Source organism: Rhizophagus irregularis, chromosome 27 (assembly GCF_026210795.1).
Source record: "Rhizophagus irregularis chromosome 27, complete sequence".
NCBI lineage: Eukaryota > Fungi > Glomeromycota > Glomeromycetes > Glomerales > Glomeraceae > Rhizophagus > Rhizophagus irregularis.
In genome coordinates, this window is record NC_089455.1 from 473,967 (window position 1) to 762,324 (window position 288,358).

Here is a 288,358-nt window from a genome sequence, read left to right on the forward strand (position 1 = left end):
TCGGACAATCATTTTTCAAGCAAAGAGTACGTCGGAAAAGTAGATGTCGGCAAGTCTTAAAAAAACTTCGTATATTGGAGCGTAAGCAACAAATAGATATACTTCTGATCACAACTGAAAATAATATTTTGGATAGACAGTTTAATCGGTTCAATTTTCTGACCAGTTCAATAATAACATAGGAAAGATATTACAGTTTCTGTAATACAATATAACTTCGCTGGATGGGTCGTAATTCCGGGGCTAAAGTCATATATCGTATAAGTCGTGATAGATCAAGCAATAAATTCAACTTCGTAATGAATTTCACAAATTATAAATCTTAATATCAGTAAAATATGATAATGCACAAAATAAGTACACAAATCATGTGAAAAGCTGAATTAAAAAAAGTATTAAAATTTCAGGTTATTTCCTGAAGGGAATAGGAGGCATTGCTGTACGGTAAGGATTACATATATCGTAATTTATTTGGCTTGTTCACTTGTGTAACGTAAGGTAATTCCTATAACTTGTTTGTGGCTTATTGTAAAACAATAGATCTTGAAGGTTTAAACCAAGAATTCAAAGAATAAAGAATCGTGTTTACAATAAATAAATTAAATTGAATATGAATTATAAATAACTTTATTTATTAAAAAAGAAAATGGCAAGTTTATTTAAATAAAGATCATTTTTTACGAAGAAAATATAAAGTTATTGTAAATTGTAACAAATACAGTACAAAAAAAAAGTCATCTGACAAATATTCTGATGGTTCGATTTTATGGACAAGCAAATTTTTGAAATTATTATTTATTTTAAAATAGATTTCTTTTAAAAAAGTATTAAAAGAAAGAGATAAATATATTTTCGAGCATTTATTTATAAGATAGTTAACATTCTACAAGGGTTTTTACATCATAACTCAGCCAATATTGCTCCGATTCAAATGACCTTGCTACCTCTTATTGAGATAATTTGAATGAGCTATAATCCAATCACTGGTTTGCCAAGATATAACCCCTGTAATTTGTCCATTAATATCATTTTCGAACATTTTACTAATTAGGCTAAGCAAACTTGAGATATTATCCATTTAAATATTTTCAGGATCCTGTAAAATTTGATAAGATTTAACTAATTTTCACCAGGTGATATCATGTATTACAATTATATCTTTTAGGATTAATACTTTATAAAAAAAATTTAATCAATACCTTATGAAAAAAATTTAATCAATATTCAATACTTTATGAAAAAAAATTTAATCAATATTTTGTTAAAAAATAATCAAAAACATTTATATCTCCATAAATATTTAGTAATGTAATTATTAAATAATTAAGAAATTTATTTAATATATAATTGCTTTTTTTACTATTTTTTGCTAAATATTTTAAGAATTTGAAATTTTAATTATAATATTTATATTTTAAAATTAGCAAATAGAAAATAAAATTTAAAAGTTATTACTATTATAAAAAATGCAAACTGATTCCTATATAATATTATACTAATCCTTATAAAATTAAAATACAAGTAATTTTGTTTAACTAAATAACTTTATCAAAATAGTAAAATTATACCAAAAATTTAAAAATTACTTTTATAAAAAGGGTATTGCTAAATATCACCAGTGGTGATCATCACCACACTACTTAATTCTGGCTGAAAATTATAATTTTGGCCAGAGTTAAAAAACACATCATAAATTTTTTTTCAAAAATTTCAATTTAAATAATAAATGTGTAAAACAAACCTGAGTAAATACTAATTACACTAAAATTTTGAAAATTTGACTAAAAAAAATCTTTTTTAAAACAAAAAATTGTATTTTGCTTATAAAATCAAACTTTCCTATTTTTCTCAAAAACTATCTAAACAACAGCCTTTATAATCTAAGGCAAACTTGTTCTACCCATAAATTTACATATACAATCAACCCTTGTTATAACGATTAATGAACCCTAGGTTCCGGACCTCAACTTCGCTATAGAACTATAGTGAAGATTTTAAGAGATTTGATTGGTTAATTCGTTATAGCAAGGGGAAATTTATTATAGTTGTCTGAAAAATTCACTATATCAAGGGTTCACTATATCAAGGTTTAACTGTAGTAATAATATTTATATTATAATTAGAATAATATCTCAGTCAAAAATTTTTGAAAATTCAAAAAATATTTTACAAATATTATATTTAATTATAAAAATTAAGAATTTTGAAAAAAAGTTTCAATTTAAAAAAATTTATCATATAAAAGTGATTAAATTTTAAAAATTATTTAAAGTAATAACTTTACTAGTATTTAATACTATAATATATAATTTCACAAAAACTATAGCTTAAATTAAACAAATTGTATTAATTAAAATTACTCAGTATTTTTAAAAATAATTAAAAAAAAAAATTTGAATAACACTATTTTTTGCATTAGAAATTTTGCAAAATAAAAAACTAATAAAAATATAAGTAAAGTTTGCATAAACTTAAAAGTTGATAGTGATTTTTTAATGGAATTAATACTAACTTTGCAAATATTTTTAAGAAAGTAATAATTATTACTTTTAATGTTAAAATCATTATATATTTCTTTTTTTTAAACTATATATACTGCAATATATTAAATACTTTAATGTAAAATATAATTATTAATTCATAATCTGCAAATAAAATAAAGAGTCTTATATTAAAAATTGAGAGTAATTATATAATAGCATAGAGACTGATGTCATAGCAAACCAAAGTACTACTTGTTAAAATATAATATAAAAATTAAGTTTATTGCCATCAAATTATGTTATTTGGCTTACTTTTTGTTAAAAGTCTGGTAAATTTTTTGAGTATTATAAATGACTTACTTATAGGTTTAAAGGTAAAAAATGCTTTATTTTTAATGTTGTAAATAATGGAAGACTCATAAGACTAATTATTGAAAATTTTACTGAACTTTTGGTAAAAAGTTAATCAAATGGTATAATTTTATGTTAATGGTTTTAATTTTTACATTATATTTAAAAATTTGTATTTTAATTTGCTATATCTTCAAATTCTATATTATTATATATTACTATATATAACTTAACTCCAGTTTTTAATAATTAGATTTTCTACTTTTTATGCAAATTACTAATTAATAATATAAAATAAAAAGTTAAAGTAATAAATAAAAAATATATAAATTATACAATATAACTGTAATATTATATACCATAATGTGAAATATAATTTTTGTAAAGTAAAATTAAATTAAATTATTAAAGTAATATTTTACATTAAAATAAAATATATATATACTGTATATAAAATTGTAAAATAAAATAAAAACATATATGTTATATTATAATAATAAATAGTTGTATTATAAAAATTATAACTATAAAAAACTATTTAAATAAAATATTAAATAATAAAAAAAAAAAAATTACAAAATTACATAAAGAAAAGAAAAATAAATTTTCAATTAAATTTAATTATTTTAATTTTAATAAATAAATAAATACTTTTTAAATACATTTACTAATTAAATAGAATACTATTAAAAAATATTTTATATTTATGTAAAATTTTAATAAAGTTATTATTTTTTTTGGCAATAAAATTAAATAAAATAAAATAAGTAAATAGTATGAATATTTGTATAGCTAATTTAAAGACAATAAATTAATTTACAATGTATAAATATATATTTTATAAAATTAAATATAATAATATTACTTAATTTAAAATTATAAATTTATAATTTTAAAATTTGGTAATTTGTTATATTAAAAAAATTAATAAATATTTGAATTTTTTAATTAATAAATAAAATTTCAATTAAAAATTAATATAATTTATGTATTTTTATATTGTATTAATAGATTTGTAAATTACTTTTTTATATATTATTATTTTACAGTTTATTTTAATTTAATAAATAAAATAATACATTAAATTCCAAAAAAAATTTTTAGATGTAATTTATATTAAAATTATATTTTAATATAAAATTTATATATAAAATTTATATTAACTTATAATTTATGTAAAGTTTTTACTGGAAGTGATCATCACCATTAGCCAGAATTATCAATTTTTACTGGCACTATATTTTTTAATGCTGGTCAATCATTATAATTTCAGTCATCAGTGATAACCCCTAGTAATAGTTAGAAAAATTCTTATATAAATTCATATTTTATAAGATTATAAATTTATAATACAGTTGACCCCCTTTATAGGCACCTCCTATATAAGAACTCCCCTCCTTAAGGCACACATTTTTTAGTCCAGATTTTTTTATATATAAAATACCCCTTTTATAATCACTTTATTAGTTATAAGTACAATCACGCAAACGTCGATTAGTATTATAGTAAATATATGTAAAATTCCCCTGCATAAAGCACACAAATCACGTGATTTATAAAATAACTGTGCGTTTCATTTTATTATTTTGTTGTTTTACCATGAGGAAAAATTTAAGTTTTTTATTTTTCAAAAATTCGATGGTTTTACATATAAACTTTTACTTAATTATTTTATATACATATATATATATAATCGCGTTTACTTAAAAATTTATATATGTGTGATTATATATTTAACCCTCACCAATAGGCACACCTCATTATAATCATACCATTGGATAGTCCCGAGGGATGTGATTGTAGAGGGGGCTGACTGTATATAAATTTATATAAATTTTATATTATAAAAACACTACGTTCTAAAAGTATTTGGTTAACTAATAAAAATTATATTTTATTAATAATAATTAGTATTTAATTTACTATCTATTGTTTTTAATACTACAATTCAACATATATACTTTTAATTAAATTAATAATATAAATTTCAATTTTTTTCCATTTTTTTTTACAATACTTCTTTAAGTTCATGAAATTCTTTGGATTAATTGGATATACAGATTATTTTTAAGATCTTCATTTAAGTTTATACAACAAATGTTTAATAGAATATAGGATTAAGATTTGGAAATTAGAAAGGCAAATTCTTTGGATTAATTGGATATACAGATTATTTTTAAGATCTTCATTTAAGTTTATACAACAAATGTTTAATAGAATATAGGATTAAGATTTGAAAATTAGAAAGGCCAATTTAAAAGAATCCAATTTTTAATATTTTTTGTAATATAAACTAACATTATCATTCAAAAAGTTTTAATTGAATAATTTTAATTACCAAATCTGGTACATGTATTATAATACAATAAAAATATATCTATTTTAATTGTTAGAACCAGAAAATTTTTTTTTTTTAAAAAAAAAATAATAGTAATTAGTGCTTCAAGACCGGTTTTCGATTTCTGGTTTTAGATTGGTTTAACCAGAGACCGGTTTGAAAAAAATTCTCTGTAATAAGATTTTAAACCGGTTTGACATACCAGACTGGTTTCAATCTACCTAAAAAGGAAATATTAGTTAAACTGGTCTGAAGACTGGTCTTGGAACACTAATAGTAATTTATATAATTGATTTAAAAAAAAATCAAATAAAGCTTGGCCAGATACTTTTGAAAAGGTAGTATATATTTATTTTATATTATTTAATAATTAGTATATATTTAGATAAATTTAAATATTTGAATTATTTTTATTAATTGCTTTTAAATATTTCCTTTTTTAAAAAAAATGCATAATAATTTTAAAAAGTAATATTTTAACAATATTTTATTAATATATATATATAATAATATTAATATTTTTTATATATAATAACCACTTTTTCAACTAATTTAAAGTGCAATTTCAAGCTAACCAAATATTGAATTATAATAAATAAATAACTATGCATATTATTAATTTTTTTTTAAAAAAAAATATCAATTTTACTATAGTTATTATATATTATAATTCTTAATTTAAAACAAATAATAATATAATTGTTATAAAATATAAATATTGAAATTAAAAATTTCTTATTTAACTTATACAAAATTCATTATAAAATACATAAATATTTATAGACATATCAAAAATTGTTTTAGTTTCAGCAGTTCTGAAAATGACATAAAGTTTATATATTATTAGTTACTTTTTTAATTTTTTGATAAATATCTTGCTTATGCCAATAATTTCCTTATCATCTAAATGCATATTTATATAGTTACAATCACTAATTGGTACAGTATTTTACTTTTGTAAAAATATTTATTGATACCTTCTTAAAATTAGGATAAAGTTCTAGTTAATATAGAATATGGATATTCTTTCCTTTAATCAAACTATTTAAATAGAGATATTCATCTTTGTGGCAAAATATATCTGAATCAGTCCTGGATCTGTAAATCATTTTGCTAAAAATCATGGAAAAATAACAGTATGCCATTTATATAAGTAGAAACAACATTTACCAATGGCAAGGACTACAATTATGATATGAATGTTTAATTGAAAGAAGAGATAACCTTTTTTAACAATTGTTTGTAGCATTATCTTATTACTAAATCCATCTTTTCAACTTTTCTTTGGATTGAAAAGAAGTCTTTCTCAGGAGTAAACAATTCAATAATGCAGTCATTTTAGAGAATTTTTTAAAATGATATAAAATGAAATTTTCAGAAAAAGCAGTATTTTTGAGTATATAGATAATGAGTATAATATAACCTTTGTTGTATGTATGGTATAGTTTTTTTATCCATACTGTATAACTACTCTAATCTTTATATTTTAAATAGCCAAATCTCTAACTCTAACCATAACCATAACCATAACCATAACCCTAATTCTCCTAATCCTAACCCTAATTCTTACCCTAATCCTTACCCTAATCCTTATCCTAATACTAACCCTAATTTTAACCTTAAAGTAACAGTATACTGTATAAAATTAATAACTATACAGTATAGGCAATAAAAACCATACCATACATACAATGGGGGTCATATCATACTCATTATCGTATTACCGAGTATTTTCTGAGTAAGAAAACTTGAGAAAGTTTGAGGGTATATACAGTATACTTAGTATACTTGTAAAAACCTTCCTGAATAAACTGTGATTAATAATAAAATAGACTCTTGATCAATGGCTATGACGACAAAAGTACTACGAAAAATAGCAAAAAAAGTAAAAAAAAAAAATTAATTTTATCAATAAAAAAATCATGTCATATGGTTGACCATATTTGATTAAGTGGCATTGTTTGCTTATGACCCTATTGTCAGACGTCGGGAAGTATATGACATACGCAGGTTTTAAGATGAAATTTTATTTTAAATTCTTTAACAAAACAAAGTTATATCTTACTATTTACTAAGATTAGTTATTTCTGTCATTGCATGTCTTGATTATCTTGTGTAAATATAACTAACGAGCTAACGAGCCATTAGTATAAGATATCATTTCATTTTAAAACTATGAATAACGAATCATTAATTTTGTTTGTACCAATAAAGTTGACCTCATATAATCACGTTTAATTTTGCACATATATTTTTGGAATTTATTATTTCGTACGAACATTAATATGGGTTTCAGCAGATATAAAGTCGATGTGATTCTTCTATTGTATTTACGGTTGAGGTTACGGTTGAGGTAACTTATTTTATCATGATTGATACTATATTGATACGGTAAATTTTATTGATTATAACACGAGTGGTTTTAACTTGAATAATTTTTTAAAAAAAAATTTTAAACTTCGTACAAGCATGAATATGTAAATGCGGGAAATTAATAATAATGCATTGTTGCTTTTAAATTTATAAAAAAAAATACTTATTTTATTTCCACGATGAAATGGAATTACCAAAAACATGCTTCTTTTATATTCAGATCCCTTTCCTTTAAATTACACCTCATAGTGATGTAATTTTAATCTTACAGTGAATTGGTACCGGCATTTGTTAAGGACACCATGACCCTTTGTTGAAATATGTAGCCTAACTGTACATACTAATTCACCATGATGCAGTATTGAAATTTATTATAATTAAATTGGTACAAATCTTTTGAACGCGTTAACTTGCATGTTAATATTAGGCTTAGAATTATCAGAATTTACCAATATCGTGTTTTTTTTTCTATAAAATATACATGTCCTTCAAATTCAACAAAGATTAATTTATAAATCATTATTTAAAATATTTATTGAAAATAGAGAAGAATGTATAAACTAAATTACCGTAAAAGAATATAATGTTACATTATGTTTCCACTTTCCAGTACTTCTCGCTCTATTAAGTTTATAAGTTAATAAAGTTTATAAATCACAAACGAGATCTTTGCGGTTTATCAATATTGAACAGTTTCGATTAGGAACATGCGACTTTTAAATAATGATAATTCCATGAGAATTAAAAATATTATGTCAGTATTACCTGTATTGGTATGTAACATGTATTAAATTTATAATGACCAGCGTTTTGGATTTGGACAATGTAAATCGGATATACCAGATACAGCATTTACAAATCCAATAGTCTAATAGGATAGATATAATTATACCGTAAATGGTGGAATATAATACCCGGGTATCATACAAATGGGGTATGATACTATAGGGGGCTTGAGAGTATTGAGAGATTGAGAGTATACAATAAATTTGCTTATAAGTTATAATCCAAGAGAATTCAGTTTAAGAAAATGTAATTTATACTGTAAGAGTTATACAAAATTTTTTTATTTGAAAGCCAATTGATTATAGTTTTTAAAAATGTAATCAGAAATATTCTATTTTTAAAATGCAAAGAAATATTTATTTGTAGAGTTTAATAATCAGTAAAATAATTAATAATAATTCATGAAATTTATATTATCTCTCTAATACAATACAAATTTTCCTGCAGAATACACGTACAGTATCTGGACCATTAATAAAAATTATTTTTTTTTTTTAAAAAAATTAATTGATAAAAATCATAAAATGTTTTGGCAAAATATTTCGATAGATTTATCCATAATATCTGGTCTTGATTTTTTTAAAAAAATCCTTTTTTTTTTTCTTAAAATAAAAATTTAATAAAATTCTACATCAAAATTATAGTCCACCGTATTGGATATCCAATTAAAAAGTCCGAATCAAATACTGATTTCTTGGACGGAGACCAATAATTCTCGTTTCCCGACAGGACATTTTCCCGACAGCCTAATTCTATTCTAGTGTTGGCCATTGGACCAACTGGATTTATAAAACTGGACTATTAAACATATAAGTCTTATAGTCAAAAATAATTGGACGTAATAAAGTAACCTATATTTTTAGACATTGAAAATACATTTTTTTTTTAATGCAAAATCCAAGTAGACAATAGAATTTTGCATTGAACTGAGATTCCGAGACACCAAGACATATACAGTATATACAATTGACATTTGACAATTGAAACAACGTCCTCATTTTACTGAAAGAATATCATCACGGCTTACTAAATACAATAATACAATAACCTTAACAGGTAACCTCCTTATAATCTGTTGCCACATCAAAGGCCTTTCAGGATTTAATCACTCTAATTCCAACCAAAACTACCAAAACTATTTATAATTCTGGCTAGATTATCTTGTATTATATACTTAAAAATCCTAAAATATAATGTGATGTAAAATGTGATTTTATAAAAATATTTTTAAAATTATTCCATAATTAATTCGCATACCATATAATTCTTATATTCAAATATTCCTTTTTTAAAAAAAAGAATTAATCCGCATATTACCATATGATTCTAATAATTCAAATATTCCTTTTTTAAAAGAATAATCCGCATATTACCATATGATTCTTATATTCAAATATTCCTTTTTAAAAAAAAAGAATTAATCCGCATATTATCATATAATTCTTATATTCAAATATTCCTTTTTTTTAAAAAAAAAAAAGAATTAATCCGCATATTACCGGTATAATTGTATAATTCTAATATATTCAAATATTCCTAATTAATCCGCATGTATTATATTATATATATAGTACTGTATAAATCAACAACTTTCACATAAGTTGTCACATTTTTTTTTTTAAAAAAAAAAAAATTTTTATAAATCTAGACAAAATTAAACTCTATTTCTGATACGCTAATTAAAGTACAAGAAAAAAAAAAAAAAAAAAAAAAAAAATTTTTTAATTCGGGGAATTATTCGATTCGATGACTTATTACTTATATTACAATGATATATTATTATAATCGAAATTACCGGCCTGCATTATCAAAAAAAAAAAACTTGTACAAAAATAATACAAACAATACAAATATTAATTCTAAATAATAATTCATGTGAATTTAATGGCTTTATTGTTTATCAGAGTCTGGAACCAAATTAAAAAGAATCTAATTGGATAATACAAGTGCATCTCTGATTTGTTTCCCAAAAAAAAAAAAATTTGATATGAAAAAAAAAGAAGGGGAAATACAAAGTTCATTGAGTGACTATATTATGCATAACCCAACCAGGTAAAAGTAAAGTGGTAATAATAATTCTCACGGAAACAAAACATTATTACAAATAACAATAATATAATGAATGGCGCAAAAAAAAAAAAGAAAAAAAAAAGATAATTTCAGGAGGATCGCTGTTAATGCACGTCAAAACGGTCAATAAAAAGTCAATTAAAAGTCAATAAAAGTTTTTGAGGGGGATTAAATGGATTAAATGGATTAAAATCCGTTTATTTACATTAAATTTTTAATGGAATCATTGATGTAATTTATTATTGTATGAAGAAAATAATGGTAGTAGGCTGTGTAAACATATCATTATTACAAGTGACATGAAATTTTTTTTAGTACTTTGAATTTTTTTTTTAAAAAAAAAAATTTTTTTCTTTAAATGTAATCTTCAATGAAACCTTAATTAATTTTTTTTAAATGAAATTAGGGCACAAAACCCATCAAAGGAATAGTTAACAAATTAACCAATAAATTTTTTCTTAATACGAATATATTATCAGTAAAAAATTTTCAATTATAAAATGCAGCAATAGACCTATATTCGGACAGCCAAATTTTTAGAAACATGTGATTGGCTTATGTTAAAAAGAAATATTGAATGAAGTAATTCTTTAAAAGAAGAGGGCTTAGAATTACTTTTTTTTAACAATGGAACAGATTACAAATCTACGATTGTTATCATTCACGCATTACGTTAAAAAAAAAAGAGTATGCAATATTACAAAATCACACATATAATTATTCTAGGTATTTATAAAATTAATTTTTAGGTTAATTTTTAGATTTAATTAAAAAAAAAAAATTAAAATATTTTAATATATTTTTGTGTTTTATTTTTTATTTTTTTTTATTGAAATAAGGAAAAAAATAAATTTTTTTTTTTTCTCATGTATTTTTTTTAAAATTAATTAATTATTAACCGGTGAAACAAACAAAATCCCTTAAAAAAAACAATGAACGCATAAATTACAAGTGATATGACTTCATTTAACAGGTGAAATAACATGATTTTAATTTAGATATTTTATTTCTTAAAAAAATATTGGGTTTAGTTATTAAAAAAATAATATTGGTTAGTTTTTAGGAAAATTTTTTTGAAAATTTTTTAACTAAATATATATTATTTTTGGGTTTACAAAAAATAATCCCCAAATTTGAAAAAAAAATATTTAAATTGAATTTCCCCGAATTTAACTTAACCAAAATGAGATTACATTATTAAATTCTTAAGATTACGTTAAATATAAAATTGGATAGCGTTTTTACTTTAATTAGACGGAAAAATAAGGATTAGTTTGATTAGTTTGATAGACGTAGATGATCGGGTTTTTTTGATTATAAATATTGTAACAAAAAAAATTTATTATTGATTTAAGTTTAGTGTGTTTAACGGCGCAGGATCAACGTTCGAAAAAAATTCGAATAAAAAAAAAATATATTATTAATAATATTTTTTTTTCTCGGGATTTCTTTATTTTTTTGCTTATCAAATTTTTTGTTATCGTCCCGTTATCTTAAACAACAATACGTATTATTGTTTTTATTTAAGGATATGTTTATAGTTATAAATTGATAAGCGAAAAAAAAAAAAACTTGAAATTATCCACTTATATACAAATTAATCACATCATCATCATAACTTACTTGTTTAAAAAGGGGAATCTGTTTATATATTTATGTTTATTTAGAATAAAAAAATTTTTTACAACTCCGAAAAAAAAATTACGGTAAACTGCGAGAAAATGTATCATGAATCTAGTTTAATTTTCACACGCTTTTTCAATTTATAAATGATGCCATATCACGTAGTATAAAAGCCTCTTTATTTCGAACTCTTCTATTTCTTCGATTTATTTGATTTATTCGATTTACTGATTTATTCTGATTTATTTGATTTATTTGATTTATGATTTATTGATTTATTTTGATTTATAATATTTAAATAATCGTTAGTCTTTCGATCCGTGAAATTTTTTTTTACTTATTCCTTTTACAGATTTTTGTGTTATTCTATAATTTTTTTTTTTTTTTCTCGTCAAGTGGCTAAAAAAAAAAAAAACATCGCTGCAATATCCTTTTAATTAAAACATTTCAAATAAAAAGTTAAGAATAAAATTAAACAAGAAATTAAGCATGTTTTTTAAAATTACTCAATGATTTTTTGACAATTTCGATGCATTGGAGCACGGGCTTATCAACCTTTTTTCCTAAGTTAATGTATTACCTAGAAAAAATTATTATAAATAATCAACAATTAATTCTGCAGGGTTAAATGATTTAATATTATAATTTTATTAATTTCACTTGAGGTAACCTAAAAAAATAATAATTATTTAAACTTCAAAAACAAAAACAAAATTTTCTTTTTTAAAATAAATAATAACACAATAAAACCTAATAAAACCTAATAAAAACTAAATAAAAAATAAAATACAAACTAAATACAAACTAAATACAAACTAAATAAAAACTAATAAAAAACTAATAAAAATTTAATGAAAACTTGTTAAGAAAAAAAAAAAAAAATGGGGTTCATAACATTGTATCAAAATTGTCCCTTTTTTTTACTTAGTTATAATTTTAACCCCTGTATAATTGAAAAGGTCCATTAAAGGTATTTATGCATTATAGTAAATAAACAAATAAAATAAAGAAACAGGAAAAAATCAAGTTATCTTCGTACAGTCATTGTTGCTTCCCATAAAATAAAAAATCACGAGTTAAAATATTATATTATTTTTTCGATATTTCGAAAAAGAGAAAAAAATTCAATAAAAAAAAAAAAAAAAAAAAAAGAAATTCTTTTTTCTTTTTTCTTTTTCCTTTTTTTTCTTTATAATGATAACATAATGTAAAAAAAGAATGAAATAATCGGAGATTCCTATGATAATCAAACAATCGAAAGATTTTTAATAATCCGACCCTTTCAACATATTTCTTTTTAAGTCACAATAACCCAACAATAATTACAATAACTACAATAACTACAATAATCGTACCACAATGAGTAAAATGTAATATCTAGATCATATTCGATTTTGATCTCATGCGAATTTCATGAAAAAAAAAAACCAAATTTTTTATTTGCGTAACAATTTTAAGGATATTACAACATTTCATGTTTTTTTCTTTGTTTTTTTTTTTTTCTTTTTTAAACAAAAATTATTTTTTTGATTGGTAATTTTTTCGTAATTTAGAATATCAATATTTTTTATGCATGTCAGTATCGGAAAATGTTTGATGTTTATTGTTTTGAAAGGTTTTTTTTTTTTTTTTTTTTGAAACAAAGAAAAATTACAAATATTATTTTCACCATTATCTATCGATCAAATCAAAGCAAAGAAAAGCAAGATGTGCTTGCTTGCATTTGGGAAATTGCGTAAAAAAAAACGTGCTTATTTTACTTTCAATAAACAATAAAAATATTTTTTTCTTTAAGATGGAAAAACATTTTATTTTATTGGTCAAAATAATTTTTTCTTTTGACTATTTATAGAATAAATGATTAATGCTATAAAGGTTTCATGTGAAACCAAAAATTTGGGAAAAGAAAAAAAAAAAATTTTTTTTTTTTTTTTTTTAATGATTCGTACATACGTAAAGTATATAATATGTATAAAAAGATTTTTATTATTTTAAAAAAAAAAAAAAATTTTTTTTTTTTTTTGTTTATTTATTTTTTATTTTAAACTTTGTAATCAAATAATCTTTTGGCAGTCAATCATTTTTATTATTTGTGCACCGTGCGGTCAAAAGTTAAGATGAAATGGGTTAAAAAAAAAAAACCTAAAACCATGGGAAAAATATAAGGAATTTTTTTCTTTTTATCATTGTGATTTATTAAATATAAATAAATTCTATTTTAAAAAAAAAGAAATTTTTATATATCGTTTATTAAAAAAAAAATTTTTTTAAACGTTTTTTTTGCCGTTTTTTTTTTCATACAAACAGATTTACGTAAAACAATAATATTATTTTTATTTGTATATCAAAATATCAAAATATCAAAATACCAAAATATCAATATCAAAATATCAGAATATCAAAATATCAGAATATCAAAATATCAAATAGAAAACATATTCGATCAAAAGAATTTAATCATAGAAACTTTAATTTAAAATTTTTTTTACAAAGAAACAAAAAAAAAAATAATAAAATTCCTAAATTAATCTCTTCGTTATTTGCCACGCCACCAAAAACACAAATAATAAATAAAATATTTTAATAAAAACAAAAATGATCCCGGTTTTGAAACGATTAGGATGTCACACTGAAAATACATATATCTTATATATATACTTGAAATATTATAACAATAATAATAATTATTATTATTATTATTATTATTATATTATTATTATTTCCCAAAAAAAAAAAATTCATCTTTGACATCTTTTTAAACAAACCTGTGCACGGATCATACTGTCAAAATGAATAAATTTCGGAATCAGGTTTTTGTAAAACGGTTAATTACCATATAAAAAATCATGAGTTTATCTAAATTTCGATAAACTCAGCAATTTAGTTGGTCTGCAATGACTGATTTAAACTTTATCGGGATTTAAAAAAAGATTATCAAAAGATTTGGTTACTGGCACAGGTCAAAGTAATTAATTATTCCGGAATAAAATATTTTAAAAAAAAATTTTATTTATTCTATTCACATATATTTAGAAAATTTTAATTACCGAAACGTTATTAAAAAAGTATTCATTCTTTTACAAGGTTTACCCAATAAGATTTTTTTTTGGCTTTTTTAAATTTCATCCAGTAACCCAAAAAAGTGTTCATATTGCATACAAATCGGGTTTAAATATTGGCGTTTTTTGATTTTCGGTTATTTTAGTCTTAATTTTAATTGGTTATTTAAAATTTTGGGGTCCAAACATATGTTAACTTTCGGGTTATCACCCGATTAAACATTCGGATTATTTATTATTATTATTATTCCCTCGTGCAATGCAAAAAAAAATTTTTTTTCCCATTCTTCATTAGTTCAACGATATTTTTATTTATTATTATTATTATAATAAACTTGTAAACTTGTAAACTGTAAATTCAATTTTTTTAAAGTTTGATCCAATCCTGATTAATGATTTTAATTAATAAATATTAATTTAACTTTAAATACAAAGATAAAAAGTAAAAAGGGGATAAAAAGAGTGAACTTTAGAACCTATTTCTACGGGGGAAGTCGGCGACTCGGGAACCTTTAAGTTAACTATCTAATTATAGTAATTCATGTATTACATATTAGAATTCTTTATAGGTTTTTCTTTTTAAAATATTAAATAATTAGGTAAGGTCGTTAAGGGTAACTTAAACTTAATATTTATGTATCCATATTTCTAGTATGGAATTTAAACGCATGAATTTAAAACATAATAAATAAATACATAAATGTGTAATAAGTGTAATAAGTGTATATATATATGTGTGTGTGTGTGTGTACGTAAAAAAGTGTATATATATTGTGTGTATATATGAATATATATATATATATATTGTGTGTATGTATGAATATATATATATATATATAATGTGGGTATATAGCTATATATGTGTATATCAGTATGTTTATTTATTTATATGCTTACAAACTATAATTTTTTTTTTATAGGAGTCAATAATTTTAATTAAATGTAACCTATTTAATATTTCATTTTACGTGATATGTTACCATTTTAATATAAAATTTCTTTCTGTTAAATATAAACATTCGAATTTTTTTTTGCATGAAATATACAGATAAATATGATAAATAAACGGTATACCACGTGTGATACACATGATCACGTGATGAAGATTATCGATTGGGAGGGAAAAAAAATATATTTTTTTTTTCATCGAAACTTTTTTTTTTTAAAGTGGCTGTGAAAAATTTAACTTTATATAGTAATTAAGATCCTTTTAATAAAAGTATTGTAGAACCAAACAATCAATTAAAAACTCTTAGAATGGTTGGTTAAAAAAATGACAAATAAAACAATTTGAAAAAAGAGAATGAATGGGATAAACAATTCATTCTAAAACATTAATTATAAAGTGATAAACAAAAACTTATTTGACATTTTTTTGATCTATTAATATATTATTATTATTTTTTTTTTGCAACAATTTGTTGAAGCAATTTTTTATTTGTTTCAAATTTCAATTATTCTTTGATAATATATTTTTTTTTTTGAAATTTTTTTTAAATCATTTGTTTTGAAATAATTTCAAAAAAGTTAACAGATAACGAGCTCATATCCCTTAATCCAAGCCACAAAACCTAGAAAGAGAAAAGTTTTTTCCCGTGTCACAACAAACAAGTCAATTTTCTCGATGTTAATCACCCTATAAAATCCGAGACCGTAGACAATCTTTTTTTTATTTGTTTAATTTTAAGAAATTCAATCTCGTGCCATTAATAAATATTTATAATTAAGATTAAAACAAAAGAATATGATTATTACAATGAATAACATGTAACAAGTATCGGAAAAAAGATTATGAAAAATGTGAAAATGTAAAATTATTTCTCATGAATTTTAAAACAAATATTTTTTTTTTTATGCTCTATAAATTACATACAATATTACATACATCATTATTATACATTATTCATAATGAATGACAAAATCGTAAACATAAAAGAATCTGGTTTATTTTCTTGATAAGGTTATATTAAATATTTAAAAAAAGTACAATTAAGTCATGTCTCGTGGTTATATAAAATTAAATGTTTTTTTTAATTAGATTGGTTCTTTTAGACGGTCAAACAATTTTATGGCTTATTTTTTTTTTTCTCCGAGTTTTTTTTCTCAATCTGTTAATGCTTAAATCGAACTTTAAATTCTTGTATTCGGCGTTTATTAAATAGCGCCTTTTTTAAAATAATTTATTTTAATTTTAACTGTGGAATTTTTTTTTTATCGCCAATTAAAATAAACCGAATTTATTAATTTAATTTTGGTAAGTTGGCTTTTTGTTTAATTTACGAAAAGAAAATGTGATAATGAAACAGTATTGTATTAAATTTATTTGTTTGTTGTTTAATTGATATTTCGTGCTTTTTTTTAAAAAAAGAAAAGTTTTGTTTATTGAACATTTAAAAATTTTTTTTTTTTTTTTTTTTTTTAGGGTGATGAAATAAGAATGAAGAAATTTGTTCCCATTTTTTATTTGGGGGAATTATTTGGGGAATTTATTTTGGGGAATTTATTTGGGTTATACAAAGTTATAATACTTTTTTTTTTTCACTTTTCCTTAAAAATTAACGAAAAAAAAAATCACACTTAACCAAAATATAATATATACATTTGATAATATTAAATTTTTTTAATTTCTCCAAATTTTTAAAATTTTAATTCTCCGATACTATAATAATGCAATAAGAGTCGTCGATCACTTAAATTTATTGCGATATACTATACTTTGGTTTACTTAATCATAGTATTATCCGAATTTATATTAGATTTGATTTTAATAATTTTAACAAGTCTTTCATAATTTTCATAATCTTAATGATGTAATTATTTATATTAAAAATTATTTATTGTTATTATTATTATTATAATAATAATAATAATTTTTTTTTTTATAATTTTCATTTATTTTCATTTATTTTCATTTATTATTTTCATTTATTATTTTCATTTATTATTTTTAGCCACTTTTTTTTTTATTATTGAAAGTTCAAAAGTTCATTAAGTAAGGTGCATTATCTTAAGACTTAAGGTTCATCAGGTTCATCATCTGAGTAAGGTTCAAATTATCTAAGTAAAATTATATAAACAAGGGTCTCTCCTAGGGTCACTCTGTAGATAGGGTCACGATAGGTGTTTAATATAGACAGGTGTTTTAACATAGACAGGTGGTTAACATATACAGGTGGTTAACACAGATAGGTGTTTAGCATAGACATGTGTTTAATATAGATAGATAGATAGGTTTGATTTCGTGTTTAATATAGATAGGCGTTTAATGTGGATAGGTGTTTAATATAGATAGGTGTTTAACATAGATTGGTGTTTAACATAGATAGGCGTTTAATATAGATTGGTGTTTAATATAGATGGTGTTTAATATAGATTGGTGTTTAATATAGGTAGGTGTTTGATATAGATTGGTGTTAATATAGATTGGTGTTTTAATATAGATAGGTGTTTGATATAGATTGGTGTTTAATATAGAATTCGTGTTTAATATTGAGATAGATTTTAAAAATATACAATAACGTGTATCATGTACAATAGCGTATATGTATATGCTCTTTAAAAACAATATACAGTAGCGTATATGTATATACAATATACAATAGCGTATATGTATATACCCTTTAAAAACAATATACAATATCATATATTTATAACAACATTTATAAAAAAAAATTTTTTTTTACCTACACCTAAAACTATCGAAAATATTTTTGCCTGATTTGAAATATAGTATTTATTCATTAAATGATCAAATGACGATATAAATATATAATACTACATTTATCAGTATAAACTACATTTATGAACTACGTTTATGATTTGAAATATACTGTATACTACATTTATGATATAAACTACGTTTATGATTTTATTAGCCCAATGTTGGTATAATAAAGCAATTTTTCATTTTCACAATAATAATTGGTACTAACAATTTACAATGCTTTTTTTTTTTTGGAATCAAAAGTTGCAATCCTTATAGTTACTGTATGATCTATTATATCTTCAACTTTATTATATTCCTTTTCATATCCCTAAAATGTAAACTAATTTTATATATGATAAAGTATTATTTAATTTAATTCCCCTATTATATAATTCAATATAAATTTTTCTTATGATTTTTGAACTTTTTGATTCGATGGCTTTGTTAATTAATAAATTCCCATGTATAAATTGAATTCCAATGTATAAATTGATGGTTCTAATTTATTATATTCTAATTGATCATAAAATAATTCAAAAGTATCTCTTATTTTACACCAATATTTAAAAAATAAATACGTGAAATGTTTCAACTGATAAATAATTTGATGACAAATAAGATTCTAAAAAAATAATTGTATGTATCAATCTTGATTTGTATCACGTAATATACTAATACCAATACTTTTAACATGATTTTCCTGCCGCTCTTATCAAATGATTATAATCATTTATAGTTGGTTTAAAATCTGATTGAAACATTATATTTAATGCCCTTTTCGCTTTCTTTAAATTTCCTGAATCTGCAAAACATTTAAAACATTTAATTAATGAAGAAAATGTTGTATAATCAATTGATAATCCTGCTCAATAAGATATTCCTTGTACTGATGCCAATTGAATCAGTTTCGATATTCGGTTTTATTTTTAAAATTTTCATATCTTTTTTTAATAATTTTCACTTCTTTTATTTTACCATAATTCTTAATAATTTATTGAATATAAAAAGATCTTCCTTTTGATCTTGCATCTTTATAAATTATAAAAGAGTCCGTCGCACAATCTTCAATACATGATATTCTCGTTCTGTAAATGTAATATTTTTATTTTTATACCAAGATATCTCATATAATCTTTTGAAATTTCTATTTTTGATACAATGATTCATAGTATGGAAATATATGATTTATATTTGGTGTTTGCAAATTCTTGTGCTATCTTGTTATCATTTCTAGCCAAACAAGCGGAAATCATCATTTCAACTATTTGTATATCAGGTGTTAAAATATTTTTTTAAAATTTCCGATAAAATTCAACTGCCTTGTTATAATATAATGATCATGATTAATAAATGTTTGAATTAGTACACTATAAATTGTAACGTATAAAGATAAATCTCCTGATGTTTCATCACTTTCCTGTTGTTTTTTAAATATATTTAATATATTTGGAAGTATTAATTAATCCATGAGTTACTTGTCCTTTCACTATCATATCCATTAAAATTTTTCCAGCTATATTTACTTCAATCAATCTATCAATAATAAGCGAATTAATGTAATAATCCACTTGATAATCTTTTGATGCCATCTCTTCAATACACTTGTATCACTTATTTAAAACTAACACCCTTAATTATTATGACATGTAAATGATTAAGATAATCTTTTAAACTAGGATTAAATCCTTGGGTCTTTAGAATTTCAAACGTATACATGGCACCAATATGATCATCTTCCAGAATTCTATATAGTTCCAGTTTGAGGTATCCGATCAAAATCTCGACAGCCATTTGCACGAACAACACAAGATCGACAACAAAATCTTGACAATCCACATTATATCGACAATTTTGTGATGTGTGTTCTAATAAAATAATTTGTTGCAATATGTAATATTTAGTTTAAATGTGTTATAATTTTGTCGGGATTTTGACTTGTCAGGATTTTGACTTGTCAAGATATTAGATTATCGAGATTTTGTTGACGGTCGCTCAAATGATTTTCGAGATTTCGTACCAAAACCAGTTTGAGTATCATACTATAATCCTATCCCTAATATAGTAAGATTGTTAAGTAATTTCGGTTTATATAAAATTTTCTCAACAATCAAATAAACCATTACCATTTCAATATCCCGTTTCTCAAGGGATACATAATTTTATTATTATTTTTGTAAATTCTATTATTTTATATTTGGTGTTCCTGGACATTTTCATTGCATAGCGAGAGTGGGGGGTCTTCAAAATTTTGTAGTTGAATACGACTTATCATAAATTTAATAAAGGCACTGACCAGTCATACTTGAAATAAAAAACAAAATTTCTTGAAAACTTTTATATAATTTTATTTATATTAATTATCATACATCATACTGACTCACATTATATCTGAAATGGTAATATCATTTTTTATGTAATTTAGGTTGCCAAATTTTTCAATACATATTAGTTTTTTCAAAAATAAATACACATGATCTAAAATTATGTCATCAAACTTTGCAAATAACATACATTATATCAAGGGAATCAAAAAAAAAAATAAAAAAAATAAAAAAAAAAGACAAGGAAAAAGAGAGATTCCATTGAAAAAAAAAACTATTTCTTTTTTATACAATCTCTTTCAAACAGCATATTATTATTCAAACATTTAAACATCAATTAAATATAATAGTATTTTTAAACATTACTTAACTTCAATAGAAAATAATTTATCTCATCATTTTACAGTGCAGATTTAAATTTGACCAAAATTTTGCTGCTGTATTAAAAATTGTGAGATTATTTATTGCTAAACCACAGTTCAGCATATAAGCAAATTCTGAATTATTAGACCTATAATATAATGATAATCAAAAAGTTGATGTTGAAAATACAGTATATAGTATTTTAATTAAACTAATTAAATAATTAAAAATCAGTAAATTTTGATTTTTTTTTATTTATTAATAACTAATTATTTTTAAAAAAAAATGGTTTAACATGATTTTATATGAATTGTTTGAGAAATTTAATGTTAACCTCAAATATACAATCCATTATTTATCCTGGTTAAATTTTCAAACCCTATTATTAATTAAATATATTAATAAAGTATTTACTAATATTTACAAATTAATTATAAATGGTAAAAGATTCACCTCTTTTCAACACGTTCCACTTATAGCGATATTGATTTTGTGTCACAATAAAATTATAATTATACTTATTCTTCTCGCTATTATGTTCTAATATAATTTATAATAATTTTATTAATTAAAGATTAATTAAAGTATAATTTTAACTTTAAGCAGTTTTAATAATAAATTTATAATTTTTTTTAATATATTATTAAAAACTTTATGATATATAATATATATTATTAAATAAATTGTTAAATTTTTTTTTAATATCATACTAAAGATACTTTTTGTTTAATATTATAGAAATAGAATAATAAGAATTAACTCTCTAATTTATTTTGTATTTCTGTATATATATATATTAATTTAAATAGTTTATTTTTTAAATTTTTTAATTATTTTAATAGATTAAAAATTATACTAAGTTTTTAATATTAAAAGTAATTTTATCTTTGTTAATAACTAAGTAGTTTATATTAATATTTAATTTTTTTTTTTAATATAAAGTTAATATATAATACAATTTTTTATATATAATTATTAATATTTATTATATAAATATTTTTTAATACTAATAATATAAATATATAATAACAATTATATAATTAAATTATTATTTGAAATAAAATGGATGTATTAAAAATATTTTAATTTGTTAAATATTTATTTTTAATTTTGAATTAAATGCAATAATATTTTTTAATGCTTTTTTTTTTATCAAATGGGACTTTAGACTTGAATTTTTTTATTATATTTTTATTAATAAAATAATAAATATTTTATTATTATTTTTATATATGAATAAATTATTTTTTTAATAAAATAATAAATATTTTATTATTCTATTTTTTTTATATATGCGATAGTATTATTTTTTATTATATTTTTATTAATAAAAAATAAATATTTATTATTTTTATATATGCAATAGACTATTTTTTATTAATAAAATAATAAATATTTTATTATTTTTATATATATAATAGTTTTAATTTTTATTACTTGATTTTATTTTTTTATTAATTAAAATTTAATTATTGCCTTTTTCAAGTTCCTCCAAATAAATCAAAAAATATTACTTTATTTCGTGAACTGCATTTTCTTCTATTTCCTAATCTAAATGAAACTTATTCCTAAAAAATATTAAAAAAGTTTAATATATCTCTATAGGTAATAAAATTATACTAAATATTGTTATAACAAAATTTTCTATTTAATCTTTATTTGTTCTTGATTAAATTAATGCTGAAGTATGCTATATTTACTGAACTAATATGACTATATATATAAGATATTATTATAGTACTTTTTTGTATATTTTCTATAATATTATTATTTTAATAAATCTATATATGCATTGTATAAAATTGTGGATATAGCTTATGATAATTTGTTTGTATAGTATTATTAGTATATAAACTACATATCAATAAAGCATATATAAATCATTAAAAAAAAAATAATAAAATATATAAAATAAAATTATTCAATATTTTTATTTAATTTTTTTTTATCTATTATATATAATTTATTTTTAAGTTTTTTAATATTTTTATAATATTATTTATTAAATTTTATATATATAAAACATAATAAATTTATCTATTTAAAAAATCTATATGATATTAAATTTATAATAAAAGAATAAGTAAAAATAAAAATATTTTTTTTTAAATTAATATTTAAAAATTATATTATATATTTATTATTTTTAGTTATTTATTAATTACTAATATTTATTATAAATAATTTAGTTTTGTATTTTTATTATAATAATTTTTTTTATAAAATAAGTCCATACTAAATAAATAATTTAATACTTTTATATATAATTAATATAGGAGTTAAATTCTTAATATTTTTTGAGATTTTTTTTTTAAAAAAATTATTTTAAATGTTATTTATATAAAAAAAAATTTTCAACTTAAATAAATTTATAGTTAAATTATAAAAAAAAAATTTCTTTATATTAAATTATTATGATTGTAGAATAAGTTATTTTTTTTTTCTAAAAAAAAAAATACTAATATATAAAATTTTATACTAATTATATATGTATTAAATTATTATGATTTTAAAATTGTAAAAAAAAAGTTTTTTTATACTAGCTAATTATATATATATATTTTAAAGATAAGTTATTTAAAAAATCTTTATATTATAAATATATATGTGTTTATATGATTTATTCAGATTATTAAATATGTAAATATGATAAATTTTAATAATTTGTCATTTTTTATTATTTTAAAAAAATATTTGAAATAATGGTTTAATAGGTACTAAATTTTTAAATTTTTAAATTTTTAAATTTTTGTTTTATATAAAAATATAGGTGTTGCTTTATTGTTTTAACTTTGAAACAAGGCCATTCTTTTTTTAGAAAAAAAGAATTTATATATTTTTTTTAAAAAATTATCTTCGAATGGATATGAATTTATAATATATAAATATTAAAATAATATAATATGATAATATTAAAATAATATTAAAATAATATAATATAACAATATTAAAATAATATAATATGACAATATTAAAATAAAATATAATATGATAATATTAAAATAATATAATATGAAGTTTAGAAAATTGATTTTTAACAATTTTAACAATTTTAAAAAATTTTAGTAATTTTAATAATTTTTAATAATTTTTAATAATTTTAATAATTTGGATATTCAGACAATATTGCTATAATAATTATAATTATAATTATTTGTTTTTTTAAAAAAAAAACTTGAAGCTTATATAATAAATTAAAATTTATAAAAATGTATATACGTATATATGTGTATGTGTATATATGTATATACGTTTATATGTTTATACGCTTATATGTTTATATGTTTATATGTTTATAAATGTTTTTAAAAGTGTTTTATGTGTTTATATGTGTATATATAGGTAATTCTTTTATTTACCTTGTATAGAAAGTTTAATAGGGGTATATTCAATATTATATTCTATATCTAGAAACATACCCGGGTATTTATAAATTCTAAGCAGGGAGAAGTAAAGGGAGAAACAGCAGGAGTGATATAAAAAAACTTATTTGTGATTGGCAGACTTTTTGGGCTATTACTAAAACGCTATGTACTTAAAGAAATATATCACGATATACATATATATGTATATCACATCATCACAATTTATTATCACATTTTTATTACTGCAAAATGATACATACATACACCCCTTTTAAATCTTATTTAAATGAAATGTATGTATGTATGTAATCCCCTTTTTATATTTATATTAAAAAATCCGTATGTAAAAGTATGTAAAACCCCATCCCATGCATTGGGTAGGGTAATCCGAAAGGATGTTAATATGTTATAGAAATCTATATAATCTCTAAATCAGGTATTTTATGGGTTACGTATTTTTAAGAAAAAAAATATTGATTATTATTATTATTATTATAATCAAAATGGGAAAAAAAATATTAAATTTGTAATTTGATTAATAAGGTCAAATTAAAAAAAGATAAAAATAGATTATATGTATTAAATGCATGAAAAAAAAAAAGTATTGTCTTTGAAAAATATACAACAAATATAAAGTTAAAATGACGTAAAGAAAATCCCGACAAATATTGTACTGGTTATTATTATCTAATAATTACCCTGCGTTAGTCATTCAAAATAAGATGTTCCCAAAAAAAAAAACGCGTCTAAACTTATTTACAATTTAATATGCTGCTAAAATAAAAAGTATTTCACAAAAATAAAAATTTAAAATTTTTTGAATTAATTTTTCCTTCTTAAGATTTCATTTTAAATGACGTCTTTCTGCAAGATGACGAAAAGTCTTACAAATAAAGTCCTTTGTATGCTATCTATTTTTCGATTCAATATAAGATTCATTCAATATGATTCAATAATGACTCAGTGATTCAGTGAATCATAAAAAAAAATGTTAATAATAAGATTAAATTAAAATGATGACTTGATATGTTTTAAAATTAAAATTAAAAATAAAAATAAAAATAATAAAATAATAAATAAAAACAATAATAAATAACAATAAAGCGCGTTTGAATAATTTACAAGTTTCGAGACCATTTTTGGTAAACGGAGAAGTTACACGGTATACGTTCCAGAATTGCCGAGATGATTAATTTTAAGACTAGCCATATATTATACTACATCACAAAGTAAGATCTACTTCAAACATTTATTACAATACAAAAAAGTTTACACGCCATTAACAAAATGCATTATGTAGTATCAAAATAAATTCAAAGTAGTAACATTTTTTTATTAAATTAATTTGATTGGCTGAGATAAGATAGTAATATGAAAATTTTTTAAATGGACAAATAATTTTACCGCAAATGACTGATGCAGTGAAATGGCGGGTTTGTTTTGAGAACGCAAACTTTATGTGGTATCATATCGATATTACATAATCACTTCTTAAGATATCAATAGAATGAGGAGATTCGTTCGATCATTTTAATTACGACGATTATTTCAAGGGATCTCTTATTTTTATGCAAATTAAAGTTTAAAAATTTGTACCGGTTCTATTAAAATGAAGCAGGCGTGCATTATGAAAAAGTTTTACTGAATTATTTTGAATTATTATTAAATTATTACACGGAAACTTGCGATTATTATGAATGTGTGAGAAGAAATTATAAAAAAAGTTCATAGAGTTCACAAAAAGTTCACATAAAGTTTTCCAAATGTTTGAGAATAATAAATAAAATTTAATAAATAAATAAATAAATAAATATGTGCATGTAGTTTCTTATTTGAAACTGGAATAGTATAACCACGTAATTTTAAGGTTTTAAAAAAAAAAAAACGAAACAAAATGTTGAACCAGTAGTCTTTCGTATCTTATATCGGCTATATTACCTTTTCATATCGTCATTTCGTATCGTCTTTTTCATATCGTCAATATCGTCATAAAGTTCATACCTTATCATATCGACATTTTGCATTACCTTTCGTATCAATATTTCGTATTGCCTTTTCGTATCGACATTTCATATCGTCTTTTCGTATCGACATTTCATATCTTCTTTTCGTATCGACATTTTATATCGCCTTTTCGTAACTTCATTTTATATCGCCTTTTCGCATTGACGTTTCATATCGCTTTTTCATATCGCCCTTTCGTATCACTGTTTCGTATCGCCTTATATGGAAAAACCCCTTACGTTACTTTTACCTTTTTTTGCGCTCTTTTTTTTTTTTTAAAAAAAAAAGAAAAAAAAAATTAAATATATTTTTTTTTTTAAAGTAAAAAAAAAAAAAGTCCAAAATTTTCTACAATGAGTAATATTCTATGAGTTTCCCAAATAATATAATTTAAAGAAACCTTTTCTGGATTCTTTAACATTCCGAAACTTCATTTTATTTTCTTTATTAATGTTCTTTATAGAATTTAAAAAAATAAATTAAATGATACCACAAAAAAAGAAGATCGTTGTTACGCCTCTAAGGTTTAACCACATATAGTGCATTTTTTAACAGATTATAATTTTAATCCATCAAGAGAACCTTTTTTAAATGGAAGGGTTGTACAAAAAAAAAAAATATTCTGAAAATAGAATGAAGAGAGAAATTTTATTTTACGGAGCAAAAAAAAAATTGTATTAAAATAATAATTTTATCACGGATTAATTCATTCATGTCATTTTTTTTCTACAAATTATTTTTTTTTGATCGATAGGCAATCATCGTTTTGGGAAGTTCATTGATTACCTGATATAGTTGATATAGTTGATGCAGGTAGAAAGGGTACCAAACATGTGCAGTTAGTTTTATATTTTATTGTGATAATTATGAACGAGTAATTTAATTTTCCAATAAAATTAAAATATTCCGAGCCAAAAAAAAAAATCAAAAATTTAATTTTAATGTACGACAAACAGATTTATTTAATAATCAACCCTTTTTGTGTTAAGATAAAAACAAACTTCATGTTATTCCACGGGTTATAATTAGGGTCAATGGAAGTAAATCACGTGCTATATGTATTGTGATTAAGCTGATTAAGTAATCATTATGTCATCAATAACCGACGTGTAAAATAAACAGGTTATTAACCTTTTAAGGTTAAGACAAAAAGGATTTCATTGGTTTACATTATAACTAATGGTGATAAGAGGACCTTTACGATCACAATATTTTCATTTTTTCACTTTAATGGTTTAATCAATTCTCGCGATTTTATATTAATCTTATTCCGATCAACGGAAACATGTGCAATGTATTAATTAATTTTGATACACGAGGATTCACGGAATTATCTATTAATTTTTTTTTTTAATTGGATTTGAATTATTATTATTATTTATTATTATAATAAATAATTATTATTATTTTTAAGAGGCAAATTAAAATTTAGTGATTTTAGCGATTTTTAGTAATTTTTAGTTTTAATATACATGTACATATTTAGAAGTAAAAGTGTATTTTTCGTGATATTATTATTTTCTTAAATAAAAAAAATTCCGTTTTATTAACCCATTTGAAATAGATGGATTGCACAACAATAACAAAAAAAAATAACGAAACCCCTGAAAAAAAAAATAATATATATATTTTTTAGAAAAAAAATTATTCATTTAAAAGATTCGTTTTTTTTTTGTTATTATTATTATTATTATTATTATTATTATTATTTATTATTTTCTTAATTTAGAACCCTTTTTTTTTAAAAAAAAAAAAATTCGAAACGTATTACCCTTTAAATTAGGAAGCAAGTACCTTTAATAAGTACCCTATTTTTTTTATTTATTTTTTCTTTAAAATTTAATAAAGAATCGGTTTCTTTATCCTACCCGAAAAAAAATGTACATATAATTACATATAATTAATTTTTTGGTCAGGTGAATAATAATCGAATTTTTGTTTTTTTTTTGTATGCAATAAATAAAATATCTCTTTTAACCGAATTTGGTTATAATCCGAAATTTTCTGGCTTAATAGTTATTTATGGTTTAAAGTGTTATTTATGGTTTAATAGTTTTTATAGTTTGGTATAGTTTGCTGTTATAGTTGTTATAGTTGAAATTTTTAGATTTGAATTTCGAAAAAAAAAAAAATATTAGAATTTATCAATTTATCGGAGAATTAACTCTATATTACGATAGTACAGTAAAATATATATATATATATATATTACATTAAATAATATTATATAATATTATACAAGTTTATACTCTTATCAGTTCAATATATATATATATAATAAGTTCATATTTTAAATATTTAAATATTTTAAATATTTTAAAGTATTTAAGTTTATTTAAGTTTACTTTTACTTTTTTTTTAAACCAATAAAAATTATTTTTATTTCGAAAAATCGAAAAAAAAATTTTAATTGATGATAACCTTATTATAAAAATTAAAATAAAAAAAAATGATTTCGTTTGAAATTAAAGTAATAGCCGAAAGAGTTTCACAAGTAACTTTTTTAAGTTTTTTTTTTACCGAGGGAATCGATTAATAAATTAATTATTATTATTTATTTATTTATTTTATTTTATTTATTTATTTATTATAATTATTATAATTGTTAATTTATTTATCTCTTAAAAAAAAAAAAAAAAAAACTTCTTTTTATTCCTTCTTTTTATTCCTTCTTCTTTCAAGAAAATCTAATATCAAACATTTCTTGTGAAACAATTCTTAAATTATTTATGGCTGAAGAAATTAAGAAAATAAAATTTAACCAATTAAACCAATCAAACAAAATCGTAAGATAAAATCTTTTTGGAGAATCTTTTCTATACAATGAAAAGATAAAACTGCAGGTAGGAATTGTTTATTATGCTCACATGAAAAAAATAAACAATTACATTATCTAATAAAAAAATAATATTTGTAAAGGTATTACAGAATGAAGATACTGTTTGACTGTCTGTAAAGTAATATTTGTAAAATCTTTTGTAAAATCTCTCTGTTTGTAATCTCTCTGTAAAAAATCTCTGTAAAAAAATTTCTCCGTAATATCTTTTTTATTACTCCGTCAAATTTGGCGGAAGTTAATAAATTAAATGCAATGTGATTACAAAACTAATGCAAATGATAATTTTAATAATTTTAAAAATTCCATTTATAGGGGTTCTATTATAATATTGATCATCAAATAAAAATTCTTTTTATATAAATTTTTAAAAAATTTTTTTTTTTTTTATCGTAAACAAATTATATCAAATTCAAAATACCATTGTTCTTTTTTTAAAAGATAATCCGATTCTCAGAAGTTTTAATTTTACAAAAAAAAAAAAAAAAAAAAATTTATTATTATTATTATTATTATTATTTAAAAGATATTCATTAAAAAACAAGGGCTTTTTTTTTTCTTTTTGCTTTCAATGTGGGAAAAATATGTGGCTATGTTTTTTGTATTAATTAATATTATATTTCATGCGTTAAAAATCATTTCTATATTTAAAAAAAAAATATGAAAATCATTTCTTAAATTTTGTTCTTTTTTTTTTTTTTTTTTTTTTAAAAACAAATTTTTTTTTTTCATTTTAATTTATTTATTTATTTTTTAAACCCATTTTTAAAATAATAGATTTTTTTTTTGTTAACATTGTAAAGAAATGAAAATAAGGAGTTTTATAAAAATTGGGGGACAAAAAAAAAAATTTCGTAATGATAATATAAAATTAATTTCAGTAAATTAGATCATCACTTTTTTCGTCGTACTCGTAAAATGGTGGTGATACAAAAAAAAATTTTACTATCGTAACTAAGAAAGAAAAAGAAATCAATTAATGAAAATGAATGATAATACGGTTAGTATCGATTCTCAACATGTAAGGGGTTTTTTGTAAGAAATAATATAAGAAATAAATAAATATATATATATATATATAAACCTGAATCATGGGTTCATGATTTCATTGGTAAAAAAATTGGATAAATTGGATCAAAGTTCAGTCAGGTATTTTTTTTTAATGACCAATTATGAAGAATTTAATAATAGTAAAAAAAAAAAATATTATGTATGTTATCTGTCAATTTTTTTATGTTTTAATATCCGGAAATCGGAATCGGATATTGAAAATTATTTTGGAAATAGATTTTCAAAAAAGAAAATTTTTTTTGATTATGTATGAAAAAATTTTTTTTTTTTATTAAAAAATTTATATAATACTTATTTAGTAAACAGGGTTATTTTGATTACTTACACAGATCGTTTATTTTGATTATTTCTCAAAAAATAAACATAATAATAATTGTGTTTTTTGTGTTCATGTAAATCAGTTTGACAAGTTATTTAACTTTTTTAATCATGGTTTATGATGAAATTATGAATGATTTTACGATTTATGATTTAATGGTATCACGCGTCACAATTATCAATTATATCATTTATCAAATAAAAGTTAAGGATTTCTGTCCGATAAATCCGATAACTGTCGATAACTGCTCACAGATAAATACTTGTTTCAAACATGCATTCTAATTATTATTTTGTACGATTATAGACCATAAGGTCGTACGATCATATCTGGAAAAAAAATTACGAGGAATTTTAGTTTGAATAATTTCTTCACTTTTTTTGACGTTTGATTGACATTTCTTTTGATTAAAATTGATATAGTTGATATAGTTGATATAATTGTATAATTGATATTGATATAATTGTATAATTGATATTGATATAGTTGATACAATTGTATAATTGATATTGATATAGTTGATATAATTGTATAATTGATATTGATATAGTTGATATAATTGTATAATTGATATTGATATAATTGATATAGTTGATATAATTGTATAATTGATATTGATATAATTGATATAGTTGATATAATTGCATAATTGATATTGATATAATTGATATAGTTGATATAATTGTATAATTGATATAATTTATATAGTTGATATACAGTAGTTGTTATAATTGATTATATATCTTTAATATCTTAATATATATCTTAATATATATCTCTCTTAATATACTGTTATATCTTTTAATATATATCTATCCCAAAAATTTTATTCCCTAATTTTATTTTACCCAAAGGTAAATCAGTGTAAATCATGACTTAATAATAACTCTTATAACCCTTTCTTTGAAATTACGTAATTTAACGTAATTAATATGATATAATTATTTGGATCGGTTAAAAGAAGGGAATGATTTCATAAATTTTACCATTTTCAATCAACGAACTATTAAAATTGATAACCATTAAATATATTAAATATAGAAAAATGTTACGCGATTCATAAAAATTTTTAAGGGTTAATGTCGATTTTAATAAGGAGAAGTTAAAATGATGAATTAAAAAAAAATTGATGTTGATATACCAATCGGATATGATGAATATGACGCGAAAAATTGTAAAGATTTTCAAAAAATTTGTTATCTTTTTTTCTTAATTTGTTAATTCAATGAATTCCCTTATTTAATTTACTCCTACAACTAAATTTACTTTATATAGTTCATAAGAAATTTATTATATGAGGATTATTATTAAAAAATTAGAAAGTATCTTAAGAATATTAGGTTATTTTAAATAATCCTAAAATAATTTAGAACAAGATACACAAGATTTATATGTATATATAAATATAGTAATATAACGCGTTACACCGATACTTCTATTTCTTGTTTTTTTTTGTTTTTTCTTTGTTCTTTATTTGATTCCGATTCTTCCGGTAAACAATATTAAAAATACTAAAAAAGATTTTTTTTTTTTTTACGAATAAGGTTAAAAATTGATTTGAACGTGCGTTTTTTATTGTTTCAATTCGGTGGTCATTTGATATGAAAACTTGTTTGAAAAGTTTGAAAAAAAAAAAAACCATCGGTCGTAAATACGCTTTTTGGTAAGGATTGTTTTAATCATACTTCAAATAAAGTATAAATTCCCAAGGATCATCGCCGAGTCTTGACTTTTTTCATAACTTGTCATTTATATTAAATGAAATCTTTGATTTACTCTTTAATTAAATGTTATTATAAAGCGAAAAAAAATTAATATTAAAAATAATGTTATTGTTACGCGTATATTCCTTGGCATCCGTGATCATACATTTTTTTTTTTTCATTCTATACATACTGTATATTCTCTCATTTTAAATTCATTTTTTTTTTTTTTTTTTTTTACCACCTCCTCCCCTCCCCCCCCTTTTTTTTTTTTCATATTTTTTCCCAAAAAAGTATTTTTATTTATGTCATAATATTTGTGGCTTTTCGGCTTTTTCTCATCCATTTTCCAAAATGGATGATATATAAAAAAATCACTAATATCACTAGAATTTTTATTATGGTAATCAATGTCAAATAATATTCTTCTTTTCTAGTGAAATAATATTAAAATATTCGGAAAAAATCTCTGATTAACGTAACTTTGCAGATTAAACAAATAACATTATTAGGTTGATTAGTACTTTAATTAGTATTTCATATGTATCGATCATTTAAATTAACTTTGGTCCGTTAATTGACCATCTTATTAAGAGACTAGTATTAATGTCACTAGAAGATCTAGGAATAGATAATCCAAAGTACAAACATTTTCAAGTCTAACATACGATATTTTTTTAAAGTGATGATTACCTCAAACTAATTAAATTTAATTAATAAATTAATATATTATATACATGAGATAACGAATCGTTTTATATTAATATTGAAAATCGAAAATATAAAAAAATTTTTTTAGAATAAAAGAATTAAGAAAAAATGATAGGAACAATAATAATAGAATTAATAAAAAAAAAAATATTTTTTACTATATTATTATTACTATATTATTATTACTATATTATTACTATATTTTTTACTATATTATTACTATATTATTACTATATTATTACTATATTATTATTATATTATTACTATATTATTATTATATATATATACATTATTACTATATCATTACTAATAATATTAAATTAATTTACACTAATTCTATGGAATTTCTATCATTTGAATATCCATAAAACTATTTTATTATGGAATTTCTATCATTAAAATTTTATGAATATCTATTATTTATCGTATTCCCTTCAATCAATGATATTCGATTCGATCAAATGATAAACCACATTTACCATTTTACCACTTTTACCATTTAATTTATTCCATATTCACCTTCATTCTTTTCGTATATTCGTATATTCGATCAAAATTCGATCAATAAAATTTATAAAAAAAACCTAAATAACCATTAATATTATTAATACTTTATATAATATTAATACTTTAAACCCATTTCATATATTGTAATTAATTAATCTTTCATTTACTCTTCATTTTAATTAAAAATTGTCAGAGTTTTTCATCAAAAGTATAAATATATATTATATATATTATGTTTATATTATTTACCCGTCGTTTAATTTTGTCGTATTTACTCGTATAACTTGTATAATTTATAAAATGTTCATCATTTTTCCCTTATTTAGTCACCTTTTTTTTTTCACTAGTTATAATGATTTCTAAAAAAAGTGTGAGAAAAGTTTTTATTAGCAATTGAATTATTGTTTATTATTATTATGATTTTATGATTTTTTATATTCTCCCCCTAAAAATATTTTAACGATAGTCATCTATTAACTTTGTTTGTTTTTATATATATATAATATATATATATAAATATATATATATACATATATGTATATATATTTTTTTATTAATAGAATTATTAAATGGTAAATCGTTTTTTCTCGATGTTTTTCTTTTCTCTTTCCTTCTTTTTGGAATTCGATCAAAATATTTAAATTATTATCCTTTTTTTTCTAAATTTATAAAATCCCTTATCATTTTTTAATTATTCTCCTATTATATTCTTTAACGCGTCATTAACTTACGAATAATGATTCATAAAATCTCCCTTTTTTATATAAAAGTATATTTATAGTATATAATAATGCATCACTTTTTTACATGTGTTCATATCATTATTTTTTAATAACACATGCCATACCGCATAACAAATAACATTACTTTAATCATTTTTAATAATTTTCGGTAAGTTTTTTTGTATTATCTATAAAAGGAGAAAAAAAAAGAATAAAATTTGTTTTGTTCCCATTAAATTTCGATTGATATTCGGTAGTTTCAACTTATTATTTATTATTAAACCTATAATTTAATAATATTAAAATTATTAATATTAATATCCATTTTTTTTCTTATACCCTAATTTTTCTATTTACTTTTAATTGATTATTTTGGTCCCTCAAAATTTTTTTTTTTTTTACCCCCGAAATCAAATTATTGTCGATCAATACATTAAACTTAAAAAATTTTTTTATTTATTTATTTATATATACATACATACATACATTTATATATATATATATATATATTTACTCACTTATTATTCATACTTATTTATATAAAATTTTTATATTACATGTATATATTAAAAAATTTTATATTACTTCATTACTTTCAAAATTTTTAACGAATAATATTTTTTTTATTTATTTTTTTTTCGTAAATCATTTTTTTTTTCTTTCAATCTTTTTTAAAACATTATAAATACCCAATCTTCTCCTTTTTGACTTACCTTACATTTTTCCACAAAAAAAAATTTAAAATTTTTGGTTCAGTCCAACTCTTTGGGTATAATTTCTTTTTTTTTTTTTTTCTTCTTTCTTCTTTCTTCTTTATAATCATTATATTTTTTTTTACAAATACACATTATATATATATATACATCATATATATATATATAAAAAAAAAAATTATTCGCGAAAAAAAAAATTTTATCGTTCATTCTTTTTTTTTTTAAAAAACTATTTACGTTTTTTTTTTTACTATCTCGTCTCAAAAAAAATTAAATCCAACAAAAAAAAAATAATCCATTTTTTTTTTATTTTTCCTTTTTTTTATCGTCTTTTATTTTCGTTCACCAAAAATTTTTTTATCTTTTTTTTTTAAAAAATAAAAAAAAAAAAAGTATTTTTTTTTTTTACAATTTTTCTTTTTCTTCTTTTTAAGATTATAGTGATTATAAAAAAAAGATTTGTTTGGATTTTGGAGAAATCATATCGCTATTATTAAAAAGAGAAAAAAAGAAAAAAAAAATCTTTTTTTTTTTTTTCCCTTCTTTTTCCTTTTTTTAATCGTTGAATAATTTTTTTTTTACCCCCCCTTTTTTATATTCGAACACGAAGAAAAAAAAAAGAAAAAGTTTTTTCTCCTCGAGTATTTTTCATAATGGTATCTATATCTTCAATACCTGCGACATCATCATCAACTACAACATCATCTAGGACTACGATGCCTTCACAGTTACAGCAACACCACGATAATGGCGTCCGAAATGATATTAACGTTGTATCAAATCAATCGAATAATTCTATCATGGGAAATACTAACGTCAAAAATACCCATAATAACCGCCAATTCTTATTTAACAATCATGATCCACAAAATCAGCAACACCACACCGATTCATCAAGAATAAATCGTGAAGATGAAGATATGTTAATTATGGATAATAATGATAATAATAAACGTAATGATGATAATGTTAATTATAAAAGCAACACCACAATCGATAACAATAGCAACAAAAATAATAATATTATCAACAATAATAATAATCACCTTCTTAATCCTTCATCTATAAAAAATTTATCTTCATATTCACGAAGAAAATCTTCCGTATTAGAAATTTCTTCTTTATTGTGCGTACCTTATGATTCTCCTTCTTCTGAAGATAGTATGGATGATGAATCAAGTCATTTAGGTGATACCGAATCGTTGGGATCACCAAACAAGAATTTACTAACTCCTAATTCTTCACCTCCATTTTCTCCTCCTGAGATGACCGCGACTGTCGATCGAGAAAAACGTTTAATTACAAATGATAATAATATTAATGACAATAATTTTCATTCGCAACATGATCTTCAAACAACTCAATTTAAAAACAACAACAACAACAACACCAATAATAATTCTTCAAGTGATTATCACCTTAGACAACAACAATATCATTATAATCATGAAAGTGAAAGATATATTGAACAAGAAAGGTTAGAAGATACACCTTGGAAAAGACCACGTATTATAAATCAAGATGATAATTCAAAACCTTTAGTTTTACCTTCAATAAGAAGTTTTACTTCGGTTCCAGATCTTAGAATAGATTCAGAAAATTTAAATGGACAATTTATTAATAGTCATCATCAACCTTCTTCTTCTTTACCTTCTACTCCTTTATCTGATCACGGGAAAATTAATTCGCCGGCCGACCATCATTCTCCCCAAAAAACTTGGAATAATTTAGAACAATTTGCTGCTATTACGGAAGCTTGTCGTACTAGTTCTAATACAAATTCTTCTCATTCTTCACATGCGGATATAATGGATAATTCAAATATACGTCTTCCACCTGCTTCTTCTTTAACGAATAATAATCATTCGTTTGATAATAATAATAATTCTTCGGTTCAACAACAATCATCACAACAATCTTTATTGTTACGTAGATCCTCTTTTGAAATTCCTCAAACGACGCGTTATAGTCCTTATACTCCATCTACGTTAAATCCTTACATGTCTTCACGTTTATTATCCGATCAAAGACGTCATTCTGATTTATCCGGTTATACTACATCAATTTCAACTTCTCCTAGAAATGATCATTCTGAAAATTCTTACCTTCATCATAATAATAATCATCATCATCATCATAATAATCCATCATCATCACCTTATGGTTATGATAATAGAGATAGACATTATGTTCAAAGATCTCATTACGGTGGTATGCATAGTCCTCCATCACCAAACACTTATGCAGTACCTCATCACGGTGGTTATTCTATGTCATCACATAACTCTCATCATCACCTTCAAATGTCACATCATCATCATCATCATCATCTTGGTTCCCCTTATATGGATCCAACAAATTCTGCTACAATGGTTAAAGCAAAACGAAAACGTGCTAACGCAAGTCAATTAAAAGTTCTTAATCAAGTATTTCAACATACTTTCTTCCCTTCAACCGAATTAAGAATTCAATTAGGAAAACAATTGGGAATGTCACCTCGTACCGTTCAAATTTGGTTTCAAAACAAAAGACAAAGTTGGCGTAGCAAGTCACGTGCAACAACTAATTCTTCCATGAAAGACGAAGATGGACAAATTGATGATGGAAATCTTGACGTTGAAGGAAATGTTAATGATAATAATAATGTTGTCTCCCGTAGACCTAGTAATTCAAGTTTAAGTTGTTCCGATGATGATGAAATGGGAAGAAGAACGGTTCCTGATTCACCTACTTCACCTACGGAGAGTGGTTATGCTCGTAGCGATTATTTTATAAGAAATAATAATAGTAACGAAAATAATGTTAATAATATGTCATCAAATGGAAATGTTTCAACTTCCACACAAAATACTTATTTTGGACAGTCGCAACATTCAAGTAATAATAATAGTAATGGAGATTATTATCATAATCATCATCGATCAAATAGTGTTAGTACCGGTGGTAGTGGAGGTAACATGACTGGATCTTTACAACATCATAATAATTCTAGTGTTATAACTACAAGTTCTTCTTTACCTCCTCCTTCATCTTTAACGAATCAATTACCGTCTCCTGCGTATTCAACAACTTCATCAGTCGGTAATAATGAACGATTACCTTCAATTTCATCGTTCTCTCACTCAAATAATTATGATCCGTTCACAAGTAGCAGATTACCGGCTCCTATTATGATAAATCATCGGTCACAAGCACAATCTTCTTTCAACTGTTAGTAATATCTAAAAAAAAGTATTAATTATACAAAACACTTTTTTTTTAATTATTTTTTTTCTTAATTAACGCCTAATATTATAATATCTGAAATTTTATCCTTTTTTTTTAATTCTTTATTTGCATTATATTTTTTTATATTAATTTTTGAGAAAAATCCTCTTCTCTATAGAGGGAAACAATTACGTCATTAAAAGTAAATAGCTAAACGTTTTTTTTTGTAAATAATTTTTCTCTGGATTTTTTTGTGTTTTTAAGGTCTGGGCGGATGGAATAGGTTATTATTTTTATGATGAAATATTTTTTCGTTTATATATATATATATATATATAATACATATGTGTTTATCGCCGGGCGATTTAAAGAACATTTTTTTCTTTTTTTTCTTTCTCTTTCTTTGTATATTTTTCTTTCTCGCCTCCTTTTATATCTTAAAAACACTTAATAATATATTTCAATTTTTCGCATATATATTTTTTATACGTTAAAATTCATTATTTCTTTTTTTTCCTTATAATTTGATATATAATAATTTTTTTTCTTTTCTTATATACACCATATATTAATATTGTTTTATTTTTTAAAGTGTTTTTTTTTTAAAAAAAAAAACCAAAAAGAGAGAAAAAAGAAACAAAAAAAAAAAAATAAACAAAAAAAATATTATATATATTAAAAAATTTTTTTGTTTTTTGTTTTTTCTTTTTTTTTTTTTGTAGAGTAGTAAAATTAAAAAAAAACACTCATTATATATGCCATACTTATGTTCTTTTTTTACGTTTTTTTTTTAAGCTTATTTTTTACATATGGAAAATATTTTTTTAATTATTCAAAAAAATTTTAATCGAAACAAATAATGACAAGAATTTTTTGTCTCTCTTTTTTTTTACTACTTTTAAAAAAAAAAAAAATTATATATATATAATAATAATAAAAATCATTTTTTGTTTTTCTTTAAAAATTTATCCCGTTTATAATGATCTTTTTTTTTTTTTTCTCGAGAAAATAAAATAAGTGTCTAAAAATAAAGTACCGAAATAAAATACCGAAAATAAAATAAAGTATGAAAACAAATGTCTGATTCGATATTGATCCGCAGTTTCCCATGAAACCGATCTGTATGTTAATTTTGTATTCATTGTAGAAGATATTAAATTTAAAAACATATATATATCATATTAATTAATTCGCTTTCTTTAGCAATTATAACAATGCAATTATTTTTTAAAAAAAAGTGAAATAAAATAAAACTCGCAAAAAAAAGAAAAGATTAGATTATAATGCTTATTAATAACCTTCGAATTTCTTTATTTAACAAACGCTAAATAATTGATATTGATATTACAAATTTATATAACTTTTTTAAAAAAGTAAAAGTTCTCAAAGAAAAAAGAATTTTTTTTACTAAATAGTTAACGTGAAAAAAAAATGTTTACCTTTTAATTTAAAAGTAATAAATTGAATGTTTCTCTTTTCAAAATAAAAGTTATTTAAATAAAGTTATTCAATATTTTAATTAGTAAAACTGTTATCTGAATTATTGAGAGAGAATTTCAGATTCGTAAAGATGATTTCCGTATTTAGAAATTTTAAATTTTATTTTATAACAGATAATTCATTCTTATTCTTGCCGTTTCTACGTTTCTACTTGAAAGGAATCTGTTCTGTCCTTAAGAGATTTTATAATATTTTTTTTCGTGCTTATTTATGTATACAGTATGTTGTATTTATACATATATTGTAAGATACGAATTTGTTTGGTCAGTCCACTCAGTCCACTTGGCAACCATTTCTACTGAAGAAAACTTTCAGTAAATTCTTTTATATGGGGAATTACTAAGAGATGTGAGCACTATTTAGTATCGGATACATCAAAGTGCTTTTTGTTTGTGATGAGACCGAGATTTCTCGATTAGCAGATCTCCTCGTGATTTACGTGATGAGGATGTGTGCTAGAGATTTTCTGCTGATATGTGTGACGTCCTAAAAAATAAAAAAATTGGACGAATTTTTTCCAGGACATTAACTAAGACGGAAAAAGGATAGCTTGTTAGTAATTTTAGATGGGGATCTGATTATCCATCCTAGCGTCCTAAAAAAAATTCAAGATTCCGTTACCTTTCCAATTTTTACACAGTACATGTATATTGTATAACAATCATAGTTTATTTCTTTCAATGCACGGTCACGCCTGAGAAAAATTTAACGTAAAATCTAAAGTATCGATCTTGAGACTAGAAAAACAGTGTAGAAACTTCGTTATAAAGTTTAAACAAAAAAAGAAAGTCAATTCATATTATCTACAGTATATCAATTGACGAAGATCATTATTCTTTTTATTATATTAGAAATAGATTATATGGCGGAACATCTCATCACCTGATGAAGATGAACCTGAAATTATTCATTTATTCCATGATAAGATCTAAGATGAAATCATTAATAATAATAATAAGTAGTTACAACATACTCGCGCGAAATAACTAAATAAATAAATGTATTAACATACCTCTTCATTATTACATAATCACGTGTAGGTTTAAACGTGATGCGGTTCAGCGTTGATCTGTGATTATTTCATAACATAATATTCGAAGACAAATGAATATGAGATACTCTAAGTTAACCAAAACCAATGATCCTTCTACAAAGAATGATTTTCTGAATCTCCTATCCACATATTCGATAGCTGATTGTATTGCGACGTTAAGAGCTGGTGCTCAAATTATAATCTGTCCCCTGATATTAAAATTAAAGCCACCTTGCGACGAGATAACGTCTCCATTTTGATAAGTTTCGATGTTCCAGTTAGCTAACCGTCTTACGATTTCTAATACAACCTTTTCTTCAGCGTATGAAATTTAAGGTATCGGGTGAATTTTCCGTTAACATACCCGAAAAAGTTGGTTAATTTTCATTGATTTCTAAAGTGCGATTCTTTAGTTGGCCGTTTATGTACTCGAATTCTTTGATGAACTTTCAAAAACTATTTTTTTTTACAAATAAAACAAACTTCGTACATGTCCGCCGTGGTTGTAGGAATACAGTAATTATATATAACCCTTGTTTGATATTATTCCCAATAAAGAAAACCAGAACCAAACAGTTTATCACCAAAGGCAGGGAGTATCACTGGAATGTTGTATTTCACCTAACGCATTGTCTGGCTGCGACCTTACGTTACACAAATGATCAAGCCAATGATTTACCCCTGTTGAAGATATATGTAATCCCAGAGCTGCATACAGTACCCTGCAATAGTATCCCCTTTAAAGTAAGTAGTATGAGGGTACTTTCCCCCTCTCCTCACATAGTAGTAGTAATAGTACCCTCCGGGGTACTATTCAATCTAACCTAGATTCTTTGAATAAGACTCGAGTACTGTATATAGAAAAGGTCACATAGTCATTTCAGGTATCTTAATAATCACAACAGACTACAAATCCTTAAAATATTATGAGAAAACATTGATAAATAATTTAAAAAGAGAAGCATTGATTAAAATTTTAAGTAAGGAAATGGTAGGAACATTTTATTATAACATCAGCTTTTCGCATGATTTTGTATACTTTTTTATGCATCACTAGATTTTGCTGATATTGAAAATTTTATAATATGTGAAATTCATTTTACGAAGTTGAATTTATTCTTCGAGAGAAATTCGGCCCTAGAATTACGACCCCATTTTAGCAAAGTTATACTGTACTACAGAAATAATTTAACAGGTCAGAAAATTAAACCGATTTAACTTTTTATCTTAACTTCTTTATCTGCTTATCCGAAATATTAATTTCAGGAGTAGTAGGTTGTGTGAGTATACCACTGTCACTTAAATTCATGATCTTCTATTTAATCCATGATCGTGCGACACACGAAGGGGTTTTTTTTAATTAAAGACTTACTTTATTTGGTTAAATCATGATTTACCGGCCAAGTATACTGTATACAGTATCTGGTATACCGAAGGACATAAAATTATCCCGAAGACACATAACCTAAAAAGTAATCTTCCGACAAGACATTTCATCGAAAGTTGATTTAATGGAAAATGATTTTACCGAAATTATTACAAAGATAAACTAACGAAAAATTTGATTGATATACCAATAAAATTTTTACTTTCCCAATTTAATTTCTCTGTTTTAACTTTTTTAGTCGAATTCATATTAAAATCAAATCAATTCTTTATGAAATTTTACGGATAAAAAAATTTCATGAAATAATATAAAAGAAATTTGTTTAAAAAAGTCAACAAAAAAAGTTTAAATCATTTTGACTAAATTTGACTAAATTGATAAAAAGATTAAGTGAATGCATGAATTTAGTTATGTTTGGACTTTGGAGTATTTAAATAATGATTCAAATAATCAAGTATTATTAATTAGGTTATTAGGATTTGTATTTAATCTACGACAAAAATAATGGTCCACTAGATTCAACATTTTCCTAATAGCCTGATTAATAATAATACATTATTTATAGTTAATTGCAAACCATTATTTATATCATATCATATTTCAATTTTTTTCAATTTATAATAAAAAAATTTTATTATCAGTCATTATTTGGCCGAAGTTATAAGGAAAATGGGAATCAATCCAATGATATAATAATATTAAATTATGTTAATCATTATGAAACGTGAGTATATTAAATATGTTCCATTTGAAATATGTCCGGACGTTTTAACTTTTAAGTTTTAACCCAAATTAATCTTAAATCTTAATCTGAGTCAATATCTACACTCATAAATTGTCTCATACTAATCGAATTGACCAATAATAATAAATCCATTTTCTAATGTAAAATTAGTAATCATCAAAATCGTCAAAACGCAAAATCTCGATCGAACAATTAAATTATAGTATTGTTGTAGAATTTAATTGACTAAAAAAATAAAAAAAATGCGATTGAAAAGATCAATCATCGATTACGTTATGTATTAATCAAAGTTGATTGGATATATATCACGTGATTGTAGACCCATTCAATCGTAAATCGGTTATTTAATAAAATGAGAATTTTTTTTTTGATTATAATATTCCATATCTGATATGATTATATTGGTATCCGATCAAAATCTCGACAGCCACTTGCACGACTAACACAAGATCGACAACAAAATCTCGACAATCCAAAATCCTGACAAGTCATTATATCGACAATTTTGTGATGTGTTCTAATAAAATAATTTGTTGCAATGTGTAATATTTAGTTTAAATGTAATTTTGTCGGGATTTTGACTTGTCAGGATTTTGACTTGTCAAGATATTGGATTGTCGAGATTTTGTTGTCGGTCTTGTGTCAGTCGCTCAAATGATTTTCGAGATTTCGATTATATTAATGAATAGTTAATAAAAAAAAAACAAATAAGCGAAAAATAAAATAACCGTGAACTCAACAGTTATACAGTTTTAAAAAAATCATTATCTTGACTTCAAATTATCATCTCTAACGCGTTTAATTCATTCAGTAAATGAAAAAAAAGTGCAATTCCATTACAATAGATGGAAACTATTGCTATTTTATAGTTCTTATTGTTCCTATATATTTTAATAAATAACTATGTATAATAAAATTCAGTAAATTTATAAATATTTTCAATCAATTATTTTATTTACAATGTACAAAGGTAATAAACAATTGGAACGTGAATTGTTCCGATAATTTTTTCTTTAAAAAAACATTCAAAACGTTAAACTAAAATTTATTATAAGTTAAAAGCAAATTACCAAAAAACCTTGCTATATACCAATCCTTACTGTAAAGTAAAAGCTGAATCCAAAAGGAGAGAATGGAATCTAAAAATATATAATTTATAATAAAATAGGTTAGAAGACTCGAGTACTCTAAGTAAGCTTACAGAAAAGACAAATTCAAGCCCCCATGCCTACTATCAACTGACGTTAACGTATATCGTGAGTGATCAAACTCGTGCAGAGGTACTGTCACATTGATAATAAGACATGAGACCCACCACCAAAGGGACGGGCCCCACATACAGAAGTCTGCGACATAGCTTGAGATATTATTTTTCTCATTGAAGGTAACCAGACTACTAGAAGAGGAGGATAACCAAAGCACTCTAGGTGCACTAGTCCCTTATACATCCCAGCTTAGTCATTTCCACTTACCAGAATAATAGAAAATATCATTTTTGTTTTTAGAAAAAAGAAAGAAAAGCTACTCTATTCATAACTATTGTTTAAACAAACTTTTTAGTATAATTTTCCTTGTCTATTTACGTTAAGTTTTCTTGGAAAGAAAATAATGAATATTTTAAACGAAAATTAGGTATCAAAATTACGTTTGACTAGGAGTGACCGAAAAGAAGTGATAAAGGAATACTTAAATTATTAAAATTAATAAATAAAAAAGTACAAGCGCAAGTATAAAAGAAATTTTGTGTGGAAAAAATATTATTATTTATGGGAAAATTTGATGTGATCCAGTTGAGTCATTATTAGCAAAACTATAATAATCATAATAATCATGCATCGGAACCTCAAATCGTGATTATGATCAGGTAACTATTAACTATTTTAGCATGAGTCATTTTATTATTGTTGCATTATTGAATGATATCTATGTTTGTGTAATACATCAGATAATCAGATGAGGTTTATTTATAATCGCTCCGGACTACTTACAAGATTTATTAGCTTTTATACCGCTATACCACTCGTGATTACGAGATCTAATGTTATTAATTCAGTATATCAGATATACTAACCCTAATCTTAACACGCAAGTAACACGCTCAAAAGATTTGTACATATTAAAATTTCATTTAAAAAATATGCTTTTAAAATACAAATTTATCAATATCAAGATTTATTTATAAAATTAAAATTATATCATTTTGAGATCAATTAGGAATTAACCAAGGAAAGATTAATTGACCAAAAATTTATTTACCATTTCTCCTCATAAAAAAATTAACCTATATATCACTCGTTTAAAAGAAATATTTCAACAAACCTGAAATGAAATTCAGGATTCTTTTCTCCTAGTTAGAAGAAAAGAAGGGCCCGAGGGGTTAAACGAAGTCCTCAGAGATGAGGTTTTTAAGCAATCTTTTCGACGTTACTAAATTTACGTTTTAAAAATTTTGATCATAAAAGAAGAAGAAAATATATATATATATATATATATAATATATAAAATGTTAAAATAAAAAAACGTCAATTTACCTATTTATAGTAGCTCGCCGATGAAGAAAATAATAGTCTTCTACCTGCGGGTTAAGAATTCACATCCTAATATATACATTTTTATTAAAAAGAAAAAAAGAAAAATTTTAATAAAAAAAATAATGTAAAAGAGGAGAAATGGTAAATCGCAATTACTTGGTGCGAGAAAAAAACTAGTTTATATCTTTGAGTCAACATCTTATTGACGTTTCTGATTAATTGATAAATCTTGATTACTAAAATTAATTGTATCCATTATTTTTTTTGCAAAAGAATTTACATCATTGTACTACAATTATAATTTACGCTATGATTATGAGATTGATTTTGATCTACGAAATTTTTATCGTATAGTTTACTATGTAATCACTATCTTTACTCCACATTATAACATGATTATATATACATTTTTTTGCGTAAAATTACATTTTTAAAAATGGCAAACCTTCTTTTAACAAATTAAATAGTGTTATTGCCGCAGAGTCCAGTAATAAATGCTTAAATTGCTCATGACGAGAATTTGATGCTTCAAATCATGGAGCCGTCATTTTGATGACTTTTTGCAAGAAGGAAATGGACAACACGAACCATATTTAAAGAGTATGCACACTTGGACTTCACAAACTATACAATTATCAAGTCTATTGTAAGGAAAAATACATGCGGAATAATGATTTTCTAGATACAAAATACCTGTCCGCATCCTATCTTATTCATACTATTCCATCTTGCTTATTTTTATTAAAGATAATTTTTGTTTTATATCTGCCGTAAGGCAAGCACCAGACTACATTATTTTTCGTAACGCTTGAAAAATTCTCGACAATATGAAAGAACATATTCTCATTAATTATTTGTTTATTCATAGTTTTGCTTTACAAGACGAACAATGTCCTATACAAATTGATATGATCCAGTTTCATTTTACGTAGAATAAAGGTGCTCGTCATTTATACTTGAGACACACAATAACAGAAATAAATAAAAGAAATAAACATTAAAACGATTGAAGTTTTGAAAGTTTTTGTTCCGTAAAGCTAATAAATTCCTTGAAATTTTTAAACGAAAAGATAATTATTTGAGCAAGAGAAGTGCCAACAAAATATTGCAAAGAACTTTGCCATATATATATATATATATATATATATATTGGCATTAAATTTTTACTTGCTCAGTTATACTTCTGATTAACTTCTCACTAAATTTCCAAATCTTTATGAATTTTCCAAAATTGTATGAATTGATTATGTTTCCAGTGGAATAACACAGGGCATGATGGGACTGATGGGTCTTTGATAATATTCAATTTGATGTGTACTATACATATTCGGTCTGACACATTAATGTTAATTTTTTTTCTTTTTCTTTTGTTGTTGCTTTAAGTAATTGGATAAACCGTATCATACACCACTTCTCCAATGTCATGCTCAACTCGCTCATCTCCGTCATCTTCATCTATTGGTATCAGTTCATGTGTGTACTTTTTGACATAACAGAGATGAAAAGGAGAATTTAACAAGGCTTCTCTCCGAATATCATGCCATTCAACGGACAAATAGTATCTTTTCTAGCCAAAATTCTGATCTATCACATGAAAGCACGTGCCTAGCGTCATATAATTATAACCGTTAAGAGATTCTCTTCACAAACTGAATATTGACTCTTTAATAGTTCTAAGAGCTCGGATTCGTTGTTAGATATTTGTGAATGTAGGTCCGATCCTCCTCGAGATTGTAAGTTAGGAAGTGGGTGCAAGGTGTTTCTACATTCATTGCTTGAGTCCTCGGTAGGTTGCATTTCCAGGTCGCTAGATGCGGAAAATTTGTTCGTTCTGATATGTAAAAATAAAATTTTAATACGGTTTTCTTAAAATAAACAGCATAATATTTGAACTATACCTGTAGGGCGCTAGGTAAGTTGTTCCATAGACATTTTGCTGCTTCGCTCGTTTCAAGGTTCTCAAAATGATTCCACATCTAATATACAATTATGTACAAAAATTTCTCCAATATTATTAGAATTCTTTAACTGGATGTTTGGCTACAACATAATGTATATATAGGTTAATATGCATATATATATAACATCTATGACATCATATTTACATGCTTTTCGTCGTACGGTTAAGTGTGGGAAAATTTACGAAATGACATTTCACCTCATCATGATTTTTGACACTAATCTACGTAATCGAGGCTTCGGTTGATTTTTTTTGGGTGAAACATGTTCGTTAAGTCAACTCTGAAATGGAATTGGCACACCATATATAGTTTCTCATAAATTTACAGCTTATTGATTCCTTGCCAGGAGTTGCAATCCCGTATCTAAGAACTCTTTTTACGAAGAATAGAAAGGTTTTCTAAGATCTTGTAGATTATTCACTTTCTTCCTTCGCCGATTTTGCCTTTTCCATCTTGTATAGCCTCTTTAACCTGAACTTAAGAATTCTTTTTCATAGTAATACCGCTCTTCCTGATGAATTGCGCCACATTTAGCAATAGTTGTGCTAAAGAAAGCAATGATGAATTTTGGCAGGGTCCCCTGGCTGCAATTTCAATCATGTGATTCTGTTTTAAAGAATCTTTCATGACACTTGTATGATTATTTTGCAGGAGTTGGCTGGAATTTCGATCGCCTCATTGAAGACACCTCTCCTGACGGCACATCAACGGTTGATACTCCTAGTAAATCGTTCTGTAGCTATCCATCCACTGCCCAAAAAGCCTACGGCTAGCTCCGTATTATGGAAAATGGAGGTGTGATGATCTCTTGTGACGAATATTTTTATATGATCACGTGCAAGTGCTTTTTTTAGGCTAGAACGTTATGGCACGCCAGGACGAAAATGCGTTTATTTTTACGTTTATTAAATGCTTGTTTAAGCGCCTAAAGTGGATTTAAACGTTTATTTTCGTATTTAAACGTTTAAATTTTATTTTTTTAAATATTTTTAAGCATTTATATTAGATTTCCACATTTAAATATTGTTGCGGAAAAGGATTTTTTTAAAAATACTTTGTAAAAAAAGTTTATAAGCGTTTAATAGAAAATTGTAAAAAAAAATTATAACCGTTTAAATGTAAAAATAAACGTTTAAAACCGCACTTTAAGCACTTACACAAGCACGTTTGCCTAAGAACTGATCATCTGAATAACTAAATACAAACCAGTGAATCAGTCGAAAATAAAGTAAGTTATGCATGACAGCTTATTTTTTCTTTTTCTTTGATAAAGTGATCACCATTTCGTTACGCACTACATTTCATTATTGTGTTAATCCCTCTTACAAATCGCGATGGGTGTCATCAATGTCACTAGAAATTCTTTAATTATTCCGATGCACATATAAAACACCCCATACGTATATAGCATACATTGGTTAAAAAAATTCTCAAACACAGACTTCAGAATGTAATAACGCTTTATGTCAGCATTCAGCAGTTCATCTATTTAGTATTTACATTGTATATGTTGTTGCTTATATTATTTGTACTTTAACACATAAAATACAAATATAAAATACACATATTAAAAAAAACTAGAGGTCTATAAATGCAAATAGCTATTTGTCACAATTTTTGTCATCCGAAAATCATGCAAAGTTTGTTAATTGTTAGAACAACAAGGTAGACAGCATACTTGGGATACGACTGGAAAAAGATACGCCACTAGTGTTAAAGAGATTTAATATACGGCCTTCATTGCAAATAATTCTGCGTAACCATTTGAACTTTTGTGAAATTAAGATCATGTTTGAAAAGTACGATTTGAACACCACTATCCAATGATGGCCAATGAGGACACAATCCAACACCATCTTTGCACATAAAATTGATGATCTATGTTTCAGTTGCGGAAAGACTTTCTGCATAAATAAGTATACAGTCAAACCTCTATGTACTGATGAGGTTGTATTAGGGAAAAAGTATCGGTACATTGAATTATTGGTATTGTAAATCACGTCTATTATCAGATTAGCGGACAGTCAGACCTTGATACCGATGCTTCTAATATTAATACATTGAATATATTACGAGTAACATAATGCGGACAAACACCACCCGATTAATGGGCCAAAATAATTAAATTTCGGCAAAATAAACCGCAAAAGAGTTCAAATTAAATCTTTTACTCGGGCCAACTTTATAGTGCTGGCCCGAATTAATACTAATGTAGCTAAAATATCGGTATATCTTAATATATGTTATTATAAAGGGACCAAGAAAAAGTATCGGTATACGTTACATCACGAAATTATATACAATATTAATACAATGTGGTTTTTTTATTATACATGAAATTGGACAATGAAAATTTATCAGTACAGGAAATTATCAGTACACCAGAGATCGGTACATAGAGGTTTGACTGTATAATCATAATGTTCATCAAGTTGTCCTTTCGTTGGCGTTGCTAATAACTTGAGAAGTATCACTTGATCATCTTTTCTGACTACTATATCACAGTATTTGTCGTTGCTATTTATTTTTAGATGCCATTGTGCTGTTACTTTGGCACCTTCTTTGCAGAGCCAGTTTACAAGGACCCTATATAACTCATTTTTGTAAGTACTTTCTTGTGGAACTCGTACTTTAGTCTTGCTGTTAACCTGTCCTGATGCAATTTTGAATGATTGAAAAGATCCCATTTAAATGATGTCTTTATTAAAGTAGCTGAATGCCATCTCTAAGATTCTTAAAGTGTTCACTGTTCAGTTTATAATCATCTTGTAAGGGAGCTTTATTCAATAGATATGATGGGTATAGATCAGGAATTACATATTGCCAGATAAGTAAATCTATAAATGGAGAAGACATTCAAAATGTTTTTGAATTTTGAAAGTCTCCTTCGTATATCAAGACACCTTCAGATATCAGAAATTTAACTAATGAAAATTCATTACAATCGGTGATTTTTTCAGTATCAAGAGAACTAAAAAATTTCATATGAAGCAAATTCATGGCATCTCGAGCATCATCCGACTTTAAAGATTTGATCAATTTCATAAACGTAGCATAATTGGAAATTTCCATTCCCAAATTATTTATTTTGTAAAGTATCCATTCTGAATATTTCCTGCTGATTGCATCAACTACTCGTCCGCACAGATTCACAAGGTCAGCATATCTATTAAAAATAATAAAATTTAGAATTTACATAATTACCAGTCTGACCTACAAAATATACCCATTCGTCAATTTGTATATATCATCTATGATCTGATCATCGATTTTTAAGTCACGGTCATTCATAAAATCCTTAAAAATAAATTCTACTTGTTTTTTGATGAAATTCAGATTTGTGAATGCATCGTTAATATTAAATGGTGACAAAGACCGATCTGACTGATTCAAATCTAATATGCTAAAGGTACCCCTATGAAAAGTTTTTGTACTTAAAATATACTTAAAATAAGTATCAATTTTAATTCGCGATATACTTATAATATACTTAAAATATACTGAAAATACTCTTAAAATATATTTTTTAATGTACTTGTTTTTTGCCCAAGTACTTAAATTATACTTAAAGTATACTTAAACTAGAATTTAAGTACAATATAAATGTATTTTTTACATGTTTAAAATATTCTTAAAATGTATTTAAAATTCAATTTAAGTATATTTTAAGTATATAAAAAATACACTTATATTGTACTTAAATTTTAATTTAAGCATATTTTAAGAATATTTTAAACATGTTAAAAATACACTTATATTGTACTTAAATTCTAGTTTAAGTATACTTTAAGTATAATTTAAGTACTTGGGCAAAACAAGTACATTACAAATATATTTTAAGAGTATTTTCAGTATATTTTAAATATATTATAAGTATATCGTGAATTAAAATTGATACTTATTTTAAGTATATTTTAATAAAATTTTAAGTATATTTTAAGTATAAAAACTTTTTATAGGGTACTGATCCTAATAATGGATTTTATTACGTATAAAGGTCTGATTTTAATAGCATAAAAATGAGTTGTAGACATCGTTAAGTTTGAATGTAAGTAAAGTATCTAATTCATCAAAAAAAAGAATTATTTTCCTGCCATCAAGGAAGTTCTAAATCTCTATCTTGTTCAAAATATATCAAATATGTTATCTAGTTTTTCCATAATAGGTATATTACAATGTTTAGCTTCCCTTAGATTATTAACCCTATTGTTGTATTTTTTAACTAATTCCCATCTGATACCTCTGGAACAAATTGTCCAAAAGTGTTCAACATTGTCAAATAAATAACTAAAAGCAAAACTATTTGGCGGGGTGGAGAAATAAAAAGAATAATAATCTATATTAATGTTCACAGCTCAAGCAACGTAAAAATAAACTTGCTTACTAAATGCAAAAATATCCTCTTTCTTCTAATTGATTAATTGCTCGTAATGCTTGCGTAGATTTCTCTAAAGCACGTAGACCATATAATAACTGAATACATATTCACTTTTGCAAATTAATTTGATTAATTTTTTGTTATTTTCGGCTAGGTTTACGAAGTAAATATTTTTACGTTTCCATGGCATGATTGTGCTGTTAAAAGAAAATTTCTTTTTATTGGGTAATGTGCTAACTAATCAAACAAAATTATTTGTGAAAATGAAATAATGTACTTAAAACAAGTGTTTATTACACTTACACTCCTCTGAAAATTCTCTTTTTTCTAAAACTAAAAAATGCAAATTGGTTAGACAATTATCAGTCACGTTCGAGTTGACCAATTATTACAATGCAAAGGCTTACCTTAATATTCATTTAAAAATCTACAGGTAATGTGATAAAGAACAAAAAAAAAGTTTTAGTTATAGCGTCACAAACAGTATAACGGCAAATATTTTATCTAACATACCAAGTATTGTATTGAGAAAATTCCTTAAAAATTTCTGTTTAGATGCTTTTGTTTTGTAACTTATAAAAGCTAAAAGTAAATCGTCTTTTTTTTCTTGATTATTAATTAAATAAATTTAAAGTTTATAAGATTTATGAAGAAATTTATTTACATTATATATATGTGAGATTTATGAAGAGATTTATTTAGACTCATTATATATATGATAACATATTGTTAAACTTCACTGATTATTATGAGTATGTATTTTGTAAGTTCAAAGCTAACTAATTTATGATTATAAAATTTGAGTCATTGTGAAATATCTGATTTATAAAATATCTGATTATATTATCCAATGCATATTATAACTTGTTTTTTTATTATAAAAATAATAAACTGAAATTTTATTAATTTCAAAATTAAGTAAAATGCTATACAGTAATACAGGCTTTTACACCTAATTTATTTCTATCACTATTGCTATTCACCCTCACATTCTTTTAGGGCGTGCCAGAAATTATGTGATTTGGTAGGGAAGAGTAGGGGGTCAGGTCCTGCAATCAGGTATCACAATATACCTTTTATGGTAATAGTATATCTTTTATAGTAAATAATATATAATTTGTTTATTAAGAAGCTTTTTTTGCAATTATCTCACCATCTAAAAGTCCAATTTTAATGAATTTTTTTTTGTTTTATAAAGTATAAAGAGAGCTACATCAGTAAATTTTTTGGGATGCGGATCCCTAGGGATTCTATAAATTGCTATAGAATCCTTAGAGATCCAGTATTTTATGAATTCCTTAAAAATCCTATAACAAATTTTAAGGATTTTTTTGGATTCTGCAGCTTATAGGATTCATAAGGATTTCTAATAAAAATCTTTAAGGATTCTATACTAAAAATCAATTTTACTTTTCACGTAATATGATCTACAAATATGTGTTACAAAACTATTGATGTCATATGATTTGTTCGATTTCAAAAAAAAAATGAAGTTTCTTTTTTTAAAATAAACTTTAACAATATCTTTTCTTTACCACTTACATGTAATTTCCCTTCCTCTTCATATGTTTTCCCTTTTACACGTTCTTTTCTATATATTTTTCTTTCCTTTTTCACTTTATGTACTTTCTTTTTTTTTTCCTCTTTCCAATATTAATATAGAATATTTTTTTGGAAATTAACATTTTTTTTTGATTTAATTTTCAAAGCTTTTTTTAAAAACTTTCTAACGTTTTTCTATAGCTTCTTGAGCTTTTTGGATGTGACATTTTGGTAGGTATTTTTTTTTTATTTTTTCTTTATTTATTTTAATGAACATTACTAATTCATTTTTTTTCTTTTTTTTAGGATTTTTTTCAATATAGAAATGCAGTGAGTAAAAAATTTTTTTGTTTTGATGAATATTATTTACTAATTATTTGTCTTCTTTTTTTTAGGTATTTTGTTAAGACTCTTAACGTAAATGAAATTGAGTAAGTAAAAAAATTTTTTAATGATTTTTTTATTTTTTCTTATTTTAACATTTATTAATTAGTTTGTTTTATTTTCCTTAGATTTTTTCAATATGAATATTCGATAAGTAAAAATGATTTTATAGTTTTTTTATTTTAACGAACATTACTAAATGTTCATTTTATTTTTTTTTTCTTTAAGCAGTTTCTTAAAATCTCTCTGGGTGTTGATGCCTTGATGGAAATATCAGGTACTAAAAAAAATTATTTTTTTTCTTTTTTCTTAACGAACATTTCTAATTGTTTGTTTTTTTTCTTTTTTTTAGGTATTTTTTGAGACTATGGACATGAGAATTTGGTAATTAAAAATATATATACATATATAATTTTTTATTTTAACGAATATCATTATTAACTTTTTGTTTTCTTTTTTTTTAGCAGTTTCTTTGAGTCTTTCTAGAAATGATGTTGTGGAATACTGGTGAGTAAAAGAAAAATATTTTTATATCCTTTTTTATATTAATAAACATTACATTTTTTTTATTATAATGTTATCGAAACATTATATACTACAAATAAATCTGCAATTTCAGCATAGATCATATGACTTATCGATCTGATTTACTGATTGATAATCTTTTTTTAAAGTTTTTTTTTAATTGAATTATTTAAAAAATTTATAAATCATTTTTTTTTTAAATTGAATATTTTTTTAAAAAATTATTTTCTGAATTTATTTAAAAAGAAACTTTTTTTAACCTGAGTGATTTTTTATCAGTTTTTAAATCGAATAATTTTTAAAAAAAAAATTATATTTTTTTTCTTTGGACTCAGTTTTTAGCATGGAATGGTAAGTTGAGGAGTACAGTACATGTTTTTTTTATTATAGGAATGTTTAATACTAATGTTCCTTTTCATTTTTTCTTAGAGACGGCGAACTTCAGTCTGGAACTTTGGAATGGTAAATTGAGAGGGGGCTTGTGTCTTTTAAACAGTTACTTATTTCTTTTTTTCTCTTTTAGAGGGTTGTTTTTCAGCTTTTTAGACGTAAAATTTGGCGAGAATATTCTTTTGACGAAATATTTTAGATTTTGAGTCTTTTGGTAAGGTTAAATAATTTTTGTTTTTTATTTTGTTAATGAATTATTTCTAACAGTTCAATTTTTCTTTTGTAGACGGGCTTGTTTATTTGGATATTAGACATGTGAAAGTTGGTAATGGAAAATCACTTTTAATAATAATTTTTTTAACAAAACTTAATTAAAAGAATAAAACTAATAGCATTCTTAATTCTCTTCTGTAGATATTAACTTTAAACTTGGATATTGCTTGAGATCGGATATTTTGACATAAAATCAGGTACATATATTTAAAGAAATTTCTTTGATTTTGTTTTTATTCAAAGATATTAATAATGCTTTTTTTATTTTTTTTTTTATAGATATCCAGCTTTGGGCTTTAGATATGGAATCAATACTAAAATTTGACGCAACTAATGGGAATTGTAATAATAATTTTAAAATTAATAGAATTATACAGGTTTTAGTATTTAATTATTGAAGCTATTTTTATTTAATACTTTTGATTAATTAGCTTTAAAAAGAATATATAATAATGTATGGAACATAATAAATAGATGTATTAATAATAATAAATAAAATATAATAAATAAAATTAATAAATTAAATGATATAATAATAGACAAATATAAATAAAAAATACCTTAAGGATTCCTTATTGGCGAACTTAGGATCCTTAAGGATTCTATAAAAATTTTATGATAGGGAATCCTCGCTAGTGGTGAAGGTTCCTTAGGGATCTTTACTAATTACAGAATTTTTGGAATCCCTAAGGATCCACCCCAAAAAATTTACTGATGTACAAAATAAAAAAAAAGTTTATGCAAATTGAATTATTGGAGTAAAATAATTGTATTATAATATATATATAATATATAATAATTTATTTATTAAGAAGCTTTTTTGCAATTAACTTACTATATAGCAGTTCAATTTCAATAATTTTTTTTTTTGTAAAGCATAAAGAGGTCTACAAAACAAAAAAAAGTTTATGCAAATTGGATTATTGGATAGTGAAATAATTGTATTATAATATATATATAATAGATGGTAATTTATTTATTAACAAGTTTTTTTGCAATTATTTCACCATCTAGAAGTCCAATTTCAATGAATTTTTTTTTATTTTATAAAGCATAAATGGGGCTACAAAACAAAAAAAAGTTTATGCAAATTGGATCATTAGATAGCAAACTAATTGTATTATAATATATATATTAATATAATATATTATATATTATATTGTATGTGTTTTTTTAGCCAATCAGAATTCAATTACATGGTGGGTAGGGGGGTCTCTAATTGAGCATAATCACGTGATTTCTGGCATGCTTCTTATTATACTAGATTTCTGAAATAAATTTTTCTGCACATATCTACAGAATTTTCATCTATCTATATTACTCTCACTCATACAAACTATATAAAAGATTATTTCCTGCAAGAAAACTTCTACGAGATTAAGTAATTTCGAATTTACAAGTATAAATTTGGAAGATTAGCAACTTGATGTAAAAAAAAATAATATTTCTGATTCACGATTCATTTTTACAACATTTCATTCCACCTTGTATTTAGGAAATTTGTTGCTTAGAGTGTTATAATAAAAATATGTTGATTTTTTTATTACTAGTATGATACTACGCCAAATTTTGTTGATGCTGAAAATCAGATGATAGGAAAGCCACAGCAATTTTACTGTGCTAATGAGGCACATGGATTTGATTAGATTAAATATGCATAATGATAGTCAAATATTTTCTCGGCAAAAATCAAAATATTGATATATAATAAGAGCAATATATCTATTTTATTATGAAACATCTATAATGGAAAATTGATTAAGATCGTAATGACATATTTCAAAAAGCTAGTCAAACAATAAACTAACCTATTTTATTATTTACTTTGCATAATATACAGGTTTATTTGATTTTTTCTTGATTCTTTCTTATATTTGTACAAGGCAGATAAATACTAACTAGAATATCATCTTTTTATACAATTTGCAGAATCGATCTTGGAACACACTTGTAGAAAAATTACGTATCGCAAAAATCTGATCAATGGCATCCCCTTAATTTAACAATAAAGAATTTAATGCTATCCATATATAAAGATTATCAAGGGCTATACATAATTTTGAGAATATGCAAGAAAGTTTGAAAATAAATTATTTTATTTGTGCAATTACTTATTCTCGTGATATATATATAACATTATCACGTGTTTATTTATCAAGCTACAATTTTAAAACTTGATCAAAAAAATAATAGCACATACATTGCTTCATACAATTTCATTATTTACTTCATGCAAAAAAATTATAAAACATCTGGTAAATTTGCATCATTGCTTTATTGATCAAATTACTTGAGAACATTTACATTGCTTATAAATTCCTTCTGCTACTTTTTTTACTTTTTTATACCTTTTGCAATGATTTAGTAGTTGAGTAATTAGGTAAACCGTATGTAGTATTATATACTACTTTTCCAATATTATACTTAGTAACTTACTCTTTTCCATCTATTCTTTTTTTATCTATTATATCAGTTCATGCATATACTCTTTAGCATAACAAAGATCTTTGCAATGAAAAAAAAAATAATTTATCAAAACTTCTCTCATATTACATCCTCTAAGTATCATGCAATTGATCATATATAAATAGTATTATCAAGAATTTATAACAAAAACTCTAATTCATTGCATGAAAATATGTGCCAGATGTCAATCAGTTAGTGATATCATATAATTTTGAAAAGTCATCATCATCCAAGAGATCCTTTTCATAATTTAAATATTTATTTTGTTAATAGTTTTAAAAGTTTGGATTTATTGTTAGATGCTTATAAATATAAATCTATCTGATTCTTCTTAAGATTGTAAGTTAAAACTTAAAAAGTAGTGTAAGATAATATTATTTTTTATTTTGAAAAGTAAAAAAAATATTTCAAATTTTTTAAAAAATAAGCTACTGTATCTCAAAAATTTGAATATAATAAATAAATCAAAATATATAAATTAAAATCAATTGATTTCCTATTATTTTATAATAATTTTAAATTTAATTATTTTTTTTTAAATTTTGCAGTGCATTTGTAATTTTATTAAAATAAAAATTAAATAAAATGATTATAAAAGTAAAGAACTATTTATACTACTCTAATATAATTAAATTATAAACTACTATTATATTAAATTATATCTCATATATATATATTTGTTTAATTCAATAGATAAATTTAATTATTTTTATTTTTATATAATATTTTATTAATCTTAATTATTAAAAATTAAATTAATATAATAAAATAATTATATTAGCAAAAGTTAATATTATTTTATTTTAAAATAATATTATATTACAATAATTTTACAATTATAAAAAATAAAATTATAAAAATTAAAAATTTTTTATAAATTAATTTATTTAACATTATAGTCTAAATATTTAGTAAATTATTAATCTGCATCTTTTTTCTTTTGGTTTAAAGGCATATTTGTGCCAGGTTTATTAATGCATCCTCATAATTGCACTGCAAGGGTAGTTGACCTATTTTCTGTATTTTTTATAGTCCTATATTGTATAAAGCAAAGTGTCATAATTAATAAACTTTAAATTTTTTTTTTTTTAAAAAAAAAATTTCACAATTGTAGAATGTATAAAATATTAAAATTATATTTAGAAACTTGTAAAAATGTAAAAATTATATTTGAAAATTTATAGAAATATAGCAGAAATTTGTAAAAATATAGAAATTTTAGAAATTAATTTTAGTATTTTTACAAGTACTTTTTATGTATAATCTTATATATAATTTAATATAATTTTTACAATTTTATATATATTAAAATATTAAAAATTAATTTTAGCAAACAACTTTAATAAATTCAAATTATTAACTGATTTTCAAAAATAGCAAAATTTGAAGCTAAAAAGTTAATATATTTAAAATCAGAATTTAATAATAACTAAATATTGCATTATTATAAACCATTACTTTTCTTTAAATTGTTAATAATTATATACAAAATAATAATTTATATAAAAAAATTATAAAAAAAATATTATAATCAAGTTAGCCAACTGCCAATAATTGAAAATTATTTATATAATGCATCTAATAATTGAATTATAATACTGGAAGTTATATTAATTAAAAATCAATATATTCTATCCAATAATTACTATATTATACATATTAAGTAAATATATATTATATAAAATACAAAATAAAACACAAAAAAAGATAAAATAAAATAAAATAAAATACAAAAACAAAATAACAATAAATAATTTTAAAAGTTATTTCTATAATAGAAAATAAACTGTTAATTTACCAAAATAAAAAAAAAAATTAATAATAATAATTAGAAAAAAATGTTTTTGTTTTTCAAATTAAGCAAATCTATCAACCCATTTATGTCCTACTTCATAATCTATATTAGTATTAAATTCTCCAATCCTTTTTTCATCTTCAATAATAACTTTCTTATCATATGGTAGTGGATATGTAGAAGATTTCATTTTACCATTTAATCTATCTAAAGAATTTTCTGGTATAAGATTTTCATTATCATCTTCCTCTTCTAAATTACTTAATATTCCTCCAAATAACAATTCTTTTGGTAAATTTAAACCAATTCCATCTCCTGGCGTCCATGTAGCTCTATGAAATAATTTTACGGATTGTCTTGCTTTTGTTCTTAATTCTGCTCTTTTTTTCTCTTTTTTTGTTTCTTCATCTATCGTTTGTACTAAAGAATTGTTACTTTCGTTTTTTGATTTCTCTTTTTCTTTTCTTCTTTCTGCACGAAGACTAATAGAGTTATTTATACATTCAATATATGTTGTGTATTTAACGATTTCATACAATAACCATTTAGATTTCTTTTCCCAATTTGAAAATGCTTTTGTATAATTTGATGACTTTGGGTGAAACTATTAGCGCATTAAATTAACAAAAAGTTAATCATTAAACAAATACAAAATTTTTTTTTTAAAGAAAAACAAAAAAAATACATATATACCAGTTTCGTCATTGGTTCCCAAAAATTTTTGTGCTCTTCCAATTCCTTCTCAAGGTCGGTTTTATATTTTTTCAGGGCTGCCAATTGTGTCTCCTTTTTTTTAAAAGAAAAAAGAAAGACAAATAAGACAGATATAAAAGATAACTATTATACGAATATGTTTATAATACAAAAATGAAAAATGAACAATATACCTCATCAAAATTACTTGATACTGTGGGTGGTAACGGTGCTTTCCATTCACTAACAACAATTCGATCACTTGCATGCGTAGAATTACCACTCATTATACTACGACCATCACTCATAACACTTTTACCATCTTCCAAATCCTCTCCACCATCAAGAACAGATCCTAAACATCGTCCCCATCCATATTCCATACTGCTTACTCCGCCCGTTAAGGGTTCTTTGCTTTTACATGCCGCCCAATAGTTACATGTAACAACCCATTCATTTACGAGTTCAGCAGTTCCCGCTTGGAAAAAGTAAAGACCTCCATTTGGCATAGAAAGCGCAAATACATGAGGACGAGAACGATTATAACCGGGTGGTGGTAATGCATTTGTAATAGTATGACGAAGATTAACTTCACCCATTAAAATAGCACTTGACTATAAAATTAAATATCATTAATTTATAGAAATCGTAAAAATTAATTGAACTCAAAAACTCAAATTTTCGTACCATCCAATTTCCACCTCCAACAACGCCGGTGCTCATAGAACTATTGGAAGAATTAGTTTCAAATTTATACATTTTAATATCACCCTTCTCAACAATAACAAAACACTCCTTCCAACCCTTGTCCTTTGATCTCTTGCTGGTTGACTCCCAGTAATGTTTTCTGACCAATAATCCTTCTTTAGCGTAAGGTGCACCAGATAGATATAATTCCAAAGATTCAGTAGTCGAAACCGAATCTGCAATAGAAGCTCGGTCATCAGTATCATCATGTTCGTCAATCATTTCAGGTATCATAGAATTTGTTTCGGAAGACGATGCATGTCGTAATGAAAAGGATGATGTTGTTGTTGGGAGAGTTTGTGAACTACCCGATCGATTTAAGCTATCGAACTGAATCTTTTAAAAAGATAAAAATAACTGAAACGTTACAAAATGATTAATTAACAATATGATTCATTAACAAATAATTACTTACCCCGATGCTTGAATCACTACCTCCACTAACACTACTGGGGCTTGGAGAAATTCTTCCGTTAGCATTATTTTTACGACCCTTTACATTTCCTGCAGATAGACCTTTCTTGAGAGCATTTATTCTTGTATTTGGATGACCTGTAAGACTCATGCTACGATGTAAGCCTGGTGAAAGTGTATTTGATGGTTCAATAACAACTTTATCCGACGATAAGACCGGTTGTAAAATCTGATTTGATTTTATTGCTGAATACATTTCTTTTAAAAGACTTTCAATTTCCGAATTAAATTGACGTGACGCAAATGACAAGTTGGTTAAGCCAGAATTTGGATTACTACGCCAACTTTTTATACTTCCACTACGTCTAGGGCGCGCTGTAGCAGATGTCCCAGTTGTACTTGTCTCGACAGATGTTATCGTACTTTGATCGTCTTCATAAGATTCGTTGTTATTCTGTGCAATTATGGTAGCCTGAGCATGATATATAGTTGCCATTGTATTTCGTACGAACTGAGAACGTGACATTTTATTAGCCACTTGGGCAACATGAAGATCAGTGTTAAGCAGCAGGATAGAATATGCAACTGCATGAACTACGTCTATATAATTTGATATAATCAAATTAGAATCTTGTATTAAGAAGAAAATAACAAATTATGTTTAATATTAGCTTACCAGAGCTACCATAAATAGTTTTTGGATTGCATTCCCAGTATCGTATTGAAAAACCTTCTAATATACGATCTAATTGTTGTGTTTCAGCTTTAATATACAACTTTCCACATAATCGTCTATTAAATTAAATAGATAATTATTAAAATTTAAATGTACACTTGCATTCCTAACGTATAATATATAACTTTTTCTAAGAAAAAAAAATTTACCTAAAGGCTACATCTAGTCTTAAATTAGAAAAATCATAATAATCCATATAACATTTTAATGCTCTTGAATTTATTAATTCACTGTAACATAATAAAATAAATAAATTTTTAATAAAGAGAAAAATCAAACAAAGAATTTAACACCGAAAGTTAACAACTTACTGTCCACCTAAATACTTTGTAATATCCTCCTTCTTTATGAATGTTTCGTCTTCATGGAAACATTTTTTAGCAGCAATTCTCGCTTCCGCCCATAATATTTCATCCTCATTTTTTTTCGGAACCCGTGGTGGAAGATTTCCATCATCAAAGATATTGTTTATAGAACTTTCAGACAGAACAAAATCATCTACTTGTATTTTGGGAGTTCCATCGGTTACATCAGTTATTGGAGAAGGCGGAGCGGTATGAAGAGTCGTAGTTGAGTCACTAGCAGTTTCATAATAGGAGCTTGTAATGCTAGAAGCTTGTTGCATATGAGAGTGTACATAAGACTCAGATTTTGGGATAGATTTTGGTATATCCGGTAATTTTTTATCCGGTCTCTTGGGTATTGTACTTGGACTGAGACACGAATTCGTACCTGATGCGCTCTCCGGTCTATTTTGTTTCACTAACAACCCCTTTTGATCTACATTAGTCTTCAATGATCTTTTATCAAAATTAGTCGACTCTCTAAAAGAACTCTTAGAGCTGCTTTTGCTTACAATAACTTTTGTAGTATACTTCTTTCGACTTATAGATGTATCTTCGGAATCTTCTTCTTTAACTTTTTCCAAATTAGCAGCTGTCATAACGTCCATTACTTGTTTGGATTCAGCCTTCATCTTTTCACTCTTTATAATTGGCAAGCTCATAAATGTGTTACTACTGTCTCTTCTATCTGAATATTCTTGAAATGACTCCTCATTTGTTAAATGTATATTTTCGTTTTTATTATTTAAGGTTTGTTCATTCCATTCGTAGTTTCTTCCAATATTGTCGGGAACACTTTTATTTCCACCTAGTAAAGACATACGATATAATCCAGACTTTCTATGATTTTCATCATCAGCTTGTAAATTAGCATATACTGCAATAGTATTCTGCAGAAATTCATGGAGATCATTATTAGATTCACTATCTGTCGAGACGGTGTCGTCATTTGTGTTGAGATGGAGTTCATTTGAAATTGATATATCAATGGCATTTACTGTAGAAGAAGGCGCATTTTGAGGCCCTTCTGAAGATGGACTTTGTGAATGTGAATTAGAATCCTGAAAATCAGGAAGAGGCAGACGAGTACTCTGCTGTGATTGATTATCGGCATTTTGCTAAGTAATTATTAAATTATTGCGGAAAGTGTTTATTTAATAAAAATAATTATAATAAAATCGAATAAAAAATAACATATGTTCACCTTATTACCGAGTTTTTTGAAAAAGGTAGAAGTTTTGCGCATAGTATTTTTCATTGTATTCTAAATATTATAAGAAAAAAATTTAGGAATAAGAAAAATGCATGCTAAAATAATTCGTAATATGCATGGTTGGTTACTTTCTCAAATCTTTGTTTCCGCTTTTTCCCGATTACGTATATTTTTTTTTTAAACAAAAAGTATAATATTACATCCTTCTTTTCCCAAAAAAAAAACATTTTTTGATAAAAGCAAACCTATAATATGTTTACAAAAGATAAATGTATAGTAAAAAAATCCTATCTTACCTTGAATCCTTTATCGTCGTTTTTTTCGGTAGAAATTAAATTACCTTTTCTTTTTCCAGATTTTTTCGATTGACTGTTTAAAGCCTTTCCACCAACAATTTCGTTTCTAAAGTCGTATGAAACATTACTAGAGTGCTTTTGTTTCATTAATGCATCATATTCTGCTTCCAATTCATTATTTGGTGCAGTAAGATTAGGTACACTGATACTACCAATAACAGACTGTGATACACTGTGATCAGTCATAAAATAATTGTTATTTTCTGGTTTTATTCCTTCTGTTGTGTTCTTATTATTGTGTCCCAGTATATTTGCGGGAACCACTGGTTGTTGAGATATCGGATTACTTGAAGATGTATTATTTATACCATTAATAATATATTTCTTTTTAAACTGTGAAAAAAAAATTGGTATTAGAAATAGTTTGTGGGGAAGGAGTATTAGACATTTGTCAGGATATAATGACGTTTAAATTTTGGATTGTAAGAGTTTACCTTTCCACCCGTTGGAGAGGTTTCAATTTCATCGTCGGATTTAAATAATGAATGTTTTGGAGTTGACAACGAATATTTTGACATCGTGTTAATTGTTGATGCTTATGGGATGAGTACGTAAGAGTTAGTTAGTTAAAGAAGCCGAATATCCCACTTTTATCGACATACCTTTAATTTTCACTTCGCCGTTCAACACCGAAGCAGATAGCTATATTACAGGGAAGAACTACGCATAAGTAGTTGGATCTGGAATCCAGTTTATCAATAATCTTATAAAAGAGGTTTGAAAAGGTAGGTTACACTATAATCTGCAACTGTAGAAGATTAATTTTCTATATAAAGAAAAAATTTAAATTTTTTAAATTGTTTCCGAATTAATTACATTTGAAGATTACACAGGATCTGAAGACCGAAGTTTCTAATTCCGCAGATGAAAACATATGGTGATTGGCTGAGTCATTTTATGATTTTATTCGCTAAAAACAATACATACAGTTACACATCACATTCTTTATTACTTTTTCTCTTTTTCTGTTCCTTATAACATAGCAATCACTCATGTTATCCCTTTATCATGATAGCCATATTAAAAATTAAGTGTAGATCTTAATGCATGATTTTCAAATATATAATTCTGGCTGAAATTTTCTTAATTCTGGTCAAAATCGTAATTCCGGACTAAATTTAATTAATGCAATATTGCATAATATTTTTAAAAACCTAATAAACATTTTAATAAATTTTAAAAGTCAAAATATTCAGTAAATTCAACTTGGATCTTATTTCAAAAACCACCCATTTTATAGGATCCTGAATAATACTAATATACTGTAGTTCACAAATAAACTTTAAATACCAAAGTAAAAATACATTTTATGATATAACTCTATCAATATTAAAGATAGAAATATGATGTTACTATCATTAAAATCCTCTTATTAGAATGAATTCAATGGTATAAATTTTATTAAAATCAAATCACTGATTATGTTAAAAATAGAAGTATGTAGAATAACAAATTTTAAAATACACAGTGTCTATGATTTTTTGAAAATTTTAATATAAACTTTAAACGAAACTCAAATATGAGTTGTATTAGTATTGTTCAGAATCCTATTTTTACTAATAAAAAATTATTAAAAGTAGAATATCTTGCCATTTAATAATAATAAAAAAATGAATTATAGTTTATTAGAATTATCTTAATATGAATTTGTAATTTTGACAGCGATAACGTAATTTTAATAGGAGTTATAAGATCCTAAAAAATTCATATCTGATATATAACTCAAATTTAAATTCAAATTTTATTATAATTTATATATCTAATTTTATTAGAAACTTTATCTAAAACTATCATATACTGTAAGTTCAAATTTTATTATCCCTTAAATAATAAAAAAATTGTGTGCAAATTTGCATACAACTTTCAACATTGTTTAATTAATTATATACGTGAAATTGCAATAATTAACTTAAAATTTTTTGTAAAAATTAGCAAAATTTATGAAATTTTACAGAATTAATCATATCATGTTTCTCATCTATCATATATCCTAAAAGTCTGAAAAAATTCACGCACTTTGCTAAGAAAATTTTTTATTGATACATACAAAAATAAATACGAAAACAGCTGCGCCTATAATACATGATGTCTATGCTATGTTTGTGGACTAATATACATAATTATTTTTCGAACGACTATTTGAGAAACGAGAAGAATAATTCGCTATACTAAGCTACTCTTAAAAATCACTTTCAGAATGCTGATCAATTTACATTTCTTTATTTATCCTGACGCACATAAATAATACTTTACTAATTTTGACATGCTTTATTGCATTACAAAGTGAAAATAAAACTTTTTTTTAAATCTTAATAATGTAATTAATTATATTATTATACAAGCTATTATATTTTTCCTTTCGTTATCCAACCTGAAGTCCATACAAATTCAAAATTAGTCACAAATGCATTACACAGTTTTGATCTTTCTCAGCCAATCATTATTTACAAACCACTAAAAGTTTAATCTTTATTAAAATTGTATTATAGACAAACAAAAAAAAAATAAGAAATAAATCTGTTACAAACAGTTACCTTACTAAACATTTCTTTTGTCTGATTAAGAAGAATTGTAGATTTCGGTCATTTCTTCAGATCACTCTTATACAAATTCACACTAAAGCTTGAAAGATCTGAAGAAATACTACTAATATTACATGAAGCAACTAAATGCCCAATACCCCAAATATCAACCTTAAAATTATGTTTTCTTATTAGCATTTCATGAGCATAATCATTTTTAGAAAATTCTTTCAAAAGCTCACGGCTTTAAAAGTAAGATATAAAATCAAATTAAATTATAATCTCTCGGTATTTATCGTAACGACGAATAATATTTGGCCATTGAATATCTCTGTGCATTATCAGGTTGGGATCAATTGAATGCATGCTCTGAATATCACATGAAATCTATAAATATAATATCTACGTAATAATAACAATGCATCTATACTAAACTTTACCTTCAAACAAGTTAGTATACAAATTAATGCTTGCAGTAACTCCTTGAGATTACTTGGTTCTTGTTGTTCTCTGTGCAGTACCAAATGAACTGAATGCTTAGATGAATATTCCAATCTATCAGAAAATCTAACATTATTCGCCTATATAAACGTTAGAATATACCTTTTTAAAAAAAAACTGAAATTTTCGATCTTACCTGCAACATTCCATAAATTTCTTTTAGGTAAGTAACTTGTCCTTCGTTTGTAAATTTTTTCGTAATCGCATATCTAAGTTCAACAACAGTTCTATTTGATCGAATTATTGTCTCGAAGTCTGGAAAATCTCTTGGAAGGCATAAATTCACTATAATAGGTAATACATGGCCTAAACAACAATAATACAAATTAGAATTTCATAAGAAAAATTTAAAGCTCAAAAAAAGTACTAACAGATATTTCGAAGGAAATTCATAATGCGAATTCTATCAGATAAATGTCCTAAATCAAATTCTGCAATCCGCTCAGAATAAACACTCTGTTTTCTCTTATTACTCAAATTATTTATAGGCTTATGCAATGTAACAAATGTAACAAGAACTCCAACGGCATAGTATGCGAAGAGGTATAGAGCATTTCCATAATTTCAACCTTGGAATTTTTTGGTTAATTCTTTCGAAAGATCTTCTGCATCTTCCTGGGACTTTTCTTCACCTTGAAAAGGACAAATATTTCTCACTATTACAACCATATCTGGGCGATTGTGATCTATGAACCTTTTTGTTAATATATTCTATATTGCCTCAACCACTGCTATTTAATTAGCTTTACCTGTTGTGGTTCGTTTGCTAGTATTACGATCAAATTCCAATGTTGGCAAACTAGTATTATGCTTTCCAAATATCTTCATTGTATTTTTAATAATACTATCCCACAGATCATGATATGAGTTTTCATTCTTTCCATATGAGGGAGGGAAAATCAACTGTCCTAAAAGTTTTGAAAAAAGTGATGTACATTCCTCTTCTGCATTTTGTATAAAATATATATCTCGTTCTTCATCAGTTATGCCATCCAGATCTCCAGTTTTAAATTGAAAAAAATGAATAGGGGCAAGCGGTATTTTTACAGGAGGATTTTCGTTAAGAAAGTTTGCTAAATCAGATCTGTTAGGAAGTTGGCCAGGACTCTGAACTAATTGTTTTATTACTTCAGCAGTTATATCTAGGATAATGAAATATTGTAAGAATGTTAGAATAATAACAATGTAAGAAACAAAAAAATTAGAAAATTACTTTTTGGAATACTTGGAACTGTAAAATAAGTTATACAAAATTAGTATTGGTAAGTTGTGACACAGAAAAGATTAAAATGAAAAATCAGGCAAGAACACGTTCACTCACGTTGACTAATTTATTACGATTCACTTACCAGCAACGGGTTGACCTGCGATAACACAAATGTATTTTTGGACAGATTTGACGATAAGAAACAGGAAAGAAAAGCACAAGAATAAGTAAGTATTTGGTATTGTTAGCGAATATGACAGAGGAGACGAAAAAAATTGTTATATCGCGTTGACTAAAAATTATTGACTTACTGGTGGCAACAGGAACTCTAACAACAACTCGAATGTTATTATCTTGAACTCCATAGAATGTGTTGCCAACTTTTTGCGTTGCGATTTTTATTTCATTTTCAACAGTCATTAAACCATCAGGGGTGTTACTCTCCAACTGACTTTCTTCAACATTAACACTCCATAAACTAAGGTTTTTAGCTTTTACGTTATTAGGTACACTAATTTTCTTGAAGATAGCTTTTTTTAGATCAAAAATAGAATTATTGTTTCCAATGGTAATGGAGAAGGAACTACTTCTGTATTCAAGACACCAAAGGGTAATAGGCGTACTATCAATAGACATTTTTACTGTTATTTTGTATCACAACGATAAATGAGAAAAGAAAAGAATTTTTTTTGCAGAATTGGGTAACAAGTTAGTTTTATAGAGGGATCACAGATCTGATCAGTGATGCAATCAATTTTAATATGAACGCAGTAATCGGAATTCAGTCATATGATTTTTATTTTGTGACATTAAATGTCACAGCTACGTAATCAGTTTATGCGAAAGAGCGTGATAAGCTTGTCACAGTAAAGTTACAGGCTACTAATTATTTGAAACATTACTCTGCAACAAAATTACATAATCACTATACTACAATTGCGAACTTGAGTTTATTGCTTGAAGTATTGCAAGCAAGACAATATTCCAACTTATCTTGGGAATACAATTTCGCTAATTCAGGATCATAAGAGAACTGATTCCCATTTTCGCAGTACCATGAGCCATATAATCCATAATTCCCATGTTTTCCATCGCAAATAGGGCATGCGAGCTTCACAGCCGAGGTGCGATAAAATCATAATTATCAATCCCTCTAAAACTATTTCAGAATTTCAGGTATATGAAATGCTTTAAGAAGACTTGATAATTAATTCAGATCGATCTGGCCAAAGTGATGGGCCTTTTTCTTGATATTGCTCACCATGAGAGGAGGAAAAGATAAATCGGATACTTTGTTTTCTGGAGAATTTATGACTTCTGATTCATGTACTTTTGATAATTGCCATGGCTTATGCCCAGTTTCTTTTTTATATTTTTGTATAAGCTGAACCAAATCTTATTCGTCAAAACACTTGGCAAACCAGTTAATTTGACATGCTAATCCAGATATTCAGGAGTTAATATTTTATCGGACTTGGCCATATTGCCTTTTTTTATAATTGCAAATCAATCTAATTAGGTAATAGTTGACAAGTGTAAAAAAATAATAATAAAGCAAATGTAATACAAAGCGATGACTATGCAACTATTTCAATTTCATGCTGTTCACATTTAATAAAATAAGATTCAGCTTTATATGTACCCTCTATGCTTTCCTCATCATCATACTTTAACTTGCATAATGGGTATGATGTCTCATCAGTAATACCATAATAATTAAAATTTTCACTACTAAATTCTCTATATAAATTTGGATATTGATCTAATGTCTTGTTGTAAAAATTGGATCGGTCAAAAACAAGCGATTTGCTCATATTTCTGAATCATATTTATTTTTTATCTGTACTAGGATTCACCTATTAATTACATTAACAGTTAATATTTAAATATATCTATATTAAATTATAATAAAAAATTTTTATTGAAAAATTTCTGGATAAACAACATTATAAGTATAATTGATTAAATTTGCATTATCTCCTAATTGTTTAATAATAAGAATTTTTAAATTTTTTCTTGATGTTTTTCTTGAACATGCAACATATAATTGCCTATGAGAAAATACAGGAGTTGAAAGATACAAACCAACCCAATTTAATGATTGTCCTTGAGATTTATTAATAGTCATTGCAAATGCTGGTTGTACTGGAAATTGACGATGTTTAAGAGTAAAAGGAAAATTAATATTTGAAGGTGATAAAGTAATACGTGGAATAAAAGTGTATAATCCAGCATATTTTTTAGTAATAATTTCTGCTTCAATAACATGCTTTTGAAAAGAATGACAAATTAATCTAGTTTTATTACAAAGACTATCAGATGGATTAATATAATTGGAGATACTATTTTTAATGATAATTTATGAGGAGAAAGTTCTCCAATAGTTAAAGAATTAAGAAATTCTATTGGATACTGATGTTCTGGATTTGTTTGTTTTTCAATTATATCAGCACTATAATATTCAACTGCTTCTCCAGGAAACTGATTCATAATAATAGTATTAACATTATTAACATCAACATTTTTGGAGTAAGTATAGCACGTTCAACCAAATATTGAGGATTAAAATGAGTTGTAAAATTAGAATAAATAAAATTAATAAGATCATTAATATTTTGTGATGGTAAAATAATATTATTAAGAAGTCAAATAATATTATTTTCTAATTCTCTAATAGTAGGAATACGTCCTTCTTCAACTTTAAGTAACCATTCAGCAAATTCCTTTTATTCAGCAGCATCAGGTTGATTTTCTGTACGAAATAAACACATATTAATCTTCAATGTTATTAATTTTACATAAGTCCATAAAGTTGATCTTCGTAAGCAAGATTCTACAATATCTTCACGATTTTTTTTTATTACTACTGGAAGTATTTGACAAAAATCATCTCCAAATACTATAACTTTACCTCCAAATAGTTTTTCTTCTAATAATGGATCTATAGCTTTCATAAGATCTTTTAATGTTCTATCAACAGCTTTAAATGCATATCTAAGTGTCATTGAAGCTTTATCCCATATAATTAAGGTTGCTTGCCGAAACCTAGGGGTTTAGGCAAGATGGCGTTTCACCGAAAAGTGAAATTCTGCCGAAACTATATTAAAGTTATATTAAAAACTGGTAAAACTTTGGAGAAAGGTGAAACTGCTGAAACTTATTATAAATGCTGAAACTGCCGAAACTCTGCCAAAACTATAATAAATCTATAGTAAAATTTTGATGAAACTAATCGTAGGATTTTGAAGAGGTTTAGACAAGCAACCTTACATATAATAAATTTTGCAATTTGTAAAAGTGAAGCTAAATCTGAATTATGTTTTATAGAACAGGTAGAATCTTCATAAATATTAATAGGAATTTTAAAACAGAAATGAGCTATTTGACCACCTGGTAAAAGAAGTGTAGCAATACCTGAAGAAGCTACAGCAAGAGCAATATCTCTATTTGAACGAACTTTTCCAAGTAAAGTACTATATTATATTATTATTAGTATATATATATATATTGTATTAGTTATTAATAATTAGTAAATTAAAATAAAAAAATACTTACTTATATAAAAAGGTCTTTCCAGTTCCACCTGGACCATTCACAAAAAAAATATCAGAAGTATTATTTTCTACAGTTGTAATAATTTTTTTAAATGCAGCTTACTGATCTATATTTAAACGGAAAAAATTATCTTCAATAGATTTTGCAAGCTCTTCAATTTCATATTGTTATTCTTCTCTAATTAAACAATTAGTATTTTGTTCATTATTAGAAGAAATAATTGGAATAGGCATATTTGGAAATTCACTAAGATTTCTTCCATATTTACTTAAAATAGATTGCAAATGATAAAGAGCTCTATTACGTATATTATCTGTAAGTTCTAAAGTCATATTTCCAGTATTTTAACAAACTTGAAAAAAAATATCATCACTAAGAGTAGAAATATGTGTTTTCCAAAGTACTTCAGGTCTTGTTACTTCACAAAATAAAAGTAAAATAACAAATAATTTACGTAATTGTATTCCAGTTTGTACTTGTTTAGCTTCCTTTAAACATTGATCCCATTCTTCATCATTTTGCAATAAGCCTAAAGCAATACATACTTCTTTAAAAGAAGGATAAATAATTCCATTTACTGTACGAAGATTTTCAAAAGAAGTAGCACCACAAATAATATTAAGTAACATTCTTAAATAATATTGTTTACTTGCTGCAGGATGAACAAAATTCATCTGACCAATAGAATCACCTCTTTGTCTTGATTTCCAAATTTTAGTTTGATTATTATAAATCCATTGAATAGGAAAATCTGCATATGTAGTTTGTTTTGCATTTGGATATTTAGTATTAGCATCAAATCATGCAGTAAAAGTAGATTTTTCTATAGTAGAATGTTTAATTATATCTTTTAACTATTTATTATCTTGAAATAATACTCTATATTGACCTGGAAGATGAACACATAATTGTATAACATCAGGTTTTTCATTATGTAAACGATAATGAAATATTCTCCATGAAGCTTCTGATGCTGAAATATAGCAAGCATCAAGATATAAATTTATTTCATCATTTACAATTTCTACAGTAGCACAATCATGACCTTTGTATACATATTTAAAAAGATATTTTATAGCAGTAATTGATGAATAAATTTCCACATTAATATGACAATTATATTTAATTGTAAAATAAGGACATCGGAAAATTTTTTAAGATGCAGAACTGCAGAGATCTGTAAAATTAGCAGATCTCCGCATTTTTTTTTGTGAATTTATGCGGAAGTCTGCGATTTTGCAGATTTCTGCTTTTTATTTTTTACAAAATTATGCAATAATCTGTAATTTTGCAAGTTTCTGATTTTTTATGTATGTATTTCTGCGGTAATCTGCGATTTTGCAGATTTCCGCTTTTATTTTTTACAAAATTATGCAATAATCTGCAATTTTGCAAGTTTCCAATTTTTTATGTATGTATTTCTGCGGTAATCTGCGATTTTGCAGATTTCCGCTTTTATAACCACTATATTACTAACTGAAGAAAACTCTGTACTAATACTAACTGACGGAAATCATGAGATAAATTGCTATTTTTTACAGTTTGTTTAATTGCTTTAATTTACTAGCAACCCGTAAGATATCATACTATTAAAGACTCCCTCTTTTTGTCGATCTGAAAGGCTTTTCATAAAACTAGCGAAAAAAGCTAAAGTGGCGTTTTAGATATACTGTATGGATGACGAAACGTCATTTTTCTTTATTTAATACAATTTTATTTTGAAGATTTAGAACATATATTTATTTAACAGAAAGCAATTTTCTTTGTTAAACCTCGGAATTATATGAACCTCCTGATTGATAGATTCAACTGGAATAATGTTATATTCTTCAGTATAGTATAATTGGGAGTAACCATAGACTATAGGCTCTATTGGATGAATGTCAAACCAACGAACAAGAGCAAGTTCGTATGGCTCTTTATATGATTCTCAAAAGAATTTTAAAAATAGCAATACCTTGAAAAGAAATAATTTGTAAAGAACTACGAAGTAAAATTGTACTTACGAATTTTTAAAGTTCACTTACTTTTCTGTACCAAGCACCTTCGTCTTGTCCTTGATCCTCCGCATGAGTTACTGCAACATTGCTAAACCATTCTTTTCCTTGGAATTCACCTGTTGATCTTAGAATTTCTCCACTTTCTAGATGAACTGAATCATAAATTTTGATAAAAAAATCATTTTCTGAATCTTGCGAGGATGTGTCTAAAAAAGTATCCAACGCTGTAATTATTTGTGCCAATCCTTCAATATAATTTAGATGTGGCGGATTTTCAGATTTTTTTAAAGATTTTATTTTTTCATCAATGGAGTCTAGATTTAATTCCCAAAGAATTTTTCCAAACCCTTCGGTTTTACGACGAATGACTTTCATGCCGCTGGTAGTTGGAGTTAATTCTTTACGCTTTACCTGCAAAAATATTAATAGTTTAGTATTTATGGTTGGAGAAAAGTTAAAAAAAATCTTATAAAACTTTTACTAACAGCGTTCACCAGTTGTTGCATCACGTGTTTTCTATTTGTTGCTCGATATGGAATTTTAATATATAATTTATGGAGCGTTTCGTAAGTCTCCGTTGATAGGCCATTCAGTGCACCATATTTGACAATGGCAGGTACTGAAATAATTAAATTAAATTAAAATTTGTATAAATTAATAACCATCTTCAAATTATATTACCTGCATGATAACGCCAACTATGCAGCTTTGGAAAACTGCAATCCGTAGTAGATAATGGGGAGAATATCCTTTTAAACTCTATGCACCAATCAATGATTGCTTCCTATTTTAGTTAGTAGTTAGATCATCTATTAACTTTTAAAGAAAGTTAATTTTTTTAAATTTTTTCTTCTTACTTCAAAGATATTCAGTTCATTTTCGGTATATGATTCTTGTCTGCTCATAGTATACATTTTATTAAACTTCGTGTAAAGTTCACAAAGTTCTTTACAAGTTATTTCATTTTCTTCGCTGAAAATTTCATCCAAAGCAAAAATCGCTATCTTCATAATATGACGATAGTCTGATGCTGTCATTACTTTTAGTTAACCTACTTTACTTAACAATTTAAGGCCTGGAAAACGTGGAATTTGTCGAAGACGTTTGTCGAAAATCTTCTGTAATTCCAACCCTCCAACCTTTTTTAAGATTTCCTGCGTAAACTCCAGTTGATATTTAAAAAGTCCAAGGTCGATATGATGCATATGGTCGGGAACGCACGCTTCGTAAATATTCAGATTTCTGTAAAAAAATTTATATATGTAAAAAAATTTTTACAACGTCGTCATTACTTATAAAATTTAGTGATATTTACGGAAATTCCCAGAAGGTATTTTTGACGTAATGTACAGAATACTCCTTTCCTTGTCCAGCGCTAACCATTTCCTTCATATTTTCATGAGTTCTGAAAAGTATATCTTGTTGTGTAAGTTTCATATCGTTTAAGTTATTTTGCAGAACCATACAGCATTTTACATCGCGCTCCTTTATATGTAGCGGTCTCATCATCTGCTTCGAGCATATCCGTGAGAAAAAAAGAAATTCGTGCAGCAAATGTTTTCGCTTGTCCATTAATCCCAAAACATAACGTATCAGGTTTCTTCAGTAAAGGCCAAAGCATAATATTAAAGCATTTGTGAAATATTTTACGCTGCAAACTTTGTAAAGACTTCAGTAGTTTTAATGCCTGAATCTTGAACTTTAGGCAAAAAACCTAAAAGTATTTTAGATTCTGGTAGGTTTCGAACCCAATTTGGAACATTTCCAAGCGTTAAAAATACTGGATGGCCTGATGTCTTGCCCAGTCCATCGAAAGTGGTCCCATCTGAATATAAGATGATAGACAATAGGTGATTTAATGGCGGAAGAGTCTTCTCCATTTTCAGCCACCAGTCACCTTCATATGGCTCACCAAACACTCTTATTTCGCTTCCATTATCCTAAGAATATAAACAACCAAAAATATGAGTGATGATCTTCAGTTTCTTTTTAGTTATTCATAATTATTAAATTTACCCTTTTTTTTTTAGAATTCCCTTATAGACAAAATTATTAGCTACTTCTGGTTGTTGCAGAAGAGCTTGAATAGCGCGAAATATGAGACGATAGTAGAGTGTAATGTCAATACCGCTGTAGGTTGAAACAACTTTTTCTTTGAAGTCTAATGAAGGTGAAGTTATTTGATTGAAATGGTCTTTGCCATTTTTGGTTGATTTCGGTAATGGAGATTCTTCCAGATTGCTATATTTATTAAAGAATTTAATTATTTGATCTCCAATTTTGTTAGATATATTACCCTCTACAATTAATCTCATGAAATCTCTGTATGCATCGTTTGGCCACTTTGCTATGTGTTTCGTAGATTTTTTCCTTCAATAGCATCTAAAGCATCATCTAACGATGCTCCTTGAAGATCTTCAGGATCTAGATCAATATTGTCAAGATTTACTGGTATTTCTGTTCCCAACTCCTCAAAATTTTCTTCAAAAATTTCTTCAGCTCTCTCTTCTATATTTTCTGATTTTGATCTTTTTCGCAGATTATAACGTGGTTCAGATTCTAAATTGTCTGCATCTTGAGTTGGAATTTCGTTGATTATTATATCCTCCATCTCACCAATATTATCATCTTGGTATGTGGATTTTTCATGTGAAGTAAATGTATCTGGCATTGTAATGGGTGTGTTCCATAACTGAACATCATGTTCTGGCATAACCGCTGTTCTTGATAGTTGTCGCGAGAATCTTTGAACGTGTTCACTTGGTTCACTTGGTCGAGAAGTTGTTGTTCTTCCATGGTGTTTGGCATTAGCGTGCTGTCTCAAACCGCTGGGAGTTGAAAAATATCTCTTGCAAATTTGACATTTATATCTGATCATTTTTCTTTAGAAATCAATGCGAGTTTAGAAATTAACGCAGGAAAATTTTTTCGATTAGTTTCACGCGAGAAATATTTATGAAGATTTACTTTTGGTATATTTTTTTTTTACTGATTATCAAGCGAATATAAATTTTACTGATAATTGATTATTTTTGTTTACTGAAAAATAATTAATTTATTTACTGATTAGTAATTAATTTTTTTCATTTACTGATATTTTTAATTTGGAAGTAACTGATTTTTTTACCAATTCATTAACAATTAATTTATTTAATTTACTGATCCTTAAATATATTTTAATTCAGGAGTAACTGATTTTTTAAAAAAATTCCGGCAAAACTTTTAACCTTACACAATTTTTCAATTATTTATAATGTAAGAATTTTTTTATTTTTTTTCGGTTGGCTGAATCGTCGCAATAATTAATTTATTTAATTTACTGATCCTTAAATATATTTTAATTCAGGAGTAACTGATTTTTTAAAAAAATTCCAACAAAACTTTTAACCTTACACAATTTTTCAATTATTTATAATGTAAGAATTTTTTCATTTTTTTTCGGTTGGCTGAATCGTCGCATATTTTTACATTTATATGAATCTTAACAATTTTTTTTCAATTTTTCGAATTAATTGTTGTTTGAATTTTTCTCCGCAATATTTTTCCTATACAAATTTTACGAATTTAGAATTTAAGTGATTATGGCGTCTAAAAGGTCAAAAAATGCAAAAAACTCAAAAAAAGAAAGCAAGCACTTGACGTTCCCTGAAGGACAAAGAAGAAAACAAGCACTTGACGTTTCTGAAGGACAGAATGAAAGCCAACAAAATATATTTGCACAAATGTTATCAGGTAGTTAGTCATCAAGATGCTGATATTTTGCAATTTAACATTACAATTAACTTTTGCTAAACGCCAACAGTAGAATCTTCAGAAATTCCTAAAGATCTGCGTACAGATCGTGAAAAATCACCTACTGGTCCTTTCGTACTCGTTACTCCATTTGATGTAGATCGTGAAAGATCTTTAGTTAAATCTGTTTCTTTTACTCCAGCAAATCGTGAGAAATCCTTAACAAATCGCAAGAATTCTTTAGTCAGGACTGCACATACTGAAACTTCCGTTTTAACTACATTGACGCCATCTGTAACTTCTATGAGTTATGAAAGAACTTCGAGGACGCCAACTCCCATACTTAGTCCAATGCAAATTGACCTTGATAAAGAAATTGATTATTATAACGTCGATGACGATGATAACGAAGAACATAATAATAACCACGATAAAAGTGATACCCGTGAGCCTTTACCAAAACCACATAATGTAGAGGGTGAACGTTACCTAACTGTGAAAGAGTTTAATTATGCCATGAATGCATTAGATGGAAAGGTAAACGCCATCTACAAACTGCTGTCGATATATTGGAGATCAGCAACAAAAAAGTATTCAAGATACGCAAAATGTTGCAAAAAGTGATGTATTAAGCGATGATTTCTGGAATGTAAGTTAATTAAAAATTATCAACTTGATTTTAATCTAAAGATACTTATAATAACCAAATATCTTCACAGCGCGTTTATAAAAATGTAGCTAAAGAACTTATTCCAACGTCTTTATATCCTTTGGATATAGAGTACCGAAAGGCTTTAGAAATATATTTATCTAAACATGCAGAACATTACATTAAAAATATTGGGCAAAACGCGTGGATTTCTTTATTTTCAGATAAGTTGTTGGCAGAGGTATGTGAAATATTAATAATCGTTAAAAAAAGGTATTTTTTTATATTTATTTAACTTTTTTTTTAGATAAAAACTAAATGCAGAAGCAGGAGAAATGATTTTGCCGCAAGTATCAGGAGTGCCATGTTTTCCGTCTTTGGAGAACAGCGATTGGAACGCATAGATAACAATTCTCCTTCTATGAAGATCGCTGAATAAAAACAGAATCAAAAAACGCGTAATGCGTTTTATGAACTTTTCAAAAATCACGATATTCTAACGAAAATTGGCCATTCGGTTTTCAAACAGTATAGGGATAAAGAACTTCCTTTTACGCATTGTGCGTATATTTTATCAATATGTGACATCTTGTTAAATCCCAATAGCTATAGTATTAAGTGTAATGACAAGTCTGTTACGAAAAGAGTCGAATTTGTTCTAGTAAATAATTTTCACAAATTTTTGCAGTTCTTTTAATCTTTTAATATTTTACAGATATTAATCTATAATTAATTAACAGCAAGCATTTAGAAATAAAACGCAAATAACTCCTCGAATAATGGAGGAATTAGCTGAAAAAGAAGCGAAAGAAGTTAGTCAAAGAACCGATCAATATGAGTCAGCAGTCGCAGAAGAGAGCAGCAATTCAGTTGAAAATGAAAATTATGATGATTTTGTAAGTTAAAGTTATTATTTATGTTCGATTATACACTTAATTGAATTATTTTACTAAGCTAAATCATCATTTTTTTTTAGATTAATAATCTAGATTCGCAATTTCCTTAGGATTAATTGTATTTCTTTGAAATACTTTAATTTTTTTATATCATTTTTTTTATATTTTTTAATCGTATTTCTTTGAAATACTTTAATTTTTTTATATCATTTTTTTAATATTTTTTAATCGTATTTCTTTGAAATACTTTAATTTTTTTATATCATTTTTTTATATTCTTCAATTGTATTTCTTTGAAATACTTTAATTTTTTTTATAATTCGTAATTTTATATTCTTTAATTGTATTTCTTTAAAATACTTTAATTTTTTTTATATCATTTTTTTTATATTTTTTAATCGTATTTCTTTGAAATACTTTAATTTTTTTTATAATTCATAATTTTATATTCTTTAATCGTATTTCTTTGAAATACTTTAATTTTTTTTATAATTCGTAATTTTATATTTTTTAATCGTATTTCTTTGAAATACTTTAATTTTTATAATTTGTATTTTTGCGCAAAATTTTACGTTGCTTTTTTTTGGTAGAAATAAAGAATTGATTATGATTAATTAATATAAATGGACTATAAATTATCATATATTAATTGTATTTTATATTTCGATTTATTTCAAAGGTTTTTTATTTAAAAATCCGCGCAGAATATTGCTATTTATAAAATCTGCGCAGTTTTTTATTAGAATTTTCCTCTAATGTTTTGCGCCAGGGTATAAGATCTGCGCAGATATAATTTCTAAAAATCTGCGCAGATCTGCTTCCCAAAAAATTTTCCGATGGATTATATGGTCCTACCCAATGATTATCTAACTTAATTTTATTTACTTCTATAGTTTGATTGTTATTTCTTTGTCTATAAATAAGATAATCATCTTCATTTTCTATAGTATTTTTCTGAAAATTTCGTGAATATCTTTTAAAGCATTTTCCATCTTTTATACATGAAGCATTTAAATTAAGTATACCACATGGTCCATGCATCATTGTTTGCTTAACAGTATTAAATATATTAGGATTACTATTTTTATTAAGAATTTCAGCTGATATAATTGTATCATAATCTGCAACAGTTTTGGGTTTATAAGGTTGAGCAAGAATAAGAAGAACATGAGTATGTGGTAATCCATATTTTTGAAATTCTATTGTATATAAATAAGCTAATACTTTTCCAAAAATATCTTCTTTTAAAATATTGCTTTTAATTTCATATTAAAAACATGACTAATTAAATCAGAACGATCTTATGCAGTTTGATCCAAAAGAAGAGCATTTTGAATTTCAGGCCATTTTGGATTGCAAGTTATTGTAATAAATAAATCAGGTTTTTCAAATACTCGTACAATAGCCATTGCATCTTGATATAATTTATGCATTTGTCGAGGACCTCCAGTAAAACTTGATGGTAATATAATTCGTTGTTCTACATTTGTTGTTCTATCATCTGAAATTATTGCATCTTGAATTCCATTATATACTGTAATTCTGCACATATTTGTTTTTGATTAAATCTTAAATAATTAAGACGTGTATGTTCTACTATTGTATACATATCAACAATTCATTGTTGAAAAAGTTGACCAAAATAATGTAAAGTTGTTGCTTCATTAGGACGACCAATTTGAAGTCGATAGGCAAAATAATTCATTGCAGTAACATATTTTTCATCTGTTTCATCATTATCACTATAAATTTCTAATACTTCATTATTATTATCATGTATAGAAATATTATTATTTTTATTATATATAGGTATTTTAGGATGCTATCCATCTTCACCTCTAGGAAACATAACAACATAATGAAGTGGTGTATAAGCACAATGTAATTCTGAAATCCACTTTATATTACCTTCATATGGTTGTAATACAATATCTCAATTTTGGTGTTCTATTTCTTGTCCATTACCTATCATAATAGCTGCAACTTCTGATGCATTTGGAGTATTATAAAGTCAAGCATATGGGCTGATTTGTCTACCTTTAATTAAAATATTGATTTTGTTACATTTTTATTATACAAAATACTATATAATATACAGTAAATTGGGGTGAATATTAAAAAACTTTTATTTAATGTTATTATACTATAAGTTGGTAAATATTTCTTTTAAATTAATATAATTCTTAGCACTTACTATATATATTAAAAATTTGTATCTCAACTTTAAACGTAAATATCTCCAGATCTAATGATCCAATCGGCAAGCTCTTTTTTTCGCTCATATAGACCAGATCAAGGCATTCCGAAGAGCCTAAATTTATAAAAAATGAATCAGTGGATCCCAAGATATTTGCATTTAAGCATATTAAAAAGTTCGTACCTCAACTTTAAACGTAAATATCTCTGGATCTAATGATTCAATCGGTGAGCTCTTTTTTCGCCTATAAAGTCCAGAACAAGGGCTTTCCAACGAGCCTAAAATTATAGAAAACGGATCAGTGAATCTTGATATATTTGCGTCTAAAGATGGTAATACAAATTCTGACATAAAATAATTATTTTTATTGTTTGAAAATATCTATTATAATACCATTTTTTATATGATATTTTTATTATACTTTTATAAACATTTATAGCTACTAAGACTATATAAATTTTTATTTTACTTTATATTTTATTAAAATATACTTACTTTTTAATAATATATGTTAAAAATTCCATATATATGAGAAATGGGTTTTTTATTAGTGAAATGGGTTTTTTTACAGCTCTTTTACATTTAATAATTTAAGTTTCGCAAATGTAAATTTTTGTTCAACTTATTATTTAGTCAAGTGATCATCAATCAGATGATTTTTTGGTATTACAAAACAATTTTGAGTTGCAAAAATTGTGAAAACTCTTTTTAATGCAGAGTAGACAAATTAGCCCATATGGATCCTTTGTTCTATTATTAGTAATTACTAATTTTAAATCTAATGAAGGATTATGTTTTAACAAATTTCCAGCTTGATAAAATTAATTAACATATGGATTAATATCATGTAACATTTGTTGTCATCAGAAAATTTTTTAAGATGCAGAACTGCAGAGATCTGTAAAATTAGCAGATCTTCGCATTTTTTTGTAAATTTATGCGGAAGTTTGCGATTTTGCAGATTTCTGCTTTTTATTTTTTACAAAGTTGTGCAATAATCTGCAATTTTGCAAGTTTCTGATTTTTATGTATGAATTTTTGCGGTAATCTGTGATTTTGCAGATTTCTGCTTTTTTTTATGTGAAATTTATGCGGAAGACTGCAATTTTGCAGATTTTTACTTTTTTTTTCATTAAAATATCAGTTTGATCTGCAATTTCATCATTGATTTAATATTTAAACTTTGATTAACTCTAACTTGATTTAATACCTAAATGATTTTTTCTACAATACTTTTTTAAAAAAAAAACTTTACAAGATTTTAAAAAAATAATTTTTTCTACAACACTTATTACTAAAGAAAAAAACTGTGAAATAATTTTTTCTATAATACTTTTTAGGAAATAATCTGTTAAAGATTCCAAAGAAAAAATATTTCTATTATTTTTTAAGCTTCGAAGTTTATCGAGAGAAATTTTTTTTTAAAAAAAAATTTATTTGCAAGGTTCGAAATCTTTAAAGGCAAATTCATCGACATTAATGCTTATGTCTGCAATCATGCAGGAGTTTTGGACTAAAAAGATATCGACTCCTTTATCTCCTTTCAAAAAATACATTTTACAGAACGCTGAAGGTACTCTATTTCAAAGGTATTTATCACTTTGATATTAATATTATTTAACGAACGTTAGAAAATATTCATTTAATAGTTTTATTAGTCCAGAACACAAAGGGTACATCCTGGACTCCATTTTAAAAAAAAAAAAATTTAACGAAATATTAGCTAAAGTTCGTTTTATTTTTTTTTGTAAATCCAGAATGCTGAAAGTACCAGTTCTGGACTCTATTTCGAAGGTAAAACTTCAAAACTAATATTTTTTATATACCGGACGTTGTCTAACATTCGGTTTTATTATTTTCTTGTCCTGGACGCCAAAGAACAGCTCCAGACTCTTATTTTGAAGGTAAAACCTTTACCTTCAAAATTGGTTTTACCTTCAAAATTTTTTTATATTTTTGTTTAACGAACATCGCTAATGTTCGTTTTTCATGTTTTTAGGTCTTGGTGCCGAAAAACGACTTTGGACATTTATTTCGAAGGTAAAAACCTTCGAATAACTTTATTTATTTAACGAATGTTGCAAACGTTCGTTTATTATTTTTTTTTTAGGTCCTGGACGCCAAAGTACGGTTCCGGACATTTATTTCAAAGGTAAAATTTACCTCTGAATTTTTTTATTTTATTTATACCTACAAACGTTAATTTACGTTCGTTTTTATATTTTATAGTCAAAGAATGGCTCCAGACGTTAATTTTGAAGGTAAAACCTTTACCTTCAATTTTTTTTTAATTATTATTTAGCGAACGTTACTAAATATTCGTTTTTATATTTTATAGGTCCTGGATGCCAAAGAATGGCTCCAGACGTTTATTTCAAAGGTAAAGTTTACCTTACGAAATATTTTTTTAATTTTATTTCAACGAACGTTGCAAACGTTCGTTTCTATTATTTTTTAGGTCCTGGATGCCAAAGAATGGCTCTGGACTTTACTTTAAAGGTAAAACCTTTGAAAAAAAATATATATTTTTTTTATTAACTTTATTGACGAACGTTAACTAACGTTTTGTCTTATTTTTTTTTAGTTAAAGGAAGCCGAAACTGAGTTCTGGGCTTCTATATCGAAGGTAAACAAATCTTTGAAAAAAAAAAATTAATTTTTTTTTTTAATTAATATAATGAACGTTAAACTAACGTTTATTTATTTTTGTTTTAGTTAAAGGAAGCTGATTACAAGCCAGACTTCCATATTGAAGGTAAACCTTCGAAAAAAAAAATTATTTTTTTTAAATTAATATAATGAACATTAAACTAATGTTCATTTATTTTTGTTTTAGTTAAAGGAAGCCGAAAATGAATTTTGGACTTCCATATTGAAGGTAAACCTTCGAAAAAAAAAATTTTTTTTTTTAAATTAATATAATGAACATTATTAAACTAACGTTCATTTCCTTTTGTTTTAGTTAAAGGAAGCCGAAAATGAATTCTGGACTTCCATATCGAAGGTAAACTTGAAAATTTTTATTGTTTTATTTAATGAAACGTTTCTAACATTTCGTTTTTATATTTTGTAGGAACACGGCACTCCAGACTCCTGGACAGAATTTCGAAGGTAAACTTCGAAATTCTGTTTTTTTTTGTTTTTATTTAAACGAAACGTAGCTAACATTTCGTTTTTCTTTTTCTTTTTTTTTGTAGTTTCGGTACTTCAAAGGTTTCTGAAATGGATAAAGGGTAAGTTTTGCAACGTCTCGTTGCGAAACTTTATAATTTTTTTTTCTTATAAAAGAACATTTCTAACATTCTTTATTCATTTTATAGGTAGAGCTCCGAATGAGTCGAGTTGAGTTGAGTTATATGTAAACTCGATTCGACTTGAGTTAAATCGAGTTGAGTCGAGTCGAGTTAAAATTATAAAAATATAAACTCGACTCGATTCGAGTCGAGTTGAATTAAATCACGTGATTTTATTCGGCTATGCTGATCATTTCTTTTTTTTGGCGATAGCCGTTCCACAAAATTCCATTTTTGTAATTTTCAAAAATTTTTCGTCTTGGATTTTGTGTAACATAATTTCCAAAAAAGGAAATTCCATAAATTTGGCCGGAATTATGTTTAATTCGGCTTAACTCGACTCAACTCGATTTTATTAAATTATTAACTTGACTCGAATCGATTCGATTTGATTGTAATTTTCAACTTGACTCGACTCAACTCAACCAACTCGCGAGTCAACTCGACTCATTTCAGAGCACTATTTATAGGTTGCCGGGCTTCTTTGGACGAACTGGACTTGGAATGTAAGGAATAGGAGGAGGAATTTCGAAGGTAAATATCTTCGAAATTATATTTTTATTTTTTTTTTGTTTAACGAAATGTTTACTAACGGTTTGTTTGTCTTTCCTTTTGTAGTTTAAGGTTTTCTGGTCGCCATCTGGATTGGACGGAATTTCGAAGGTAAATACAGGTACCTTCGAATTTCTTTAATTTTTTTTATATTTTTTTAAAAAAAATTAAACAAAATGTTGGCTAACGTTTCAATTTTTTTATCTTTTGTTGGTCCATGGCTTTCTGGGTGCCTTCTTGACGGAATTTCAAAGGTAAAACTTCAAAATTCTGTATTTTTTTATTTTATTTAAACGAGACGTTAGCTAACATTTTGTTTTTTTTGTAGATTCTCAGTTTTCTGGACACTTCTTAGACAAAATTCAAAGGTATTCCTTCGAATAAAATTTTTTTTGTTAATTTTATTTAATAAACGTGAACTAACATTCATTCTTCTTTTATTTTAGGTTCCAGGTTCATATTTTGCTAAAAGTCCTTAGGACAGTGAACTGTAATGGTGAAGAACTTCGAAGGTAAATACTTTGAAGTTCTTTTTTTGTTTTGCTTTCTTTAACGAACATTATACCAATGTTCATTTTTTTCTTTTATTTTAGGTTACAGTTTTCCATTATGAAGAACTTTAAAGTATTTAAGAACTTCAAAGATAAATGCTTTAAAGTTCTATTTTTTAATGATCGTTATACTAATGATCGTTTCTTTTATGTTTAGATCCCGGACTGCTGGATTATATATTTCGAAGCTGCTTGCTTCGAAATTTTTTTTATTTGTAGGTCTCCGTTGTTTGTTGGAATCGAACCAACTGAAACAATGTTCCAAACCATTAACAACATGTAAATGTGCAGTAAAGAGATAATAAATAGCAATAACTAGTAATAGATTTCAATTGTATTTGTAAACTTGTTAATATATAATAAAAAAGTAATTTTGATTATATAAATAAATTAATAATTAATGCAATAAATTAATTTGTATTATTGTGACGCAGATTTTTACTGAAAAAAATTGCTGAGGTATTTCGAAGGTTTTTTATTTAAAAATCTGCGCAGAACTTTGTTATTTATAAAATCTGTGCAGTTTTTTATTGGATTTTTCCTCTAATGTTTTGTGCCAGGGTATAAGATCTGCGCAGAAATAATTTCTGAAAATCTGCGCAGATCTGCTCCCTAAAAAATTTCCCGATGGTAATTCTCCAAGAATCGTAGGATCGAAGTTCCAGGCATTATATTTAATCTATTTTGTATTTCATGATCAGTATCATAAATATATATTTGAGCAAATTGAGGTTGGGTTTCAGAATTGGGTAATAAAGAACCAATTCTATGATACATTTCTCCATGAATACGAAAAGTATAAATACCACTAGTACTAGTAATCTGTTGGTCAATTTTTGCTTCTATTGATGTAAAAGATAAAGCAGAATTATATATTCTAATATTTTGTCTAAATGTACATGAGCGTGGATCAGTTTCAGTAAGAAGTATATTAAGAGGTAATGGTAATTCTTGAAGAAAAGGAAGTATTACTTTGCCTTTTGCATAGCAAATACTAAATACTAATAATTTTACTGATTTATTAATTCTTTCATCTAACCACATCATAGCTCCACACTCATTACATTTATAAGTCATATTACCTAATGTATGATGATGTAATCCAAGAGAAATCCATAGATAAATACGTGCTTTTGGAATTGGTAATAATTCAATAATTTCATCAGTAACTTCTTTTGTTCTTTTTGATGATGCTGTATTTTCTTTTTCAATTCTCCTTTTTCGCTTATGATAAGTTCATTGATGGTCAGCCTGAAGTATTTTTTGACATTCTCTAAGTATTTCACTATTCATGTTATTTATATTTTAAAGTTTAAATTAATATAAATTGTAATTTTTTTTGATTTATTTAAATAAATTTAATATATATATATATAATATTAAAAATTTGATTTTTTTAAATTCCACTTTATTTATACTTAAATTTAATAATTTAAATAAAAAAAATTTTAAAATTGAACTTTATTAATATAACTAATAAACTTAATTTTTTTGTTTTACATATTTAGAATTTAAAATGATTTTTTTTTCTTTATAATCCTAAAAAAAAATGCATAAATGGTCTTTTTTTCTTTATAATCCTTAAAAAGATACATAAATTAAAGTAAGTACTGCATTTATAGAAATCAAACAATTTTTGTTAAAATAAAAATTGGCCTCAGAACACTTAGGTTACCAAGATTTTTAACCTTAAGAATCAAAAATGCAATAAGTGGGTTGAGCTCTTCCGGCAGGGTCTACTTCATTAGAGTATCCCTTAGGTCATCAGCCATTAGCATCCAACTGCCTATGACCCAATAATACATCACCACTACCTTCTGATACTACAAGATCCCAAGTATTACATAGGAGTAGAGGTGTGCTCCGGTGAAATCCATTCAATCCGTCATTGATCCGATCAAAAAATGGATCATCCGAATTAAGAATAAATGGATTGCAGATAATCCGGATGGATCCGTTAGATAACATCAGATTGATCGGATATTACACAGATGACCAGATTGACCGGATTGATCAGATAATCTGGTCAAATTCAAACCTTTTTTTTTTTTTTAACATAAATGTTTTTTTTTTAAAAAAAAAACACCTTTTTTTCTTTAGGACGGACTTGGACTTGGACTTCGGAATGACTTGGACAGCTTGAATTTCAAAAAGTAAGTGTAAATTTCTTTTTCTTTTGTCTTGGGAACGTCACTAAACGTTCCTTTACTTTATTTCTTTAGAAGACGCCTGCCTGGAACTCAATTTCGGCTTAGGCTATAAAGGTAAGTTGGGGAGGGTAATTTTGATTTTTTGTTTGTCTTTGGGAACATCATTAACGTTCCTTTTGCTTTTTTTCTTTAGGGGACACCCTTCCGGATTTGGATTTCGGCTTGGGCTATAAAGGTAAGTTGGGGGAGAGTATTTTCAGGTTTTTTTTGTTTTTTGGAACGTCATTAACGTTTCTTTTGCTTTTTTTCTTTAGGTGACGCCCTTCCTAGACCTGGATTTCGGCTTGGGCTATTAAAGTAAGTCGGAGAGGTTATTTTTGGGGTTTTTTTTGTCTTTGGGAACGTATTGACGTTTCTTTTGCTTCTTTTCTTTAGGTGACGCCCTTTCTGGACCTGGATTTCAGCTTGGGCTATTAAAGTAAGTTGGGGAAGGGTTTTTTATCTTTTTTTTTGTCTTTGGGAACGTATTAACGTTCCTTTTGCTTTTTTCTTTAGGTGACACCCTTCCTAGACCTGGATTTTGGCTTGGGCTATTAAAGTAAGTTGGAGAAGTTATTTTTGTTTTTTTTTTGTCTTTAGGAACGTCATTAACGTTCCTTTTGCTCTTTTCTTTAAGTGACGCCCTTCCTGGACCTGGATTTTGGCTTGGGCTATTTAGGTAAGTTGAGGGAGGGTGTTTTGCTTATTTTTTTTTTAGGAACGTCATTAACGTTTTTTTTGCTTCTTTTCTTTAGGTGATGCCCTTCCTAACCCGGATTTCGGCTTAGGCTATTAAAGTAAGTTGGGGAAGTTATTTTTGGGTTTTTTTTGTCTTTGGGAACGTAACTAACGTTCCTTTTGCTTCTTTTCTTTAGAGTTTCTTTCTACTGATTTTGGATTGCAATTTATTAAAGTAAGTTGAGGGAGGGTGTTTTGCTTATTTTGTCTTTGGGAACGTAACTAACGTTCCTTTTGCTTCTTTTCTTTAGGTGACGCCCTTCCTGGATCTGGATTTCAGCTTGGATTATTAAAGTAAGTTGGGGAAGGGTTTTTTATCTTTTTTTTGTCTTTGGGAACGTATTAATGTTCCTTTTTCTTTTTTCTTTAGGTGACGCCCTTCTAAGACCCTGGATTTTTGGGTTGATAACTTTATTAGTCTCTATTACTGCGAAAGTCGAGAGGATCTTCTCTGAAATTAATGGTAAACTTACCGCAAAACTTAATACCAAAATTTCTAATTAATTCACCACACGTCTATCCTTGGCTTGGGTTATTAAAGTATGTTGGGGAGGGTATTTTTGGTTTTTTTTGTCTTTAGGAACGTAACTAACGTTCCTTTTGCTTCTTTTCTTTAGGAGGACGCCTTTTGGATTTGGATTTCGGCATGGGTTATAAAGGTAAGTTGGGGGAAAGGTATTTTTGTTTTTTTGTTTTTAGGAACGTAATTAACATTCCTTTTGCTTCTTTTTTAAGGACTGGCATTAACCTTCTTGGACCTGGATTTCGGCATGGGTTATAAAGATAAGTCGGAGAGGGGATTTTTTTGTTTTTTTAGTCTTTGGATAGTCTCTTCTTTTTTTTTCTTTAAGGGTCTTCAAACTGGTTCGATCCAAATCTTAAACTTTTTATAAATATTGTGTCAACTAATTTGTTAAAAACCATTTGTAATAACGTAAAAATAAATACTATGTTTATTATTAAAAAATTCCTAATTGTTAATTAATATTAATAAAAGTATTAAGTAGAAAAAACTGAATTCAGATTCATCAGATTTACCAGATTGACCGGATTATTCAGATATCCAGTCAACCATCCGGTCAAATTGGTGAGCAAGTATTGACCGGATATCTGATGATCCATTCAGTCAATCCGATGAATCATCTGGATCAATCTGAATCCAGTCAAATTTCGGATGGATGACTGGATATCCGGATTGACTGGATTCGGAGCATACCTCTACATAGGAGCATGACACTTTCACTATGTGCATACCTTGCTTTCATGATACGGTCTACCAAGGACCCTGGACATCACATATATAACTCATAACTGATCTGCATGAATTTAAGTACTTTTTGCTCCTGCTAAAATAGACCTAATTTGCTAAAAATCAAATTATCACATTTCAAATCTATATCTTAATTTGCTAAAACTCAAAATATGAGTTAATAATCTTTTTTTTTTATTATTAATAAAAAAATAAATGATTAATATAAATTAAACTGCCAATTTTTATAATTAAAATATGTAGATTATGGATAAAATAATAATTAATAAAAATAATAAATTAAATAAATAATTATTAAAAAATAAAATGTTGCGAAACTAAACAGACGGTTTTTGGCCCGCATTATGCTTAATTTTGGCCGGAATTATACTTAATTTTGGCCAAAATATGACCCAGACCCCGAAACCAATATTTTTAAAAATATTATTTATAAAGTTAAAAACAAAGGATAAGTTAAATTTAAAAAAAAAGTACCAATTTGCTCAAATATAAAATATGACTTTGTAAAATCAATACAATTTGCTAAAACTCATAATTATGACTATTAATTAATTTTCAATCAATTTACTCTTTCTAAAATTATGAGTTTAACCTAATTTTGATTGAATTTGCTAAAACTCAAATATGAGTTATATATGTGATGTCCGGGGTCCTGCCTACCATATAGAGGTCTTAATGGTGTATTTCATCAGCAGGTCAAAAAAACTCTCGAATGATCTCCTAATTACAGTAGTACCTTGTAATCTACATATAGTTTTCATTTTAGTTGGTTCTCATGGGTGAGTCTTTTTTCATTTTCATTGTTTCTTTTTTTTATTTGTTAAAGAAAAAATGAAATAAAAAAAAAACGAGTTAAAAAAAAAAGGAAATTTTTTTTGTAAAACGAAAAGAACAGTTGATAAGGGAGGAAAAAAAATGTTTTTTTTTTTAAAATGAAAAAGAATGATCAATAAAGAGACAAAAACAAAATAATAATTTTTTTTTAATGAAGGGACTGAAAAAAAAACAAAAAATTTAAAAAAAAAAGGATTTTTTTTTAAACGAAATGAATGACCAATGAGAAAGAAAAAAAATGCATTTTTTTTTAAAAAAAAAATGAAAGGGGGGAAGTTAATTTTTCATAAACGGAAAAAAAAATTCTGATTTAATTGAGCTATTCGAAGTAATTAAATATATCAGTTGATGTAAAATAAGTATTTACTTTAATATCCCGCACTAAATACACAATATACGCCAAATTTTTTTTATTTTACGGGTTAATGAAGACTCACTGAATCCAGAGGATGCCTTTGGTGATTTCTTGTATGAAACGAAGCTTATCAAAATATGTTAAGTCTTTGTTGTATTCAAGATACTCTCGCAAGCTCCTCGCTTTGAAATTTAAGGTGAGTTATTGTTTTTCGTTCTCTTTTTTTTCATTTTCACTTCATTCTAATTTTGTTTCTTTTTAGGTCCTGGTTTTTAGCATTTCGGCTTTTCAGTTAATTATCTAATCTATGAACTAACTGTGGAGAATCAGGATAATCAAACTGCAATATTGGAAATATTGGAGAAAAAAAATTAAAAAATCCTGAACGTCTTTAGAATAAGCTGATTAAGAAATCAAATACTATGTAATAAACTATCAACATGATTAAGCATTTCGGTCCACCTTTCATAGAACGAAGGTACGTCTTTTTTTGTTTAGTTTCTTCATTCTTTTTGGTCTTTTTTCGTTCTTTTCAGTTTTGTTTCATACTTTTTGGTCTTGTTTTGTTTTTTCTAGTCTTGTTTTGGTCTTGTTTTTGGTCTTGTTTCGATCTTTTCAATCTTGTTTCGATCTTATTTTGTTCTTTTCGATCTTATTTTGATCTTTTTAGTCTTATTTTGGTCTTGTTTTTGGTCTTGTTTCGATCTTTTTGATCTTATTTCATTCTTGTTTCGTTCTTTTTGATCTTGTTTTGATCTTGTTTTGATCTTGTTTTGTTCTTTTCGATCTTATTTTGATTTTGTTTTGATCTTTTTGATCTTATTTCAGTTTTATTTTCGGTCTTGTTTTGTTTTTTTCTGATCTTGTTTCGATCTTGTTTTGTTCTTTTTGATCTTGTTTTGATCTTGTTTCATTCTAACTTTTCTCTGTTTTTAGGTTCCGGTTTTTTGGTATTTCGGCTCTTCAGTTCAAAAATATGTCTTTTTTTCGTTTCTTTGTTGTTTTCATTTTTTTCGTTCTAACTTTTCTCTGTTTTTAGGTCCCGGTTCTTTAGTATTTTGGCTCTTCGATTTGAAGGTATATCTTTTTTTCATTTCTTTGTTGTTTCATTTTTTTGTTGCTTTCGTTCTTTTCGTTCTAACTTTTCTCTGTTCTTAGGTCCTGGTTTTTTGGCATTTTGGCTCTTTGGTTCGAAGGTATGTCTTTTTTTTCGTTTCTTTGTTGCTTTTGTTCTTTTTGTTTTAACAAACTCTTTTTTCCTCTTAGGTCCTGGTTCTTTTTTCAACAACTTCGGCACTTTGGCATTTAGTTCCACATTTCGGTTTTAAGATGTGTTCTTTTTTATTTATATTTATTTTCTTTTTCGTTTTCGCTTTGTTCTAACTTATTTTCTCTTAGGTTCCAGTTCTTTCTTTGGCTACTTCGGCACTTTGTCATTTCAGTTTTACATACAGGTGGGTCCTTTTTTTTTGTTTTTTTTTGTTTTATAAATCATTTCTAACTTCTTTTTCTTTTTTTTTTTTTTTGTTTACTTCTTTCAGTTCTTCTTTCTTTTTGTTTCTTTTTTGTTTTTTTTTACTGCGTTTTTTTTATTTTTTTTTAAGAAAAAGGAAAAAGGAAATGACTAAACGCGTAATTATTTTTGACATGTTATATATACATAAATATCAAGATTGGTACTTTTGCGCACGATGTGGTCATACAATTGTAAATGGTTAATTTATATGGGTAGTCTAAACATAACGTCTACGTGATTGCAGTATTTTTAAATATTTAGATAAATGTATAATAACTTTGGCTTTAGTTTAACTTATAAATAAAATTTATTTTTATTTTTTATATTTGCAAAAAATAAAATTAGCCAATCAATTTAAAATATTAAAAACATTAAATTTATAAATTATTTTTTAAAGAGATGATTTAATCTGAATTATAATAATTCAGGATAATAAGTTAGTAAAATTCATAATAAAATATATTATAAAAAATTTTTGCTTAAAAATTTATATAAAAATAAATTTGAACAATTAATGATAGAAAAAACTGCTTATTAATAGATTTTTTTTGCAGAATTATACTGTATATAACTATAGTTGTTTCTGAAATTCAATTGGCAAATCCGAAATCCAAAATTACGAAATCGTAATTAATTACGTAATTACATAATTAATTACGTGTTACAAAGTTAATTACGTATTCCAAAATTCTGAAATTTGCATAATAGTGTGAAATTGCGAATATCTCGGGATCTAGTGAACAGATTTCGATGATCTTACTACCATTCGATTCGTCTCATCGAGGCGTATCTAATGATATGTGTTTCATTTCTATAGCACCGATATTGATGGAGTAAAATTACTATAAACATTTAATGAATTTTGGTGTCTGAGCACGATCTAGTGATTAGATTTGAATGAATTTACCACCATTCGATTCGTCATGACGAGACGATTCTAATGGCGGTAAGATCATCTTTCTAGCATTGAAATTGGCGGAGCTATTACGCTATAAATATTTAAAAGTTATTAGTATCGGATCGCGATCTAGTGATTGGATTTAAATGATCTTACTACCATTAGAATCGTCTTATCAAGACGAATCAAATGGTAGTAAGATCATCCAAAACGGATCACTGGGTGCCAAGTTATTATTTGTTAAAGTTTTTATATATAAATCGGCCAAAATTAAGGCTAATTCTGGCCAAATATTTTCGTAATACGAAATTAATTACGGAGTCCGAAATCAATTACGGAATACGGAGTTTTTCTAATGAATTACTTAATAATTACAGAATTATGTAATTACGTATTTTCGTAATACTAAAATAATTTCGGACACAAGTATATATATAACCTTTTATTATAATTTTTTTACTAATGATTTAGGTTTAAGTATTATTTTATATTGCTTTAACATTTAATAAAATTTATAATAATATATTTTATAAAACAAAATATTTCAATTAAATACTTATATTTTACAAATTAAATATATAGCATTAGTATTTTTATTCCTATTTTAGGATTTTGATAATTGGGATTAAGGGTTATTTGGGAAGTGGGCTTTTTCTTGTTAATAGTTGTTGTTTGAGGGGTTTGAAGTGATAGACGGAGGCTTGGTGTTTATTACCCTTTTTACTTAGTTTTTCCCTTAGGGTTTTCTGAGGTTATGACTTTCCTTTTTGTTTTTTAGTTTTTTCATTTTCCTGGAATTTCAGCATTTTCACTCTTAGTTTCAGTTTCTTTTGGGGGAGCTGGGGTATTGGAATGTTGATCATCTGGCTGAAGGTTTGGTGTTACTTAACTTTTTTGGATTTATGTAGATCGGTCTATTTAGGAGGGCTGATGGGATTGGTGGATTTTAGTTTTTAATTTTTACTAATCAAGTTGATCAGCGGTTGATACATCAAAAGTACTAATATTAGATTGCTTACAATGTCATTGACTGGATCTGGTGTATCCGCTTAGATTTAGTAAAATACCGTAATATTGGGAAGTGCATCTCCTATCGCTGTGAGCTTTTATTCCATTTCGTGCCTCCTCTATATAAGGACTTCATAGGGATTATGAAGGGGTTTGGCTTTTATTTTTGTTTGTTTTTAATGTTAATACAATGGTAATATGGATTCTTGGTGGTTGCATCCTTATGGGTGGGTATAACTAATTTAGAAAATAGTTTTCATTGTTGTTAACTAATTTTAATGTAAGCATATATAAATTATAAAATTAAAATAAAAAAAAAAAAGATAATTGGGATTAAGATTTTAGGTGTTAGAATTTTATACTAAACTTATTATAATATATTAATTAATAACAAATAATTTACTATTTAATAATTTATTAATAATATTAAATTCCAATTATTTTGAGTTGTTTTAAATAATATTAGTTTTATTTAAATAAAAATTGTAATAGTAAAACCTTTATTTAATTATATTTTGCTATAGTATTATTAGATTATTACAGTCAACTCTCTATAAATGCACCCTTTATAAAAAAATTTTATATAGTTTACTTATAAAATTTTTGTATTACCTTAATTTTAGATTAATATCATATAAATTTATATGTATTCTATAAATGCACACCCTTTTTAAATATACTCTTATATCTGACACTGGTAAAAAAATGGTCTATCCTACACATATCCTACACATATCTTACATATATCGGGTACTCAAAATGTAGAAAATCATACACAAATAATACACGTATCATATACGTATCAAGTACTTATATATATAGTATACCTATCGAATATACTGATAATATATGTATGATATATATATTAGTACCCGATATGTGTATGATATGTGTATTATTTGTGTATGATTTTCTACATTTTGAGTACCCAATATGTGTAAGATATGTGTAGGATAAATCATTTTTTTACCAGTGTGATTCCAAGGGGGATGCATTTATAGAAAGTTGACTGTATATTTTTGCTACCAATATAATCAATTGCATACAGTATTTTTAAATTATGAAATTAGATGAAATTGTATAAATATAATGAAAATTTATATTTTAGCTAATTAAAGCTATTTTAATAAATTTGCTATATCAATTTAAAGAAAATATTTAATGATTGACTAGTAAGAATAAGTATAGTATAAAAAATATAATATTAAAAATCTTAAAGGTTTTATTTAAATTATATTAGTAGTAAGAACTAAGAAGATAAAAGTATAAAAAAAAAAATTTTAAATTAATAAAAATTAATTTTAATAATTACTACTGTTTTTTAAAAAAATAAGAGCAGAAATTAAAAAAAAATTTATTGGCAATTTAAAATTATACAAGTCTATTTTTCTATTTAGTAAACTGAAAATACTGTACAATTTGTCAATTAAAACTTAGACAATAAATATAAAAATATGAAAAATGATAATACTTTATAAGAACTGCTGCTTGGCTATAGAACACAATACTTCTAAGACATACTTCTACCTCTAGCTTATAATTTTAAAGAGAATTGAACCTATTTATAAGTATTCAACAATGAATTCAAGTTGTATATTATACAAATTATCAAATTATCTAAAAAAAAGGATCAAAAGGAGATGGAAAAAAGAAGTGACAAAAAAGAAAAGAAAAAAATAAACATTAATGTGACCTACTTATTTTTACCAATATGAATTCATATCTTATTATTAGGAGAATGGGCTGTATTTAATTTGTTAATTTGTTTTATATATAAATGCTGTAGAATAGGCATTTGTAAAATTATAGTATTTCAATTTAGTTTACTGCAAATTTATTAAAATTATAAATGTATATTATATGTATGATATACTTTATTAACAGAAATGGCTTTCAATTAAAGAAAAAATAAGCAAAATATGACATGTTTTCTAGGATCTTTAAAAAAATAACATTTATTAGTTATGCTAATATAATAAAGAAATTATCATTAATCATAAAAATGTCATGTAAGTTACAAATTATAAAAAGGTTTTTCATTCCAGCGTGGTTTCCTACGTTGAGCACGAGCAGCTTGAACAGAATAAGCACTACCGTCAATGTAAACATTTCCTTTCTTTATAGCAGCATCGTACGTTTCAAATGATTCGAAAGTAACGAAAGCACAACTCTAAATTATAAAAAAATTAATAAAAATCATACCGAGATCCGTTAAATAAACATTACCTTACTGATTACCAAATCCATATGAATTACACGACCAAATTGCTCTTCCAATATCCTTCTCAATTTAGTCTTAGTTATATCAGGTTTAACGGATCCAATAAAAACGCGATATTCTAAAGGATAAATAGGAAATTAGTTAAATGGAATACATCTGGAAAACGCGAAGAAAATTTTCTTTCTTTCCTTTGCCTTCATATGGATTTGCTTGATTAGCATGAATCCAATCGCAATCACCCTCTATGTCAATAAAATCCAATTTAGCGTTACCGCTGCCACAACTATATCCATTATTATTATTATACTCATTGAACGGTCTCCCATTCGCTACATTCATTACACAATAAAATTGATACATTTTAAACAAATAAAATATGTATAAACTGCAAACTTTATTATTGCATACTTGTAGGGTGTTTAGGATAATCTTTCAACACCGTTATTAAATCCTTTTGTGACTTGATTAAAGCATCTTTATACGAGATTAAAGCTTCTTGTAACTGGGCTATTTTGTCTTCTTTCGACCTAATAACCGCGTCCTTCAGCTCAATTTGTAACTTTAATACATCACAGTTAGAACATTTTTGGTGTCCCATTGTAATAACGTAATAACAAATATGCAACACGAAAATGACGAAAATGGCAATGGCAGTGAAATGATTTTTAGTCGCGTCTTCAAAAATATTTACGGAAATATATTTGATTGATCTGTGATTACTGAGAATTTATTATTAAATATGATTGGTTGGTTTCGTGTAACACACGGGTACTTCGCGTCTTCACATTTAAATTATAATTTTGCGTATTTCCAATTTTTCACGCTCATATAATTAACCCCTTCAACATACATTTCTTGTTTCAATGACCCATAAATAGCTCCAGCTTTCGCTTTACCAGACCATTTTAATCCCAACTCTTTTGCTTTTCCTAATAATTCACTCTCTGATGCTAAAACATCTACAAGTTCTTTTTCTAATGCTTCTTTTGCTGCGAATCTATGAGCTTGTAAAATACAATCTCGATAAGTTTTAGGTGTCATTTTAATACGAACTATAGCTGCCATCCCGGGATGAAGAGGAGAGGGAATGTCAACTTCATTCTTGTAAAAAAAAGTATCCAGAAATGTCAATCAGTAATATATATTGAATAATGAATATTTAATATTGGTCACGTACCATACACAAATACCCTCTATCATTTCTCATAACACGATAATCTATTTAAAATTATTATAAAGCTTAATCAAAGTTAAAATTAAATCAAATTTCCATTTTTCTTACCATGTGCCAAGGCTAACATGAATCCTCCAGCAAAAGCATGTCCATTGATTGCAGCAACAGTAGGGATGGGAAACGTTAAAATTCTTACTAATAGTTTTAAATAATAATCGTCAAAAAATCCTGGTGTAGTAATGGCATGTTCCAAATCTAACCCATTACTAAAAAATTTTCCTTCTCCTGTAGTGATAAGCGCAGCAGGTTCGCCATCTTCCTGTTCACGAACTTTTTCTATTTCGTCCAAAGCTCCAAAAAGTGCTTCAATAAATTTTGTATTAAATCGATTTTCTCCGGTTTTCATTGTCAAAATAAATAATGGTCCTTCTCGAACAAGTGTAACCATTTGATTAGATGCATCAGGAAAAGCGGTTTTTAAATTCATTTTCGAAATTCGTTGTCTGTAAAGTATATTTCTAATGTTTAAAATATATCTCTTGAATTTAACTTTTGAACTGATGTAAGATCAATATACCTTTACGATTGTCCTATCAAAGATTTGTGTTTTTGAAGAATAAAATTTTGCGAAAGGATTATTCTTATTTTATATTTTAAATAAGGTAATTGGTATCACTTATATTACATTATCTTGATGATCTTCTATAAAAAAAGGAATCTGAAAATATTCAAATGTTAAAAAACACTACAAGTGGATCTAATCATCTAAATGTGAAGCAATATTAAATAAAATATTATACGATTGAATCATAGGAATATAAGCGCGTCGTTTTTAATAACTTTATGTAGTATTATAACAATAATAAGCTAACAGGTAACGATTTCGTGATAAAAACAATTGTCAATATAAAATGGAAAAAATAAAACAGTTCGCTTTATTTTAACAACTTATACTTTTTTTCATGTGACAAATGCCATTCATGGATTGCTGGAAAGTTGAAAATGCTTTGGCATTCAGTCCAATTCCAATAAAATTATTAGAAGCTCATGGAAATATGTATATGTAAAATAATATTTATTGTGTTATTGAAATTGGGATTGAAAGGGATTGAAAGGTCAAGGAATTATTGGAAGCTTTCAAGAACATTACTGAATGCCCAATCGAACGAAACGCGTGAATTGTTTGCAACTTCTAAACTGCATAACTATGACATCACTCCGATCACATCGATCACATCATTCACATGATTTTGGTCTACAATAAAAGGATAAAAAAAGATAAAGTACAGAAAAACTTCTTTTTATGAACATGGAACACCAAAGGATCCGGATTAGTCACGGTTCATACTCTCAAGTAAATAAACTTCTCGTTCAGAGAGAATTATATCCAAACCAGAAGCCATACACAAAAGCATTTTATTCAGATCCTTATGTTGTTAAACGTTTTAGTAAACCCGTGAGTCTCACAGGTCATGACGGGTGTGTAAATACTGTCATATGGAACGACGCAGGTAACCTTATACTGTCAGGCTCAGGTATGTACAAATTACAATGGGCTAGTTTCAAGAATAATCACTAAAAACTTATTATCAAATTTTATTAGTAGAAATTATTATATGGCTGAGTTGATTAATTATCTTTTTTCTACTTTTGATTAGATGATTGTCGTCTTAAGATATGGTCTCCATTTGATAGACCTGAAAAACCTCTCGTCCATTCAATACCATCAGGCCATACTTCAAACATCTTTTCTGCTAAATTTATGCCAAAGACGAATGATCGACATATAGTTTCATGCGCTTGTGATGGAATTGTTAGGTTCACTGATCTTAACGATTATATTGCTAATTCTCCTTCACATAGTTGGCGTCCTTCACCAGAATTTCGATGTCACAGTAATATGGCGTAAGTTTTTATTCATATACTTGTTAGGGTATCATCCGTTAGTTTTGAATCGCGTCTTAAGATATATTTTATTTCGTTATATTTGAGATAGATATGAAGTTTTGCCTGATCCCGATGATTCAAAGGTGTTTTTCTCTTGTGCCGAAGACGGCCGAATAAATAAATACGATCTCCGCATGAACACATCTTGTAATCGCGAACCTTGTAAACGTCACACATTTTTAGATTTGAACGTTAATCATAATCCGAGAAAGCGTGCTAGTAATCAACAATCTAGTGATAATAATGAGGATCGTTCACAAAGCGAACCGGAGTCAGAACAACGATCAGAACGTAGAAGACGACCTTTTGCATTTCGGGCGGGTTCAGATATGAGTGTTACGGCTATATCAATCAGACCAGATTATCCTGTTTATTTGGCTGCTGCATGTGGAGATGATACTATACGTATTTATGATCAACGATTTGTGAGGTCATCATCGCCTTATCATCGAGATGTTCAAGTATATCAGTTTATTCCTACAGTAATGCGTCAAGACCCATCGAAGCGCCATCAAATGACTAGTTTGAAATTCGATCCAAATGGTGGAGGTGATTTATGTGCTAGTTACAGTAGTGATAAAATTTATTGGATTAGACCTGGAGCTGGTCTAGTCGATAATCCAAAAAAGATGAGAAAAGGCGCAGTGAGAATATCGAAAAGGGAAAAACAAGGTGATTCAGATAATCATTCGGAGGATAAAATGAAAGTAGATAATATGCAAGTAGATAATATTAATATGAACGAAGAAAAGACAAAAGAAGAAAATTTGTTTGATTTTGTTGGAGAGAGAGATACGATTCCAACTTCTGAAAATATTAAGGATCAAGTTGATATTATGAACGAAGAAAAGACAAAAAAAGAAAAATTAATTGATTTTGTTGGAGAGAGAGATACAATTCCAACTTCTGAAAATATTAATAATAATATTAATGAAATTAGACAAAATTTATATGCCGAAATGCAAAATATGAACGATATAAAGGACGAACAAGAAGAGTATGAAGATGATTACATGTATAGCTCTGATGAAGAGGATAACGATATGGAAGAAACACACGATGAAGACGTAGCTATGACTTATACTGGTCATTTAAATTCCAGAACTATGGTGCGTTTGAATTAATTATCATTCTGATTATATTTTGGAGAAACATTAATTAAATCTAATATAAATTGATATTAGATTAAAGAGGCATATTTCTTTGGTGCAAAATCAGAATATATTCTTTCTGGTTCGGATGACCGTCGTATATTTATATGGAATAAGTTAACGGGAAAAATAGTAAATTCATTTATTGGTGACCACGTAAGAGTTATTTACTCCCTTCTAAGATTCAATCATCTTTGCAACAGTACTAACCTAATTTTTTGTTATATTAGAAAGTTGTAAATTGTGTTCAACCACATCCATATTATCCGATTATATGTACTTCTGGAATTGATTACGACATAAAACTTTGGTATCCTGAAGGAGAAGAAAATGATATTTCAAATCTTGAGGAAGTTATGAGAGAATCACGGCAAGAAAATAATGATTGGGGTGGTAATGTCTTAGTTTTACCCTTAAATCAATTAAATCAATTTATGCAATTTTTTGGTAGGTTTTTTATTTTAATTAAATTTTTTTAATATTAATTTTAATAAATAACTTAATTCTTTTCTCCTTTTCTTTTTAGCTTTATTAGGTAATGATTCCGGAAGTATTTTTGATTTTGAATAATCAATCATCAACATTTAAGTAGTATATACTATTATATTTAATTGTTTTATAGTTTATGGTATAATCCATTTAGTATTAACACAATTTTGGACATTAGATTATAATATTTACTTTGTATTTTAGTCTTGTGGGTTTGATAAATGAACAATATTTTTAGTAATATATATATATATATATATTTATTATTTGTAACCGTGTTTTACGCGTGTTCTTCATTTTTTAAAAAAAACAACAAACAAAAATTTAAAAGATTTTTTTTTTTGTGTTCAGAGTTTTTAATGCCAATTATTTTTTTTATATATAAAGTACGAAAATTCAGAAAAATGCCAGATTTTTATGCGAAAATTTTATGCGAAAATAATAAATGCGAAAAATGTAAAGGTTGTGTTAACGGATATTGTAGGAAAAGATGAACTTTTTGTTACTTTCTACAAATTCCTCTCTTTGATGGAGAGAAATTAAACTAGGACTCTTCTAAATATCTAATTAAAATTTCCTAATGGAAGAACTAAAAGGAAATAATAAAAAAAAAAGTCGAATCTTTTCCTTCAATTTAAAAAAAGTAAAAGAAAAATTTCATATTTTGCGTAAAAAGAAAGAAAAAAAAAAGAGAATCCTATCACGGTCAAAATCGGAAAAAAACTTATTAAATTATGTTGGTGGAAAAATTATATAAAGAAAATAAAAAAAAAAATATATATAAATGATTGAGGTTTTTTATAATTTAAAATTCAATTATAAAAATTAGAATTAAAGAAATAATAAAACCTAATATAAATGAAAGATTGAAAATTTTTTCATAAAATGTAAAAAGATTGAAAAAAAAAAAGGTTTCTTTTTTTTTTTGATAGGAACTTTCTTTTTCTTTTTTTCTCCTCGAAAAAAAAAAAATTATGATGCGAAAAAGATTAAGAAGAATGCATATATGAAAAATTATGATGTAAAAATGGAAAAAGAACTAAATGAAGTAAAATTATCTATATAAAAAAATTTGTCGTGTGAAAGTAAATCTAAAAAAAAAATTTTCGAATTTTTTTTTATAAAATGAAATATATTCTCGTCTATTATTAAGATAAAAAATTGTTGGGATAGAAAAAAATGATTAAAAATTTTTTTTTTTTTTTGACCCTTTTTCCCTTAGAATAAAAAAAAAATATATTTTTGTTTTGAACTTTTGTAAGAAAGGGAACGCTGATGTCAATTTCTTTATAATTCTTCTATTATTTTAGCAACCTCCCTATCATCTAATCTTAATCATTATGGAAGAACATTATGAAAGAGTATTTATGGAAGAACATTTTTTTTTTTTTACAATGTGAAAAGGGAAAAGGACTAAAAAAAATCATTTCATTTTCATTTTTCATAAAGTGTTGAAATACTAGTGATCCTAATCAATAAAACATCACGAATGTCGATATCTTGTTCCTCGTAAAAACTATTTTCTTTTTCCCAACAAGGATATAAGGGGGGGGGGAGACGATAAATTTTACTGAAGCAAATGTCACATATAAAAATAAAATAAAAGTGTTCATCGAAAAAAATTAATACGAAAAAAAGTCCGACAATCGCGTCATACTTAAAAAAAAAATTATTTTTCATCTTAATAATTATGACATTCCCACCATTCAACCATGTAAATAATTCTTACATCCCAAAACTTTGAATAATTTCCAACTGAGTAAAAAATTTCGGGAAAAAAATTTACTTTTTTTTTTTAACGGATATTGATTTGGAAAAAAACTAAAGTTGGGGATATAAATTTTGTCAAAAATCATAAAGTATATACTTGTAACTTGTATACCTAACAATTTCTCATAATAGCTCCATGATTCAACATTTTAACACCTTCTACTTCACCATCATATCTAACTTTTTTGACAGGTCTTCCTAATCGATGAACTCTTAAATGTCTTCGCATATTACTTTGAACAGAGAATTTTCTTCCACATCCAGGTTCTGTACATACAAAAGGTTTCTCGCCTGTATGTGAATAAGTATGAATGCGTAGTGAACTTGGACGAGAAAACCTTTTTGAACAATAAGGGCATTGATATCGATTATTGTTAACGCTTGTAGAAGGTACTATTCCAGTAATAGGTGAAGTTAAAGTATCATTAATGATCTTTGTTGATATTGGTGCGCTCAATCTTCTTGTAATAACACTTTCATTATTCAACATTGGAGAAATTGGAGGAAGAGTTGTAGAAACTGTTGATCTTGATTCAAATGAAGGATATGAAGGTTGAATGGTTGTTGGAGAAGTGGTTGAAGATGAATAAGCACGATGTTCAGTATAAGAACGATCATAAGTAACACGTTCTTGATGATATCTTTCAAAACCACGCTCCGGTTGTACATAAGATTGAGAAGCATAAGATTGATGATAGTGAGGAGGTTTACACAAAGGAACTATATTTGAAGCATAAACAGGTGAAGTCGTCTTTTGATAATGATATTCAGAATGTTGTGGATGAACCAATCTAGGGCGTTGCTCCGCTGTAACGTGATTATTATGACTCACATAATCATTAAACGGATTATTAGCCATATCTGGAGATTCTGGTGGCGAAAGCAAAGATTGAATACTATTAGGACGAGAATTTTTTTGTACAATTGTTGTAGTATTCCTATTATTGTTGCTACTATTATTCAAGACACTGTCAAATTGTCCAATAGAAGGAAGTCTTGGTAAATTATTTTGAAAATGATTTCCTTTTTGGTGATATTCGGACATATTATTATTTTCTTCTACTGGAGAAATAAGGTAACCTTTTGGAGAAGGTATGTTCAAAGACAAAGTTGGTAGCTTTCGTGAAGAAGAATTGTTATTAGAGTTAATATATGAATTGGTTGGACTTCGAGGTTCCACCGGAACTTGACGATCTGCATTTCGGTTTCAAATTTAAACAAAATAGGAAAAAAAGAAGGTGATTAGAAATTTTGTAAAAATGCCAAGTAAATTTTAGAACATGATCTGGCGCCATTTTTAATTTTTTTTTTCCCTCATTTCCGGCACATCTCAAAAATAATAGATTCACCGATATAGTAAATTTAATTTTAACCGAAACCAACTAATTTTCATTGAATTTGAAAATCGGAATTACGATTATTTGATTATTTTGTGCATTTGTTTGTTGTTGACATATTTGAACGCCAAATTGCAGTATTTAAATGTATAACAAGAAAAATAAATCATATATCGGGGAAAGTCCGTAATCGTTCAAAATTTTTTTGCGGTCGATATTATGATGATGATTAAATGATGAAATAATAAAATTAAGAGATTAATTTTTAATATTATTTTCTACTCATTTTTTTTTTTTTTTAAAAAAAAAAAAAAAAAAGACTAACTGTTTGTTATGATATGAGTATTGGGGAGTCTATTTGCGGAGGAATCGGAGCAATTATCGGAGAAACCCGTATAAATAAAAATTTCTCATATTCGGATTATTCAGATTCGGCAGTCTATGTTTACATATGGAAGAAAGAAATTCCATAACCACGCACATGACTTGTATTAATATGTCATTAATGTCATTAAAAGTCGACGATCTTTTCAAAATGGGGGAAGAGAAATTTCCGCAGCACTTTCTATTGTTGATATTGTTGATATTGTTGATACTGTGATAACCCGGAATTTCATATCAAGTTTTGATTTTCCTAAAGATCTTCTTCCATAAAGAATTGTCTATGGAAAAAATAATTTTTTCTTTTTTTCTTCTACTTTTTTGCCTTTTTACTTTTTTTGTGTAAACTTTAATAACGAACATCTCGAAAATCTTGTTGATCGTCATCTGTGACCTCAAAGGTAGATCTTTTTCAAGTTCTTGTTTACCAAATTTTTTCCCATCAAAAGTTAAAAAAATTTTGTTATCCAAATAATAAAACCCCAAAAAATTACCAATAACTCCTTTCAAACTAAAAAAGCGCCAAAATCATTTTCCATATTGTGATACATTGTAAAAAAGACCAATCAAAAAGAAAAAAGAAAGAAAGAAAGAAAAAAGGGATAAATAAAATAAAGATTTTCACTTACCACCATTAACACCATTAAACATTTCTACCGAAGATTCCAACAAAAATTTAATAGAAGGAAGAGTGGGAACAGTTGTAGTTTGCATTTTTAAGGTTTAAATTGATAAATAAAAAATTTGATCCAACTTTATAATCGAAAATCGTCGAATCGATTTTTGTTTGTTCTTAATAAAATAAAATGAAATAATCGTTTTTCTTTAAAAAAAAAAATAAGGTAAGTTATTAACGTAAAAAAAAATTTTTTAAGGTGTAAAAAAATAACGTAAAATAAAATAAGCGAATTATTTGATTAATAATACAGAAAAAAAATAAAATAAAATAAGAATGTCCACGAAAAAAAGCGTAAAAAAAAAAAATTTCGTGGAAGAAAAAAGATAACGTCGTATAAGTGCTTTTTAAAAAGAAAATATAATAAACGAAAAAAATCTACGAAAATAAAATCTAACGAAAAGAAAGAAAAAATAAAAAAAAATAAAAAATATCTATAAAAAAAAAACTACGGGAAGAAGAAAGAGAAAAATATAAAAAAGTAAAAAATATATAATATAATAATAAAAAAAAGTATATACGAAAAAAGAAAAAAAAATATGTATATAATATAATAATATATATATATATAACGAAATATTTTATATATTTTTTATATTTTTTTTTTTATGAATTTTTTTTTATTTATAAAACACTTGTAAAAGAAGTTGAGTGTTATAGACACCAACAGTTTAAATGTGAGTTGTAAAAATCACACTATTTATTTATTTTTTTTTTATGGATGAATTTGGATGTTCATTTGACTAACCATAAATTTACGGTCCCGGTAAAAAAAAATTTTTTTTTTTCCTCTCTAGATTACTAAGTAAAATGACGATCCTTTTTTTTTCTTTTAAATACGACTTGAGAGTAACCAACAAACAATCATACTATAGTTTCAGAAATCCATCTGTTTATCGGAGTATTTTCTGACAAGAAATAATAAAATTATCATAATAATATTAACTGAATGGTGTAACACTTAATAAGTAATGCTTGGTTCATATGTTCTGCGGTGACAAGTAAATCAAATATATCGTTGTTATATCAGTGTTACAAATAAAATTTAGTATTGGTACATATTACGTCAAGTCTTTTAGTAATTATTTGCAGGATCTCCAACCACCGCAGATCTAAATTATGACTTTCAATCAACTGATTAACCACATGCAGAGCATAATCTCCTTACCCGCGTTATTAAGGTCATAGCGGGGAATCGCGAGTTCCCGCGGATCGACGGGATCTTCCAATAATATATCTTCATAAAGTTTTCCTTATTCAGTTTATATTTTTTTTTTACCATATGACAAATTATTTGTTTATATAAACAGAAAAAAAAAATATGAATAGGTTGATAATCACATTACATGATAGTAGCATGAAAACATCGTGGTGATCATCATCTGCCTTTTAAAAAAAAAATCTATTTGAACCTTTTTTGCTATTTTATTTATTCAAATAACAAATAATTTTTTTAAATATTCACAATATCGATAGATCTTATTGTTCTCTTTTTTTCTTTTTCCCCAGACAATCGATTTCAATTATTTGACATCTTATATTAAAAGATTTAGTCACAATCATCTCACGTGTGAATTTTGACGCGTCCTATCTGTCTGTTGTCTGCGTCTGTCATGCACTCATATTAACGACAACAAGAAACGATTTACATTTTGATCATTTTGAGATTGGTCAATTTTTGTTTGTTTGTTTTTTTATTGTTTTTATCTTTCTTTATTCTTTATTAACAAAAATAATTCCTTATTGCATCTGCACGAACTTAACTTAATTCCTTTTGTTAACTTTTTAAATTATTATTATATGATTTATATCATCTTATGTCGTTTTTATGTCCATCCTCCTTTTAAACGCGTTTAATTAAGTTACCTTAAATATTCTTTTTATTTATTTATTTATTATAATAATAATAATTGTATTATAATAAAAATTTCGATATAAAAGTGATTATTTCAACCAAATATGTATATATATAAATGTACATTTTTTTAAAGTTTCATCTATAAAAAAAAATAAAGTTTATAAATTTCCGTATTTCCTAATTTCTGATTTTTTTTTTCAATTGTCCTATTGTATATTCGGCAATAATCCACTTTTTTTTTTTTACTCACTTAATTATCGCATTGCATATCAGTCAGTAATTTGTTCATCTATTATGAACGTCCGTTAACTTTAATCTAATTTCGGCTATTATTCAGTTAAGTTTGTAGATCATGTGAGATGCGAGATAACGCAAACCTTTTTTGATCAGAAATTGTTCTAGACACGACCCTTTTATAAAGATAAAATAATGGAATCTTTGGAACAACAATGGAATAAAGCTATTTTAAATTTAAATCAGAATAAGGAAGGTCTAGAAGGTTTAATAGAAACAACAAAGGTTTTTTTTTTTTTATATTCATATAATTTTTTTGTTATTTATTCGTTGGTTAATAAATAATTTTCGCGAATTGTAAATGATATATTGTATTAGGCTTGGTCGGTGGTCACTAACTGGCTAAACCCTAATAATTACAACATAAATCAAGAAAGTAATTAATGAATTTCTTACTTATTATCATACATTTATGTTCACTAACTCAATTTTATCTTTTTTTTTATAATAGTACCGGCAGACGTTAAAGAAAATTTACAAATTCTTGTACAAACTTCTCTGGCCACCCGTTTAATTGAATGGTACCTTGGTAAATATCGTTTATTGGTTAAAAAAAATTCTTATTTTTAACATATATTAAAAATTATTAAAATTTCATCTATTTCAAAGACGCTGTGTGTCGAAATTTTAGAGAATGTTTTGATGAAAGATTACATCAATGGCGTGAAACGTGGGTGGTACGTATTGAATAATTATTTGGTTGATTTAAAATTTAATTATATTTATTATATTTAAATTTTTGTTATATTTTAAAATATACTAAAAATATAGCAATTACAAAAAGATAATGTTAAATCACCTAATAAAGATCAAATATTTGAAAATTGGATATGTAAATCTTATATAGATTTTATACATAATATTTATTCTCATTTTAATAAATGTCAACATCCATTAATACTTATAGTAGCGAGGTTTGTCTGTATTTCAATCTTTTTTTTTAAAAAAAAAAACAAAAAAAATAATATGATTTTTTTAAAATTTTACATTTCTAATTAATTAGTGATGAATCCATGAAAGAATTTTTAATTCGATATCATACCACTTTATATTTATCTTTAATTGATAAATCAGAACCCTATTCTACTATACCATCATTATTTAAGGAAATGACCAAAATTTTTTTTAGATCTTTTTTTCGTAAATATGAAAATTTAATAAGATATAATCCACCAAATTCTTCCGATTCATCATCATTACTTCTTTGTAAGTCAAAACAGCCAGATGAAAAATTTGAAAATATACTTTTCGTCTGGAGATCAACAGATGATATAAATATACTATTTTCAAAGCAAGAAGATAATATTGAAAATGAAGAAAATTCATTCTCGGCAATGGAATTAGATGATACGGATCTTGAAGAATTTGATGTTGAGTTACCATTAGAAGATGGAACGAAATTGGAGGATCTTAATGATGAGATTGAGGCCTTTTCAAAATTATGTAAACAAATGCATTCATTGGATTTAATAAAACGTACAAATGATGCTTTAGAAGAATTTTTATGTGATGAAATTGAATTAAGAGTTCAAAATACTTGTAAAGGAACTTTTGATAAACCTATGCTTAGACATTCAACAAAATGGTTATATTCTACGCTTTATCCTTGGTTACAAATTATATTTTCCTCCAACTCTCAACTTTCTCATGAATCTATTGAAAGTAACAAAATTATTATTATTATTGTTGTTGTTGTTGTTGTTTGACTTTTTATTATGTGAGAATATTAACCTTTTTTTTTTACTATGAAATTCTTTTATCCCGTCCTTAAAAAAACAATTGAAAGATAGATTAGTAGCTTGGTCAAAACGATTAAATTACCATTTTTGCATGATATTCTGTGATTCGAGGTAGTTTCATAACTTAAATATTTGTTTTTTTAAGTATCGCCTATATTAATATTTGTATATCACGTTTTATTACAATTAGGATTTCAGAACTATTTGACGTAATTGTTGATTTTCCCGACTCAAAAATTGCTATCGATGATTTAATTGTGTGTTGAATATTTAATATGTTACGTAAAAAATTTTTCAAAATGATATTCTTATATATATGTATTTTATGTAGGTGTGTATGAGAAGATTAGATAAAGATTATAGGTATCGACTTGTCGAATCACTTCATGCAGCGTAAGATGATAAATATAAGTTTTCTCGTAATTCAATCTAGTAATTTTTACTGATCATTTTAATTTATTTTAGTTTCCGTAAAAGATTGTTAATTCCAGGAGCTGGTACAATGGATATAATTAATACATACATTTCTACAATAAAATGTTTGAGATTATTAGATTCATCTGGTGTACTCTTGGAAAAAATTACTGGACCATTTAGAAATTATTTAAGGTACTGATTATATGATATCATGTTTTTGTAAAAGGAATATATCCTATCTTAATTATTTTTAATTTAGAACAAGAGAAGATGCTGCTAGATGTTTAGTAAGTAGTTGGATGGACGAGAAAAATAATAACAATGAATTAATTGAAGAGTTGGGTCGTACCGAAGAGCCCATTGATAATCAACAAGATGTTCGGTTTAATGATGATAACTGGCTGCCTGATCCAATGGATGCTGGTCCAGGTTAATTAAGAGTTTTTTTTTTTTTTTTTGAAAAAAAATGATTTTTTTTTATTTAAATTATTATATTTTTGTAATAGATTATAAATCATCAATATATCGGTCTGCTGATATAACAAACTTACTTGTTAGTTTATTTGATACAACGGATTTAATCATAAAAGAAATTCAAAATCAGATGGCTTCTTATTTATTAACTAAGACCGATTATGATACAGAGAAAGAAGTAATTTGATTTTACAATTTTCTATGTTTTTTTTTATAACCATAGATAGTAATTGGTAATTAATATTTCAATTTTAGCTTACCAAACTTGAATTATTTAAACTTCGGTTTGGTGAATCAAAAATGTCAACAACCGAAGTTATGATTAAAGATATTTCTGATTCGAAAAGAATAGATTCATTTATTCTTGGTAATGATAACCCATTAAGAAGAAATATGTCAGGATCTTCATCAGAAGTGGTAAAAAAATTTATGAGATATGAATCGAATGAATCAAATATCTTTTATTTCTTTGTAATGATATTTCTTTAAAATATATTAGATGATGTTACATGGTACTGTAATATCAAGATTATTCTGGCCTACTCTTAAGGGTGAAGATTTTGATGTACCTGAACAAATTTCCAAGTACGTATTGAACTAATTTAAAAGATTTTAATTCCATGAAATTTAAATAATTGTATGTCAATTTATATTTAGCGAAATGGTAAAATATGATGAAGGATTTCAGATATTTAAACCAAGAAGAAAATTACAATGGTTAAAATCATTAGGAAAGGTTCAAATAGAATTAGAATTACAAGATCGTACATTAGAATTTGAAGTCGCGCCTATATATGCTACGATTATTCATAATTTTCAGCAACAAGGTAAATTTTTTTTATACAATGTGTATATTTATTTACTTTGAATTTATTAACAACATTAATTTTATTTAATAGATAAGTGGAATTTAGTAGACTTGGCAAAAAAAATTAAAATTGATCCGATTATATTAAAAGGCAAAATGAATTTTTGGAGTGATCGTGGTATTTTGAAAGAATTACCGAATGATGAATGGTTGTTATTAGAAACTGCAGAAGAAGTCGATCCAAGTAAAAGAGGTTAATGTCATAAGATTGGTTATTTTTTCAATATTATAGATAAGAAAAAAATATATTAACTTTTCCCTTTAATAATTCATGAATAGCTTTTGCATCAAACGAAGAAAATTGTGATAATATTATACAATCATTAGCGGAACAAAAAGCTGAAGAATTTAAAATGTACTGGGCTTATATAGAGAATATGTTAAAAAATCTTGGTGGAATGACATTAGAAAAAATTCATAATATATTATGTTCTGTAGCCGAACCAACAACATCATCATCAAATAGTAGTTTTGATAATAATTTAGAAGATTTAAAAAGCTTTTTAAACCAAATGGTAGTTGAAGATAAATTAGAATTTCAAGGTGGACTTTATAAAGCTAAAATAAACTAATTAAATTAGACATACACTTGGTATATATTGTAATGTTAGTTTTACTATAGAACATTTTATTATAAATTTATACTCTTTTAAAATTATTAAAAAACATATACAGTATAATATTTTTTGACAGGTTTATTTGATTTCTTGATGCAATAACCATGCATTGGCTTTATTGGCTTTCTTCATTTTTTTATATCAATAAATGTATTGAATAAATTAAAACTGAATAAAATTATAAAATAATATTAAATAAAAAGTTTTTTTAATAAATAGTTAAAAAATGTATTTCTAATAAATAATTTTTGGATATTTTTTATATAAAAAGAAAAATCTTTTAAGATCTATATAAAAATTTAAAAATAAAAAAAAATTTAATTTCCATAAAGTAGATTATAATAATATTATACTATTACTTACTATAATAAAATACCTGGAATTTTATTCTTTTTAAAATAAATAGTATTTGCCTTTTTTTACCAAAATTAAAAATTTTTTATCATATATAATATTTGAATTTAAAAAAGTATTATTTTTGAAAGGTATTTCATATAATAATTAATAGTATTTTACTTACTATTATTTATATAAAAAAACTAGATAATTTTATTAAAATATTGCTTATAATTTTTATTAATTGAAATTTATAGATTAATTTTACATTTTCTTTTGATGAATTTTATTAAAATAATACTTTATATATAAATTTAATAAATTTTACAATAAAATTCATTTGCTAATAAAATATTTATCAGAAAAAAAAAAGAAAATCTTACATATTTTTATTTATTTATATTATATTTATATTATATTTTTAATTATATAATAAAAATTTTAATTTTTTTTATCACTTTTTTTTTAAAAATAAAAGTTTAAATTTTTAATAAATCAGATAATATGATGAAAATTACCTGATGGATTTCACTTTTAATAAGTATTAAAAATAATCTTATTTTTAAATTAATAATAACCAAAAACCTATTTTTTTATAAAATTTAAAAGCCAATAGTATTTAATAATAAATAAAAAGTTATTAATATTTAAACTTAAATAATTTTTGTATAAATAATTTCAATTTAAAATAAATTATACTATATAAATAAAATTTTATTGGTTAAAATTTTTATAATTTAAGCTGAAATTGTAATTCTATCATTAAAGCCTTTAAGTTGAGCAATTTTGTGAGTAAATAAGTAAAGTATTAGTTAAGTAAATGAGTGAGCAAGAGTAATTCACGCTTTTGACATACCTTCAAATACAATCCTAATATATGAGTAAACTGAATGGATCAAGCAGATATGATGTATAATCTGGGATACATAAGTGATAGCCATTATGGAAATTTACCAGAAAAACTTACTAGAAAAACTTACTAAAGTAAATGTATTACTCTAATATAGTATTTGGATTAATACAATCCCAACATATGAGTAAACTGAATAGATTGAGCAGACATGATGTATAATCTGGAACACATAAGTGATAGCCATTATGGAAACTTACTAGAAAAACTTATTAGGAAAACTTTTCAAAATAAACATATTTTTAATTTTTTAAAAAATTATTAAAATTATTATATTATATTTTAAAGAAAAATTTTTACTAAAATTTAAATGGTAAATAATTTTTTATTAATTTTTTTTTTAAATTTAACAATATACTTAATTTTAATTTTTAAATTTTTTTATTAAAAATTGAAATAATATTTAAAATCAAATGGTAATTAAAATTAAATAAAATAAATATATACTGATTTATAATAAATAAAATTTATATTTAAAATTAAATATTTTATGCAGTGTTTGCAAAAAACAATATATAATAAACATAAATATACAAGCAGCAAAAGTATTGAATAAGAGATCATAACTGTAGACTAAGAGTCACAACTTGTGCTCATTTAAGTGTTAAACAAAAAGTTCATCACTATAGATTAGCCAGGAATTATAGCTTCTAAGAATTCATAACTGTTTAAATCACTATCTTATTAATAATAAAACATACCTTCCAGGTGTCAATTATTTTTTGGGGTTTCTTTTTACATGTCACATCAAAACCAGATTCTGACTTTACTACCTTTTTGAGATTTTTCTTTATGTTGTCTAGTACTTTTTTACATTCTTTTTGTTTGAATTGGCATAATAAAACTCTACAAGATTTACACAAGTCCAGTTTTCCATGTTTTTGTAAAAATCCATGAGTATTGAGAGAGATTGGGAAGAGTACTGGGAACTGGAAAGCTAGTACTGGAGCTAAGTATATATATATAGTATCTTTTATTAGTTGATGTTGATCAGGGATGATAAAGTCCTAGGTCCTGGACCTAAAGACCTGGTCTGCAGATCTTTAAGTCCAAATTTTGGACCAGAAGCGGACCAGGTCTTAAAAAGTCCTAGCCAATAAAGTATCAATATATATTAGATAGTAGAAATCAAACATTAAATATGTAGGTTATAAGAGATCTATATCAAATTATATTATGTTTAAATTATATATGTATAGTTTGTTGTAAATTTGATTTTAAGTAATGCAATACAATTTTTATATTATTAAAATCATATTAAAAAATGAGTTGCGATATTGCGATTCACATTTTTATATTAAAATCATATAAAAAGGTGAATCGCGATACCGCAACTCACTTTTTTTTATATAAAATCAATATAAAAAAGTGAATCGCAATACCGCAACTCACTTTTTTTATATAAATCAATATAAAAAAGTGAATTACAATACCGCAACTCACTTTTTTTTTATATAAAATTAATATAAAAAAGTGAATCCCAATATCACAAATCACTTTTTTTATATTTAGTTATCACTAAATTCATAAATCTATAAATAACTTAGTTAAGACCAGGTCCGCAGGTCCGTTCAATAGGACTAATAGGACTTATAGGTCCCAGGACTAGGACCGGACCAGGACCGACCTAACCATCCTTACCTGCTATTCCGATATGATACAGATTATCTAATAGACCTTTCACTACTATGCAATATTAATTAATAGTTTTTATATAATGGTAAATTTGCGAAAAGAAAAACAAGTTTAGCAAGTTGCAGCCGATCGAGTTATTTAAATAAAAGATCACGTGAAATATATCGATCACGCAAAAAAAAATTTTAACACGTAAACCAACCAATAAAAATGTATAATATGTAAAACGCGTCATATTTTTTTTTTTGATTTGGGATTAAAGACGCGTAAGTTGAATAAACTATTTAATTTAATTACCAGTATAAAATAAATAATTATATGCTTAAGTTTCCTGTTCCCATTTATCCCATTTACTAAAGAAATTAATACACCTGTGACTACTGTGACTACTGACTATTTTTATAACGCGCTCTTTAAATGGAAACTCCAAACAATCAAAGAAACAAATTTTTTTTTCAATCAAAAAGAGAGTCGGAAGTGTTAGCAAAGCGAAAGTTTGACCTAATTGAGTTTGCAGAAGCATTAGAAGAAGGTCCTAAGTCAACACCAAAGAAGTGTCGCACTCATTTTCCACTTTCGGAAAAATTTTTATCTAAAAGGCATTCAGATGAAGCTTTAAGAGATTTATCAGGATGTAAAAAATGGCGTCAACAAAACCTAGATAAGGGTAAGAGGAAAGATATGCTCGATAAATTCTTTTTGTCGTCATCAACTATCGTCAAAGCCATGAAAATGGATGAAATTGACGAATTTTTCACATCTGCAACAATTTCGTTCAAACCGATTGAAAAACATTATGACGATGCTACTACCGGATTCATAAACAAATTCACAACATCATTTGCTCATATATTGAGTAAAGAGTATTTCGATAGGACAACATTCGAGGATAGACGTAATTATCAATTATTTGATTACACTATTTTGAATTTTTAAAATTTCTACCATTTATTTAATACAGAATTTTTTTTAGAGATCTTTGTTCCTGAACAGTATTCCAATGAAATATATTTTGATGAAGAATTTGTAAATAAAGAAAAGCTCGGTGAGGGAGAATTTTCCGAGGTTTATAAATGTGCCATAAAAAAAACGGGACATAAATGTGTGGTGAAGAAGTCGAAGGTGCCTTTCAAAAGCCCTTTAAATAGACAAGAACGACTCGAGGAGGTGGAAATTCATTATAAAGTCGGTAAACACCAAAATATAGTTGAACTCATAGGTGCTTGGGAACAAAGAGGTTACCTCTACTTACAAACCGAATTATGCGAGAAAGGCAGGCAAGTAACGATATACTTATTATTTTGAATTTTATGTTAAACAAACTGATGAGTATTACTATAATAGTCTTGCAGCTTTGATAAAGGATCGTAAAAAGAGCAATAGGTTCTTTTCAGAAGAGGAAATTTGGCAGATAATTAATAGCATTAAATTGGTAAGTTTTAATAAAAATGTAATAAGGTGGTGAATATTACTCAGCAGTAATTTTATTTAGGCTTTCGCTCATTTACATGGGAAATCAATTATACACTTGGACGTTAAGCCGGAGAATATTCTCATAAAGAAAATGAATTGTCACAATATATATAAACTTGTCGATTTTGGCTGTGCCACATCAATTCCACCGGTCGGTATCTTTTTTTTTAAAAAAAAATTTTATATATATATTATTAAATTACAAATACAAATATAGAGAAAAGGTTTTGACAAGGACGGCGATCGACGTTATTTATCTAATGATGCGCTTAACGGAACATATTCACCAGGTGCTGATTGGTTCAGGTATGAATAAATGTACTATCGTAACTATATCTATTATTTTTTATTTATAATGTTTTTTTTATTAATTATAGTCTTGGGATTACTATTCTCGAATTAGCTACACTCAGACGAATGGAAGACAACGGTGAAATTTACCAACGACTTCGTAGGGGTGACTTGACTGATTATAAGGAACAATTATTGATGTATAGTGAAAAATTAGAAAGAGCTATTGAATTAATGCTCTCGCCAAATCCTGAAGAGCGCTATGTTGACGCATTTTTTATTTAGATGTTTTTAGAGGAAAATTCTTATAACTTGGTATCGGGAGAATAAATCTCCCACATGTGTATGAAACCATTATTTCTAATATGTAATATTTAATAATTTTTACTATTTACAAGTATAATAAATTGAAAATTCGGTTTAGAATTTTTTGTATTTTTATTTTAACATCAGTATCTTATCTGTTATCCGAGAATTCAATATTTTAACTTGACTAATAAAGGAGTATGATTTTAAATTGTCATATAAGTTCGGTATATAGGGAAATATATGTATTTAACTAGCCAAATGAATAAATTAAAATTAGACAACTATTTGAAAAAGAAATTAGTTATCAATGATATCAAATATTTATTTATAGATCCGCATACATAGTCAGTAAATAATATAATTTTAACCAGAAATAGGTATTCTACGGGCTGATCATACTAATTATAATATATATTTATATATTAAATTTATTAAACTTCAATATCCATTTCTTTTTCTTCTGTACCATAATTCCTTTTATCAGCCAAGCACTCAATAATCCATTTTCTTGCTTCAATACTAACGCTACATCTTAAAGACCTTCCTATAATTTTCTTTACAAGATCGTCTTCAAACGTATTACAGCTTATAACTATCATCTCAAACATCATCCTGATTATTTCTTTATACATTTTGACTATATCATGATCCATTGTATAAAGTTCATCCAAATTATCCGTTAATGAAGGATTAAAATTATGTTGTATTTCTGTTGGATCTGATAAAGATGCACTATTTATAACGTCCATGGGATTCAAGTGTATTTCACATTTTTCTACTAAAGAAATCAGAATCGACGCGTTATATTGTGATAAAATATTGCCTGGCATAGGAGATATTAATGTTAAATAATGAAATATTCGAAGAATTGAGTTTAAGTAATTAAGCGTCCATAATAACGTTTTTTCTTCAACATTTCTAATTCCTTCTATTTCGAATAATTAATTAGTTAGTAGATCATACATTTATAAATATAAAATCTAATAAATGCAATATAGAAAAATTTACCTAACGATCTTAATAATCCAGTTAAAATACAAATAGATTGTTTAATTAGAGTACAATTTGACCATTGTAAAGCAGAATTTTTACATCCAAGTAAAACTCTCAATAAAATTCTTGATCCAAATAATGATTGTTCGGATAATGATGAAATACATATATGATATATCCATGTTAATAATCCTTGATTTTTCATCATATTTGTAATAACTTTTGGAATCGAAGCTGCTTGAAATAAAATCTAATATAAAAAAAAATTTAATAAGAAAATTATATTTAAAAATTACGCTTTACTAAAATATTTTATAATACCTCGATAATAAGCTTGCGGGTTATATTATCTGCTAATGGGGAAGTATAATAACAAGATATTATATTCCAAATATGTCTTCTATTAAATATCTTATAATCCTACGAAAATATATATATATATATTCTTTTTATTAATATTTTTAAAAATGATTATTTTTAAATTTTTTGATATGCTTACATCGTATGTTTTTAATCCAGCAGATAAAAGTCTTAAAATCCAAACTTTTTCTTTTTGATAATTATTAGTAGAAGATTGAAATAAACTATAAAACATTGGTATATCTTTTAAATCCAAAAATGGTCTTTGTAATAAAAATCTGTTAATAAGAGGATACATAAAATGTCCAGGATTCATGAATATATATAAAGAATGTGCTATAAATATTGTTATTATTGTTGGAATTCTTTGTATATCATCATTATCACGATTTGTTATTGAATTTTTCAATAAATTCAAAAGTAATAAAATTTGCTTTTTTTCTCGAAAATTTGTAGTCTATAATAAAAGGAATTGTAATTATATATTATATTATACGAAAAAAAAAAACATTTAATATTTGCATACCTCTAATAAAACATAAAATTCATCTAGTAAATAATATGCAATTCTTCGCACATTAATAACTAAAGATGATGTAGCAACAACGATAAATCCTAAAGCATTAATCTCAATAAACTTTCTACAATCCAATAAATTACCATATGATAATAAACTGGCAAATAATGGTAAAAAATAAGATAAATCATAAACAGATATTTTTTTCTCCATAATTATTATTGAAAAATTATTATCAAATAATAATTTTTCTATATAATTGTAATCAATTTCCAATTCCAATTCTTTATCAATTGGAAAATGTGTAAAACTTCTCATCATAAACATTGGATCTATTAATTCTAATGTTTCCACTAAAATTCTTTGTCCTATAATTAAATTTTTTTTATCAAATTGATATTTGTTATTCAATGTTGATAAATTTGTTTTCCATTTAATTGCAGAAGATATAATTGATACTTTTGTTGTTTTTTCATATAATATAAAAATATCTAATAATAATTGATCTGATACTGATGTTGTTGCATTATAAATAGGTAAAAGTGAAACCAAATATGATAATTTACAACATTCTTTGGAGTTTATGTGATATATTAAATTGAGTAAATAACATATTATAGGTCTTATAGTATATATTGAAGATTCTGTTGATTCAGTTGATGATTCTGATGAATTGATCAAAATATTAAATTGAGGATTATTTATTATAGCTTCTATAACTTTATCCAATGAAGGGCCAAATACGTTCTATATAAATAAAAAAAAATATGTTATTAAATTTATTTAATTAAAAAATTACAATTAATAAAAATACCTTTTTATTATATGCAAATTTAATTAATGAAATAATACAATTTAATATTGTTGGATCTTCAAATTTCTTTTCCAAAAGTACAAAAATAAATTCACCAATTATATTTGCATCAAGACTTGAAGATTTAGGTACGCAAAGCTTTATTAATATATCTAATATAATAAATAGTAAGTTAATATATATAGGTATATACAAAAAAAAAATTATCATCATCTTACCAATTTTTCCAAAAATAGTTTGAATAAATTTAATATTATATTTCTTATACTCATCTTTTTCTATAAATAATGTTGCATAATGCAAATAATTTGAAATGAATTTTTTTAATTCATTTTCATTGTAATAATTAATATTATTTATAAAATAACATTCAACTATACAAAGAAAATCCAAATTAAATAAATCTGAAGATAAATTATTTTTAATATTATTTTCCAAATTATCAAGAACTTGTTTGGAAGGACTTAGATTTAATAATGCACAAGTTATCAAAGCATAAATTGATGGATTCTCTTGCATTATTATTGACTTTGAAATATTTTGAAGAAATTTTAATGCAAATAATTCGGATATTTTATGAATAGATTTCTTTTCATTCTCTTTAGCTAATTTTGTCCAAGTTACTCCAATATATTTAAAATCCAATGAATTTGTGTGAATTGTTGAGATAATTTCCAATAATGAATTAACTAAGATTACTATATCAGAAATAGCAATTTGTTCTAAAAAATTCTGATTATTTAAAGTCCAATAAACAAATAATTCTCTAATGTCTGAAGTGCATAGCATAAGGTGTCCAATAATTTTAGCTCTATTACTATTTAAATTATCCAGAAAATATTGAGTAACCTTCATACATTTACTTATAATAGGATGAAATAATTGTTGTTCTGAATTATATAATATATAATTATTTTTTTTCTCAATTAATCCAGATGGCAAATAATTTTCAATGATTTGTAAGATTATAGAATCCATTTCAACTATATGACATGAAAAAAATTCCAAAAGAATTTCTTCATTAATTTGTATAATTAGTAAAGTATTAGATAATTTGTTTAACAAAAAAGAAAGAAATTTCTTGTAATGCTTATTATTATTAATGTACTTATTATTATAAAATCTAGACTCTAAAGTACTTAAAAAAAGTTGAAATGTTTCCTCTTCATTCCAAAAGTTGTTGAATTTGTAACATAATGTAAATGTCTGTAAAAATAATTGTTATAAATATTATAAATATAAAACAATTTTTTTAAAACAAATTAAATTTAATTATAAATTACTTACCTTTTCATATATTAACGTATTTTTGTTTTTATATAAATCAACTGAATTTATTATATATAAAAGTTGATTGAACAACTTATTTTTAAATGGTTGAAGACTATTTAAAGCCTTTGCACTGTGTGTTTTCCATACTATACTTTTAATTTCTCTATTTGTAAAATAAACAACAAGCTCTGCAATAACTAATATAATAAATAAAGACTATTAATATACTATAACCATTACTATAACCATTAAATAATATAACAAAAAATCAATACTTACATTCGTCCAAAATAGAATAATTCTTAAAATTCAAAGTAGATTGTTGACTTTCAGACATACTTGCTAAGAAAAATGGTAACAAATCTTGTTCAAATATTAAAATTATAATATCATTAAAAATCTTCGATATATCTTCATCCTCTACTTCTTCAGTAACTTTTTCAATAATTATCTTTAACAAATTAAAACAAGTTTGCAATTTTTGTATTGATGAATTATAGTAAGAAACTGATAACAATACTTTTGTAGTAACTAAAATTTGTTTTGTTATGCGAAATATATGTTGTAAAGATGTGGATTGTAATGATTTAATTAAAATCAAACTAATGTTCTTATCAGCCAAATAGGAAGGAAATGAGTTGTCAAATAAAATAGAAAAAGGAATCAAATTTAATAATTCAATAAATGAATTTAACGAATCTATTCTACTAAATATAAAATTAACGTTAATATAAACCAATTTTTTTTTTAAAAAAAAATCTTTAATATCTACCTTGTTTCAACATTATTAGGCAAAACATTATTATTCTCTTTATTAAAAGAAAATATATAATAATCAATTACTTCTTTAATGGTTTGAATATCGAATAAACTACTTGAACCTGGATATCTCTCACAAATATATTCCAAAATGGGTTCAAACTTTATCCATACTAAAATATTTTTGACATAATTTACAATTTCCACTAAGTTTCTTTCAAAAATCAATGTAGGTAGTATGTAAAGCATATCAAGAAATTTAGACCTTGCTTTAGTAATGTCAGCAGGGCTTTTATCTAATAAATAAAAATAATCTTAATTCGAAATATGAATATATCTTAAATAAAAATAATCATTCTACCATTTTACCTCTTAAGATTTCCAAACACAATTTTTCAGCTTTCATCAGATTTTGATTTAATACATTAAGCTCCTCTTGTGGGATTTCAGAAATTATGACAGGAATGTCTACTATTTTATTAACACTAAAAGGCTCTTCATTTTGATATTTATATAAACTTGAAATATGCTTCAAACTTGAAATATACTCATCAATATTCCATTTTCCTCTACATTCAAGAAATCCGATACTTTTAAGTCCAATATTATTTTCTAATTGTTTAATATATTCATCAAGATAATATACTAATATCTGCTTGGAAAATAATTTCTTAAATAACATATGTAAGAATGACATGATTTCAATTTTGTTATTCGTAATATTTTTATAATTCCTTACAAGTGTCACTATTAGTGGACTAAATGGATAAGAAATATTTGAGTTTTTAGAAATGTCTTGAAATTTTAAATATAGTTCAACATCCTTTTTGGTTTCTCCATCGCCAACTGTATCCTTTCTCCTTTCATTTACATTATTTACAACTTGATTTAAATTATCAATATATGAATTAGGATCCTTTAGAAATGATGTAAAACAACTGTCAAGAAATTGTAAAACAACTGCTTGGCCATTGAATTTTTCAACATCTATATTCTCAGGAAAGATTCGAGGTAAAGAATCCAACCAAATTGAAACTTCGTCTGGGTCATGTTGGAAAATTATAGAATTGGAAAGTAACTGCTCAAGTATATGTTGTGTAATTGAACGGATCTGTGTATAAGATGTGGTCAAATATATCTTTAAAAGTGTTCGAAGGTGATTAAATTCTAAAATGAAATTAATAAATACGTGGTTCCATAAGTAATTAGCTAAAAAATAAATAAATAAAAGCGAATATATATAAAACTTACCTGGATTTATTGTCCAATTAGATTTAGCAACTAAAAATAATAATTCCAATATATTTAATTGAAGGACTAATTGATACTCTTGAAAATCCATTGGGATCAAATTATCAACATTCAATTTTACTTCCGTTACCATTTTTGGAAAATTAAGATGATAAAACTTGATTAATTTTAAAATACATTCATGCATCATATTATTTCTTATTTGCTCATCACTATCCTCATTTCTCTTCATATTTAATAACAAATCTTTATACAAACTCAAAAGAATCTGAATATCAGGAATTCTATGCATCATTTCTTCATATAAAGAATCAATCATCTGATTCCATTTTAATGATCCCGCTTTATTAATTAAATGTACAACAGTGTCCAACTTTTGAATCGCCAAATATAAAACAATCATAGTTTTGTATTTGATTAGTGAACTGGAATGATTAAGACATTCGACCAAAGTAATTTGATCAAATATTTTTGGAAGTATATTGTCCAAAATAGTGTTTAACTCTGGGGGATTTTCTGGATAAGTTTGTGTATTCGGAATGTAAAGTGAAGGAAAAGGTAACATTATTATCTTTTGAATCAAAGTCATATTTGTCAACCACTTGTATGAAAGATTAGGTTTGAAAGAAAGTTTTGATGCATCCCAATATCTACAATAAAATTTTTTAATTAATAAAATTATGCAATAAAATTTATCAAAACAAGTTATACTAACGGTTTAACTAATTCTGGACATGTTTCCAAAATTTTCAACAAAAGTTCTTGTTGACGTAAATCTTGCGTTGGCTTCAGTAATTTAATAAATTGGAGCAATATTATATTATGTACTTTCATATGCCTCTCATTTGTCTCATCTATTGATGCGTTAAAGGATGCATTCATAAAATTAAAAGGATACAATCCTGCATCACGAAAGCAGATTCCTACGCCAGGCGTGCAACAAATTGATAACAAAAATTGATGAATAATATTTGCTACAATATTATCAGATTCAGGCTGTTCTGGCTCACGCCTATTATAAAGAAGTAAAAGCTATGGATCATAAGTCAGTATTCTGCAATTTAGAAAATCCAAAAAATCTATGAAGAAAAAAAATCAAATTTAATATTTTATTACTTTATTGAAAAGCCACGTATTGTTGAAAAACGATAATTTTATTTTTCGGTTGATATCATTATCAAGGATTATGTAGTTATAAACTTTTCTAAACACTTCATCAACAAACTATAAATCAAAAAAATTAAAATAGTTGAAATAAGAATTAACCAATTAAGAATTTGAGAAACTTAAGGACGATATATCATTTACTTACTTCATATGAATCATTTGATAATCCTTTAAATATTGAACTTACAAAATCTTTGATTTCCAATATATTTGATTTGATTTTTGCATCTCCATGTACAAAGAATGATAAAATAAATCGAACATACAATGTCCGAATGTCTAAATAAAAGGAAAGGATGATTTGAATACAAATTTAGTGTTAAATTAAACTATTAAATTAACCAACCATTTTGTACATGAAACGACTTTAATTTGTCTTTTGGTGTATTTCTTCTGATATTTAATAATCTTTCTAGTTCCTAATAATATATGCATCAGTAAACAAATCTCAATTTTTTCAATCAATAAAAGTTATATACCTTAAGATTAAGATTATAAGTAAATGATTCTAGTAATTCCTTTGTGGTTACAAGGTCATGGGAATTCATTACAATTAATAGTTTTAAAGTATTTTGACATAGAGGTAATTTTTCAGAAGATAAACTATTCCTAATTATTTTCATGTAATTTCGTATAATATTACGAATTATTATTGTTCCCGTAGGTTTTAATGAAGGAACGGTTGTTGTAAATTTTATAATTTTTGAAAATAAATCGGGCATCGAAAGTTCCAGTCTTGTTAGATTATTCTTTAAAAAAAAAATATGTTATCAGTTTTATTTAAATATGGAATAATATAATAATTATTTGCTAAAAAACTTACACGTAATTGCATATCCCATATTCTAAATAATTCTTTACAGTCTGTAGAAGTTTGTAAATATTCATAAACTATTGAAAATTTTTCATCATTGCTTAGATCAATATCTTTTGTACTTTTGTCTTTTGAGTAACTAAAGTGTTGTTTGAATCTATTAATTCCTTTAAGATTTAACAATAACGGAAAAAATAAATTTGATCAATATATCGCAAAGTAAAAAAAAAAATTAATAATTATATCCAAATAGTTACCTTGATACAATATTTCAGTATTATCAGAGTTCAAGAATTCTTGTAAATCTTTTGAGGATTTGAAAACTTCCCAATTTGCCATTTTGAGTTGTAACAGAAGTAAAACTTTTTTTTCTGATAATCTCTGTAACGCGATGTCAAAAGCATGACTGTACGACCGAAAATCTGGATATCGTAAGAATTACCCAATCAGGTTCGAGAAGCACTAAAATTAAATTTGTCCAAAATAAAACTCGATTATAGTTTAAGTGGGAGGATTTTATGAAAGGATTTGCTCAGGTATCCATGCAAATGGAGTCATCCTTGACAGGACATAAGCACAAAGCCAATCAAATAGATAATGAGCAAGAATGTACAAATCAAAGCAGAAAAGGTCCTTGCCTGTATTGTATGGCTATTAGAAGAGGCACAAAAACCAATGAAGATTCACAAAGAAGAGATAGGGATTTAAAAAGGTCAAGTCATCAAGTAATCTTGGGTTAGAACTTGCCTTTAGGATGTAATAGTTATCATAAAGTTCACCATCTATCGCAGGCATAGACCAAAACTATTGTATTTTATTTTTGTGTTACATCAACGTTATAATGTAATAAAAAATATTTTTACAAAATGTCATTTATTTTTCGTTATAGCTGTTTGTACTTATATTCCGTGCACAATCTATGATATTTAAAATAGACCCAACATCGGGGTACTTCAACATTCATGTCATTATCTGAAATAAAGATTAAGTGTGGTTAAAGTAGTTTCATCAGTGCTTTCAAGATCCCCACTTCTTGGTAAAAAGCCACCTCGGCATCGTCTGATATCATAGGAGCATTTTTCGATATTTCTTTAACATCGTCCTCAAGCCAATCAAAGTAGATTTTACAGGCATTTTTTAAAGCTACCAACCTACTTCGTTATCTCTTGCAAGTATTGTTGCTAAGTCACAGGAAAAAAAATATTATGAGCCGAACTTGCTTCATTAACAACAAAGTTGATACTTTCAACGACACACTCTTTACTATATAATTCTTTCTCCAGTTTTTTACTTGCTCTTTCATTTTGCTATTCAGCATTTTTTGCTCTTTTCCCACTTTTTTATTCAAATTTTTTTTGAGTATATTACTGTATAATATTTATTTTTCACATTTATATATAATATAAAATTATAAATAATGATTACCAGCTGAGCTTAATATAATGTAGGTCAAAATTGTTATAATTCTGGAGGAAGGATTTTATGATATATGATGTTTAATATTGGAATTGACGTATTATCTTAATCTTTATTGTAAAATATATGTGCAAGTCAATTAGTACCGTATAAATGTATAATGGGCTAAGTCTAATACTCAGTTTTACTTAATATAATATAATATAATATACATTTATAATTATTTACATAGATTTCTAAGTCTCTAATACTATTTATGCGAATTTTATCAGGCTAAATAGAAATCATATATCAGTTAAAAAAAAAGTTAATTAGTTAATATTTTTTTTTAATAAATGAATAAAATTTTTAATTTTATTTTCGTGTACATAATTATGAAAGGTTACGAAATTCATTTTACATATACATATTTCAATATTTCATGTGAGAGTCTGAGAGAGCTCCATTGTTATTATGATTTTGATCAAGAAATTATTTTTTATAATAAACCTTAATGTGATTAAAATATTTTGTAATTCTATCCTAATCAAACATGATGATTTATTTGTTCAGTCGATTAGGAATATGCGGGATTTTATCGAATCGTTATTAGTATCATTAATTCCTACTGGTCACCAACTCATGACCGAAGTTATTGGAAATACTGTACAAAATTTGTTTATCATTTTTAAAACCTATTGTAATAAAGAAAAATAATGATACGTAATTTTTTCGTATCTTATATAAATAAGACACGAATTGAATTCATAAGGAAGTGCTACTCTTATCAGATCAATTAGGATTAGAATTAAGATAACGTTTCTAAATCTGTCTCACTTCTCGGCTCGTCATTATTATAATAACTTAAGAAAAGTGTACAAATTTTTTATAAAAAATGATTTTTAATATAACGAATTTTAAAGTAAGACTTTGTAATTCGAATTTAAATATTAGGACGAATATAATAAATCATTAATGAATTTTATCACGTGATATTTGTTAGTCGACAGTCACTTGCACGACTAACATAAGATCGACAACAAAAATACAATCCAATATAGTTTAATTGTGGTAAATTTTATAATATTGTTCTAAATTGTCAGAATAATGGTATAATGATTTGTCGAGATTTTGACCTGTCAAGGTTGTTCTTGTGTCAGTCTATTTCTATAGTAAAATTATTCAGTTCATTATATCCAATATCGAGATTTTATTAGTACGAACAAGATTTATTATAAAGTGAACTGGTGAAATAAAAAAAAAGATCACTATAAGCCAAATTTACTATATCGAGCTTCGTCACGATCTTTGACTGTAATGTAGTTAAAGAAAAACTTTTTTAAGAAACATTTTTATTTATTTAATAACTTCTTTTCATCAAATTTCATTTTTTAGAATGAGTGATTTAAACTGAATGGTTGTTCTTGAAGAAATAAAGAATTATTGTTTTGAATGGCTTGAAAATTAATAGTTTAGATCTTTATTATTTAAATGAAAATATTTTAGCTAGCAGAATAACATTTAATTTTTTTTTTTTTTGTGTCTTTCAATTATTCCTCCTCATCTGATTTTTCCGGGATTTCTTCCCAAACCTGATATAGCCCTTCCAAATAAGTTTGAGAAGTCTTCAGTCGGAAAGGATCGAATGGAAAGTACTCCCCCATCGACAAAACAGAATCGTTCTTAATTTTAGTACATTTATATTCCTTACATGTCATAAACCCTATGGATTTTGCAATAAATGTGAACATTTTAACTGTATTCTCAGCGCAAAACTATAAAGTATAAAATAAATTAAACTATCAATCAGTACAATTAAATACTTGAATAAGTATATTAAATTAATAATTATGTTATTATGTTTAACTTACTTTTAAGGGGCAGAATACTGATTCAACGATATCTTTTAATTCTTTAATCTCCTCGTTCCAAATATTATTTCCTGAAGTGGTATTACGAAAATCTCTCCATCGAAAACAAAATACGTACATTACCGTTTGAACAATACGATAAAACTTTTCGTGTTTCGATTCATCTCGAACATGTATGAGATTTTTATGAGCGGAAACATAATTTTTTGCCCACCCTATCAAAGCTCGCATGCACTGCATTACATCATCATCGTCTAAATATTTAGCACGAGCAATATATGATGCAATGTACTGTGCGGCAGCTTCTCTAGTAATTTCCTTTCCTTCATCATCAATTAATTTATCAAGGAGTAACTTAATGAATCGACTTGCATACAATTTGTCCAATGAAAAATACCAAAATGGTATGAATTGAATATATCGTGACTTGATAGTATATAATATACTTTCCTTGAATATTGTAAAAATAGTTTCAGTTAATTTCGTTCGTTGTTCTCGAGTTCCATTTTTGTGAGAATAATCAAGATAATCTAACACTAGTTTGATAATACAATCTAATTTTTGGATTCCATTTGCAATATCAACAGCAATGACAATAGGTGCAGAATCTTCAATGTCCGAATCAGAATTGTCCGCATTTGTGTCATTAAAAATTTCAAAATCTGGCTCTTCAGGTTTTGACTTGTAAAAATCAGTCGATCCGTCTTGAGAAGTGTGAAGGTCTATGTTAAGTTTATTTAAACCCTCCTCCATATCTTCGATCTCATCAATTTGTCCCTGAACTTCAGTCTATTATCCAAACAAAAAAAAATGAAATATTATATACAATTTTCTTTTTTTTTAATTGAATATAAATGAAACGCACTTACGTCTAATTCAATCATTCGCTCAAATATTAAAGTCAAGATTTTATGTTGTAAAGACGGAGTGTATTCTATTAATTGTAATAAATTTTTTACATACACTATATATGCTCCAAGAGATTCTCGTTTATGTGGAAATTCCCTATATAGTACATGAAAAAGATCCTTTTCTTCTTGTGGAATACTTGGAAGAAGAGTTTTGATCGCATAATGTACTTTGCCGTGTATTTTTTCCATTTTTGACACTTCGTCTTCTTCTGCAAGATATAATAAAAAATTAACATAATATTTGTATAACCTTGTATAACAGATTATATAAAAATTAAGCAAGCTTACTATAAAGAAAATTTTGGACCAACATTTCTAACATTGCTTCTGTACAAGATGGATAAACTGCCACCAAGTTGGCTAACATCATCACGTACGCAATGGCCAAGTTATTATCATGATTTGTCCAATTAAAATTCAATAAAGTATAGACAAGATCTGAGCAAGTAGCATCGAATTTATGCATAATTCGAGAAAAAGCCAAACACCATAATCTTAATTTTTTTGGATTTGGATTGACATTCGAAATATCGTTTATTTGACGAATCAGCTCATAGAAGGGACTCTTATTACCCTATACATGTATAATAATCATAATATTAACGTACGTATATATTATAATTTTATATGTCACAACAACTAACATACCTCTTTCTTTTGTTTAATTGCATCTTCAATGACTCTTGTCATCATTATAAGTTCTTGTTTCCGTATACTTGATTCATCTTCACTTTTCGCTTGTGGTTTCTCAAATAAACTATTCTTTTCAGCCAGATTTGGACGAGATAAGATTGCATTATAGCGAACGGACTTTATTTTCATAGACTTTGAAGCAGGCATGTCTAGTTAGACAATCAACATATTAGATCTGCGGAATGAAAAAAATTTTTTATGTTTGATGATCATCCTGATCCGATAATCTTTTTTTTTTATAACGAAAATAACGAAAATTCAATTCCCCATTATTTCTTTTATAGCGGAAATTTATTTTTCTATTAATATCTTTTTAAAAGATAATATTACTAAATAAAGTTAATGCACTTGATGACTATTTCACATAATATTAGTGCAGAATTGGAGTGAAATTTATCGAGTAAATGTGTAAAATTTGGGCACTGCGGGCCATCTCTATATCGATATTGAAACGACTTTTTGATTAACTGTTAAGAATTTTGAGTATTGTCATAGCCTATTCTAATTTCTAAAACTGAATTGTTTATTTAATAAAATATATTGTTAAATTCTTTCTTACTGAAAATATTGCGTTGGGAATTGAGCATATATTAAAGCAAATCGTTACTACTAGTGCTAAATCCATTTTGAATAATTTCTTTAATAATATTACAACCCACTTTAACTAATCCTTTTTCTTTTTGTTCTAATATTTCACTTTTTCTAACAAAATTATATAAAAAGAATAAAATTCCTTTAGCTAATGTAGGATTCGTTAATGATTTACTAAATATATTATAGAGCATTTGTTTTTGATTATTTGATTTTCTTGAAAATTGTGTTTCGTTAGATAATAAAATTATATTAGAAAATAATAATTGAAAAAATAATCGTGATTGTTGTTGAAGTTTAGGAAACGATACAGTCTTCATTAATAATTGTCAATTCGAAAGAACGATTCCCCGAAAAGGCGTAGTTAGTATCGGTAAAGAAAAATAAAATATATAACTAAAATAAACTTACTTTAAGTATTATCACAGATAATTGGCCGCCAGTTATTAAAAATGCATAAAGTTTACTCAAGTTCACAATTTTTCTTAAAGGAATTTTTTCTGCAGTTGATGATGTCTGAATGGTTTTAACAAGTTCCATGCCACCGATATCATTTTCTCCACATTCTCTTAAAAAATCCCATAAACAATATTGAAAAGTAATTTTAAAGCTATGATCATGTTCACAAAGCTTTTGTGATATCAATGCATAATATGGATTATGTGTTTTTTCCTGTGTTAAAAATAAAATTTTCGCGTTCAATTGATATTTTAATATGTATGCTAAATGGAATATCTTAAATTATAATTACATTTCCACAGCAATGCAATAAAACTCTGGGAATTTCACGTTCTTGGACTTCTTTTAGATTCAATTTCAAAAGTCTTTCAAACGCATCAACATAATCCTACAACCAACAGTCAGATAAAAAAATTTGTTAAAACTTAGAAAAATACATCATTAAACTCAATATTTACCTCGCTACTCATTATGACCACAAAAATACTTCTTCTAACATCCGTATTCATTTTTTGTTCTTTAGCTAACTTTAATAAAGCGCTAGATGCAGAATTATCAATTTTCTCAGCGCGTTGCGTAATGATTGAAGTTGATGAATCATCAGCCAAATTAGCGGTCCACGATGATCCAACAAGCCACCATTTTCCTTCAAATTATGAATAAATGTGTAACCAACGTTGCGTTTTCAAATGAACTTAATGTACGTTCGTTTCACGAGATTTTCTGCTAGATAATTCATACCTTTTGTTTCAACAAACCTAATGTCATCAAGACTGACTCTCAATGCTTCCGTCGCTTGAACTATAAGATAAAATATATTTTTAAAAAAATAAAGAAAATAATGTTTATTTTCAAAAAGTACAACTATACCTTGGATCTTTTTTCCTAGATTATTAAGAAATTTTTTCATTTTAAGAATGCTTTCAATATTCACCATTACATTCTGCTGTTTTAGACGATTATTTTTAAGATTTGTTATAGTTTCAATCATAAACTTCGTACGTGATCTTTTTATTAAGAGAAAATACGATCATCATTAAATGATAACAAGAACGTCAACAAAAAAGGTTAGTAATTACCCTAATGACCCTGAATCTTTTTTTGTGATTTCAGTTTGAACTTGTTGAATAATTTCTTTCAATGCAGTCGGATCATCTTTTCTAAGTTGATATCCAGAACCTAATATCACACGCGCAGCGAAATAAAATTAGTAAATATATGTAGAACAAAACTTATTAAAAATGTTACTTACTTCTAATCACTTTTAATAACAACTCAACATTAAGTTCATTCAAATCAGAAATAAATAATTTAATTAAATCATAAACCAATACACATGATATGACTTGAAAATTATAAAGTTCTGAAACCAAAACTACTAAATTTGTACACTCTTTTCCACCTTCTTCTTCAAGGCTTTTAACACCATCGATAGAATTGGTATTATATTGTCTATGGTATCTCTCAAATTCTTCAACCATCTCTTGAACAAAATGTGCGCCTATTGATTATTATAGAAAGTAAATTAGTAGACTGTTGTTTTTTTTTTAAAAAAAAAGTCTATCTAAAGAGATTTTTTCAAACTTACAAAAATCGATACCAATTATTTTGTAAAAAGCCGCTATTAATGTAGCATATAAAATCACAAATTGATCTAATAACGTGGATCTTGAGGTAATTGAATTCAAGACAAGGGATGTAATGGTAGAAGTAACATCTAATGTAGTTTGAAATTAATAAGTCTATTATATTATCTCATGGCAATGTATATAATAAAAATATAAAGATTATTACCATGTCGGGTAAATTTTTGATACAATTCATCAATGTTCATGATGATACTCTCAATATTAGACTCGCTCAGTCTATTCATAAATTATAAACAGTCAATTAGCAACAAAACGCTGTATAAAAATACCGATAAAAAAGGATAATGGACCTGTTTAATAAGCCTTGTAATTGCCGTTGTAACCGTATTTGTTGATCTTTTTTTGCTTTGTCACACTCGGATAAAGCTTTGTCTCGTAGATGAGGAGGAACATATTTACCTAAGAGAAACAAAGTATTAATAAAGTATTAGGAAAAAAAATTACGCTAACAATAATACAACCTTTTGCCTCATAATTTCCATCCTCTTTGTTATATTCTTTATCGTACATATTGGAATCATTTTCTGTATCGTCCTCTTCCATGATATTAGTATTTTCTTCTTCATCACTTTTATACTCCAAATCATCAGAATAATCTTGCTCTGATATTCCTATATCACACCCCTATCAAATTTGGACTATTATTATGCAGTATATTAACAGAGGAAACATTGAATGCACTTATTTACCTCTTCCTCCTCAGATAAAGAATTCGAAAATTTCAAATTTTTTGAACCAACATCGACCCCTTGCAGTAACTCTTAAAAAAAAATTATTATTAGGTATTGTACTGTACATAAATTTGTTTATAAGCATGCATACCGTCCAACCCATCATCTTCAAATGCTTTTGTTAATTTTCCTCCTGATTTTATTCCCAGTTTTTTTTCTAATCGTCTAATTTCCTTTTCATCAGTATTTTTAGATTCTGCTAAAGTGTCTTCACTTGAGGTGGAAATGAGATTAGAGTCCTTAAGCAACGAGTAAAAATTTGGATTTGTTATAGAAAGTCTTTCTAACTTCTGTGAATAAGAACTCATTTTTGTGCTTTTTGGTTTTTTGGCAGAAAATTTGATGATCTTTGATGAGGTAGCTGTATTTATAGATGATTGTGATTGATGGTTTATTTTCTGACGTTTCTCAGGCGGCTGAATGTTTGTTTCTACTTGATTTCGTTGAGCCTTAAAGTTTTTCAATAAATATCTCATATTTTAATAATCTTAAGTGTGTTCTATAAAATATAATAATACCTTTTTCTTTTTCCTATCTATTCGATCTTGTTTTCTTTGTTCTTTTCTCGATTGTGCTTGATTTTTGAATCTCTTCCCAAACTTACTATCACCTAAACAAATAATTATATTTCAATTTAAATAGTGTATATATCAAATTACTCAAACGAATAATTATAAGCAAATATATACCAACTTCAAGTTGTTCTTGAAGAGAACTAGGCAATTTAGGCCCATTCGACTTAGCTTTACGTTTCGGTGGCATCCTACAAATTTCAGTGATAAAATAAACATGATTTTAAATTAAATTCAAAACATGAAAATATTGATGTTCTTACCTTAAATTGTTATGAGAAAAATAGAGATTATCTCCATGTGAATCCATTAAATACGATATGTCACCGGTCACGTGGAATTAAATAAGTAATATAAATAAGCTTTCACTGATTCTCGGTCGGAATTCTAGTCTTACAAAATGGCAAGACATTCTAGATCTAGAAGTCGCTCACGATCTCCACATAAGAGGCGAAAACATTCTCACAGGCATGATAGAAATCGTAGTCGTGAACGTGCTAAGGAAACAACAAATGAGAAAAGGGATAGAAGTCGTAGTAGAGAAAGACGTAGTGGACGAGATCGCGAACGGGATCGAGATCGAGATCGAGAACGTGAAAAGGATCGTCACAGAGATGATCGAGATCATAAGCGATCCCGCCATTCGAGGAGTGAAATTGATAGAGAAGATTCTTATACTAAATCTCATTCCACAAAAGAAACAGAAGATAGAAAATATAAAAACAATATTACGGTAGAATCTGGAAATTCTACACAAGATCAAAAAATTATATCGAGGTCATCAGGTACCGTGCTGAACAATGTTTCTGGAGAAATGAAGGATAAATATAAAGACATTAACAAACAAGAAAGTGCTAACCGAGACTTGGATGTGCAAATGCAGGTTGATTCAAAGGTACATATATGCATTTTTTCTTTGTTATTTATATCACATGGCATTTGATTGAAATTTGATATTATAATGTAGTTAGTTGATTCGACGACCTCTGCAACAGTTGCGGCTTTACTCGATAGTCAGGAAGAAAAAATTCGTCAAAGGAGAGAACGTGTGGAACAATGGAGAAGAGAAAGGGAGGCGGCTAAAAAAGCTGAAGAGGAGGCCAAATCACAAGCAGTTTCTACTGCAAGCCAATCTATTTCTACTGCTGATGACCAAACTGCACAACAAAATAATAAAGGTTGGACTTTAGATGACGATGATGAAGATGAGGCTATGGAAGTTGATGGCGCCCCGGGTATTTATGTTTCAACTTTTTTCTTTTAATTTTTTTTTTAATTATTGAAATTAACTTTCAATTATTATTTCAGAAACTGTAAATTTACTTCCTATACCAAAATCTAATGATAAAGTAGAATCTCAGGTGCTTCAAGTTAGGCGAAACCCATTACTTGGACTTGGCAACAAAAAATCTGCGACGAATAATAAGGGTAAATTAAAAAGTTTAGTTGCTGAAGAAGAAGAAAAGTCTACAACATCAGGGTTATCTATCAAAGATTCAGGAGATCAGATGCAGACTGATAATGGAGAGGAGGAAGACCCCCTTGATGCTTTTATGAAAGACGTAGAAGTTGAAGTAGAACAATTGAATGAACAAGACAAAAAACGCGCAAAACAAGTGGCAAAAGGGAAAAATAAAGTCGATAAATCCGAGAAAGCTATACAGGATGAAGATGATGCTGAAGATGAAGAGCTTGGTAGTGATCCCGAAGATATTTTAGCGTAAGTTTTATTCGAAATTTTTAGTTAAATAATGTTCATCTATTTATATTATTTGTTAAATAATATTCTTCTGGTTTACTTTTTAATTGAGCAGTTTGGCAGCTAAAAAACTTAAAAAAAAAGATTTGGCAGCAGTTGATCATTCACAAATTAAATATGAACCTTTCAGAAAGGACTTTTACATTGAGCCTCCAGAAATGCATGAAATGACGCATGACCAAGTAGACCTTCTTAGGGTTGAATTGGGAGGAATTAAAATCAGAGTAAGTACTTATAATATGTTTATGATTCATATTATATCTGACGTTTATTATTAAATTAGGGTGTTGATTGTCCGAAACCTATACAAAAATGGACTCATGCGGGTTTACCGGCTGCATGGTAATTATTTATAGGGCTAATTTGATGTTTAAATCGTTATTATGTACTAATCATAATCCTTTGTCGATTGAATAGTTTGCAAATAATTAAAAAATTAAATTTCGAAAAGCCTACACCCATTCAATCACAAGCAATACCTGCAATCATGGCTGGTCGAGACGTTATTGGCGTTGCAAAAACTGGGAGCGGTAAAACTATAGCATTTCTTCTTCCAATGTTTCGTCATATCAAAGATCAGCGTCCTCTTGAACAAATGGAAGGTCCTATTGCCATTATTATGACACCTACAAGGGAACTTGCAGTTCAAATACATAAAGAGTGTAAACATTTTTTGAAAGGGTTAAATCTTAGGGTAGAGTAATACTTTTTTTTTTTAAAAGTGTAAGAATAACATTTATTAATATTGTATTACTTTTATTGCATTTTTTTAATGTAGGCTGTTTGTGCTTATGGTGGATCACCTATTAAAGATCAAATTGCGGAATTGAAACGTGGCGCTGAAATAATTGTTTGTACTCCTGGTCGTATGATTGATTTATTGTGTGCTAATTCCGGACGTGTTACTAATTTAAAGAGAGTCACTTATCTTGTATTGGATGAAGCTGATCGTATGTTTGATATGGGATTCGAACCTCAGGTATGTATTTTTTATTATTATGGTGATTTTATTTGAGTAATACATAATAAACTTTACTATGTTCTAGGTTATGAAAATAGTCAATAATGTTAGGCCTGATCGTCAAACAGTCTTGTTTTCTGCTACTTTTCCACGCCAGGTAAGTAAGATTATTTTGTGCTCTTTTAATTTAAAATTTATTCAAGTATTTTTTCCCATATAGATGGAGTCTCTGGCACGAAAAGTTCTCAAAAGGCCGCTTGAAATTACTGTAGGTGGACGCAGTGTTGTAGCACAAGATGTTGCTCAAATAGTCGAAGTTCGCGAAGATAATACAAAATTTGTTCGCTTACTTGAAATATTAGGTCAGCTATATAATGACGATCCTGATGCTCGTACTCTAATTTTTGTTGACCGTCAAGAGGCAGCAGATAATTTATTGCGTGATTTAATACGAAAAGGTTACCCCTGTATGTCCCTTCATGGTGGCAAGGTATTTATTTATTTTACAAAAAAAAAAACCAAATAAATCAACCTTTTTATTTGTATGATTGCACCCGAATTTTTAATAACCATTGTACATTTTTTTATGTTTTAGGATCAATTGGATCGAGATAGCACAATAGCAGATTTCAAATCCGGCGTTTGTCAGCTATTAATAGCCACTTCTGTAGCTGCAAGAGGTCTTGACGTAAAACAGCTTAAATTGGTCATTAATTTTGAATGTCCAAATCATATGGAAGATTATGTACATCGCGTTGGAAGAACCGGAAGAGCTGGTAATAAAGGTACCGCGTATACTTTCATTACACCAGAACAAGATCGATATGCGATGGACATAGTTAAAGCATTAAAATTGAGCGGTGGTCATGTTAGCCCAGAATTACAAGCACTTGCCGATGGTAAGATATTATTAGTAGCGTTTATACCCAATATTTAGAATCATTTTTAATTGGTTTTTTTTTTTTAAAGGATTTCAAGAGAAGGTCAAGGCGGGAAGTGCTACGTATTCTGGCTCAGGATTTGGTGGTAAAGGTCTTGAGAGGTTAGATGAAGCACGAGACCTCGTTAAGAAAGCCCAAAGAAAGGTAGAGATTATTGCAAATTTATTACATAAATTAAAAGAGCAGTTATTAATTCTGTTCTGTTGATTTAGACATATGACGTTTCTGATGATGAAACCTCTGAGGAGGAGGCAGAGGATGATGATCACCTCATGCGGTCAGTCAAGAAAGAGGAAATTTCGACTGTTCCTGGTATTTCTTCTATCACACCCAAGTCTGTTGCAGTTAACATTTCACCACCGACTAATGGTCATTCCACAGATATGAACCCTGTAGCAATTGCGGGTAAGTAATAGTTTGATCACTTTAATTATTAACATATTTTATTATTTACGTATATTAATTATAATTACAGCTCTTAAAGCCGCTCAAGAAGCTGCAGCCCGAGTCAATGCTAAGAATGTTGGTGCAAGTGGTGTTCAAAGAGCGAAAGACATCATTGCAGATATAAATGCTCGCTTTAAAGAAAACTCTGTGCAAGGCACAGTACCTGAAGCCGATAAAGCTGAAAATGCTGCAGAATATTCTGTTGAAATTGAAATTAATGATTATCCACAAAAGGCAAGATGGAAAGTTACAAATAAGGTATGTTTTTTATACTACACATCATGTGTGGATATATTTTACTGATATTTTGATTAAATTTTTATAATAGGAACAAATCTCACAAATTACAGAACTTACAGGAGCAGCTATCACTACTCGTGGTACATATTTCGCTCCTGGTCGTCAACCAGCACCTGGTTCTGGCGAAAGAAAATTATATTTATTTGTTGAAGGGGAAAATGAATATGTTGTTGAAAAGGCCAAGAATGAAATAAAGCGTATTTTGACAGAAACTACGTTAAGTGCGATTGAAGCCGAAGCTCGTAATCCCGGAAGTACTTCGTTGGGTGGATACGGCAAGTATTCGGTTGTATAAACGGAAAAAATTTTATTGTTTTAGTGAAAGTTCGATGTTGGCATTATTTCTTTTTATCCCTTTTTTGTTTTATTATTAAATTTTTCTATAGACGATTTGTACGCAAATTCTCGAAGATTTTATTCACTGTTTTTAATAAAGGTGGTAGCCAGTTTTTTATTCTATTTATATCCTTATCCTTTACTTATCCGGGTCGCCCAGTTGACAAATTTCTTTTTTGTAAATTTGCTAAGCCGGCACTTTTCCAACATCCGAATTATTTACAGTTCTGGTTAGCGTATTTCTATTATAGCTCTTACTATGGATTAAGGACATTTCAGTTAAACATGGGCAAGTACACTTAGATTTTGACCCACGATTTATTATTATATATCACAATGTGAATATTTGTTAGATTTAAATTTGAAATCAACTATTTTATTATTGTTTAAATTATCCGTTTTTTTTTTTGGAACATATATTTTGAGTTTATCACTGAAGAATATTTAAGGCGACGATATTCATTAATGATGAAATATGAGGTACGTAAGGAGATTTAATTTAATCCTGGATGAATTGAGCCTTGTTTTGTGTTATTGAATGGTGTTATAAGCTTCATTTTTTATAATTTATAAATAAACCTATTTTGTATTTACATGTCTATTACTTAATAATATTAGTACTAGAAAGAGTAAAGAGTATATAATTACTCAACTATATTACTTAAATACTTAACTAAGGTCTAAGGATAAGTTTATAGAGTTTATATATTAAAAATAAGCAAATAAAAATTAAATTAAGATGATAATTACCTTTTCTTTTTATTTCTTCCCGAAGATTTTTGTTCATTACTATTTGTAATATAACCACATTTTTCTAAAAGATCTCTGGCGCAATTTTGAATATCTTTAAATCTCTCTGGGCCTAATAAAATTCCGCCAAACCATCTTGAAACTATTACAATAACATTTTTTGCGTCAACTAATTGCAACAGATGAAGTAATCTGCCTCCAGCTGCAGTTTCACCATCATCATCATTATCTACAAAAATTACAATAAAGTAAATCTTAAAATAAAGAAAGTTAAAAGGAAAATTGTATTAAACATACCCTGTAATATTATACCATTTTCTTGAACAATTCTGTAAGCCATTATATTATGCGAAGCTTTGGCTATTTTTTTATCTAATAATAAAGTAGATCTTACAAGTTTAACTTGTTGTAAATTATATACAGAAGCTAGATGAGCAACAAATATAGATTTTTTATGTTCGAATTGATCTCCATGTGTTATTTGAGGACACTCAATCTTCTCCTCATTCAATTGTTCTTCAGTATTTGCAACATTTGCGAAATGCACTATTTCAATTATCTGATGCTCGGACTGTATCATATTTTTTAACGTAGCATCTTCATTTTCATAAATTTTTAACTTATTTATCATAAAATCTTGAAGCCACTCAATCCAAGAAAATATAACAACTTCACCAGGAATAAATAATCGTTTAAAATTTTTTTCAATGTCATCTTTTATACTTTGATCTATTTTTAATGTACCACAATATAAACTTTTTATTTCGTAACTTGGAGGTTCAGAAGAAGGATATTCAGGCGGAAAATGAAATCTTAGAGTAAATTCTCTGGATGATTTATTAATAAAATTTCTATCTTGTTCTGTTATGTTTGATTTTTCTTCGGGAAGAATAACATTATTTTCTAAAGATAATTTAAAAGTGTACGCAAGATATGGTTCAGAGGAAAAAGTGTCTAATTGAAAAGCTTCTTCACCAAATATTGAAGAAAGTGCTACGAATTCTTCTTGTTGTAACTCTTGATTTTCGTTGGTTGTCATTTTCCTGCTTAACGAAAAAATAAACGTACCAGGATCTATGTTAGGGATGTTTGGGATTAAAATTCATGGTAAATTCGTAATACGCGTAAAAACCGGCATGCAAACCAAATTCGGGAATTGCTGTGTAATTTAAAAGCCTAAAAAAATATTACGATGGGTATTTATTTATTAATTTATAATAAAAGGCCATGGCAGCCTCTTCGACCGCGGTCGTAGAACTTGGCTTCGCCGAGCCACCAGAAAGTCCTCTTATAGCCGAAAATTTTCCTAGTAAAATTGGAGGAAGGCCGGTATGTAATTTTTATTTGAACAATTTGTAAATAAATAAATTTATGCGTTTAACTTTGTCGAGAAAAAATTTTTTATAGGCATGGTTAAATCCAGAGCATATATTATTAGCAGAACAAGTTCGTTGTGAAGTTTGTTGTAAACCAATGATACTCTTGGTTCAAGTATATAGTATTATACTTTTTAGTTTATGTTAAACCGAATTTATATAAAATAGAATATAGAGCATTTATTTATACACTTTTTAGCTATACACTCCTGAGGATTATCCTCCCGAAGCATTTCACCGTACTATATATGTATTTTGTTGTAAAAATGGATCATGTCACAAAATTTCTTGGAGAAAAAGGTTGGTTTGTATACCCTCTGGAATATTAATTTAAACTAATAGTTTTTTTTATAAATAGCTTTAAAGTATTTCGAAGTCAATTACCCAAGAATAACATTTATTGGCAAGAAAATGAATCATCCCTTGATAGTACTACTAAAAAGAAGTCACCTGGTATAATCAATATTCATTTAAATTATGTAATTTACAGACAATTAACTGTTTGTTGTATTTCGTAAACTATTAGCTAAGCAATGTATAGTTTGTGGATTACTTGGATCTAAAATGTGCGGGAAATGTAATCAAGTTAACTATTGTTCAAAAGAACATCAAATTGAACATTGGACTTCCGGTCAACATAAAATTCACTGTAATACAATATCAACAACATCAATTATTGAAGAGCATAACAACCATTGTAGAAAATTGGTTTTATTTCCCGAATATGAGATTGTTACAGAACAGGAAGGAAAAGATCAAGAAGAGGAAGAAGATTATGGTGAAAGAGATGGCGATAATAATTCATCTAACTCTAAAGCACTCGTTCCAGTTGGAGATGAAGTTTATGAAAATACTGGTGTTGATGTTGATAAAGCATTTTTAAAGTTTCAAAAGAGAATTGAACCATATCCTGAGCAAATAATAAGGTATAATAGAATTGAGTATGAAAGTGAAAAAAATCCCGAGCCTTTATGGGTTAGTGATATCGATAAACCAACTGTACAAGATATAAATCCATGTCCACACTGTGGACAAGAAAGAACCTTGGAATTCCAGGTAATTTTAATCTCAAAAAAAAAAAAGAATTTTCTCTGTTAGAAATAAGTTACCGATTATTTTTTAAATAGATATTATCTACGCTTCTTAATTATCTTGAAATTGATCATTTGCAACAAAGTTCACTTGATTGGGGTACATTATTTATATATAGTTGCAAATATAATTGTCATGTAGAAAACATGTATTACATTAATGAAATTTTGTGGAGACAAAATTTTAGCGATGATGGTCTGAATTGGAAAAGAAATCTAAAATAACATTATATTTTGTATAGATTGTAAAACAAATAAAAGTCAATTACAGTCAAACTCGATGTACCGATACCTATGTACCGATAATTGCATGTACCGATATTGTATATAATTTCGCGATATAACATGTACCGATATCTTTTGTCCCTATATAATAGTTTAATGACAGTGGTGTACGATATTAACGTACAAACTGGCCAGAGTTAACGTAACGCTATCACGTGCAAGTGCATAACTTCTAAACTCGGCCCAGTTCGTACGCTCACTGGTCAAAATCGGCATGTCATGTGATTATATCAAGTGATTAACGTTTCTAAAATTTCTTTTTTTTTTTGCAAAAAAATGTCTTCTACACTTTCGACCAAAACTACGACTCAAACAACTAGTACCAACTTTACAAGCTCCGTTTCAATTTCACCAACACCAACAACGTTAACAACGTCAACTACGTCAACTACAACAAATATTAAACCTTGCTGTGCATGTCCTGAAACAAAAAGAAATAGGGATCAATGTATTTTTGAAACCGGTGATGAAGAAAAATGTAAAGATTTAATTGAAGCTCATAAAGCTTGCATGCGTAATTTGGGTTTTAATATTTAAAAAAAAAGAGAGATGAAAATTATAAATTCATTAATATTACTACAATTTTATTTTTATTAATCCAAAATCAACCTACCCGCTCCGCTATATACTTGGAATAAATACATTTAAATTATACAAAATAATTAATTTATTGAATAGAAAATTATGAATTAAATTATATTAATATCTAACTAAAAAAGGTGTTTGTTTTTTAAAGGAACGAGAATTATTAGTTAATTGTTTTTGAGTATATCTATTCCTCTTAATAAATCAATGTAAAAATTTAAACCTAAAATACTCTTTTAAAAGAAGTCACCTTGTCTATTAATTCTATCAGGACCACGTGGACCTGTAAGTAGAGCCCCCTGTCTATTTCTGTTATCCCCTTCAAATTGCCTAATATTATGATTAAATCTTCTTACATCATGAGGAATAAATTGTTGATGTTGATGTGAACGAGGAGGGTTTGGACTAACACTTCTAGACCTATTTGTAGGAATTTGAGGAGGATTATGAACTCCTGTTCGTAATTGTTGATGTGATTTTTTATGCATTAACCTTCCTCCATCATCAGATGTTGAACGCACATTAGGGGAAGGTCTTGGAGGTAAAGTGTTGTTTATACTTCTATCATTATAACTTAAATCCGGTTTTTTTGGATTATTGTTTCGGTATTGATCATTATATGAATTTGGTGGATGAACATTTCTATCCCTGCTCCTATCCCCACTCCTACCTCTACTCCTATCTCTACTCCTTTCTCCTCCCTTATTCACGGGTGATGAAGGATAGTTCATTGAAGTTGGTGAAGGATAGTTCATTGAAGTTGGTGATGAAGGATAGTTCATTGAAGTTGGTGATGAAGGATAGTTTATTGAAGTTGGTGATGTTAATAAGTCTCTTGAATCATAAATTATAGGCTGACGACCTCTTTTAATATTATCATTTGATTTTTTATAATTACTGTCATTATTAGCAGCCTTATTTGAATCCGAATTCATTTGTGTTGATGAAACAGACGTTTTTGAATCTAAATCATATAGCCAATCAGGAAGGTCGGCCCCTTTATTTTCATAATATTCCCGTAATATACGTGAAATATGAGTTTCTCCTTCCCACTCATCTTTTTCTGATTCTATAAAGTAAATTGAAAAAAATTAATTTTTATTTAAAAATAAAAAATGTCATTATTTTTTCATACCATTGTCGGATTCATCAGCATTGTTGTTATTTAAGGCTAAAATCTTGTTCCACAATTTTGAATTTTGAGTATTATCCGTTACATCTAAACAAAAGAAAATGATTATTAAGATTATGCATAGAAATTTCTGAAGAACTATTTTTTTAAAATAATTAAATTTTGTCACCTTCGACGCTAGTATCCTTCCAATTACGAATAGATCGAAGTTTACCCCATAAGCTTTCACCAGAGTAATCATTATCTGAATTATTAGACGGTATATTGGAACCAGTCTTTTCTGCAGAAAGATATTTTTTCGGTATTGATGGTAAGGGTGGTGTTTCTGAAGAAGGTATTCCACATTTATGTCTAGCAGGGTATAGTCCAACGTCTTGACCACAATCCTTGCAAAGAATTACGACTCTAGAAACTCGGTAATCTATGACTTTCGAAACCATCTTTATCGTATTAGAGTAATTACTTTGTGTGTGTAAAGTATAAAAATGAGCGGGAAAAGCTGGAAAAATGTATATTTTTTTTTTGTTTTGACTACAAAATTTTAGGCTGATACGGAGAAAAGGTTATGAAAAAGTAGGAAGGCGGAAGAAAATGGTATTAAAAGGACAGTTATTCAAACCGTCAATTTCTTTTAAAAGAGGAATTTATACAAGAAGGTCGGTTACCAATAAAACCGTATCTCATGTATTTTATTGCATCCGAGTGCATGTCGTACATTCATTATACGCGTGTCGTAAATCTTTTTTTTCGCGTTACCAATTTAATTTACGAAAAATAGAAATATTTTTCGGTTAGTTTTTTTTTAAATAATCAATCTGCGCCACTTAACAAGTTTAGTGGTTACATATTAGGTTCCATACTGACTAATGAAAAAATCAATCTTAATTTTTTCTTTCCTAAAAAAATGTCTTTACTAAAAATAAAATTATCATTTAGGTAGGATGATAAATTTTTTAATTATTTTTAATGGATATTTTATTAAATAAAATTCTTTTAAAAAGTGGTGGAATAGAATTATTATTCGATAATATTAAACAAAAAAGTGTAGAAATACCATCGTCGATTAATCCACCAAATTCCACTACAATGAAAGATTTGGTTTGTATTCATCCTATTTATACATTTACTCATTAATTTTATTTATCTTTTTTTTTATTAATTTTTTATTAAATTTTAAATTTTTGTAAAAGATATCATGGATGAAAGATAACTTATTAAAAGAACGCCCAGAATTATTTATGAGTGGAGATACAGTGTAGGCCAAAATTTTCTTGCATATTATTATTCAAAATTTTACTGATTAATCTTTTTGCTTAAAAAAAAAAAAAATTATTTATAGTCGCCCGGGTATATTAGTATTAATAAATGATTCTGATTGGGAGTTAGAAGGAGAATTAGAATATGAAATTAAAGATGGAGATGATATAGTATTTATATCTACATTACATGGTGGATAAGAAAATTATTTAATGAAAAATGATATATGATTATTTAGAAAAGAATTTTTTAAAACAAACTAGATGTGTGCATTTTTAGCGTTCTAAATAAAATACGCAATTGAATCTAACCCAAAAAATAATCTGGACATTAGTATCTCAACGCTGTCTACAACTATATATGAAAATTCCCTATAATCAGATTATTTTGATATTTGTCATACAAGATCGGAAAAATCAGATAATCAGTTATATTATATAATTGATGCACTGTCTGTATAAAAATAATTCGAACTCAAAAATTTAATCTCTATTTGATGTTAATGAACTTTGAGCTACAACACGGGATAAATAATTAGTTACCCGGGTCATGCCCGGGTTAGGATATAAACGGATATTACCCATTTTTACCCGTTATGACATTATCTTTTCTTAGGTTTTAGCTGAATCGGAATTAAAACTGGTCAGACTTGTTTAATGCCAGCCAGAATTAGTTTTCCGGTTGCTGATTTAGCGTGGCTTTTAAAATATGATTTGTCTTTTAACGATTGAGAAACGAAATTTACTTACCCTCTTTGATTTGTGAACGAGAAGTTGGAATTGTGTTTTACTTTCAAAGCTGTATATCACATGACTGGAATTTCCAAGTTCCGAATGACAGGGGTAGGGCTTGGACATTGGCTATTATTTACATAATACTTACTATATTTGAATAGGACAGTTCTGTCATAATTAAATCAACAATGTCGGGGACCGATCCATTTTTGTTTGTACTTTGTAGTGGTATTGTTATATAAATACTCAAACTTCGCCTATTTCCTTTTCTTATAATTAAAATGGACGAACTTCAACGTTTAAATTCTAACGAACCAACTAAATACAATTCGACAAACAGAAATGATATTGATTATGATAACAATTCTTTATCAACGTGGGAAATGATTAAGCTAACAGCATGTATGGCCGGCCTTCAATTTACTTGTGAGTACTTGAATAAACTTTTTAAACAAGCGAGGGTCGTGTTTAGTTTAAAGTTTAAGTAGTCTATCTTTTTTTCTATATATATTTTTTCTATGTTCCGTTTTTCCTTCCTGTAAATTTAATACCATTAAAGTTTAAATAAATTATTATTTTAGGGACAGTCGAATTGGCGTGAGTACTTTATAATTTTGAATAAAAATTTTTTTTTTCTTTACGAAATTTTCGTTGTAAATAATTTTCGTTGTAAAATAATTTTCAATTTAAAAATTATAAATCAATTTATTAAATAATTCAATCGATCAAATTCTTCGATCGTAATCAATGCAAAATATTTCAATTCGGGCAAAAAATATTCGCGTTGTATACCAGTTACGGTTCACCATATCTACGGTCTTTAGGCCTTACTACAGAGCTAATAGCTTTAGTATGGCTTGCAGGACCTTTATCGGGTTTATTGATACAACCTCTTGTCGGAGCAATCAGTGATAAAAGTACTTATAAATTAGGTAGAAGACGTCCTTTTATTATAGTTGGAGGATTTTTAGTCTGTCTCTCGATGGCAGGTATCGCGTATTCAAGGGAATGGGCTAAAGTATATCTTGGAATGATTAACTCGAAGAATGGGGATGATCGGGATGAGGTAAATTATTAATGGAGATTTTGGAAAAAATGATAATAATTGTTTATATTATTATACTTAATTCAAATAATATTTATTTTAGGCCAACAAGATTGCAGTGTATATTGCAGTATTAGCATTTTATTGCTTAGACTTTTCCATAAATGCGGTTCAAGCGTCATGTCGTGCATTGATACTTGACATTCCTCCTCTTTATCAACAAGAAACAGGAAATGCGTGGGCAGGAAGAATGTTGCACATAGGAAATGTCATCGGTTATTTTACAGGCTTTCTGGACTTAACTGCGTTATTTCCAATGTTAGGGGATACTCAGTTGAAGGTACTCTGTATTGTTGCCTGTGTAATATTTATATTATCATTACTTATAACATCTTTAAGTGTGAAAGAGAAAGTATTTGAAGCAATTGATGATGACAAGTTATGTATTTGAGGAATTTCATTTTAAAATAATTATAATACATATATTAAATTAATTTTAGCAATTAATCTTTAAAAAAATTTTTAATCTTATCTAGACCGTGGTGGCATACCATCGTATATATTTATAAAGCTTTTAGATACCTTCCGGTACCTATTCAAAGAATTTGCAATGTTCAGTTTTTCGCTTGGATGGGATGGTTTCCGTTTTTGTTTTTTAGGTAAGATTATTTCTAAAATTTATTTTTACCTTTTTTTTTGCATGAATAGTTAATTTGGTCCATTTCATAGTACAACTTGGGTGGCAGAAATTTATGCACAAACACACCCAACAGAAGATCCAAATGATGAAGATTTCATTTATAAAGCCACAAGAGCTGGCTCGTTCGGTTTATTATTATTTTCATTTGTATCAGTAGCAGCTGGTGTTATTATACCACTTTTTACTCCATCAACTTATCCGAGTCGTAATCCATTTACCGTTTATAACATATATATCGCATCACATATTATTTTCTTCATTATAATGATGACTACATTTTTTGTACGTACCGAATACCATGCAATATCAGTTATTGCTAGTGTTGGTGTTCCATGGGCAATCGCTATGTGGATTCCTTTTGCGCTCGTAGGAGAATTTGTTCAAAAGGAAAATGTTGAAGCTATTGTTGAAAACACACATGTTAGACCTATCGAGAATCCCGATATCGAGCATGTATCATCAATAGCTTCGTCGTCATCATCATCTCCTTTGGTTACTCCAGATGAGCAAAATGAAGAAGAGGAGGAGTTCGATGCAGGAATGATGCTTGGAGTTCATAATATGTATATTGTATTCCCTCAATTTGTCATTTCATTAATAAGTTCTGGAATATTTAAACTTTTTAATGCAAATAGTGAAGATGTTGAAATTGGAAATAACGATGCAGTAGGATGGGTACTGAGATTTGGGGGATTTATGGCATTAATAGCAGCTATTTTATCATGTTATCTTATAGATTTGCATGTTTATAAACAAGCATAATGATTTTTAAATATTTAAATTTTGTATGTATAGAAATAAAGAATATAACAACTTTAATTAAATAATCTAAATAATCATCTTTATTTTCTTTATTTTAATTTTTGAATAAAATATTGAAATGTGACATTTAATTTTTTACACCATCTCATCTCTTTTTATATAATACTAATAATAAAGTTAAATCCCATTTTTTCCAATATAAAAATGTTACATATATATTTAAATATTTATAGTTATATATTACAGTCAAAAAAAGCCTATTTTGAAAATAATAAAATGCAATGATCATATTTATATATCTAGCTGAGTGAAATATTTAATACAAATCAAACAAAACCGGTATACACACAAAATGTAAATTATTATATCTGTATCATTTTTTTTTATAAGCTTTTAACATCTAATATGACAATACATGATAAGATATAACATATAAAAGTTGTACTACACCAGATGACTTCAAATATTTGATAATTTTTTCCTTGAAATATCAACTTAATATAATACATTCAACTGTCAAAATTTTTCTATTAATTCCACATATAAACCAGAATAAAAATTTGCAATCAACATATTCTAAACATAAAATTTTTTTTTCTGTTAATTGATGTGGTATAAGAATCATAAAAAAATCTAACAGGATAATTTCAAATAAATACAAATAATAAAAACTATTTGTCTGTCAAAGGATATCATCTTAAACTCTTAAGGTTCTTTCACAATTTCTACTGTTTCAATAGTTGTAACTTCAACAGTATCAGGGCCCGTAAGTTTAGCTTGTGAAAAAGGTTCTTGAGATAATTCGGGAGATTTTTTAATCTCGTCGCTAGTAATAGTTTCGGTAACATCGGTTTCGCTAGGTTGCTTTTCACTTGTTTCCTCGGAAATTTCTTGAGCCTCTGAAGTAGTTTCTTCAGTAATTTCCTCATGAGCTTCGGAGGGTTCATCATGATTTTCATGATTTTCGTGAGATTCCTCAACACTCTCGACATGAGATTTATCTTCCGACTCGGCCACTGAAGCTTCACCGTTAGATTCATGAGATCCATGAGATCCATGAGATTCAGCAGCTGAAACCTCACTACGAGTTTCAGCATGGTGATGTTCATCCTCAACTTCATTGTTAGGTTTAACCTCAGATTCTTCTATATGAGGTTCTTCTGTATGAGATTCTTCTGTATGAGATTCTTCTGTATGAGATTCTTCTGTATGAGATTCTTTTGAATGAGATTCTACTTCATGTTCTATAGCCTTTTCATTCTCATCCTTCTTTAAATCTGTTTTCTTTTTTGTTTCTGGTTTTGAAGCTTTCTTAGTGGGGTCATTTTTCTTAGGATCCTCTTTAGCATCTTTAGCAGAACTTTTGGCATCCTTGGAAGCACCTGATTTTCCAGAAGATTTGGCAGCTGGTTTTTTATCAGTTGAACCCGAAGTTTTAGTATTGCTGGTGGGTTTTGTGGCAGTTTTGCCAACAATGGGTTTGGTGGTAGTGGTTTTGGTGGGAACGGGTTTGGTGGGAACGGTTTTAGTGGGAACAGTTTTAGTGGGAACGGTTTTGGTGGGAACGGTTTTAGTGGGAACGGTTTTGGTGGGAACGGTTTTGGCGGCAGTCGCACGTGATGATGAGGCCTCTGGTTTTGCTTTATCAGTAGAGGAAGGTTTACCATGTGTTGTAGCTGTTGTGGATGTGGTTTTTGATTTAGGTACGTTTTTCTTTGTTGCTGATGTAGTTGAGGTAGTTGTAGTGCTACTAGTGGTCTTTTCAGCAGGTTTGATTGATTTCTTTTGGGTACTCGCGATTTTGGAAGGTTGAGTAGTTTTATTGCTTGCCAGAGGTTTCTTTGTTGATCCAGAACCAGTTTTTTTAACTTTTTTGGGTTCCTCTTGAGCAACATTTTTAGCATCATGTTCTTTGTTTTCGTCAGAATTGCTTTCTTTTGCAGGTTCAGTTTGTTCTACCGTCTCACTAGTTGTTTCGGGGACTTCACTAACACTTATGGTGACATTATCTTGTTCCTTTTCAGCAACATTGTTATCAGGCTCATCTGGCTTTACCTCAATTTCTTTTTCCGAGTTTTCCGAGGTAACGGTATTTGAGGAATCGGCTATGTCCTTTTGTTCGACTGTTTCTTCTGTTGTATTTCCGTAACTATATGTTATTGTTCCACTTGAATTGGAAGAAGGTGCCTTAAGCTGAGCTTGTTCCGCATTTGCCTCAATTCCAGAATTAATTGGTAGTCTTCCGACTGGGCTACGAGAACGAGACAGGGGTTGTATTTGTCCAGGGTTTTCGTCTGGATTAGCTTCGAATTTTTTAATATTATCTTTGACCGAACCAAGGTTAGAGTGGTCTGGAATAACCATCTATTATTAAGGTAATAGGAATGAATGTTAATAATTTTGTTATAATAAACTGTAAACTATAAAAAAAAACGCGTACCTCGTTAAGTGTGTATGAACTGTGTATTTGAAATTAAGTAAAAAATAAATGGACAAAGAATATAAAACCAAATGCAAAGTCTTTGTTTAAAAGGAAAAAAAAACTAAGGCACTTTCTGCCACAAATATTATATTATCTAATCTTAATTATGAGATATAGTTGTACTACGTAATTAGCACAGTCAATGGCTAAATTACAATATGCAACTTGTATATAAAAAGTCTATCAGTCTTCTGCGATCATATGCAAATATGCAGATTCAAATCTTGAAATTAATCTATTTATAGGGAGTTTATAAGCGGGGTTGTAAAGCGAACTCGTGTTTTTAAGAAATAATTCATAGGGTTCAAACATAAAACTATCGATTAAAAGTACCTAATAGAGGCGATTCTTGTTCCTAGAAATATTTGAAAAATTTGAAATATTTTAGACTTTATTCAGGATCTGTTGTTAAAGGGCGTTCCTTGCGATTAATGTTTGGTGAACAGTTCTAAGTGAACGATCGCAAACATGGGTCTAATGGCCATATTATATGCTTGTATGAATTTTATTAGGGAAGTTCTGCAAATAGTTCTTTACTTTCTTATTCCAAGGCCTGCAGTTGGTGACGGTCAAAATCGTCAAAGAAATTCACAATTAGCTACACAGTTCATCCAAAAATTTGTGGAAAAATATGGCAATGTACATCCAGAATTTTTTCGCGGAACTCTTTCAGAGGTAATAATTAATGGTTATATCCATTCGTTGGTTTAAGAGAGTTGAATCAATATATAAATAATATAAATGTAATTTTTCGATTTCCAATTAGGCAATGGAAAGAGCAAAAAATGAGCTCAGATTTGTTATGGTAATACTTCAATCAGACGAGCACGACGATACAGATAAATTCAACCGGTAAAAATATTTTAGAAGTTATTTCTTATATTTACTTCGATCTATTTGTTATATATTAAATTAATCAATCGAAAATCTCCAGGGATACGTTAACATCTGAATTATTAATAACGTTTCTCCGCGAGAACAATATAATAACATGGGCAGGAGACGTAAAGGACCCAGAATCGTTTCAAGGTTTGACCTATTTTTAATTAAATATATATATTAGAATTATTTTCTAACATAGTGTTTTATTAGCAAGTATTACATTACAGGCAACTACATATCCGTTTATTGCTATAATTGTTGCCCAAATACCTCATGGAAGTACCGGATCTAGTCCGAGAATGATTGCTGTGGACCGGTTTGAAGGTAAATAAATCAATGATGCATTTGGTATTGTAATATTACTAATCCAACTGTTTACTTGAAAAATGCTTAGGATTTTCAACTCCAGAGAATATGATTGCCAGACTTACTATATCAATTAATCGTTATGGATCGGAACTTCAGAGGATTAGAAGTGAGCGTGCAGGACATGAAGCTGCAAGACAAATTCGTGCACAACAAGATGATGCATATTTAGCTTCATTAAAAGCGGACCAGGAAAAAGAAAGAAAAGCACATGAATTAGCCGAAGCAAAAAGGCTGGCAGAGGAACGTGCAAGAAAAGAGGAAGAAGCCCGTCAATTACTTGCATTAAACAGAGAGAATTGGAGGCGATGGGCTATAACACAATTACCCGATGAGCCACATCCAAACGAAACTGAAGTGGCTAAATTGAGCTTTAAATTAGCTAACGGAGAAAGAGTAGTGAGAAAATTTAGGGCAACTGATACTGTTGAGGTGATTATTCCTAATGGGATTATTTAAAATGAGTTACTATATATTTAATTATTCTTTTTATCTTATATAGACGGCTTACATTTTTGTTGATACGTATCACTTAAAAAACGAGGCTTCATCTTCGACAGTTTCTGAACCACCGTCAAATTATAAGCACACATTTGACTTTTTATTAGTATCACCGTATCCACGCATTGTTCATCATGTGGATAAATTTAAAGAAATAAAAAGTGAGCGAGGGCTTTGGCCAAGTGCAAATCTTATTGTAGAAGGATTAACTTCAGATGATGATGATGAAGAATAAGATAATTTAAAATCACTTAATACAGGAACCAGATATTTTTTTTTTTTAAAAGAAAAAAAGAAAAAAATATATATATATATATTATTATGTAGATTTTTTTTCTGTAATAAATCAAAAAAATTTCAATGATTATCAATTTTTTTTTAAGTTATTGTGCATTCAATAATTTGAAACTGTTGCACAAAAATTGGGTCTGTTATCATGTCTAATAAGCTAAGGCTAATAATGGAAAGTTTTTGGCCTTTTACAAAACAATCATGTGATCTGTGAAACAGATACTGCGCATATTTTCATCACATGATGAATTGTTTCTTATATATGTGCATGATATTGCATTTATTTAAGTTTCCTTATAAATTCTCATTTAAGTCCGAATTCTCTCTCGATTTTCATTTTTTTTTTCTCACAAACGATTTCTTTTCCCTTCCCCACTTAAAAAAAGAATAATTTTTAGTATATAATTCGATTTAATATTTTTTCCTTGACGTTTATAAAATATTCTAGAAATGAGCTCAAAATTTTGTTCTGAAGAACAGCTCTTAACAATAAAAAAAATTAATAGAGATCAATCAAGAATAATTGATAGTAAACAGGCAATTATTGAGGATCAAGCAAGATTAATTAATACCCAACAGCAATTAATTGACATGATGTACGAAAATATTAAAACGCTGAAAGGTGAAATTAATAAATTACAAAGTGAAGTAGAAGATGATGAAAGCAGTAGTCAATATCAGCGTCGAAATCATTATCATAATCATTATCATAATCAACGTCGATATCGTCAAAATACTAGTCATGGTTCTGAACATTCTATCGAAAATGTATCATCGAATGATCTTGAACATGGTAATTTGATTTTTTGTTACATTTACCGAAAAAAAAAATCGTCAATTTTAAATGAAATTGTTTTTTTCTTTTTTTTACAGAAGATAGATATGAAAATAACGGAGATAGTGAGCATAATGGATATAGAGTACTTCTCCGAAATATTAAAAATTCAATTTCTCTCAAAATGGTGAAAAATCAACTTGAAAGAGCTTATGGTCCAATATATGACATTGAACCAGATCAACAAAACGTAGCGTAATCAAATAAAATAATTTTTTTTCCTACAAAACTCTCTTATTAATCACATTCTTTCCATTTTATAGAAAAGTCTTGCGTATGCTTATTTTGAGAATCTACAACATTCTTCCAAAGCTCTTGAAGATGGACGTATTAAAGTTGATGCCGTCAATGTAATTATATCGAGCAAATAAGTTTCTTGGAAATTTCGCATTTCATTTATGTGCCTTGATCTTTTTTTTTTTGATCTATTTTTTGTGTATTCGTTAATCATTAAAAAGAAAGATTATGTAATTACATTTTAATATCCCATAATATTCTTTGTTAATATATCTGATATGCAATTTTTAAAATTTGTAAATGATGAAAATTTGTAAATGATGAATAAATATTATTAATAATTTCTTAAGGTCATCATGTCGTGATACAAATGTGATATTAAGAAATATATCACAGGTGATCTCTGATTTCCAAATCAAGAAACAATAACTGCTTTAAACTCACCTTCACGTGATATGCTATTTTGTGCATCAATAAAAAAAATTTCGGACTTTTCGGTTTATTTTCTTTATTGTTCATGAAAAAACTTTCCGGAACAATACGTTCAATCACGAAAAGCTTGAGAAACGAAGTTTCTATATCAGAAAGTTTGACGGAATTTCTGATAATGATGTTCGGACGTTTATTCTCAAATTGCATTGGGTTGTATTCAACATTTTACATATTATTAAAAATGATGAATATATGCAACAATATCTCCTATTACTAAACTAAAAGTATATCATTTAAATTTAATTATCAAAAAAAAAAGTTAGTAAAATGTTTCTATGAAGTAACTTTTTTTTTAAAAAAAAACACTCACCTTCTGAAGTTGAAATAAAGCTAAAAAACTAAAATCCAGTGTGGTATCCAAAAGGCAAGGAATGCAACGGTAATAACAGGAACAGATGAAACTATACATTGGTGGCTGATTTGCTTCGTATTGTTGGTTGAATACTTTTCCTTCGGCGATTAGGTGAGTAGTTATGTAGAATCTTTTTGTTTATGATGCGTTCTAAAGTTTGCATTCCTAAACTCAGAAATCACCAAGAATGCAGACTGTTCATTGGAGAATATCCTTATTTGACAGCAGACCCTGAATTTTCGATTAATATGATAGACACGTCCATGATTTCTGTAGAGGTAGGTATGTTTTATTTTCTGACAGGACCATATTTATTTATTAACTTAGCAGTTCTCTACAGGATAAACACCTGCAAACCATTGGTCTTTCGAAAGGTTATGGGGAATGGCAAATTGTTGCTGAGATACTCGCCTGTAGTGACGAAAATATGCGTCAAGCTCGTGTGGCTAGGGACCAGACCATTTATGTTGTTCGCATCATCTCAATATACGTTACGTTTTACAAGGCTGTGATCTCTGCATCATATTTGATAGAACTTGGTGAGGGTCTGCCACAAGAACAATCAGTTGTAATTTTAAGATGGCCAGGGGAAAACATTCTAGAGGCTGGCCTGAAACCCTGAATATTGCAGAACCAGAAAGAAGTCGTGAAGTGCTGGAAATATTAATCAGAATTCGTCAACATCTTATAGCGAGTGGAAATTAAGTATATTAATATAATATTAATTTAGCTGAGCTTGAAACACCGTGTAGCATGATTTATTCAGTGTGTATTCTTAAAATTTTTCATTTGGATAAAAATGAGATTCGCAGATGCTGTTGGATCAGTTTTTTTTAATGTACAAAAATGATATTTTATTACAATTAACATCTGAAATCAAATTTAATACTTATATTTGGACACCACTAATTAGAAAGGCATTTTTTTCAGAAAAGCCGATATGAAATTAAGGTGTGGAGAGCAAACTTCCAATTCTTATGAAAAGTTAAAAGAGCTTTTAAATATTGGTGGTCGAAGTACCCTTAGATTAGATAGGAAAGGTCTTCTAAAGTCATTGGGAACAGAATTACTTGTACAGGAAGATGGAGTATTAAGTACACGTGGTAAAAGAAAAGGAGATTTAAATAAAGAGCGTCCTTATCCTAGACCCCGGTTCAGGGTCCAGGCTTCTTATCCTAGACCCACCTTAAATATGATTGTTTTAATCAGCAGAAAATATACCATATACACGCGTAACATTTAGAAAAATTTTCATAAAATTTTTTTTATAATATACGGCTATTTGGCTAATAAGCGCGTAACATTTATAGAAAAATTTTCATAAATTTTTTTTTATAATATACGCTAATACGCGTATAACATTTATCAGAAAACTTTCAAGATTTTTAAATTAATTTTTTTTTATTGTAAGAATTTTTTTATGACAAAAAAATGATATAAAATAAACTAAACCAATAATCAGAAATATTTATCAAATATTTGACAACCGGGTAAAGAATTATTTATTATATTTCATTTATTCTCTACTTACAAAATAACCTTATTTTAAAAAAAAATACCATGAAAATACTTTTTTCCCGAATTTTCATTGAAGGTAAATATGATATTCAAACAATTTTATTTTTCAACACACCAACCAAAGCCAATTAATTTTAACTAAAATGCTAAAATTATACCATGAATATCTACAAAAATACACACATGTTAGTAAAATCACAAACTTTAGTTGAAAGAAGTTTCAAACAATACATAATAATTTAATCCAAACCTCAAAAAAACCATAATAAACTTACCTATTTCAAGTGTTAAAGTGTAAAGAACACTTTGTATTTATTAGATTTAATATTTTTGATAAAAAGGTTTTTTTTTATTATTCTAATATAAAAAGAAGAAAAATAATTTGTGCAAAAAAAAATATAAAAGAAAAAAGACTAAATGAAAAAGTAGTCAGTAGTGTAAGAAAAAGAAAGAGAGTAAGCATTTATTTTGTATGAAAGAAAAATAGTGGTAAATAGCTAATAATGATTAGCTGAATATAAGGTTTAAGTTAAAAGTCTAGATCTCCCAGGTCTAAGTTAAATTTTTTTTAAATAAATTAGAGTATTGTTTAAAAATAATTTAACAACACTTACTGTAGTGCTGCCTAAAATTCATTTAATGATAAAATTCAAAAATCAAATTCAAAACTTTATTTTAATGAAAAAATTAGTAAATCTAAAACTTTTCTAAATTATAATTAGTTTTGGAAAAGTATAAAAACAGTTTAGACAATTAAGTTTATTATAAAAAATAGTTTTAGAATTCAGATTAAATTTTGAATAAACTAAAATTTTGAAAAAATAGTTTTGACAAGCATCCTTAATCTACTGATATCAACAAAAAAATAAAAGATTACATTACATAGATTGAATTGTATAGTCTTCAATCAAATGGACTTTGTCTTACAGTAGTATCTATTTCCAAATATTTATTTGAAAACATTATCATTACTATAGATCTATAGAATGAAGAAATTCCTAAAAGGTTAAAATTATAGAAACATATTCGCCAATTTGCAGAATTTGCCAATTATCAATTATGTGGCGTAGTATCGATTAAAATTGATCAAATCCTGTTTCTACATAAGAAAAAATGTTAAAAATAATATAAAAAAAAACTTTTAAGACCTCTTCCAAAATTTCTACCTCTTTAACCTGAAACTAATAGAAGGGGTTTCTAGAAAAAAAGGAAAAAAAATATTATAAAGTTAGTTTATTAAAAAAAAAAGAAAAACTTTACAAAAATCCAGAATATTTAATGATTTAACGAAAAAAATTAACTGAAAAATAATTAATAATAAAATATCAAATAGATTATAATTAAACGACTAATTAATACATAATTTAATTTCACTAAATCATCATTATTAATATTTAGAGTTATTTCTTTATTGAAAGATTTTTTTGAATAATTTTGCTTTCTAAATAAATTTTTTTTATAAACTATAAAAAATAAAAATAAAAAACCAGTTCCAAGTTGTGTCTAATGTAAAATAATTACAAATATACTTGCAAAAATTCTCAACTTACTTGATATAAAAACTGGTTGAAAAGTTGATGGAGAGTTGATTGGGAGTTTAATAGGGAGTTTACAAAAGAAAAAAATTTTTTTAACACAACTTTTTATTGAAATAATTTCTTAATATCTGTCATATAATCATATAGTACAAGTGTGATCATTTTGCAAAACTTAATTATTAATTCATTAAATATTAAATAAATTTAATTTAATTTGAATTTTGTTAATTCAGATCAGCAGATATGGATTTTCTTAAATTGATAAAAGCCATATCTGCCGATCTGTGGAATTAACAAAATGCATCTAAATTAAGGAATTTGACAATAATTTAATAAAAATTAGGTAAATTAAGTTTTGCAAAAATGATCACACTTTGTGCTACATGATCATATGACAGATATTAAGAAATTACTTCAACGAAAAGTAGCGTTAAAAAAATTTTTTTCTTTCATAAACTCCCTATTAAACTCTCCATCAACTCTCCCATCAACTTTTCAAACAGTTTTTACATCAAGTAAGTTGAGAATTTTTGCAAGTATATTTGTAATTATTTTATATTAAATATAATTTGAAGCTGTTTTTTTATTTTTTTTTTTATAGTTATAGAAAAATTTATTTAGAAAGCAAAATTATTCAAAAAAAATCTTTTCAATAAATAAATACCTCTAAATATTAATAACGATATTTTAGCGAATTTAGATTATATATTGATTAGTTGTTTAATTAAAATCTATTTGATATTTATTATTAATTATTTTTCAGTTAATTTTTTTTCATTAAATCATTAAATATTCTGAATTTTATAAAGTTTTTCTTTTGTTTTTTTTAATAAATTAACTTTATAATATTTTTTTCCTTTTTTTTCTAGAAACTCCTTCTACTGGCTTTAGGTTAAAGAGGTAAATATTTTGGAAGAGGTCTTAAAAGTTTTTTTATATATTTTTTGACATTTTTTCTTATGTAGGAACAGGTTTTGATCAATTTTAATTGGTACTGCGCCACATAACTGATGATCAGCAAATTCCGCAAATCGGCAGATATGCTATTAAAGTAATTCTACTGTAAAAAATACATATTAGAAAAAATACTCAGTGATTTTATAAAATACTAAATAATAAAGTTATAGCAATTTTAAAAATGGATTACAATTTTCTTTCAAAAAAATATCTGCATAAACTAAATATTATATAAAAGTAATTTAGTTAAAATTGCATATACTTGTGTATGAATCATATATCAAAAAAAATAAAGTTGTTAATCAATAATCAGGATATTATATAAATTTTTAAATTTTAACTGAATAATAAAAATTTTATTAGCAACTTTTACTAACAGGCCATTAAAAATATTTATATGGGCTGATTTGTCTACCTTTAATTAAAATATTAATTTTATTACATTTTTATTATACAAAATACTATATAATATACAGTAAATTGGAAATGAGTATTAAAAAATTTTTATTTAATGTTATTATACTATAATTTGGTAAATATTTCTTTTAAATTAATATAATTCTTAGCACTTACTATATATGTTAAAAATTTGTATTTCAATTTTAAAACGTAAATATCCCCAGATCCAGTGATCCAATTGGCAAGCTCTTTTTTTGTTCATATAGACCAGATCAAAGGCTTTCCAAAAAGCCTAAATTTATAAAAAATGGATTAATGGATCCCAAGATATTTGCATTTAAGCATGTTAAAAAGTATCTCCAGATCTAATGATTCAATCGGCAAGCTCTTTTTTCGCCTATAAAGCCCAGAATAAGGGCTTTCCAACGAGCCTAAAATTATAGAAAACAGATCAGTGAATCTTGATATATTTGCGTTTAAAGATGGTAATACAAACTCTGACATAAAATAATTATTTTTATTGTTTGAAAATATTTATTATGATACCATCTTTTATATGATATTTTTATTATACTTTTATAAACATTTATAGCTACTAAGGCTATATAAATTTTTATTTTACTTTATATTTTATTAAAATATACTTACTTTTTAATAATATATGTTAAAAATTCCATATATCACTGGTCGAAATCAAAACTTTTGACCATCAAGAGTTTTTGGCATAATTTTTGCCGATTGGTCATGTGATTCATCACATTTTTTGACCAATAGCAAAAATCGGTAAAATCAATTACAAATTAACTAATACTGATTGTTAAACGAAAACTCATTCAGTCTTTTAGTGAAAATCAACTTATACCGATTGTTATACGAAAAATTGCTCTTTTAAGATCATTCAGTAAAATTATACTGATTGGTCACATAAATCAACACAATTTTGCCAAATTTGCCAAACGGTAAAAATCAATAACTAATTGGCAATAATTCGGCAAATCAGTTGGTAAATGACTAAAAAAATCAGATGATCCAGATCGACATTTTACGGGTCTTTTTAAAATAAACTTTTTTAAACTTTTTAAACTTTTCGCCTCTCTCTTTCATCCGTAAATGTATACATTGAATTCAGTAACTTTTTATTAAATCAAAAAAGTTTCGAAACTTTCTTTAAAAAAATGTTTTTTACATTAAAAAACGTTTCTTTTTTATACTTTTAGTGAAGAAAATCAGTTCCAGCGTGGATACCAATATTACAGATAAGTTTCGAACCATTTTCGAAACTTCTTTAAAAAAAAAATGTTTTTAACGTTTTTTTTTATACTTAATTGTAGGGCTATCGGTTCCAGTGTGAATACTGAACCCCAAAGATAAGTTTCGAAAAATTTCGAAACTATAATAAAAAACGTTAAAAATTAATGTTTTTTTTTATTTTTTTGTAGATACCGAAATCCCAAAGGTAAGTTTCAAAAAAAAATTTCGAAACTTTTTTTAATAAAACGTTTTTAATAAAGGGTAAATTTATATCTAGCACCCCTGTATAATGCTTAAATCTAACCCCCAGGATGCGATTTACATAATTCTCACGTGAAGTAAAAAAATTGCTGAACACTCTCGAACTCTGGAGTAGGCTATTTTTTTTTAAAAAAATAAATTTATTCTTTTAAGACAGTTCATATTTTATGAAAATTTAACGATTTTTATTGGTTTATAAGTAATAACCACGTTACATTTGTAAAAAAATGTGCCTACACGTACGGCTGCACTATTCTAATTTGAAAAAAAAATGCCAAATATATCACATAACGTAAAATCGTTCCCCTTGCCCCCTAGGCTTGTTATTTATTACTCACATTTTTATGAAAAGCGGCATTATGTCCTATTCCATTGCAAACACGACATTTATAAGAGCCTCTAGTTTTGGGCTTTCCTCGAGCATTCTGTTCCTTTTCCACACTACTCAAATACCTTTGATTGGGCGGCTGACCTTTGGTAATAACCCTGTTCAGATTTTTCACATTTTGGAGGTTTGTATCTATCATAATTTCTCCATCTTTTTCAGTTTCATCTAACTCTATCTGACCACTACTCTCTATTCTAGAATTAGTATCAGTATAGTTTCTTTGAATTTATTGGAGATTATCAGATACTTCATCAATAGTGGATCTTTCATCAATTATTATTGGAAGTCTTTCAGGCGTATTTCGATTGGATTTTCTTCTAATATAATCTTGAAGAATAAGAGTTATTTCATCATCTTCTTGCTCAACTGCAAATAAAGTGGCTGTTCGTGCTAATCCCTATACACGACCATATAAATTTCTTTTATGAGCGGCCTTTTTAAGAACAGGAACAGTTATTGGGATCGTGACAGGCTTTCGTACAGGTAATGTATTATTGTTCATAGTTTCATCATCATGAATACCTTCTTTATTGTTAAATATTACTTTTTCTTGCAGGTTTGTCTCATCTTGGTAAATATCCCTATACTATCTCTGAGGTATCATGCTGATGTGAAATGCTGCAGTTTTGGAATTCATTATAACACGAAAATAGTGATGACATATTATTCCCTTTGAGATAGACTTGAGACAAGAACACAGGTAGGATATTGCATTGACAATAATAACGAAATGTACATGACTTTTTCTTTCACTTCGTATATCTACAACTTTCCATATTTCTAACACTTCTTCTTATCCTATTTCTTCGATCATAGCTTGAAGTGTAATAAAACGTGCGTCATGTTGATCTTCAATAAAACCATCTGACAATCTATGGGGATTTTCCTTTAATAATAGCAAGGTATTATTTAATACTAAAGTATATTGCAACTCAGTTATTTAGTAATAACATACCTGCTCACAATTTAATTCTTCGTTATTGAGCTCAATCATATTTGCAGTAACAAATAAACATTGAGATATTTCTGTCTTAATCGTATTATTAATAGGTTCAGTAACTTATTTATCAAGAATTTTTGTTACTATAGGAAACAAATCTTGTCCAGCTACAGAAGAAGTATTTGTTGTAGTGGCTTGCTTGTATTTGTAAAACTGATTCCATCGCTCTTCATCTTTTAGCCTTGAATCAAGTCGATCAGCAATCTCACATAAGTTACTGTTAGCTTTTAATTGTTGCTTTATAATCCAATTATAACCTTCAACTCTTGCAGTACTTTCAATACCAGCCGTGAAAATTTTATGAAGGTATGCTCGAGCCCAGGATCTAGAATTTTGATCTAATGTACGTAAAAGATGGTCTTTTGCCATTGGATAATCAATAAGTAATTGGTTCCATCTTTGCTTAAATAGTGGTTCACATAAACTATTGCGGCATTGATAGAACTGTTTGATGAAATCGTCCCATTTCTCACCTAATTTTGCTTTCAAATTTTTAGGTAAATTTTGTGCAATATGAAAAATACAGTGAGCCAGATATGTTTCAGGAAAAACGATTGGAATTGCTGCATCAAGGGCTGGATCAGCATCAGTAAACATCACAATTGGAGCTGTTTCAGTTGCTTTTTTGATGCATTCAAGTATCCACACGTGTGTATTAAGAGTTTCATCACTTACTAATACTTGACAAACTAGACGAGATTTACATTTATTATCAATTATTATGAAAACTCCCAACGGCATTTGATACTGATTTGTTCGTGCTGTATTATCGTTGATAACTACATCGTGATATCTAAGCCATAGATCCACCTGATCTGGAGACATCTAAAGAAGACACGTTAATCTATTATCTTTATCTAATTCAAAATCAACAACCCAGCGTAAGTCTTCAGCCTTCTTTTGCATTAATGTTGTAAGTAATGCAGATGCATCATTATTAATTTTATCAGCAATTTTGTATTTATGAATTACGTTAGCCAGATCTTGATCTTGAAAATGCAGATCTGGAAACCGGGCTTTTAAGAGATTCCTTTGTGCTGTAAGTGTTAAACTTCCATATTTTGTCATCAACAATATTTCGTTAAGTGCTTCATTAGTAAATGCTCGATATTTTGGTGAAAATTCTTGAGTTTTAGGTACAAGTTCATGATTATGCTGATTAACAAATGTTGTAACTCCTATTTGCGTTGCTTGTTCAGGAAAGGTGAGATTTATATGCCACAGACAATTTGATTTTTTTGTTTTAGTATTCCGTTGTATTCCTTTTGATGCTGCTTTTACTGATTTTTTGGACTTGTATTTTCCACTGAATTCACAAACTAAAGTTCTTTTGTGAACTTATCCTTTACTATTTTATTCCATTCTATATTTAACAATTGCAAATCCATTTCTAGCACCATAATCATCAAAGTAGCTATCAACTTCATCCCATGTATCAAATTTGATATCTTTAGGAATATCTTCAGCCTCAACTGTAAGTATCAGATATTTACTATTAGTTAATATGTATAAAGATAGTAATGATACATACGTATTTTAAGATGTAGATAATACTTGTTAAATTGTCATTATTTTCCTTATCTATGTTAATATATTCATTTACATTAATATATTCAACACCTTCCATTTCTTGTACAATATTATCAATATTAATGGCAACTGGATACATATCCATTAGACTTAGAATATCTATTATAAAGGAAGATACAAAAAATTCTTTCTGAATAATAGTTTTGGTTTGAGTTTTTTTTAGTTGGTATTAAAATGAGAGAGAGAAATGAAAAATAGTTGTTTGTTTATTTTTATTAAACGATGACTTTGCTAGAGATACGGGTTTGTTTATGCCATATTTTTTTGATTTACATTAGGAAATGCGATATATCTTAAGTTTTGCTTTGCATAAAAATTTTTCATAAATGTATAAGGGGTTTAATGTTTTGGTTTACATTAGGAAATGCGATATATCTTAGATTTCGCATTGCATAAAAATTTTCATAAAAGTATAAAGGGTTTTATTAGAACACTTCAAAAAGTTTATTTAAAATTTTTTTTGGAAATGCGATGCATCTTAAATCTCACTTTGCATAAAAATTTGTGTCATATGTAATCATATATTGTCAACCAATCAAATTACACTTTATATCATGCTAGATTTAATTGGATCGCCTCCCGCTAGATATACATTTATCCTTTAATAAAACATTTTTTTTATGTTTGTATGGAAAATTGGCTCCTATTTGGATACCGAATTCCAAAGGTAAGTTTCGAAACAAAGTTTTGAAACTTTAAAACGTTTTTTAATATTAAAAACATTTTTTTTTACTTTTGTATAGGAATTTGGCTCCATCGTAGATGCCGATATTCCAGTTAAGTTTCATTTTCGAAACTTCTTTGAAAAAAACGTTTTTTAACGTTTTTTTTAATATTATTGTAGGGATACTGTAAAGTTTTGAATTTTTGAAACTTTTTGACAAAAATTAATAAAAAACGTTTAATTTAACATTTTTTTATTATTTTTATTAATTTTTTTGCAGGGAAATCGGCTCCAATTTAGATACCAGAATCCCGCAGGTAAAGTTTCAAATTTTCAAAACTTTACGAAACTTAATAAAAAAACGTTTAAAGTAACGTTTTTTTTATTATTTTTTATTATATTTTTTTGTAGAAAATTGGCTCCGATTTAGATACCAATCCTACAAGTAAAGTTTCAAAGTTTTTTTTCAAAACTTAATAAAAAACGGTTATTTTAAACGTTTTTTTATTTTTTTTTGTAGGAAATCAGCTCCGACATGGACGCCAAAATCTCCTCAGTCAGGTTTCGGGATGAGTTCAACATGGCATTTCGAAGGTAGAACTTCAAAATATTTCATTAATTTATCTAACAAACGTTACTAACGTTCGTTTGTATTTAGAAAATTTTTTTTTCTTTTTTTATTTGAACGAAACGTTTGCTAACATTTTCATTCTTTTTTTTTGTAGATTTAAGACGTCCTCAAAGTATAATAGGGGTTTAGGGCATGGAATGGTTGATGGTAAGTTTTGAAGTTGGTTTAATTTCGAAACTTTAAAAAAAACGATTTACTAATCGTTTCTTTCTTCTTTTTATAGGCTTTCACTTCGGGCTGATGGATCGGGTAAGTTTCGAACTATTTTGAAACTTTTCAAAATTTTTTTTTTTATAAAAGAATCGGTTTGCTAACCGTTTCTTCTTTTTTTTTGTAGATTTCTCCCTTCGACTTTTTATTGGATGGGTAAGTTTTTCGAAACTTCATTTTTTATTATTATTAAAGAAACAAACTAACCGTTTCTTTTTTTTTGTAGGTTTCCATTAACGAATTGGGATAAGTTTCAAGTATAAAAACTTTAACTTTTTTTATCGAAGAAACATTAAACTAATTGTTTCTTCTTTTTTTTTTGTAGGCTTTCCCACCCTTCGACATTGATGGGCGGGTAAGTTTTAAATTTTTTCAAAACTTTATTTTTTTTATTGAAAAAACGTTAAACTAATTGTTTCTTCTTTTTTTTTGTAGATTTTCTTCTTCGGACTTTATTGGATGGGCGGGTAAGTTTCGAATTTTTCGAAACTTTATTTTTAATTATTATTAAAGAAATGAACTAACCGTTTCTTTACTTTTTTTTTGTAGATTTCCCCTTCGGATTTTATTAGATCAGGTAAGTTTCTTTTGAAACTTTAACTTTTTTTATTTAAAAAATAGGTTACTAACCATTTCCTCCTTTTTTTTGTAGGTTTTCTACGGATTTTTATCAGGTTAGGTGAGGATGATGGGTGGATGATGGATGGTGAATGGTGTATATAGATGATAGATAGCTATATATTAATTTAATATGTAATTTTTAATAAAATGAATTAATAAAATTTAATTAATAAATTATTATAAAATTAAAATCAGTAATCAGTTAAATGTACAAAAATCGGTAATAAATTATTAGGTTTATTAACAATCGTCAATTTGATTTTACCGATTTGTTGCCAATTTTTACTGATCGATTTGTTGACAAATGGCAGGCGTTACGGTGCAAATCGTCTATATAATTAGTTGCCGATTTTTTTGGTACTGATCGGTAGGTCGGACTGAATTTTGTCCAACGTTCGGCAATTTAAAATTTTGACTATTCTGACCAGTGTATGAGAAATGGGTTTTTTCACAGCTCTTTTACATTTAATAATTTAAGTTTCGCAAATGTAAATTTTTGTTCAACTTATTATTTAGTCAAGTGATCATCAATCAGATGATTTTTTGGTATTACTAAACAATTTTGAGTAACAAAAATTGTGAAAATCAATCAATAACTCTTTTTAATGCAAAGTAGACAAATCAGCCCATATATAGGGTTGATCACCCTATTTCAGTAGTTGGTTACTGAGATCCTCATTAAGCCTGAGTATGGTGAAGTTGCAGGTTCGATTCCCATGATCACGGAAATAAAAAGAATTTTACTGCAGACACTACCACCAATGGCGTGAAGATACAGGAATTAGGTGGTTGGACTGCACGTACCATGGTGAATTAGTGTGTACAATTAGGCCGCACATTTCAACAAAGGGTTATGGTATCCTTCTAACGTTCCCTATGAGATTATTGGAATGTTTGAAGTCCTGTCTGTGAAGTCACTGCTTGCATACCTTGAAGGTAATTTCCTGTTCAGGTGGATACTCAAATGATACTGCTTGGGGTTCAATGTGGCTAGATGGTTATTATAGATGGTAAAATCCTGGGTGCAATGACTTTGTGGTAGTTTACCTTCTAATAGGTTTAGGCCAACTAGGATATACAGATGTACTAAGTGAGGTATGAGGTTCAATTCCCACTAGACGGGTACCAGGTGGCAGCTTGAATGGTAGGGGACATACTGGGAATAATTCCAAACAAGCGATCGTACTATTTCTATTTCACTGCTCTGTCCTCAATGGTCACTGCTATACCATTGGGGTAATTCATAACTGTACTTTGGGCTAAGGAATTGTGGAGCTGTAGTGACCTTAAGTAAGTCTTAATTCAGTTCTGAAGTGTGAATGTTGGTACAGAAGGGTTTCTAGATGATTGCCATTACATCTGACACCAAAAGTCCTCTATTACTAAGACATGGCAGGGTGGCATATAAATTCAAGCTTGTCTTACCTCTAGAATGGATAAAAGATAAGTAGGGGATTATAGCTAGCCAGTTAGTATTCTGTTGATGGATAGGGACTATTCGAGATCAAACTAAAATGGCAGTTGTAGTGATATTTGGTCAGGTTGCACATACAAGTTGGTTGGTATACGTTAGTCAACTAATTGTACTTATGGACTACCAAGCTATAAATAGGTTCTTAAATGTGAATCTTTATCTTAAGTCAAATACAAAGACAAATCAGCCCATATGTTATGAAAGTTATATTAATCTCTAATATCTTTACTTTGCTATAGTAATTATAAAAATGTAATTTGAATAAGATTTTACAATTTGTAATCTATCTGAATCAACTAGATGATCATAAATTAAATTTAATAATCTAAATTAATTTCAAAATTTTTGATATATGGTAATGCAGTAATTATATGGAATTGCACAATAGTTCATTAGAATTATTTTATCAAAACAATAATTCTAATGAACCATTATATACTTAGCTAAAAATTAAGATATTTGACAAAATGTAAATAGCACAAATGCACAATATTATAATTAGTAAATTAAAATTGCTAAGCAATCATTACCAGTATCATATAATTTTTTATAATATATAATTTGTTATCCTACATCATACCCTCTTTAATTCTATTTTTACTATGTATTTTAGAGATTTAGAATTTTTTTAGTATGAAAAATCCTATTTGTATATCATCTGTATAATAAAAAGTAAAAAATTATAATATTTATAGTAATAAAAGCTATCCATTTTATTTTTATGACTTTATATGAAAAAAAAGGACAAACAATTATTACCAAAAAAATAGACTTATTAATCATATAATGTTATATTATTTTTAAATCATAAATTTACATTAATTACATTATTTAAAGAAATAAAAATCACATGATAATTAAAATGCAATAATATCAAGGGGTGGAGGGGGGGACAACTTGTTTGTTGTGTTACCTTATATTACCATTACGAACTGTCCTCCCCTGAATTTATTGATCACCTTATTCATTGTTATATCTACAAAATATACCGAGTCTACAATTTTTGATACATAACATTTTTAAAAGCCGATGTTCGAAATTAGATTAGTGTAGTTAAAAGCCGTTTACTATTGAAGTTTCATAATCATAAGTGCATTATTGACATTCTAGTTAGCTCAAATAAGTTTATTCAAAGTTTTAATATACTGTTTTTTAAATTTTACAATAAAATTTCTTTATTATAATTGAACAAACATTTACATTTTTCATTATTCTGTTTATTCCATAAAAATATTCCTTTTTTTAAGAGCTTCTTCGATAAACGGTGTTGAATTTTTCAATTTAGAAATAATTATGGGTACTAATTTTTGTTTTCTTTTATATGGTGTGGAATGCCCAAAAGCCCAGATTATCCACAATAATTCTGATACTGAAAACATTTTGGCAAACGAATCTTCAGCTTTTTCAAGTTGCGCCCATACCCGAAGCTGTTCTAAAGCATGAACAGGATTAGTAGGTAGATTTGCCTTTTTCATAAGAGAGGATTTTTTATTTTCTATTGTAGAATGGCTTGAACGCATTGTCTTTAAACTTTCTCTTAAGCTCGCAGTACCTTTTTCTGGAATGTAATGATTAACATCTCTCCAAGTTTTTTGATGACTCCTCATATAGATCGTGATGCATCTTTCATAAATAAACCCAATTTCCTCATTTTCCAATCCAACATCACCTGAAGATTTCAAAATTGTGATAAACATTTGATTCAAACGTAAGTTAGAAAGAAGACTATTTTTTACATAATGAAGGATATTTGGTCCCAACTCATTATGTTTCTTAAATAGGTCAATTACTAGGGATTCTAAATAATACATGAACTGAGTGAATTCAGATCCAGGTATAATATTAGTGGTCTGTGATTTTATTTTTATCACATATTCGACCTTTTCTTCACAGAGAGCTCCAAGTAAAGTATGCATTGCCCAAAATTTTGGATGGGAATTCATTATATAATCTCTTTTAAGTAATTTGAAGAGTACCCAACCAATAATATAAGAAAATTTTTGTGATTCTGCTTGGTTTAAAGTAATAATTTTCCTAGGAGTCATGGTAGAATCTGCACAGTCCTGCACGTTTCTGTTTTCATGAAAATCACCTTTAAATATTTCCTCTATCACTTTACGAACAAGGAAGTATGCAACCAATCTTTGTGTGTCAGAATGATTTTGCGAAATAATCTTTTGAAATTCTAAATACCAAACGCCAGAACATAAATAGTTATTCAGGCTACTTTCCAAATGAGAAACCCATGCAGCCATCCAAAGGCTTCCTTTTCTTTTTGGAATTAATTTTAAAGCAATATTTTTGATATCGCTTTTCCATTTTTCTAACATAGAAATAATTTCATCATTATAGAGACACAAATTGAAAAGCCATTGATGTTCTTCTTGAAGAAATGAGATTTTTTGATTTTGTTGATTAATTTCATTATTGACAGATGAAATTGGAATTTCAATTTTACCCATAAACAAATCATCTAGAAGAAGGCTTTCAAAAATTCGTCACGTAAAGGGAGACATATTGGACAATCGTATAATATGATTTGTCAAGATGGGATGTATATTGTTATCTTTAGATTTTTTTGTTCTATAATCACTATAAAAAAAAAGTTACTAATCATCTATTTAAATATAAAATTTAGTTTATAAAAAATACTCACTAATGAGTAAGACAATCAATTTCCATTCCACCGTGATTCGATTTTCCATAATTAAAGCTTTTGATTTCAGAAGTCATCTTTGCAGTAACCTGAAATTTATTTAATGCATGACCATATCCTTTCAATGTTTGCATGGAAGAGTCACCTCTAAGCTGTCAAATTGTACCAAATAATCCTTCCAACATATTCTGTGATACCCTACGTGGTTCAATAATTGAATTTGGATATAATTTAAAAATTTCTTCTGCCATTCCCAAAAAACCTTGAATGGATAAGAGCAGATCGAACTGACACTGTGGTGAGATCCAGTTTATGTTGTTGGCCTTTTGCTTATCTCTAAATACAAACCAATCAAGAATATTTTTTAAAGTTTGAAACCGAAAATCAGCAAGACCTTCCAAAGGTTTCTTGCTATGAAAAATTTGCCGGTAAAGGTATGAGTAATGTATAAATTCCTAAATAAAAATTAATTATTATTTTGTTTTTAAATTTTAATAAATTTTTATTCTATTTACCCTTGTTCCTGCAGATATTTCCTTTAATCCATCAATTGCTTTCATTGCATTTTCAACATCCTTTGATAAAGTTTGTTCAGCAAGATCAACTCTCATCTTACTCCAAGAAGTGAGCCAAACGTGACGTTTTGTAAGTCTTGTAATTTTTGCCGTTGAATTTTGAATAGTATAATCATAAACACCTTGAATATGACGCTAGCTAACTTCTTTTCCATCTATCATTATTTCTCTAATATTTCGGCCTTTTCCAATATGACTTTTTGAAAGATTATTTCAGAGTTTTTTGAAAACATGTGTAGGATCACTAATGAAAAACCATGACGTACCAGTAATTGGATTAATGGTTTTATAATTCATCCAATATACCTGAGCATCATAAAGAGGTTTAATGTATATATTCTGTGATTCAACTGCCATTTTCCATTCTTCATTAGTAGATAAAATTTTAATAATATAAGTTTGTGTTGCAGAATCAAGATTTGTAATGACAGCCTTATGCCATTTATTGTCTTTTGGACTTTTGAATTCACAGAAATCGTTAATCTCCCAATTCAGTTTGATAGGCATTGGTGGCCTTAATAAGTTGCGATCTATTTCAAATTCACTAGAAGAGGATAGATCCAGTAAACATACTGTAAATTTGCTACGATCAAGGTTAGTTTTTACAATTTTTGCTCGTTCATAATTATTTTTTCCTATATTGACTTCAACAATATCTCCTAAAGACCAGAATGAAGCCCACCAATCAAAACTTTTGATATGATTTCTGTTTTCTCCAGCATCATCACAAATAGATCCACAAGTATGGATACCAATACATTCAAGATTAGCCGCAAGTTGGAAAAGTATATTATTAATTTCATGAGCGGTAAAAGTATTAATTCCATAATATGCTATAGGATATGCAAAATTACAAGTAGCAGAGTGCCAAACGATTTGATGCACCTGGGTTGCCAAGTTTTGATCGTGATCTTCTAAAACAGATAAGTTACTGCTATTATCTGTTTGCAACTCCTTTTCACATTGCATCATAAATGATTGCAGTTCTTCTTTTTCATTTTCAAAATCCAAATATCCAACATAGCAATTATCTCGTTGACTCCAAAGTAAACCTATTAAATGTTAAATTCAAATAAGTTTTTAGAAAGTTATTTTTAAAATATTTTATTAAAAAAATATACCTTTTTGTATTTTAAAAGAATCATGGGAAAAAAATCCAATTCGACCACAATTGCCAATGTTTTCTATTGCCATTTTTTCCAGAATATGACGAGCAGTTTTATTTTGCCATCCTGAATATTGCTGATTTTCGTTTATATAGTTTTTTATTGTAGATATTGAAGGTAATCGCATAATGCCTTTCATTGCTTCGTAAGTAGCATGGCCTGCTCGGCTATATACAGAAATAGTCCATCGTATAAACCTAATGAATTAAATTAAATTGTTAAATATATTTTATTTAATTATTTTCTTTTAATTGCACTATAGTGACTATACACTTACATCGGATGATATCTCACTCCATTAGCTTTTTCACTTTGAATTCTAATTAATTCTTGAAAAATCGGATTAAAGGAAGAAATATCAATTTTATTTTCCATAATCTTGTTAAATACTTTTTTAGCAATCTGGCTCAGCTCTTCCGATACCCTTTCTTCTTCATCTTCCACTTTTCGTTGAAGCTGAGCTTGCAAGTTATATATGATTTGGTCCTTATTTACAATTTTCTTAAGAAAAAAAAAAAAATATTATGCTAAATTAACTTCTCATAACTTTAAATCAATATCATTATTCATAAATAATTACCTTTCTTTGAAGCTGAATTTTTTTTGCTAAAACTTCTTGAGAAGTATAGATAACTTTAACAGGTAAAGTATTTGTTTGATTTCGGTTTTTAATTTTAATAAGTGTATTCTTTAATTTTTGACAATTTTCATATATATTTGTTTCAGTTACTAACAAATAACAGTCTATTCTTCTATAAGTTTCATTATGTTGACTTTGATTCTCTAGAATTGCAAAAGGTTCGTGAATATTATAAGAATTTTTTTTATTTCTCACAAGATGAATATCACAGAGCTTAACTATTTGTTTAAAACCTAAAATATAAACTTTTTTTAACTTATATATATAAATTAATAATAAGAATAACTAAAGATTTTTTACCTTTAGTTTTTTGCCCAATGCAAATTCTTGTCATAGATACATAATGAATTGTTTTATCTATTTCTGAAAGAGTTCTTTCAGTTGCAATTCCTGTCACTATTCCATTTATTTCTTTAACACTTTTTCCCAAAATATACAGTTCGTAAGAAATTAAATTTTTTTGCCATTTAATAATTAGATCCTTTTCTAATTTTTGTTCATTTTCGAAAAATGTAACACCAATTCCATCAATAATTTCTCTTATTCCTACACCAAAAAACTTATGATTTGAATTTGTAAGCATTTTTATCAATGATGTAACTTCAGCAATACTTGTTGGATTATAATTTTTCCAATATGGAATTTGCTCTGTTCTTAATAATGAAGCTAAATTAAAACTAGAAGAATTTGGTTCAAAAAAAATTGTGACAAGTGCTGACCGTTCCCCACTAAATACTCTTTTATTTTTGAGAAACTTGATCCAAGAAGCAAAAGTACTAAATTTTTCATTAGTTTTTTTATCAAAAACGTAAAAAGTTTTGTCTTTTTTATCGTAAACCAAGAGTCCCTCTACATATTGTGTTTTCTTATAAAAAAAATAAACTAATTTGCCATTAAACTCTGGTCGAAGACGGTATAATTCTTGAAGAGCTTCAGGAAATTTGGTTTTTTTTGATATTTGAATATTGGTATAATCATTTAAAACACGTTTCTAAAAAATGAAAATACGTTTTAAAATAAACTTTTCAGTAAAATAGCTTAAAAATTATTTTTCTTACCATAGTTACTGAAAATAAATCGCCGATGGAGAATTTTTTTTTCTAGAAACGTTTAATTGCAAATAAAAAAACCTAGACGTGATAAAAAAGATCTATCGTGAATCATATTTCAACGATTACATAATTTGATAAGTAGATTTTTTTAATTGCAAGGGTATTTTTTACATTGATCATAATATTTTATTAGTAACATATATAAAATTTATATGTAGGACAGTTTTATTGATTAGATATAATATTATGTAACAATAAAGTTGTCCCCCCCTCCACCCCTAGATAATATTGCATATGCAATATATAAATTATTTTAATAATAAATTATAAAAATACTACAATTTAAAATTAACTAATTACTTAAATTAAATCCTTATATCAAAAAATATATATAATAATAAGATAGTAAATAGTATTATTTATTTTAATTAATAAATATATGAAATACATTTTTAAAATTGCAATTACTTGCTATTTACTAATTAAAAAAGAATAAATAATAACTTATTAAAATTGCCTTATTAAGACAAATTTAATGGTAATAAAATCACATTTTTGGTATTAATAAATATCTAGTTAGTATTATATAAATAAAACATATTTAATTTCTTATGATTTAATGAAAAAAATATATATATATAGCTTATTAAATCGTATTAGATTTATTTTATTAGGACAGTTTAAATGGTAATAAAATTATATTTTTCCCATCAGTAAATAATAAGTTGATATTATAAAAAAATATCACATTTTGTAAAAATATAATTTCTCATTATTAATTTGTAATCTGCAAATAAAGTAAAAAGTCTTATATCAAAAATTAATGTAATTATATAATAGTGTAGAATCTGATATTATTTGGCTTACTTTTTGTTAAAAATCCAGTAAATTTTTTGAGTATTATAAATGACTTACTTATAGGCTTAAAGATAAAAAATACCTTATTTTTAATATTATGAATAATGGATTTTTACTTTTAAATTTATAGGAAAGTTATTTCTAATTATTGAAAATTTTACTGAACTTCTAGTAAAAAGTTAGCTAAATAGTATAATTTTATGTTAATAGTTTTAGTTTTACATTATATTTAAAAAATTTGTACTTTAATTTACCATATTTTCAGATTTCATGCTATTATATATTACTATACATAACTTAACTCTAGGTTTTAATAATTAGATTCTTTACTTTTTATACAGATCACAAATTAAGTACTAATAAAAAAATGCAATTTTATTACTATTCAAACTGTCTTAATGTGAATCTTATAATTTACCAGATATAGATATCAGGGCAATTTGCTAAAATGATGCATTTCAAATGTTACTTATCTGATTAGTTAACAGTATACATGTGAAGTTTCATAGTGGAATAATAAATAATTTAAGTTAATAATAATAGAATAGTTATATAGTTTTTTACTTTACAGTTAAATCTTGATATACCGAATTTATGATTCAGGATTAAAAGTTCAGTATATAGATCATATCGGCGAATTTGATTCATCATCCAAATACGTTGAATTTTATAGCAACAAAGATGCAGCAAAAATAGAATATGTAATACAATAATCCGATAAGTATATTCGACTTTTAAAAAATACAGTTTAGTGCGATTTAAAATTTGGCCAGAATTAGCGTAATTTTGGCTAAAATTAACGATTATATTAAAATACGAAGATTAAATAAAAAACAAATTTCTAGCATTCTTTTCACTAGAATCGTTGTAATGTAATAGCTACTTTAACCATATATATGACTAGTTTAACTTTACATACGCTTTTAATAAATAATGCATTCAATGACGTAAATTATTATTAGATAAAAGATAATAATTAAAAGTGTTGACATGTGGCTAATTATGAGGTACTTTGTTAAACTAAATTTTTTTACTCAAAATGTTTTCACGCTAATAGTAAACTTGCTACAATAAGAAAGCAGTGAAATATATCCTTCACCCTGAGGTACGATCTGGATGAATCTGATCAATCCATTAGCTAGATAATCCCAGACTAAAAATTCCCTTCTCCTTTAAATGCCTTCAAAAGCTGTTCCATTAATACTGAAGTGGTTCCTTTCTATAAAAAAATAAATAAATAAAGAGGTGTTAGTAACTTTTACTAAAATCCCTAATTAAAAAAAAAAATCTGCCATCTTTATCTTTAAAATACCTTTCAAGGTGGTTCGACAGATAATCCAGTTAATCTTGATGATTTGGATCACATCTTTATGATGACCCATTACAACATCCCAAGATCTACATAAATTCGTTATTGACAAATTTCAACTGAAATTCCACACTTCAGAACCATAAAAAAAAGAATGAATGAAACGTTAGTGAGTTTCCATTTAAAAAAAGTCATTCGAAAAGAAGTGCGAGATACACAAATAAAAAAATACTTTAATATATTATTTTCTTTGAAGATCTTTTCAAAAGCTCGAAAAACTTACCTATGTTCGATGCGATACCATTCCTACAAATATAAAAAAGTTAAAAAAATCATTTTTAAATAGATTCAAAAAGCGAAATGTAGTAATCATTTCGTTCCTCTCACCAAATTTCTTATTCCAAGATTCCTGAAAAATTACCTAAAAAAGGAAAAAACTGTTAGTTAATAGTTCGTAAATAAACAAGAAAAAGTACCACACGCCATTACGCACGTCTAAGAAATCCGCCTAAAAAGGAAAAAAAAAGAAATCGTTAGTTAAAGTTTTGTTAAATTATAAAGAAAAAAGTACTGGAACTTACAGATTCTAAGAACAAGCTGTCTGAAACCTAAAGAAAAGAAATAAATGAACAAAATGAACATTAGTAAAAGAAAACGAAACAAAGAAAAAATAATGAAAAAAATTTGGGCATTAACCTTTATTTCCAAAGAGAACCGTCAAGCCTAAAAAAGAAAAAATCGCTGGCACCTAAAAAAAAAAAGAGCCAGCCAAAGAAAGAATAAATTAGTAAAGAAAATGACGGAAAAATAAAATTAAAGTAAAAGAATACCAATCTCTATTCCGTAAAAGAAAGCTGCAGAAACCTAAGAAAAAGTATTAGAACCTAAAAAAATGAAAAAGTAAGGTGAAAATTAGTAATGAAATGAAAAGAAAAAAAAATAACCTGAAGAGAACAAGCAAACCTAGAGAAATCTGAAAAAAAGAAGCCGCTAAAATCTAAAAGAAAAAAAAGACAAAATCTACAAAAAAGAAAAATAAAAGTTAATAAAAAGGCAAAAGAAAACAAGACAGAAGAAAACAAAAAAGAAGGACACCACCTCTATTTTCAGAGAGAATTGGCAAAATCTAAAAGAAATGAAAAAATTGGAAAAAATGAACTATTAGTAAAGTTCACTAAAATAAAATACAAAAAAATAGAAATTAACCTTACTAGAATCCAATATCCAAAGAGAACTGCCTAGATAAAGGAAAGAACAAACTGTTAGAAATTGTTTGTTAAAATAAAAACAATTAAGAAAAAAATAAAAATAAAAAAAACTTACCAAAATTTTGCGTCTAAGGAAACTGGAAGAACCACCTAAAAAAATATACAATCGAAATGCTAGAAAACCCAATATGGTGAGCACATCACCGTATAAATAATACACTAGGAGCTCATAATTAATAGCTTTTGGAATTTCAATATTTTTAAATTTGCTAAACTTTTCTTGAACTGCTTCGGCAAACTCTGACGTGTAATTTATTAAAGAGATGCCAAATACAAGGTCTCCAAGTCTATTTCCTATAAAGAAAAAGAAATACTATTAATAAAAATACATTAATATTAAACCTTTCCCTAAAAACTTACTGAGGCATATATATAATATACACTTTTCAGGTTATCTGTTCTAAAAAAATAGTTTTAAAAAAAATCCCGCAAAAAAAATTCATGTACAGTACATGTTGTGCTCAGATCGATTCTTGTCTGTCAGATTACAATTGTCAGGTATATAAATAGATTAAATAAGTAAGGTCAAGTTTTCAATTTGGGAAATGATCATCAGGCTTATAACTAAATTTGGATTGAATACAGGTTTTAATCTTGATTTAAAAGCATAACAAATTTTGATCTGATAGCCATTTTTGACGCATCTTTTTTTTTAAATATTTTTTTTTTCATTATTATGATATTAAATTTTTTCAAATAATTTTTTTTATTACTTATCACATTTTTAATATATTCGTTTTTTATTTTTATAAATCTAGTATAATTACGTAAAACATAAATTATGAAAGAAGAAGGCACTTATCCTAAAAGTTCATTTATAAAACTTTTTGATAATAAAAGAACCTATTTTTACGAGATAATAAAAGAGGGAACATATCCTCTTACAGAACAACTTCATTATACCAGGAATCCGAAACATCCAATTCCTCATAATTATGTTGTCAAGACCCAATATGGAAAAGCAACGTATACAGTTGAACGTTCAATCGAATATGTGGAAAAAAAACCCTTATACAAAATTTGCTTTGGAGTTAACTTTTCGAAGTACGTTACGGGAGACATACAGATGCTGCCTGCAAGTATTATCGGGTACATTTATTTTTTAAAAATATTTTTTATTGTTGAAATAAATATTAACTAATTATTCTATTAGGAGTTTAATGGAATGAAAGAAATGGAGAAAAATCGAAATAGGGACCAGTCAAACAAAGAAAATAAAGGAAAAATATCTGGTCCTTTACTTTTTGGTCTCAAGTTACTTAGTGTTGAACGAGTGCGTAGAACAATGTCTCTAGATCTTAAAATTCGGCCATTTATTGATCTTGGTAATTCTCAAAAACGTCGCAGAATACTTGGATTATCGCAGAGTATTTTAGATATTGTTGAAAGAGAAAGAGACAATACATTTCATCCAGATGATCAAATAAAACTTAAACAAATAAAATTTGAGATAGATGATGATGTATATGATATTAATTTTGGAAAGGTGAATAAAATAGAGGAAATAAAAAAAATTGAAGCAGTAGTTAAATCTTTGGATAAAGGTCGTATATCGAAGAAGCTTATCGATCTCTAGCACGAATTGAAGATCTTCCACGTGAAAAGGCAGTATGTGATATACGGCAAAAAATTAATGCAGAAATGAAGAAACAGGTCCCACTAACTCTTGTTGATTTATTGCAACCGACTAAATTTGAACCAATTAGAGAAGAACCAAATATTACTGATAGTGAAATTATTACAAATATGTTAGAATTAATTGGAAAAGGAGGTCAACGTCGTATAACAGATATTTTAAACTATATAATACCATTATATATTGAAAAAGGAATTTTAATTCCTAGACAATCAACATTACATATTCGAATTTCATTTATGGGCGATGTGGATAATGTGAAGCAAAATGTAATGTGAAGGCCATAACGACATTATTGAATTGATTTAAATGGATTACAAAAACCAGATAACCACTATACTTTGGTTTTATATCCAGGAGCTGAAACATATGAGTCTCTTAAGAATGTATTAACTCCTTTAATTTCTGATTTATGTATATTAAAAGAGAAAGGTTTTAATCAAATAGGTGGCAACCAATGGCCCGTAAGAACTATATTTCAGTTCCGATTGGAAATTTTTAGCAATTTGTTTAGGAATGAATGCTGCTAATGCACAGTATTTCTGTCCATGGTGTGATTGTAATAAAAATGGCATTAATACTACTTCAAAAAAATCAACAAATCAATGGATAATATTAAAGTCAATTATAAACAAATAAATGGCCATATTAAAGAACCTTTATTTCATATGATACCATTACAAAATTGGGTGGTTGACGAGTTGCATATTTTTTTGCGAATAACAGATAGACTGTGGGAACTAATGATTTCTGATCTCCGCCGTGAGACTGCAAATGAAGAAATTTGGAAAGGAAAAATTTTATCGAAATGCAAAACTTAATATTTCGTTTCAATTTTGGCACGAAAAAATACAAATAATCTGTCTTATACTTTGTTAATGGGCCCAGACAAATTAAAAGTTCTAAAAGAATTTGACCTTTTTGCTGTATTTCAATCAATAACACGAGCCATACAAATCCGTGCCTTATGGGATCAATTTAATGAACTATATCATCTAATACAAAGATAAAAAACAACTGCTGAAGGAAATCAGCGGGATGAATTTTTACGTGCAGCAAATCTTGGTTAGATGAATTTACGCTCCTTCTACAGGACATCCAAATAGAGATAATTTTGTTAGAGCGTATCGTATTCGGGATATAAGCAAGTATATATTCATGTGTGTTATGCAATCGTATTTGCGGAGTTTGAAATTCGAAATTAAATGCAATAAGTTTGGATTGGCGCGATTTTCGTATTGCCAGTTGAAAAAAAAAATCATATGCAGGTATGCCTTTATTTTCAAAACACATTGAAAGATGGAGGGAATAGAAATTCGCAAAAATCAGCAATTTTGGAAATGTTAGAGCATGAAAATTGGCAATTGTACTTTCGCATCAAATAGAGTTCCTAATTTTTTTAAAAAATCCAAAAAATACAGACTCGAATAACAGGATTTTATTTGTTATCAAATAAAAAAAATGAAAAAACGTATTCAATTGAACTAATTTATCTATATAATTTTTTTTATTATTTGCTATTTACATTATAAGATTTTCTTTAAATTTGACATTGATTTAAAAAAAAACGAAATTGAGCTGAACCTGCTTCAAATTTATGGTTCTCTTTATCTTTACCCCCTGTCACCTTCCATTGAACAGTCATTTCTCCATTAACTAATGATTTTGTTTTAGATTTTTTTGCACTTTGTTCATAATTACTATTTTCAACCTCAGGCATATGCAAACGGACAAAGCTTAATTGCCCTCTTCCATAATTACGTTCTCCCCAATTTTCATCATCCAAGATTTTTCCAACTTCTTCAAAGGCTTTTTCCCCCTTAAAACTACAAAAATAAGAAGACCCACATGGAGAATAACGAGTTATATGATTTTTAAAAATACTAACAAAAGCATCTTCACTGCAATGTATTGAAAATACTTGTTTCCCAACAGCAGTGTGATGATTTTTAAGACGTTTTTGCAACTCTTTGATTATAGCTTTTTTTAAATGTGAAAGTTCGGAGTTTGGAACTGACCGAACGTGTGACGGAAGTGTATTGTAGGACACATGTTTTAGTGTTTCATGTCGTTGAAGTCCTGAGCGATTTTTAAACCCTTTTGCACGCCTTTTGCAAATAGAGCAATATAACTTAGTTGAATCTTGAGTAGACATGACTAAAAAAGAGAAATCTGTAAGTAAACAATAGCTAAAAAAAAAATAGAGAAAACTAATAAAACAAATTCATAAATTTAAAGAAAAATCAGCAGGTTTAGCCTGAAATATATACCAAGGTTAGTCAGATGGGTTGTGTAGTGGTCGGATGGGTTGAACGCGTTTTTTTCGTTAAGTTATTTTTGTTTAACGATTAGTTAGATGGAAAATTTTATTTAATAAAATCTGTATATTCGCGTAATAATCATCATGAATATCGAACACATTGGTATTATGTAATGGGACAGATAAGGCAATTATATCAATTAAATTTAAATGAACTAAACTCGCCCATATGTGATATTTGGTAGATCAGAATAGTGAGCAATTGCAGTTTTAAAAATATATTTCTTATATTAATTAGTTAAAATAGATGATATTTTACTTCTCAGGTTCTTTTAAAGCAACTAAAATTTTGGCTTTTAAAGCCTATCAAAATATTTTTAAGATGTTAATAAAAGAATTTAATTATCATTAGTTAAAGTGATATTATATTGTAAAAATGCAATATTACATTTGACTTGAAATTTCAATTTTTATATAATTTAGGCCGGAATTACAATTTAGGCCGGAATTAACAAAAGTTCGGCCAGAATTATAAATTCGAAAATTGTTAATTAACCAGAAAAATAAATTGGGATTGATTTTAGAAAGGATACCAAAAATTTTACTAAATTAAACATAATAAGTCAAATTAGATGTGACATGACCAATGACTGTTATATTAGATAATTAGATTCTTGCTATTATACTTCAGAAAATACATTTGTCAGTAAAATTGGTATAATTTCAGAGTCAGATAAAGATGATTCTTCATTATATTGTTGAGAACTAGAGTTTCTAATCTGTATATACGTCCGAAAGGTTAGCTAAAGAATTAAAGGGCATTTTGTGAAAATTAAATATTCTTAACCCTGTTTGGCAGAGTTGATGTATAATTATCCGTACTTTGTCCTTTTTTGAAAATCGATCGCTTTCATTTAAGTCTCGTTTTGAATTTGATTGATTAAATGAATATTTCACAATCATTTCAGATCCATGAAATCCACATAATGATTAATTGCCTCAGTAAAATTTTCCTTTTCTTATTCAGTCTCAATTCGATCAGCCTTAATAGCTAAGACCTCATTGAATCCTTCGAATTCTTGTGTAGCATTTTCTCCTTAATATCCTTATACATGATAATTATAATTATCGACATTAAAGTAATAATTATACAGGTTTAAAAAATAAATTATATTTAAAATTTAATAATTATTAAAAAAAGGTTCATGAGAATAACTATTTTTAAGGCAAAATTTTAGAAATTTATATATATAAATATAAGTATAATTTATTAACGGATTATAGATTTATGAATCATTTTTATCGATGAATTTTGATTATTTTGCTTATTAAATGATTATCGTAAATTTACAACAAAAATTTTTATTGATTGAGTGCTTAAAAATCACATTTTTTAGCATGTAAGACTAAAATAATAAAATAGCCGTAATAGTAATCATACTATAAATTGTGAATATAACTGCTGAATCTTGGAATTTCAGCAATTTTCTACTAATTAGCAACGTAGCGCCTTTGGAATTTTTGAAACTCAAATAATAATTCACATACGGGTGATACATACTATTTTAACACCATCAATCATTATGATCAATATGATCCGATAATGATTGATGCAACTAAAATTAAGGCGTAGAATTAAAACAACGTCAATCAATGGTAATGGAATAAATATAAATTCAAACTTAAAATGAATGGGAAAATACGACCATTGGAGAAACAGTACAAAAAAATCAGAATAATCGGAGTTTGATTAATCAATACGTCATAAAAATAACGGTAATAATGGTGAATAAATAATAAATATTTATTAATAAGGATATTTATTAATAAGGATAACATAGGATACATTTGATCATCCACGTGCAATTCTATTATTTTTCTTTTAAACATAATTTAATTTCTTTTACGTAATTTGACATAAATAAATCTTCATATGAAAAAAAAAAAAAGTTTACGAAAAAATATTTTCATATTTTAAATAATTTAACTTAATTTTATTTGAGGGAGTACGTATTTTATGGATATCTACGCGATGGGTTTATGTTTACTTATTATTACTTTAAATTACAAAAATTTTTTAAACCAATCATTTAAATAAAATTTACATAATCATCAAAAAATATTTGAAAAATGTTTTGAAATGTTTTTAAAATGTTTGAAAATGTTTATTTTAATTATTCAATATTATAGGTTTAAATAATAAAGTATGATTTTTAAATTTGTTTGTTTATTTTATTTTATTTTATTTTTTTTTTCGAAAGAATTTTTATTCTATTGCATCATTTCTATTGCATCATTCCTATTGCATCATTCTATTTTATCATTCTACATAAAAGATAATTGAATTAACTATCGTAACGTTTCATCTTTTCATGTGGTAATCAAACATACTTATTTTTTTAAAAAAATAATATAAGAATTTATCGTAAAAAGAATTAAGATTTTTTTTTTGTTCTTTGTTTACTATTTATACTTATACTACTTATTATACATTAACCAATAAAAATCTTTTTTCCTTTTCGGTTAAAAAGGAGTTCTTTTTAATTTAATACAAAGAAAAATCATTGGAGATTTTTTGAAAGTCATATTGAACAAATTTATTAAAATAGAAGTATTTAGAAGTGTAGAACAATATTTTTAAATTTTTATTGGTTATGAAGATTTTTATATATATATTTTAATATAAGTAATCCGTATATATATATATATTTTAAATATGTAATATATATTATTATTTTTTTTATTTTATAATATACTTTGTTTTGAAACATTAATTTAAAAAAATTAAAAACCCATATTTTTTTTTTTTTACAGTATATTTTTTGGAATGTGGTAAATGACAGAAAAAAGAAACTAGAATCACGTGCAAATCATTAATTATGGAATGTTACACCGAGGGGATCCTCCAACAGTTCAACACGAGGGTAAAAAGACTGGTAAAAGTAAAAAAATCTATCAAATAAGTAAACAAACCATGAGAAAGTTTAACATGAGGAATTTAGCACGAGTTCACTCTTTTATTATATGAAAAAAGAGAAAAAGAAGTCACGAGTACAAGTCATGGGAATAATTATGCCACGAGGCTAAAAAAAAAAAAAATATTCCGATCGATCAACGATTTTTCCGATAAATCGGGATGGCGTTATTTATTATTATTCGTTACTCGGGAATCTCGGGGTTACAGGATAAACCGCGAAGGATATTCCCTTTTAATGTTTCACTTTTCCTATTATAAAATAAAGAAAACGGTATTTTTTTCTTTGTGAATAAAAAAAAAAAAACAAAAACAAAACAAAAATGCAGTTTTCTTTTTAGTTTGAAAAAAAAAAATTAAAATTTTTTCCATCAAAAGTCAATTTAGATTAGATTTTTTTTTTTGACGCCCAAAAATAAAATGTGTTGTATATAATAAAAAGTTCTAGTCTCTTTTACAAGACCCGGTGGAGTCCGAAATAATACTTCCGGAACTTCTTACCGATTTATATTAGTGATGTGATACAACATCGGTATTTTACTTCCATCGTGATATTTGTCAAATCAGAAAATAGCAACATCCATTTTTGTTTGTTTATTAAAGTTTGTTCCTATTACTTTTTTTTACAATTGATTGATTTATTTCATCACGCGGTAGTTGGATAAATATTTAATATTTAGATGATTTTCAGACAGAAAATAGACATTCAAAAAAAAAAAAGAGATTGATCATGAGGTTTAAGTCACGCGCATAGCCGTGCGCAGCAAAATTTTACTTAGCCACCCGGAACATCTAATAGGAAAAGAAAAATTTAGGTAATATTCAACTTTTTTCAACTCCGATATAAAATAATCTTCATATGAACATCTTTTTTTTTTTTGATGATGATGATGATGAAATAAAATCTATTGTTTCTTTTTATTGATGAAATACGTATTTGTTTTTATTAAGGGGGCGAAGGAAAAAAGATTATTTAATATATTTTGTCATCAATCTACGAAAGTATTTGATATTTGATATGTAATTAGGTAATTCAGAAAAAAGAATATATAAAGAATATAAAATATAATTACATATATAAATAAATATATATATACATATATTATATATATATTATATTTCTTTATTTAGATAATTAATTTTACGGAGTTCTTATAAAGTCCTGTCAATCATAATGAAAAGGACTTTATTGTGTCGAATTTATTTGAAAGATTTTTTTTTTTTTAAGTTTTAACTCCTGTAGATGAATATCTTAATGTCTCAATGTTTACAATGTTTACATAAAAAGGGAACGAATAATATCCGAACAAGATTGAATGTATAGAAATGAGTATAATATGTACACATAATAATAATATCAAGTATATATTATGTATTATAAAAAATATATATAGATAAATAAATATTATATTTTATAATGTATATTTTTTTTAAATACCTATTTTTACACTTTTTTTTTTTTCAATACACTTTTTTAAGACAAGAGTTTCATTAGTTTCATTAGTTTTCATTGCTTTTACTTTCTTTGTAATTTAATAATATCATGTATCAAATATAAATAACAAAATCATACAAAGTAAATATGATACGTTTTAAGCGCGTTCACATGAATTTTTTTCAATGTTTTCTTTTGACAATAGAATCTTTTTTTTTTTATAATGATCCATTAAAAAGGGTCACGTACAATAGAATGAAATTAATTCATTAACCTAAAATCTATAATTAAAAAATTTCACACCGATATTTTAACAAGCAGAAAATGGAAAAAAAACAGTGTTTCCTATAAAAGGAAATTAGAAATAAAATATTAATTTTTTTTTTAAAAAATAAAATTATAAAATAATTTGATTTTTCATATTTGTACAATCTTTTAGTTAAAATCACCGAGTTAGAACTGAGTCAAAATAAGTCAAATAACAAATTTGGTAAAATAATTTTTGAAATTTAAATTCAAATACAAAGGCAGTGCCACACTCGTGACTATAATAAAAAGTGTAATTATTTATTACTCATATGATTTACTGATAAAAAAAAAAATTACCATTAATAATAGAGTCAGATGATTTGAAAGTAAAAATTGCAAACCCGTGATTAAAAGATAATAATCATATGAAAGGTGAGCCATTCGGTTTAATCCGAAAATAATTCAAATTTTTCCCATTTCGTCAATTTCGTCCTCACTTAATAATTCTTTTATTCTTACAATCTTTACCTCAAACATACAAAATTTTCCTCCTTAAGTAGTCATTTGACCCAATAATATTATTATTATTTTTTTTTATAGTGAACAGCTGAACATTTTTCAAAAGAAGAAAATTGTTATCAAATCAATCAATATGGCTTAGACGAAGTGGACATAAAATTCTTAAATTCTTTTATCAAAATTTTCTACGATTTAAACAGGTTTTTCGAATGATAAAATAATACATTTATAAATACATTTGGATTAATTAATTTATTGGCCTAATTTTATTAACCAACCATAATTTCATTTGTTTACACGTTAAACATTTTTTGATTTTCCTTTGAATTTTTAAAGTTTTTTTTTTTTATCTACAGCAAATCATTCCCCAGATTTTATTATATGGTAACAAAAAAAATTTCACAAGGGAAAGCCTCAAAAAATTTTAATACATATATAGAATTTGAATTTTAGCGGGGGCGTGCGATTTACTGCGTTTTATTTGAAAAAAAAAAAACCTGAATTTTTACAAGTTTTTTTTATTATTATTGTCATGATGAAAAAAAAATGATTTGTTTGATATCAAAAAAAAAAAATAATATTTGTTCAGGAAATCAGGGGGAAGAAGTTCCCGCGCAAAGTGGAGTAAAAGGTACCTTGAATAATAAATTTGTAAATAAATGCATTTGAAATTTTTTTTATTGTTCGAAATTGGTGAATGAACGCAGTAAAATTATTATTATTAAGGAAATTTTTCGCTTGACATTTTTTTTTTTAAAAAAAAATTATGAATAAACAAACCAAATTAAGAAATCAAATCAAGCCTTTTTGCATAACTGTGGTAATGTTACAAATGTAACAAAAACGGTCATTTTTTAATAGTAATATCCGAGATTCGTGGCGTTATCGGTATCATTACCTAAAAGGTCACTTTTGAGTTGTTTGACACAACAATACAATATAATAAATAATACCTCGTGAAAATTTCATTTTTGAAACTAATACAAATTTCGTTAAAAAATTATATATTTTTCTTAATATCCTTATTACATTCTTTACTCTTATTATTTCTCATTGTTTTTTTTTTATCTTTTATCAATATAATTTTATCAAATATATTATTTTTTTATCTTTTTAAATCATCAAATATTAATGATAAGATAATTGGGAAATACAATGAGATTTTTGAGTTTTTGATAGATTTTTTTTTAACCCTGATATTACTTATTTACTTTATTTACCGTAAAAAATACTTTTACAATTGATTTTTATTCTATAAATAGATTAAATAATAATCTAAGGTTTCATATTATTATTATAGAAAATAACAAGAAAGGGTTTGAAATAATTGAATACTTTGTTATTCTTCTTAAAGAAAGAAATTTTTTGAATGTAAAAAAAAATAATAATTGTTTGGACTTTGAAACGCATGAAAAAATTAAAAAATTATTCTTGGCAAATTTCAAGTTTTTTTTTTTTTTATTCCCTTCATATTTATTTTATTTTTTTTTTTACACATGACCCTAACGAATGACCTTTTTTATTATTTTACCTAATTTTGTCAAAGATAACGTAATAAAAAGTAACAACGAAGGAAAATTATTTTTCATTCAGCAAATACCAAATTTTAACGGACCATTCATGATATAATAACTCCGTAATAAAAAAAAAAATTTCTTGGTCAGCTGGTATAATCATATAATCATATAATCATATAATCATATATCATATAATCAAAAGATACCATTTACTACATTTTAAAGAGCAAATCATATCTCACATTTCGTTACACTCGAAAATCCTTTTATAAATATTGTAAGAGTCTTGTGAGGTCTTAACTCTGAACTTTTGAGGATAATGTTAAAATATGTACTAAACCATACTAACCAATTTTTTGTTTATTTTTGACTCTGGAACCATCATGTTCGGTTTCACTAAATATTCGGTTTCACTAAATATAAATAGAATGTCAAAAAGTTCAATGCTCAACAATTTCCTTGTTGTACGAAAAAAAATCTGTTGAAGGGCTGAACGGATGACCCTTAGATTAACGATGAGTGAAATAGTGAAATCATATAAACTTTTCCTGAATAGTTTTTGTATATAATTTTTCAGATGAAAAATGGCGAAAATGGCGAAAATGACGAAAATGGGAGAATTGTTATCATTTGAATTATTTGAAATCATTTGAATTATTGGAATCCCGGAATATGTCCATCTTTTTTTGATCCTGACATCGTGAATATCTATGTGGGTCAATAATAAAGTAATGTGATACAGACCATTAAAGTATTTAAGTGACAGTAAAAGATAATAAAGTATCGGACTATCAGTTATATTTGACTTGTAATCGGTTAAAAGTTTTAATAATATTGACAAAAAAGAAAGAAAGAAAAAGGAAAAAAAATTTTTAATTTGTTCTTGTCAGAAACTTCCTTATTTAAAATGTGATTAACCAAAACATTTTATATTTTTGCTTCATTATTTGTTACAAAAAAAATTGATAAAAACCAATCAAAAATTTATTTCATTGAACCTTATTACATATTTGTTTACACGTGATTTACCAAAAAAATATATATATACAGTTTATATGTAATAAAATTGAATATAGTATTTCTTAAAAGGTTCAATTTTATAAGGAGGGGGAAAAACTTGAAATGGGCGTTATTTTTGCTATTTGATAATTTGAATATAATTATTGTTTAATTATTGTTTAAAAAAATTGAAAAAAGTTATTGTGAAAAAGCAAGTGTTTTTTTTTTTAATTTGTTTTAATTTGTCAATTATTTCCAAAAAAAAATTTCAAATTTTAATTTTATTTTTTTTTAATATCAGATCATACATATCATGTTTTAATATTATTATTACATTTATTATTATTACAATTTTTTTCAGGTTTAATATTATTAATATTATTTCAGGTTTGATATTATTTCAGGTTTAATATTATTTCAAGTTTAATATTATTTCAGGTTTTAATTTTGAAAAAATGGTTTTAATTTGCTTTTAAAATAAAGTTTTAATTTGCTTTTAAAAAAAAAAATGTTTTTAATTTGGTCTAAAAAAAAAAAAAGTTTTAATTTGGTCTAAAAAATAAAATAAAAATAATTTAATACATATTTCATATTTTATTACATACATAAACCACATAAACCAGATACATGAAATCAATACATGAAATAAAATCATTATATAATTACATATTTGTAAATCTATAAAAGGAATTAATGATTTCGTTATATCATTCGTAATTTTCGTAATCTTCATAATCATCATAATTTTATATCATTTATATCCATTCATTGTAAGTAGCTATATATATGCTTATTGTATTATTATACATAGTTTATTGTATATATATTTTTTTTTTATTGTATATTTTTTTTAACCTTTTCATTTATTTATTAAAAAAAAAAAAATTCGGATTCGGATTCGGATTCGGTATTGAATTAATAAAGTGATAATCCAAGATGGAAATATATAAACCCGAAAAAAAAATTTTTTTTTAAAAAATAAACAAGTTTTATAAAAAAAAATTACAATAATTTTAATATTAAAATATTAAAAATATTAAAAAAAAAAGTGGTTTATTTATGATTGTTACACGATGTGAAATGAATATTCAAAATTCAAAAAAGTAGTCAAGCCCTATCATATGAGCTTATGTGTAACTATTTCAATGTACTTGCAAAAAATTATCATGTGTAAATAAAATAATTATCCCTGATAAGAGAATGGATAAGAGAATGGGCTGAAGAAAAAAAAATAATAATAATAATAATAAAAAAAATTAAAAAAACGTGTAAAAAAAAAAATATGTAAATGTACGAAAATTTTTTTTTTGACATTGTTCTTTATATTTCATAAAGCATGATGATGATTTTCTTTTTTTTCTTTATGAAAATAAAATATGAAAAATGAAATGCATTGAGAGAACAATAAGAAGAAGAAGAAAAAAAAAATTTTAATGAATTGTTTAAAAATTTTTTATCGGATGATACCTTCTGGGGCATACGATCTTCTGGGGCATGTAGTATATTGAAAAAAAAAGGTGCGTTAATTTTCCGCAATTGTGCAATTCAGTTGTGACAAATTCAGTTGTTGAATTGAGTTTATTTTTGCCATTATGAAATCTATGCGCGTATTTTTCTCCGTGTTAAAATTTTTTTTTTTTTTCGGATCAATATATTATTTTAGATGTAAATATTTTTTAGATGTAAGGGGAATTATTATTTTTGTTTAATAATAAAAAATTCCCTTCACGCCCAATAAAACTTGTGATAAAACAAATAATTCGGCAAAAAAAAAAAAAAAAAGATAAAAAAAAAGATAAATAAAAGATAAATAAAAGATAAAAATTGATAAAAATTGATAAATGTTTCGAAAATTTCCCCTAAATGTGTACTTCTAAAAGAATTTCGATCCAATAAATGTTTACATCTTTATGACCTAGTTTTTTTTTTATCTTAAAACTTAGTTTTTATTCAATGATAAGATGAGAAATTTATTTATTTGAAATCAAAAATTTCCTAAACTAGTCTTTTCTTTCTCTCTTTTTTTTTATTTATTTTAATCATTGGTTTATGCATAATAAAAAAAAACGCCCATGATTTTTCCTCTCAGTAAATCGTAAATGGGTAATGGGTAATGCAACTTATGCATGTTATGCAATGTAAGTTGTAGTTCATTTCTCAAAGAAATAATTTTCCGGATTTTTGTTTGAAAAATATATTTTTAATTTCTTAAAATAAACAAAATAATCAAAAATCAAAAAATCAGGGGAAAAGAAATAAGAAAACCATCATTTCTTTTTTTTAAAAAAAAAATCTAAATCTAAAATAAACCGTTTTTTTTTTTCGCACTAAAATTTTTTCATCATTACCTAATCATTTCGCAATACTTTTATCATAAATTCATAATTTTGACAGATTACTAGATTTACATTAGATAAAATGTAAATCTATATCACTATACTATACCTCTATACGTGGACTATACATGTGGACTATACATACTAAAAACACTAAATATACTAAAAACACTAAATATACTAAAAACACTAAATATACTATAACATACTAAATCATACTAAATCATACTAAAATATACTAAAATAAACTAAAATAAACTAAAATAAACTAAAATAAACTAAAATAAAATATACTAGAATAACTTTTTTTAATAATAAATTTACTAAAATAAATCTAAATGGTATTTTAGGCAATTCATTTTAATACTTTTTTGGTTTTATCATTTTTTTTTACGAAAAAAAAAAAATGTATATATATAAAATATGAAAAAGATAAAAGTTTGTAATTTTAATCTGTTATAAAAATCCAAAATATTTTTTGTTACACGGCATGTTTTTTTAACCGTCGTACGTGTCGTACGTGATGTTGTGAAAGTAAATCCAAAGTAATACAGTATTACAGTTAATTCAAAGTAATCCAAAGTTAATCCAAAGTAATACAGTATTACAGTTAATTCAAAGTAATCAAAAGTAATACAAAAGTAATACAAAGTAAACCCCAAAGTAATACAATGTTAATTCAAAGTAATATAAAGTAATTCAAAAAGTAATTTAAAGTAATACCATAAAAAAAAATAATAAATAATAAATTAAAGTTTAATCATTATTCATTATATATTTATATACATATTAAAATTTTTTGATTTTCTATACGAAAGTTAATAGTTACTGGGATCAAGATTGATCTTTTTTCGTAAAAATGAAAGAAAAAATTGGGCGTAAAAAAGCTTTTCAATGATATTTGTCTCACTTTGATATGATTTATAACAAGTATAATAACAAGTTTCATAATTTTAGGTTTAAGTTAGAGGAACTGCGGTAGAGACAGTAGAGTGGGATTGTAGGAACGTAGGACGTGATAAAATGTGACAAATAATAAAAGAGACGGTATAGTAGAATGTGACAAATAATAAGTATAGCAGTAAGTGACAAATAATAAGTATTGTAGTATGTGAATAATAATAAAATAATAAAAATATAATAAATATAATATAATAATGAATATAATATTAAAATAATAAATGATAAAGTATAAAGTTATGGTCATACAAAAAACGTGTTTATCACGTACGTTACGTTTTTCATATGCAAAGTGTCATAAATATGCGGAACGCATTAATTTTCAAAGCACGAGACAACCATGTGACATCATGAATGCGCACAAAAATGAAACTGGTTTGTTTTTTTCGGCCGGACCTTTGCAATTGTTCTTTTTTCGGTTCTTTAACGGAACTTTTTTTTCAATATTTTCAATATTTTTCATATGAAAATTATTGATAGTCTGATACACATGATCATAAAATTAAGTGCTCTTGAAATACTAATCTTATTAATATTATTAATATTATTAATATGAAACATGTTCCCTTGAAAAAAAATAGCTAAAAATTTCCAAGAAAGAACTCTCGATAAACTGATAAACCAAATACGAATTACAAAAGTTATAAAACAACAATGTAAACAATGTTAAAAAATGTTATCTATAATATAACGATTTCTTTTAATTTGTTCTCAAATAACTGTAATAAAAACTTGTTTTACTATTTTAGTAGAAATTTACTATTTTAGTAGAATATTGTCTTTGTACTTTGTTTATGGTATCTTTATACAATAGGTTTAAAATCGAGTTAAAAAAAAAAAGACTAAAACACCCAAAAGGCAATAGTTCAAATCAGATGATCAAATCCACTAAACTAAAATTTGATCAAACTTACAAACTGAATTAAAATGATTTAACGTTAATCAGTTAAACGTAAACTAAAACAATTAAAAAATATCTGTATTTGGAGGGAAATTTTAATTGGAAAAAAAAAAAAATTTTTTTTTTCCATACCAGGTTTCCCCACTCGAATCTAGATGGATCATCGACCGATCTGGTCCAATTTATTATTTATTCTGTATAAATTTGAATCTTCGTGATTCTCAAGAAATTTCTTTTTTTTCTTATGACTTAAACCTTTTTTAAAGTAAAAGAAATTATTTTAATTAAAAATCAAAATTCTTGATTTTCTATGGACATTTCCCCGATACATAAATCATGAAAATCTCGTGCTCTCTCGTATTGATTCGATTTATTAGGAAAATGAATAACTTAACAATCTTTACAATCTTGATGACATTCTGTTCAAATGACATTCAGATGACATGGATGACATGTTTAAATTACCATATTTATTATGAATTATTCATTCGTATGACATGGTCAAATTGGTCAAATGGTCAAATGGGTGTCAAATGGGTCAAATGATGCAATTTAATACATTCATCTTTGCATAATCTACCAATTGGAGGTGTACTAAAGGTACTTGAGGGTACTTTTTGGTACATCCTTACCATTTTATATTGTGAACCAATTCCGCTTTTTATTTCCTTATTTTATTCTTAAAATAAGCGGAGAAATTAAAATAAGCGGAGAACTTAAAATAAGCGGAGAAAGTTTTATTCTAAATAAGCATATTCTTAAAATAAGCGGAGAAAATAACTTTAAAAGTAGTTATGCGTTTATTTTTATCTTTCAAGATTATAAACAACACGACATTGATAATTTGTCCTTTTATTTAAAAATAAAATATAATAAATTACTAAAGATAATATATACATAATACGTATACCGGTATACGTACATACGTTCCTTTTTTTTTTTCTCGTTACGTCATAACCAAATTCCTTTTTTAAAATATATTTATTTATTTATTTTAAAATTAGAAATTTTTATGTCCCTTTATTTCTGTCTAAATATCTATATATATACGGTAACATAATGTAATGCACGGTATGTAACGATGTATAATATAAATAAAAAATTTTTTTTTATTAAAAAAAATTAAAAAAAGAATTCAAAGAGTAAAATAAATAAATAAATAAAAAAAAAAAAAATATGATAATAAATAAATAAAATAAAATAAAATAAATAAATAAAATAAAATAAAATTTTTGTTTTTTTTCTTGTTCACTTTTTTTAAATAAGAAAAATTTTTTTTTTTTTTTTTGTTCCTTCTGCTTTTTTGCTTTGCTTTTTGCTCGTTACAATTATTACAATAAGAAAAGAAGAGGAAAAAATATTTTGTATTTGTATATTTATTTACCTATCCATTCTTATTTTGATTGGTCAATAAACATTGTAATATACTAATAAACCGGTTTTTTTTTATTAAAAAAAAAATTTTTTTTTTATACCGATTTTTACCATTGATTTTAACGTTATATGAATGAATAAAATAAATATCCGGCAATATAAAAAAAAATTTTTTTTCTCTTTTTTTTTTTTTTTTTTTTGTGAAAATCAATTTCTAACAATGAAACTGTAAACAATATAATATATATTATTAGCTGCATTTTTTTAGATAAAACTCATACGAAGTATATAATAACATATATATATATATATATATATATATATATATATTGTATATATATAAAAAAAAATTGGTCGTGTTGTTTTGAGTTTCAAAATGTAATAAAAGTAATAAATGTACAAAATCTATAAAATCTATTAAATCTATATTATATATCCATGATATCCAAAAGAAAAATTTTTTAAATGACTCAACTTATTTATTTTATTGATTAGCTTTTTTGATATATATCTACGAAATCAATCAAGAACTTTTTTCACAATCAAGTATTCTCCACATGACCACTTAATTTAAAAAAAAAAAAAATTTTTTTTTTTATATATATAATAGTTTACATAAAAGTTACATCAAAAAAATATATTAACAGTCATATGGCATTACTTTTGATACTGTGTTGCATTAAAATAAATAAATAAAAAAATAAATATCAATCATTCGAAAAAAAAAAATAAAAAAAAAAATAATAAAATATATTGTTTATTTTAAAAATTTTGGTATATAAACAAACTCAAACTGAACTCCAATTTTTTCCAAATTATATCCGTTTCAATAAAAAAAAAAAAACTACTCAAAACTTATTCTTTACCTTGTAAATTTTTTTTATTTTCATTTCAACCTTTTTGTAAAAACTTTTTTTTTTATTTTTGCTTCTTCTTTTCTTTTATAAACAATCAAAAGACATTAAAATACATTAAAAAACATCAAAAATGACTTGTATTTATGAAGTTGAAAACGCAAAGGAAGATACTCCTTGTGATGTTGTTACCACAGAATATAAACCCCTTCCAAGTTCAGTTACAGGTAAATAATAGTCAAATCTTTCTTTTCTTTCTTTCCTTTCTTTTATTTAAATTTTTACTTAATTATTATTATAATTATAGGTTTTATAGCTGAAAGTATGTGTGGTATCCTTGATACGCATCAACCACCGAGATATTATAATTGGGATTTCGTCCCATTACCTGAATTGGTATTGTTTGTCGAGAAAGTTACTACAAAAGCAAGAGTTGACGTACAAACTGCGATTGCAGCTTTAATCCTCGTTGGTCGCTTTAAGGAAGGATTACCTAAAAACGCTCATGGAGAATACGGTACGATTAAAAAAACACCTCCCCTCTCTTTTTTATTTTTGTGGCGTTTGTGGCGTATTTTAGACTAGTTCACGTGTCGTTTACTGCGGTACACTTTTTTCTAGTTCTAGTTTAACACCACACGTCACAAACTAAACTATTTTTTTACGTTCGTTTTTCTTACATAAATATATATATGTATTTTATTTTATAGGCACGACACACAAAATTTTCTTATCCGCATTATTAGTTGCATCAAAAGAATTCATGACAAAATCACATGAGGAAGAAGAAGAAGGATCATATTTTCCTCCATGTTGTTCAACGGAAGTATTATCATCGAATCCAAATATATTAGACGAATCAAGTTCAAGTTATTCGAGTTCAACTTTTTCAAATATATCGGATTTTCATTCTTCAGATTTTGATCATTCACATAATATTTTATCAACCACACCATTATCAACCACTTCATCCATGATATCTGATGATGATGTTCATGAGATCATGTCAACCACACCACATCGAAATGGATATAATAATTATAAAAATCGACGTCATTCTATAATTAATGAAAGATTGGCCGATATTTCAGGAATTTACTCTGTACAGGAAGTTAATCAAATGGAGAGGGAATTCCTAAGATATTTAGGAAATCATAATAATTGGGTATCCGATAAAGATATACGCGAATTTGTTGAAAATAATAAATACGCTTTAGGAATATGTTAATAAGGGAATTCAAACAATTCAAACGATTCAATCGATTCAAACGATTTACGATTTTACGATTTTAATTGGGTTTTATTTGATGAATTAATATATTATTATTTTTATTATTATTATATATTGGAACTAATTTTTAGTTTTAAACACGAATCACCCTCTTTAACAACAACCAGAATTTTGTATCATAGTTTCTTATGTATAGAAGGCAACAACTTTTTTTTTCACGTACTTTTTTTTTATTATTATTATTTACAACACAACACAACATCAAACGACGAAATTTGCGAAGAAATATTAATGGGTTAATAATTATAAATAATATTAATAATAATTAAAAAAAAATCTATATTTATACAAACACTCCCTTATATACTACATCATTAATCATCAGCATGAAGAAGAGCAAAATGTTTAATTTTTTATTACAATTTATACAACTTTCAACTTTTTTTTTATTTTATTATATTATATACTACATATACACACACACACTTCTTTGTATATATTTTTATAATTTTTTGTTGCCAAAAAAATGGTTTGTTTGTCTTGAGGGTGGTTTTTTTTATTATATTAATTTTTTTTTCTTTTTTTTTGGAAAATAATTCAATTCCCTTTCCCTATTTTTTGAAAACAAGAAAATTCCTTTATTTTTTTTTTCGAATTTTATTTTTTTTTTCGATTTTTTTTTTTTTAAAAAAAAAAATCACTTTTATATATATATATATAGTAAAGAAAAAAAGGAACTTTTTTTTTAAAAAACAAAAAACTCTTTGAACTTTTTTTTTAAAAAGAAAAAACTATTTTAACAACAAATAATAAAAAAGATCAAAAAATCAAAAAATTTTTTCATAACTTTATATCATAAGGAATTGAATGATTGTGTCATTTGAGTCTTTTGAGAAATGCATTATTGTTTTGTTTCTTGTTCGTTCATGCGAGTATATACGTGTTATGCGACTATGATAAAATAAAATTCTTTATCAAGTAAACCAAATTATTTGTTATCAATTTGTACACCGATACACTTTCTTATAATTGGTACGGAACGCATAATGTAAAACACGGGCAAAAAAAAAAATTTATTTATTTTATTTTATTTTAAAAATAAAAAAATTACTAATTACTAATTTATTCAATCCTATTTTAAAATTGGCAAACATTCATTATCATTTACTAATTATTTTTTACACAAAGAAAAAAAAAAAGCATCTCGTGACGGTTTACAACATGTTCACTATGTCATTTTATCATTACATAATTATATTAATTTATTATTATATATTAATTATATATAATCATATATATCTTTTTTTACATAAACAAAAACTCTTCCTTATCGTCTTACCTTTTAATACCATTTTTCTTTCATATTACATCATCTACTTCCTTCATATTTAGCCCAATCTTCAGAATAGGTAGGAATTAAAAAGTAGGTGAAATTAATATAGTAAATATGGTGGTAATATGGCAAATGCGGTAAATATGATTTATTATAATAGGATTTATTGATTTTATTAGATTGAGAATCGAAAGATAAGGTTAAACTTTTGATTCGAATGATTTAAAGAAATTTCTCGCGTTTTATTGCCTTTTATTAATATAATAATAATGCAAGATGATATTCTTTAAAGAATACATTTACTTTACATTTTACATTTTACATTTACATTTACATTTAAAAAAACATTCGACAATATTCTAATTAAAGTATTTGAATAGGTTCAAATATGGTAATCTTGTTTATTGATTTTGTAATTTTAAAATAGGGTTATATATAATATTTGATCCAAAATAGTATATTCTAGAAAATCACTCAAAAATTGTTTGTAAAGTTTGTAAAAAAAAAAAGTGTAGTGATATGAATGTATCACAACCTCAACATTGACCTACTGTCATGCAATAAACAAACGATGCAACTTCATTATACAAAAAAGCATACATTTATACAAATATGATAAATAAGATTTCGAATAAAAAAGTTTATTTTTACTGCGATTAAATAAATCCAAATTCGGTGATTATTTTTGTAAGGGGGTGGGAAGTTTTTTTTTTTTTTGAGAAAAAAAAAATGTGTCTCTTACATTCCCTTCATTGCTTCATTTCTTTTTTTTTTTTTTCTTCTTTATTTTATTTATTTATTTTTTTATCTATTTATCTTGGCTTATTTTTTATTTGATCATTTTAGGTAACAATCAACTATATTAAGCAACAAAGTCATAATATCATGATTAATTGGTTATTAGTTGGCGTTTTTTCGAACAGCGCATATCTGATATATATTCATTTTTCCTTAAAGATAAGAGACAATAAAAAATTCATTCATTCTTCGACTAATAATAATAATATAAGGCGTAATTACTTGGGCACGTGCGTTCCTTTTCGCTTTGAGAACGTGTGAAATAATAAACATGTGATCTGAACACAAAGCGCCAATCGAGAGAGGATTAATCATTAATGTCGATTTATTAACTTAAATCGTGTTACTAAATCAAGTAAATTTAAACAATTTGATTGCGTATCTAAAGATCTTAGTAAAAAATTTTTTGTTTACGTATTTGCATATGTCAAAAAAAAAAAAAGCCTAAATAAATTTCTAAATTAAACTATTCTTAACTATTCTTAACTATCTTAACTATCTTAACGCGAATTTTAAACTGCGCATTTCGAAAGTAATAAAAAAAAAAGGTTATTCACATCAAAAAATTTCTTCGGACCGTTAAATCGCTTGTTTTACCTTTTTTTTTTTATTTCCCAATTTTCCCATCTCACCTATCTTCACCTATCTTTTCATTTTCCCATATCTTATCCTTTCCGCCTAATCTCGGGAAGTTCTTAAATTTGATATTATTTTTTTTTTGTTTCAAATTTATTCAATTGTCAATTAATCAATTGTTGTTTAGGAAGATCAGCGAATAAAGAAATTTTTGGATTTAGTTAGTATGTTCATTTGAAATTAGTATGTTCATTTGAAATTATTACCGACAAAGACTTTTAACCGAGTCATAAACAAGATTGATTCCAGTTAAATGTTATGGATAGTATTGATTGTCCTTTAAAATAAATTATATTTTTTTAGGTATTTAAAAAAAGGTTGTGTGAAAAAAAAGTTGTGTGTGTGTTACGAGTAGTCAATTTTCTTCTTTTTAAAAAATGAATATGGAAATTAGTACAATATTTATTCAACTTAAAATTGTTTCATATAACCAAAAAAAATTTTAGTACGCGTTGTTAAAAAAAAGAAAATCTAATCTATTAATCTATTGATTATTATAAAAAAAAAGTATTTTTGATATTTTGATTGAAAAAAACTCGAACTCCGATGCGGTGACAGTTACACACAGTACACCAAAAATACATCAAGAAATGAAAAAAGATATGCATAAAAATGCATAAAGATAACGAGGATAAATAATTTATATCCATCTTTTTTTTTTTACTTTATTTTTTACTTTATTTTTACTTTAAAACGCCACTTTAATCAAAAATATATACATACCCATTTTTATCATTCATTTTTTTTTTATTCATTTTTATTTCAAAGGATTTACTGCGGTTAAGAATATGATAGAATATGTAGAATATGTAGATCATGTTAAGAAATTTATGGCATGATTCTATCATAAAAATTTCATTGGATGATATATTTAAGTATTTATTTGATATTTATTGATATTTATTGATAACACAAAATAGTCACGTTCACTTTACATTTTTTTTTAAATATTATAAATATATGGAAAAATGGAAAATTTTTTTGCTCCATTTGAGACATATGGAGTATGGTTTTGCTTAATTTTAGTTAACACCACATGATCATTCTATTCAAATTATCCAAATTAATATGTAATGTGGAAGTCGCGTGATAATATTTCGTCGCGGAATTTTAATTTTATTTCCAATAAAAAAATTTATGACCAATTATCAACAAAGAAAAAAAAAAGGTATTGTATAACTGTAATTGTATACCAAAAAAATACTTGATTCATTTCTTGAAAGGTTTCAAAAATAATTATTAAAGTTATGAGTTATTCCTTTTGGGATTTCGATCATTGGAAAGGTATTAATCAAATGACCTTTAAAATAAATAACAATAGTCATGGGTGAAGGATGAAAGCTTAGAAAGTAAAAATTTCCCAAATTAAGTCAATTTAATTTTTTTTTTCTTCCTTAATTAATGAACTTTTCAAAGAATCGGAGATAAAGTTTAACCTTTTTTTGATGATCATGTTATCTTGTTTTGGTCACATTCTCCAGATCCCTTTGTCATGTAAAACCTGCAACCGTGAAATCATAATAAACATGTGAAATTACCCGAGTTTTACTTGAATAAATTTCTAAAGGTTTGTTTTTAGTAATTTAATTCTCGGAGAAAATAATAATAATAATAATAATAATAATTAATTTTTAACCGTTTAACTTCATCCTAGACTTGATATGGAAGGATGTAATTTTTTCTTTTTTTAAAACCGATCCATATAGAATATAAAAAACTTGATGGATATTATTTCCAAAAAAATGTATGTGGGATTTCATCCGGATTTGTTTACAATAATGTTTGAGTATTCATTAAAGTTTTATTAATATTTAATATTGTTTACTTTGTCTTCTAGAACTGCGTTACCCGATCCTAAAAGTATAATATTTAAAAGTATAATAATTATACATTTATTAAGGCTTAAAAAAAAAAAATTCTGAAAAATAAAAAAAATTAGGCCAATTTTGGAATACAAATTACAAAGTTACCCTGGTATTTTTAAACCTGTAAAAGACTGAGTGTATTTTAGTGATAGTGTATGTGTAGCATGTATGCTACACAACAATGATAATTATTGGCTCATAATTATTCTTATGGTTGTTCCTCCTTTTTCTTTATTTTGTTATAAATCATATTATCATATTATCATATATTAAAATTATTAGATCTGATACGTCTAAAATCTTATATACTATACATGTTTCCGAAATAATTTTTTTTATTTCAGACCAATTTGGCAGTGTGTAAACGTAATCATCTGACATTTATCAGAAGATTTTACTGGATTTTCAGAAACCGTTTCGACCTTACAATTTCAGCCAGGTACTTTGGAGTTATTGCTACAAGGTCCTGAAATTAAAAAATTATTTCGGCAATATGTTATATTATAAACTAAAGAAAAATTGAACATATACTTTTTTAAATTCAGCTACAAGCTTAATTAACTTGAAATTTTCTAATTATTTAATAAATTTCACCCAATTCTTCAGTTTAGTTTCTAAATTATAGTAAAAAGTCTTCGATGATATATCAAAACTTTTACTGCGCCACGTACAGACAATAACAGTTAAGATCTGTTATGTGATTAACTGATTATCAATTTTTACTTTACGAACTTTACCAGTTACCAAAACTTTTAAGACAAGTTTTTAAAAGAAGTATTAACAGTTAAACTTATTACGAAATAATAGTATCCCAAAATGAATATTAAAAGAAACTTTATTACACTTTACTTCACTTTACCTCATATAAACTAACTTGAACCAGATTCCAGAGGGTGACAGTGAAGCAATCGAGATCAACGTAATGTTCTGTTCGTTTTTTTTTTTCAAATGAAACGATAAAATGACACTTGAATATATTATTCTGTACGTCAAAATCGATTGTAATAACAGCTTTTAAGAAATTAGTAATTTCCAGTATCGACCAAAAATAAGGACATTCTCGCGCGTCATTTCATTGAATTGGCCAAGCTTTGAAAAGGTATTATTGAGTAAATTTATGAGAGAGAATATTTATTATTCTTATTGCTAACTTCTTTTTTCTTCTGGTAGTGATTCTTCTGGTAGTGACATATCAAATAATGATCATATCAAATAATGATATCAACTAAATGCATTGTGGTTAATTCGCGGTAAGCTAAATTTAGTATTAATTTATGTATTTTACTATAATGTGAACTTTGCTTCTTAAAACTGATATATGTAAATACATCTTTTCATTTATTAGGGACAATAAGTTCACCATATATATATACAGTGACACCTCTCTAAGTGCACCCCCCTTGGGATCATAGTAAAAAAATAGTAGAATGTGCACTTAGAGAAGGTGTACATTTATAGAGAGTAAAATATTAAAAGCTCTTATAAGTTTGGACCAGGCAAACCACGCACTTAAAGAGAAATCACTAGAATTCTAGGTAATTATTTTAATTATTTCATATTTGTTTATATTTAAGTAATTATTGCTCACTTTCTATTCAACTGCAATATAGATCAAAAAATATGGATTTATATGGCTTATATTAATAATCAGAAGATTTTTCTTAATGGATTAATTGATTTATATAAAAAATTGCTAGTAAGCTATATTAGAAGGAATAGTCCAATAGATTAGTATAAAGTTAAAAAAGAATATAAAAAAAAAAATAAGTTTTCATCCTTTATTATAAAAAAATGAAAACTTAAGATTGGAAATTGGATTATAACAAAAATGCATTATATATTATAGTTGGTAAATATAGTTTACAACTTTAATATTTACTGTATTATTTTATTATATTATTTTACTGTTCTGTAAACTTTATTAACTTATTTTTTCTTATATAAAGGAAAGAAATATTGTGAATTCATTGTATTATTGAACTATAAAAAAATAAAATATATTTATTTTTTTTTTATTTTTACAAATAAAAAGGAGATTAAGATGCAATATATAAACTTGAAATAGTGAATAGTGGAATTCTTTCTGATGATCATACTGACCATTTTTTCACAAATAATTTTTTTAGCTTTTTATTAACTACTTATTGAAAATAAAGAATTTTATTTCCTATTATACACAGGTCGAAAAGTGAAAAATCAGGCATCAATCAGGCACCAATCGGTCACCAATCAGGTACCTGATTGGTGACCGATTGGTGCCTGATTGGCATTTTCGCCAAATACCGTCACCAATCAGGCAGTTTGCTAACTTTTGATCCAGTAATCAGAAAAGAATGAAATATAGCTCATTGGAATCGTCTTAACATGACGAATCTAATGGTAGTAAAATCGCATCTCTAGGATTAATAGTTAATAAAAAATTAAATAAAATATAAATGATACATTTTTATTTTTATATTTTACTTAATTTCTCATCAAGTATTAATCCTAAAAATGAGATTTTACTACCATTAGATTCGTCATGCTGAGACGATTCCAATGAGCTATATTTCATCCTTTTCTGATCACTGGATCAAAAGTTAGCAAACTGCCTGATTGGTGACGGTATTTGGTGAAAATGCCAATCAGGCACCAATCAGCTACCTGATTGGTGACCGATTGGTGCCTGATTTTTCACTTTTCGACCTGTGATAGTAACTGACTGACATTATCATAATTCCAGCCCTGAAAAATGCATCATCACCTGACCTATATATATATTTCTGATCCTATATTTAATTTGAAGAAATTGTGAAGACTTGAAAATAAAAGTTTTGGAGAATATAAATTTCAAAGTAAAAAAATTCAAAGATAATACATCATTAAAACAGAAAAGTTTATATTTATTTTTATTATGTACTGTAACTGTAACTAAACTTTATATTAAATGTTTAGTTTTTGTACATTATACTATTATTAAAAAGCTTATATTTAGAAGATAGTCAGAAATTAATATAATTTAAATTTTAGGATTTTTAACCTTTTCTTCCTATATTATCATCAATTTTAGAAAATGCAAAATTAAAATATAATTTTGGCCAGAATTATATTAATTACAAATATCTAAAAATGGAAAATGTGTAACATCATCATGAATAATCTTATCATATTACCTTGCGTATTATGAATATTAATAGTATTAGTTACATTGCATAAAGGGTGTGACATTTTATGCAAATAACAAATAGAAATCAGACCACAAAAAAATTTCTAAGTTACTGAAATAAATATAAACAACGCGGCTACCGCCATCACATATCCATGTGATAAAATCATCACCTATACTACGTAAGATAGTGTGATAAGATTTACCCATCATCATAATTTTAATTTTCTCTCTCTCTTAAGAAATGATATTATTTCTGAGTTCTGACCATCCTCTTATTTATTAAATAAATTAAAAGAAAGTGATAAATATCAACAAGTTTTAAAATATATTATTATCTATATATTATCATTTATTTTATATAAATTGTACAATAATAAAAATATAAAAAAAAAACAAAACAAATCTATAGTCAATAAAATAAAATAATCTGAAAATTGAGTTAATATACTTATATATTCATTTTTGCAAAAGTCTAACTATTAGATTTTTGTTGAATATTGAGTTTGTTCAACAATTCTTGCTTCAATTCTGGGAAATCATTAGTATACCATTCATTTTTATCAATCATTTCTTTAATTTTCTTTCGAGTCTTATCAGCATTGGCATAATAATATCTTAAAATATGAATTTAAAGTAAAAATGAATAGGATTTTTTTAAAAATAAATATATAAAATAAAATTACATAATACATACATTACTTCAGGAAACCATGTATTCCAACGTCTCTGATGTGGTAATAAATAAAATAATTCGATTTCAGCTAGAATCTATATATAGAAAGAAAAAAAAGAATGAAAAAATGTTTTTATTAAAAAAATCAATTTTATATTATATTATAATACCTCTGCTTTTTGTATCAGGTATGAAACTCTATTGTTATCTTTTTCAATTGCATTATTAAGTAATCCAATAAACAAATTCATAAGATATACAACAATCAAGAGTGAGAATAAGAAAATCAATATTACAAGTGATGGATTATCTATATATGACCAATTGGATAATGCTCTTGAATCACCTAATAATAAAATATTAATTGTTAAAATAAAATATTTGAAATATTTAAAATCTGTATAAATAATATAATAATTATAAATATACCTGTTAAGAATAAATACATTGCAAAAAGAGAAGTTCTATAATCTTCAAACATATTTGTATTTTTGTCAGGTGATTGAATAATAAATGGATGAGTATCAATAGTTCCATCATCAAATACTTTATTATAAGTAGGAACTATATTCCAAGGATTATTTGGATCATTATTCATATGTTTTTTAAAAGAATAATCAGATTCTGGTGATAATAAAATATAGAATGCATGTGCAAAACTAATTAAAATAATAAATAAAACTACTAAAAAAGAAATAATTTGTTTTCCAACACTAATGATGATTGCAAAATATATACCAAAAGATTCAAATACTCTAAAAAATAATAAAAATTTTATATCTAAAAATAGGCATGAAAAAGTAAGTAATGAAACATTTCTATTATTAGTTTGAAGCCAATAAATAGAAGCATAAATTGGAAGTACATATGCCATTATATCTATAATAATGATAAATAATATAATAATTAGTAATTATTTTTTTTAAAAAATACTGTAATCAATATATATTTATATATACCAAATATATTCCAAAAATCCTGGATCCATTTAATAGGATTATAAATAATCTGACGAATTTCAAAACTTAAATGAATAAATCCAAATATGATTGAAGTGATTAAAAGTTGTTTTCGTATATTCTCATCAATATATTGTTTAGAAATTGTTGCAGCAGCAGTAAAACAACAAAGAAAAGCCATAAATGTAATCCAAATTATTATATAATAATATTTTCCATAGGTATTCCATTTAAAATTAATTAATGCTTCTCCATTCCATGTTTTATAGATATCTCTGCTTATAGTTTTAACAAATGGACTAGGTTGAGGTCTAATTAATATTTCTAACAACCAATTATAATTTTGTGGATAATTAACAAATTTAATATAAGGAATCATAAAAGTAATTGTTGGTGTTGACATATATTTTGAAGATCTTGAATAAATATATTCATAACTTATATAAATATGAGCATAAAAAAAAAGAAACCAACCATTAGAACCATAAAGATCATTAATAAAATTGTATTTAAATAATATATTAAGATAAAAAAAATAATATAAAAAAAATAATAGGAAAACCAGGTAATGTTAAAAATATTATTAAAAGTTCAATAATGATTAATGGTTGGTTTTTCCAGAATTTATACAATAATTTATTGTATTTTGACCATAAAATAGATCGAGTTAAATTAATTATTTGAAGAGATTGAAAAGAATAAAGATGTAAATTGTTACTTTGATGTTCTATATTATAAAAGGAAGAATCTATAATCATATTTGTCTCTAATGAATATTTTAAAATATATTCTGGATAGTATTCATTTAATACTGCCATTGTAGAAGTAATAATACTTAAAAATATCCTATTGTTTACTAAATCTTCTTTATAATAAATTATACATTTTTCATAAATATAATTTATTAATTCTAATTTATGCTCTTTAATTGCAAATGTTAATAATTCAATACCATATTTCAGCAGATTTTCCTTATCTTTCATATTTTCTTTCATATATAAAGTCCATTCATCATTTAATTTAAAACTAACATAATTTGGTGAAGGTAAAGGAAGTTTTGAAAATACTTTTTTATAATAATGTAATTTTGCCAAAGAAAATTTTGGTATCAAACTAGTATATAATCCTAAATCTATGTAATAAAAATAGATTAAAGAAATAGAGTTCTCACTCTTATTAAAACGATAAATAAGAAGACCCATGTTTGTTAATAAACCAATATCATCATCATTAAATAACTTAATTTCATAAAAACCAATGTTAAAATAAAAACCAATGCTATTTTGAATATTAAATTTATCAATTCTGGTGCAAATTAAATCCCACTTGCTATCAACTTCAATTCTTTTAAAAACTTGTAATTTAATTGTTTTACCATCAGAAGTTTTTATGTTCCATGTAACTAAATCTTGAATTAATTCTTTTTTACTTATAACAGAGTTAATATATGATATGCCTTTTTGGAATAATGTGTGTATCATATCTTTATATGAATTTAAAAAATGTACATTTAAGGTTTCCTTGTTTGTTTTCTTATTACTTTCAATAATTTCATCACTTTTATTATTTAATTCAGAATTTTCGAATAAAAAATTGATTTTTGATATCTTTTCATCAAGTTTAATCTTCCAAACATATCCATCGAGAATTCCAAATATATATTTGCTTGCAGCTTTAATGTTATTTAGAGGAATTGGTAAAATTTTGTTTTGATACTCTTTTGGTAATTGGAAATTCTTTGTTAAACGGTCTAAACATTCTTTCCAACAATGTTCCGTGATGGAATTCCAAATTTTACAACTTGGTATATAATCGAATAAAGAAAGTAGTAATAAAGGACATAAGTTAATTTGATTCATAAAATTATGTATTTGAATATCTAAATTAAGAGTACTTTAGTATGAATAAAAATGATAGTATAGTATATTAAAAAATAAAAATAAAAATAGTACCATTATTTATATCCAAAGAAGCGATAGAAATTCCTATTTCAACTGAATAAATAATGATCTTATCCTTGATTCTTAAACAAGTAAAATTTTCATTGCTGGAAATTCCGTCAACCTTCCACTTTGAGGTGTAAAATAAATAATAATTAATAAGATACTTTAACAAATAATTTAACAATGTTTTATTACCTCATTCTCCTCATTCTTAAACATTCTTATATTTTCTTCATTAAGAATATTCCATTCATAAATGGAATTATTTGAAAATAAATAAAGTTTATCATTTTTTGATATGCCAATCAATTCAAAATCTTTGGGTATCTCATAAATTCTTTTACACATCCATTTATTATTTTTAGTTTGCGTGGAATAAATCCAAATAATTTTATGCTTTTTATACGCAGTTATATCAGAATTAATTTTATTGTATAATATAAATTCACCTTTTAAATTAAAGGTGAAATAACGATAACTCACACGAAAATCTTCAAAGTCGGAATTGTCGAGATTTAGTTCAATTACTTGATTATCATTATTCATATCTATTATCTCTAATATATATAATACGACTATTAATTACGGTAATTAAATAATTACATAATCAAAATAATTATTACTTACCTAGACCATTAAGATCATTATAAATAAACGCAAGTTTCTTATCATCAGAAACACATATTCGGTCTATGCTTTTAAATTTAGGATTTATTTTAACTGTATGATCAAAATTAAGTCGACCCTCATCTATATCTTCGATATTCCAACCAACAATTGAATGATCATCTTGGCTATAAGTAACAAGGTATTTTTCATTTGGTGATACTTCTATCTTAGTAATAGGTTTATTCTTATGTGGTTTTATATCATTATCGATATCAATTTTATTGTTATCAACATTATTAATATCAATATTGATACCATCGATTTTTACGAAAGTTTCACTCATTTGGTAATTTGGAACTAGGGTTTAATAAAAAATTTTTTTTTTAAAAAAAACATTTTTGTAATTAAATGCAAGTTTGCGTTAAAAAAAAAATATGTACACATCTGTATTACAAAAAAAAAATTTATTGTGAAAATCGGGTTTATCGATTTCAATAAAAAAAATTACTCAAAAACAGAATTGGCGTTTGGCATGATACTAATTAATAATAATGAATTACCACGTGACGGGCGGGGTGATCATGTACTTTGATAATAAAATTTTTCTAGCAAACAACTATTCAAAGGGTGGTGATTTAAAATTGTACATAAGACTTATTAATTTTTATTATCTTCTTTAATAGAAAACCATGGAATTAGTAATAACTATAATTCTAAAAGGTATGGTAGGTATTAAAAAATACTTTTAACAGCTTGCATCTATAATGGATATTAATATAATCTTTTCAAATAGGAGCAAGAAGAAAAGTTCAGCCAGTATTATATAAAAAGGTTCTTATAAACTTGCATAAAAATCTAATTACAGTCAAACTTTTTTATAATGATATGTTAGGACATATATGAAATTTTTAGAAAATATCATTATATTAAAGTTATACCAATATTTATATATCTTCATATATAATGGAAAAATAAAATTTTTAACAGTATATCAGTATATCAAATATCGGTATATTGAGATTAGATTGTATATACAATTAGAAAATGTAGAACTAATAAATCATATTCTATTTAAAGTAAGTATCAATAAAATCACAAAAAGTTGGTTCAGTTTTCTAAAATTTTATTAATGGCACAAAAAATGCATTAAGATATAAAAGAATATGGAAAAAAATACAAGATTTACCTATATTTATTATTAATATTATAGGTAAATTATTATAATTTCATATTTTCTGTATTGTATTTTATATAAAACATCTAAATTGCCTATTGGAAACATTTTTTATTATTATTAATCAGATATATAACTCCTTTTTTTGTGGCATAATTTTTTAAAAAGTAATATATAATTAATTTTTATAAATAACTAAATTATATGATTTTTGCATAATAGACAATGGAACACTGGATAAAAATGAATTTTTGCGCAAATTTATAACATGCTGCAGGAACTATATCCATTCACTTATATATAACAAATGGTTTTTCACAACTATAGAAAATATAGTCACAGTATAGTAAGTCCCATAATCATCCTTGCATTGACTACAGAGCCCTTGGCTAAGAAAATATATTTCATATATGTTTACCTATATAGCATAATAAATCATTTAACAGTTGCATACGTAGGGTAGGGTATTTTAATAATATGACGAACGGTTTATAAATTAATAATACTAATTTAATTAGGTAATTTAGTAATTTTATTAAGTATTACTTTAATTATTTTAATAAATTTATAAATGTACTGCAATTAAAAAAAAAATTATATGATTTTTATAAAAATTTTTTTTATATGATAAAACTTTTAGTTTGATTTGTAATTTTGAATCATTTATCTGTTTCACTATTCTTATCAATTTAAAGGTAAAAGTATTATTAATATTTATTACTAAAAAATTGGCATACATATTATAAAAGAAATATAATACTTATAATTATACTTTATTAGGCCTAAGATAAAAATCATATATAAAATTCTTTGCAGATCTTACTATAAAAGGAAATTTTATATTGCATATTATTATTTTATTTATTTCAAAAGATTTTTTTGAATTGTGATATTATTTGCATTAAAAAATTCTATGTTATTATGCTTTTTAAATATACTTATAATGATATTTACTATAAAATTTAAGTCTATTATCTTTACCTATAATTCTATATGCATTTAATTATAATACTTAAAACTATTTCATAATCTGAATTGTATTAATTTATATTAGTTTTCAGTATTTATTATTACTATGATTGCAGACATTTCTTATATTAATTAGTTACATTATATATAGTATAAATTTTGAGTAACTACTTAATTACATTTTGACTTATGTTGATCTCTGCTTCATATTTTTGCATTTTGCATTCAAATATAAATATAAAATAAATTTGAAGACTGCTTTTTTAAATTTAATTAAACTGATCTAACAACTTACTTATATTATACACTTCTTACTTGATGTAATTTTTTATAATACTTTTTAGCTTATATATTACTACAGTAATTGGTTTTTTTTTTATTATATTTTTTTTCAATTATATATATTTTTTTAAAGGTGAAAGATTTTTTTAGTTATCTTGTTTTTTTGACTCTAATATTATAAAGTTGTTCTTCTATATTTCTTTTGGTTGGTTATACTGGTAGGATTTTTACAAATTATAAACTAATTATTACTTTTTTTTATTTTTTTTGGCTCTACTAATTGGTAAGAAGAATTTTTTTTCTTTATCTATTTGATTTTTATAAGGAGTTTTAGATTTTTGGTACATGAGATTTTAAATATATTTATTCAAGCAGTTTGGTTTCTGGGTTTGATTTAATTTTAATATATAAAATTAGATAGCTATTTTTACTTTTATATAGATTCTAAAGTATTTTCTGAAGATTAGTTTTTTGCTATTAAAAGGTGTCTTTAAAAAATCTATGGGGTTTATTTTTGCTATCATTTTTATCATCTTCATGCAAAGTTTGAAGGGTTTTCTGAATAGGAAAAAATTAGGATTTTTCTTTGTAATTGGTCCTTTTTTTTCCAGTTCCAAGAGGGGTAGTTCCAAGAGGGGTGCATTTATAGAGAACTGACTGTATAACAATTAAATGAAATAGGAGGAGAAAAATACAAACTAGATAAAATTACTATAAAATGAAAGGGCAAACAAAATTTCAAACTACCAGCTAAGGTAAATTGAGTAATTTATAATAACCTTGATCAATGAGTAAAACTATTATTATAGGGTAGCACCATAATTTTGAAAACTTTCAACTAAAAATTAATTTGTATTGAAACTAACTAATTATTAAATTTTCATATTAAAGTTTAGAAATTGGTTTTGAAGTTTAGAAAGTTTCGAAATTTAAAATAATTTTCTAAACTATTAATTATTCTAAACTGATTTATAAACTTATTAGTTTGAATGTGAACATGGATGGAATTTGACTTTACTAGGCATAGAATAGGTTGCATGAATTTGTTTTTTCAAATTTAAGCTCTAGTCCTGTCGCGTCACGTTAACATCATATTAGTGTCATATTCACATTCATATTAGCCTTATGAGATTAATATCATATTCATATCATTCATATTATAATTACAGTAATTTTCATTCTCTCCACAATTAGTTACGCGAAGATTATACGGATTATACGGATAAACTTTTCCGGTCATGTGCATTTCATTCAGTTTCACACATGGCTTGATTGCGTCAGCCAATAATTTTTTATATAAATGTCAATGAATTTACAAAATTGGTTCACAATCATTAAATCCAAAGTCTGTTCGCGTAAAAAGCAAAAAAACTATCAAATTTTCGCGTTTTATTTTTTTAATATACTTATTCATACTTCTTAACGATGGCTCCAAAAAACCAAAGATCGGAAGAAGGGGAGGAGTTTTCGGATAGTACTCCTGGTAGTACCCCTGGTGATTCCGTTCGCAAACGAATACGTATTGATAAAAGCGGATCTACTGGTCCTCTACGAGCTTCCGGGAAGTATAAGTCTTTAAAATCCCAAGAAGAGTAAGTTATAACCACTGGTTTACTTGTCTCATGTCAGACATTTTTAATATTGTCAGAATTTGTTAGGTTTTAAACCTCGTATTATATTAATTATATTAAAAAGTCTAAAAAAAGTCTAACTTTATTTTTCGCGTTCTTGTTCCAAATATTTTTATTATACGCGTTGATATATAAATTATAAACCAGGTATCAAATGGGCTCTATTGTTCGTGTGAACCTTAAAAATTTTGTAACATATGATTCAGTAGAATTCTTTCCTGGACCGAATCTTAATATGATTATAGGACCCAATGGCACTGGCAAAAGCACGATTGTGTGCGCCATTGCACTTGGGTTAGGTTGGAATACCTCGGTATGTTTTTAATTTAATCTTGATTATTGTTTCATGACAATCTCCTTATACACTGCTTTAACTATCAATCAAAGCTACTTGGGCGAGCGAGAGATATTTCCGATTTTGTTAAACATGGTCAAGAGCGAGCTTCGATAGAAATCGAATTGAAAAGTGAGAATCCAATAGTTATAACCCGTACTATCGAAAAATCTAATAATTCTTCTAGGTGGAAAATAAATGGTAAGGTTGTTTTATTTGATCCCGTTGTGAACCTAAGCAACTAACTCTTTTTTTTTTAGGTAAAAATGCGACACTAAGAGACGTCCTTGCCAAGGTTAATACACTAAATATTCAGGTGGATAACCTTTGGTAAGTTTAATTCATAAAAATATATATGCAATACTATTAATACTATTGATCATTATTACTAAATAATCTCTTATTAAACAGCCAATTTTTACCTCAAGATAAAGTGAGCGAATTCGCCCAGGTAATTAGAAATGATTTTGTGAATAATATTTTATAATTTTGATCACTGATGAATAAAATACAAATATTGTTTCTTAGCTATCGCCTTCTGAGTTACTCGTTCAAACTCAAAAGGCGGTTGGTGATAAAGAAATGACAGAATGGCACGAACGTTTAATAAAATTAAGAGACGAGGAAAAAACATTATTATTGGTAAATTTATTCATTCTGTATACAATGGTTTTTTTTTCCTTTTTTAACATAATTCGTTTTTACTATTTTCAGACAATTAAAGATGATGAAGATCAAGTAGATAATCTTGAAAAAAGAAACGCGATCTTAGAAAGAGATGTTGCTCGTTACAGAGAAAGAGAAGTCATTCTGAATCGGGTAAATATAAATGACATCTTAGTTATTACGAACTTAATAATGATTAATACTTAATATATTATAAATATCCTTAGGTTAAACTTTACGAGAGAGCGATTCCATGGGCTCGTTATGACGTTGCCAAAAATAAATATGATGATGCAAAGAAGAAACGCTCTGATATTCATACGACTTATCAGAATCTCGTAAAAGAAAATGAACCCTTGAACAACAAGAAAAGGTTTTTATTTACAAATTTTGATATTTATATATTTTACGGGATGAGTGCTGAAACCCTTTTCTACTTAATTAATTAGTAATCTTGAGAAAATTGGTAAGGATTCTTATAACGAAAAAAAATCATGTTTTGAGCGCTTTTCAAGTAAAAAGCGACAACTTGAAGAAACATCGACCAAATTGGATAAGTTGGTTTGTGTTCTTTCTTTCGTAATAATATTGATGTAACTTTTCAATATCATACTTAATAATACATTGTGTTTTGATAAATAGAATAATGATTGTGAAGATATTCGCGAAGACTTAACTAATATGAAGAAAAAGGAGAAACAGAGAGAAAATCGTATTGTAGAAATTCAAACTGAAATTGCAAGATTAGAAGAACGAATCTCCGTCAAACCTCCAGAAAATGACACATCCGAAATAAAAAGCAAAATTGTACGTTGATAAACCTGAAGGATTATGTATGATTTTTTTTCTAGATTCTAAAAATTGTCACTTTATTGCATATAGGATGACCTTTCTGCTCACATGCATAAAATTCAAATTGATGGTAAAGACATCCAAGATAGAATAGAGCAATTGGATGATGATTCAGAAAAAATTAATCGTCAAATCTCGCGCATTGATCGAAAGTAATTAGAACTTATTTTCGCGAATTTTTTAGGTCAAAAGCATAGAAACATTTTTAAACTTATTAAATATCATTTATTGTTAGACGTAAAGAACTTGAAGATATAAGAGAACGTCGACTTGATGGTCTGAGATATGATAATCCACCTGATACAATAAAGGCTGTTGATTGGTTGCGTGAAAACGGAGACAAATTATTCGCTCATGTTTCTTACCCTCTTTGTGCAGAGATTAATGTTAAAGATAATCAATATGCGGATGTTGTCGAAAGTGCTATAGGACAACAAAATCTTAGGGTAAACTATCTAAATTTAATCGCTAAGATTTCCTTATTAACTAAATTTATGAAAATTTGAATAGACTTTTGTATGCGAGGATGAACGAGATTATCACATAATGACAAGGGAGCTCTGTGACGTACGTAAATTAAGAATCAATGTTGTCTGTTTCTCTAATACAACTTTGAGAGATTTTCCTCGGCCTATACCTAATGATAGGGTGCGTAAGATATATATGTATGTTTGTTTAATAATGTATTACATATTAATGTTCTTATTTATTTTAATTAGCTAAAAAATCTTGGATTCGATTGTTTTCTATTGGATCAAATTGAAGCTTCGCCAATAGTACTTAACGCTCTTTGCAATTTGTGTCATTTATATAAAATTGTAAGTACAAATTTGAAATTTTTTTGCGGTTCTTGTCCATTATGAATTAATGTAATTATTATTCTACATTTAGCCAATAGCACCACAAGGAGTTAACTTCAATCACGAAGAAATTGAGAGAACCCGTGCTTTTACAAGATACTTTGTTGGAGATACATCTTATTCATTATCCTGGTCGAAATACGGAAAAAGGCTTTCTCAAACTTATACAAATAGAATTCGACCAGCTAGACATCTTAAATTTTCAGGTTAATATGATTTTTAATTCGATCTGATCAATTTTTCTTATTAATAGTATTTGTAAACAAAAAAAAATTTCCTTTTTAATTTGTAAAGTTAATATTGAACAAAGGCGTGATCTTGAGCGTCAATCTCAAGAATTGCAAGCAAATTTGACTGAAATCAATAGTACTAAACAAGAATTAATTAAAGAAGAAAAGGAATTAAGGGAAACATTTGATAATTTAAAAAATGAAAAGGTAGTTGTTGCTAAATTCGTTTCATATGATAATATTCCATTATGAAAATATTTTAATAACATATTATTTTAGACTGCTCTCAATGAAAAAAAGCTAGAACTTCAACAAGCGATGAGGGAATATCAACGAAACGCAATCACTCTTGGTTGGTTTTAAAAAAAATAATACGCTTTAATGATTCTTATAACTATATTAATTACATTTAATACTTTATAATAGATTCCAAGAGAGAACAATTACAACGCTGTCTTAATGCCCCTGAATCAATGAAAGAAGAGGAGAATGAATTAAGAAAAAATTTACGCAAGACTGCGGAAAAACGATCCGGAATGGTTATAAAGTTTCAGGTTTAATTTCAACGTTCTAATTAATTGTTTTTCACGTAAAGTAATTTATGTAATACGAACTTAATAAATTCTATTCTTTTAGAATTTGTTAGAAGAGAGCATGGAACTTTTTAACAGACGTAGTATAGCTACGTTGAAATACATCCAAGCTTCGTCGGATCTTATTGACTTGGATACTAAATCGCAACAGCAGAACGACGCTTTAAAACAAGCTCAAACGAGATACAATGAAGGTAAATGTACATTTGAGATATAATAATTAAGCGAATACCTTATGATATTTAATACCTCTCTTTACTTGAAAAGTGGACAAACTGTATAATCAAGCCAAAGAAGAAGCAAGAAAATTACATGATGAATGTAATTTTGATGATAAGGATGAAGTTGACGAGGTATGTGTCAGAAAGTAGTTTGCATTATATATGCCTTATTTCATTTCACAATATTTGACTAAATTATGTTATATATATCATTTTAGCTACTTAAAGAAATGACGTTGGAAGATCTCGAAGATGCCGTTACTTCTGAACGCACAAGAGCTGAGATGCAATTTGCCGTGGACTCTCGTGTGATTGAAATATACGACCAAAGGAAAGCCGAAGTATGTTTTTTGATAATAAAATAAATTATTTTATTTATAATATTAAATGATATTTCTATTAATTAGATCGAGTCTTTAAGGGCAAGATTAGAAATTAAAACATCTCATTCATCCAATTTAGCAAATGAAATGAAATCATTACGAGTATGCTTGAATTCTATTTATGGAGTTTGCATTTGATTTAAAGAGATGATTTAATTTAATGTTGAAATTTCAATTTCAGGAAAAATGGGAACCCAAATTGAATGTATTGATTAAAGATATCAGCAATACATTTTCGGAAGCCTTTGATCGTAAGTTATTTATAATTAGATTCATTAATTCTTAAATTATTTTAAGCTAAAATACATTGTCTCCTATACAACAGGTATAGGATGTGCTGGCGAAGTTCGTGTCAGCACTCACGATGATTATAATAAATGGGGTATTGATATTTTAGTAAAGTTCAGGTTAGAAAAAATTTTCATAATTGCACTGATTAACTTTATCGTTAATTAAATATACTAATTATTACTTTTTAAATACTTAAAGAGATAATGAGAAATTACAAATATTGAATTCCCAGAGACAATCTGGTGGAGTAAGTAAATTATGTTGTTTAATTTAACGTAATAATGTTACTTCCAAATAAGTCTTACCGAGATTTTTTCATTTCCGCAAGGAACGATCTGTTTCTACAATTATGTATCTGATGTCACTTCAAGAACTTGCCAAAGCTCCATTCAGAGTTGTTGATGAAATTAACCAAGGAATGGACCCACGAAATGAGAGATTGGTTCATTGCGAAATAGTTAAGACTGCATGCCGTCCAAACACTTCCCAGTATGTTGTATAATTGACGATAGTTTATATTCATAATAAATTATTAATCAATCTTAAATTTTTACAGGTATTTCTTAATAACTCCTAAATTATTGCCAGATCTGGAATATCACGAAAGGATGAAAATTTTATGCATTTATAATGGAGAATGGCAGCCAGAAAAGATGGACTGGCATAAATATATAAAAAATAAAATTAGTTCTTAATAATAATTAACATGTTTTTTTTTCTTATTGTACCTGCCTCTCTTTATATAAATATCACATTCATAATATTCATAATATTCATTCATTGTTCATTCAAAGACTTTAGTAATACCAGCTCCTCTTAGTGAATCTCTTACCGTAATTATTTTAAATTCAGGTAACGGACTATAAGCAATGTAATTTTACATCTTCACTTATATTATTTTAAACTATGCCGAATAAAACTTTAAATTTAATTAAAATTATTAATTATCCCTTAAACTGTTTTGCGGGCAAATTTGCCCGCAATTTCTAAATTAGAATAAATGACGCTATAAAAAATTCTTTAATTTTGGCCAGATCGTCACATAATTTTGCAGCCAAATTGATCTACATTCTGGCCATAAATTGTATGAGTTAGATATACAGTTGATCATTAAAATTGGATTAGAAATTAACCCGCAAAAATAGTATCGGAATTTTTATATAATAAAATTTAAACTTTTCTTACCATATTTTTTCTCTATTTGAATATTTATTATAACTTTTTATTTTTATTATAAAAATTTTGCATTATAATAAACAAAATAGAGATAAAAAAAATCAATTGTTATGAATATATAATTAAAATGCATAATAAAATTTTCATTAAGGTTCTATATAAAGTCAAAATCCTACTTTTAAATATCAAAAATCATATTAACAAAATCGTTTCTCATACCAAATTCTACATATTCTATTAAGCTTTTATATAGCTACAATTAATTATCAATGAAATCGTCGAAGTTAAGTGCAAAGTTTTTTAAAATTTTGTGATTATCTTAAAATACAACTTTTGACCAATGGGTAATTTTCGATTTTCTAATATATAATTAATAAATAATAATAATTGCTGCACAATATATAATTTAAACTATCTTGGAAAAAAATTTTATTGAAATTGCTTTATTTTTCATAAAATTAGATGAGAGCTGAAATTTGGTAAAATTGCGGGCAAATTTGCCCGCAATTGCTTACAGTTTAAGGGATAATAAAATTTTTAAATATTAATTATATATAGCTTCGTTCTTTATTTTTTTAGTCGTGGAGTTTGCCATTTATATATTACTAATACTGGTAATTTATGACATTACAAATTAAACCAACTGTAACAAATCCCATATTATTTATATTATAAAGAATATTAGTTTAATCAATTTTAAAATTTAAAGATCTTTTAAGGAATAAAAAAAATATTACAAAACTGCTTATTTCTAATAAAAGTTATCATAAAAATTTAATAAACTTACCTTATTCTAATGTTTCTTTTATTTCAGTTATCTTTTCAATTTATACAGTGTATTAACTTAAATAATTCATTATTTAGTAATCAGAATTTAATTAAATAAACAAAATTGTGCTATATTCATTAAAAAGAATTATAAAAAAAGAGTTTCAATTTATAGTAACAAATTCCAAAACCAGCAGAATTCTTCAAAACATAATGAATTATATCCAAATTTTCTAAATAATTGAGTTTTTACAGCATCCAATTCCAAGTCTTTTAAAATCAAAGCAAAATTTACCAGTATTTTGAAAAATCTCATCAAAATATTTTTGGATAAGATTTTTTCTTGAATAAATTTGACATTAGTTAAACTCTTAGTAGCAAGTTTAATGGCCTGATTAAACCTATTTTTATCTTTATAAAAAATATCAGTTTCTCAAACCACTCCAAGCCTATTTTTTTATTAGTGTAAAGAACTCAGTTTTTCTTATTTTTTAATCATATGAATAATAACTTTAGAACTATCAAAATATAGTAAATAATATCCAAATTTTTCCAAATGACTAGAGTTTCTACAGAACCTAATTCCAAGTCTTTTAAAGTATCATTAATACCAATTTGAAATTAGCTAAACTTTCAGTAACAAGTTTAATAGTCTAATTAAAACCATTTTTATCTTTATAAGAAATATCAGTTTTTTAAATCAAAAAATTACCTACTCTATTTTATTTGTGATTTCATTAGTATATCCCATATTATTACCACAATATTTATCTTTTTCTAGCAATTTCTTAATTAGTCTTTGCTGAAACTTGGAGTTTACAATCGATATTGATTAGATATCGCAATGATATCATTACGATATCATTACGATATTTTGATAAAAAATAGATTCGACATCGTTAAGTTAGTCGTAACTGTATTTATTCGATATTGATTAGTTCGATATCTCTGCGATATCGCTGCGATCATTATGCGATGTAAATATTATCACGTAACCACATCGTAGTGATGTCGTATTAACATTGAATTAATATTACAAAATATTTGACATTTTATTTGATATCGTAACCATGTCGTAGTGATATTATATTAACATTGAATTAATATTACAAAATATTTGACATTTTATTTGATATCGTAACCACATCGTAGTGATATCATATTAACATCGAATTAATATTGCAAAAATATTTTACATCTATTTGATATTGTAACCACATCGTAGTGATGTCGTATTAACATTGAATTAATATTACAAAATATTTGACATTTTATTTGATATCGTAACCACATCGTAGTGATATCATATTAACATCAAATTAATATTGCAAAAATATTTTACATCTATTTGATATCGTAACCACATCGTAGATATGTCGTATTAACATTGAATTAATATTACAAAATATTTGACATTTTATTTGATATCGTAACCACATCGTAGTGATATCATATTAACATCAAATTAATATTGCAAAAATATTTACATCTATTTGATATCGTAACCACATCGTAGTGATGTCGTATTAACATTGAATTAATATTACAAAATATTTGACATTTTATTTGATATTGTAACCACATCGTAGTGATATCATATTAACATCAAATTAATATTGCAAAAATATTTTACATCTGTTTGATATCGTAGCCACATCGTAGTGATGTCGTATTAACATTGAATTAATATTACAATTTTATTTGATATCGTAACTACATCATAATAATATCATATTAATATCGAATTAATATTACAAAAAATGTTTTACATTTATTTAATATCGTAACTACATCGTAATGATATTATATCAACACTGAATTAACATCACAAAAATATTTTTATTGTAATATATGTTTATTATTTATTATACATTAATAATAATAATTTTTTATTAGTGGATTATTATGGGTGAGTGGAGTACGTTTCTTTTCTTCCTTTTTTTTTATTCTTTTCTTCTCTTTTTTATTCTTTTCTTCTCTTTTTTATTCTTTTCTTCTCTTTTTTATTCTTTTCTTCTCTTTTTTATTCTTTTCTTCTCTTTTTTATTCTTTTCTTCTCTTTTTTATTCTTTTCTTCTCTTTTTTATTCTTTTCTTCTCTTTTTTATTCTTTTCTTTTCGTATGTGAGTGGATGGATACGTCATTTTCAATTTTAAAATATATATATATATATATATATAAAACAATCATGATTAATAAAATGTATTCTTTGTAAAATATATTTAAAATTTAATACATAACCTTGGGATAACAGTTAGAGCAGGTAATTCCAGGATTTTGTAAAGAATAATAAAAATGATAATATTTTTAAGTTAGTTCTTTCTTTAAATTTTTTTGAGAGTGTTTTGTTTCTTAAAATCATAATATTGTAAAAAAATGCTGGTTGCTACGACTGACGGACAACGACAAATTGTCAGGCTACCCCCGGACAAAGTAATTGAAAGGCGGAAAATGCCATAAATATCCACCCCTATTTTACAACATTTTCTTCCAGGCTAAAGCAAATATTACAAAAGAAATTGCAAATATATTTAACAAGCAATAGATACATGGCCATTGAAAAATATATTCACACTTCATATTGTAATACCACAGTCTAACAAAGAAATTGCAAATATATTTAACAAGCAATAGATACATGGCCGTTGAAAAATATATTCACATTTATACCACAGTCTAACAAAAAAATACTCAAACCACAACATATTGTAAAAAAAATATGAAAAATACGCGTATATCCTATTTTCATACCTTGCTTAACAGCTCCACTATTTATTTAAAAAACGGCTTTTTTCTCTTTTGTATGTGGTTAAGTGGGTACATTTTTCCTTTCTTTTATTCTTTTCTTTCATATGTGAGTGGTGGGTACATTTTCTTTTCTTTATTCTTTTTTTATTCTTGCTTTTCGTATGTGGGTGTTTTACTATGTTGAATATATAAACTAAAGTATCCCAAAGTATTGTTAATATTGTAAAAAGATAATTAAAGTATACTTTAAAAAGAGAAAAGAAAAGACGAACAAAATACCATAAAGTGTTAATATAAAAGACAAGAGAAAAGTGTATTTTTGAAAATAAACAAAAAAAATCTCATTAATAAACGCGAATTTTAGCTATTTTTAGATATCACATGCATGTAATTAAAGTGATTTTAATTGGTTAATTTTAATTTATTATTACATCATGCATATGATTTTATTGGTTAATTTTAACCAAAATTTTATACGATACAAATTAAATAATTATTTTATTATATTTATATAATTAATATAATTATATGGCTGTAAAATAAAAATTATTTTTTATCCAAATTCTATTTGTAGTATCATGATTTGGTAGTTGGCACCTTTCTGAATTACAATTATGAATAAAGTGTACTTTTTGAACATTATCTATTACAGTAATTGGAAAAATACGTCTCCATTTATCTCCTGTTGCTTGAAAACGGTAAAGTGGACATTTTAATACTGAATGTTCAACCATAGTATCTTCAAACCAATCTACAACAATAAATGCATAATATTTGTTATTATTACCCTTATGTTGAAAGATACCTTTGATTATTGCATAAGATTCTTCATGATCTTCTTCATAAATTGCGATAAAATCACCGAGATGTAAAAGGAACTTTTGAAAGAATACCATTTTTTTCTTCAATTGTATATGATGCTAATTTGTACCAACTAATTGAAGAATTTATAAGTGCCACCTCAAACTTCATATCCACATAAGATAAAAACAATTCAATTTTAAAATTATGAAAAGTCAAGAGAAGTTTATCATGTTCCTGCTTTGACATTCTTTTTTTTAAGGAAATATTGGAAATAAAATTTACTGGTGAAGTAACTAAATTAAAAGATTAGTAAATATTAAGCATATGTGAAAAAATAAATATGAAGTACTATAATATTTTGCTATTTTACCTTTTATGTCATCATTTTGAATTTGTTCCTCAATTAAATATTTATCTTCTGTAACATACCAATTCGAAAATAATTGATTAAAATTTGAACTTGTGAACCCAGTACAAGATCTATTTAATTTTGGATCTATACCTCCATCTGCTAAATGTTGAATTGCAAATAAAGTATTGTAACGTTTTAATAAATCCAGGTCTATAGTTTTGCAATTAGTTTTTGGTACCATTCCTTTAAAGATACGATGAACCATCTCTTTTATACCAACCTGAGAGTTGACAAGTGTACCAAAAGTTTTAGCATGCATCAAAAGATGCATATTAATATATATATTTGGTAAGTTAACAAAACTTGCAAAAACTTATAAAAAAACAAAATATTGTTAATTATTGAATTATTCCATGCTTCTGAATTTCAAATTTATAATTATACCTTTGGTAAGAATTAAAAACTCTTCTTTAAGACATAGCTGTAATTCCTCATAGCTATCTAACGTAAATTCCTCATTAAAAATTGCTTTCATAGTCTTTGCAACTTGTACCCAACAAAATATAATAGCTTTTAGCACTAAGCTAATTCGAGCCACATCAATCCTTTGTCAAATAGTGGCTGCTTCATTATTTTTGAGGCTTGATTCCTTTAAAAATCTATTTAATAAAAATGGCATAATCATAGCTAGTCTAAGAAGATCAGACATCATAAAGCTATTGTAATGACTAATTGGATTTGGTAGATGAGACCACTTTTTTGGAATTTCAAAATTTTTCCAAATTTTAACAAAATCATCCTCTCCTTCTTGTGAAAATAATTCACAGGTTAGTTTTAGTAGCCGCCCAATCTTTCCTGCGGTGGCATGATAAATATCCTGTCTGTAAATGTCTCTCACATTTTAATTTATCCAAAATACTAGGTAATGATCTTAAACCATATTCTGTACAAAGTTGTCCTCTTTTTGAACTTACAGATTCTTGAGAAATTTTTGAAATTTCTTCATCTGTGATATGATGATAACGTAATGTTGTCACACTATCCTGATTATAGGTACTCAATGATTCCTTTTTAGTTGTACAAGTACGGCAACCTTTATTTGCATTATGTCTAAATTGATTTTTAAATTTAAATCATTTTAATAGTTGTTACGAAAATATATTATTAAGATTAATAATTAAATTGAAAAATACCTCAGTACTCCTGCCATATCATTACCTTGAGGTAGATCTGCTGTAACAAGGCCCAACCCAGCAATTATCCATGCATCTTGTCCTTGAACGGTCATAATCTTTCCTTTCTCAAATTTTTTTATTTCTGAAACAAATGGTACCATAAACTCGTTAAAATTTCCACCAAAAGGAATAAATCCAAAAACAAAATGGTTCTTGATTAGCTTTCTCTGATGCGTTGGCATGTTACCAAACTGTATATAGCCGCCACCTAAGGAATGGTATACATTTCTAAATGTATCAAAATCATCATAGTAAAGATCTAAAAACAGCTTATAAACTGGCATAGACGACGGTGGATTTCTGACAGAAATGTAATCTGAAGGATGTTGGTATGAAAGCTTTGCATCACGAATGTGCCAACGGTCATTACATTTATAAATTATTTCAGTAATTCGTAATGAACCTTCTGGAATAATTTGGTGTTTATACGTCATCATTATAGTTACTTTCTCTAAAATTTGAGAGGTAATTATGGTTATAAATGGTTCATCCTGAAACCATACTTCTCCAGTTAGAGAACGACGTCATCTTGATAGCCCTTTTATATTTCCAAGTAAATCATCATAATTTAAAATTAGTTGAACTCGTAACTCATAGTTTCCATTTTCATCTTTTAAAATTGCTCTCAACCTTCCAAGTTTTTTAAGACCATTATCATGATAGTAGACAAAATCACCAGATTGATATATTACTATTTTATTAAAATAAACATTTTAATGTTAACAAATCATAATTATACCAAAGTATATTGTCCTATTACCTTCTGATATTATTATTTCATGTTGTCCAAAAAGTGGTGATTCTCCCCATAAAGTTCCATGCCAATATTCTGACTTTGTTTCAGAATTAATACTGGGTCCGAAATACATATGTTTCATCAGCATTAGATTGTTGAGAACACGCCATATAATATCACTAATTGAGAGTTGATATGAAAGCTTCGAATCTCGTGAAGTTGACAGAGTTTTTTTTAGTAAAATTTGAATAGGCTTTGTTATTATTGGTAGGAGAGGAAGACGTTTTCTCCATAATTGGAATCTACGGATATTTTTTACTACATGAGTAGGTTCGAATTGAGGATTGTGAATGATATCAACAAGGTCTTCATATGCTTTTGTAGAAACATTATGCTTCTGAAGTAGTGTTTGGAATCATGTAACAGTTATTCGAATAACTCGAGTATATTCGAGTATTCGAATAAGCATAGTGGTTATTCGAGTATTCATTTAGCCATATATAGTATAGTTAAAATTCTAATTGGGCATTAAATCCTTAAATTTAACTGAGTTAAAATCATAATTCAAGCTAAAAATTATGTAAATCATTACTATAAAAGGAAATTTAACTTATTCGAATATTATTCGAATACACTTTATAAATTTAAATGAATACTCGAGTATATTCGAATATATTCGATTTCAAACACTATTCTGAAGCCAACAAAATAGTGCCGTAGTTAAGGTTGCTTGTCTAAACCTCTTCAAAATCCTACGATTAGTTTCGTCAAAATTTTACTATAGATTTATTATAGTTTCGGCAGAGTTTCGGCAGTTTCAGCATTTATAATAAGTTTCGGCAGTTTCGTCTTTCTCCAAAGTTTCGCCAGTTTTTTAATATAACTTTAATATAGTTTTGGCAGAATTTCGCTTTTCGGCGAAACGCCATCTTGCCTAAACCCCTAAGTTTCGGCAAGCAACCTTAGCCGTAGTTGTATAATTATCAAAGTACGGTGCAAATTCACCATTACAGGACGGTATCTTGTCTTTATCCAAAGCTTCAACAATTTGATGTATTTCTTCCTCTTCGTTGTCATTATGTTCCTCTTCGTCATTGTTACGTTCCTCTTCCTCTTCATTATTACCTTCCTCTTCCTCCTCTTCATTATTGTCTCCATTATCATCATCTTCCTCCTCATCCCTATTGTATTCATTGTCATTTTTCTCTTCCTCTTTACTATTGTATTCATTGTCAGTTTTTTCTTCCTCTTCATTATCAAATGATTGATCATCATCTTCCATCTCATCATTGTAATACTGAGGACCAATTAATCCATATTCATTATCATCATCATTAATGTCCTGAAAACTTAAATCATTATCTTCGTGATTATACTGAAAGTCCATGTTATCGTTATCATTATCAGGTGAACGTACAGGTGAACGTCTCTCACCGGAAGTAGTTGTCTTACCAAGATTGCTGTAAGAAAACTGATTTCGAATTCGAATTGGTTTTATTAGTTTGGCATGACTATATCGTCTCCTCATCTTTATAACAATTACAATTTAAATTAATTTAAATTTAACTAAAATTTTATTAATTCAATTAGAACTTTAAATTTATTAAGCGTGTCGGCAAAAAAAAAAAAAAAATGCAATTGCCAATTAAGTAATCACTTCGGTTAAATTAATGCCGATTTGGCTATTAATGGATACACAAAATTTAGGGTCAATTATACTGTATATGGTTAATGACAATTGGTATGACAAATAATATTATCGAATAATGTCATTTATTGAATAAAATAATAAGTATATAATAAAATAAAATAAAACATAATAATAAAATAAAATATAACATAATAATAAAATAAAATAAAACATAATAATAAAATAAAATAAAACATAATAATAAAATAAAATAAAACATAATAATAAAATAAAATAAAACATAATAATAAAATAAAATAAAACATAATAATAAAATAAAATAAAAAATAAAATGAAATAAAAATATTAATGACGTCGGTGACGATGAGATCGAGAATAAGAGCGCCCGCGCTCTCGGTAGTAGGGAGATCGAGAACGAGAGCGTCCGCGCTCTCAGTGGTGGTAAGGGGATCGGGAGCGAGAGCGCCTAAAGCAGTGTTGTCATGGGACACAGACAGGGATATGGGACGGGACGGGACGGGACTGTTCGTATCCGTGTCCTACACTTTTTATGTCCCGGACAATTGCGGACATTATATAGGTCACGTGTTCATTTTAATTTTTTTATGAAATTACGTTTAAAAGTGAAAAATGATCATATTTATGTTTATTATTTTGCATGATACAACTTCGGAGATGCTGTAAATTATTTAACATTCAAAAATCAAACAATTCAAAAGTAAAAAATTCAATTAGAACGGTAAGCCTATACTTATATCATTATTAAAGAGAATTGCTAATGGCCATTTAGCATTCGTATCATTGGCAGGATGAGTAACATCATCTAATGATATGTCATTTTCTTCACTAGATTCCTCATCAAATCCAACATTTTCCTCCTCCTCTAACATCTCTGCCCAACCTTGAAGATATTCGCCAAAATCATTCTCTAATGGGAGTTTGGTAGTTTCTTCATCTGAATCTTCTCCTATTGGTTCAGAACTATCTTCTAAAATACCAACTGGATCATTATCTTTGGAATTTTCTAAGCTGCTAGGATTTTGATTAACATCAGTTTTATTTGTATCATCAATATCTAATGTAGGTTCAATAGATGTTAGGTTGTTATGAAGACGATGACTATATGTAATATCAGCTCTTAACTTACTCATCTGAAGAGCTTTAGATGACTATATAAAGATTAGAGTGTTAAAAACGCGCACAATTCAATAATTAAATAAAATATAAATATATATATTATACCATTAATCTATTACGCCGCTTTGTTTGTAAAAATCCCATGCAACTCCAGAGCCTTTCAACAGAAGCTGCATTTACACATATACCGAAAATTCTACAAGCTACAAGGCCCAATTCATTGGTAGAAACACTTACATAACACCAATAACGAAAAATATCATTATCAAATTGTTTATAGGATTCAAGATCAAATGGATATTTGGCCAGCCAAAAATCATCAAACTCGCGAAGTATACACTTTGGCTCTTTTCCGAACCATGCATGATAATAGTACATCAACCACTTTCCAAATTCCGAATAATTAACATTAGGAATTGAATTGTTAAACTGATTCATTCAGTATTCAGGATGCAGCAGGTAAGATAATAAAAGGATGAGCTGTTCCCAATCTTTCCAGCGTTTTTCTAGTCTATTAATCATCTGTGTAGCAAGTATATCATCTGGATATTCTAACCAAAATTGTATTAAATAGTTCATGCTATGTACTACTTGAAATAAACGTGCCTTGTCGCATTGTAGTACATTAAGTATTTTGCAGTATGGTTCAAGAATTTCGTTAATAAGTATAAGTTGATCCCAGAATGTGGATGAATCAATTATTTCAAAGATTTCACGTGGTAAAGTTAGTGCTCCTCCTTGCCGATGCGTTTCAACAATTGGTGGTTTGTAATTAATAGCTAGTATCTAAAAATAAAATTAATATTAATTAACTGAATATATATTTATAATTAAATTTACGTACTTGTAACGCTTGTTGTGTTTTTAAAAGGCTAATACACATATAATAAACACTATTCCAGCGTGTTTCCCCTGGAACAGCTATTGCAATATATTTTTTATATGTTTCATATTGCTGTTCCTTTAAATGTGCAATGAAGAATTTATGATTTGAATTTTTAAAATAAGTAGCAAGACGAATAGCACGGTCAATTGTAGTCTTAAATTCTGTAGACTCCTTGAATATTTCACCCACGCAAAGATTAATCTGATGAGCAAAACATGGTAAAAATATTATTGATCTCTTTAAAATTCTCATCCGGCGCCTGTATAAAAATCAAGTGTTTAAAATATTAATAAATTAAATATTATTTATTTTTATGATAATCACGCAATAAATACTAACTGTCCTTACCGAGCTGCTGCGTATACTGATGCACTATCTGTAACTATAGCACAAACAGTGATTCCTTTTTTTTTAAATTCGGTAAGCATTGCTTCAGTTTTATTTATTACTGCAGTGAAATTTTCACGTTCGGCACTAATATCTACTGCTTTCCAAACATAGGGTCTTCCTTCGGAAGATATTAAAACTGTTCTTAATAATTGCTCATTTTTTACGTTAGTCATCCATCAAAAGTCATTGTTATACCAACTGGATCTTCTTTAAGCGTAGTTTCCATAACTTTATCTGCTTCTGATACAACTTGTTTTAAAATATCACCTCCAAGAACACGACGATCAGGTAGTTTGATGAAAGGATTCAAAAAATCAAATAATTCCTTTGCTTCGGGATTATTTACCCACGATAATGCCCATCCACAAGAGACTGTAAGTCAGAGCAGTAACATATGGAATTTTTGTACATCTTCCTTAGACAAGAATCGGACAATAAAGTTATCCATAGGCCCATAATATAATGAACGTTTAACTACTTTGCTAGATGAACTTGATGCCAAAGAGGCTTGAGAGGATATAGAATTTGAAACTAAAAAAAAAAATAAATATAAATATTTTATTTTAAGGGACCGATCACGACTCAATAGGTGAAATTTATTAATTACGATTTACGCAAATCTTTACCGAAAATGGCTAAAACTCCTATTTTACCGGATCGTCGTCTCATCATGTGATATAATATGCAAATTTTAAATACAGTAATTAATAATGTCGATCCTAACTAAGCCACTTGAAGAGTTTGAAGTCGCCAGAGTTCCACGTCTTTGATTTTACTATAGAAAAACATAAGATTCCGACCATATATTTTCGGCTATTTCAAGCTTTAAATAAATTATTTTTGAGCAATTTTAACCAAAATCGGTTAGTTTTAGATTTTTTTTTTGGGTTTAACCCTATATATAGTTTATTTAGGCATCGTCCTTTATTTTATTTTTTTTTAAAACATACTGAGCGGTGTTTAATCATAAACATTTACTTTCTACCAGTTTATTTATTATATTATAGTGCGTTATTTACCATATTTTCTGTAGCTTGTTCTGAACGTTCGTGCATAAGCTGAGATCCAATTTTGTATTGTTGTTATCTTGGGGACGTCTTCAGCTTTCAATTCACCAGATTCAACAAATGTCAGCAGTTCATTATACATATCCTTTGCTGACATCTTATCCTTTTGATTAAGATTTCCATTCAAAAAAAAACTTTTCAACAACTCCTTTACCTGCTTTGTCATTCTTTTTCCTTTTCCTTTTCCCCCTACTTTTTGATTGCTTTTTAGCGCCCATCCCATAGGAAATTGAAAATTTATGTCAACAGAACTAATTCAATACAAATCATGTAGGTTTATAATTTGAATTATGTTTGTTTAAGTTTCACATCTATTTACCTTACATCTTCTAATTCACCATCACCATTATTATTATTATCCATGAATTCTGGTATGCTAGGTGTATCTATATATAAAAAATTATTAGTCAAATGTTATGATGAAAAAATTTTATTTCAATCAATCACCTAACAGAGGAATTGTCCAAGTTAATTCAGGTTCAGTTTGTTCAGAAATTTTTGGATGGGGACGAATAATTGGTTTGGTGCATAGTTTGGCAATTGCAGCAGGAGAAAAATTATTCCATAGACCAAAATGTGGAAGTGATCGGGCACATACATAACCTGTCATTTCGCCAGAAATTGGCCATTTCCAGTAAAACAAATTTGAAATACCTTTTATAGTTTTGATATTGGGCTTTGAATTTTGTTCTTTTTTGCTAATATTATATATTTTTTCATCTTCAGGTTCAAATTGACTTCAATTTGGTTCTAAATTTGCCAGTGATGTACCAGCTAAATGTTTAGCTGCTTCCACTATATCCTCTCCATCACGAATATCATATCCAATCCGAATATATCGTTTGATTGAATGGGAAATCTAAAAAGAAAAGGTAATTTTAATATGAAATTTATTGCAATGACTATAACAATAATACTTACTGCAGCATGATGTGAATCAATAGTTGTTTTAGCTTCGCCTGGTTCAAGAAATTGCCAATCACGAACCTCAATTTGATACCACTCATTCCAATGTGAAACTATAGCCATAAGTTCTGATGAATGGTAATGTGCCCCATTATCTGAAATTACTCTAATCCACTTTGGTTTATGTTTTATTGTTTCAAAAACAGCTTCAAATGAGGAGGCTGTAAACCAAGCATCCTGTTTGGTATCAGTTGACCAGTGATCGTAGGCCCTTACATCTAACTCTTTGCAATCTTTTTTTTTTGTAAAAACCAGAATTGTATGAAGAGTCCATCCACGTTTTCCAAAAAATTCTGCTTTAGTTTCCCGAGCAGATCTTGGCAAAATTCTCATCTTATAATCAACAATAAATAATGCACCATTCTCATCAAGACTGGCCAACGTAGCTTTAAATTGAGCATTCAAGTATATCTTTCGTGTTGTATGGGCTAAAAAATATTGCAAGTGTTCCTTTATTTCGTCTAAAGAAGCAACTTGATCCTCCATTATATGTAGGTGCATAAATTCAAAAAATTCAAAAAATTTATCACATTCTGAGCACTGTGAAGTATGTTTTTCAGAACACTTTGCAAAAGCATATGGCAAACAATGGGAAATACAGGGATTATGTATTGTTGTACCATCAGCATTAACCACTAATTCTCTTTCATAATCACGACGCAGATGACGCTTTAAATCATCAATTTTTCGCAATACATTATCCTAAAGATATTTAGAAAAGGTAAATTATAATATAATCAAACTAAATAATTTATTTATCAAAATAGATTCCACTTACTAATTGCTCCTTTTGCAAAAATGTATTGTGTGCAATAGCTGTTAAAGATTCAAATGGAGTATAGCCATATTCATTACAAGTAAGACAAAGTCCACCCATATCATCCCGATATTTAATGTTACTACAGTTTGCTAATCGGCCCATAAATGATGTCTTTTTCATACCGTTAGGAAAGGTTTCTTCAAATTTTTTCCACAATTTGATTTTTTGATCACGCATATATAATATTGGAGATCTATTTTTATCCACCTGGTAGGAACTTTGTGCAACTACACTTCGATCCTGAAAAAAAATTAGAAATTGTCTTTCTTTAATTTTAGACATCTGTTTAACAATTCTTTTTGGCTTTATTAGGCTTGGTGCACCTGGTCCATTAAGTCTTGCATGTTTTCGTGCAGAATTAATTATATCACTTCCTATCTGTAATAATTTAGATTTTTTAAGATTTATTTTATAATGAATTCAATATGAATTTTATCTTTACCTTAAACTTTTCTTTGAGTTTTTTGTATGTAAAATTTTCGGCAATTATTGAAAGAATCCTAACATTTCCATCAATTCCTCTTTTATTTGTTTCTAAAGCTTTTTGTAAACTTTTCCAAAATGTTTCACTTTCATTATCAGGTTGAGAAAAAGATTTATTTTCTATTACTAATAACATTCCCTGATTCAAAGAGTTTTGCTAGATTTTCCCTATCAGATGAAGGATCTGGTGCTTTTGTCCAAAATTCAATCAAATGCCGTTTTTTCATAAATGGTGTAATATTTGTACAACCAGAAGCGCAAAACATTGCTCGCCATGCACCTAATTCTTTTTCTTGAAATTGATAATTTTTTGGATAAATCTGATATAAAATTGTAGGAAATTGAATTATTGTATTAGTTTGATCGTACCAGTTTGTGAATAATTTTGACCAACTTGAAAATGTGTTGGCAATTTTACGTTTTTTTATATTTTGTTCGAATATAAGATTCAATATATCAATGTTTTTCCAATTATCACTCGTACAAGTAATTAAATTTTTACTCTTTTCTAATTTATTCAATTCTGTCAATATTTGTTGAATGTTATAATCAGTAATTCCAAATAAAGTCGCACCATCATATTTTTTAAGAATACCGATAGTTTCCCAAATTTTATTAGGTGTAGTATCCTTATTATGATATAATTTTATACCTTCGTTATAAATATTTAAACTGCATTCATCTTCTATAGATTGTACAAAAAGTGAACGTTTGTCTGCATATTTTGTTATAAGTGTAGAAAGATATCCAGGACCAGCACCATAACATCCTTCACGAGATGAAACACCAATTTTACTAACTACAATTAATATCTAATCTAAGCGAATAAATATTGGAATAAATGAAATATCAGCTACTAACTCATGAACAATTGCTTCATTATCAAATCCCATTACAGCTAATCCTGAATACTTTGTTTTATTACTAAAAATTTGGCTATACGTGTTATTAATAGCTGCAGTAGCTGTTAGTTGAGTTCTGGAATCTTTACCATCACAAATACAACGAAAACATGGGTTATGTGTTTGCTCATCATTAAGAACTGTTATTGCAAAGTTCTTACCGTTAAGACAACAATTAACACATATAAATAGTCGATAAGGTATTGGATTTATGCAGTTTTCGTTAAATTTGCACGGTTTCCACCAATTTCGTGCATATATTCCATAATGCAAGTCTTCTGAAATAATTCCTTTAGCTAAAAGAGTTACTATGTACTGCTTTTTTTTGCTCATTGTAAAAGTTTTTATAACAAAGAAACCGAAATTCCAAAAAAAGTTTTTTTATTAATAACGAAACCCGTAAAATTAATTATAGATTGTCGATCATTTTATCCTATCGAGTTCCGATCTGTCACTTAATTGCAAATAACAAATTTTAAATATTTATATGGTCGCTTTTGAGGAATTACTGAGTTTTGAGTATTATTGTTAGGTTGTAAACAGGCAAAGATATTCTCTCGCTTTTCTTCATTTGTTCTGGCAAAAAAATTAGGGCATTTCTTAAAATGCTGTATTATCCGATTTTTTTTATTTGGAAACCACACTTTATGCCCTTCTTCTTCTCCCAACTTGTCAATACATGGTTTACAAAAAGTTTTGAGATTGCTTTTGTTAACTTTAACATCAGTTTTAACAATATATTGAGTTAATATAGGTGGAAGCGGTGGCATGGCGATAATGAAAAATTTTTTGTGGCTTATATTACACAATGTCCCGAACATATAAAAATTGTCCCGGACAATTTAAAAAATACCCGGACATGTCCGTATGACAATGCGCTGATCGGGACATTTTTGGGACTTGGACAATGGACACAGGACACAGACATTGTTGTCCAAGCAAAATGCTGCGGACAGCGTCCGCTGACAACACTGGCCTAGAGCGCCTGCGCTCTCTATACTCATATGTCCTACAATCCACCCTATTTCTCCAGGAGGACCGGACTAATGCTTAAAACAAAGCAATTATTAATATAAATGCAATGAATTAATGAAAAAATCAGTTAAATAATAAATACTTACGCTCAACTCTCCAGAACTCGTCTGAGAGTTCTTGGTGGAACCTCTCGTCATGCAAAGATGGGGTACGAGTAGGGTAATCATCAGGATTTCTATTGATTAGCCTTTCTAGATTCACGTACCCCGCCTTTAGTGCATTCCACTTGACTCTGCATTGTTTTCTAGTTAGCCTGAATGTGTGATTGTTTCGTATATCACGAGCAATTCCACGCCATAATTGTTTTTGGTTATGTAACCTCGTTGTGGTGAATAAGGGCTGATAGGCCCGACGACGCTAAATTAAGGTCAAAGCAGCATCATCGGGCCATTGAATGTATACTGGAAGATTTGCGTTTAAGTTTAATGCTGCCATTATTAAATATTATTAGTTTGATGGGGAAAATGTCAAGAAAAGGCTCTATATTTATAATAAATTTATTATGATTTCTTTGAGTTTATTTTTACGATCTTGTCTAAATTTTTTAGTTCTAATGCAATCCTTAATTAATTTATTTAACATTGAATAGGGCCCCTGAATATACTATTAAGAACCCTGTCGTACACTTTTAAAATTTTTTGGAAAGTTATATCGTACTGTGGTATAAATTTCCTTTTTGAGTGCTCATGTGAAGTGACTTTTGTCGTACACTTAATAGTCAACAATAAAAAAAATTTGTCGTACACTCAATTAGTGGTAAAAAGACTTTGTTGTACACCTAATTTATAATATAGAAAGTTTTGGTGTACACTTTTAACCAAATTGATAATTTTTATTATTAGTTATAAGATTTATATTAAGACAAAACTTAAAATAATTGCACATTAATATAAAAATTAATAGTTGCGAAGTTACGATAACTGGTTAATCATTTTATATTATTAATTTATTAATATTTAATGAATTATTTTTCACCATTTTTTCGCAATGTTATATAAATATATTTAAAAAAGTATTTACCCAAGATATATAAAAAACTAATAAATATTATTAAATAAATTAATGAAATTTATTTTAATTGACTTATTATTAAAAAACTTTTATTAATAAATAACAAAAATGTTTCTTATTTAATCTAATTAGCATAGTCGTACATTTTGCAATTTTATTTAATTGCTTTGAATGTACATTTTGGCTAAATTTGGAGCAAATATTAAACATTCATTGTACAATATAAAAAAATTTTTGCTGATGTCGTACATTTGAGCAAAATTTTGCTGTACACTTTGACACTTTCTCAGACAAAGTTCACTATATAACAAACGTTCGTATTCAGGGGCCCTCATTGAATACACACATAATTTTTTTTTGATTTCTTTGAGTTTATTTTTACGATCTTGTCTAAATTTTTTAGTTCTAATGCAATCATCCTTAATTAATTTATTTAACATTGAATACACACATAATTTTTTTTTGATTTCTTTGAGTTTATTTTTACAATCTTGTCTAGTTAATGCAATCATCTTTAATTAATTTATTTAACATTGAATACACCCATATTTTTTTGATTTCTTTGAGTTTATTTTTATGATCTTGTCTAAATTTTTTTAGTTCTAATGCAATCATCTTTAATTAATTTATTTAACATTGAATACACACATAATTTTTTGATTTATTAATTTATTTTAAAAATATAGTTACAGTAATACTGCATCACAGCGTTAATTAATATATATAAATAAAAATAAATAAACAAATTCTATTAGGCCAAAGAAATAAAATTATTCGTTTCTCATGAAAAAAAATTGCTAAATTTGACCCGGCCGCCTGGAAAAAAAATTTATTTTCAAAAAAATTTAGCCTGAGGTTCACAGATGATGATTGGTTGATTTAATAAATTTTTTGCCCGGGTCACTGGATGGAAAAAAAAATTATTTTTTTATGATTATGATTGGTCAAAACCAAAATCACATGACCAAATAAAATAAATTTTTTTATTTTTTCGTAACATTTACATGACCCGTCCGGTCATGAGAAACGAATAAATTTATTTACTTGGCCTTAATAAAAAGTGAGTTAAAAATGTTATTTATAATTATACATTAAAAAAAGCAATAAAGAAGATGAAAGTAATCTGCAAATTATATTTAAGGTAAAAGAAAATGTAATATTTTAAATCACGCATGTCCTTCCTTGATTATATTTCATATTACACTGCGATGATATATTACAATTATACTGAATTTTAAGCTAACCTTAATCTACACCGTAAGGAACTTAATTCGATCTTAATTTACTCCATTTTAGAATATTACCAAACAATTAGACAAATGATTAGTTGCACATGACTTGCATTATTTGTATAGTTGATACTTTATATAGTACCGATATTTGATTACACCAATATGTATTAAAACTCTTTCCTACAGTATAAAATATCAATATATCAGTATTTTTCAAATATCGTTGTAAGTTGACTACTGTAGATCCCATCTATCTATTTAAAAAATTCTTTTATGTAATCAATCCAGGGGCTTACACTAAATAAGGCTTAGATATGGCTTAGTTAGATAGGATCATCACATGGTTCAGTTTAAAAATAATCGATCTTTTTTATTGATTGGTTTTTTTCCGATCATATTTTATATTTTATCGTCAAGAGTATAATTATTTAAAAATTTAATTTTTCTTGCATGTCATCGTATCACACATAAAAATGGAAATTCAAAACGTAATATTCCATTAATTTCTTCTCACTCCTTTTTCTTCTACCGATCATTTTTCTTCTCACCCCTTTCCATTATTTTTCTTCTCATTCCACGTATAGCCTGAAAATATAATAAAATTTGGAACCGTAAAATCGATTTGAGGTAATCTTCCATATAAAAAAAAATGTCACTGAATGAAATTCGATATTGTAATAATTTATTTATATAAATTAAATTTAATTTCCGATCCTCTAAAAATCATAGTTTTTTTCCATCTTTCAACATTTTCAACTGATCCCGCATTCCCTCAATTTATACAGTACACAACGATATTGAGATCCTGCATACTTTCCAATTACGTTCTATAATTAAAATTACAGTAACCAAGATCTCATTTATATCGTGATAACCTCGTTTTATATCCCATATTTGATCAAGGGGTTATATTGACAATCTCGCTCTTTTGATCAAAGAGATCTCATTTATATCATGACAATCTTACGAGAAGTTTACTTCACTTTTTTTCTCGTTCTCTCATTTTCTCTTGTTCTCTTATTACGATATTATGACTAAACGTAATAATAAAGAAATAGAAATCGAAACAGGTATATATGTAACTCTTCCGTAAAAGTTTTGCTTATATGTAAGAATAATAACCGAAATATGTATAATAGGATCGAAAAAAAATCAAAGGACCTTACCAAGAAAAAGGAAAGAAATAAATATTGAAGAAACTAATCAATTATTATTAGGTAAATATTAATTTATATAGGCTTTAGCACAGGTCGAAATATAATATACTGGTCATCAATCGGTCATATAACTGATTGGTACCTGATTGGTAGCTGATCTGTTACTGATTCATTCATTCAGATACCAACCAGTCATCAATCAGGCATTTATTTCAATCGGCTACACATCAGTTGTATGACCGATTGGTGCCGATTGGTGACTGATTGGTGCCAGTTTAACAATCGGTAAACAATCAGCCATCTGTCATCTATATTGGAAGTTGACCGATTGGTTGCCGATTGGATATTGTTTGACCATCAGTCATCAATCGGCTATCAGCAGGTCGAATTATTGTCAATCGGGTACCAATCAGGCATATGTCCGATTGATACAGATTACAGCTATTTGCGAAATAACGGACCACTTACAGCTATTTGCAAAAATAATGGACCACCTAATTCATTTTCGACTGCGTATGAAATTTTCATACGCAGTCATACGCATGGTAATATCTGCCCAGACCGTCAAACTCATTTTTTGAGTTTTTCATATGTAATCATTCGCAGTTATATCACAATAATTCTAGCAGTTAACTATGCGTATATGACTGCGTATGGCTGCGTATGAAATATTCATACGCAATCGAAAATCGAATTAGCTGGTCCATTATTTTGCAAATAGTTGTAATAGATGATTTGTATGTAGCCGATTGATGCTCATTCAATAAATGTGCTTTATGATTTTATCTGATCTAAGACTTTTGAAGAATAAAAATTCGATACTACTGGCCGACTTATTTTAACTGTTACTAGTAAACCGAACAATGATGGAAATCATAATAAAAATGTATATACCCACATTCTTTTATATTGCATAAGCTAGTAAATGATTTATTCTAAATAATAAACAATTTTGTCACCAATTGTATTAAAAGATTTAATAATTCTCCTAATTACCCACTGAAAATTTATCATTTGACTATACATGATGAAATAATGTGTACAAAATGAACAAGGGAATATACAAGGAATGATATTTAATAAAGAAAAAATAGGCAGAAAGTCGAAGATTTTTATAAAAAAGAATATCGTTGGATGATTAAAGAAATAATTGAAAAAAGAAATATTACAATAATATTATTTGAAGGAAGTATTTTTAGAAAAAAAAAATTAACTGTATGTACTAATTAATATACATAAAATTCGCAAAAGCAGGGGAGGGGGGATCGGTTATTAGTGAAAAATAGGTAAATAGAATACAAAATATAGGAAATCACCACCATCACAACACCACCACCATCACTACCATCAATCGTCCATTTCAAGATAATCATCGTCAGAAAGTTGGTCAAAAGGTTGGCCAGAAGGTTGGTTGGAAGATTGGCCGGAAGGTTGTTGGTTGGAGGATTGATCGGAAGGTTGTTGGTTGGAGGATTAATCGGAAGGTTGTTGGTTGGAGGATTGATCAAAAGGTTGTTGGTTAGAGGATTGGTTGGAAGATTGGTTAGAAGGTTGGTTGGAAGATTGGTTGAAAGGTTGGTCAGTACTTGTTAATAAAACAGTCTCTTCCATTTCTTCCTCCCCTTCTCCAACGTCAGCATCATATCCATCATTAAAGGACTTTTCACTTTCCGCAAATTTCATCAAGTCATACTGCTGGTCTTGACGCTGGTCCAGCTGCTGGGTGACTGCGATCTTTAACTTTCCTTTATATCTGGAACGAGTCCAATGCGGCGCCAACAAAGGCGCCGCCAGTTCATTATTACAAAAACAATTGCCCGTAACTTGCTCACGTAATTTTCTATTATTTGGTTGTTCAGTTCTTAATCGGTCAATATATTCACGCAAAAATAATCGTAACTTAAAAAAATTAAAATAGTTGGTAAAATTAAAAATAGTTAGAAATAGTTAGAAATAGTTAGAAATAGTTAGTAAATAAATTAAAAATAGGTAGAAATAGTTAGTAAAATTAAAAATAGTCAGAAATGGTAAAATTAAAAATAATAAAAGCAGGAAGAAATACTCACTGTGTCAGATCTCCACTTAAGATCTTTGACAATAATATTGCTTCTCCCGTTTTCGCAATCAGTCTCGGATTCCTCGGGTGAATGGTAAGCGTTATTGTCAATTATTAATTGTAAGTCTTCGTCCTTAAATTTCTTGACTAATGAATTTTTCACCATCTGTAAATGTTTTATTAGTCTTCCCCTTTTTAATCTTTTCTGTATTAGATAAGAAGTTAGTATTAAGCAAATATATACACTGTACAAAACTTTATTTACTCACGTCATGGCGTCTGGAATTGGAATGTTTTCTTTTTTCTTGCAGTTTTTTTCTTGACGATGACCGATTCTTTTTAAGGTGCTCTTCACGTTGATGACGATGAAGGGAGTGAATTATATCATATAAAATTTCGTTAGAAATAGGAAATATATTATTATTAATATTTTCCATTATACTAGGTATAATATCGTTAATAACGCGATTTCGCTGATTAGTGAATGTTTGACCCAAATCAATCCTTCTCCCTTCTGGTAATGCATCATACTTCCAAATAACTTCCTTCTATATAAAATCAACAATATCAGTTAATAAATATATATAAAATTAATTTGAGATATCCTTATTTACCCTTAAAGCTTCTCTTAGATCTTTTGGCATATCACTTTTCGTCAAATAGAAGGGAGTATTTGAACTATTTGAGCTATAGGAGCTGTCCGAATCACTTGAATCGTCTGAACTTGATTGGACTGGGGCTTTTCCCTTTGCTTTATCGCTGATGGCTTTTCTGGAATTTTTGTCGCCATCGTTAGTATTTTTTTTTGACGGCCTTTTTAGTACCCCTGTATTTTTCATTAGTAGCGCTGGTTACAGCGCTTACATCTTCTTTTTCATTAGTGGCGCTGGTTACAGCGCTAGCGCTTTCATCTTCTTTTTCATTAGTGGCGCTGGTTACAGCGCTTTCTTCACCTTTTTCACTAATACCGCTAGTTACAGCGGTGTCACTTTTTTCCATTTTAATTGTTATATCCTCATCTGACGATATAAGAATTGGTTCTTGTTGAGAACCAGCCTGTGAAGAACCCCGTGAAGAAACAGCCTGTGAAGAAACAGCCTGTGAAGAAACAGCCCGTGAAGAACCTGGCACCCCGTAGGGTTCATTATTTTGCTGTTCTTGTTGTCCTTGTATAATATTCGCAATTTTTTCAAAAAAATATTTGGCTTGTTGGGTAAAAGCTATTAATTTAGATAATCATTAGTTTTTAGTAATATCCTGATATCTGCTGTCCGCCGATCAACTTACCCAATAGCTCGTCTACTTTCTCTAAATCTTTCTTATTGGACATATTTAATTCAAATTTTTTAAATTTTTTTAAAAAACATAAAAATATCCACAGTATAGAAAGAAATCAGTATTTTTTTTCAGATCGATTATTTTCATTATTTTTAACAATTTTAACAATTTTCAATTGTTCTAACAATTAGCAATTAAATGATTAATAAATTTAATAAATTAAAATCTGACAATTAATCATTAGACTAATGATGTAATGATGTAATATTATACGCGAAATTTGCAGAAATTAAGCAACACCGGTATATGTTATATGTTATTTAAATAAGATATATCATTGACTTAACAACTTTTCTATAATTTATTATTTGACTGTAACGATGTAATGATGTAATATGATACGCAAAATTTGCAGAAATTAAGCAACACCGGTATATGTTATATGTTATTTAATAAGATATATCATTGACTTACAAACTTTTCTATTATTTATTATTTGACTTTATTATTTGACAAATATTATATCGAAATAAGACTTACTCGTATATTTCATGTATTTTAATTTTACCGTCTTCATCCTCCTCACCCTCCTCACTTCTGATATTATTTATTTTGACAGAGGATGCTAACATCAGAGCACTGCTGAACGAATTCACTTCTTGATTATTTAATAAAGTTCCCATTTCTGAATTATTAAGTAGGGATAGTTGAGTTTCTAATATATCGATCTTTTGTTGTAGAAAATCATTTGCTTCTTTCTGCATACTCATGATTTCCGTTAACGCACGATTACAGTTTTCTAATTCTACAACCTTTTTCCGAGATTCTATATCCCTGATCGTTGCATGATTCGACATTATTTGTAAAGAGTCATTTACTCGCGTTAAATTCTCATTCTTTCGTATCAGGTTTTGCCTAATGTATTTAAGGCTACTATGTTTATGCTTTCGGCCCATTATAACCCCTAGAATTAAAATAAAAATCAATTTATAACCTTTGACTATTTACAAAAAAATGAGATAAAAAAAAAAATGCAGATATAAAAACCGAATATTGTGATATTCGTACGAAAGACCAATAACTATAAGAAAAAACCGGTATGAATATATAAGATAATTGTTAAGAATGTTTATTATTATATTAAAGCAGAATCGGTTTATATAAAAGAAAATCGATAACCGTAAAAAAGAAACTGACTTGAATGTAATCTTTGTTTTCACCGACCTATTAAAATTGAAGGATATGCATTAAATTTTCAAGTAAATTTGTTCCATTTGATCATTATCGGTATACCTGTAATAAATTTTTGAAATTACAATCCACTTTCAAAAAAACTTTCAAACGTAAGAGATGAACGGCAGAAAGCTGATGAACTTATTTATCATGAGTTTTTTTATAATCGGCACGATTTTTATTGCTGCTTACAGACTAATTACTCATGCATGATTACCTTATAAGAAAATCAATCAAATAAATTATATTGGAACTTTTTTATTGTAACTTTAATGCTGCAGTGGCGTATTGGTTAGGGAATGTAATACCTGGATTATATTTCTGAGTTCAGTACCTGCTGTATGCATTACTTTCCAGAATATTTGACCATGACCGTGAGTTCTCTGGACCGGTTGGCTTGGATGCCGTGAGTCCTTTGAACTGGCCCGAGTCTTGATATTCTGATCTTTTTTGTATATTAACAACAGTCGAAGGGTTATTTAACTATCATTTTAGTTACTTGAATTGAAATAGTCGTGTAACTAATTAATTACTCAAAATAAAAATATAATACATCGTACACTTCCATTAAATGTTAAGTAAATCTGCATATTTAAAATTTATATTTTCACCAAACAATAGAATTCTATTATACCAGTAAAAATTCTCACAAATGAAACTGCCTATTTATTGGGATTACAGCATTATATGTGATAGGATTCTTTTTGCCAATTACAAATTCACCAGATACAAAGCGACTATATAGGTAATGAATTGGAATTAAACAATCTCGCTCTATCTCATAAAATTCATTTTGCCAAAGTTCAATATTTGAGCTTTTTTCATCACCATCAATACTTGTATAAAATCGGGTTTTCTGGTTTGGCGCTAGTTTATACCATTTAACAAATACTAATCGATGTGTTTTAAGTTCACCCGAAATTCTCACAGTATGTTCAAAATAATACTGTACCTGACCTGGAAATAAGTCGGTCGTTTCATTGTTTTGGATAAATTTTGCCAAAACATTCGCGTTTTTCAGGTATCGGGGTGCCATTGCCGATCCAAACACTTCTGCTGAGATCCTAACCCGCCCAAATTGATCAACCATATTTGGCACAACTATTGCATCTCTTGAACTGGTTGATGTTGACTCAGCAATTGTTACAAATTGCAAGTCGTAAGCAATATTATAATATTCGGTTAGGATTTGATAAATATCATCAGGCAAGGCAACCCAATTTTTACATGGCGTAAGCATTTCTCCAGGAAATGGTTCGCTACCGACAATCGTTTCATCAACTTCTTGGAAGAATACCTTTCTAAATTGATACAGCTCAGTGTAATTAAAATTATCGTAAGCTGCCAAACTTCCGGAAGTTAATCGTGGTTGAATTAATTTTAAAGCTTCAACAAGCTTAACATTATTTGATTGAACGGATACAAGGTTATCAAGTCTCCAATTCCGCATTATAATTCGTAAAAGTTCAATTTCAATTTGACGATTACTATTGGGAAAAGAGCCTATTGATATATTATTTAATAAATTATTAGCAAGCTTAAACGATTAAACAGTTCACAAAATACCTACTGAGGATACCGTTCATTCTTTCAAAGGAAAAACACCAGAAAGAATATAATGGACCATAATCCTGGCAACAATCGGCAATATGAAGACACAAATGGAGGTTTGGGGTTATTCTTTCTGGACCATAATTTTCTTCAATTAACGTTGCAACTTTGAGCAAACGTTCGTGAGCTTCGTTCAATATGTCACAGTCAATAATTCGATAAACTAGCAGAGAACAAGCTCTAACGAAATTCCCTAAAATTTGTCGATCTGGTTCAGCGAGCAAATCCCACATCAACGGGATAGCATAAATTAGAACAAACGTTTTCTATTGGTCAGCCGTAAATCCGGAAAATCCTTCTCCAGTTGCGATTTTATTTGGAATACGCCCCAAATCCGCGGGTATTTGTATGTATTTTGCTCGCTTTTCCATTTTTCTAGATCTTGTTTCGTGATCTTGTTGCCATCGATCCATAATTTTTTAATTATCCAATGGGCTATTCCGAGGAACAAACAGTGCATTGAATCTATGACAAGGTACCTTATCGGATTAAAATACGGCAATCGAAGCAGTTCAGACCATCTAACATGAATTGAACTCACATGACGTTTTCTTTCCTCCTCAGATTTACACAGTCTCCAAAGCTCAGCATTCCGTCGATGTTCATCCAAATCTCTTTCTACAAACCAGTCAACCATATCATCAAAGCCGCCAAAATTTGACTTATTTCCATTTCCATTTGAATTTGCAGTTTTATAACACCTATGGCAGCTCACTGATGCTGATATGTGACCGCAGAGCTTCCTCGCCGCAGGAATGTTATTCGAACAGCATATTAATGCCAATCGGATATTTTTTTCAGCGGCGGGAATCTCAATCCCATCCCAGAACTCTAATAACTCATCAACAATCGGAGCGAGATAATGGTTAATTTTGTGTAACTTAACCTCGCTTGGTCCTGGTAGACCAAGCGTCAACATATTTTCTTTTTTAAATCTAATTTCACGCGGTAGGTTACAAATAACCCCATAAATAGCCCCACAGCTGTATACGGATGACTCGAAAGGCTGAAACCAATCGAGATTAATCATAATTCCCAAGTGGGAATCTGCAGTCTCCGGTGTAAAAAATGGGACGTCTGAAGTGTCTGGAAAAGTTTTCCAGATTTTACCGTCATAAATATCTGCTAACATACCATTATTTACATCCCGATTGGTCCATTTTCGTAGTTGTTGCTTGAATTCTGGTCTCTGGTACAAATTGTTTATCTGTATTTTCAAATTCGGCAATGGAAATAACAATTTGGAGCGTCTTTTATTTCCATTACCATGCGGTACTTGCACAGTTAATTCCATTCCGCAAAATTTTTCCTTCGGTTTCATTGGAAATTCTATATGCGTACATTTAAATCCTTCATCCGCAACAACATCAGTTATATTATATAATGTATTACAGCTCGGATATACTGCGTAAGTCATAGATTGGTTGTCGATTCATAATAACTTAGTCGCAGTGTATAAAGAAGACGGGAAATCTTTGAATCTCGTCTGATTAGCATCTATTAATACTTGATGAAAAAACTTTATTAAAGAATCTAGTGCAACATCCGGCAAGCAAAATCTTGCTTGATATTTGAATATCCATGTTAATATCCAAGAATCCGCAATATTAACATTTGTATCGGGATATGCAAATTCTGAATCATTTTCGGGCGCAGCAAATTGTTCAACAGGATCGTCATCCAAATCCATATTGTCTTCTGGAGAAATGTCACCTTCATATTCATACTCATTAATCGGTTCATTGCTTTCCTTATTGGTTTCCGGTTCCTGAAACTGGTCTTGTCTACGCCTTTTTTGAGGGACAAAACCGGCAAAATCTGATTCATAATTATTATTAAATGATGTTGACTCTTCTTGTCCGGTCATTTCTTTTGATCTTGATGATCTTTCTACGATCGGACTATGATAGACGGTATGTGCTGGCTTAATCCGATTGTTTCCGGGTAAAAAAGGGACAAATCCGGAAACGCTAGACGCTAAATGACGCTCTAAATCTAGATGTCTTTTTCTGGTTCTTTCATCAACATATTTGCCATTGCATTCCTTGCAATCACATGATACTTTATATCTAAGTTTTGTAGACATGATTATGTTTAGTAAGATCGAAGCGTTCAATGAAAAATTTGAGAATTTCTACGTATGTATCTTATAGCCTATTTATGAATGTCAAAATCGACGAATAAAGAGCTTTTAATATGTACAATTTCATATATTAGTCCGGTCTGAATAGACTATTATTGCTTAATGGCATGTGAAGATAGGAAATTGTACGGGGTATTAATGAAAAATTAATATTAATCGGGTTTTACTATAGCGAAACCAGAAAATTATCACGCGGTCCGTCCGTTTTGGTAATTCGCTCAAATGATTTAGTTGCAAAAATATCGGACTTGACCCTTCTGGTGACATCATCTTGACCCTTATTAAAATATATTATGCGGGTCAGCACCGCGTGGTGGGTTAAGAACGATACATTCGCGAATTAATTATATTGCAGAGCGAAACGTTGTTCTTTTTTACCATATTATAAGTCTTTTTTTTTTGGTCTAAAATTTTCAGTTCTTTCAGTCCTTTATAGTAAGTAAAGTTATAAAATCTTGTCGTTGGATTTCTGCAATGACCGAAGTCAAAAGCCCGAAGGCTTCAGAGCCTCTACCAATGAAGGACTTCCATAATAGATAAAGAACTGGACCTTTTTTATCTCCAGAGAACCTCGGAGGCTAACCGATACATAACTTTCTCTTATTTTTTCAACATAACTTTCAATAGAGTTTACAAAATGGGAAACAAAAAGCTTCGTAAGGAAGAGTAAGTAACCCTTCGTGTCAGTTAACTTATCAAAAATTGAGATATATTTATAAATTTATACAAAAAGCAGCCCAGAATCAGAAATCTTATACGAATCTAGTTCGGAATCAGAATCAAAATCAGAATCAGAACTAGGTACATTTAGTATGTCGTATAATTCTGCTTATTGTGTTCTAAACATTCTGATTCACTGCTTAATGGTCAATATACAATTGATAGAATTAAACCCGGAAGGCACTCAAATTCTTGATTCTGATTCTAGACCAAGAGATGACAAGAAAAGAAAAAGGTCAAAAGAACGACGATACCAACATGTATCTGAAATGCCCAAAGATTTGAGAGAAGCATTAAGGGTAAACAAAACTTTCGCTGTATTTTTTATTTTTTATAAATTTACTGATAATAATATATTTTTAGAGAGATCTATTCTGGAATCAGGCAAGAATGCCTCAGGAAACTCAATTAGATATCGAAAAAACGTTCGAGCTTCAAAAGGATCTTGTAGTTAAAACGATTGTGCCAAATTTAATGAAAACATTGGATCTTGACACCTACCCCATAGGGGAAGGTGTCATATACGAGATGATCCATCAGCGGCACCGCCACAAAAGGGACAATCTTCAGGTCAAAAATAAATCAGAAAATGATATAAAGAAAGAAACAGGACAGAAACACCAAAATTTACGACGATCGGAGGTAAATATAAATGTTATATTTTACTAATCATCCTAATCATCATTATTTATTTACGAGTTTTTTATAAAATAGAAAAGAAAAAAAAGATCAAAGACGATCAACAATTTAAAAAAAATTAATGATCCGTTGATTGAAAAGTTCAGTAACGAAGAATTGCGGCCAATAATCACAGAAAACGGCTATCATAGCCCAGAAATTTCAGAAAGCGAGGACGAGCGAAATATAATCATCGTGCGTAACCTGCGATGGCGCTCCAGTACTGTAAGTGAATTTATTGAAATGGGTTACATATAACTGGCATATGCTAATTCATTTTAAAACAAAGCTGCGCAGATTTTTGTACTATGTTGACAGTAATATAACAAAAGGCGACAAAAAGCGTGAACAGGTGTACAAGCCTAGTGAGTACGTTGAAGAAACGGCACCGAATAGCGCACCTAGTTGGACGAAATCAGGCTACGATGGGCCATTAAAAAATCCAATTGCCAAGGCGATTAGTAAATTACAAAATAAATGAAATATGTCAGTAAATTTAATAAATATAAATAAATATATCAGTAAATTTAATAAATATATCAGTAAATTTAATAAATATCAGTAAATTTAATAAATATATCAGTAAATATAATGCTTGAGTCAAACAGATTGAAAAGAAATTAAAGACTGAGACAACCTTTTTGGTTCAATTTTCACAATACCTAATTTTTTTATTTTATTTCATCAACTGACAATCATACCGATATACCGATATATCAAGCTAATCTAGCTGCGGATTACCAGCCAGATTATTTTTGACATTAATTTAGAAATCGACATATATACGCAAAGTTGTAAATTTCACGAGTTGGGCTAACTAATAAATCGGTATCCGTATTTTGCAAATATATTGTTATAATACACAAATAGTCCAATTTGATTAGTGATCTGGATCATCGAAATTTAATCTGATTAGCCAGATCTCTGTTTGATTACGATAAATATGGAAATAAGCACATTTTGTTTACAACAAAACCTTTTTACCTATTTGTGAATTTTTCTTCTTTTTGCCGTTTGCCTATTTGCGAATTTTTCTTCTTTTGCCGTTTTGCCTATTTGCGAATTTTTCTTATACCATCTTACGAATGCGTTGCCTATTTTTTGTTTATTTTTGCTTATTATATCACCGTTTACTTTCTACGCCCATAATATATGGTGTGAAATTATTGGACTCGTTCACTGACAATGGTTGACATACTGGTATGTCAGTTACTCAGCTGTACGAGTTTATAACAAATTAATAATAACAAGCACTTTCACATTCAACAATTGTGAACGGGAATATTCCAATTTTATTCTGGAGACAGATACGGAAACTGTTATTTATCGCTAACCTTCACTATTTCCTTTTTGTAAAACAGGTTTCATTGAGTTGTGTTTCAAATATCCTCCTGTTTTTATAGGTGCGAGAACATGCCGATTTTTTGATAAATTTAATACTTCTTTGCTCACACTCAATCGAAGTGAAATATAGAACGACAATGCATATTTCTTTCGATTTTCATTTTACTGAGTGTAACTTTAAAAATGGTAAGCGAATATTTGTACTGATCTTCACTTCTAACGAAATAAACTTTATTCGTTTTCAGCGATCAGAAATGAAATGTATATATACCAATTTTGATAAACTTCATTTAAAAGCAAGCCTGACTGATACGTCTAATGGTATTATGGTAAGTAATAATAGGTATACTTTTTTTTTGATATAACATTCTAGTTATGTATTTTTTTTCATGCATATTTTTACATATAGTACGCTGTGGTCTGGAACCACCCGAGATTTTTGACTACCTAGGGATGAAGTTGTAAGGTGCTTGTACCTGATAGGCTAGCCTCCTCTGATCTAGGGTCTCATTAATCGGGAGACGAGGTGGTTCCTAAGTACCTTCCACATCAAGGGCGGACTTTTTTGTAAAATCACACGTTGGGAATACTATCTCGTAACGGATACTTCAAAGACAAAAGGAGCGAAAAGCCTTCAGTTTGTTGTTAGCGGTGAAGATGTAGTGGTCGTGCCATTTAATGGTTGCGTTGATTGATTGATATACTCATATTTTGTAGGATTAGCTAATACATGAGATTTCTCGAAAATTGGAAATGAACACTGCCAATTTTCACCCTACCGACATATATTTTTAAATTCGTTTTCTGCAATCAGAAACGAAGTGTATCTACCGGTGTTGAAAAACTTTAAAGGTGAGTTCATTCCTAGCACAATTCGTTTAGATAATTAACGTGACGGTATCTTTAAATTGTTCCTACTTTCAGCAATCGGCAAACTCAATCTCTGATATCAGTAACTATGACCAGTTTTATGGTAGGCTAATGGAGTAAAATAGGTATGCTTTTTTTTGATATATAACATAGTTATGTGTATTTTTTCATGTATATCAAAAGGAGCGAAAAGCCTTCAGTTTGCTAGCGGTGAAGATGTAATAATGATTGTGCCATTTAATGGTTGCGTTGATTGATTGATTAACGTATGCCTTACTCATATTTTGTAGGATTAGCTAATACATGAGATTTCTCGAAAATCGGAAATGAACACTGCCAATTTTCACCCTACCGACATATATTTTTAAATTCATTTTCTTCAATCAGAAGCGAAGTGTAACTACCGGTTTTGACGAACTTTAAAGGTGAGTTCATTCCTAGCACAATTCGTTTAGATAATTAACGTGACAGTATCTTTAAATTGCTCCTACTTTCAGCAATTGGCAAACTCGATTTCTGATATCAGTAACTATGACCAGTTTTATGGTGGGCTAATGGTACAAATAGGTATGCTTTTTTTTTTTATATATAACATAGTTATGTGTATTTTTTCATGTATATCAAAAGGAGCGAAAAGTCTACAGTTTGTTAGCGGTGAAGATGTAGTGGTCGTGCCATTTGATGGTTGCGTTGATTGATTGATTAACGTACACCTTACTACTCATATTTTGTAAGATTAGCTAATACGCGAGATTTCTTGAAAAATCAAAACCACTGCCGATTCTCACCCTACCGACATATTTTCTGCGATCAATAGCGAATTGTGTATTTACTGATTTTGACGAACTTTATTAAAGGTGAGTTCATTCTTAGCACAATTCGTTTGAGATATTTAACGTGTCAATAATTAACGTTTCGGTCAGATCTAAATTGCTCCTACTTTCAGCAATTGGATAACTCGATTTCTGACGAAATGTAGAAGTACTGTGCCGAGGAGCGAAAATTAATTATTGCATTTGTCAGCGGTTCTTTATTAAATAGTTGCTCATGTTGATTGATCGATTAATGTACGCCCTTATTCATATTCTAATTCGCAAGATTTCTCAAAAAATCAGAAATGAACCGTATTTTATTTCATTTTTAGAAACGAATTTGTATATCTATCAATTTTGACGAATTTCATTCATTCGATGATTAACATGATGGTCTTTAAGCTGTTCCTACTTTCAGTAATCGGAAAACTCGATTTCTGACGGACATTCGTTAGGAGTTTGGTAAGCAAGATTTCATCACCATTTATTTCTAATAACTTGTTTGTTCGTTTAATGTATAACATTTATTAATTCTTTATTTTTAAATTCGTTCCTGTTAGCAATCAGAACAATCAGAAACAAAAATGTACCGATTTTCGCTTAATCATATTACTTTTATTATGATTGTATACATTGATATAAGTTCCCATTTGAAATAAATTATATTTACAACTATGATTGTACAATCAAATTTTTGAATATATTGTAAATTGTAATTAATAAAGCGCATGTAGGCTGGAATTAAAACCATTGTTTTTAATAATTTGTAATTAATAATGCGTAAATAAATATATAATAAATAAAATAGGTGCATCATAAACATTTTATAAAACTGATTTTACCAATCGGCTATTACAAATCAGCTATTAATCAGTCATCAATACATTATCAATCGGTCATTAATACGCTACCAATCGGTCATTAATCAGATACTGCCCGATTGCTGTCGGATTAAGCAAATCCAATAAGTCATCAATCGGTTATCAATTGACCATTAATTGACCATCGTTCGGCCATCAATTGACTCTCAATTTGTCACCAATCGGGCAGCCCGGATGATAGCCGGTTGTTGTCGGATTTTAGCAGAAATCAACTATAGATCGGGCAGCCCGATTGGTATCAAATTGAAAATATCAGTTACCAACCAGGCATCAATCGGATACCCGATTGATGCCTGGTTGGTGACTGATTTGGCATCTTTCGACCTGTGTAGCTCTTTAATATTATTCTATTAATTTTTAATTGAAATAATTGAAATAATATATTACATACAGATATGAATACCAGGCAAAAACATAACGAAAGTGAAAAGGAAGTAATAGTAGAAGAGGATGTAAGGGATAAAAGTGAAGAAGAAGAGAAGGAAGAAGAAGAAGATGATGATGATGATAATGACAAGTTAGGCGCAGCTAAAACAATTTCGGATCCGTTTCAGTTTTGTACCAAATTAGACATATGTAACTGGCTTGTAAAAAATCCAGAAATCTTACGATTAGCGAATGAGATGAACAAATCATCTTATGTTGTTAGTTCAAAGAATACTGAAGTTAGTGTTAATACAATATGATAATATTTATTATGTCTAAATCTCAAATAACGTATCTCAATATTTTAGGATAAAATACGACTATGGGATGAGTCGGTAAAGTGCTTATTTTTACGAGTGAGGAATCTGAGTAGTGAAGCACTCGACAATTTGGTTGTGAAAATTTTTCGGTTTAAAATTTACACTAGCGAAGCTAGAGGATATCTAGATAAAACTCGTAAGTCTTTAACAGACTTCAGGAATAAATTCAACCAAAATATTCTAAATTTAGTGAGGGAATACAAAGAAATCAGAAAGAGCAGGTATTTGTTTATTTTATTGTTTTATAGTCAACAAAATAGTGCTATTTGTATAATTATTAATTAATTAATTATAGGAGTACGGCTGGAAATCTTTTCCAAAAAGAAATTAAAAATTACGTTGACGAAAACGTGGTGCAGAAACTTCTAAACTGTCAACTCGCAGCTGTCAATATTTTGGAATTGACAAATAATGGAGGCATGGATACGTTAGTTGAGTTTGTTAAGGAAGCCGTCCGCATTTCTTGGGACAGTAAAAACTTACCTGGTATAAAGGAGTTGGATACCATGACTAAAAATATAATTATCCCTTCCCGAAGTGGAAGTGATATAGTAAATACCCTAAAACAAGTAAGTTATTTTATTTATTTCGCACATCACGTCTTTGATAATAATATATTAATAAAATTAAATTATAGATTTAGGTGCGTTCTTATAAAATTATATGACGAAGAAGAATCATTAATAAATGATTTTATAAAATTTTAATAAAAAAATAAAATTGAGTTTTATTGAGTATTTCTTTTTAGTTTATTTAATTATATTCTTTTAATGGTATAGACTTTAATAATAATTAGCTTCAATCGAAAAATCACAAAAAGTTTTAAAAGTTTTGAATATCTGTTGAGATTCAATCATATTTGAATTTCTTTAACTTGTTGTGTTATTACCATTAAATAATCAATTATTTATATAAACTGTGTAAAGTTAATTTGGCTCTATTTTGATAATATCCACCTATAAAGAACTCATCCGTGCATTACCTAAACAATTATTGGTTGATCAAGTTCGTATAATACCAAATTTATAAAATTGTCTGATTAAATGATCGCGTAATTAAATGATCGCGTATATTAAATGATCACATATAAGACCTATTAATTCCTAAAAAGTCAATTCAACCACCATTTTATTTAACCGCTATTTATTTGTACGTTTTTTTTTTGAAAAAAAAAACTTTCTTTCTGAAAAGTAGAGTCTTCCTCCTATACCGTTTGCCGTCGTGCATAGTGTGTTATAGGAAAAGGCGAACTTGTTTGATTGATTATATGGGCATAAGCTTATGTTATATAGGCATAAAACTTATATAATCAGTTTGATAACGCAATAAAAATCCTTTAATCAAGGGTTAAAATAGGCATGATGGGATATTCTCATATATCATGAGCTCTGTCTGTTCGAAGTGTCGTTTTATATATAATTAAGTAGGCTTAAGTCATAAGTAACTTTTTTATAACATTGATTATTGGAGAATTAAGTGGCAAAAATAATTTTTAGTTTGTAAGACTTTAACTCTATACCAACTTGTGTGTGTTTGGGCGTTAATTTATTCCCTAACCCTTAGACCCACTCGTGGGTTAGGTAGGTTGCTTTGCACTTCTTGCAGCCTATCTTCAATGGGTTTTGGGTTTTAGGTCGCGTTTGCCCAGTTTGTTTAAAATTTATTAAACAGGATGTCATCCGTCCAAACACATTGCAACGTTTGTTGATGAAGCTATAGTTGTCTAATAAAAGTTCGCTTTGCCTGGCAATTTATAGTGGATTCAATGGATCAAATTACAAACAACAATAATTTAGTCATATGAGAATTCCAGGCCAAAGAATAAGGGTGCATTGTCAAAGTTGAGAATATATTTGTATTTTTTTTTTTAAAGCCGTCATTCTCATGAACTTTTTCATTGTATCCCTAAGTTCAATGATTTTGATAATGATGAAACTGCAGTTGTTTATAGGGGTTTCGCCAAACTTCTGAGGTGAATTTATGTCTGGTGTTTTCGAATATACTTATCCTTTTTGCAATAGAGTCGTAGCGAGTCTTCTTAAAGCGTACCTGTGACACCCCATCCAACTTGGGCAGTGTCGCTGAATCTAAAGCAAGGTACCCGGTTAATCCTCAACTTTGGGTTGATGAGTTATGATTCTGGAGTATTAAGGCATAATGTTTTGACTTACATCACCAATTTAACTCATAATTCTAATTTATTGAATTAGTTTATTATAGACACAGGTCAAAATCGAGGCTATCGGTTGCATATCGGGTACCAGATATATGTAGGATATGTATATGATATGTATACGATATGCAACAATTACACACATATCGGGTACCTGATATCTGTAATGTTTATGCAGAAGTTCGGTGATATATATTATAGATATCGTGCACATATTACACATATATCGGGTAGTATAATATCGGGCACATATCTTATACATGTCGTATAAATATCATATAGATATTGGTCAGTATAATATCGGACACATGTTATATAGATATCGGGTAAATATAGGATACATATCGTACATTTATCTGACAATACGATAGATAATTTTTTCATATAATATTATAATTTAATCTGGGCAAAATTATAATTTCAGATTAATTTTTAATTTTAATTCGGGCTAAAGTAAAATTTTATTACACAAATTTTATTCTTATTTTCAATTAAATTAAAAGTTTTATTGTTTTTTAATTAATAATAAAAAAGATTACAAAAAAATATATTATTCTATATAGCTATATAAATAATTAGATATCTGTTATCTACAAATGGCGCTTATTTTTATCTGTTTAATATTTAAAAGAAAGAAATAGTATTTTAGTAATAAAGATATTAGTATGAATAATGTATTCGTAAAAGAAAAAGAATAGTATTAAAAAAATGTTAGTAAAAAATGGTTAGTAATAGAAAATGTTATTAGTATATTTAGTAGTAAAATATATTAGTAAAAACAAACGTTAGTAGGTTAGAAAAAAAGAAAATATAAATAAAAATTAGTAAAAAAATATACCTTTGTATTTATTTCACCTCTTTTTTTGAAGTTTGCTGTTTAAAGAGAAAATAGATTTTGTTAATTATTTTTCTTTAATAAATAAAAAAAATAAATATTTAAATTACCTTGATGTGCGTTACTCTCATATTCTTCTGAAGATATATGATTAGATCTTCTTTTTCTTGAGTTTACTATATATAAACCAAATTAATTTTTGATTAAATTTTTTTAAAAAGAATGCTTAGATTACCTTGATATGTGTTGCTTCCAAATTCTTTTGATTTAGAGTTTTTTTCTTGAATTCGCAGATATAGGATTACCACCTTGACGCGCGGTATCAAAAAATGTCCGCCCTTGATGTGGAAGGTACTTAGGAACCACCTCATCTCCCGATTAATGAGACCTAAGTCGGAGGAGGCTAGCCTATCGGGTACAATGCTACCCTAGAACTTCATCCCTAGGTAGTCAAAAATCTCAGGTGGTTCCAGACCACAGCGTACTACGTGATTAGTCTTTGGACATGTTGGGATTTGATAAGTGAGAGAAAAAATACTCCAGCGCCAGCGTTTTGTAAAGAATAATAAAATAATATTTTTAAGTTAGTTCTTTCTTTATTAAATTTTTGAAAAAGTTTTGTTTCTTAAAATCGTAAAAAAATGCTGGTTGCTACAACTGACGGACAACGACAAATTGTCAGGCTACCCCCGGACAAAGTAATTGGAAGGCAGAAAATGTCATAAAATATCCAGCCCTATTTCATAACATTTTCCTCCAGGCTAAAGCAAATATTACAAAAGAAATTGCAAATATATTTAACAAGCAATAGATACATGGCCGTTGAAAAATATATTCGCACTTCATATTGTAATACCACAGTCTAACAAAGAAAGACAAGAAATTGCAAATATATTTAACAAGCAATAGATACATGGCCGTTGAAAAATATATTCACACTTATACCACAAAGAAAAGCTCAAACCACTATTGTAAAGAAAAATATGAAAAATACGCGTATATCCTATTTTCATACCTTGCTTAACAGTTCCACTATTTATTTAAAAGAGAATTTTCTCTTTTTTGTATGTGGGTAGGGGTACATTTTTTCCTTTTTTTATTCTTTTCTTTTGTATATAGTAGATGAGTATGTCTTACTATATTAAATATATAAACTAAAGTGCCAAAGTATTGTTAATATTGTAAAAGATAAGTAAAGTATACTTGGATAAAAGAGAAAAGAAGAGACGAACCGTAAAGCGTTAATAAAAGATAAGTAAGAAGAGAAAAGTGTATTTTTGAAAATAAACAAAAAAAATCGCGCATTAATTTTAGATATCACATGTAATCAAAGCGATTTTAATTGGTTATTAATATACGTGCATAAATGTCATGTGATTTTAGTGACGAAACTGTAAACCTGCGTAATATTACGGTTAAAATATTTTGAAAATTTACGAGACTGTAAACCTGCGTAATATTATTACTATTTGATCGTTAAAGCTGCGTATGCAGTAGAACGTATACAAGGGCATGTGATACTTATTGAATAATCAAAAATAATATTAACACCTTTTCTTTTAAGTTTGGGAAAGCAGATTTTTTTATTATTTACAATTTTTATGTTAAAAATTAAAGTAAATTCTAATTTTTATTATAACTTAATAAAAAATACACATTTGATACTTGTTCGCTACTATTTTACTATAAAATAGTATCCAGGCTGTACGGCATGAACGTCAGTATCAGTTACAGCCCAAAAAAACGTAAGTCTCCAGCCGATATTTGGTACGGACTGGGCCTAGCTATTCACTTAATAAATAAAAAAATAAAAATAATTATCTTCTTCACGATACGTAGGTAAGTTTCTCCTTCTCCTACGATTGTCACGCGTAACTAAAATTGATCAAATTTATCAAATTTAAAATGTGAACGTAAAATAGAATGTAATATTAATTATAAAATTTTATTATAATATAATTACCTGGCCTCTTCCAAAATCTTGTTCTAAATTCATAATAATATTTTTGGCCATCTTTCATTCATAGCTACTGCCAAATGTGGCAAAAAACTGGCTTTCTGTACAAGTTACAGCAACAGCTTTTGATCTGGTTTTGGTGAAGTGATGAATTTGAAAAAAAACCAATATTTTTTTGAATTCATTTATAAACATTTTTGGGAGTTTATACAAATCTTTACAAAAAATATTATATATACGTATTATTGTATTACGCTAATTTAAACCTTTACATGTAAAACATTGGAAGATATCAAGACTACTTAGATTTGTTGGTAAAATTGGAGTAGACAGTAAAATAATAGATATTATATGAGAAAAATTTCAAATAATAAAAAAAACCAAATAAGAAATATACACAAAATATTAAAGATAATTTCTTTTTTTTTAAATATAATTAAAAAAAAACTTACTAAATACTCGGCTTAATATTTAACCAAATGGTTTGTTTCTCTATAGGAGAAATAGGTTTTTTATAAGAAATTTTTATATCTTAATAATATATATATATTTATACAATAATATCATTTTGATATTTTTTTGTAAAAATATTATCAATAATACCGGTTGAAGAATATTGTTAATATTGGTCTGAATCGTCGCACTATTGACCAACGGTAACGAAGAATCGGCTGATCGGACTAGTCAATTATGGTTTGTGTGCCAAATGATAATCTTTTTTAACTTTTTTCTTTTTTACTTCTTTTTTTTTGTAGATATCGGCTTTTTGGATTGGTAATTTGAACGACCAGGCTCTTAAACGAACGAACCAAAATAAAGTTCGTTCTTTTTTCTTTGTTTTTACTTCCAGGGAACGTAATTAACGTTCCCTTTTCTTTTTTAGTGACCTGGACGAACGAACAAGCCGAACACCCAGGAACTTGAACGAAACAAAGGTATGTTTCGTTCTTTTTAGTTTTTACTTGAGGGAACGTAATTAACGTTCCCTTTTCTTTTTTTAGCGATCTGGACGAACGAACAAAAAAATTGGTGTATGGCAGTCTGCCAGATGATCAGTAATTGAAAGGGACCAATAAATTAATTAGCATAACGAAAACAATTTTTAAGAGCATTGGATATCATTTAAGGATCTTATAGAAAAGGCTTTAATTTTTAGCGGCGCTGAAAATTTTGATGATAGTCATGTATCAATTATTAAGTATTATTTGATTCTTGCATCAAATCATACTAATTTTATATAATTACAGAGATTTGTTGGGAAGATTTTGAAGCTCCGGAATGGTGCGTACCTATTAAAGCTAATGTATTAACATTTGAATGGGACGTAAGTACCAAAATACAAGATATTCAAAATTTTAGAATTACCACAAATATTTTTTGCTTGTAATTCTTATCAAAGTTACAGTTGCTAATAGAGCTCAAATTATTAATAATTATACATTTTAAAAATATTCCGCATTAAGTTTAGCATTATTTGAAGACTTTTTTATTTGGTAATACCCTCCCTTAACTTTTCCTCGCCACTTTCATAAACGATAATAAACGATTGTGAACAATAATAAGTGATATGATAGATTGAGGGTTGATCGGGTGGTGTGTGTATTAGTGATATTATAATCAATGGTGTATAACAAAAAGCTAACAAATGATAATAAAATGATAATGATAATAAATGATAATAAACAATTGTGAAAAAATGATAGAAAATAAAAACTCATTCATTATTATCATCATCGACTAAAAAAGGAAAAGAAATTAATAAATTTTGTATTTACGACTAAAAAAGAAAAAAAAATTAATAAATTTTGTACTTACCATTTCGATCTTCTGTATTTTGAGTATTCGTATTCGTATTTTGAGTATTCCGGCCCACGTGCTATAAAATATTAAGAAAATCAATAAAAATTTATAATTTGATTAAACTTTTATACTTTACATACCATTCCTTCTATTGTTTCGTCTGTGTTGAGTTTTATTAACACCAATTGAAGCCTGTACAAACTGATCGTCTAGAAACATATTAAATCATATTAAATAAAACAATTTACCTCTTTAATATAATCATTTTGTTGATTATGTAATGTTGTTAGATTTAAAAGTTCTTACCTGGTTTTTCCCAAAACCGTGTATTCATGACTTCAAAATAAATGGCACCAGCACGGCTTCTTGCCCCTCTCGGATCGTTTGCAATCACTAATAATTGATCCTAAAGTATTAAGTGTTAAATAAGTATTAAAATTACTATTACAACAAATTTTTATTAATATTTAACTCACGTGATAACTGGTCACTAATCCATTGAATTTTGTTTGGCACTGTTTGCCCGAATAATTGCTTCCACACCTCTCATTTACTTTATTCGCAACGGAATTCCAGAATCTTTTTCTACTTCTTCCTGCAATTTGATAATGGTACTCGAAGTTTCTTGATCTCCGCTGCTCAATCAAAACTGCGATTTGGTCATCCGACCACTCCACCCGGCCGGAAGAATAAGTTATAGTGTCGAAAATGGAGGTAGTATTGACATTGATGGTATTGGTATCATTGACGGTGGTTGAATCAGTTGAAGATGAGGACATTGTTTGAAATTTTGTTAAAAAATTGTTTAGAATATTTGGAAACATATTTGATAAAAAAAAATATGTATTGATTATAAAAAAAAATATGTATTGATTATTAATTAGTATTGATTATCAAAAAAATGCGAGAAAGTTCTTGTAACAATTCTAATTATGCCATTCAATTATCATGATATTACATCATTTCATTTTTTAATTATTAGTACAATTTTTAATGTAACACCATTTCAAAATGATTTTGTTGATTCATGATATTATATCATAAAATTCACAAAACAGAGAATTCGTAAAACTCCGTCTCTTGTCCATTAAAAGTGATTAAAATGTCGATCTTCCATTGTTTTCCATCGTACAAAAAAAAAAATTAGCCATTAAAAGTGATTAAAAATTTTGTAAATTAGGTCCGGTATTATTCTTACGTAAAAATTAACATTTATTTATTACGACTTACTAATGCGAAAAAAAATTAATTAATTTTATTAATTTTACATCTTGGATTGATTTAATGTTAATTTTCAAAAGTTGAATTAATGTTGAGCGCGTTAAACGAATTCGTTGAGCAAAAATTATGCTTATGTAATACGCGATTAATAATTTTTCATTTGATGAAAGTCACGAGACATACTATCTTCTTGCTTATATTATACACGATTATCACTAAGCTTGAAATGGAAATCAAATGTGTCATCATTTTCTTTATTTGGTGTGGCATACTACAAGTTAAATCTTCTATTCAAAGGTATAATCGACAAATATTTTTGTTTTCCTACCGTAATATTTCTAAATTTTGTAGCTCGACATAATATCCTATGAACCGCTAACAGGGAATCACAACCTTCTTGAAAGTATTCAGCTTTCCATAATTCGGTATTTGATATTTCTGGCTCCATAAAACTATGTTTAAACCGAATACTAAAAGAAGGTGCAGGTTTATACCACTTGACATATGCTAGGAGGTGAGTTTTCGTTCCTTCTGGAAATCTAAGGGCATGCTCGAAATAATATTGGACTTCACCCGGATAAGTGTCAACTGAATCATCATTAGCTGCTTTCCATTTTGCAAATATATTCGCATTTTTTTCTTGGCGACCAGAAATCATAGATCCAAATATTTCGGCGCCAATTTGTAGTCTTGCATTGGCGTTTGATTCTATATGCAAATCCATAAATCCTAACACATCTTCTTTTTCCTTTTCATATAATATTGCATACCATTCACATAGAAATCCTCGCAACTCCAAAGACATAACGACATTGATATATGATGGGTTAAGCATTTGGCCAGGTAATGGTTCGGTGCCATATATTTTGGAAACCATAGACGTATTATGTCATGAATAGAAAATGCTGCAGTTCCTCCCTTTCTGCTGTGATTGCTAAACTTCCTACAGCTTTTTTTGGTACAAGAAGATGGAGAGATTCGTCTAGAAGGCCAGATGTCCATTTACATGATAAGTGATAATCCACCAAAGTGTTTTTTAAGAACAATTTTCATTAATTCGGGTTCTATTTGTCGGTTACTATTAGGATATGATCCTAAATAACAGGAATTTTTTTTAATAAAGGATACTTAAAGACAATTGAAGAGCATGAAGTAAATTTACCTATATATCCATTAAGTCTTTCAAACGGGAAAAGCCAAAAACTATATATAGGACCATGTCACGACAGGCAATCGGGGATATGAAGTGCGAGATGTATATTGCTTGTTATAAATTCTGGTCCATATGTATATTCTATAAGGTAGGCCATATCTTTTAACCTCTCGCGCCTCCTTCAAATCATCATCTGTAATAAATCTTGCTACTAAAAGATTACAAGCTCGAACAAAATGCCCTAAGATCTTTCTATCATTATCATCTAGCATATCCCATAATATAGATGTAGAATAAATCATAATAAAGGTCTTCCATTGATCAGGCAGTTAAGTTAGAAAACCCATCATTTCCGATTGCAATGCTTTGGAGGAATTCTACCGTGTCAGAAGGTAAATCAATATTATCCATTCTGTTTTGTGCTTACCATGAAGTTGTTCATAGTTAATTTTTTTTGGTTTACAAAATGGATTTGATTATCCATTTTGCAACGCCGAGAAAAAGACAATGCATAGGATCCACTACAGCAAATCGTATAGGATCCATGTATGGTAGGCGAACGCTTCAGTCCATCTTATACCATGTACTTTAAAATGTGCTTCTACTGGAGGAACTTTGAGTTACATTGCAACCGATTCATGAGCATATTGTCTATGTAATAAAAGATCGCAGGACTTTGTTACCCATTCATTATAGTCTTGCATTCCTCCGTAATGAGTTTTTCTAAATTCCTCGCTATAAGTGGTACGTTTATCGCACCTATAGCATTTCATTACTGCAGATCCATCGACCAAATAACTTTCGTGTAGCTGGAGTATCAGATGATCCAACAATTAACGCAACTTTTATTTCTAAACCATTGGAAAATTGGTGAGTTTTTGGTACTTTCCACCCCTTCCAAAGTTCTAATAACTCATCTACAATAGGAGCTAGATAATGATTAATGCGTTCCAACCCGCCCTCTTTGGTCCTGGTAAGAAACCCAAATATATAATATTTTCGGGTTATTCCTTTCTGACCTTGGAAGATTGCAAATAGACGCATAAATAGCGCCAGTACTTATGCTGCGTGTAGGAGAATGGTTGGAACCAATCAAGATTAAGGAGAAGACTAGATGGGTTGTGGCAGTCTCGTTGTAAAAAAGTACTTACCATCAAATGGAAAATTTTTCCATACCTTACCATCGTAAATATCTGAATAGATATTATTTTCGTTTCTTTGAGTCCTGATAATTTTAACATGTTCTCAAAATCTGGTCGTTGATATAAAATGCTCGAATTGCTGACGAATGTTTGGCTTAGGATAAACCATGCGAGGTACCACAATTGTTGCATCTTTATTTTTTTTGAGAATGGAAAGTGGATTATTGCATTGGTGATTACGACTTGATATTGGATTATTTGGATACTCTTTATACGGGCAATTCATTATAGCAACTTTTCCTTCTTCCTTATATGCAATAATATCTTTAACATTATGCAATTTATGGCAATCGGTACATGCAGCTAATTGCATTTTCGGTTGAAAAATGTTTAACCATATTTTTGCCATATATAATGAGGTAGGAAAATTTTCAAATTGCAACTTATCAAAGCGCATAAGAATTATATGAAAAAATTTTATTAAGGATTCAAGTGCAATATCAGGCAATCGAAATCTTTGTTGAAATTTAAATAGCCGTATTATAATCTCAGTATTAATAGAATCACTTAAGCTTTCCACTATAAATGCTTCTTCATTGTCATTGTCAATCTTAGGAGATGCGAAAAAATCTTCTACATCATCATTCTCCTCTCCTTCATCCACATCATCATTCTCTTCCTCATCCATATTATCTACATCATCATTCTCCTCTCCTTCATTCGCATCATCATTCTCTTCCTCATCCATATTATTTACATCATCATTCTCCTCTCCCATCATCCACATCATCATTCTCTTCCTCATCCATATTATTTACATCATCATTCTCTTCCCCCTCATTTATATTATCTACATTATAATTCTCACCAAAATAATTGATTTCATCATTATTTTCATCAATTGTAGGTGCTGGAATACGAAAACATGAAGGTTTTGATGAAAATAATGTTATATTTTCTTCAATATATTGGAAAGAAGGACCAGGATGGGAAGAGTCCTGATCTGGACTAGATGTACCGGAGTAATTATTTCTTTCTCGCTTTTTTGATATATTCAATTTTATTTCTGTATTTATATATGTATTATTAACAGATGATGTTTTTTTCTTTCTTATCGTGATGGTATTTTCCTGATTTTTTCTAGAATCTTTTGATCTCGATTCCCACAAACTATCATCATACGTATGTTTCTCTTGAGTGCGAGAATCAACTTCTGCACCTGCAACTGAAGCACAATTGCAAATATACAAATACTTTTTTTGGGCTTTATTAAATCAGCCAAAGGTTTCAGAGGTTTCAACTTTACGTTTTTTATTACTCTTTATTAATCCAGATACAGAGTTACATTTTTTATTATTCATTTTTATTAAAATGTATAAAATATATTTTTTATTCTATCACTTTTAATAGTTAGTAATCAAGACGTTCAGAAACGAGCTTTTAATAATTCTTATCATACATAAGAATTGCACAAGAATTTTATGAGCGCGTTACTTTTACCTGGTGAGAATTGCGCAAACGCGTTGCTACCTCTGAGCCCTTGATCTGCATCCTGAAATCTCTGAAATCATTATAAATTTGCACACAAACAACTTTTCTCGCGTTCTGAAATCTCTACTTTATACGGGATTTTTTTATTTTACAAAATAACAAAAAGATTTTATACTTCGTAACAATGAATAGTGATAATGTATCATCTAGTGATGAATCATCCTCCTCCTCCTCCTCCTCCTCCTCCTCTTCTTCTTCTTCTTCCTTTTCTAAAAGTTCTTATAACACGATAAAAGCAAGTATTTGATTATTTTATATATTATTTCTGCTTTTATCCTATTTACATTTATCTATTATTTTACAGAAAGAAGTGTTTATTTGGAGCGACTCCGAGCTAAAAGACGTATACAGTATTAACTATGAGCTCACATGGGCTGAGCAAAAAGATAACATAGTCACCAAGTTGCTTCCACCACTTTACAAACTCGTAAATAAAAAATATAAAGTCTCGAAATAGTGATTTATTAAAGATGTTATATGGACGTTGGCGATCTCGCCATCGCGTTAGTAATATTAGAAAGCAAGGGGAAGCCCAAATAAAACGTAACAAAAGAAGAGCAATGAAGAATTCAAGGATGCAGGATGTAAATTATTTAATTAACAGAAGCTATTAAATTTAGTTTTTTTTTTAAATTAATTATATTGTGCTTTATAATTAACATTGTTAGAAAAAAAAAGAAGAAACAAACGCGGCCAATTACCTAATACAAAACAAAGATAAGTACATTTGCCGATATCCTGAAAAGGATCTAGTTCAAATTTTAAAAGATTCAGGCTACCATTCCGAAGAATGGGAGGAAACCGACGAAGATGATGAAGATGATGAAAATGATGAAGAAGAAGTAGTCGCAAAAAAAAATTCGATATATATTTATGAAAGATGGTGGAGATCTCCTGCTGTATGTATATTTTATTATTTTTTATCAAAGTATAAACACTAATTTATAGTTTAATTTCTTTATTTAAGCTTCAACGTTTATTACATAATCGTATTGATCCAACGGTAGAGTTATTAAGGAAAAAACCACCAAACTTAAAATGTAAAAGAGTTCTAGACAAAACAGAAACAGTTAGTGTGCCACCTGCCGGCGCACCAAGCTGGTGTTTGAATAGAGAAGCACTTGAAAAATTCAACCGTTTAACCAAAAATATCCCGGTTTATGATTATGATACTGATGAAAGCATCATTCGAAGACAACAATGGTGCCGATGATGATGTTGATAATAACGTCGTAAATAACAAAAATAACAACAAAAGGAAAAAAAGAAAAATAAATCTAAATCAAAAAATAAAAAATCAAAAAAATAAATTTTACAATTATTACACTTTTGCCTAAATAGGTTTATCGTCAAAAATACTAATCAGACTTTAATAAAAATCAGAATTCAAACATTTTCATTTAATTTTTTTAAAAATTGATTGATTAAATTAAAAATATCATGGTTTGATAAAGCTATAGATTACAGTTTATTTTTATTAATAAACAAGTTACGGTATTGATTACTTTATTACAGTAACAATTTAATTACGGATAAGGTATTTAATAAGATATCAAAAACTGATTAATAAAATTTTCTATATTAACATACGATAAATTAGATTAATAAGCTAAATACGATAATATTATTTTTTCAAAAAAATTAAAATGAAAATATACACAAATTTTTGTTTTTGGTATGTAAGTCAAATTAAATTACTATATGCTTAAATCATAACTCATAACCCAAAGTTGAGGATTAACCGGGTACCTTTGCTTTAGATTCAGCGACACTTCCCAAGTCAGATGATGCCACAGGTACGCTTTAAGAAAACTCGCTATGATAATAAGGATAAGTATATTCGAAAATACCAGATATGAATAAACATAGGATACGATGAATAATCTCAAATAGAAAAATAAAAAATAAAAAAATAAAATAAAATAAAATAAAAATATAAAAAATAAAATAAAATAAAAAAAATATTTTCAATTAGACAAAGCATCCTCGTTCCTTCCTGGAATTCTCATTTGACTAAATTATTATTGTTTGTAATTTGATCCATTTGAATCCACCATAAATTGCCAGACAGGGGCGAACCCTTATTAGACAATTATAGCTTCATCACCCAAATGGCTGCGATGTGTTTAATGATATGGCAACCTGTTTAATTCATTTTTAAATGAGCAAACGTGGCCATAAAACTCATTAAAAAGGTAGGCTACAGAGTGCAATGCAACCTACCGTAACCTAACAAGTAGGTCCAGGGTTAGGGAATAAAATACACCCTAAACCACGTGCAGTTGGTATGGAAATAAAAGTTTACAAACGGAAGTTTCAGACTGTGCCTGACGACAAAATGGGTGAGGTGCAATCAGGACTTTTTCCTCTAATCCAGCCCGGAATTATAGAGGCAACATTGTTATCGTACAAAGCACATCGACGAAAACGTCTCTCAAAGAAATTAATCAATAAAGAGTATACTTGGGCAATAGCCGATCTTCATCGTCACCCTATAAACTCCAAAAGGACAGGGATCAGGCGCAGGCATTTTGGCTTACGTATCTCTTTAAAGATTAATTAAATTGAAAGATAGGATCCAAATTCAATATGACTGAATCGATCGCCTCCGGTTATCAAACTTCCATCAGAAGTGATCGCTAGAATCAAAGATACCAATAATCACCCTTATCAGGTAACGATCGAACTAAAGATGTTAGAGAAATAAAATCCGTCATTTATATGGAATTAGTTTGTATTACAATTTTATTACGATTTGGGTAAAAAAAATATCTCCTTAAAATTTATTTTTTTTCAGGTATCCTGGCTATATGGAAAGATTCCTAATATGGTAATAGTACAATACACCTTATACGCCATTTTGCAAATTCAGTGTAATAGTTTACAAAGAAAAAAAGGGGAACGTATTTATTTTTTTGCCATGAGAAATTTAATTACAATAAGTGGATTTCAGAAAATCGCGGTAATTTGAATAATTTGTATATGCTTTTGATAACGGGTTTGAAGTTTAGGTATTCTCTGGCCGCACTCTTGTATTACTATGATCACTGAGAGTTGGCTTATATAATAATCTTATCATTCAATATTTCCTAAAAAAGTAAATAAACATCATCTATTTATAAGTATTCATGATTTGGAAAAACTCCGTATGAAGTTGTGAAGATAAATGATACTTGGATCAAGCACTCCATAGCAATTATCTTTTTTCGTACACTGTATTACATTTTTACAAAGTACAAAGCGTACAAAGCCAATACCAAATAGACAGAAATCAGTAGCTGTTTTCTATACTACGATAATATTAAATAAACACACAAATTTTTTTAAAGATCGTACAAATATCGGTGACCGATATATATTAGATAACGGATCGGTGACTAATAGTTTGGATATCGGACACTTGGTAATTTACATTTTTTTAACCATATTTGAAATTTGCGCATTATGCGACAAATCGGCACTCCGATATGTTGTTAATATGTAAAAATGCCCGATATGTACTAATTAGTCGCGATATATAGGTACCGATATGTGTGAGATAGATCGTTTTTTGACCTGTGAGATTTATTGATATTTTTTTTATCTGTTATATAATATTTAAACTAATGTATACTTTATCTGTAATTAAAATTGTTATTGTAATAAATAACTGGTAACTTAAATCTATTGAAATTAACTTTTAAATTAGATTACAAATTATTAAAATATTATAAAATTGAATTTAACGATATTTGATTGATTTGATATTTTTATAGATAATATCATTTTGATATTATTTTGATACTGAATTAATATTAAAATAATATTATATTGATATTGCATTTATTAAAAAAAAATCATTATTGTTATAACAATATCAAAATGATATCGTTTCGTTATTTGTCAATATCGATTAGATAATTATAAAGTGATATCTTTACGATATCATATTAATATTGAATTAATATTAGAACGATATCATATTAATATTCCCATTTTTCAAAAAATTCATTGTTGTTATAACAATATCGAAATGATATCGATCTGATATTTTTTCAAAACAAATATCTTTACGACATCATGTCGATATATTGAATTAATATTGAAATGATATCATTGCGATATCATAATGATATCATTTGCAAATCGATATCATTACGATATATATTTAACATTATTACTATATCAATTCGGTATTGTTCAAAAATTTAAGGTTTCTGTAAAGTAGTCTTTTATTATATTATTGAGCTTTTATATTATTTTTGAAAATGATTATTTTTATATAACATAAAAATTTATCATACTTACTACTGTATTATACTTGAATTATCATATTGCACAGATATTACACAGGAATTTTAAGACCACCATTCAAATTATATAGTTAAGAGGAATCCAATGGTAGTAATTTTATATTATTTCAATTTAATTTTTGGATAGCAAGAAAGTTAAGAAAATATTAAAATATTATAATAATAAAAGAACACTAATTAAGAATTGTATCTAATTGGTGTATAATATTTTTGCTATTTTGTAGAAAAAAATAACTGCAAAAAAAAATGAAAAATAAATTTCTGTATAAAGCAAAAATTCTAATACAACTTTTATTAAAATTTAAAAGAGTAATAATAAAAAATATAACACAAAAGTAATAAAATTTAAACCGATTTAATAAATTTATAAAAACTTCTAGATAATATAATAAAATTAAATAAATAAAAAAAATATATATTTGATTTACAATTTTTTTTATTAAAAGATAAAAAAAAAAAGATATTATATTTAAGGATTATTTAACACTAAAATTGATACTTTTACTTTTAGTTTTTTGTGATTATTTTTAATCTAATAATAATCAGATTTGAATAAATTTTTTTTTTTATTTTATAAAATTCATTAATAACTAAAATCATTTAAATTGAATCTGAATGAATAATGATAAAATAATTGCAAAAGACTGATTTTTATTTAACTTTTTTTATTAATAAAGTCAAATTATAACTTAATTTCATATATATTTAGATCCTTTTTAATTAATATATTAAAAAAAAAAATTAAGCTTCTTTATTTATTTATTTATTTTTACAAATTTATTTATTTATTTATTTTATTTTTATTTATTTATTTTTTATTTTATTATTTAATCAATTTTTAAGATTAATGAAATAATAAAAACTTTTTAGTTTACATTTTAAAATAATTATCTGTCATTTATTTTATAAAAAATTTCTTTAAAAACTAATTTAATACCTTAAAATTGCTTTAAGGTGACACTTTAAATTTACTTTTGAAAAAGAGTTTAAACATTTCAAATTGCTAATTATCTTTACAGTTTATTATACTGTATTAACACTAAGTAAAATAGTAACTTGAGTTTTATTTTTCTTTTGACCAAAAACTGGTTTTATTGAAAGTATTTCACTTGAAGATATTTTGTAAAGAAATATTTTATATCAAAGTTATTTATTTATTGTTTAAATTGGAATTTTTGAATTATAAATCCAATTAGATTATTTTTAAAAGATTAATGATAGAGATGAAAATCATAGAAATAATTACTTGTATAGTGTTCATACTTTAACTATAATTATTGCTTTTTCATTTTACAAATGTATAATGTTTATCTATATAGTGAAACATTAAAAAGTTATATATTTTTTTTAAAAAAAAAAATTTGACGCGCTCTTACAAATGAAAAATAAATAATACTATACTAAAATAATACAAAAGTTGAATCAACATTGGACTGATTGGTCGCAGTAAAATGTATTAAAATATTCTGGAAAAAGGGGCATTTTAATATTCTAGACTTTAACTTAATATCTTTCAATTATAATAAGCGGTTTGAATGCAGTTTTAAATGCAAAAGAAGAACCAATACGAGGACTGGTTTAGATGAAGAAAAAGAAAAAAAATATTCATTGTTTAAAAAAGAGCACAGCAGATGATAATATATCACGTGACATTAGAACATTTCGGCTATGCGGAGTTAAAAAAGTTATTGAAATAACTGTAAAAAGCAATCCGATATCATATGATTTTCATAAAAGATATCATAACACAACATAATCCTGTTTCAATATCAATTCCCAGGCTAAAGTTAATATAGGAAGCCAATAGCGTTTAAAATTAAATTTTCAAGTTTCAAGTTAGGTCACACTTTAATATATGAATTCATATAAAATTTGGGGATATAAAACTCCGTGCGTTATTATTATTTTCCGAATTAATATATCAGATAAATAATTTTATTTAGTATTTATTTATTTATATGTGTATATAGTAAATCGATAAAATCGATATGCAAACGTAAAAAAAATTTAGAAATTGGAAAGTATATTTATTGTAACATAGCCTTGGCATCTTTCTTAAAAAAGAAAATTCGGAAACCACCGAAATATGTAACAGAGGAAAAACTCACGCCACTTTATGTATATGTATTATTCGTCATACATCTCGTGTCATTTTCTTAAAAATAAATTATTGGTCAAATCATCTTGTTTATGTTTATTCCCCATTCTTTATTTTTTTTTTTTTTTTTTTTTTTTTCTTCTGTAGAGCAAAAAAAAATAATAAGCATTGAAAATCTAATTTACATCGTTCTTAATTCATTAATTTAATTCAATTTTCACTTTTTCTTGCTTATTTTCGCAAAATACATAAAAAAAAAAATCTTTGATAATTCAGGGAATATTTTATGTAACTCCCACGCTATATTTTAATATCATGTACTTAAAATGCAAAAGTTAATAAGGTGGAATGGCCCTTGCCAAGAAAATCATGAATTTACCATCTTGGGAAAAATTAAAAATAATGTTAACGAATCATTTCTTGTAAAAATAAAAATAAATAAATGTAACATAAGACCAAACCATAAATAGTATCCATTATATAATGCGCTTAGATGTTGTCCTGCTGTCCTGCTGGGAATGCTTGAGAAAACAAACATTTTTATACAATATAATAAGATTAAAATATTTATTCCCGATCTCTTGGCAATTGAATTTATTACTTTTGTTACTTTTGAGTTACCTTATACTGAAAATTAAGGTCTGTGGTTTATTCCCTACCCCTCTCCTTACATTACACTACTTTAAATGGAACAACCACTAAAATCATTTTAATTTATTTTTTTTTTCTTTGATCGTTTATGCATAGAACAATCAATTGTATCTACTATGATCATTATCAAAAAAATAATTCATTTGCTCAAAAAAAGGTTTGAACTAAACTTTTTTAATACACAAGCTTTTAATAAACTAACCCATGTTTGCAGCAAAGTTGCACATTGTGTTTATTAAAAAAACCCCCCCTTTTTTAAAACTCGAATTTTTTCTCTTTTTATACAAAAAAAAAAGCCACTCCCATTTTTTTATTTAAAAAAAAAAAAAAAAATTTTTATTTTTTTAAAAAAAATTTCTTCCGTTATTTTAAAAATATTACTTTTTTTTCATTTGAATATTCAAATAAAAATAAAATAAATCCTCAAAATTTTTTCTTTAAACCTTATTATTTATTATATATATATTTATTCATTTTTATTCCATTTTTTTATTGTTTTATTTATTCATTTCACCCTATTATTTTTTTACAACTACATTTTTTTCCCTCTTATTTTAGACTTAGAAATTTAAATTAATGATATCTTCAACTGTTCCAAGTAAGCGAACGCGCTTATCTGAATTAGAACCAAAACCAAATCAACAAAATCAACAATCACAACAAAATCTTCCTAATCTTCAACAATCACAATTCACAAATCAACATACACCATTACGACAAATGTTTCATCAAAATCAGCATCAGCATCAACAACATCAACAACATCAGCATCAATTAATCCCTGGTGATTTCATTCCATCTTCACAAGTTCAACAACAACAACAACAGCAGCAGCAGCAACAACAACAACAACAACAAAAAATTACATCTCCTCAACAAGAATCTGAATTAATTTTAACAAATCAAGAGATTCAACGTCTTAAAAAGGGATTCGAATTCTTAGTTGAAACTGTAGTCCCAAATAAAAGTCAATATGCAAAAGATGTATTTGCAGATATTATTAAATCTACAATTTCCGCTATTTCAACTTCTGATTCTTCCAATATTTCTAATGATACACTCTCACAAAAAGATGATTCAACTAATAAATCAAATTCGATTGTATTAGATATTCCGATTCTTACCGAGTCAACTCGTAATGAATCAAATCAAGTTACATCTCCTTTGAGTCTAATATTAAACCATACTTTTCCAAGTAGTGTGGTTGAATTAGTCGATAAACTTTCAAAAATATCTATTAATCCCTTCGATTTATCTGCCAATTCTTCCCCTACTAATATTAATTCAACAACAAGTAATGTTTCTTCAACACCTGATGTTACTCCTTCACCTAAAGCTTCTATTCCTCCTCCATCTAAAGAATTATGTCAGCATTTGATACATGAATATTTTACTCAATTTAACGTTACGATTCCAATATTGGATCGTCGAAAGTTTATTGATCATTGGCGTAATGAGAATACAAAACATTCTCAATTGTTAGTAACCGCTACTTTAGCTTTGGCTGCTGCAAGATATTCTGATGATCCTTCCATTCAGAAAACTCCTGATAAACCTGGTGGCGTTTTCTTTGATAGTGCAAAGGTAAAAAAAATTTTTTTTTTTTTAGGATGTAACTCATAATTTATCATGTTTCATTTATATTAAATACACGCTTCTTCTTTTTTTTAGAAATTATTGGATACATTGTATGATACACCTCGATTGGAAACAGTACAAGCATTATTACTACTTACTCATGCGGAAAATACTGTATCACGTTTAGATAGTACATATATGTTTTTAGGCATGGCTGGTAAGAGTTAAACTATTTATATATATCTTGACAACACGTTACGATTAAACGTATGCTAATAATGTATGTAATTCTTTTTTTTTTTAAAAAAAAAGTTCAAATGGCACATGCGTTGCATCTTGAACGTAGTGATTCTAATAACTTGCTTCCCGAGGAGGATGAAGAAAGACGTAGAGTGTTTTATTGCATTTATTGTTGTGACAGATGGCTTTCATTTATATTTGGTAAACCATATGCAATAGATGATATAAATGTAAATGTTCCATTACCAACATTACCATCATTTGAACGACCTGCCCGAAATTTCTTTATAGCTTTTGTTAAATTATCACGAATACTTGGACAAATATGGAGGTTTGGTTATTCTTCACAACCAAAAGCAGCAGAATCAACTTGGGTGGATCATGCAATGGATCAAAAGAGTATGTTAAGACAAATAAGAGCTGCATTGGCCAAATGGTTAAAAGAATTACCTGATGAATTACAATATCAATATTTACCAAATACTGATCTTAGAAGTTTATTTCAATTAGCTAGATTTTCAGTTTATGCTGGATATATTAATATTTTATTTCATACTTGTATTATTTTATTACATCAACCTTATTTGGCACAAGCTTATAATAATCCAAAAATTGAGGCAAATCAAGGTCCAATTAAAACTTGTCTTACTGCTGCAACTACAATTACTGATATTGCAAAGACAACAAGGCATTTTGATAAAAAAGCACTTTGTAATTTCCAATATCCTGTTTATGGAATATTACAATCTGCTATGATGGAAATGGTTATAATGAATGGATCTGCTGATCATGCCCAAGATGCAAAGAAGGCTTTAAATGATACTATAGAAGAATTAAGAGGGGCCGCCGAAAATGCTAATATTGGTTTTCTTAAAGAAATGTTAAAAGAATTGGAAGGTATTATGATGATTACTAATGGAAGTTCTGGCGGCAACCATCTTTCAATTCCACTTCCATTAGTTATACAAATGTTGGAACAAAATAACAATAATAATTTACAGAATACACAGAAACCATCCTCAATAACGAGTGTTAATAATGGTAGTAATGATAATAACACAACTTCCAATACATCAACGACAAGTAAATATTCTGATGATAATTTCGGAAATACTATTAAGAATAGTACTAGTGGTGATGGATTAGGTATTATTTCAGATACTGAGACTAATTCTCCGACAACTGTGGCTAATACAATTAACAAAAATTCAAATACACCACATCTACAACAACAATCAAATGTACAATTGCCACGTTCCCAATTACAAAACCAACAAATACACCAACAATTCATGATGGCATCAACCTTTAGTGCATCACCTACATCATCACCAGGAGCAGTAGTTACTTCATTACATCAACAATTTAATCATCTATCATCATTTGATGCAAGTAATCAAAATGATAATAATCATCACCAGATTTCACCACAATCCGGTAATCAGTGGGAACCTTTTTATATGGATGATATCTTATTTGATAATGTTAATCCAACTAATTCGGGTGTTTCAGCTTCTCATAACCAGGTTATGGAAGAATTATCATCAATATATCCTGGGTTTAATAATTATTCTGACAGTAATGATGGAAGCGTTGGCCCTCGATAATGGACAATTTATATAATTAATAAAAATGATACTGGTTTTCGTTTTTGTTGTTTGTTTATTTATTTATTTTGTAATATTATTGTGTATAGTATAAAAAATAAGCTTAATAAATTAAGTTATTGGTGTATCATAATTAATTTATTATTAAATGATTTTAAATGACGTGTCCTCTTTCTTTTTTATAAAAAAGAAAAATAAATAAAAATAAAATAAAATAAAATAAAAATAAATAAATAATATTTTTCCTATTAAAATTGGAATAATATCTGAAAAGTTTTTTATTACTAAATTATTATTAAGATACAATTATTCCACCAATAATTTATTTGTTTATTTTTTTTATTTTTTAAATCTTTTTTTGTTTCTTTTTTGAAACAATACTTTGACTAACTCCCAGAAACTTCCTCTTGACCATTGACACCATCGACAACTACAACAGCTGAACTGGCAGCGTTATTTACATTTAAATTGGAATGTTGAGCAATTAATTTTGCGTTAGCAATGACCTGTAAAATATCCACAAGAGATTTTTTCCAACCTTCAAGCTTAGCAGATAACTGTTTCCATTGTTCCATTGTAAATGTTCGATATGTAGATCTATTTACAAGAATTGTCTTCTTGACTTGGTTAATTTTTGCTTCAATTAAATTAGCACGAATAACTAACATTAGAAAAAATTGTTAGCTTTCCTACATATATCAGCATTAAAAATTATATAAATAATATTTAATAGGTTACCGTCGATTGTCCACATTTCAACCTCAGATTCTTCAATTTCTAATGCCTTTGCTATAGTTTCATAAGAAATTTCGCGAGAAACGTTCTCTGACGCTAGAGAAGCTAACGTTAATAACCTAATCTTACGTGTATTGTCTTCAATAGAAAGTCCTAATTATACGAAATATTGGTTAGTGAACTCATGACGTTAACTTTATTCTTTGTGAATTCCATTATATTTACCAAATTTTTCAACATCATCTGGATTTTTATCAACATATGCCTTATATTCTTTTAAGTTCCCATTCAAGAAAACTTTTAGTAGATCAAAAAGTTTTTCCTCACTTTTCAAGCATTGTATGGCTACATGTAATTCGAGTATATCTTCAAAACTTAAAATTTCGGGTAATTGAATAGCTTCAGTGACTGCACGAATTACTGCAGGTTTAGCTGTAGAAAGGTCATCGGAAGAAGAGTAGGTGGCGAGATGTTTTAATAGGAAGTCGTGGGATAGTTTGCTATGCATTTCCAATATTTTTAATAATTATTTAATATCAATCAGATCATGAAAAGAAAAAAATAAGAGCTATATTAAGTAAATCGCATTATAACATACAGTTCTCCTGCTTCCTTCAGTCTATTCGAAACAGTCATATACAATTCCCGTATTTGATTTGTTGAAATTGCCCATTCCTTTACCCAAGTGTCTAGACGTGACAGTTGTAGTAACAAAGTATCAATTTCATCATTTTTGGCTGCAATATCAAGAATTGTAAGAAACACATCATATCTGAGTGGTGAGGCATATTCCAGAGTATTATATAGATTTTGAAGACTATATTAAAATATAAAAAAAAAGCTTAGAAAAATTTATAATTATAATTTTTACTTATAAAATTAAAAAATCGTTTAATAACCAACACTTTAAGTTTTTGAATAGCTTTATCATTTTGATTTACCACCAACGATTCAATTGATGATTTTATTAAAGTTGGGTGAGTATCAGGTGATGCAGACTTTAAAATGGCAATCAGAAGATTAAATATAGCTTCAAATTCTAAATTTTAAACAAGCGTAAGATTTAGTATAAAAAATTAACAGATCATTAAATTTAAATTATTAAGAAGTACCCTTTTCCGGTGCTTCAAGTAATACTGATGTAGATTTAGCGAATAACTGAAAGACTTGCTCGAACTTTTTATCTTTTAATAGATTTCTCGTCTCTATAATAAAAGGTCCTTTTTCTTCTGGTTCACCTTTTAATTTGGAGACATAAGAAGCAAACTCCGATGCCTATGATAAAAATGTTTGTAGATGTTCTATAATTATAATATGATATTTATTATTTCTTGTGATAACATTATAAGCCACAATATATATATATATATATAAAAAATAGCAATAAATTTAAATTTGTAATTTCATAAATTCTGTTTAATAAAAAATCTTTCCCAAAGTTGAAACTTAAATCATTTCTTCAACACTCAACGCACCTGAGCCTCCAAAGGACCTTCCGTAAAGACAGTATTCACATACGTCATTTTAAAGAGACTAAAAAGTTAGGTCGAACCACATCAAAAATAAGAAAAAAAAAATTTCTTTAATCTGCAGATGATATGACTCAGCATTCTTCACGTGATCTAATCTTATATGATCCCTGCGAAAAAAATCTCAACTTTTATACAAGGGTTTCTTTTCTAAATAACGATACTAAAAAGCAACTAAATTACAATCCAAAACTTCAATTTTTTATATGTAGCAAAAAAAACTATTTTTATTTTAAATTATCAAAATATATGACGGACAATTTCCCTTGAACGCCGGTTTTTTTCGCCCGAACAAACCTATTTTAATGAATATATTTTTTTTTTAATGAATATTTATTTTATTTATTTTATCTATTAATTTTATTTTTGTTTCTTCCTGAATGTGTATGGATTCCTTAAAATCATATTTCTCTCCAGCGTAAATGACACACATAATAAAATTTTTTTTTATTTAAGTAATTTTTTTTTAGGAAGCTTTAATATTTAAAGGAAGTATTAATCGTTAACGATAACATAATAATTCGATTTCAGGCAAAATTAAGGATGTAATTTATTGCAAGTATGATTTTCGATCGTTATTTTCTTGCAGAGACTCCTATGAATGAGCTTTTAAACTCTTGAATAATCGATTTTCTGGTAAATTTTTTAATTTTAATAAGAGTACAAAATAGATTAATAGAACTTGCAAAAGACTGATCAGGCTCCAAAAAAATCCCGGCTCAAAATTAAAATTTAGCCTATACCGGTTTCAAAATATTTCTTATTATGAGTCCTCCGAAATTAAACATCAAATCAAAAAGTCCAACCTTCAAAAAAAAAAAACTGAAAAATTTCATTTATCCGCTTTAAATTAACCGATAACCATAAATTGTTTCATTACTTGAACCGACAAATATAAATTCAATTGATATATTGCCAAATCCTTATACATTATCAGATGCAGAACGGTTTGTTAATAAATGTATAATAGAATAAGAAAAAACATTGCGATGTAATATGTGGGCAATTCGTAATTCAAGTGAAGAATTTATTGGGTATATTGGATTACATCAAATAAAAGAAAAAGAAAAATATATTATCGAAGTTGATCAAGATAAAAAGCTATTTAATGAATCGTATGAATTGGCTATTATATTTCTTCAGTTTAGGTATCGTTAGTTCTGCTATAAATGTTGTTTGTAATGAGATTGCCTTTAAAGAATTACATTTAAATCACGTCTTTGGTAGTATGGCTTTGTAAATAATGAACAAAGTCATAATGTACTAAAAAGAAGTGGTTTTAAATTTGTTAAATTATTAAAAAACGCTTTAAAAAAGGGCGATGATTCGTTAAAGAAAGGGAAGTAGATCAAATTCAATAATATTTTATAAATTGCGCTTGTAAAATGTAAAGCGGCATAGATCACGTCTTAATCTGCTGTCATAAAATCGCGTAATTTTAACAAAATTCTGTTACTAAATTAAAATCTATAAAATTTCAAATTATATGTATTTTGTCTGTAATGAGCAGATTGAGTTCGATGATAAAATAGTGGCAGTACCACTAACCCCGAATCCCACAGGCTGGAGATTATGGTGAAGGAATTCACTAGCATATAGAGAATAAGATATCAAAATTTATTATGATTTGCATCTATTTTTTAAAAATTAGTACATTTTGGTCATGTATCATGTGATAAAAATTCATTAATGATCTGTGCAACTTAAAATTGAAGATCTTCACTATACTAAGGGCTATTATATCAAAAATAATTGTTTATAAAAAAATCTGTATCAGGCATTATTCATTATATAAAAATTCATTATAGTATAAAGGGTGAACCGTACATCGTTTTATCGTATCATAAAAATATTTTCTATGAATTCTCCGACATTGAATATTAAATCAAAAGGACCATTTGAATTAAATCTTCCCAAAAAAACAACTGAAAAATTTCATTTATCCGCTTTAATATTGACGGATATACCGCAAATTTTTTCATTGCTTAGACCAACAAATATAAATTCAATTGATATTCATAAAAATACTGCTTCATTGCCATATCCTTATACATTATCGGATGCGGAACGGTTTGTTAATAAATGCATAGTAGAATATACAAAAACATTGCGATGTAATATGTGGGCAATTCGTAATTCAAATGAAGAATTTATCGGTTATGTCGGATTATATCAAACAAATGAAAAATATGTTATCGAAGATGATCAAGATAAAAAATTTTTTAATGATTCGTATGGAATTGGGTATTATATTTCTTTAGAATATAGAGGTTTAGGTATTGTTAGTTCTGCTGTAAATCTTGTTTGTAATGAGATTGCCTTTAAAGAATTACATTTAAATTATGTCGTTGGTATTACTTTTGTGGATAATGAACGAAGTCATAATGTACTAGAACGAAGTGGCTTTAAATTAGTTAAATTATTAAAAAATGCCTTTAAAAAAAGTGGTGAAATGAGAGACGTCTATTGGTTCATTAAAGAAAGGGAAGTAGGTCAAATTCAATAATTCGCACTTGTAAAATACACTAGTTAGCCATTATTAACTCGCGAATAAATTATTATTTATTACTTTTTTTAAAAAAAAAAATTCTGTTGTAAAAGAATTATAAATATTACTATCAAATCAGTGTACTTGAAATGACCAAATGATTCAAATGATAAATGACAAATGACATGTCATTTCAATGCTCAAATGACAAATGATCTTGGTCATTTGAATGTAATTTTGGCCAGCATTATGATTTTTGCCTACACTACATTCATTATTTTTTAATTATAGTCACATGATTATTTATGTGATAAATATTAGCCAATCAAAATCAAATGATTGAAATGACCAAATGACAAATGATTATGAATAATGACAAATGATTTCATAAATCATTTAAATGGTCAAATGACCAGGTCATTTCCGAACACTGATTAATAGTATTAACAAATCTTCGTTTAATGTAAAATAAATAATTCGAACCATAAAAGAAGATAACTTTTAATCCACCAAAATACTTAATAAATTATAAATAGTAAACCTTTGAAGATCCAAGCTAATATTAGGATCTAAAGTTGGTTGGATCACATTTAAAAGTGATCGACTAACAATCATATTTTATAAAATTACTAACCTTTTTTTTTTGACTTTAATAAAAATAATTTAAAGAATGGGCATTACTAACAATTGTATTTTAAATTTATTTATGTAGATATTACTGATGGCCTTGTTCAATCAATGATCATTATGAGTCAGCATTTCTCACGTTAATGAAGAAATCGTTTCCTTTTTTATATCATACCAAGGAATTTATTTGTAATTATGACTAACATGACTATATAGTGTTCAAAAATTTATAAATATCGGTTATATCGTTTTATCGTATGATTTAATTCATTTTCTTAACAGTGAATCCAGCGAATCTTGAAATATTTTAAATATTTTCTCATTAAATATTTTCTCATTATGAATTCTCTGGCATTAAATATTAAATCAAAAGGACCATTTGAATTAAACCTTCCCAAAAAAGCAACCGATAAATTTCATTTATCCGCTTTAAAATTAACGGATATACCACAAATTGTTTCATTGCTTGGACCAACAAATATAAATTCAATTGATATTCATAAAAATACTTCTTCATTGCCAAATCCTTATACATTATCAGACGCAGAATGGTTTGTTAATAAATGCATAGTAGAATATACAAAAACATTACAATGTAATATATGGGCGATTCGTAATTCAAATGAAGAATTTATTGGATGTATTGGATTACATGAAATATTAAAAGAAAAATATGCTGTCGACGATGATCAAGATAAAAAGTTATTTAATGAATCGTATGAAATTGGATATTATATTTCTTCAGAATACAGAGGTTTAGGTATCGTTAGTGCTGCTGCAAATTTTATTTGTAATGAGATTGCTTTTAAAGAATTGCATTTAAATTATATTATTGGTATGGCTTTTGCGAATAATGAGCAAAGTCATAACGTACTAAAAAGATGTGGTTTTAAATTTGTTAAATTATTGAAAGACGCTTTAAAAAAGGGCGATGAGATGAGAGATGTCTATTGGTTCATTAAAGAAAGAGAAGTAGAACAAATTCATAATATTTTATAATTCGCGCTTATGAATTTAGGCCAAATCTCACATCAGACAAAGCAGTCGTTAGTTAGTATTTAGCATACATTATTAACTTGAGATTAAATTATTATTTATTATTTTAATTTATTTATTTTTTAATAAATTCTATATATAAAAGAAATAAATATTATAGGTAAATAGTGAAATATTACTACCAAACAATATAATAAATTTTCATGTTTTAATTATCAAAATTTTAATTTCAAAATTACAGATTCGAAACTATCTAACCATAAAGATAACTTTTTAAATTACCCTTCCAAAAAGAGAGGGACGACAAATTGTGATTACACAATGAAATTTGATAAACTGAACCAATATAGCAAAAAAAAATTTCGATATATAGAGATTGTACTTTTTAAGTTTAGCATAGCTGGGAATCTAAAATTGGTTGGATCACATCTAAACGTGATCTCGAGAGACTAATAATCATATTTTATAAAATTACTAACCCTTTTTTGAATAAATTATTGTCTGTTATACCACAATAATAAAGAATTTGCTGTAGATATTACTAAATGAACAATCAATGATCATTACGATCCAGCATTTCTCACGTTAATGAAGAAATCGTTTCCTTTTTATTGTGTTCAAAAATTTTAAAATATTTTCTCATTATGAATTCTCTTGCATTAAATATTAAATCAAAAGGACCATTTGAATTAAACATTCCCAAAAAAGCAACCGAGAAATTCATTTATCCGCTTCAAAATTAACGGATATACCACAAATTGTTTCATTACTTGGACCAACAAATATAAATTCAATTGATATTCATGAAAATACTTTTACATTGCCAAATCCTTACACGCGGAACGGTTTGTTAATAAATGCATAGTAGAATATACAAAAACATTACAATGTAATAAATGGGCGATTCGTAATTCAAATGATGAATTTATTGGATGTATTGGATTACTTTAAATAAAAGAAAAATATATTATCGAAGATGATCAAGATAAAAAGTTATTTAATGAATCGTATGAAATTGGATATTATATTTCTTCAGAATACAGAGGTTTAGGTATCGTTAGTACTGCTGCAAATTTTATTTGTAATGAGATTGCCTTTAAAGAATTACATTTAGATTATATTATTGGTATGACTTTTGTGAATAATGAGCAAAGTCATAACGTACTAAAAAGATGTGGTTTTAAATTAGTTAAATTATTGAAAGGCGTTATAAAAAAGGGCGATGAAAAGATGAGAGATGTCTATTTGTTCATTAAAGAAAGAGAAGTAGAACAAACTCACAATATTTTATTATTCGCGCTTATGAATTTAGGCCAAATCCCATATCAGATAAAGCAGTCGTTAGTTAGTGTTAGCATACATTATTAACTTGAGATTAAATTATTATTTATTATTTTAATTTATTTATTTTTTTTGTTAATAAATTCTATATATAAACGAAATATTATAGGTAAATAGTGAAATATTACTACAAAACAATATAATAAACTTTCATGTTTTAATTATCAAAATTTTAATTTCAAATCTACAGATTCGAAACTATCTATCTAACTATAAAGAAGATAACTTTTTAATCCACTAAAATACTTAAATAATAAATTATAAATAGTAAAATACTAAGATATTATAACAAATTTTATTTTTAAGAATCAACTTCCAAAAAGAAATAATTACCACCTATAATTTTGGAAAAAATAAATACATTCATCAATGCATTCCTTAAATATATTAATTACAAGATTAAAATCTTTCACTTACTTGACTTTTGTTCTTGATCGTTCTGGGAATTCAATTTATTTATTCTTGGCCTAAAATTGGTTGGATCACGTCTAAACGTGATCTCGAGAGATTTGAGAAACTTATTCATACCCGACAATAGTGATTGTGGACTAAATAATATTGATAAGGTTATTATCATATTTTATAAATTTTTATCAAAATAATATACTCTAAACTTACGTAGTTGCTGTAGCCTCTACTGATGGCATTCCTTCATACAAAACAACACGATCTGCTAAATAAGTAGCCATAATAAAGTCATGTTCTACAACAAAGGCTGTTTTTTTGCTATGAAGAATGAATCTAAAATAAAGGAATGCACATAGATATATAAATAATTCCAATAAAAATTATTGATAATTTTAAACATGAATATATGGAAATATATTTACCTTTTGATGACTTTAGCTGCAACAATACGTTGTTCTGAATCCAAGTACGCGGAGGGTTCATCAATCAAATATATGTCCGCTGGTTTCCCTAATGCCAGCACAATTGCTACACGTTGAAGTTCACCACCAGATAAAGTTGCTACTTCTTGATCAATAATATTTTCAATTTGCATCGGCTTCACAACATCAGTTTGAAATTGTGCATGTGTGAAGGAATTTCTGATCTTATCATGCAGAAGACTGCGTACTGTTCCCACGTATTTTGGTGAAATCTTTTGTGGTTTGTAACTAACATTCAACTCGGGAATTTGTTCATCACCATCAGCTTTAATTGCACCAGCCAATAATCTGATGAACGTTGTTTTACCGGTTCCATTTTCTCCAAGCATAACAATAATTTCAGAATCCGTGAATTCACCAGCCTTAACGCTTAACTTAAAATTTCCTATTAATCATGCAATAATTATAATTAGTAATGGAAGAATCTATTTAAATAAGGATATGTTGACTTTACCTAATGTTTTTTTCATATCTGGATATCTATATCTTCTATGTTTTTCTACTTCCTTTTCATCCTCGGCAGTTTCTGCCAGTTTAAACGTTAAAGATTCTTCACGAAATCTCAGATTCTCTGTTGGCACCTTACCATCCAAGAATATATTAATACCTTCGCGAATTGAGAAAGGCATAGTAACAACACCATACACTGAGGGGACACCATAAAGCACGCAAATGAAATCAGATAAATAATCCAAAACTGACAAGTCATGTTCTACAACAATGACGTAACTTAAAAAAATTAAATGTAAATTAATTAGATTAGGGGAATCTTTTAATTTTACTCATTTCAATTATAAAATAAATTACCAATCGGGCGTTAATAAAGATCTTATTGCCTTAGCGGCATTCAAACGTTGTTTGACATCCAAATACGATGACGGCTCATCGAACATGTAGCTAAATCAAGGTTATAAATTAACAAAGCTATATTTTTATTGTTCACAATAAATTAATACCAAATGAATATTTAACACTCACATATCAGCTTTTTGGATACACACAACAGCAATAGCAAAACGTTGAAGCTCCCCACCTGATAACTCTTTTACTTGGCGTCCCAAAACGTCTTTTAGATCTAATACATCGATCATATCATCTTTATTATTTTTTTCCGATTTATTATTTATCAACGTTTCAACAATTCCATTAACAGCTTTTGGAATTTGGTCTACGTACTGGGGTTTGATTATTGCCTGATGCCAAAATGAATAAATAAAAAAGATCAGATGAAATATTAACATAATCCAGTGAATAAGTTAAAACTACCTTCAAATTATCCTCTAAAATTTTTGTAAAATAGTTTTGCAATTCATTTCCTCGAAAGTATTTTAGAATATCCTGCCAATCTGGGGGATCCTTAAATCATGCAAGGTAAATTATTGCACAATTAGATTCTATGCGCGAACAAATAACCTAAATACATACGATATAACACTCACGTTGAATTTTCCTAAATTTGGTTTCAATTTCCCAGCCAAAATTTTCAGTGCAGTACTTTTACCAATACCATTAGTACCAACCAATCCTAGAACTTGACCAGGTCTAGGAACAGGTAATTTATGAAGTTTAAAAGAGTTGGCATTGTAACGGTGAGTAACTTGTCTTTCAAGGTTGGTGGGTAAGTTAATAATCATAATAGCACCGAATGGGCATTTCTTAATGCAAATACCACAACCAATACACAGTTCCTCAGAAATGTAAGCAATTTTACTCTCGGGAGTAACTTCAATGCAAAGTTTACCTGTTGAGAAAATAAATGTGCCGTGAAATATTTACAGATCAAAAAAAAAGAAAAGGAAAAGACTTTAAAATACAAATAAAATGTTTACCCATTCTAACAACAGGACATGATTTTTTACATTCCTGTCTACATTTTTTCGGTTTGCATTTATCAGAACTAACAATGGCAATTCTGGTATGTTTTTCACTCATAATGGCCAAGTAATCAAATGTAAAAAAAAAAAACCGAAAAAGTGATTTATAACTGCGGTAAATGAAAAAAATTTTTGATTATGTCATATTATATAATCAATTATCAACTGATGTAGATTCTTTAAAAAAAATTTCTGCGCAAACCGCAGAACCGCAGTTAGAGAGCAGCTATATAATGTAGTAGAATTCAATGTTGGCAAATAAACTTTTAAAATAAACTCGACTAAATTTGGATAGTTTCAAAGCATATATTTTACGTAATTGAATCTCTGGATTTTTGTCAATAGTCATGGATTTGAATCTAAGTACTTTATTCATTTTTATAGTTGTTTTTATATTTTACAGAAAATTTACAAGGTTAGAACTAAATAACACTTTATTTGATGTAAAATATGTTTGTTCAAAGGAGATAAAAGTATTTATTGGTAAATATGATTTAATCTTTATTATCGTTTTCTATTTTTTATAGCATTTCAACAAAAAATAAAAATGACACAAGAAATGTAGACGGCGAGAATGCGTCTGATGAAATCAAAAAATCGACAAAATCCGACACAAGCCAAGACTCAATACAAATAGATCCAGTTACTCAAAAAGACTTAACAGAAGCTGACGAACTAATTTCTAATCTTTATAAATCTAAGGGAAAAAAAGTTAAAAGAAATGAATTTGTTCACAAATCCTCTGGGGTCACGCTTTCTTCGTGGAAGATGAACGAATGGGATTACAAAAAACATCGCACTCCTACACAAGCTAGGGGACTATTTACAAGAGAAACAAATAGTAAAAATGAAATAGTCATCCGTGGTTATGATAAGTTCTTTAATATTGATGAAGTAACAGAAACTAAGGTTTGTTGATTCATATGTTATTTTCGACCAAAATTAGACGATCACTAAATTAACCAATTAAAATTTCTAGTGGGAGGAAATTGTTACACAAACCAAAGGACCTTATGAAGTTACGGTCAAGGAAAATGGATGCATTATATTCATTAGTGGACTTCCGGGAGATTATATTGTAGTTACAAGTAAACATTCAATGGGTGAAAGAGAAAATGCTTTAGCTCATGCTGTTGTAGGTGAACAATGGCTTGATAAACATTTGAAGAAAGTAGGTAGGACTAAAGAAGAGTTGGCAAATTTCTTATACAAAAACAGATCGACTGCAGTAGCGGAGGTAAATTCTATTTATTTTCTTGTGATAAACATATTTTTTAACGAGGGAATTAAAAAAATGCGTTATTGCTCGTGCCCAAATCACCAATAGTTATGTGACGACCAATTTGAAGAGCACGTGCTTCCATATGCGCAAGATAGTTATGGATTATATCTTCACGGAATTAATCTTAATACAGCCGATCTCAAAACATGGCCAAGTAAAATAGTCACAAATTTTGCAAAGGAATGGGGTTTTAATCCAGTTAAATATTATGTAAAGCAAACTGTAGACGAGGTTAAAAGTTTCATTAATGTAATCAAAGAAAAAAGGGTGCTAGATGATAGACCAATTGAAGGATTTGTTATCCGAACTAAAACTGTTTCAACAGGGCAAGATTTCTTCTTTAAAATCAAATATGATGAACCATACCTTATGTACCGTGAATGGAGAGAAATTACTAGAGCGGCTTTAAGTAAGAAAAAACCAAGAACAACTTATGCGCTGAGTAAACAATATCTAGAATGGGTTACAGAAAAGATCAAAACGCATCCTAAACTTTTTGAGGAGTATGGTAAAAATAAAGGAATTTTCCGTGTTAGAGACATGTTCTTGGAATATCTGAATAATAAAGGTGATATCCAGACCTTTGCAAAAATTCCACAAGAAGAAATCAAAACATTATTGGTTCCGGTTGGTACAATAGGGTGTGGTAAGTATTTTGTTAACTCGTCATCTTTTTCGTCATGTAGGAGTAATTCATTTTTATTATCTATTTACAGGCAAAACGACCCTTTTTTTAGCACTAGCAAAATTATTTTCATTTGCTCATATACAAAATGATAACATTATTGGAAAAAAAGCACGAATTGAATTTTACAGAAGTATAAACGAAAGCCTAAGCAGCCACAGTGGTGTACTTGCAGACAGGTAAAAAGAGTAAAACTATTGTTTATTTTAAGAGTTTATTAATATAATGAATCTCATATATAATTTCAGGAATAATCATATAATAGAGTTGCGTAAGACTTTGATAGAAGCAGTGAAAAGTAATTTATCAAACGTCCGTATTGTAGCTATTTACTGGAATCATGAAGATCGAACTAAGAATGAAATTTTCAAAATAACGTCTAAACGCGTAGTTTCTCGGGGAGAAAACCATCAGTCTCTTACTCCCAAAAATGTAGAATATGAGAATGTCATGTGGAGATTTTTGAATGACTTTCAACCTTTGAATTCAAATAACAAAATAGATAACCAATTTGATCATGTCATTGAATTAGATGTTGCCAATGATGTTAAAACTAACCTTGAAACTGTTATTAATGAATTAAAACCGATTCTTGGGTTTGAAAAACCTAGTGAAGATAAAATTGAAAAAGTTTTAGAAGAGATAAGTGATTACAAACCAACAGTCCGTAAAATTGTTGGCAATAAACCGCCTAAAGTTTCATTTTATGGAATAAAATTGGATTTTAACGTACAAGAATTTCTCTCTGATTATTATAATAAACATCCAAACGAAGATTCTGGAATTTTCAAGAAATTGGTTCAAGGGGAACGTATTGGTTTTGAACATCATGTTACGCTCATTCATTCTAAAGAATTAAAAATAGATCCACCGGACTACAAAAAAAAGAAGCTCTGGGAACAATACGAAAAAATATGTAAAGATCTTCCTCAAGTGAAAGTACATATTAATAAGATAGTTTTCGATTCACAAATTATGGCTCTTGTTGTAGATAGAATTGTTCCATCAGAGATTCGTTCTACGAATAAAATTATGCATGTTACTATTGGTACAGTAGACAATAACGTAAAACACTTCCAAGCAAATACAGTATGCGAATCAGCATTGTCTAAAGAAAACCAATCCGAGATCTGTGTCACTAATTTGGAAAATGAACTGGTAGTAGATGGAACTGTAAAAGCATTTTATTGATGATTTTAATTTATCATGAATGAATAAAAAAATATTACTTTATTAGGAACGAGATTTTAGCACACTTTACAATGTTACAATAAACATGTCTTAAATACGTTCATTCCTAGCTCTTTCTCTTAAAGATCTTCTCAAAATTTTACCAGCAGAACTTTTAGGAATTTTATCGGTAAAACATACACCACCACGCAATTTTTTATGCGGAGCAACTCTTTGAGAGACAAAATCTTTAATTTCTTCTTTCAACTCATCAGATTGAATTTCATTTTGTTTTAATACTACATATGCTAACGGATATTCCGTTGCTTGTTCATCAGAATTTACACCAATTACAGCACAATCAGTAATTGATGGATGAGTAAGCAAAACTGATTCAAGTTCAGCTGGAGCCACCTGGAATCCCTATATTTGTCATAAGTTTTTTAGAAGAGCATCTTAAAAGAGATCGATAATTAATTATCCGTTTTCAGTTTACCTTATATTTTATTAATTCTTTAACGCGATCGACAATAAAAAAGTTTCCTACAAGACAAATCGGTTTTTTTTATAAAATTTTATTTTAAAATTATAATTATTTTTTTTTTTTAGATAAATATATTATACCTTGAGGATTAACATATCCCAAATCTCCAGTATGGAACCAGCCATCACTATCAATACACGCATCCGTAGCTTCTTTATTATTAAGATAGCCCTATATGAATATAAATAATTGCATATATCGTATAATTAAACGTATATATTTTATTGATTTTAAACATCAATAAAAAAAATTTACCTTCATAACATTTGGACCTCGAATATAAAATTCGCCTTTTTCATCAAATTCAAGTTCTATAATAAATCGAATTTGTTTAGCCTATTTTTTACTTTAGATTTATTGTTATAAATAGTAAATAATAATAGTTACCTTTATTATTTTCTGAAATTATCTTACATTCCACGTTTGGAAGAAGAATTCCAATTGAGCCTAAAAAAAAAGATGATGAAATTTAGGGAATACGCGTTTCGTTAACGAAAAGTCACATGACAACTCTGACAACTCAATTTACCATCGACAATGTTATCAGTTTTCGTCACGATTGCAAATGGAGTTGTTTCAGTTAATCCTAAAAGAAATAATAAAAATATAAGCAAAACAATATTTCGAGTAAAAAAATATTAGTTCAAATACGTACCAT

General features: G+C 26.8%; 57 protein-coding genes across 58 annotated transcripts in view; 26 read left to right on the plus strand and 31 right to left on the minus strand.

The window, feature by feature from the left end:
• The first annotated feature begins 35,969 nt into the window (after positions 1-35,969).
• OCT59_018022 (uncharacterized protein) lies at positions 35,970-39,203 on the plus strand. The gene has a single exon (XM_066148480.1). It carries the CDS (start codon positions 36,078-36,080, stop codon positions 38,637-38,639), a length of 2,562 nt encoding a protein of 853 aa, XP_066004406.1. The 5' UTR covers positions 35,970-36,077; the 3' UTR covers positions 38,640-39,203.
• An 8,002-nt stretch (positions 39,204-47,205) lies between these two features.
• On the minus strand, positions 47,206-47,993 carry OCT59_018023 (uncharacterized protein; the record flags this gene model as incomplete). Its single annotated transcript, XM_066148481.1, has 4 exons — positions 47,206-47,307; positions 47,478-47,658; positions 47,726-47,803; positions 47,986-47,993. 4 exons carry the CDS (start codon positions 47,991-47,993, stop codon positions 47,206-47,208), a joined length of 369 nt encoding a protein of 122 aa, XP_066004407.1.
• Positions 47,994-50,145: 2,152 nt separating this feature from the next.
• OCT59_018024 (uncharacterized protein) lies at positions 50,146-50,475 on the minus strand (the record flags this gene model as incomplete). Its single annotated transcript, XM_066148482.1, has 1 exon — positions 50,146-50,475. The coding sequence occupies one exon, from the start codon at positions 50,473-50,475 to the stop codon at positions 50,146-50,148; it is 330 nt and encodes a 109-aa protein (XP_066004408.1).
• Positions 50,476-59,333: 8,858 nt separating this feature from the next.
• Positions 59,334-64,776, minus strand: OCT59_018025 (uncharacterized protein). Its single transcript, XM_066148483.1, has 13 exons — positions 64,647-64,776; positions 64,479-64,579; positions 63,985-64,377; positions 63,680-63,739; positions 62,864-63,593; positions 62,443-62,746; positions 62,281-62,361; positions 62,072-62,187; positions 61,397-61,995; positions 60,922-61,317; positions 60,429-60,848; positions 60,235-60,327; positions 59,334-60,145 (listed from the first exon to the last, which is right to left on the minus strand). The coding sequence occupies exons 2-13, from the start codon at positions 64,560-64,562 to the stop codon at positions 59,603-59,605; spliced, it is 3,819 nt and encodes a 1,272-aa protein (XP_066004409.1). The 5' UTR covers positions 64,563-64,579; positions 64,647-64,776; the 3' UTR covers positions 59,334-59,602.
• Positions 64,777-66,836: 2,060 nt separating this feature from the next.
• OCT59_018026 (uncharacterized protein) lies at positions 66,837-68,910 on the minus strand (the record flags this gene model as incomplete). The annotated part of the gene is made up of 8 exons (XM_025324300.2): positions 66,837-66,935; positions 67,007-67,147; positions 67,204-67,373; positions 67,637-67,699; positions 67,817-68,209; positions 68,281-68,298; positions 68,417-68,431; positions 68,586-68,910. 8 exons carry the CDS (start codon positions 68,908-68,910, stop codon positions 66,837-66,839), a joined length of 1,224 nt encoding a protein of 407 aa, XP_025186978.2.
• A 941-nt stretch (positions 68,911-69,851) lies between these two features.
• On the minus strand, positions 69,852-70,088 carry OCT59_018027 (uncharacterized protein; the record flags this gene model as incomplete). Its single annotated transcript, XM_066148484.1, has 1 exon — positions 69,852-70,088. One exon carries the CDS (start codon positions 70,086-70,088, stop codon positions 69,852-69,854), a length of 237 nt encoding a protein of 78 aa, XP_066004410.1.
• Positions 70,089-70,192: 104 nt separating this feature from the next.
• On the minus strand, positions 70,193-70,764 carry OCT59_018028 (uncharacterized protein; the record flags this gene model as incomplete). The annotated part of the gene is made up of 3 exons (XM_066148485.1): positions 70,193-70,254; positions 70,360-70,543; positions 70,618-70,764. 3 exons carry the CDS (start codon positions 70,762-70,764, stop codon positions 70,193-70,195), a joined length of 393 nt encoding a protein of 130 aa, XP_066004411.1.
• Positions 70,765-73,841: 3,077 nt separating this feature from the next.
• On the minus strand, positions 73,842-75,266 carry OCT59_018029 (uncharacterized protein; the record flags this gene model as incomplete). The annotated part of the gene is made up of 6 exons (XM_066148486.1): positions 73,842-74,240; positions 74,315-74,448; positions 74,511-74,613; positions 74,687-74,833; positions 74,885-75,071; positions 75,145-75,266. The coding sequence occupies 6 exons, from the start codon at positions 75,264-75,266 to the stop codon at positions 73,842-73,844; spliced, it is 1,092 nt and encodes a 363-aa protein (XP_066004412.1).
• A 2,144-nt stretch (positions 75,267-77,410) lies between these two features.
• On the plus strand, positions 77,411-78,649 carry OCT59_018030 (uncharacterized protein; the record flags this gene model as incomplete). Its single annotated transcript, XM_066148487.1, has 4 exons — positions 77,411-77,561; positions 77,632-78,098; positions 78,281-78,451; positions 78,518-78,649. 4 exons carry the CDS (start codon positions 77,411-77,413, stop codon positions 78,647-78,649), a joined length of 921 nt encoding a protein of 306 aa, XP_066004413.1.
• A 4,890-nt stretch (positions 78,650-83,539) lies between these two features.
• On the plus strand, positions 83,540-84,627 carry OCT59_018031 (uncharacterized protein; the record flags this gene model as incomplete). The annotated part of the gene is made up of 9 exons (XM_066148488.1): positions 83,540-83,564; positions 83,642-83,683; positions 83,762-83,802; positions 83,888-83,929; positions 84,140-84,181; positions 84,266-84,307; positions 84,377-84,414; positions 84,501-84,536; positions 84,624-84,627. 9 exons carry the CDS (start codon positions 83,540-83,542, stop codon positions 84,625-84,627), a joined length of 312 nt encoding a protein of 103 aa, XP_066004414.1.
• Positions 84,628-96,438: 11,811 nt separating this feature from the next.
• Positions 96,439-97,326, minus strand: OCT59_018032 (uncharacterized protein; the record flags this gene model as incomplete). Its single annotated transcript, XM_066148489.1, has 5 exons — positions 96,439-96,445; positions 96,526-96,677; positions 96,734-96,846; positions 96,968-97,057; positions 97,137-97,326. 5 exons carry the CDS (start codon positions 97,324-97,326, stop codon positions 96,439-96,441), a joined length of 552 nt encoding a protein of 183 aa, XP_066004415.1.
• A 75-nt stretch (positions 97,327-97,401) lies between these two features.
• OCT59_018033 (uncharacterized protein) lies at positions 97,402-99,044 on the minus strand. Its single transcript, XM_025313636.2, has 4 exons — positions 98,480-99,044; positions 98,011-98,405; positions 97,906-97,946; positions 97,402-97,829 (listed from the first exon to the last, which is right to left on the minus strand). Exons 2-4 carry the CDS (start codon positions 98,387-98,389, stop codon positions 97,521-97,523), a joined length of 729 nt encoding a protein of 242 aa, XP_025186984.1. The 5' UTR covers positions 98,390-98,405; positions 98,480-99,044; the 3' UTR covers positions 97,402-97,520.
• A 167-nt stretch (positions 99,045-99,211) lies between these two features.
• OCT59_018034 (uncharacterized protein) lies at positions 99,212-101,570 on the plus strand (the record flags this gene model as incomplete). Its single annotated transcript, XM_066148491.1, has 6 exons — positions 99,212-99,437; positions 99,561-99,807; positions 99,899-100,958; positions 101,034-101,156; positions 101,231-101,447; positions 101,527-101,570. 6 exons carry the CDS (start codon positions 99,212-99,214, stop codon positions 101,568-101,570), a joined length of 1,917 nt encoding a protein of 638 aa, XP_066004416.1.
• A 6,370-nt stretch (positions 101,571-107,940) lies between these two features.
• On the plus strand, positions 107,941-112,000 carry OCT59_018035 (uncharacterized protein; the record flags this gene model as incomplete). Its single annotated transcript, XM_025313638.2, has 17 exons — positions 107,941-108,030; positions 108,124-108,181; positions 108,257-108,334; positions 108,415-108,482; positions 108,577-108,719; positions 108,809-109,467; positions 109,592-109,655; positions 109,735-109,801; positions 109,876-109,937; positions 110,010-110,153; positions 110,221-110,390; positions 110,468-110,613; positions 110,691-110,852; positions 110,935-111,020; positions 111,093-111,262; positions 111,335-111,496; positions 111,583-112,000. The coding sequence occupies 17 exons, from the start codon at positions 107,941-107,943 to the stop codon at positions 111,873-111,875; spliced, it is 2,622 nt and encodes an 873-aa protein (XP_025186987.2). The 3' UTR covers positions 111,876-112,000.
• A 3,074-nt stretch (positions 112,001-115,074) lies between these two features.
• OCT59_018036 (uncharacterized protein) lies at positions 115,075-117,209 on the plus strand. Its single transcript, XM_066148492.1, has 6 exons — positions 115,075-115,696; positions 115,775-116,078; positions 116,146-116,233; positions 116,294-116,425; positions 116,492-116,580; positions 116,678-117,209. The coding sequence occupies exons 1-6, from the start codon at positions 115,219-115,221 to the stop codon at positions 116,706-116,708; spliced, it is 1,122 nt and encodes a 373-aa protein (XP_066004417.1). The 5' UTR covers positions 115,075-115,218; the 3' UTR covers positions 116,709-117,209.
• Positions 117,210-117,305: 96 nt separating this feature from the next.
• Positions 117,306-125,160, minus strand: OCT59_018037 (uncharacterized protein; the record flags this gene model as incomplete). The annotated part of the gene is made up of 19 exons (XM_066148493.1): positions 117,306-117,799; positions 117,883-118,117; positions 118,189-118,287; positions 118,367-118,684; positions 118,754-119,491; positions 119,559-119,710; positions 119,777-120,764; positions 120,846-121,027; positions 121,110-121,537; positions 121,603-121,885; positions 121,959-122,756; positions 122,841-123,490; positions 123,556-123,872; positions 123,957-124,064; positions 124,153-124,286; positions 124,354-124,426; positions 124,487-124,756; positions 124,831-124,988; positions 125,079-125,160. The coding sequence occupies 19 exons, from the start codon at positions 125,158-125,160 to the stop codon at positions 117,306-117,308; spliced, it is 6,507 nt and encodes a 2,168-aa protein (XP_066004418.1).
• Positions 125,161-125,324: 164 nt separating this feature from the next.
• On the plus strand, positions 125,325-125,692 carry OCT59_018038 (uncharacterized protein). Its single transcript, XM_066148494.1, has one exon. The coding sequence runs from the start codon at positions 125,340-125,342 to the stop codon at positions 125,559-125,561; it is 222 nt and encodes a 73-aa protein (XP_066004419.1). The 5' UTR covers positions 125,325-125,339; the 3' UTR covers positions 125,562-125,692.
• Positions 125,693-127,665: 1,973 nt separating this feature from the next.
• Positions 127,666-129,838, minus strand: OCT59_018039 (uncharacterized protein; the record flags this gene model as incomplete). Its single annotated transcript, XM_025313639.2, has 5 exons — positions 127,666-127,991; positions 128,088-128,876; positions 128,957-129,207; positions 129,287-129,572; positions 129,647-129,838. 5 exons carry the CDS (start codon positions 129,836-129,838, stop codon positions 127,767-127,769), a joined length of 1,743 nt encoding a protein of 580 aa, XP_025186990.1. The 3' UTR covers positions 127,666-127,766.
• Positions 129,839-130,281: 443 nt separating this feature from the next.
• On the minus strand, positions 130,282-133,923 carry OCT59_018040 (uncharacterized protein; the record flags this gene model as incomplete). Its single annotated transcript, XM_066148495.1, has 16 exons — positions 133,815-133,923; positions 133,640-133,731; positions 133,213-133,570; positions 133,080-133,150; positions 132,852-133,014; positions 132,681-132,789; positions 132,536-132,606; positions 132,330-132,458; positions 131,994-132,242; positions 131,821-131,920; positions 131,612-131,748; positions 131,483-131,542; positions 131,200-131,387; positions 131,034-131,129; positions 130,694-130,954; positions 130,282-130,596 (listed from the first exon to the last, which is right to left on the minus strand). The coding sequence occupies exons 3-16, from the start codon at positions 133,427-133,429 to the stop codon at positions 130,282-130,284; spliced, it is 2,166 nt and encodes a 721-aa protein (XP_066004420.1). The 5' UTR covers positions 133,430-133,570; positions 133,640-133,731; positions 133,815-133,923.
• A 159-nt stretch (positions 133,924-134,082) lies between these two features.
• On the plus strand, positions 134,083-139,043 carry OCT59_018041 (uncharacterized protein). Its single transcript, XM_066148496.1, has 16 exons — positions 134,083-134,588; positions 134,661-134,928; positions 135,002-135,413; positions 135,508-135,676; positions 135,736-135,794; positions 135,870-136,146; positions 136,231-136,431; positions 136,499-136,570; positions 136,634-136,903; positions 137,009-137,312; positions 137,383-137,498; positions 137,567-137,666; positions 137,736-137,759; positions 137,830-138,059; positions 138,130-138,537; positions 138,630-139,043. Exons 1-15 carry the CDS (start codon positions 134,094-134,096, stop codon positions 138,394-138,396), a joined length of 3,264 nt encoding a protein of 1,087 aa, XP_066004421.1. The 5' UTR covers positions 134,083-134,093; the 3' UTR covers positions 138,397-138,537; positions 138,630-139,043.
• Positions 139,039-140,295, minus strand: OCT59_018042 (uncharacterized protein; the record flags this gene model as incomplete). Its single annotated transcript, XM_066148497.1, has 3 exons — positions 139,485-140,295; positions 139,188-139,416; positions 139,039-139,057 (listed from the first exon to the last, which is right to left on the minus strand). The coding sequence occupies exons 1-3, from the start codon at positions 140,224-140,226 to the stop codon at positions 139,039-139,041; spliced, it is 990 nt and encodes a 329-aa protein (XP_066004422.1). The 5' UTR covers positions 140,227-140,295.
• Positions 140,296-140,386: 91 nt separating this feature from the next.
• Positions 140,387-141,958, plus strand: OCT59_018043 (uncharacterized protein). Its single transcript, XM_025313643.2, has 6 exons — positions 140,387-140,516; positions 140,595-140,678; positions 140,763-140,863; positions 140,922-141,016; positions 141,090-141,619; positions 141,691-141,958. The coding sequence occupies exons 1-6, from the start codon at positions 140,415-140,417 to the stop codon at positions 141,877-141,879; spliced, it is 1,101 nt and encodes a 366-aa protein (XP_025186994.1). The 5' UTR covers positions 140,387-140,414; the 3' UTR covers positions 141,880-141,958.
• A 248-nt stretch (positions 141,959-142,206) lies between these two features.
• On the plus strand, positions 142,207-142,749 carry OCT59_018044 (uncharacterized protein). Its single transcript, XM_025309022.2, has one exon. The coding sequence runs from the start codon at positions 142,216-142,218 to the stop codon at positions 142,474-142,476; it is 261 nt and encodes an 86-aa protein (XP_025186995.1). The 5' UTR covers positions 142,207-142,215; the 3' UTR covers positions 142,477-142,749.
• Positions 142,750-142,760: 11 nt separating this feature from the next.
• On the minus strand, positions 142,761-144,096 carry OCT59_018045 (uncharacterized protein; the record flags this gene model as incomplete). The annotated part of the gene is made up of 3 exons (XM_066148499.1): positions 142,761-143,593; positions 143,660-143,743; positions 143,826-144,096. The coding sequence occupies 3 exons, from the start codon at positions 144,094-144,096 to the stop codon at positions 142,761-142,763; spliced, it is 1,188 nt and encodes a 395-aa protein (XP_066004423.1).
• Positions 144,097-144,533: 437 nt separating this feature from the next.
• OCT59_018046 (uncharacterized protein) lies at positions 144,534-145,230 on the plus strand. The gene is made up of 4 exons (XM_025313644.2): positions 144,534-144,592; positions 144,658-144,754; positions 144,847-144,911; positions 144,996-145,230. The coding sequence occupies exons 1-4, from the start codon at positions 144,561-144,563 to the stop codon at positions 145,111-145,113; spliced, it is 312 nt and encodes a 103-aa protein (XP_025186997.1). The 5' UTR covers positions 144,534-144,560; the 3' UTR covers positions 145,114-145,230.
• Positions 145,231-145,928: 698 nt separating this feature from the next.
• On the plus strand, positions 145,929-148,291 carry OCT59_018047 (uncharacterized protein; the record flags this gene model as incomplete). The annotated part of the gene is made up of 6 exons (XM_025313645.2): positions 145,929-146,073; positions 146,229-146,244; positions 146,443-146,713; positions 146,796-147,130; positions 147,229-147,351; positions 147,422-148,291. The coding sequence occupies 6 exons, from the start codon at positions 145,929-145,931 to the stop codon at positions 148,152-148,154; spliced, it is 1,623 nt and encodes a 540-aa protein (XP_025186998.1). The 3' UTR covers positions 148,155-148,291.
• Positions 148,184-150,716, minus strand: OCT59_018048 (uncharacterized protein). Its single transcript, XM_025313646.2, has 2 exons — positions 150,595-150,716; positions 148,184-150,518 (listed from the first exon to the last, which is right to left on the minus strand). The coding sequence occupies exon 2, from the start codon at positions 150,516-150,518 to the stop codon at positions 148,860-148,862; it is 1,659 nt and encodes a 552-aa protein (XP_025186999.2). The 5' UTR covers positions 150,595-150,716; the 3' UTR covers positions 148,184-148,859.
• A 125-nt stretch (positions 150,717-150,841) lies between these two features.
• On the plus strand, positions 150,842-152,756 carry OCT59_018049 (uncharacterized protein). Its single transcript, XM_025313647.2, has 6 exons — positions 150,842-151,311; positions 151,403-151,488; positions 151,571-151,665; positions 151,729-151,842; positions 151,913-152,316; positions 152,387-152,756. Exons 1-6 carry the CDS (start codon positions 151,105-151,107, stop codon positions 152,618-152,620), a joined length of 1,140 nt encoding a protein of 379 aa, XP_025187000.1. The 5' UTR covers positions 150,842-151,104; the 3' UTR covers positions 152,621-152,756.
• A 216-nt stretch (positions 152,757-152,972) lies between these two features.
• On the plus strand, positions 152,973-154,101 carry OCT59_018050 (uncharacterized protein). The gene is made up of 3 exons (XM_025313648.2): positions 152,973-153,469; positions 153,550-153,701; positions 153,775-154,101. The coding sequence occupies exons 1-3, from the start codon at positions 153,127-153,129 to the stop codon at positions 153,880-153,882; spliced, it is 603 nt and encodes a 200-aa protein (XP_025187001.1). The 5' UTR covers positions 152,973-153,126; the 3' UTR covers positions 153,883-154,101.
• Positions 154,102-154,735: 634 nt separating this feature from the next.
• OCT59_018051 (uncharacterized protein) lies at positions 154,736-155,214 on the plus strand (the record flags this gene model as incomplete). The annotated part of the gene is made up of 2 exons (XM_066148500.1): positions 154,736-154,870; positions 154,933-155,214. The coding sequence occupies 2 exons, from the start codon at positions 154,736-154,738 to the stop codon at positions 155,212-155,214; spliced, it is 417 nt and encodes a 138-aa protein (XP_066004424.1).
• Positions 155,215-155,532: 318 nt separating this feature from the next.
• Positions 155,533-155,835, plus strand: OCT59_018052 (uncharacterized protein; the record flags this gene model as incomplete). Its single annotated transcript, XM_025324304.1, has 1 exon — positions 155,533-155,835. One exon carries the CDS (start codon positions 155,533-155,535, stop codon positions 155,833-155,835), a length of 303 nt encoding a protein of 100 aa, XP_025187002.1.
• Positions 155,836-168,311: 12,476 nt separating this feature from the next.
• OCT59_018053 (uncharacterized protein) lies at positions 168,312-169,884 on the minus strand (the record flags this gene model as incomplete). Its single annotated transcript, XM_066148502.1, has 2 exons — positions 168,312-169,578; positions 169,751-169,884. The coding sequence occupies 2 exons, from the start codon at positions 169,882-169,884 to the stop codon at positions 168,312-168,314; spliced, it is 1,401 nt and encodes a 466-aa protein (XP_066004425.1).
• A 21-nt stretch (positions 169,885-169,905) lies between these two features.
• OCT59_018054 (uncharacterized protein) lies at positions 169,906-173,192 on the minus strand (the record flags this gene model as incomplete). The annotated part of the gene is made up of 8 exons (XM_066148503.1): positions 169,906-170,205; positions 170,266-170,447; positions 170,592-171,377; positions 171,447-171,688; positions 171,769-171,992; positions 172,072-172,364; positions 172,432-173,122; positions 173,190-173,192. 8 exons carry the CDS (start codon positions 173,190-173,192, stop codon positions 169,906-169,908), a joined length of 2,721 nt encoding a protein of 906 aa, XP_066004426.1.
• A 4,207-nt stretch (positions 173,193-177,399) lies between these two features.
• OCT59_018055 (uncharacterized protein) lies at positions 177,400-178,194 on the plus strand (the record flags this gene model as incomplete). The annotated part of the gene is made up of 2 exons (XM_066148504.1): positions 177,400-177,666; positions 177,772-178,194. The coding sequence occupies 2 exons, from the start codon at positions 177,400-177,402 to the stop codon at positions 178,192-178,194; spliced, it is 690 nt and encodes a 229-aa protein (XP_066004427.1).
• Positions 178,195-178,259: 65 nt separating this feature from the next.
• OCT59_018056 (uncharacterized protein) lies at positions 178,260-178,532 on the plus strand (the record flags this gene model as incomplete). The annotated part of the gene is made up of 1 exon (XM_066148505.1): positions 178,260-178,532. One exon carries the CDS (start codon positions 178,260-178,262, stop codon positions 178,530-178,532), a length of 273 nt encoding a protein of 90 aa, XP_066004428.1.
• A 1,262-nt stretch (positions 178,533-179,794) lies between these two features.
• Positions 179,795-180,409, minus strand: OCT59_018057 (uncharacterized protein; the record flags this gene model as incomplete). The annotated part of the gene is made up of 1 exon (XM_066148506.1): positions 179,795-180,409. The coding sequence occupies one exon, from the start codon at positions 180,407-180,409 to the stop codon at positions 179,795-179,797; it is 615 nt and encodes a 204-aa protein (XP_066004429.1).
• A 14,086-nt stretch (positions 180,410-194,495) lies between these two features.
• Positions 194,496-196,712, plus strand: OCT59_018058 (uncharacterized protein). Its single transcript, XM_025313651.2, has 3 exons — positions 194,496-194,859; positions 194,940-195,149; positions 195,343-196,712. The coding sequence occupies exons 1-3, from the start codon at positions 194,766-194,768 to the stop codon at positions 195,858-195,860; spliced, it is 822 nt and encodes a 273-aa protein (XP_025187008.1). The 5' UTR covers positions 194,496-194,765; the 3' UTR covers positions 195,861-196,712.
• Positions 196,713-204,115: 7,403 nt separating this feature from the next.
• Positions 204,116-204,764, minus strand: OCT59_018059 (uncharacterized protein; the record flags this gene model as incomplete). Its single annotated transcript, XM_066148507.1, has 4 exons — positions 204,116-204,257; positions 204,338-204,411; positions 204,487-204,662; positions 204,746-204,764. The coding sequence occupies 4 exons, from the start codon at positions 204,762-204,764 to the stop codon at positions 204,116-204,118; spliced, it is 411 nt and encodes a 136-aa protein (XP_066004430.1).
• A 997-nt stretch (positions 204,765-205,761) lies between these two features.
• Positions 205,762-208,170, minus strand: OCT59_018060 (uncharacterized protein; the record flags this gene model as incomplete). Its single annotated transcript, XM_066148508.1, has 4 exons — positions 205,762-207,154; positions 207,228-207,345; positions 207,414-207,775; positions 207,846-208,170. The coding sequence occupies 4 exons, from the start codon at positions 208,168-208,170 to the stop codon at positions 205,797-205,799; spliced, it is 2,163 nt and encodes a 720-aa protein (XP_066004431.1). The 3' UTR covers positions 205,762-205,796.
• Positions 208,171-211,546: 3,376 nt separating this feature from the next.
• Positions 211,547-217,248, plus strand: OCT59_018061 (uncharacterized protein). Its single transcript, XM_025313654.2, has 27 exons — positions 211,547-211,844; positions 212,031-212,196; positions 212,271-212,418; positions 212,478-212,547; positions 212,629-212,668; positions 212,746-212,859; positions 212,932-213,036; positions 213,111-213,256; positions 213,333-213,444; positions 213,526-213,690; positions 213,766-213,887; positions 213,971-214,181; positions 214,246-214,383; positions 214,455-214,553; positions 214,627-214,801; positions 214,890-215,032; positions 215,105-215,177; positions 215,252-215,379; positions 215,462-215,612; positions 215,686-215,771; positions 215,858-215,980; positions 216,047-216,124; positions 216,204-216,273; positions 216,348-216,429; positions 216,512-216,560; positions 216,642-216,802; positions 216,870-217,248. Exons 1-27 carry the CDS (start codon positions 211,678-211,680, stop codon positions 217,006-217,008), a joined length of 3,261 nt encoding a protein of 1,086 aa, XP_025187012.1. The 5' UTR covers positions 211,547-211,677; the 3' UTR covers positions 217,009-217,248.
• A 5,734-nt stretch (positions 217,249-222,982) lies between these two features.
• Positions 222,983-223,449, minus strand: OCT59_018062 (uncharacterized protein; the record flags this gene model as incomplete). Its single annotated transcript, XM_066148509.1, has 2 exons — positions 222,983-223,271; positions 223,355-223,449. 2 exons carry the CDS (start codon positions 223,447-223,449, stop codon positions 222,983-222,985), a joined length of 384 nt encoding a protein of 127 aa, XP_066004432.1.
• Positions 223,450-223,920: 471 nt separating this feature from the next.
• OCT59_018063 (uncharacterized protein) lies at positions 223,921-225,660 on the minus strand (the record flags this gene model as incomplete). Its single annotated transcript, XM_066148511.1, has 3 exons — positions 223,921-224,087; positions 224,157-224,529; positions 225,094-225,660. The coding sequence occupies 3 exons, from the start codon at positions 225,658-225,660 to the stop codon at positions 223,921-223,923; spliced, it is 1,107 nt and encodes a 368-aa protein (XP_066004433.1).
• Positions 225,661-226,514: 854 nt separating this feature from the next.
• On the minus strand, positions 226,515-226,934 carry OCT59_018064 (uncharacterized protein; the record flags this gene model as incomplete). Its single annotated transcript, XM_066148512.1, has 1 exon — positions 226,515-226,934. One exon carries the CDS (start codon positions 226,932-226,934, stop codon positions 226,515-226,517), a length of 420 nt encoding a protein of 139 aa, XP_066004434.1.
• Positions 226,935-228,150: 1,216 nt separating this feature from the next.
• OCT59_018065 (uncharacterized protein) lies at positions 228,151-232,767 on the minus strand (the record flags this gene model as incomplete). Its single annotated transcript, XM_066148513.1, has 12 exons — positions 228,151-228,314; positions 228,392-228,568; positions 228,665-228,727; positions 229,216-229,514; positions 229,583-229,649; positions 229,711-229,917; positions 230,035-230,122; positions 230,185-230,931; positions 231,008-231,427; positions 231,492-231,589; positions 231,660-232,327; positions 232,394-232,767. The coding sequence occupies 12 exons, from the start codon at positions 232,765-232,767 to the stop codon at positions 228,151-228,153; spliced, it is 3,372 nt and encodes a 1,123-aa protein (XP_066004435.1).
• A 122-nt stretch (positions 232,768-232,889) lies between these two features.
• OCT59_018066 (uncharacterized protein) lies at positions 232,890-233,204 on the minus strand (the record flags this gene model as incomplete). Its single annotated transcript, XM_066148514.1, has 1 exon — positions 232,890-233,204. One exon carries the CDS (start codon positions 233,202-233,204, stop codon positions 232,890-232,892), a length of 315 nt encoding a protein of 104 aa, XP_066004436.1.
• A 5,138-nt stretch (positions 233,205-238,342) lies between these two features.
• OCT59_018067 (uncharacterized protein) lies at positions 238,343-240,255 on the minus strand (the record flags this gene model as incomplete). Its single annotated transcript, XM_066148515.1, has 6 exons — positions 238,343-238,768; positions 238,936-239,130; positions 239,195-239,473; positions 239,540-239,691; positions 239,750-240,145; positions 240,213-240,255. The coding sequence occupies 6 exons, from the start codon at positions 240,253-240,255 to the stop codon at positions 238,343-238,345; spliced, it is 1,491 nt and encodes a 496-aa protein (XP_066004437.1).
• Positions 240,256-240,739: 484 nt separating this feature from the next.
• Positions 240,740-241,060, minus strand: OCT59_018068 (uncharacterized protein; the record flags this gene model as incomplete). The annotated part of the gene is made up of 1 exon (XM_066148516.1): positions 240,740-241,060. The coding sequence occupies one exon, from the start codon at positions 241,058-241,060 to the stop codon at positions 240,740-240,742; it is 321 nt and encodes a 106-aa protein (XP_066004438.1).
• Positions 241,061-244,479: 3,419 nt separating this feature from the next.
• OCT59_018069 (uncharacterized protein) lies at positions 244,480-245,133 on the minus strand (the record flags this gene model as incomplete). Its single annotated transcript, XM_066148517.1, has 1 exon — positions 244,480-245,133. The coding sequence occupies one exon, from the start codon at positions 245,131-245,133 to the stop codon at positions 244,480-244,482; it is 654 nt and encodes a 217-aa protein (XP_066004439.1).
• A 694-nt stretch (positions 245,134-245,827) lies between these two features.
• OCT59_018070 (uncharacterized protein) lies at positions 245,828-247,069 on the plus strand (the record flags this gene model as incomplete). Its single annotated transcript, XM_066148518.1, has 5 exons — positions 245,828-245,856; positions 245,924-246,209; positions 246,274-246,552; positions 246,625-246,813; positions 246,878-247,069. The coding sequence occupies 5 exons, from the start codon at positions 245,828-245,830 to the stop codon at positions 247,067-247,069; spliced, it is 975 nt and encodes a 324-aa protein (XP_066004440.1).
• A 3,821-nt stretch (positions 247,070-250,890) lies between these two features.
• OCT59_018071 (uncharacterized protein) lies at positions 250,891-251,884 on the plus strand (the record flags this gene model as incomplete). Its single annotated transcript, XM_066148519.1, has 4 exons — positions 250,891-251,160; positions 251,230-251,462; positions 251,537-251,810; positions 251,879-251,884. 4 exons carry the CDS (start codon positions 250,891-250,893, stop codon positions 251,882-251,884), a joined length of 783 nt encoding a protein of 260 aa, XP_066004441.1.
• Positions 251,885-270,690: 18,806 nt separating this feature from the next.
• Positions 270,691-273,685, plus strand: OCT59_018072 (uncharacterized protein; the record flags this gene model as incomplete). The annotated part of the gene is made up of 3 exons (XM_066148520.1): positions 270,691-271,698; positions 271,786-271,909; positions 272,005-273,685. 3 exons carry the CDS (start codon positions 270,691-270,693, stop codon positions 273,537-273,539), a joined length of 2,667 nt encoding a protein of 888 aa, XP_066004442.1. The 3' UTR covers positions 273,540-273,685.
• Positions 273,686-273,781: 96 nt separating this feature from the next.
• OCT59_018073 (uncharacterized protein) lies at positions 273,782-275,832 on the minus strand. 2 transcript variants are annotated; one of them, XM_025322362.2, is made up of 7 exons: positions 275,750-275,829; positions 275,387-275,549; positions 275,178-275,313; positions 274,873-275,091; positions 274,500-274,774; positions 274,278-274,427; positions 273,782-274,200 (listed from the first exon to the last, which is right to left on the minus strand). In XM_025322362.2, the coding sequence occupies exons 1-7, from the start codon at positions 275,795-275,797 to the stop codon at positions 273,926-273,928; spliced, it is 1,266 nt and encodes a 421-aa protein (XP_025166482.1). In that variant the 5' UTR covers positions 275,798-275,829; the 3' UTR covers positions 273,782-273,925. The 2 variants fall into 2 exon arrangements, with proteins under 2 accessions (XP_025166482.1, XP_066004443.1); XM_066148521.1 differs by having other exon boundaries at positions 273,782-274,427; positions 275,750-275,832.
• A 1,829-nt stretch (positions 275,833-277,661) lies between these two features.
• Positions 277,662-278,309, plus strand: OCT59_018074 (uncharacterized protein; the record flags this gene model as incomplete). Its single annotated transcript, XM_025322361.2, has 1 exon — positions 277,662-278,309. The coding sequence occupies one exon, from the start codon at positions 277,662-277,664 to the stop codon at positions 278,307-278,309; it is 648 nt and encodes a 215-aa protein (XP_025166481.1).
• A 948-nt stretch (positions 278,310-279,257) lies between these two features.
• Positions 279,258-279,917, plus strand: OCT59_018075 (uncharacterized protein; the record flags this gene model as incomplete). The annotated part of the gene is made up of 1 exon (XM_025311976.1): positions 279,258-279,917. One exon carries the CDS (start codon positions 279,258-279,260, stop codon positions 279,915-279,917), a length of 660 nt encoding a protein of 219 aa, XP_025166480.1.
• A 1,639-nt stretch (positions 279,918-281,556) lies between these two features.
• OCT59_018076 (ATP-binding cassette sub- E member 1) lies at positions 281,557-284,077 on the minus strand (the record flags this gene model as incomplete). The annotated part of the gene is made up of 10 exons (XM_066148522.1): positions 281,557-281,591; positions 281,673-281,803; positions 281,874-281,996; positions 282,086-282,530; positions 282,600-282,874; positions 282,953-283,042; positions 283,124-283,338; positions 283,412-283,501; positions 283,585-283,886; positions 283,975-284,077. 10 exons carry the CDS (start codon positions 284,075-284,077, stop codon positions 281,557-281,559), a joined length of 1,809 nt encoding a protein of 602 aa, XP_066004444.1.
• A 289-nt stretch (positions 284,078-284,366) lies between these two features.
• On the plus strand, positions 284,367-287,657 carry OCT59_018077 (uncharacterized protein; the record flags this gene model as incomplete). The annotated part of the gene is made up of 6 exons (XM_025322359.2): positions 284,367-284,434; positions 284,547-284,928; positions 284,999-285,256; positions 285,347-285,947; positions 286,018-286,165; positions 286,235-287,657. 6 exons carry the CDS (start codon positions 284,367-284,369, stop codon positions 287,175-287,177), a joined length of 2,400 nt encoding a protein of 799 aa, XP_025166477.1. The 3' UTR covers positions 287,178-287,657.
• Positions 287,268-288,358, minus strand: part of OCT59_018078 (uncharacterized protein) — a gene marked incomplete at both ends in the record, with an annotated part of 2,412 nt that continues 1,321 nt past the window's right edge. The window contains 7 exons of the mRNA XM_066148523.1: positions 287,268-287,579; positions 287,653-287,699; positions 287,781-287,871; positions 287,956-288,011; positions 288,088-288,147; positions 288,230-288,286; positions 288,356-288,358. The exon at positions 288,356-288,358 is cut by the window's right edge and continues 241 nt beyond it. Of these exons, the coding sequence (XP_066004445.1) occupies positions 287,268-287,579; positions 287,653-287,699; positions 287,781-287,871; positions 287,956-288,011; positions 288,088-288,147; positions 288,230-288,286; positions 288,356-288,358 (626 nt within the window). The remainder of the gene's footprint in view (positions 287,580-287,652; positions 287,700-287,780; positions 287,872-287,955; positions 288,012-288,087; positions 288,148-288,229; positions 288,287-288,355) is intronic.

Excerpts from the sequence above, each read along its gene's own strand:
- OCT59_018022 (XM_066148480.1), top strand. The coding sequence starts at position 36,078 with ATGGTATCTATATCTTCAATACCTGCGACATCATCATCAACTACAACA.
- OCT59_018025 (XM_066148483.1), bottom strand. The coding sequence starts at position 64,562 with ATGTCAAAATATTCGTTGTCAACTCCAAAACATTCATTATTTAAATCC. Across the intron at positions 63,740-63,984 it reads ACGACGATAAAGGATTCAAG|AATACAATGAAAAATACTAT; the intron begins GTAAGATAGGAT and ends TATAATATTTAG. Across the intron at positions 60,849-60,921 it reads TTGGAGGTGGAAATTGGATG|TCAAGTGCTATTTTAATGGG; the intron begins GTACGAAAATTT and ends TTAATTTTATAG.
- OCT59_018033 (XM_025313636.2), bottom strand. The coding sequence starts at position 98,389 with ATGAATTTAAAAACCGCTTTTCCTGATGCATCTAATCAAATGGTTACA. Across the intron at positions 97,947-98,010 it reads CATGTTAGCCTTGGCACATG|ATTATCGTGTTATGAGAAAT; the intron begins GTAAGAAAAATG and ends AATTTTAAATAG. Across the intron at positions 97,830-97,905 it reads ATAGAGGGTATTTGTGTATG|AATGAAGTTGACATTCCCTC; the intron begins GTACGTGACCAA and ends TTTTTTTACAAG.
- OCT59_018036 (XM_066148492.1), top strand. The coding sequence starts at position 115,219 with ATGGAAACTCCAAACAATCAAAGAAACAAATTTTTTTTTCAATCAAAA. Across the intron at positions 116,426-116,491 it reads GTGCCACATCAATTCCACCG|AGAAAAGGTTTTGACAAGGA; the intron begins GTCGGTATCTTT and ends ATACAAATATAG. Across the intron at positions 116,581-116,677 it reads CCAGGTGCTGATTGGTTCAG|CTACACTCAGACGAATGGAA; the intron begins GTATGAATAAAT and ends TTCTCGAATTAG.
- OCT59_018038 (XM_066148494.1), top strand. The coding sequence starts at position 125,340 with ATGAAAGGATTTGCTCAGGTATCCATGCAAATGGAGTCATCCTTGACA.
- OCT59_018041 (XM_066148496.1), top strand. The coding sequence starts at position 134,094 with ATGGCAAGACATTCTAGATCTAGAAGTCGCTCACGATCTCCACATAAG. Across the intron at positions 137,667-137,735 it reads GGAAATTTCGACTGTTCCTG|ATATGAACCCTGTAGCAATT; the intron begins GTATTTCTTCTA and ends GTCATTCCACAG. Across the intron at positions 137,760-137,829 it reads GAACCCTGTAGCAATTGCGG|CTCTTAAAGCCGCTCAAGAA; the intron begins GTAAGTAATAGT and ends TTATAATTACAG.
- OCT59_018043 (XM_025313643.2), top strand. The coding sequence starts at position 140,415 with ATGGCAGCCTCTTCGACCGCGGTCGTAGAACTTGGCTTCGCCGAGCCA. Across the intron at positions 140,517-140,594 it reads GTAAAATTGGAGGAAGGCCG|GCATGGTTAAATCCAGAGCA; the intron begins GTATGTAATTTT and ends AATTTTTTATAG. Across the intron at positions 140,864-140,921 it reads AAAATTTCTTGGAGAAAAAG|CTTTAAAGTATTTCGAAGTC; the intron begins GTTGGTTTGTAT and ends TTTTATAAATAG.
- OCT59_018044 (XM_025309022.2), top strand. The coding sequence starts at position 142,216 with ATGTCTTCTACACTTTCGACCAAAACTACGACTCAAACAACTAGTACC.
- OCT59_018046 (XM_025313644.2), top strand. The coding sequence starts at position 144,561 with ATGTCTTTACTAAAAATAAAATTATCATTTAG. Across the intron at positions 144,755-144,846 it reads CCACTACAATGAAAGATTTG|ATATCATGGATGAAAGATAA; the intron begins GTTTGTATTCAT and ends TTTTTGTAAAAG. Across the intron at positions 144,912-144,995 it reads TTTATGAGTGGAGATACAGT|TCGCCCGGGTATATTAGTAT; the intron begins GTAGGCCAAAAT and ends AATTATTTATAG.
- OCT59_018048 (XM_025313646.2), bottom strand. The coding sequence starts at position 150,518 with ATGGTTATTCCAGACCACTCTAACCTTGGTTCGGTCAAAGATAATATT.
- OCT59_018049 (XM_025313647.2), top strand. The coding sequence starts at position 151,105 with ATGGGTCTAATGGCCATATTATATGCTTGTATGAATTTTATTAGGGAA. Across the intron at positions 151,489-151,570 it reads GATACAGATAAATTCAACCG|GGATACGTTAACATCTGAAT; the intron begins GTAAAAATATTT and ends GAAAATCTCCAG. Across the intron at positions 152,317-152,386 it reads GGGCAACTGATACTGTTGAG|ACGGCTTACATTTTTGTTGA; the intron begins GTGATTATTCCT and ends TATCTTATATAG.
- OCT59_018050 (XM_025313648.2), top strand. The coding sequence starts at position 153,127 with ATGAGCTCAAAATTTTGTTCTGAAGAACAGCTCTTAACAATAAAAAAA. Across the intron at positions 153,470-153,549 it reads ATCGAATGATCTTGAACATG|AAGATAGATATGAAAATAAC; the intron begins GTAATTTGATTT and ends TTTTTTTTACAG. Across the intron at positions 153,702-153,774 it reads TTGAACCAGATCAACAAAAC|AAAAGTCTTGCGTATGCTTA; the intron begins GTAGCGTAATCA and ends TCCATTTTATAG.
- OCT59_018058 (XM_025313651.2), top strand. The coding sequence starts at position 194,766 with ATGACTTGTATTTATGAAGTTGAAAACGCAAAGGAAGATACTCCTTGT. Across the intron at positions 194,860-194,939 it reads CCTTCCAAGTTCAGTTACAG|GTTTTATAGCTGAAAGTATG; the intron begins GTAAATAATAGT and ends TTATAATTATAG. Across the intron at positions 195,150-195,342 it reads AAACGCTCATGGAGAATACG|GCACGACACACAAAATTTTC; the intron begins GTACGATTAAAA and ends TTTATTTTATAG.
- OCT59_018061 (XM_025313654.2), top strand. The coding sequence starts at position 211,678 with ATGGCTCCAAAAAACCAAAGATCGGAAGAAGGGGAGGAGTTTTCGGAT. Across the intron at positions 214,384-214,454 it reads GGCCTATACCTAATGATAGG|CTAAAAAATCTTGGATTCGA; the intron begins GTGCGTAAGATA and ends TATTTTAATTAG. Across the intron at positions 216,274-216,347 it reads ATTTTCGGAAGCCTTTGATC|GTATAGGATGTGCTGGCGAA; the intron begins GTAAGTTATTTA and ends CCTATACAACAG.
- OCT59_018073 (XM_025322362.2), bottom strand. The coding sequence starts at position 275,797 with ATGACGTATGTGAATACTGTCTTTACGGAAGGTCCTTTGGAGGCTCAG. Across the intron at positions 275,314-275,386 it reads ACTTGAAGCACCGGAAAAGG|AATTTGAAGCTATATTTAAT; the intron begins GTACTTCTTAAT and ends TTTAAAATTTAG. Across the intron at positions 274,775-274,872 it reads CTGAAGGAAGCAGGAGAACT|CAAACTATCCCACGACTTCC; the intron begins GTATGTTATAAT and ends GGAAATGCATAG.